The sequence below is a fragment of the Phocoena sinus genome, chromosome 14, assembly GCF_008692025.1.
Source record: "Phocoena sinus isolate mPhoSin1 chromosome 14, mPhoSin1.pri, whole genome shotgun sequence".
In the NCBI taxonomy this organism is placed as follows: Eukaryota; Metazoa; Chordata; class Mammalia; order Artiodactyla; family Phocoenidae; genus Phocoena; species Phocoena sinus.
In genome coordinates this window covers 65373385-65617415 of record NC_045776.1, presented here as the reverse complement: position 1 = coordinate 65617415, position 244031 = coordinate 65373385, and the positions used below count along the sequence as shown (strand labels likewise).

General features: G+C 46.4%; 4 protein-coding genes across 25 annotated transcripts; 2 read left to right on the top strand and 2 right to left on the bottom strand.

Annotated features, from left to right (window-relative positions):
• Window positions 1-8290: 8290 nt before the first annotated feature.
• PRR14L (proline rich 14 like) lies at window positions 8291-64307 on the bottom strand. Of its 13 annotated transcripts, XM_032653995.1 has the most exons (11): window positions 64097-64252; window positions 56065-56588; window positions 44588-44660; window positions 29057-34226; window positions 25420-25491; window positions 24553-24724; window positions 23911-24017; window positions 13802-13873; window positions 12443-12570; window positions 12279-12359; window positions 10684-10858 (listed from the first exon to the last, which is right to left on the bottom strand). In XM_032653995.1, the coding sequence occupies exons 2-11, from the start codon at window positions 56536-56538 to the stop codon at window positions 10827-10829; spliced, it is 6381 nt and encodes a 2126-aa protein (XP_032509886.1). In that variant the 5' UTR covers window positions 56539-56588; window positions 64097-64252; the 3' UTR covers window positions 10684-10826. The 13 variants fall into 13 exon arrangements, 11 of the variants coding, with proteins under 11 accessions (XP_032509881.1, XP_032509880.1, XP_032509887.1 ...); XR_004353096.1 differs by lacking the exons at window positions 12279-12359; window positions 12443-12570 and adding an exon at window positions 8291-9379 and having other exon boundaries at window positions 10485-10858; XM_032653990.1 differs by having other exon boundaries at window positions 8291-12359; window positions 64176-64307.
• Window positions 64308-67565: 3258 nt separating this feature from the next.
• DEPDC5 (DEP domain containing 5, GATOR1 subcomplex subunit) lies at window positions 67566-160472 on the top strand. 7 transcript variants are annotated; one of them, XM_032602790.1, is made up of 43 exons: window positions 67566-67698; window positions 68388-68505; window positions 71892-71979; window positions 72374-72420; window positions 73884-73969; window positions 74632-74715; window positions 76241-76290; window positions 79588-79657; window positions 83567-83645; window positions 84521-84582; window positions 87179-87248; window positions 87581-87653; window positions 91764-91867; window positions 92524-92598; window positions 94094-94228; window positions 95015-95076; window positions 95220-95293; window positions 96065-96134; window positions 96326-96362; window positions 97233-97353; window positions 99850-100070; window positions 103879-104082; window positions 105937-106072; window positions 107061-107158; window positions 114952-115017; window positions 118404-118560; window positions 118753-118913; window positions 122037-122154; window positions 122628-122795; window positions 124710-124929; window positions 126494-126627; window positions 131918-132026; window positions 134940-135083; window positions 140790-140944; window positions 143156-143233; window positions 143705-143837; window positions 144936-145044; window positions 146418-146642; window positions 151150-151319; window positions 154453-154624; window positions 157394-157454; window positions 159421-159503; window positions 159651-160472. In XM_032602790.1, exons 2-43 carry the CDS (start codon window positions 68448-68450, stop codon window positions 159941-159943), a joined length of 4860 nt encoding a protein of 1619 aa, XP_032458681.1. In that variant the 5' UTR covers window positions 67566-67698; window positions 68388-68447; the 3' UTR covers window positions 159944-160472. The 7 variants fall into 7 exon arrangements, with proteins under 7 accessions (XP_032458681.1, XP_032458680.1, XP_032458682.1 ...); XM_032602789.1 differs by having other exon boundaries at window positions 118377-118560; XM_032602791.1 differs by lacking the exon at window positions 134940-135083 and adding an exon at window positions 134874-134939 and having other exon boundaries at window positions 159651-159943.
• Window positions 160473-167014: 6542 nt separating this feature from the next.
• Window positions 167015-187804, bottom strand: LOC116765020. Its single transcript, XM_032654059.1, has 5 exons — window positions 187694-187804; window positions 187177-187426; window positions 171919-172023; window positions 171005-171398; window positions 167015-167742 (listed from the first exon to the last, which is right to left on the bottom strand). The coding sequence occupies exons 1-5, from the start codon at window positions 187802-187804 to the stop codon at window positions 167700-167702; spliced, it is 903 nt and encodes a 300-aa protein (XP_032509950.1). The 3' UTR covers window positions 167015-167699.
• On the top strand, window positions 187703-199261 carry YWHAH (tyrosine 3-monooxygenase/tryptophan 5-monooxygenase activation protein eta). 4 transcript variants are annotated; one of them, XM_032602634.1, is made up of 3 exons: window positions 187835-188111; window positions 188975-189136; window positions 197823-199261. In XM_032602634.1, the coding sequence occupies exons 2-3, from the start codon at window positions 189134-189136 to the stop codon at window positions 198474-198476; spliced, it is 657 nt and encodes a 218-aa protein (XP_032458525.1). In that variant the 5' UTR covers window positions 187835-188111; window positions 188975-189133; the 3' UTR covers window positions 198477-199261. The 4 variants fall into 4 exon arrangements, with proteins under 4 accessions (XP_032458523.1, XP_032458524.1, XP_032458525.1 ...); XM_032602632.1 differs by lacking the exon at window positions 188975-189136 and having other exon boundaries at window positions 187703-188111; XM_032602633.1 differs by lacking the exon at window positions 188975-189136 and having other exon boundaries at window positions 187834-188111; window positions 196771-199261.
• The last annotated feature ends 44770 nt before the right edge of the window (window positions 199262-244031 follow it).

The following is a 244031-nucleotide window of genomic DNA, read 5'->3' as shown; positions in this document are numbered from 1 at the left end:
GTACTGAATGACACTGAATTATACATTAAGTTAAAAATGAATTAAAAGGTTAAAATGGTAAATTTTATTATATTTCAACACACACACACACACAAAGCAGTTAATAACAAGTGTTGATGAGGATGTGGAGAAATCAGAATAATCTTTCTGTCCCTATAGATTTCCCTATTCTGCATTTTCATATGAATGGAATCATATAATATGTGGACTTCTGTAACTGGCTTCTTTCCCTTAGCATAATATTTTCAGGGTTTGTCCATGTTGTAACATGTATCAGTACTTCATTCCTTTTCATGATTGAATAGTATTCCATTATATGGATAGACCACATTCCTTTATCCAGTCATAGCTATGGACATTTGAGTCATTTCCGCCTTTTAGCAATTATGAAAAATGCTGCTATAAACATTCATATACAGTTTATTGTATAGACATATAATTTCATTTCTCTTCTGTGTATACCTAGGAGTGGAATTGCTGGGTTGTATAGTTTAATTGTTTGAGGAACTGACAGATGGTCTTCCAAAGTGGCTGCCCCATTTTACATTCCCACCAGTAGTGTATGAAGGTTCCAATTTCTCCACATCCTCACCAACACTTGTTATTTTCTCTCTTTTCAAAATTACTATTATCATTATATCCAATCTAATGGGTATGAAGTGGTGTTTCATTGTGGTTTTGATTTGTATTTCTCTGATAACTAATGCTGTTGAGAAATTTTTCATGTGCTTATTGGTCATTTGCATATCTTCCTTGTAGAAATATCTATTCAGATTCATTGCCTGTTTTTTTTTTTTTTTTTTTTTTTTTTTGGGGTATGCAGGCCTCTCACTGTTGTGGCCTCTCCCATTGCAGAGCACAGGCTCCGGACGCGCAGGCTCAGCAGCCATGGCTCACGGGCCCAGCTGCTCCGCGGCACGTGGGATCTTCCCGGACCGGGGCATGAACCCGTGTCCCCTGCATCGGCAGGCGGACTCTCAACCACTGCGCCACCAGGGAAGCCCACATTGCCTGTTTTTAAATTGGGTTATTTATCTTTTAATTATTGAGTTGTGTTCTTTATATATTCTAGATACAATTCCCTTATCATATATATGATTTGCAAGTATTTTCTCCCATCCTTTAGGTTGTCTTTTCATTTCTTGATGGTGTCCTTTGAAGCAAAAAAAGTTTTTAATTTTGATGAAATCTCATTTATTTTTTCCTGTTGATTGTGCTTTTGGTGTCATATCTAAGAATCCTTTGCCAAATCCAAGGTCATGAAGATTATACCACGTTTTCGTCTAAGAGTTTTAAAGTTTAAAAAAGTTTTGTATATGGTGTGAGGTAAAGATCCAACTTCATCTTTTGCCTGTGGCTATCCAGTTGTCCACTGATTGATTTTCGTTTGTTAAATCAACCTGACATTGCTGGTTATTGTGTATTATCCTTTTTATCTATCACTGGATTGAATTTGCTAATATTCTGTTTAGGATTTTTGTATCTACATTATGAGAGAGAATTGGACTGTTACTTTCATCTCAAACTGATTCAGGTGTATGAAGTTAGGTTCATTTCACCATACACTTATCCAGTTATTCCACTACTATTGCTGAAAAGACTTTCCTTTCCCCATTGAATTGCATGGTGTCTTTGTCAAAATCAACTGAACATCCATGCATGGGTCTATTTCTGGGTTCCAAAGATTTCCATTTGTTCCACTGATCTATCTTAATTATGGTTGCTTTACTTATAAGTCTTGAAATCAGGTAGCATGGATTCTTCAACTTTGTTCTTCTCTTTCAAGATTATTTTGGCTTTTATAAGTCCTTTGCATTTCCATAAAAAATTTAGAATCAGTTGGTCAATTTTAGCAAAATGCCTGGTGGGATTTTGATTGGGACTGTGTTGAAACGAGAGATCAATTTGAGGAGAACTGACATTTTAACAATATTGAGCCTCCCAATCCATGGACCTGATAAATCTCTCCATCTTTGACTGTTTACAACCAAAAATATGGTATGTAAATTAGTACTGGCATACTCATTTTATTGCACTTTGCTTTATTGTGCTTCACAGATATTGTGGTTTTTCACAAATTGAAGGTTTGTGGCAACCCTCTGTCTAGCAAATCTACTGGCACCATTTTCCCAAAAGCATTTGCTCACTTTGTGCCTCTGTGTCATATTCTGGTAATTCTCACACTGTTTCTAACTTTTTCATTATTATTATATTTGTTATGGTGATCTGTGATCAGTGTCCTGTGACATTACTATTGCAAAAAGATTATGACTCGCTGAGGACTCAGATGATGGTTAGCACTTTTTAGCAATAAAATTTTAATTAAGGTGTGTATATTTTTAGATGTAATGATATTGCACACTTAATAGACTAACGTATAGCATAAACATAACTTTATATGCACTGGGAAACAAAAAAACATGTGCAACTCACTTTATTGCAATATTAGCTTTATTGTGGTGGTCTGGAACCCAATGCCCAATATCTCTGAGGTTTGCCTATACTTGTATTCATTCCTGGTCAAAGCAAGCACCTTAGAACATTTAAATTCCATCTATTCTCTTCCAGCCTTTTGTGATGACATTGTTATACTTCATTCTATTAGATTTTGTTTTCATGAGGATGTCCATAGCAGCTGTATTCGTAAGATGCCCAAACTGGAAACAACACAAATGTCCATCAGCGGGCGAGACTATGGATGAACAAATCATGGTGTGTTCATACAATGGAATGTGACTGTGCAACAAAATGAACAAACTCACAGGACTTGCAACAAGGAGGATGAATCTCAAAAACATTACATTGAGCAAAATAAGTCAGACATCCATAGAGTAACATTGTCTGGTTGCAGTGCTATGAAATTTAAGAGCGGGCAAAACTATAATATTAGAGGGATAGAATTCTGAATAGTTGCCTTCCTCAAGGCAGGGTGATTAACTGGAAGGTGCCTGAGGGAACTTTCTGGGGCAATGGAAATATCTGGGTGGTGGTTACATGGGTATACATTTGTCAGACCTCATCAAATAATAAATGTTAGTTCTGTGCATTCTCCAGTGGGTAAATTATACACAAGAAAAAGAAAATATCTGGGAAAACCAAAACCAAAAACTACTGATTTACTTTTTCTTTCCTTTTTTTTTTTTATTAGTTTGTTCCATGAAAACTTTTCCATTTTCTCTCTGACTTGTACTGCAGCCAAGCAAGTTTTGAAAAAAACAGTTTTCTACTTTTGTTTTCCAGAGACCATTTCTGGAATGATCATTTTAAAGCCCAGGCTCGATGTACAGTGAGGGACATGACCCTTTTCTTTCCAGCCCACCTACTGTCACACCAGGTCCTAGTTGTATTAAAAGGAGGAGGAAACAGTGCAGCTGCTTGAGATAGATTCCAGGGAATTTGCCATGGTCAGATGGAACCCTCTGCTCCAGACTCCCCTGGCTACCTCCCAGCAGCCCTTTGACATGCACTGGACTAGAGGCTTCCAGCTACTTCTGTGTTGACAATGGTCTTCTTTGGTCAGGGTAAGTATATGGATTTCATGTGCTGACAGATTTTGTTTCATCTCATTTTTCCTTTAAGTCATCTCATGTAGAAACGCATTAGATTGGCGAGTCCCCTGGTAAAATCCTAGGGGGAGGAGTTTCCTGAGTACAAGTAGAGATGCTTATCCTCCAGAGTGAAGGTTGGCAAACCAGGTGCCACTGCCTGTTTTGTAAATAAAGTTTTATTGGAACACAGCCACACTCATTTGTTCATATATCACCTACAACTGATTTCCTGCTACAACCACAGAGCTGAGTAGCTGCAAGAAAGATCATATGGCTTGCAAAGCCTGAAATATTTACTATCTGACCCTTCATAGAGAAAGCTGGCTCAACTGTGGTCTAGAGCACCCTCCCTGGGGGGCCTCTGTCCTGGCATCAGAGATAGGGGCCGGCCACAGCCTCACAAAAAAACATAAAGGACAGGGTTTGGATATAGTTTACCAAAAGGGAAAAGTATCTCCATAGGATGATTTATGCTCTTTGACCTTCAGTTACTACCAAGAATTCAGATTTGAATCAGAGGAACCTGGATTAGGTTAACTGTCCTGGTGGAGAAAGACACAGAGGGCTTTGGAGAACTAGAAATCTTTGTGGAAAAGGCCAGGGAAGGCTTGCTGACGAGTTCAGAGGTGGTAAAGGGACAAGCAAGTACCCAGCCAGTCCAGAGGAGTGGAGGTCATGACTTTCAGCACCTCATCTCATATCTGAGGCTCCACATAGGTTGTGGGCACAGAAACTTCCTATAGAAATCCCTAGCACAATTCTGCAGGGGAAGGTCATCAACACTTTTCAACAGTGAACAACAACAAAACAAATTAAAAGACATCAAGATACAACCTCTTACATTTTAAGTATATATATAAGCGTGGACGTGTGTATATATATATGCATATATATGTATACACATGGACGTGTTCCAACCCTCTTAAATTTTAAGAATATATACATATATGTGTCTGTGTGTATGTAAATTATTTATATATCAAAGCTTTAAGGCCTCTTTCCAGCTATAAAGTTCTATGATTTTAAGGCAATATGTGCCTGATTTGGGATTCTGTTCTATAAATTTTTAAAATAATAAATCAGTTCTTGATTGTGTCTAATGAGGAGAAGGGAGAGGTATTGGACAAAGAGAGAGGGAGGGAGAGAAGTTGGGAGAAAAGGAAGAAGCAGCAATGGAAACAAACACACCCATAAGGAGCTGCAGATAGGAAAAGGAGACTGTAAGGAAGGCGGCGGGTTCACGGGGGGGGCGCGGGGCCTCACCTCCAGCACCCGGCCTCTTAGAGAACATTGTGAAAGTTGTTCCAAAGCTGTGTTGTAGACCTAACTGTGGTGCGTGACCTGTACGCAGATAAATGTAGCCGGTGGGGCTTCTCCGGAAGCTCACAGGGTGGTGTGGGGTGCAGAAGTTAGAGCAGGCAGTTCAGAGGGTGGGGGGGTGTGGGCTGAGGGAGCAGCTAAGAAGCCTGCCTGACAGGGAAGGGAGCCGGAGAAGGAACAGGTGGGGGAAACCTCCAGAGATCTGAAGACATGGAGGCAGTCAAGTGAAGGGGTGGGAGAAAGAATATTTGCAGCTGATGGTACAGCTTTTGTGCAAAAGCTTCGAAGCAAGAGACAGCATGGAGGATTTGAGGAACTAGAGGAAATTCAGAGTGTGGAGCGCCTGTGGGAAGCCGAGCTGGAGAGGCAGGTGTCTGGGGGAGGTGTCTGGTTTGCAAGAGCAGATCCTGGGGGCAGGAATAGACCTGGGCTCTAACACTTACCACACAGGCGCGGCCTAATGTCTTTAAGCCTCAGTTTCCTCATCTACAAAGTGGGGATTAAAAACATCTACCTCATCAAGTTGTTGTGAGGATTCAAGAAGGTAATAAACACAGAATGCTTGGCACTTGGTCAGAGCTCAACAAACGCCGTGTTACTATCCTTATGTGGGGGCGAGGGGAACCCGCAGAAGGATTTTAGGTGAGTGGTTCTGACAAGTGCGAAGTTGTATTTTACAAAGATCACTTAGGCTGGCAGCAGTAGGGGAAAAACTCATCGGCTGCTGCAGCACCTGGGTTATTTGCCGCCGCGTTTGTATTCTTCCAGACCATTTTACCCTCTCCCAAAATCTGAAATGAAAATGCAAAAGGTAGAAAGATTCTCAAGCCGATTCTTATCCACATGAGCCTCCACCCTCAGCATCCCAGCATGCCCGTGCCCAGAGGCAGGGATGCAGGCTCCAGGTTGGGCCGCGTGAACCTACCTTCCAGGTAGATCTCACAGGAGGTGGTAACTCCTCGACTGGCCCCGCCCCGCCTGTGAGCTACAGCCAATCAGACGGCGCGAGGTCAGCAGTGGGTGTGGCTGCACCAGAAAAGCTCCCGGTTCACCTGCGACTGGTCCTTTGAAGAGTAATTGAAGGGAGGGGAATTACGAGGTCTTCAAATACTCAGAATCGGCTGGAGGAAGAGGACCTCGGCCGTTCTGTCAAGCAACAGGGTCTGTTAATGAAGGCGGCCATTCATTCACCCATCAAGTGTTTACCGAGCCCCTACGATTTATACCAGGCACTGTTTTAGGTGCCTGAGGGGTCACAGGAGGGACCAGAGGGGAGCCTCAAAAATAAAGCGTCGGGGAGTTCCCTGGTGGTCCATTGGTTAAGACTCCATGCTCCCAATGCAGGGCGCACGGGTTTGACCCCTGGTCGGGGAACTAAGATCCCGGAGGCTGCAGGGGCGGCCTGAAAAAAAAGGAAAAAGAAAAAGAAAGCATCAGGAGGAGGATGTGGGGTGGGGGGAGATACACTTTTAGGAAGAGTGATCTGGGAAGGCAGAGATCTGAACAGTGCCTGCGGGAACCATGTGGCCGTGTGGGAGAAGAGCCCTCCGGGCACAGAGAGCGCTGGGTGAACATATCATAGGGAGGACCATGCCGGCGCTGGCCAAAGAACTGCAAAACGGGTCCGCATGGAAGTCCTATACAAACGGCTTCCACCTCAGGAAAACGCGGAAGCAGAAGCACCAGCTGACAGCAAGGAGGGAGAAGACGCTGTAAGTTTGAGAAGGATGTTAGAAAGACTCACCGGTGACCCTGAAAGTTGCCTGAAGTATTGGGAGTTTTCTAGAACACTTCTAAAGAGAAGTCACAGAAGGAACTGAAGAAATGAGGTCTCCATCATGTGAAGAGGGCAGGACATGGTGGAGGATTCTCCCATCGGTTTGGACCTCTTACTCTCAGGAGGCCCTACCAAGGCTAAGATTCTGTGATGGGGGTGCTAAAGGAATGACAGGGCCATAGGTGATCACTGGCCTCTTCCTTCTAAAGCAAGAAAAATTGCAGAGAGGATTCTTCTCCAGGTAATTGTGAAACCTAAGCAACAGAAACACAGCCGCCAGGCAGGAGGACAGAGAGAGGTCTTGACTGTAGAAATCCAAGAATTGGAAGAAGGCCAGGAAGGCACATTGGGCACTGCTTTCCCCTCTGGACAAAGGAAGAACATCCTCAGGAATCTCGCTTCTTTCTGGAACACGTAGGCATGGTGTTAAACAGCCTTATTTTCAGTCATTCTTTCACCAGTTTCCACTGGTTAAACAAAGAGTTGAGAATCAGAGGACTCACAACCTAACCTCATGTACAGCTGGGAAGGATATGAGCTAAAAGGCAAGACCTTTTTATTTTTTTTAAGACTTTTTAAAAAGTAAATGAATGGGGCTTCCCTGGTGGCGCAGTGGTTGAGAGTCCGCCTGCCGATGCAGGGGACACGTGTTCGTGCCCTGGTCCAGGAAGATCCCACATGCCGCAGAGTGGCTGGGCCCGTGAGCCATGGCCGCTGAGCCTGTGCGTCCGGAGCCTGTGCTCCGCAACGGAAGAGGCCACAACAGTGAGAGGCCCGCGTACCGCAAAAAAAAAAAAAAAAAAAAAGTATGTACTCCACCATATCTATACTCTCCCAAGTAGCCTCCTTAGCAAGCTAAGCTCTTATTCCAGATATGTTGTTAATATTTGACATTTTGACCTGAATTTTTCTTACTTATTTTTGGCTGCGTTGGGTCTGTTGCTGAACACAGGCTTTCTCTAGTTGTGGTGAGCAGGGGCTACTGTTTCAGTGCGCGGGCTTCTCACTGCGGTGGCTTCTCTTGTTGTGGAGCACAGGCTCTAGGAGTGTGGGCTTCAGTAGCTGTGGCTCACGGGCTCTAGAGCGCAGGTTCAGTAGTTGTGGCACACGGGCCCAGTTGCTCCACGGCATGTGGGATCTTCCCGGACCAGGGCTCGAACCCGTGTCCCCTGCATTGGCAGGTGGATTCTTAACCACTGCGCCACCAGGGAAGCCCCATTGACCTGAATTTCTTATTGCTTTTTCATTTCTCAGCCATGTGAGAAAATAAACACTATTCAAAAATCACACCTAGAATACTGGCTCGGCATCCCTACCCAACTTAATTGGGTGTGACTCATTTGAGTGAGTCTTGGCATTTCCAAATACCCAAGTCCCTCACAAGAGATGATCTGCCACCTGAGTAAATTTTAAAAGCTCCACGACAGTCTTGGAAGGCCACACAGAGGTGGAGCTCTACACATGTTCTGAGCACAGCGCCGTCCTCAGAAAATGGTGACCACTTTGGAAGAGAAAATGCTTGTGGGATATATATAACTTTGGAATGTTTTATTAAAAACCAACAACAGCAACCTCATGATATTACAGGTAGAATTTTAACTTATTATGAAGCCGTAAGAATAAAATAACAGCCTTGAGAGTTATCTGAAAGGTTTTCCAAAAAAAATTCCTTTTTATTTTCATAAATTAACACACATAACAGTGGGAATTTTAGAGTCACAAACTACCAAACAGAAAAGGAACTGCAAGGGCATCATGTATGCCAATGTTACCAAAAATGTACAAATTTCACTGAACTATTGACCATGATAATATACAAACACTTCAGGCAGCTATTTACTGGCCTAGACCAGCCCAAGGAGATGACGCTGAGGCCTCTTGCCAAGAATTAAAATCCGATTCAGCACCAGAGAGGGGCTCGTGGAGATACACAATGAACAAGCATCCAATCTGAGAGAGTGCTGTGCTAGATGGCAGGCTATGTGGGGGCCCTCACTTCACAATAAAAATAAATAGCCTTTGTTGATCAATCTGTGGCTAGATAATAGTACTAAACTTTGATTTCAGTAAATTAAGCCTTCTTCCCGGCCAGCTTTTTATACAGGAAGTTCAGTCGTGGCAAGGAGCCCTTCCCTCTCATGAATCCAGGAAAGGATACTCCGCACCTCTGGCCAACTACTTAAAGACTTTGGATACAGCCACCCACGATGTGGTGTTTCAGAAGTCCTTTCCATGATACCGGGGTGGGGGAAGCTTACAGAAACAAAAAACAAGGGAATTAAAGAAAGCACCAACTGCATACTCTGCCCCCAGGGAATGGGAGAAAAGTATCACCGTCTAAAAGTTCGTCTTTCGCGGATCTTGATGTACATTGATTATGAGATGAAATCCCAGCCTGGAGACGGAGCACTGGCTCTGCATTCCATCAGGCCGCACCAAGCCTTGGACCGGCAGCCCCAGTCCTGCACTCTGTGCAGCCCTTAGCCTGGCAGACAGGGAACCAGCCACAGGGGTAGGATCATGCCCAGAGGGTGGGATCTGGAATCTACCTCAGGTTGGCTCTGGCACTCGCGCAAAAGACCCTTTCAGGCAAAATTGTGACAAAGAGTCATGTTTTTCACAGCTCTTGGAGGAGCGCTGTTTCAGGATTCACAGCATGAGTTTCTGAGCTCTTCAGGCTCCGAGTAAGGCAAACGCTGTATGTCTCTCCACTGTACCTCCCTCAGCTGTAGCTCTTAGAATAAGGTCAGTAAAAAAAAGTGGATATAATCTGCTTGAACAGGTGATGAGGTACATTTAAATTAATAGAGAAATGAAACCAAAAGAAAAGAGGAGGGGGAAGGTGGGGGGGCAAATATAGCTATAAACTGACAGATGGAAAACACTATAGTTGAAAGTTTCAGTGAAAAGCTGACGTGCAGAACCCTGATTGGACCTGAGATTTCTCCTCTCTTTCCCATATTAAAAACACTAAGTGTCTTTGGGTGGTAAGTCCCCATACTCAGAAACTGTACCAAGTCCCACCCCAGAACCAGACCTCCTGTAGCTATGGGCAGGTGGCTGGCTCTGAGGACCATAGACAGCACTGCAGCTGGCTAGGCCAATGGTAAAAATGGATGTTAAGACAGATATGGCTGAGCACGGCAAGAACCCGATGTGGCCCAGGTAAGCAATTTCAAGTTTGCAGTGGGGGCCCCTTCTTAACTTTGGAATGAGGAAGGGCCTTGGCCAAATGCACGCCAAGAATTACAAGGAGAGGGTTGGCCTCAGCGGAGCTTTTTCCTATGTTCCCAGGACAAGGCAGGAACCCAGGTCTCCACTTCCTCCAAGCCCCCATTCCAAATGCCAATGTTCCAAATCATTGCTCCTGGCCCTGACAAGTGCCACTCCTGCAACGGGCAAACTTGAAATTGTATCTCCGTAATGTTGGTGATGCCACAGCTGCACCCACGTCAACTTCAGTCTGCCACGCTTGCCACGTTGCAGACCCATCTACACTGGCAATGGAGCTGGCAAACAGGGCTCTGTAGATTTGCTGGGAGTCTGCAAGCTGTGCAGCAGGAGATTCCTAAAAACGTTTGTACAAGAGCACAAACTCATCTCACTCCCTTAAGCAAAAAGACAGAGAGAAGCATTTGTGTCTAAGGACCCTGTCCCAGGAAGGGAGAGGTACCGAGGGGAAACACAGGTCGTGTCTACAGTCTGGGCAAAGCGAATGCACGATGGCAGCATCTGGTTTGCACTGTTCAGAGCTGGTGCGGAAGCCAGGCTCCCCTCTAATGCTACGTGGCTGTGGCCTTAGAAGCCTCCATGGATCACCAGGTGTGTATTTCACTTACTAAATGCTCTGTCTGAGGCACTGGACCTACAAGACAGACGTGGCACTTCGTTTTTCTCGCACTGTCAGTTTTTCTGCTCCAGTGTGGCACAGACTGTCAACCTGCAAAGGAAAGGCACATAGAAACCCCCACCCCCACCCCATCCTCCCATCCCCTGACAGACAGGGAAACCAAAGGGACCCAGGAGACATGATCCAGGACGGCACCACTCACTCCTCTCACAGACTGACTCGAAAATGTCTCTGGAGCTTTGACAGTTCCCATTGGCGCTGCTCCACGGCAGTGGCTCCTGGGAGGATGGGAGAGGTGACCAGTGTCCTGAGGCTGGGCTTAGCATCCCACTCACCAGCCAAGGAATGTTAATTCTCTGCACTCTTGTTTTGAGAGAGAGAGAGAGAGAGAGAGAGAGAAAAGATAAAACACAAGGGAAGGGGAGGAGGGGAAGCAAGGCAAGGGCACACAGGCCTTAAGTGGGAAAGGAATGAAACCTCCGGGCTTGTGGCCTCACACAGCTCGCTTCTGGTCCTCTGCCCACAGACTGCTGCAGGCAGAAACGGAGAAACCCAGAGACCTTTGTCTGGCATTCTACCAAACTTACAGCAGGTCTGACGCAGGAGCCCAGAGTACAGTGAGCTGCCCTCCAAGAGGGCTGGCCATGGGACTTCGTGACCCCAGACTGTCCTCCTCCCCACTATGGAGCAGGCTGCTCTGGCAGCTGCAAACGCTCTGGGTTGGCTTCATCACCACCTGAGCCATCGTGGATGCCTCTGTCATGGACCACCACTTCAGATGAAACCCACTAAGACCACACCCAAGCTTCCAACTTTTTAAATGACTGGGGGAGAGACCTGCTCTTACTTCCGTCATTAAAATAAATACAACTACTTAAGCAAGAATGAGAACCCAGATGAGATATGAGTCGCACTAGGAGCTGGAGGCGGGGAAGGGGCTGCCTGAACACGTCAACGGGAAAACGGCTCTCGGCCGCCCCACACCACGCACCGACAAACCAGGTCAAATGCCTGTCGTGTGTTCTGAAGACGTGTACGGTCTTTCTCCTTGATGTCTTAAAAAACTGCTTTAAAATCACATTTAAAGGCTCCAAACATGCAGCAATAATTAAAACAAAAAAAGGGAAATAAAACAAATGAAAATAATCAACACTACCACATTAAAAAGTGCAACTTACTTCGAATGGGGCCTGGACGGGCTCCTCTGGCACTAGTGACCCACAGTCACAGAGGGGAGAAAATGATGGGGAAAAGCCACACACACACACACACTCACTCACACACACACACACAACCTGGTTCTGGACAGATGGGCTCAAAGGATTACAAAACACAGCAGCTCATCTTTCCTCAACTACTGAAGTGAGCCAGTGAGACCACATGGGACAGGAGGCCAGGTCCCCCTCCCTAGGCCACATGTCTAAATAACCTTGGTCTAGCACCACCGTAAACAACGCGGAACTTTCACATGGACGTGCAAATGCTGTGAGTCCTTGGAAACCTAGTGTTACTGAAGGTATGTGGTGTCCTCCTCCGTGGATGGCAGAGTGTGGGGAGGAGGCCGACATCATTCAGGACCATTTCCAGGAGAAAGGGAGCGTTCCTGAGGTTCTATACTCAGCAGTACAAGTTAGAGGACCCTCTTTCACCAGTTCCTAAAAAGGCTGCACCTTGAAATAGGTAAAAATCCATAGTCTGCATTTTGAGTGGTTTGGGCAGTAGGGCAAAATTAGGCAACCTCTTCCAAGGAGGCCGGGAAAGTCTAAAGTTGAGACCCCCCCACCTGAATCGCTTCTCAACAACCGGACGACCGCTCCTGCTCCTCCTCTTCCTTGGCAAAGAAGGTCTCCAGTTCCATCAGTTTCTGTATCAACAGAGCATCCAGCTCTTGACTCTGCAGCGCCGCCTTCTGGGCCCGGGTAAAGCTGCCTGCCACCTTGACCTTACCGCGAGCCCTCCTCTTTCGTGGGACTGTGAAATCCTGAAACTCCAGAACTCGCTTCCTCTTCTGTTGGCTGATTGAGATGAGCGTACCATTCCGTTCCTTAGGTTCCTCAAAGATGGTCTCTAAACACCTAAGGGTGGAGCACAAAACACCACCATGCTCACCCTGGGGGCCACCAACCCTCCCAGTCAATGCGCGCTAAAGGCTAACTGCTCCTGACAGCTCTTTCCTCTGGTCTGCAGCTATTTTTTCATGACAAAACACATATATCTATGAATATGTAGTACAAGCAACATAGTGAAGAAATTTAAACTGGACAGGAGGGTAAAGAATAAAAGTAAGATGAACCCCCCCACTCCCCACCCCGGCAACAGCAGCAACAGTGTTTTGTGTATCCTCCCAAAGTCACTCAACGTACAGATGTGCATAGGTAAGCATGTATCATCAAAGGTCAGCCCTTTTGTGTAAAGGGCCAGGTAGTAAACATCTTAAAATTAACGAGGCACACAAGTCTCTGCTATATATTCTTTTTTGTTTTTTAAACAACCCTTTAAGAGAATAAAAACCATTCTTAGCTCACAGGGCTGGAAAAAAAGAAAGAAAGAAAGAAAACGGGGTGCTGGTTGGACCTGGCCTGTAGTTTGCTGACCCACAGCATCTATCCAACACTTTTGTTTCTTCTTTACTCAAATGGCAGCAAACTACATGCACTGGCCTATGCATTTGTGCCACTCTGACCTAACAATAACGTTTAAGATTGCCCCAGCTGGGTACACAGGTATCTGATTCATTCTTTTAAATGGCTATGCAGTGTATCCCATTACAAGGATGGACTATAATTTAATGAGAACCTTATTAATGGATATTTTAAGTTGTTTCCAATCCTTTCCTATTATTTAGCAATGCTGTAATGAATAGTCTTCTATCAATGCCTCAGAGTTTTATCTTCTAGGATAAAACTCTCCTGCTACATCCTGGACGCTACAGAAATTTAATAAATGTTTAACGACTTGAACTGAATTTAGACGCAAAGGTAGCCAAGTGAAATGCCTTCTGTACTTGGGTTTGGAGTCATATCTGAAGATCAGTGCTTATTAGTCCTGAAGACAGCCAGCGTATTTGCTAAAAACCAAGTACAAACAAAAAGGAGACTACCTAACCTGACACACATCTCTTTCCCATCCTACCACCGACCCCAATTCAAGGGCTGGAAACTAAAAATACCAATTCTAGTTATTTTCAAGACCCCGGTATTGGAAGAACTGAACATAAAACCCCTTCCAAAGCACAAGGACTGGAGATTTACATCGATCATTTCGGAAGCCCCCCCAATCTATTATTTACTGCTCATATGTACTTACCTGTTTGCAGGAGGAGATTTATAATTCTTGTTGGTATATATTTCTTCTAAACTAAACTCCTTTTTCTTTAACCTGAAAAGAGAAAAAAATAAATTCTTCACAGTCTCGTAAGAGACAAGATTGGTTTCCCAACTCTATGTTTTCCGTTCTTTTACTTTCCAAGAGTAAAAGACGAGTCCTAGATGTGTCTCATGAGAACAATGAGTACAGGATCTTCTTTTCCAGGGCATCAATCTTCAACTTTGTGAGATTTGGTCCAGTTATACTTACTTGGAGGGATATAACTGGATTTGTACCTATTATCTTAGTTTACAGCTTCTTCTTGTCCTACTTTTTCAATGTTTCTTCTGCTTAATTGACTGCTCTTTTTTTTAATTCTCCTCTCCTGGCTTGAAATTTATACATATTCTGTTCTTTTAGTGGTTGGCAAGAATTTTAATGAGCATATTTAACTTATAAACCCTTCTCTCAAACAACACAAAGTCCCTGGAACCTCTAAGTCTGATCAATACTGTCCCAATTTATGTTATAGTGTCCTATTTTGCCTTTTTATTTCGTAAATTTTTGTGTAAGAATCAGGTCATTTAGTCTGTGGCTTCCCCAGTCTAGATTTTCTTGATTACATCCCACTGATATCATTTAACATGCGCCTCTGACCCAAACATATGGAAAATACTACAGGTATTTCCTATGGACTGGTAATTAAATAGAGAGGTATGATCAGATTTAGGTGTTCCGGGTTTTTTGATAGACTTTTAGGTGTCCATCACGAGGGACATGATACCCAGCTGTCACCCTTTTTGTGTATTAGCAGCCAGCCACTGATAAACATTGAATATATTTATTAGTTCTTTAGGATTGTACATGGTGACAGTCTATCATTCTTCTGGAAGAATTCTTCCATCTAAAGAAAACTTCATGCTCATCCATGCTTTGGTAACCCTGACGTACCGTTTGCACAGGAAAAGTGGGTTGTATGCTTGGTTCTTTCCCTTTATTTACCACTTTACAAAACAATGAATTGTTTCCCTATTATCATCCAAATACAGCCAGAGTTGTGAACTCATTCATTATGAACTATTGGACTGAAACATATCTCATGTGCTTCAATCTACTGCAGTTATTATTCCTTTTGATGCTCAGACAGTCTCATCATCTGTGGCAGTTGAGAGTCTCTTCAAACTGGTTCCTGTGTCTCTCCAACATGACCCCAGTCGCCTCTTGAGAGCTCATCACTTTCTGGCACAAGACAGTCTATACTCATGCATTTCCTGCCCTAGACCTGTAGCCAGTCTTCAAGGAGCCCTGGTTCACATATCATAAAATTCACCAATTTATTCATTCATTCATTTATTTATTTTGCAGTGCACGGGCCTCTCACTGTTGTGGCCTCTCCCGTTACGGAGCACAGGCTCCGGCCGCGCAGGCTCAGCGGCCATGGCTCACGGGCCTAGCTGCTACACGACATGTGGGATCTTCCCGGACCGGGGCACGAACCCGTGTCCCCTGCATTGGCAGGCGGACTCTCAACCACTGCGCCACCAGGGAAGCCACCCTATTATTTATTTTTATGAGTGTGCTCAATCTGTTTGTTGACTCTTAGTTTTTGGTACTATGTAGAAGATAATAGCTTCAACCTTCAGGCCACCACTCTTAGTAGAAACTTATTTTCAGACAGCACAGAACCTTTATTACAAAAGAGCAAATTATTATAAAGTTTCTGTGCTTTAAACCTTTTTCAGAGAAGTTAAGGAGTGACTGAACAGTACAGCAATAAACTTTTCAGCATCGTGCTTTAGTTTCTTCCCGGCTTTTTGAAAATCTTAATTGAGGTTCAGTTTGGTTCAATTCCAATTCAGCAAAGAACATGCTTGTGGAAAAAATACATAAATAATAGCATGGATAAGATTTTTCACAGGGATTTCCAACAAACAACTGTTACTTTGCTTCTTAACAACAGCAATAGCTACGTTAGATTAAGGATGTCGGATGGGTAGTTGGAAAGTGAAAGATTAGGCTTCTGACAGTCATTCTGACGAGCAAATCAGGGTAGTGTGCACCCATGTCCAGTTTCTGAGCTGAGGTGACTGCTGAAGCGCCAAGTTCAGATTCTGGGATTCCTAGGCTCTCAACAAGCTTTGCATTCCTCAGAGGGGCTTCACTCACTGGAGGTGGTGGGATGTGTAGATGTCCTCAAAAGTAGACACTTCCTGTGCAGATGCCACTTTGCCCAGAGTGGCTCTGGCAAGAGTCTACGCTTGAGCATCTTGTCTGGTGGTTCCTTGCTCCCTCCACCTCTTGATCTGTTTTTACGACTTGATTTCCCTCTGGTAAAGAAGCATCTTGACACAATTCTGAAGCAAGGCTGTGCTATTCTAGTATTGACAAAACTGAGGCTCTGAGGGGCTCGCTCGGGGGTCAAGCCCTGGTCCCAGGGGTCTCCTGTGAGGACCATGCCACTGTGACCCCCAAAGCACATTGCTGTGCTCATGCCGTGGCAGATCTGGCTCCTGGAAAGATGTGGCGGGGCCTGGTGGTCAGTGGGTGCAGCGCCCCCGATCCTGTGCTGGAGCACCTACAGGTTCTCCTCACAGCCAGGTGATGGTGGCCCTAAAATTCACCCTTTAAGGTGTATGGTTCAGTGGATTTTCGTAGAAGCACAATGTTATTCATCACCACTAATTCCAGAACATTTTCACAACCCACAGAAGAAACCCTGGACCAACGAGCAGTCACACCCACCCTCTCCTACCCCAGCACCTGGCAACCACGTATCTACTTTCTGCCCCTATGGTTCTGCCTATTCTGGACACTTCATACAAATGGAATCACACAGTATGTGCTCTTTGGAGTCGGTCTTCTCTCACTTAGCACACTGTTTCCACGGTTCATTCATGGTGTAGCACGTCTCAGTACTTCATTTTAACATTCTATGGATAGACCACCTTTTCTTAATCTATTCATCAACTGATGGACATTTGGATTGTTTCTACTTTTTGGCTGTTATGAAGAATATTGCTATGAACATTCATGTACAAGATTCTGTGTGAACATGTTTTCAATTCCCCTTGGACATATACCTAGAAGTAGTGATACAGTAACTCTAACATTCTGAGGAACTGCCAAACTATTTCCCACAGTGGCTACACTATTTTAGATTCCCACAAGCAATGTATGAAGGTTCCAACTTCTACCCATCCTCAATGCAAATACTTATTTTGTTGTTTTTATTTGTAAAAAAATTACTGCCATCCTAGTGGGTGAGGGCCATCTTGTGGTTTTGATTTGCAGTTCCCTAATGACTAATGATGCTGAGCAACATTTTTTGGCCATTCGTCTGCATCTTCTTTGGAGAAATGCCTGTTCAGAATCTTTGCCTACTTTAAAAAATTGCATTGCTGTCCCTTTGTTGTTGAGTTGTAAGAATTCTTTATATATTGTGCATACTAGAGCCCTATCAGATATATGACTTGCAAACACTTTTTCTGATTCTGTGGGTTATCTGTTATCTTAAAAAAAACAAAACAAAACAAAAAAGACTTATTTAGAGCAGTTTTTGTTCATAGTAAAATTGAGTGGACAGAGTTCTCATATACACCCTGCCTGGAAGCCCCTGCAACTCGCCTACTAAGCACAGCAACCCCTATTATCAACAGCCTGCACCAGAGTGGAACATTTGTCACAACTGATGAACCTGCAATGACACATCATAATCACCCACAGTCGATGGTTTACATTAGGGTTCACTCTTAGTGTTACACATTCTGTGGGTTTGGAGAAATGTATGATGACATGTATCTACTATTAGAGTATCATTCAGAATCATTTTCACTGCCCTAAAAATTACTGTACTCGCCTATTCCTCCTTCCCTCCTCCTTATTCCATGGCAACTATTGATTCATTGACAGTGTCCATAGTTTTGCCTTTTTCCAGAATGTCACATAGCTGGAATCATACAGTATGTAGCTTATGGATTTCTTTCCATTTATTCAGGTCTTTAATTTCTTTCAACAGTAGTTGGTAGTTTGTAGTGTTTACTGAACAAGCCTTACACTTCGTTTGTTAAATTCATCCCTAGGTGTTTTTTTTTTGATGCTACAGTAAATGGAACTGTTTTCTTAATTTCATTTTCAGATTGCTCATTGCTAATGTACAGAAATACAATTATTTTTCTTTTTCTTGTATCTTGATCTTATATCCTGCAAACTTGCTGAATTCATTCACTAGCTCTAACAGTGGATTCTTTAGGATTTCCTATATACAAGATACTGAAAAGATAGTTTTACTTCCTTTCTGAGTGCTATCTCATTTTCTTGCTTAATTGCCCCGTCTAGAACCTCTAGCAGAATGTTAAATAGAAATGGCTAGACTGAATATCCTTGTCTTGTTTCTGATCTTAGGGGACATCTTTCAGTCTTTTACAATTAAGTAGGATTTCTGCTTCGCGTTTTCCGGTAGATGCCCTTTATTCATTTGAGGAAGTTCTTATTTCTCTCTCTCCCTTTTTCAAAAATATTAATTTGGCTGCACCAGGTCTTAGTTGCGGCATGTGGGATCTTCGCTGCTATGTGTGGGATCCTCGCTGGGGCATGTGAACTCTTAGTTCCAGCATGTGGGATCTAGTTCCCTGACCAGGGATCGAACCCAGCCCCCTGCATTGGGAGCTCAGAGTCTTAGCTACTGGACCACCAGGGAAGTCCCTCTTATTTATTCTGAAGTTCATGGAGTGTTTTTATCATGAAAGTGTGTTGGATTTTGTCCAACGCTTTTTCTGCATCTAATGAGATAATCATGTGCTTTCCCCCCTTTATTCTATTAATGTGGTATACTCCACTGATTAATTTCCTGTGTTCAACTAACCTTGCATTCCTGGCATAAATCCCACTTGGTCATGTGTATAATCATTTTTTAATATGTTGCTGGATTCCATTTGCTATTATTTTGAAGATTTTGATGTATACATTTATAAGGTTCCCTGGCTTCTTTCAAGATTATCTCTTTGTCTTTGGAAGTCTGAAGTTTTCATACTTAACTTCTTTCTGAAGTTAGGTATGAAATTCTTTTTATTGATCCTGCTTGGGATTAGTATCTTTTTTTGCCAGTATACTAAAATACACGGAATTACACAGTATGTGAACTATTTCTCAATAAAGCTGTTTGAAATTTTTCATTTAGATGCTGCTTTACTGAGGTGTAACTGACACATAGAACTGTAAGACATTTCAAATGTACATTGTGATGACCTGATATATGTATACACTGTGAGAGGATTCTTCCTACCTAGTTAATTAAGAGTTTGTGTTTTGACTTTGTTTATAGTTGGTTTCTTTTTTTCCCAGCAGAAGTGATAGATTTTTATGACATATATTTTTCAGATTTTTACTTTATGGCTCTGAATTTTGTGTTATACTTAACCATTTCCTATAGTTTCTTCAATTATTGTTACGGCTTCCTTTGTTTACATTTAAGTCTGATTTTATTTGGAAGATATTCTGATGAAAGGTCTAAGGTAGAGATCCAGCTTTCTTCTTCTTTTTAATATTTATTTATTTATTAATTTTGGTTGCACCAGGTCTTAGTTGGGGCATATGGACTCTTAGTTGCAGCATGCAGGATCTAGTTCCTGGACCAGGGATCAAACCTGTGTCCCCTGCGGTGGAAGCGCACAGTCTTACCCACTGGACCACCAGGGAAGTCCCCCAGCTTTATTACTCCTAGAATGGCCACCCACCTGTCCCAGTAGCATTTTACTGAACAGTCCATCTTTTCACCACTGATTTGAGGGGACACCTTTGTCACATACTAAATTTCTCTATGTATTTGTATCTAATTATGGACTTTGCTTTACCAATTTGTATATTTATGCTCTGGCATCATACTGTTTTAATTATTGAGATGACAATATATTTTAAGATCTCTTAAGGCTAGTACTCTTATTTCACTCCTTTTCTGAATTTTCCAGGCTATTCTTGCTTCTTTATTTCTATAACTGTGTTAAATACATGCCTTTCCATTTATTCATACCTCTTCCTAAAAGAACAGTTCTTGGTCAAGTGAATGTGTTTAAATTTTTATCGTTTACTGGAATATACCAGTTATCTAATTACTGCTTCTCAGCTCAGAATGCACCCTCAGTACCTGCTCTGTGACAATGGCATCTTGGACTCCTAATGCATTTCTTCTTCACAGTGAGTTGCTGCTGAGCTTCGGCAGGAGGCACTGGAGGACACTGGAGGAGCAAAGGAGCTTTTCTTCTTGCTCCTGCCACATGGCCCATCATGGGTGCACGTGTACTGGGATGTCTGGGGCGGGGCTGGATGGGGACAGTTGCCCCAGCTGTACAGCCAGAGCGTGGAGCCCTCCCCAATGCTCCTGCAGCACTAACCCGGTGACCACCACACCACAGATGGGGCATTCGGGGACTGAAGCCCATAGTGGGACCCCAACATCCTGAGGGTTGTTTCCTGTGACTCTCCTGGAGCAAACGCCACATGCCCCAGACCACGCACCTGCAGTAGCACCCTGACACCCTGGGTGCCTGCCCTCCAGCCTCAGCTCAAGCCCTGGAAGGCTGCTGTTGTTGTTTCCTGCTCGCCCAGCTCTGGCGTTAGCAACCTGGCTATCCGATGGGCTGCAACCACACCTTCTCCAACAAAGTCAGACTCCAATCTGGGGGAGAGGGCCCCCTTCTCCCTTGGCCCTAGGATGCCCTTCAGAATTCCCGGTACACCTTAACAGTTACTCTCCTGTTATACTTTAACACTTTAAACTTCCCCTGTTTAAAATACTGTGTGGTTTCTGTCTCCTGACTGGACCTAGACTAATAACATGATACTAAGGTAAAAGCCCTAAGGTTTTGCTAGACCAGGGGTCCTCACACCAGTGTACTAGAAGACTTTCCACAGACACACTGAAACCCAGCTCTAGGGTAATCAATCTCCCGATCTTTAATCTCCTGCACGTGACACACCTGAGAAGTGTCCTTACACTCATGTAAACGTCTCCATTCCCACAAATTCTTTTTTTTTTTTTGCCACGCCACACGGCATGCAGGATCTTAGTTCCCCTATCAGGGATCAAACTCATGCCCTCTGCAGTGGAAGCGCTGAGTCTTAACCACTGGACCGCCAGCGAAGTCCCCTCACAAATTCTTTTAGAACAGCCCCTATCCACCCTGAATTCTACTTTGGTATCGGAATAAAATCACTGATCTCACTAAGCCCTCCTCAGATATTAATGAAATCACCGTAAACGTGTCTTGGACGTGTCTTTCCCCACCTTACACACGGTTCCGCTAAGAGAAGAGCGGCTTTAGCAAGAGGGGACTCAGCCTAATTTCAGATATGGTGTGGAATGGGGCTGTCAGAGGGACTTGGCCTCACTCACCTCCTGACTATCATCAAACAATGCCTACTTAAGAAAGAGAGCTTCAGGCTTCCCTGGTGGCGCAGTGGTTGAGAGTCCGCCTGCCGATGCAGGGGACGCGGGTTCGTGCCCCGGTCCAGGAGGATCCCACATGCCACAGAGTGGCTGGGCCTGTGAGCCATGGCCGCTGAGCCTGCGCGTCCGGAGCCTGTGCTCCGGCAGCGGGAGAGAGGCCACAGCAGTGAGAGGCCCGTGTACCGCAAAAAAAAAAAAAAAAAAAGAGAGCTTCAAACACCAAAAATAGCTTGGTCATGTATTTAACCGTACACAATGTCTTTTCAAACTATTCTCAACTCTCACGCACAGTCTGTTATCACTTAGAAGAACATTAATCAAATCATATAAGGAAATATTTAAGTCAATCATTCAATCTTCATCTTACAAAATATTATAACTTCTACTTCCTGTTAACAACAAAAATTATATGAGTTGCCATGCCAATTGGTTTGCAGTGATACACTTTTCTCCTACATTAAATATTGAAGCAATCATGAGATTTATATAAATTGATGGATTTATTTGATTTTTTACATGATTCTTAATTGTTCCTAAAAGTCTAATAATGAGTTTTATTCGTGCACGTATACACATTTACTGAAGCAATATCGTGCTTTCTAACATACTCCTCATTTCATAATTTATTATTTTAGCTATCAATTACATTGCTTTATTACAAATTCAAAAATGGGAAATTCTTATACGTAACTTTAATTCTGACTTATGGCTTTTAGAAATCTACATTACAAGAAATGTTCCATAATTTATTTTTCAATGGTCTGTATGATTTTCTTGAAGGTAAATATTAACATATTTACTGTTTCATACCCACAGACATGGAGGGGAGGCTGTATTCATTGTACCAGGTCATTTTAGGTAAGAGACTTGAGCATCTGTGGATTTTGGTATCGGGGGGTCTCCTGGAACCAATTCCCCGAGGATACTGAGGGATGACTATATTATAATTGGAAGGCAGAAAGGTTAGGAAGTAAGAATGATTTGGCCAATGGGCTTGAATAATAAAAACTGCCTTCACCAAGTAAGTTGTATTTCAAAATTTTTCCATAAATTTAATGCCCTAAATCGGCACCTTCAAAGTGTCTATACAAAAGTGTATTTGAAGTAATAAAAGCATTTTACCAAGATGTCTTAGGTAAAGATTTATTGAAGACCTTATATTTTTCAACCTTTTCATTATATAGGATTAAATAAAGTGCCCTTAAGTGAGATAGTAACATAGAATTCTTAGGTATCTGAAACTGGTTAGATCCTCTCGGTGCACGTCCCATAAACTGAGCCACTGCTGGCCTCCAAAGGCTGGGTGACAGAACCCAAGTGAGTCAGCACCGTTTGATTCTTTGCTTCCAAAAAAGATTAGGTGATAAATCATTAAATATAATTTGATGATAGATCACTCTGTGATTTTTTGATATTACTTGACAGAAGTTGAAAGGATTGAATGTCATTGTTCTATTAAAACTCTCTGCACTCCCAACTACCTATCTTTATTAATAAGGTTTTCCAGAACTTCTATCTACACAAAAATTCAAGAGAGAATACCATGATTCTGAACCCTATTTCATTCTAGTAAAAAGTACTATTCAACCCAGGATATCTGAAATACTTTAAAAATTTCTCTTGAAAAGACATGGTAGGATGATCAATAAAAGAACTGTAGGATAAAAACACAACACGCTAAGATAAGAACCACGTGGGAAAAGTGGAACGCAAATCATAGTAACAGTTAACTATCGCATTTGTGTTGTGTGAAGCGATAAAATAGATACACTGCACATTTTTTTCTCAACTGGACTGTAGAGCAATCTTAAGTGTTGGGAATTCTTACTCACATTCTACAGGTAAGTCCTTGAAGCTCAGGAAGGTGAAATAACTTACCTTGGGTTAATCAAGGGACACAGGCTTCCATTTGCTGATGAGAAATTAAGGAGTGAAATCCATCACAAGAAAACAACTCTGGAGATCTTTTAAAAATGTTTATATCTTCATAGTGTCTGTGTAATATACATCATCCTCAAACTAGAATCATGTCAAATACACAATCTGGAATCACGCCCAACCAATACATAATTTAGTAATCTTTTTCTTTCCACTTCACTTTATAGGAATTAGCAATCAGCTCTGTCATAAAAATCTTTAGAATCCAAATTTTTAAAGGCTATACTATGGACCATAACATGGATCTAGCATTTTCTTGAAAAAAAAAAAAAACATCTTTCCTTCATGATGTGTAGGTCCCTTCCCAGTTTTGTGCACAGAATGTTGTGAGCCTGGGCTGTGGGGTCGGGTAAGACCTGTGAGAGACAGGAACCACCTGTTCTGTCATGAGGGACGCTCAGGCCTAACACAGATTTCTCAGCTACTGAGCCTTGGCACCGTCACCTAAACCTGGGGACGACGGCTGTGCCTACCTTCCAGCACCCTTGGAGGATGAACTGGGACTGTGTACACAGAGCGACAGCACCCGGCATAGAGAGCTCAGGAAAAGTGATCGAGAACGCGTTCAAATATCCCTGCACACAAATCTCTGGCCACAGTACCGATGAATTCTTTTGGATAAATTCCTAGAAGTATAACAAAAGCTCAGAGTATATGATCATTCAAAAGGTCATTATATTCTGCCAACTTCCAAAAAAGTGCACACATGCATGTTAGAGAAGGCGCTCACCTTTTGGGTCGAGGAAGGCCCATGGGGGTAAGGTTAGGGTCTGGCTTAGGAATGGTTTTCCGGATGCGAATCTGTGAGACCTTCTTTGGCCTCTTCTCCGGCTCAGTCTATTTTTAAGAAGAAAGATGGTCAGGTTGTAAGACATTCTAAATATACGAAGTCCCCTTTCCTGACACCCATCGCATTGCTTCCTCAGTGTACAGATGACTTCAGGAAGTAGTTTATGACAAAGCTCCCACCCCCCGCCGCCCCCACTCCTGCCAACAGCGTTTTCAGCAACCGCCCCCTTTATGTTACTGTACATGCAGTTCAGATACTGAGATTATCAATATGGAAATTTGCAACTGTTGGAGACAGCAGATACTGCAAAACTGAAGCACACCATTGTTCACTCGTCTCTGAATGCATGAAACTTCTCGCTCTGTGGTTCGGTTCTCTAAACACTGTTAAATGTGTCATCAAGAGAAAAGGGTCTGGAAGGCGACGAGGAAGAAGAGATTCAAGGTATCCTTTAGTGTCTTGCTAACCTCCCGTACTCAGCTGAAGGTAAGGTGGTAGCAAAGAGACTCAGGGGCCCATCTGTACCTGTCACATCATCTGTGGTGCTACCGCCACCTGACCCCACAGGCACTTTAAATTTACCTCTTTCTGTTCTGGGGGGCTGCTCTGTGGTCGGGGGCACGGGGCTGTCACACCATCCAGCTCATCAAATCCAGGAACCGGGAACTCGGAGGCTGAAAGCAGGAGCTTGCTGACAGCTGAGTCTGTTACCAAGCGAGACTTTGGTACCAAGGCAGGGAATGGAGGCTCTAGCCTAGCACCACAGAGAGAGAGACAGGGAAGAACGACATGGGACGGGTTCACCTTCTATGTTGGCACATTCACCTTAACATCCAGACAAGAGCTGAATGACGTTCCCAGTAAACCTGTCCTCCTGACACTTTTGGACACACTTGTGTCTATACACGTAAAAAACGACGAGAATGTGGTCAATCCACTTCACTGTGATGGAATGACAAACGAGGAAGATGCAGTGAATAAGGAAAAACGTAAAAAGGAACAGGTTTTTTGTGGGAAGAAGACATTTAGTGAACTGAACAAATGGACTGTGCTCAGACGACATCAATCCCATCCGGGCACTGAAATCGGCTAAATGACCAAGCAGTATCTTAAGAGGACTTGTGGTACAATGAGCTGGCTAGGGATTTTGACGTTTTTTTCATAAATGGGATTGATCACACAACTTTAGTTACACAGGTTGAACCTCAGATTGTTCATCTGAGAGATGTAGATCAGGCTTAGAAGGAGAACAAGAGGTCAGAATTATACCATGCCCGACCCACACCAGCCACCAGTGCACTCGTCCCCCACTTCTCTCTCTCCCTCTCTCCCTCTCTCTCTCTCCCTCTCTCTCTCTCCCTCTCTCTCTCACACACACACACACACACACACACACACACACACTGCAAACCACAAGCCCTCACGTGCCAGGCGCCACTGGAGCCTCACCTCACATGACTGCCGCTGGTGCTGTAAGCAGCTTCCAGGTCCAGAAGAGGCACGGACGGTAACGCAGTGTGGCTGAAGTGGAGCAAAAGTACACGAGAGGCAGGTTAGAGCAGCGGGATGGCAGGAGAGGCTCTGGTGTACCGTGGGTTTGGAAGGATGCTCAATCAGAGCCCAAGGAAGACGAGAAGTGTCAGTCACCCAGGAAGACGAAAACCTCCCTCCCAGGCATGAGAATTACATGTACGTGCCCATCACTGGAATGGAGGCAGGCTGACAGGAGGATTATATTCTAACTTAAATGGAAAGAAGGCAGAGAGAGATATACAGAGAACAGTAAGAGAAAGGAGGAGGACAAGAATACCCTTAACCTTATACCTTTTAACCAAGTTGTTGAACGTGTATGTTAAAGTTTTTAAAAAGTAATTTAAAGATAAAAATACAGGGCTTCCCTGGTGGCGCAGTGGTTGAGAGTCCGCCTGCCGATGCAGGGGACAAGGGTTCGTGCCCCGGTCCGGGAAGATCCCACATGCCGCGGAGCGGCTGGGCCCGTGAGCCATGGCCGCTGAGCCTGTGCGTCCGGAGCCTATGCTCCGCAACAGGAGAGGCCACAACAGTGAAAGGCCCGCGTACCGCAAAAAAAAAAAAAAAAAAAAAGATAAAAATACACTCCTCAGTTCTGTATTAACCGTATTAAAATAAAATCTGCCGATTTCTATAAACTTACAAAAAATTGTGAAGAAACCTTATTATCTTTAAAGCCGAGTTCCACGTAAAACATGGCCATGTAGATGAAAACTGTTCACAGGGCTAGTTCCTTTATAATTAAGCTTTGATTTTTATAGATGAAAAATGGTATTAATCACTTATAGATACATTAATATGCATTGTTGGAGAGCTTTTGGTACCCCTCAAAGTAAAGCTTGTATCCATTTCTACTGAATTTAGACACAGTACAGGTTTAATTAATCAGATGTTTATATAATGACCATATAATCCATCTCCTCTGGGAAGTTAGAGAAATTTGTTCAATGGCTGAAACACAGATAAATCAGATTGTTAGAGAGCTTAGCACCAATCTGGAATACTGCGAAAGGGGCTGACGAAATCAGAGGCCTCATCTGGGTCTAGCTCAGCTGACACAGCAACCAGCTGAGTGACCCAAGTTAGGAAAAATCATGTGCCTCAGTCTCATCATCTATAAAAAAAAAGGCAAAAAAGATGTCTGTTTGACCCATATTATGGAGTGCTGGAGGATGAGGTTCAAATGAGAAAACGCTGTGGAAACATAAATTAATTTAATCTTGGTTAAGTCTTGTTTTCTGCGGCACCCCAATTTATCACGCTTAACATTTCTAAGTGTGTCTACAAACACAGCAAACTTCTAAGCTCTAAGCCAAGGATATATATGATGTTAAGGCACTTTTAGAGCCAATGAGAAAAAAAGTTCCCACAAACACCACCCCTACCACTTCAATTTAAAAAATAGGGACTTCCCTGGTGGCGCAGTGGTTAAGAATCTGCCTGTCAACAATGCAGGGGACACGGGTTTGATCCCTGGTCCAGGAGGGTCCGACATGCCGCATAGCAAGTGGGCCTGTGCACCACAACTACTGAGCCTGCACTCTAAAGCCTGCGAGCCACAACTACTGAGCCCGTGTGCCACAACTACTGAAGCCCGTGCACCTAGAGCCCGTGCTCCACAACAAGAGAGGCCACCACAATGAGAGGGCCGCGCACCGCAACAAGGAGTGGCCCCCACTCGCCGCAAATAGAAAAAGCCTGCGCGCAGCAACAAGGATCCAACGCAGCCAAAAATAAATAAATTTTTTTAAAAAATTAAATCTTTAAAATACAGGGACTTCCCTGGTGGCGCAGTGGTTAAGAATCCGCCTGCCAATGCAGGAGACATGGGTTCAATCCCTGGTCCGGGAAGAATCCACATGCCACGGAGCAACAAAGCCTGTGCACCACAACTACTGAGCCTGTGCTCTAGAGCCCATGAGCCACAACTACTGAGCCCACGTGCCACAACTACTGAAGCCCACACGCCTAGAGCCCGTGCTCTGCAACAAGAGAAGCCACTGCAATGAGAAGCCCGCGCACCGCAACGTAGAATAGCCCCCACTCGCCGCAACTAAAGAAAGCCCGCGTGCAGCAACAAAGACCCAATGCAGCCAAAAACAAGTAAATAAATTTTAAAAAATAATAAAAAATAAATAAAATACATATATACACACACATACACACATATATATAATTAAATTAAAAGTAAACTAAAAAATAAAATAAATGAAATGTCAGATACAGGATCTAAGGGAGAGAGAAAATATTCCCCACCAGAAAACAGAAAAGTCAGGTGGGAAAGAGTTCTGGAAGAGGGAAAAGGGTCATAGGGTCATTCACCTTCACAGGGTGAAATGAATAACTACCCTCCATGCTACCTTAGGACTGGACATAGTTTAAAGAAGATAACATGATTTAAAACTGAGTGTTACAGACACAGAGCAGAGTTTGTTGTAGAGGCAAACAAACTATGCAACAGAAGCAGTGCACTATCATTTAAAACAATTTGATTCATCCTGTTGTATTTTTATGGCTGCCTGATAAGAAGTGAACATTTTCCTGTTTTCCTACAGGACAAGAACTCACAATCAGCCACATTCAGGTTCTGGGGTGCCTTTCTGAAGCTCTTTTATTTAGTTAGTTTTCTGCTAAGATGCTGGGTAACTTCACAGTATGCCCCAGAAGCTTTTCAATGACAGAATGATTCTGCATGAGAGACTCTGCCCAGACACACAAACAACAAGGCCTCTCCCAGGCCGTTTGGAATTTTAAGGCTTTTTTGGTGTTGAAGTTTTAAACTACAGCAATGATAAGGGCAAACCAAATGATGTTTAAAGTTTCTGTTTATCTAGAGGATTACAAATAGGAGGATTTATCTATTATGCCTAAAGCAGATCTTCAGGGATGTAACTCCCAAATTCTTTTTCTTCTCTCATTTCCTATTAGAAGGTAAAATGATATTGGTGAAATTATTTTCAACTATTCTCAGTGGTCAAACCACAAGAACTCTTTTCCAGTTCACTTAAAATTCTATAAATTCTATAGCTATAATATGTAAACGCCAATCTCTGAAGCTTCCCTGCTCCAGAAAGAAACATAGATTCTTAAACTAGATTTGGTGATGCCTATGTAATTAATTAGTTTATTTAAAAAGTATTTCTTCTGTATCCTTTACACACCAACCACTGAGTTAGGTGCAGGCTGTTATAATACCTTGTGAACAAGTAATAGTTACAAGTCACAAGTCACTACTTACAGTAATGGGATATGTTCTTTGCAAGAGAGCAAGAGAGAGAAAAGGAGAGATTCAAGATTTAATGGTTCACAGAATTAAATGGACAGAACAAAGGAAGGTACAAAATAAAGGGTTCTGCAAGAAATCTAGACCCTTCAGGAAAATTAGAGGGGGCTACACTTCAGAATTACTGCTGCATGTTCCTAGCAGAGACTCGGCAATAAACAGGAAATGGCAGACACAGACTCTGTGCCCTGAATTTTCAGGAGCACCCTTTCCTCCCCCCAATGGTAGGATGCAAACATGGGACTTCAGCAAAGAACGGGGGACGGATTTTACCTGCTCATGGTGCCCGGAGGTGGCTGCCGCTTGCTGTGAGAGGAATCAAGAGCAGAGATTTCGAAGGGGCAGGCAGAAGGCCCATGCTGGCTCCAAATGGACAGTACTCGGCCCACCGAGTAGGGCAGAGAACAGAAGACCTTGTCTGCTATGGAGGTGGGAGACCGTAACCCTTTCAGACCCTGGGTAAACTGGGTCAGGAAGAGCCTCTGCATGGTGGGCATGTGGCTGGAGCAGCTCCGTTTTTTTGTCCAGATTCGGTAACATCCCGGGGAACAAAGTGCTAGGAGTGTGTGAAGGCCAAGGACGGAGCAGCCCGCTCTGGTCTGGACTATGGTGGTGGCTCCATGGTCTTGGAGAGGAACTGGAGGCTGCAGTGGAGGCTGGGCGCCTGCTTGACAGTAGAGGCCAGGGTCTTCCCTGAACATGGCCACCCCAGGACAGTCGTGGGCCAAGAAGAAAGAGAAGGTCCACTTGGGAGGTGAAGACGGGCACCGGCGGGCCTCTCCTAAGGCGAGCCTCGCGGGTGCACAGTGCTCGGGAAAAGTCCTTGGGGACTCGGTCCCGCACTCGGAGCCCGACTTCACGTGAAAGGATACTGGGAAGATTTCGGAACCAAACAACAGGGATGGCATCTTGTCGCTCAAATCTATGAAGCTCATTTTGATGGCTTCGAGCGAATAAAGCGTCAAGGGTTTACTGTTAGGCCTCCTGTCCCAATCACTACGTGCCAACCATGGATTCAGCTGTGTTGTGCTGTAGGAAAACCCATCCAGGAGCCTTTTGTATCTGAGCCGCTTGTAGCTTTTAGCCACTGGAAGAAGGTCAGAGGAACACCGCCGATACCGTAGCTTCTGGGTCTTTGTGGCTGGGGCCAGTCTGGAGGCAAGGATGGACAGCTTGCTGAATAAGGCTGATTCTTTGGTAGGCTTCCGAACATTCAGGCTACGTGAGGGCTGGCCTGGAGTGGCCTTCTGCTTTGGTACGTGGCTAACAAGGCTCCTGGCAGGGGCTGTTTCAGGTTCCAGTTGCGTGGGTGCAGACACAGCATGTGAACTGAGAAATCTGTGTGCGTTTGTGGGGATGGTTTCAGAGGAGCTCTTTAAAAATGTAGAATTTCTGATTTTACTTATTTTCCTCCCCATGTTGACTAGCTCCTGGCAGGAAACTTTCTTACACGTTCGGTGGGGCTGCTTCTTTAAGGGAAGCACTCCTTTCTGATGTGAAGTGTTCCCAAAGGCACCGTGTAGTTCATCACGCCCAGCGGAGTTGGGGTCTTGTGCTTTCCGGGGGACATCATGGAGGCAAGGGCCTGCGCAGGACTCAATGTCCTTTTTTGATGGGCAACACAAGCTTTCCTCCTTTGGGTCTTTCAGCTTCTGAAACCCTGCAGCAGTGTCGCCTGTGGCTGGCTTTGCTAGGGTGATTTTTTTCACCACAGTGGGCTCAGCTTCGCGATCCTTAGGTTGGCTCTTACTTTGCGCCTCATCTGACAACATGTTAGATGATGTGCATCGTTCCAAAGCTGCATGTGCTTCTTTTTGATGCATCTGTTCCTCTTCCTTGTAGTCCGAAACCTTCTGGCTCTGTTGGTCTTCGGCATCACGCAGCATCCTCGGGGGTTTAAGATGGGTCTGAGACACCTGGCTCATGTTATCACCATAAACACCTTCTCTGACAGTCATCTCTTCGGACTCCTCCACAGCAGGAAACTGACCCCGTGGTCCCCTCTGGTGTTCTGTAGTTTCTTCTCTTTTCACTTCGGTTTCTGTTTCCATCGTCAAAGGCAAACTTTCCGCAATGAGGGCTGTGCCGCTTTCTTTGCTAGGATTACTCTTATCCCTTGGTGCTCTTCCTTTCATCTCAGGCAGGACCATGCAGTCCTTTACATTCTCACAGGGCATTTCACCATCTTTTGGTTTAAAAAGGTTTTTCAGGTCAGTTTCCTCACTATTCATAATTGTTTCTGATTTTTCTTGAGACAACGGATACAAAGGAATTATCTCAGTGGATTTCAGGCTTCCCGGGGGAACAGAGTTCTCATCTTGGTGTCCAGAAGATGTCAGTTCTTCTGAGGAAATTCCAATGGCATTTCCCTTGTCATGCTCAGAATTTATTTCTAGTCTTGATCCTTTAATCATTCCTTGTGTTTCTCTCAGAGATGCTTCTTTAGCTCGCTGTTCAAGATGAACATAATTTAAAGACACATTTATTCTATCCAATACTCTTACAATTGGTTTATGATCTGCCACAGACCCTGTCTCAGGGGCACAAGAGTCTGGACACACTTCCATTTCACAGTCTTTTAACAATCTGCATACTTTCTCTTCATGTGATTTTTTAATTTCGAGAGAGTCTGCTGTCGAGGAAGTAGCATCTTGGGAAACTGAATCCTGGTCCATCATTCCCATAAATGCAGCAATAGGCTCTCCTCTTTTTGACAGCACACTCCTTGAGGTTTCCTGTAACACTGGCCCATCCTGCCTTGCACCCCCATCAAGAGTACTAGACGCCCTTATGTCCAGAACACCTTCTGTGCCCTTATCACTACAGCCTGTGGAGACCGTGTCTGCCATACCGTCTATGGGTTCCTCACAACCAGAAATCCTTTCAAAGGCCCCTTTCTTCAGGCTTCCACCAGACGATGAGCTGTTATTGCCTGAACCAACTGGCAGATCCTTCAGGCTGTGGCTCACCTCTCCATTAGGTATTGCGACCACCTTTCTCTGGTCGCTGCCTAGTGTCTCCTTAGCTGGGTTATCTTCACTTCTGCATTCATTGGATCTGTTTGGGTTACTCTGGCAGCCGAGGGCTTCATCTGCCTTCTGCTCAGGAGTTTCAACTGGTTGGTTCATGTTTTTAACAACGGGGAACATAACAGTAGGAAACTGGTCCAACAATTTTTCAGGACTTGGAATGTTTGCAGGTTGGTTTAATCCCTGTGCGGCACAATCACAGATGTTATGTTTACAAAACACAGTCTCTTTGGGTGTGTCCTGTTCTTTTTCTTCTAGCCCTTCCTCGCTGGGATGGATATGACAGGTGGAGTGGATGGTCCTGTTTGGAGCCTCACTATTTAACATGCCTGCCGTCATTTCGTTTCTGATCTTACCTCCTGGAAGCCTGCCTTCAGTTTCTCCCCCATCTGGCTCACTTTCCGCCGATGTACAACTCACTTTATGGATGCAACTTTCCACGGAGGCTTCTCTCCCTTGTGGGCGGTGATCGCTGTGCTGAAATGCATTTTCATACTTGGTTATCAGACAGTTCTCAACTCCTAGGATGATTTCGCTGGGCTCCAGGGCAGCATGGGCAGAACACGCACTCTCCTCTGGGACATTTTTTCTTACACAAGGGCAGCTAGAGAGAGCCCGAGATTGAATGCTTTGACATTCCATGGCAGAGACCTCTTGAGGTAAGCCTGCTGCTTCTTTCTGATTTGAGAGAAGTCTGGAATGCAGACCTGCTCCTGAATCAGCTGTTTCAGTTTTTCCTTCTAGGCTTTCTGATTTGCTGTTTAAGGTGGGATTGTTTGAAGAGGCACCACAGGTTCTGTCACCTGGTGGAGAGATGTCTTTCATTTTTGTCTTTACAGGAACAGTCTGGGTACCAGCAGTGACATCTGCTCCATCCTCTGACGGAGGGTGCTGGCTCTGTCGGGAGCCCTCGCTTGCTGCTACAGGCATCTCTTTGTCAGTTGGCAACTTCGCATGGTTTTGAGAATTAAGGGACACTTGATTTAAAACACATTCACTTCCTTTTTTGTTTACAACTAGCTCGTTGGCATAAGGAAGTTCATTCACCTCCCTTGCAGCACTCTGTTTATCTAAATGGGGACCATCGTCCTGGGAGTTCTGTACAGCTATTTCTGACTCAGGTCTGTCATCAAATTCTAGGGCTGGCAGTAACAGAGCAATGTCTTTCTTGGGTTTCAACACCTCATTTATAGAACTTATCTGGTCCTCTGGCATTAAACTCACAGGGGATTTTCTTTCAATCAGAAATCCATCATGTGATGCTTCATTTAACTGGGTGCTGCCTTCCAGATTTCTCTGGGTGCTGACTAAGGAGTCAGAGTCTTTACTGTAAATCTTTTCCCTTAACATACCGGGCTCTATAGTGGTTGTCTGTTCTGGCTCTTCAATCTGCATTGAGAAGGAAAAATGGTTCTCTTCAGAGTGTGTGCCTGGATAGCTTATATTAGCAAAAGTTCCTCTATGGTCCTCATGATTTGCCAAGTTATCTTGAATGTCCAAAGTGATTTTTAAATCATTTTTTTTAAACATTATTTCCGTGGCTTCAGTAAAGGAATTGGGCATTAAAGAACTAGAGCAGTCTGTATGGATACTGCCTTGAGGGCAGTAGTGATCGTGGATATTTTCTTTGGGGAAGTCAACAGCCTCCTTTTTTCCAGAATAGTGACCAGTAGCATCCTCTTCTGCTTGCCTGGCATTAACAAGAAAGAGTTCCTCTCTTTCACTCCTGGGGTTCGAAGGCTGTTCATTTTCTTCTCCAGAAGCCAAGTTCTTGCTTTGATCGTCCCCATCAAAACAGGAACTGTCTGTCTTTTTAGCAGATCCCTTTGGCAAGCTATCACCATCAAAACCACACTTTTCTGAGGATGTTGTTCTGGATTCTGGACCAGACAAACATGATGTGAAATGTGAAACTTCAGAATTTTCTTCTAAGGGTTCTACAATAACCACCTTTCTCATGGCTTTGGGACTACCACGTGCAGAACTGTGTCTCTCACTATGGTGGCCAGGAACCTGTTGGCGATTGTCATCTGCTTCACAGACAAGTTTTAATATACACAACTCTTCCTTTCCATTGTCCACTTTGGAAATGGCACTCTTCCCTGGTAATAATGACAACCAAGGAGGACAGGTTTTTAGTTCTTCACATTCTTTTTCTTTAGTTGCTTCTATTAATCCAGGGTCCACAGAGTTTAAAGGCTCTAGGGAAACTAACGTGCTAGTCTCTGAAACCTCACCACTGGTCGTGATTTTGTCTATTTCTGGGTATCCGCTGCACCCAGCTGAGAGACCTTTACTTACATGGCCATTCTCGTGTCCTTCATTATTATCCGTCTTAGTCCCACTGACCTTCATACCTTGTACTTCCTCAGTAGATTTTAGCAGAGTTTCAGCTGTAATTTGTACATTTCCTTCTGCACAAGAGAAAGAAATCCAAATCAATATGTAATCATTAAAACAAACAAACCATTTGCTATATCATCATAAATTTCATCATGCACCAAACGGCAGCAACAAAAAAGACCCAACTCACAAAGAGAATTGCAAAGTTAGTGTTACAATACCATTGGCCTTGTTCTTCTCTGCAAAATATGACAGAGGGCCAAAAGAGTACCTGGAAGAAACAGGTTATTTTGAACAAATGCCTTTCTTTAAATGTTACTTACTTAAATGCACTTACCTAGCTGGACAAATGAATATAATGGGGAGACATATGCCTAATTCAGATCTTAGGAAGCTTCCATCCTAAAGCATTAATAAAGTAGACTCACAATAAAATAGCTTATATTACTAAATGACCATCTTCTTAATACTTGAATAAACAATAGATAAAATTATCTCTTTGACAAAGAACAGTTATACATAAAACCTATGTAAAAGAGATTACTCTTTAAGTTGAATATTAGTCTTGAACCCAATTACCTGCAATGCTTGCCTCCCTACAGGACTGGTCATTAGTTGGTAATTATTGAAGGTGAGTGATAGGTACACAGCGGTTTAATACATTCTCTTTTCCACTGCTGAATAAATGTGAAATTTTCCGTTACAAAATGTTAAAAAACAAACAAAAAACCTTTCTAAGCAGAATATAAACACAATTCATAAAGGAGTTTACTGCACAGAGTGTCTCTGAAATTCTAGGCACACGATGTAATATAAAGAAGTTCCCCAAACGTGCTAATCTACAAAAGATTTTTCATCCTTCTCTCTTTACAGAAAACAAACCCGAAGCTATTCACATTAACGTAAATGTAAATGTGTATATGCATGTACGTATGCACGCATGTACATAACAGGACACCTGCATTAAGCAGATAAAGCAAAATGCAAATCCATCTACAAATCTAATTCCCACTAGAACGTAAGCTCCACGAGGGGAAGGATCACGTTTGTTTTAGTCTCTCCACCTCCCTACTGTCTAGCATAATACCTGGTATGTAATAGCACTCAATAAATATTTGTGGAGTTAATAAATGACTACAGTTGGGTGACATCAGCAAATGCTATTAATAATGTCTTCCTAGGGCTTCCCTGGCCATTTCTTAACTAGTTCTGAGAGCAGTAATTTTGAGAGAAAGAGCAGTGACTCTGAAGGCAAGCCAGCTGGGCTCTGTGACGTCACCCACCTCTCTGAGTCTCCTTTGTAAAAAGAGGGTAAGTATACTTACCTCAGTGTTACTCTGAGGATTAAATTAAATGATACATATAAAATACCACCTGGGGGCTTCCCTGGTGGCGCAGTGGTTGAGAGTCCGCCTGCCGATGCAGGGGACACGGGTTTGTGCCCCGGTCCGGGAAGATCCCACATGCTGCGGAGCGGCTGGGCCCATGAGCCATGGCCGCTGAGCCTGCGCGTCCGGAGCCTGTGCTCCGCAACGGGAGAGGCCACAACAGTGAGAGGCCCGTGTCCCGCAAAACAAACAAACAAAAAAACCACCTGGTACAGTGCCTGCCATATAAAGGAAAAGTGTTTTTCCTTTGTTCTGCTCTGATTCTTATTTTACTGAATCTGAGAATAGCTTAAATGATAAACTTAATAACTAGGCTAGGACACAGCATTTAGAAATACTCAGAGTCACCAAATACTAGATACATAAATGTGTGCTGCATTCCATAAGCGTGCAAAGCTACCAATCACTGACAAAAGGCAGCCTTGAAATCCTAATGGTCCACAGAGTATTCATCTTTGAAACTGGCCCATTTTCCATATCATAGCAGACAATTCTAACCTATTCATGAATTTCTAAGCAAAATACTCCAAATGGTTTTACTATGTCTCTCTGCTAGACGCAGCAGCATTCATGAAACCGGTCATGTATATTCTGGCCCCTCCCCTCACTATATCTACTCAGGAAAACACTAAAACTCTTCATCCAACCCCAAACCATTTACTGTGTAAGGCACTTAAGGCAAGATTCGCGCTTAGAGCCCCCACCTGCTGGAAGACCACCTGTTTTCCACACGTCCAGTCTTAGTGGGGAGGCCGGGGAGCAGCCACTTCCCAGGTGGTGAGCAGAGGGGCGGGTGGGGAAGAGGGGTTGTGGACAGCGCGAAAGCAAAATGATACTCTGCCCACTCTTTTGGCTTGTTTTTAATCACATTTATTGTGAAATCACAAGGAACTTTAAAGGAGCCTTTAAGAAAGTTTTCTTGGGTACTCATCTGTAATGTGGGAGAAAATGAGTATCCACATCACAGGACTTGTAAAGATTAGATGAGTCGGTGACCTGTCCGTTACTTCTGACAAGTAAAACTGTCAGAAGTGCCAGATGGAGTCCACGCTTAGTGAGTGCGAACCACTCCCCTGGAACTTCACTCCCTTGCACAACATCTGTATCAAAGCCTCTGTAAGGCTGCTTCTCAATTATGTGTCTCATTTATCAGCTCCATGAGACTGGAGGTATGTGAGGGCAGAAACTGGATCTTAATGATCGCTGTGTACTCAGTACCCGACCGTGACCCTGGAGACTGGCAGGTACATACAGATGTTAGCAGAATGAAGAATTAAATGAGGGAAGGTGTTAGAAGTATTAGGTACACTGGAGGGTGAAATGTGTATTCTGTGAGGTATGTGCCCACTTAAGAAGCACAGGTGTTTCATGACCTCAGCTGAAGATCCTGGATTTGTAGTTCTATGATAACTGCTTAATGGTGCTTGTAGCCTCAGAAATTGACAAACATCCTAAAACTGGTATGAAAATGCAACGGACACGTAACAGCCAAAACAATCTTGAAGAAGAACAAAGCTGGTAGACTCATACTTCCTGCTTTCAAAACTTACTACAGGGCTTCCCTGGTGGCACAGTGGTTGAGAGTCTGCCTGCTGATGCAGGGGACACGGGTTCGTGCCCTGGTCTGGGAAGATCCCACATGCCGCGGAGCGGCTGGGCCCGTGAGCCATGGCTGCTGAGTCTGCGTGTCCGGAGCCTGTGCTCCGCAGCGGGAGAGGCCACAACAGTGAGAGGCCCGCGTATCGCCAAAAAAAAAAAAAAAAAAAAAAAAAAAAAAAAACAACTTACTACAAAGCTACAATAATCAAGTCCGTGTGGCCCTGGCGCTGGGGAGACATAAACATCAATGCAGCAGAACCCCAAGTCCAGAAACAAACTCTAACATTTATAGTCAGTCAACTGATTTCTGACAAAGGGACCAAAAAGAATACCTTTCCAACAAACGATCCTGGAAAAAGTGGATATCCACATGCAAAAGAATAAATTTAAACCCTAGCTCACATCACACAAAATAATCAACTCAAAGTTGATCATAAACTTAAATGTAAGAGCTGAAACTATAAAACTCTTACAAGCAAAACACAAGAGTAAATCTTCATGACCTTGTGTTAGATAATGATTTCTTTCTTTCTTTTTTAAAATTTATTTATTTATTTATATTTTTGGCTGCCTTGGGTCTTTGTTGCTGCATGCGGGCTTTTCTCTAGTCGTGGCGATTCGCGGGCTTCTCATTGGGTGGCTTCTCTTGTTGCAGGGCACAGGCTCTAGGCGCGCAGGCTTCAGTAGTTGTGGCACTCGGGCTCAGTAGTTGTGGCTCAAGGGCTCTAGAGCACAGGCTCAGTAGTCGTGGTGCATGGGCTTAGTTGCTCCGCGGCATGTGGGATCTTCCCAGACCAGGGCTTGAACCCGTGTCCCCTGCATTGGTAGGCAGATGCTCAACCATTGCGCCACCAGGGAAGTGCCAGATAATGATTTCTTAGCTAAGAAACCAAAAGCACAAGTGATTAAAAAAAGGAAGACTGATAAGCTGGACTCCATCAAAACTAAAAACTTTTTATACTTGAAACTAAAATAATATTGTAAATCAACTAGACCCCAATTTTTTTTAAAAAGTTAAATTAATCAATTTTTAAAAATTAAAATCTTTTGTGCTTTTTAAACATTTTTTTTTTAATTAAAAAAAAATTTTTGGCTGTGCCATGTGGCATGTGGGATCTTAATTCCCCGACCAAGGATTGAACCCACACCCCCTGCAGTGGAACTGCAATCTTAACCACTGGATCGCCAGGGAAGTCCCAAAACTTTTGTGCTTCTAAGAACAACATCAAGAAGCAAAAAGACAAACCACTGGTGGGGAGAAAATATTTGCAAATCAACCATCTGATAAGGGATCTGTACTTAATATACATAAAGAAGTCTTACAACTAAACAATAAAAAGACAAAGTCTAATTTAAAAATAGGCAGAGGGAGCAGAGCTCCCCATTTCTCAAGTGTTGTCTGTACATAGTGACTTCCTTCCAAAGAGCTGACAGTATGGAAAGGGGGAGGGGGAGTAACCTTACAAACACCACTTCACGTTTATAGTAAGTACCCTTGATATGTGATGAAAGTGGCACTTTACCTGTGGGAGTTTCCTCTCCCAAGCCCATAAATAACCCTAGTCTTAATGAGAATAACATCCGACAAACCCCAGTGGAGAGGCATTCTACAATACACTCGACCAGCATTCTTCAAAACTCTCACCATCACCAAAAATAAGAAAGTGTGAGAAACCATCATAGCCAAGAGGAGCCTAAGGGGTTAAGAGGACTAAATGTGAGGTGGGATCCTAGATGGGACCCTAGAACAGAAAGAGGACATTAGGGAAAAACTAAGGGAATCGGAATAAACTATGAACTGTATAACAACACTGGTTCGTGAGCTGTAACAAATATACAATACTGATACGTTAACAATAGGGGAAACGGGGGGGGGGGGGGGGGGCGTGGGAGGGTGTGGGGTGTGGAGGGGAGTGAAGGTTGGGATGGAAACCCTCTGTGTCATCTGCTTAATTTCTCTGTAAATCCTACACTGCTTTACAAATAAAATTATTCATTTTTTAAAAAAGAAAAACAAAAGGGAAAAGGACTTGAATAAGCATTTTCCCAAAGACATACGAATGGTAATAGGCACATAAGAAGATGCTCAACATCATTAGTCATAAGAGCAATGAAGATCAAAACCACAATGAGATGTCAATTCACACCCATTAAAATGGCTATTATTCAAAAGAAAACAAAAGATAACTGTTGGGGGCTTCCCTGGTGGCACAGTGGTTAAAGAATCCACCTGCCAATGCAGGGGACACAGGTTCAAGCCCTGGTCTGGAAAGATCCCACATGCCACAGAGCAGCTAAGCCCATGCACCACAACTACTGAGCCCGTATGCCACAACTACTGAAGCCCGTGCGCCTGGAGCCTGTGCTCCGCAACAAGAGAAGCCACTGCAATGAGAAGCCCGCACATCACACAGAATAGTAGCCCCCGCTCGCCACAACTAGAGAAAGCCCGCGTGCAGTAACGAAGACCCGATGCAGCCAAAAATAAATAAAATATAACTGATAAAGGATGTGGAGAAATTGGAACATTTTGGGAATTCCCTGGTGGTCCAGTGGTTAGGACTCGGCACTTTCACTGCTGGGGCCCGGGTTCGATCCCTAGTCAAGGAACCAAGATCCTGCAAGTTCCAGAATGCAGCCAAAACAAAACAAAAACAAAAAGACCATATGTTGTAAGGTCTCATTTATAGTGTCCAGAACAGGCAAATCTACAGAGACACAAGTAGATTAGTGACAGGAGGAGGCTGGGGGTATGTGGGGATGGGGAATGACTGCTAACAGGTACAAGGTTTCTTTGGGAAGTGATAAAAATTAAATTATTGAAGTATACACTTTAAATGGGTGAAAATTATTGTCTATAAATTATATCTCCATGAAATTGTTTTTTCAAAAAGTGCTCATACTCCAATTATAATAAAAGTTACATCAGAAAACTCAGACACCTCTTTGGTGTTATCTCCAAATGACCCTAATTCAGGACAGACATGCTGGAGGCTGACAAAGATTCAATAGCATTTCCATGACAACATTTTCCTGGATCAAAATTTAAGTGGCTAGGCATGGAAACTAAATACGACGTAAGTTTTGGTTTATCCTGCATCTTGTCCTTGGAAAGATGTGTAATGGGTTAGCAATGTTGAAATGCCTTATAAAAGGAAGCTCTCTGGTGGAGGTTCACAAAGGCTGTCTACTGGTGGTAGGATTGCGGCAGACAGCCCTACTAGTTCCGTCACCTCCTATGCTTGTACTGACCACTGGACACCTGGCTTTCTGAATTCCAGATAAGTCAACAAATAATGCGTTAGCATTCAACTCCTCACCTGTAACTCTTACATATTGCTGGTGGGAATAAAAAAGGGTACAAGCATCCTGGAAAACAGTTTGGTAATTTCTTGTAAAATTAAACACATACTTCCCAAATGACCCAGCAGTCCCAAGCCTAGGTATTTGCCCAGGTGAAATGACAACTCAAGTTCACACAAAAACTTGTACAAGGGACTTCCCTGGTGGTCCAGTGGGTAAGACTCCATGCTCCCAATGCAGGGGGCCCGGCCAGGGAACTAGATCCCGCATGCATGCTGCAACTAAGAAGTCTGCACGTCACAACTAAGACCCAGCGCAGCCCAAATAAACTATAAATAAATAAATAAATGAAAGTAAATTAAAAAAAAAAAAAACTGTATGAAAGTGTTTACCGCAGCATTATGCATAATTACCAAAACTGGAAACAACTCAAATTTCCCTCGAATGAGAAGCAGATAAATCGTGATACAACTAGACGACAGGATACCTTTCAGAGGTAAGAAGCAATGAGCTACGATACACACAGCACTGTGGATTAACTGTAAATGCACTACACTAAATGAACAAAGTCAGGCTCATAGACTTCCCCCACATGATTACGTGTATACGGCATTCTAGAAAAGTCAAAACGATAGGGAAATAACATGGATAAGTGGTTGCCAAGGGCTGGGGGTGGCAAGGACCGACTATAAAAGGGGCCTGCAAGAGATTGCTGCGTGATGGAAATGTTCTTTTTCTTGATTGTGCTGGTACAGTTGTGATTACACAATTGTATGTATTTGTCAAAACTCATAGAACCATATACACACCCAAAACAAGGGTGAATTTCAATATATGTAAGTTATACTTTAATTTTTTTTAAAATGAAAAACTAGTTCCCCAAATGTCTACTACACCTCCTCGTTGTAGCCTACTAAATGGGTGTGGTACTGGCTGATTTTTCAACTTTCCACTCCCCAAAATGTAAATTATAGGAGGATAATGACGTAAACAGGGAATACAAAACATGAGATAGTAATTCCAAACTATACAAACAGATCAGTAAACTCCAAGAATCTGGATGCATATACCACCTAAGGGCTTTATTGATAGGTTCATTCCATCTCCTTAAAATGCTTAATTTATTCACATAATAGAAATAGAGGCTATGAAAAGACTGTTTCAACTTTAGTTATTCTAAACAATTTAAACTATCTAGTTCCAAAAATTATATAAGGTAGCTTTTCCCTCCTTGATGATTTCACCTCTGCGTCGAAGTTTATTTCCTTAAGCTCTTCCAATTTCTGGTGACCCTACTATTTCAGAGGATTCCCACATAAGCCTTAACGGAGACTGTTACTATGGGAACTAAGTCTCACAGTAATTAGTGGGAACTAATATTTGTATTTTTCCTGGAGCCCATTCCATCTTTCTTACTCAACCTTCCCAATCAAACCCAGTTACAAGGAAAAAAACTGATAACATTAGTTTTGTAAAATATTGAACAGAAAATTATGGTGAAACAGCCAGGTTAACACTCAGAACAGCAGGGAGGGAGAGGCACAGTCAGAGGGCCTGATGGGACGTTCTTCCCTTGTGAAATGGCCTCTTGACTAACACCCAGCACTGGTCCCCATGCCCGCTTCTCTCGGATCTGCCTTACGGCAATCAAGAAATAGGGAATGATATGCAAAATAGCATTCTACAAATTAAAGACTCCTTTTGGTTAACACAAAGGTCCTTTTTATTAAGGAGTCAATCGTGTTCTCATTTTACTTCACTGAACCACAGCAGACAGAACGACTGTAAAGAGCCTCAAAAGCCTGGAATCCCATGTGAACCTGGGAGTGTGCTGTGAACAGGACATTTATAGAGAGAAGGAAAAACACCACAGAGAAGGGAGCTGCACCAGGGTCACTTACTAGATAGCTCAGTACGGGGGACACAAATTCACCCCTCAGCAAATTTATAAATTATTACAGAACACTGACCTCAGAGGTGCCCCCATTTCAGAATAAGCAAAACTTAGTATAAACAAAACTATGTACAGCAATTTGCACAGTGCTCAACGGTACAAACGCTCACAACAAAGGTAGCAAGGATCCATTAGATTTCCATCAGGAAAACTTAAAATATCTAATATGTCTAGAACTAGGAGATACAATCCGGGGCAGAGTGAAAATTTTGGCTGCTGCGGCCCCTGGAGAGACAGTACAACCAGATTTCCAAGAAACATCATTTAATTCTCAATTCTGTAGTAAATGGTAAGTTAGTAAATGTTTGACCTTGACCTTGGCAAAGCAAGCTGAAATGCTGGTCTCACGACAGTAGAGCATGTGCATCTGTTTAACTCAAATCCGTGGTGGCAGCTGCACAGCCTGCTTGCACCCCCAGGGCTCAATTCCTGCGGAGACCTGCCTGCTTAGAACCCTCCTTTCTGCCTGGCCATGCCTTCCTGGGACACTGGACAGCCGAGCTGGTTCCCGCAAGTGTAACACAGGGCCAGCTTGCAAGGTTCTCGGGGGCTGCATGGAAGAACGTCTCACAGTCGGGCACTAGGCCATCGCTGCTAAAAGTCAGGCAGAGCTGCCATTTCCAGGCTCCCCCACATGAACCTGAGAACCTTCCCTATGGCTTGGGAGGAAAACAATTTCATTTTACTCATTTAAGTCACTAATGAAGAATGGCATTAGGACAGGAAGAAAAGTGCCACAGAGCAGTTTATCTGAGAACACTTTTCAGAAGAGCTCAACTTACCCAGGTCCAGTGGGGACCAGCTTTTTAGGTGGAGAGTACCCAGGTAAGTCTGAGAATGCAGATTTCGTCATAGAAAATAACTCTGGTTCTCTTGTTTAAAAGGTCCATTCAGTGGTTAAATGTAGTTCATACCATACACAGTGAATTTTGTGATAAGATGTGGGTGAAAATACACCAACACACCTACGACTCAGTATACCAGTACTGGAGCCTCACTAAAAAGATCCAGGTGGGGGCTTCCCTGATGGCGCAATGGTTGAGAGTCCGCCTGCCGATGCAGGGGACATAGGTTCATGCCCCGGTCCAGGAAGATCCCACATGCCGCGGAGCGGCTGGGCCCGTGAGCCATGGCCGCTGAGCCTGGGTGTCCGGAGCCTGTGCTCCGCAACGGGAGAGGCCACAACAGTGAGAGGCCCGCGTACCGCCAAAAAAAAAGATCAAGGTGGGGACAGGTGATGGCACTAAACTGCATCCCTAATAAAGCCCTGAGACTGGGTGAGACATGTACAAAGCGACATTTCTCATCTTCAGAACTTTACTCTCTACTGGACAGCCAAGGCTTTGAGCCACAGAGAGAATCTCCAGCAGCAGGAAGCAGGGTGATAAACTGGGACAAGCGTCCTTTCTCATAGGGATGGTCTGTGCTTCCTTTTCTGTCCAGGCTACCAAGAAGCAGAGTCAAATCTGACGTTGTATCACAGTAACAAAATGTTCACACAAACATATTTGCTGTATTTTTTTTTTGCAGTTTTGATTATTCTACATTGTTAACCTTAATTATAAAATAGATACACAGAGTCCTCGCTAAAGTTGCCTAAGATTATTTTCAGCCTGGGGCGGTGGGAGAAGAATCTTGGCTCAGCACTCTTCTGGGCCTCAGCTTCTTCCTCAATCAAATCAATCAATCAATCAATCAATCAATCAAATTAAAGGCAGTATCTCAGATGCCCATATTCAACAATGGTTTTGAGGAGTAAACGAGGTAACGGAAGTGAGAAACTGTTCTGCAAACTCTCATGGTGACCGGGAGTGGACACGCCGTCCACGAGAACAGAGCAGGATGCCCTGCACAGCCAGCGGTGGTTCCTCCCCGTCCACGTGAACCCTTCCACACAGCAGTGCAGCTTTATAAAGTCAAATGAAAGATTTCACACCAGCATTAAGGTTCAACTCACAGTCAATGCGGACTCATTATAGAAAAAGTGGGAAGCAAACTTTTGTCACAAATGAGGCATCGCTCGATCATACCAGGGGCCTCCGAGTACGTCCGTGGGCAATGATATCAAGAGCTGCTACAGTGAAGTCCATCTGGCAAGGCAGGGACCTAAAATCCTCACGTTCCCAGTGTGAACTAAAATTGTGTGTTTAATAATGGAAGAAGGAAAAGATGTGAGAGAAATAAATACCTTTGTTCCTCAGACCATCTTCAGGGACGTCCGTGCATAGATATTCTTTGCTTGCCTGCATCAGGAGGTCCTCCTGCGGTAAGAAAATCCAGCCGTCAGGAAGGATCCAGAGACACCCAAGCTCACCAATGCCAATGATTCTCTGAGAGTCTTCTTTCCAACTCCTGGAAATTTGCTAGCAGTCACAAGGACTGGGAACTGAAGCAAACCTCAAATTCAAATTAATATAATCAATAAAACTTCCACTTCTCTCGAATTTGAGCTTGAAAAGCCAAGTTTCCCAAGGTCTGGACAACAACAGAGGTTTAGAATGCTGGGCTGCAGATCCAAACAAAACCCTGTAAGTATCCTCTGAATCAAGAAACACATTGATGCAATGTGATCTTAATTAAGTGAAAATCTGAATGGAAACCATCAGGAAGTTGAATGTAACTCAGTCCCTAACCATTCTCAGCATCACATACTCATTTTTTTCTCAAACTTCCTGGAAGGGCTCTTTTTCCTTTTCATCCCTGTTCACTGGAGGAGGGTATAAGGAGGAACACCATCAATGACAACCTACAGAGGGACTTCAGGAAAATGGGAAGGGGCAGCAGCAGCAGCGCATGTGTGGCATGGGGCCCCGTGAGGAAAGGGTCCGACCAGGCTGACCAGCTGGAGACACTGACAGACCAATGATGGCTTCTCACATCAAAGTTTCCTTCTGGGTCACCTTTTTCTCTGTCCAAAGATTTTTTTTTTCACATGGATTAACTGGTAAGTAAAAGATTCTGACACAGCACTCACTTAAATTGACAGATGGTAAAATCACTGCTACAATGCTTGATAACTTTTACAGTACTTAAAAAAAAAATCACTGCCCACATTCTCCACCAAAAAAAATCCCCCCCCAAAAACCCTAAAACAAAAACAACAACAAGGCTTCCCTGGAGGCGCAGTGGTTGAGAGTCCACCTGCCGATGCAGGGGACACGGGTTCGTGCCCGGTCCAGGAAGATCCCACATGCCACGGAGCAGCTGGGTCTGTGAGCCATGGCTGCTGAGCCTGCGCATCCGGAGCCTGTGCTCCGCAACGGGAGAGGCCACGGCAGTGAGACGCCCGCGTACCAAAAAAAAACAAACAAAAAACAACAACAACAAACAAGCAAAACCATTTCATTTCTAAGCAAAGTTCTGTGGTGGAAACAGAAGATCAAAGTGATGGCAAATACAGGTGGACACAGGAGGAAATAAAGCATCATCACTGGAAGTGAGAGAAGAGGCCCAGCGTGGAGTGTCATGTACAAAGCTGGACTGTTCCTTCACTTTCTATTGCAACTTCAGCGTGGAATGCTTTTGCACAGCATGAACTTAAAACAACCATCTCCCACAGAACTTACGTGTTACCACGTTTGGCCAAAAGAGTATAAATTCTAGCGTGATGCCAGGTCAAATTTATTTGTAAATGGGGAGAAGAAAAGCTCTTACTTACCGTAGAAGGAATGATGGAATTAGAAAATCACCATTTGGCAACCATCACAGTGATAATTATCTCAAGAATCATCAATGGATGTTAAAACTAGTTGCTAAAAGTTTGAATGAGAAACAGAAATATTTACATAGTTTCAAAATATCTCCCCACAAGATACTTAATAATTATGAAGGGGAAAATAGTACCTTCACAGTGGAGAAGCCTGGCAGACCCCACCTGAACCAGGTGATGGCAGTTCCCCTGCCCAGGAATGAGGCACCTCAATGCTAGGCGCTTGCTGAGAGGATGCACAGGAAGAACCACATCACTTCTGTGGGGTTCCTGACCCCCAAATGCACAACCAGGATCTAATCATGAGGAAACATCAGACAAACCCAAACTGAGGAAAATTCTACAAAATAAATGGCCTGTACCCTTTCACGTGCCAAGGTCATGAGCTGAGAAAATGTTACAGATTAAATGAGACTAAACAAACATGACAACTGAATGCCACAAATGATCCTGGACTTTTCCTAGACCAAGAAAGCATTTTCTTTTCTTTTGCTACAGAAGACTTCAGTGGGACGATTGGCCAAATGTACTCTGATCAGTGTTAATTTCTTGATTTTGATTAGGGTACTGTGGTCACCTGACAGAATGCCCGTTGTTTGCTAGGAAATACACAGTCAAGTATTTAGGCATCACGCCTGCAACTATATGCTCAAATTATTCAGAAGGGAAAAAAAGCAAATGTGGTAAAATGTTAACATGTGAGGAATACACATGAAGGGTAATGGGAATTCTTCACACTGCTTTTGCAACTTTTCTGTAAGTCTCAAATTATTTCAAAATAAGAGGTTAAGAAAACATCATTATTTGTAGTTACCCTTGATCCTTTCTCCAAAATGATACTACCCTCCACACTTCCAGTTCTCAGACTGAATGTCTGAAGCATTAGATTAGATGCTATTTAGAGTATTTCTTCAGGTTAATACTTTATGGGAAAGGCCAGGTGCTGGAGCAAAAGCCAAGGGGTGAGGAGTCAGATGCAGCTCCGTTTCAGCCGCAGGACTCCCACTTGCTAGCTTTGCTGCACAGAGTGCATGCTTACAGGTGGTTTTATAAATGGGGACTACAGACACCTTGCAAGATGCCCCGTCAGGACGGGTGCTCCATGAGCAGAAGCTCTCACCATCCAGTAGACCTTAGACCTTAGATCTCACTTTCCTGTGAGAAAAGCCAATAGGACTGTCACCAACAGAGCCCAGTGTCATCTGGAGTGACCGCCCTAAGCTCTTCTGGGCCTAAAAGAGACTGCAGTGAGAGCTGACCTGCCAGCAGCATACAGGTCCCCTTCAGATTCCCATGGACTCTGGTGAGCTCATATGATGAACCCTAAGGGCTCCGGCTCCTGGAGGGACTGCTGGGATTTTAGTCTGGCCCCACCTGCTGCTCTAAGGAGATGTCTTAGCTGGAGCCTGCACACACCCTGGTGCAGTGCCAACCTGACTGCTTCAAGCCATCCCCACCCCCCGCCGGCTCCCTGCTTAGCCACGACTCCTGTGAAAGGGAGCAGCAGACGCCAGGAGTGACAAGACTCCTCTCTCCCCCTGCCTTGCTGACTTCTGAAAGTTTCTGAGTTATGAAAAACAAGTTTCCCCTCACAGAGGGCTTTGGACCCTACAAAGTTTTAAGTCTAGATATGATCAGGAATTGACAGGGTTGAAAAACAGTGTGAGGCTGAGTTCAGATGTGAGGGACCCCCAACCACCAGCACCACGGCAGTGGGTGATCTTCAGATCAGGTGGGAGGGAGCTCAACCAGCCTCGGGTCCCAAACGCAGATGAAGGAACAGAACAGACCGCTTGCGAGCAATGCCGTGTAGCGTAAGCATCCTGTGTGCAACTCCCTCCATCCCCTCGAGCCAACCGATCATGTAATAAACACTTGCAGAAATTTATCAGACACAATGTCCTTTTCCTACAATATTTTATCAGCTAAGTGTTCTAAGTTTCAGGATTCCTAGAGGTAAAGTCCTAAACATTTCTCTCTACCATCTAGATTTTACTAAATCTTGACATCTGATCGTTAATATCCTAACATTCCTTGCAAAATCTGTTTCCAAGATAAAAGTTCATGTGGATCCCTCTTGCAAAATCAAATGAGATAATTGCAGTAGTTTGTAGCATTATATAAACTATATAAAATACGAAATGCCACGTAATAGTGCAATTTGTCAAACTGACAGCAAATTCTCTGCCTCAGCCTGGCACAGCCAACATGTCATCCTCTTGCCCACTGCTTGGAATCAAAACCAACTTAAAATACTTCTCCAAAGTTTAGGCAGATTTTAGGAGTGTCTTGAAAACCATTCTTACTGTTCGTCTGTAATCTTATTTCCCATTAAAAGCTGGCTGTGGGGCTTCCCTGGTGGCGCAGTGGTTGAGAATCTGCCTGCCAATGCAGGGGACACGGGTTTGAGCCCTGGTCTGGGAAGATCCCACATGCTGTGGAGCAACTAGGCCCGTGAGCCACAACTACTGAGCCTGTGCGTCTGGAGCTTGTGCTCCGCAACAAGAGAGGCCGTGACAGTGAGAGGCCCGCACACCGCGATGAAGAGTGGCCCCCGCTCGCCGCAACTAGAGAAAGCCCTCGCACAGAAACGAAGACCCAATACAGCCAAAAATAAATAAATAAAATAAAATAAAATAATAATAACAAAGCTGGCTGTTTATCCTGGAAAAGACGCAAAACTGATTCATTCCTATGAGGCTAGTATTGAGCCAGAAAAAAAAAAACCCACAAATATCTTTAGGAGGGAAATGAACATACACCAGGCCCTTCAGCTTTTATAAGCAGGGTAGTTATAAGCTCCTCAGGGCCTGAGGTACACCTGAGCCATGAGCCCTGGTTGTAAGCAGATCTCGCTGACCCCCTCCAAGACTGAGCTTCCTAAGCTGGAGCAGTGGTGGTCCCAGCTTCAGGTGGGACTGCCGACACACTGAACACACAATAGGGCCCCAACACACAGCAAATGAGATACCTTCCATTTCCTGGCACTTGTGGGAACAGCAGTGATCATGTTCACAGTGACGAACACTGAAAATAAACAAAATGTTGGATCTCTAGATGAACCTTTCAGTTTCCTACGCTGTAGGACAGTAACTTTAAATCTTTACTGAGCCTAAAAAGGAATTTTCCTCCATGTATCTCAATTCAGAGAAACTTTAAATGAGGCACCAATCACGTTAGCTGGGTAAGGCATTTAGTAACAGTCCGCCACAAGGATTTATCTAAGAGAACTGCTAAACTAATGAGGAGAAAGTTCCACCTTAAGTCCCAGCAATATGTGAATGGTGCTCTGGGCACTTCTTTGTCACACACTTTTAACAATATGAGCTGAGAACCATGGCAAACCATCACTGTGGGGACCATGGGACCCTGGCAGACCGGGAGAACACCTTATGGCCACCAACTGTACTACTGAGAGTGTGAAGTTCAGATTTTTTCACCTTTAAATCACTGAAAATGAGTTATTTCCAAGATTTCCTTTTAAGCAAACAGCAAGCTGCTTCACACTATTGCAAATTTCCCTTAGGATCAGAGACGCTCAGGGTGATGAGGAAGGAAGCTTAATGGGCATTTAGCATAACAGCCTTTCCCTTAAGTAAAGTCACATAAATTGCACAAGATTGGGTCTTTTCTGAACATGCCATTAAATAACAAGTTTCTCCAATAGCATAACATGCCTCGGGTGATCAACAGCCATTGTGCTTCCTGACTTGATGTCTCCTGTCCATATGCTTTCAAATATCTGTCGAAAGATGCGTACTGAGTCTTCATATGTTTCCGCTAACAGACAATTCAGAACTTTTTCTGTGTCTGTGTTGAGCATGAATGATGTATCTTGAAGCCAAAGCTTTTACAACACGTTCACCCCGGCAGATCTACCTCTGTGTACAGCTTACATCTAAGCACCAAGAAAAACAAACAAACCATGGTATAGAGTTTTCACAGATACAAGGATGTAATGTTCAGCACAGGGAATGTAACCAATATTTTGTAATAACCTTAAATGAAGTATAACCTATAAAAATGTCAAAAATCACTACATTGGGCAATTCCCTGATGACCTAGTGGTTAGATTCCAGGCTTTTGCTGCCATGGCCTGGGTTCAATCCCTAGTCAGGGAACTGAGATTCCACAAACTGCGCAGCCAAGAAAACAAAAACGAAATCACTATGTTGTACACCAGAAACTAATATAACGTTGTAAACCAACTATACTTCAGTTAAAAAAAAGAAAAGAAAGTTGGTTGTTCAAATCAGGAAAAAAAAAGTTTTCAATGTCAAATCACCTGTGTGGGATGTCGCATACCCGTCTTTCAACTATATTCTTAAATAAGACCAGTCTTTTCCGTATCCTGGTCCGTAACCTCTGTGTGCACCGTAGTTCTTGACCTTCCTCCTGTGAGTGCCGAGGTCACAGCTGAACGGTTCTTTCATCACTCAGCGTGGCTCCTGCAGCTGTCCCTTCCACGCATCTGTTCCCAGACTCTTTCCCCTCCTTGTTTTTGCCTTTCTTCTCCCCTCCTGATAACAGAATATCCCAGATCAAAGGACAAAAGTACCAGTTACAGGTACTTATAACTTTTTGACACAATCATAAGGCAGGAAAGAATGATTTTTTTGCTGGTTTAACTTTTCATGATTGAAATATTTCATGACTGGAATATTTATTTTAACTTTTTAAGTGGATCTTTATTTTTTATTAAATTTTTAAAAAAATATTTTGGCTGCACCACACAGCATGCAGGATCTTAGTTCCCCAACCAGGGATTGAACCCTTGCCCCATGCAGTGGAAGCACAGAGTCTTAACCACTGGATCGTCAGGGAAGCCCCACGTGGATCTTTAAAGAAAATGTCAAGTACAGTCACAAAAGGACAAAGACTGTATGATTGCACTTATATGAGGTCCCTAGAGCAGACAAATTCATAGACAGAAAGGTGGCGAACGGGGGTTACCAGGGGCTGGGGGAGAGCATATGGGGAGTTATTGTTTAATGGGGACAGAGTTCCAATTTGGGAATATAAAAAGAGTTCTGGAGATGGATGGTGGTGATGGTTACACAACAACGTGAATGTACTTAATGTCACTGAAGCGTTACAAATAATAAAAATGGTAAATGTTATATGTATTTTACCACAGTAAAAAAAAGCCAAAAAAAAAGTTAAGACCAACATTTAAAAATAAGTTGCTTCATAAAATAACATGTACTTTGTTTTTCTTTTACAACAACAACCAAAAAAAAAACATAAAAACAAAAACACAACTAATAATGACCTTGAGAGGTTAAATGAGTGAATGAAATGAATATTTAACAAAAACAGTTTAGGCTTCATCAGGGCCCAAGGTACAAAAAAGCATAAACTTCTAATTCTAAATATTGGTGCTGCTCTTCTCCATGAACTGGGAAATTCACCAAGCAGACTTAACTTCATTAAATTCATTTAACTCATGCACTCCACGCCAGAAAGTGTAGGTGGCCGTCCTTCACAACCACAGCAAGTTCTTATTCCTGGAGCCGAGCTCTGTTGAAGTCAGTACCCTTCCGCCTAGACTGATTTTGGTTCAGAGGGAACAGAGAAGAGTGGGTTAAGTGATAGCCTCTGAGTACTTTTCTCCAAACTGGAGCCAGTGCACGATTGTGAGCCTCTTTGTTGGTTTGAGATGAACAACAGCTGAAGGAAAAAACTTTGTGGAATGCTGCTAAAGGCAAATCAACTATTAGAACAAAATCACAGAATGTCAGCATGGAAAAGAACACCTCTGAGGTTGCTTGTCTGAGTTAGAATCCCCTTTGCTATATTCCTGACAGTCACTGAGCCTCTTCATAAATAGGACTTCCCTGAGTAACCTAAGCCATTTCTAGCTGGTCTAGCTGTTAAAAAGCACCTCTCATACTGAGTTAAATTCTGTCTCCCTCTATCAAGAAGAGGTTTTTGTTTTGTTTTTTAATTGTTATAATATTTTTAAAGTTTTTAAACATTTGATTTAGAAATATCTTTTACATACACCAAAAAATTGCAAATATTGATCAAAAAAATTTCTTGTATAGTCTTCATCCAGCTTTCCCTAATGTTAACATCTTACATAACCACAGTATAGTCATTAACACTAATAAAATACTAACTAGTCTTAAGACGTTATTCAAACCTTGTTAATGGCTCCGTAACACCCTTTTTCGGGACCAGGTTCCAATCCAGGCTCCCAGAATGCATTTAGTCATCATGCCTCCTCAGTCTCCTTTCAACTGAGAGGGTTCCGTACATATTCATCTTTCATAACTTTTGGAAAGAAAGTCCCTTGGTTTGGGTTTGTCACATGTTTCCTCATGATTAGATCCTGGTTGTGCATCTGGGGGGCAGGAACCCCACAGAAGTGACACGGTTCTTCTCTGGCTCATCCCTCCTGTGTGTACACGTGTGTGTTTTATACAAATGAGCGTACACTTGCTTATTTCCCCTTCTTTCATGCATGAAAGGGAGGATACTGTAGAAAGTCCTTCACAGTTTGCTCTTTTCACTTAGTATATCCTTTGCAGAAGAGTTAACAGCAGCAGGCCTGACTGTTATTCTAAGAAAGACATGCTTACAAGGGTAGCCTTGGCTAGCATCTGGGAACTTAGATTGCAGGAGAGTCTCCACTATTTCCTAAATGATCAGAGTGGCTCATGACACCTATACAACAATGTGATTCATGGGGAACCCCTGCTTTCCTCCTGTGACGTCTGGGATTTTGGTATGTGCCAGCCAGAGGATGCCCATGTGACCAGCCTGAACTCTAACAAGCTTCCATGGTAGACATTTCACGTGTATGAGCAGGATTTGTTCCCAGAGGAAGTGAAGTGTGTGTGACTACACTCGGAGAGGACTCCTGGGAGCCTGTGCATGATTTCCTCTAGACATTGCCCCCATGCCCCTCTTCCCTTTGCTGATTGTTTTATGTCCTTACACTGTAATTAATCTTAGCTGTGAATATGACTATGTGCAGTGTCCTGTGAATTCCAGAGAATCACCAAACACAGAAGTGGTCTAGGGGACACCTGTACCTGTACATGGAGATCTTCATTCTTTATTACAGTTGCACAGGGCTCCAGGGAAGGATGTTTATATACCATAGTTTATTCAACCTGTCTCCTGTATGTGGGCATTTAGGTTGCTTCCAACATTTTGCAATAATAAACTACGCTTCAAACAATAACCTTGTGTATACATATTTTTATGCTGTGGGAGGTGTATCTTCAGGGTAGATACTCTCTAGAAATGAGAGTTCTGGGTCAACAGGTCAGGGCATAGTTTTGTTAAGTGTAGCCCAATTCCTCTTCTACAAGGTTGTATCAGTATGTGTTCCCACCAGCCATGTGTGAGAACAGCCCTTTTCCTCAAAGCCTTGCCGACCAGGTGTGTTGTCATAATTCTTCATGTTCACCAATCTGATAGGTTTCATAAAAGTAGTATCATGGGTTGTTTAAATTTGCATCTCTAATTATGAGTGAGGTTGGCCATCTTCATATGTTTAAACACAATACACACACACAAACACACATGTACGCAGTGACTTATCTACTCAAGTGCCTCCTCCATTTTTCTATTGGGTTTTTTCATTCCCCAATTTAAGAGGTCTTTATACATTAGAGATATAAGCCCATTATCCATGATATACGTTGCAAATATGTCCTACCAATGTGTCAGTTGTCTTTTGACTATGTTTGTGCTGTTTTTTGCCATCTAGCAAGAGTTAACCTGGGGTCCAAAGATGTCTGGAGTCTGCAGACCTTCCGGGATGGCATGTCTGCTTTTCTGAGGCCTGCAGCATTCATCCAGATTTCCAATAGTGCTGTGAGCTAAGAATGTCAGGAGCTGCCACCGTCCCACCCGTCTTCCCCTGAGCTTAACTGTGCCCAACAGAACTGCTCTGCTCAACCCTCCAAAGTCGCAAAGGCTTCTCTCATTCCTCCTGATTTTTCAGGAAGACCCAGCAACTCGGCTTCCAATGGGGTATTTTCACGTTGTGTCCTTAGTGTGAATTCTTATCCATGAATACATTCTTCCCACATGACCCCAGGCTCAATGTGAAAACGAAGGGACAGGCTCTGCTTTGGCCAGGAACCCCAACACTGACTCATTCCTTGCTTCCCCTCTGCTCCCCACCCCATCCTCCCTGTATCTTGAGCTCATCTGAGTGCTGGGCGGGTAGGGGAGAGAGAACCATGAGGATGATACTCTAGGTACAGGCGAACCAGCACACAAGCACATAACCACCACCTCTGTCCAGGCAACACATTTTGTTAATGTATATTAAGAGCAAACTGGCTTTTCTTGGCAGCTAGAGTCAATTCTAATTAACCAGTTAAAACGTGTAGGGTTTCTGTTTTTCACTTCTGTTTTCCACTTGTGTGTAGTTCCCTTTATGAAAACCAAGTACAAAATCTTGCATTTATATCTATTAAATTTCATTTTGCTTTACACAATTCAAAATAGAATTTACCTCTGGTGGAGTTAAAAGGGAGAAAGGGAATGGTTTAGAAAAGGAATAGGGAGACAGTAATCTTCTAGTTCTCGAGTTGGGTGGTATGTATATATGTATGTATATACACGTACTGATATAAGTATGTTGTGTTCATTTATATACGCATAATTTCATTATATATCAAATTTTACACGAAGAAAACTTTCCATCTTGTTAGACGCAGCCCACCATAGCAAGGAGTAAGGAACTTTGGGTCTGTTACCTTGCTCATTTAACTATATTTTTAAGGATAGGTCACCACAGCATAAAATCTGATATTTTTTTCAACTGTTACTTCACGCTTTATCTATTCTTAATTATGGTTAATATACGCAGCCTACTAATGACAGTCAATTGCCCTGCAACCTGTGTAAAGAAATGATGTATTTTTATCAGGTGGGGAATGGGCTTCCTAGCCCAGGAAGCCCAGAGAATACGAATTTATTAGTACATAGAGCAGGGGTTGACAAACTACAGCCTGTGCTTATAGACAACACTTTACTGGAATACAGCCACACTAATTTTTGTAAGAATCACCTATGCCTGCTTTCAAGCAACAATGGCAGAGTTGAGTAGTTTCAACAGAGGCCATATGGCCTGCAAAGCCTAAAATATTTACTTTACGACCCTTTACACAGAAAGTTTACTAACTCTTGATCTAAGGCACCATCCAGGGCAAAGAGTAAGCTTTCTAGTCCACTTGGCAGGTAAAACTTCCTTTAGGAATTGGCGTCCATCAGGCTACCTTAGCTCACTAACCATTGGTCTCACCTAACTAATCCCTCTTATTCCAATATCAAATTCACAGAGATGAGATTTTCCATGCCATACCAAGCAGTGATTCCACTTTTCACTGTATATTAGTTAAAGAACTGGCTTTCTGATTTAAGCTTCAGCCTCTCATGAAGGGTGGTAGCTTGGATCAGTCCTTTGGAGATCATCACCTCTGACGTACAAAAGATATAAGTCAAGCTTCTAGACCTGCAAAGCTTAGGACTTACTTCTGAAATATGGAGACCCCGCGAGGGTATACATCCTATGAAGCCCTAGCTGGGTCAACAGCCTCCCTCAAAGATACCCCTGTGACACCTCACTCTATCCTAACCATGACACTACCAAACCTCAAGGAACGAGTACACATCATTCCTTAACATCAGGCACAGAAATCCCACACGACCATCACAAAGAGACTCAACATTCCATATACAGTAGCTGTGTCAGAGGACTGACACGTTTTCATGAGATAAGCACTTCCTCTCCTCAAGTGTCTGATGCAACACGAATGTTTTTAAAATCATCAAAAGAAAGTTAACATCAAAATCAACATTTTGGAAATGCTTCAAGAATAAATCATAAGCTACCTGTCAGACTCTGTACTTTATTCTGAGAAGTGTTAGTCCAGTTGGAAAGATGCCATCCCCACTCAACTGATCTGCATCAAGATCTCATTTCTTACCTGGCTGGGGCAGAGCTTCTCTTCCGCAGTTGTGGAATATTGATGTGTGTCTTCCTTTGCTCCCTCACAGGGGTCTCTTACACTCTCCGCCTGGTCCCCTCCATCTCTGAAGACCTTTTGCTCCATGCTGTTGGCTTTCACTTCCCTATCCAAGATCCCAGAAGCCACAGAACCTTCTGCTGTGGGGTCCACCAGCCCACACCGCCCAGGCTCACCCCCATGGTCCAAGGTCTCAGGGGTTTCTTCACGACAACTTTCCACAGGAGTCCTCTGCAGCTCCAAGGGCACTGCCCTACTCTGACTTATACGAGAGCTTGAGGCTCCAGGTTTTACATCTGGAATCGCACTTGGCTCAGGGTCAGCATGAAGCTCTTTGGAGACACTCACTGGGAGTTCAGAGTATAATTCCTGCACCTCGGCAGACATGGAGGAATCGAGTGGAACGGGCTGGGTCTCTACGCCGGATGACAGCATGGGGGCAGATGCAGATATGGAGTCAAGTCTTTTACACCAAACGGCTCACCCTGACACAAATCAAAGGAAGGGATAAAAGTTTAAAACCTTGCACGGTAGTAGAAAGCTGTCTCAGCTTAAACTGGCTAAAACAAAGGCAAAAAATTCTAACTCAAATGCCAACATTATCTGGCACCAAAAAATTCTCTGTAAGAGACTGAGTTTGAGGAAAATAAATACCTTAAACCTTTAATAGACATGTCTAATTTCAATGCAAATACTGCCTTGTGAACAATTCTTAGTATAAATCTGGATTTAAGTGAGATCTCATCAAATGTAGATGAGAATAAGACATGTCTAAGCATCCAAGGATAGACCCAATGTAAATAAGAAAATAAAGATTGTTTTTGAATTGTTTTCAGGTTGTGAACCTTGCGCGTTTTGTTCGCTGCTATATCCCTGTTGCCTGGAATAGTTGTTTCACACATAGCAGGTACTCAGAAAATATTTGCTGAATTAACACATACTGAGGGACTCTGAAGAATTCATTTCACTGACTTTTCTTCATTAAGAATTCTCTTTGGAAGAAGATATAGAGAAAAGTGCTCACTAAACACCTGAGCTGTGTCTACACAGGTTGGCACCAAACATGACTAAATCAGCTCTTGGGCAAATCCCTCCTGACTTCAACTCAGCACCTCGAGATTTTCCAAGTGCCTTCACAAACACCACTCATTTGATTCTCATAACAACCCAGTGAGCTAAGCAGGGCGGCTGTTGTCTTCCTCTTACAGGTTCTAACACCACACCTGAAGAGGGTAAAGGTGACCTGCCTAAAATATTACATGGTTAACTGAGGGAAGGAGGGGGTCACCCAGGGCTTCCACTGTGTTGGTCATGTTTCACTTCTCACATTGGGTAATGGGAACATGGGTTATTTGCTAAAATGTACATATTTAAGTAGTTCATGATACTGTATTATTAAAGTAATCAAAACAAACGCACACACAGATAGGGAATGGTACACCCAAAACCAGGGTCTCCTGGCCAGTAACTTTTCCATTTTAGTCTACCAAACGCGTGTGGTTTCCACCACAAAATCCACTTGACCTGACCAAGGCGGAAATGATAACCAAATGAGATACTGCACACTTTCGTTCTTGATGTTTTCCTTAACCCTAAACAGGAGGAGAGAGAAGATGAGAAATCTTTGGAATCTCCGAGTTCATAACAAGAATTTATCGGAAGTACCGACAGCAGATTCCTTTGGCCGAAATGTACATAGGAAAGGATGTTTCAGATGTACTCTCACCACTTCCTAATGTCCATCTGTCTCCAAAATAAACATGTTACATACAAGTAATACCCAGAGCTTGCTACTGAACTGTTTTGACTGTTAGGCTGTCTCACGACCACGATCAGATTTTTGAGCATGAGGGACTCTGCGAGACACCATGTAACTCCCTCCTTACAACCCAGCGGCCCTGGGCCCTGTCTGTTTATACCCTGATTATAGGGGAAAGTCCACCGATGGCGCTTACACAAAGGCACACGCTCTGCCTCCCCGTCAATGAGCAGCCCGCTCCTTGAGCACTCCTGGGTTGACGACTGTTCCTCCTTGACAGAAGGTCCCCTACACTGGCTTGTGCTGTCTGGACTGGAGCTGGGGCTGAGAAGGGCAGATGACAGGTCCTCTCATTCCAGACCATTCTGCCTTCCTCCTGGTTTTCCAACCTGTGGTGGCTGGTTTACTCACGTCCCTATGCTCTCATCTGCTGAGCGAGCGCCTTAGTGTTTTCAAGGAACCCTACTCAAAGGTGAAAGGACATAACGCGATACCACTAACTTAAATACAAATACTAGAAATTACAGGAAAGCAGACTGCTGGTCCATAAGGTTGAGGTAACACAGGAGGGCTGGTGAAGAAACTTGAATCCAAAGGAGAAGCAAGGAGAGATGCACTGGCGTGCAAAGGAGTGAGGTGAGACTCACAGGGGACTTTCATAAACCGTGCTGACAAAGGCATCCTTTCTGGAGCTAGTCTTCCCCTTTCTCCTCTAGCTCCTGGATTTCTAGGGGTACTTTAGATTTTAAGCCATTTTGTGTGTGTGTGTGTGTATACGTGGGGATTAAGGGATAAAGTGAAATTGCTATTTGATGCCCCCGCTCCCAAAAGGTTGGAAGTGCTCCATTTTAATTTGGTTCAGTTTCCCTTTCCCATCGACAGATAACAATCCAGCTTTTGGTTGTCACACCACATATGTACCAAAAGAGTAACTGCAGGAAAGACTACTGTAGAAGAGAAGGTGGAGACGGGCTCCGTGGGTATCCCTGCCTGTCAGGGTGCGGGTGTTCTCAAGTTCAACCCTCGATATACCTCCCTTCCCAGGATTCACTTCTTTGATGACCTCACCTTTTCGTGCAGCTTCTCTGCTAACAGGATGACTCAAAACTGTCTCTTTAAGCACAGAGTAACCACATGATCCACAGAGCGACTCCACTCTGAGGAACATGTGCAAAAACCACACACCCACACAAAAACTTGTATACGGATGTTCGCCGCAGAACTGTTCACAAGAGCCAAAAAGTGGAAACAAATCAAAATGTCCATCAACTGATGAACGGATCAACAAAATGTGGTCTATCCACACAATGGAGTATTACTTAACTATGAAAAGAAATGATGTGCTGATTCATGACACAACATGGATGAACCCTGAAAACCTTATGTAAGTAAAAGAAGCCAGGCACAAAAGACCACATAAGATCTCACTTACATGAAATGTCCAGAGCAGGAAAATCTGGAGTCAGAAAGTGGATTAGTAACCACTTACTGCTGGAAGAGTTGGAGAAACAGGGAGTGGCTGATGGACAGTTTTCCCTTTGGGCGCAATAAAAGTGTTCTAAAATTGATTGTGGTGATGGCTGCACAACTCAGACTATGCCAAACACCACTGAATTGTACAATTTAAGTTGATGAATTACAAGTTATATGAATTATATCTTAATAAAGCTGATTTTTTTAAAAGAAAGAAATCTGTCCCTAGCCCCAACTCTTTCTCAAGCTGTGACCTACGTTTCACTCACAAGGATGGCATCCCCCCAAAACGTAACATGCCTAAAATAGAACCCATTCAACGCAGTGAATAATCGAGTATTGCTACATGCAAGCAGCTATGAGAAACAGGATGAGTAAGAGGCTCTCAGTAGCGTTATATGCTTATTCTTGATCCCATTGCCTCTCCTAGTAACAGCACCCGTTACCCCAGAGCTCAGACTTGAATCCCCAGACGTAACCATATCTGACCATCCACATGCCGTTCAATTAGCGCTTGTACCAATGGTCCCAACTCCAGCTGTGTCTCTAACAAATCTCACTCCTTTCCAACCCCACGGTCCAAACTCAAGATTTTGTTCTGAACACAAAATCACGCACAAATACATGCTTCCTAAGCAGATGCTTATCACAAAGAGGCAATATTGATAATCACATAAAATGGCTCAAAATATTCCTCAGGAAAAACAGTGCCATTACCTTTCCTACACTTCCATCTATGTTGTAAACTGGTGTGGACCAAAACAGAATTGTAAAGCTTGGTCACCAAAAGATAACTTCCAATATACAAAAGCCAAACGCCACAAAACTACCATCTCTTGATACGTGTGTTTGGTAGAGACACAATTATAAGACTTTTCAACCTGTAAAACAACTAGGCACATCGGCTGTCGAAGCAAAACAGACACTCCCTCCTTTTTGCAGCCTGATTCTGGTCCTCAAGTTTCTCAACAGTATGTGAAGTGGAGTCACCAAGAACAGCTAAGTGCCTCAGCTGGAACCCTCAGAGGTGAAGTCATATTTAGATGCAAGCCTAGAGCAGCAGTTTACAATTATTCTCAACTCACTAGCTCGCATCACTAAACTGTCCTCTCAACTTTCTCCCTCTATCAAGATATTGGTAATGCCACAAGACTGCAAAAACAACAGAATTCTACCATTCAAGTTCTTTAAATTTCTGAATGCAATGGAGCAATTAAAAATGATGGTACAGAAATATACCCCTCCATAGAAAGCTGCCTGAGATGTCTTATCAAGCTAGATAAATATTAGGGTTCTTTTATTTTGGAAAAATATATATCCATATAGGAAAATTGTTTTAAATACTATAAGCCAAATATTAACAGTGTTACCCTGGGTGATGGGATCATGAATGACTTATCTGCATGTTGTACTTTTTTTTTTTAACAATGAGCGTCTATCACACGTGTTAAAATTTTTTTAAAACGTTATATCTCAAGATCCAAATATGAAGCAATAAAGAATAACCGGTAAGTATACTATCCCTTTATCAGTATCTTTCCAAATGTCAGCTCTCTCCCTCAATCATAAAAGTTTTTACACTAAAGTGTTAAATAAACTTGAAGTAAGCGGAAAGAGTAACACATGCTTATAAAATGTAGACAGGGATTTATGGCTTAATCCTTACTAATGATTTATAACCAACCTACTGGGTGAAGACACAGATAATTACCTAGTTTGAGGTATAAGCAGAAAATAACCCATAAATTCACAAACAACTCTCTCCTGCTGCTATTGGCTTGTCATCTTTACCATTAACACAAATAAGAATTACATTGTTTAGGGGATGGATTTATCCCAGGGGTGGGGATGGGGGTGAAGACTAACGTTTATAAGGAGTATGCAGGGCTTCCCTGGTGGCGCAGTGGTTGAGAGTCCGCTTGCCAATGCAAGGGACACAGGTTCATGCCCCGGTCTGGGAAGATTCCACATGCCGTGGAGCGGCTTGGCCCGTGAGCCATGGCCGCTGAGCCTGTGCGTCCGGAGCCTGTGCTCCGCAACGGGAGAGGCCACAACAGTGAGAGGCCCGTGAATCGCAAAAAAAAAAAAAAAAAAAATAAGGAGTATGCAGTACAATTATTCCAATAAAAGAAGAAAGCCCTTTGAATTGAGAATTATCATCTCCCAGTCTTTCTGCTTCAAATGCAGAATCAGTCCTGGGAAGCAGTCTAGTTGTTGGTCTCCAAGCTGGGAGACCAGGGTCCCTATCCTGCCTCTCGCTTACTAGCTGCACGGCCTTGAGTGTGTCACTGAACTTTCCTGGGCTTGTTTTTCACATGTAAAATGGACAAATTAAACAAAATAATCGCAAAGCATTGTGTTACCCGTAAAAATCCCAAGACTCTAAATAACTTTTCTACTCCAGTTTGTTTCAGCACAGCAGACCTACAAACACCAACAAAAGTGGTTCAGAGCTCAGACTAATCCCCACTGCAAGTACTCAAGGGCAAACGAGGTAATTTAAGAACACTTTACATACGAAAAAGATAGAAAGCTGTTCTTCAGTGGGTCTTCAGGCAATTTGGAAGTGTTAATTCCCATCCCACCAAATAACAAAAGCCAAGGGGAGGATGGGGAAACTACGAATGAAGATTAACATTGCAGCTCTCAACCTCATTAGAATACGTTTTATAATACTAAAAATCTGACAAAGTGGCAACTTTCGTCATTCAAACATGCCCCAAAACAAAAGTTCTGGGGGTACAAAGTTTACAGCAGTAAGCAAAAGAAGAAAAAAAATCAAACAAAGAAAACAACAGAACAGAAAGCCATGTGCCCCAATAATCCCATCTGATGGTCTCCCTTCCCTTTAATTCCAAAAGCAAAGGGGCTGCTCTCAACCAAACGAAGCAGTTAATAACACTAGGCACTACCACACTTGTGACAAGGGACAATACTCACAATAACGATCAGGCCCTCAGAAGTTCACCACACTCCTTTCACCTTGAGAAAGGGGCTTTCTTTTCCAAAGATTCGGACACTGTAGCCAATCCCTCCCTGAGGGAATTCGGAGAAGGGGGCCTCTTCTTGAGTAACAGATAAAGAAGAATCTTTGAAGAAGATCTCTAGACAAACTGAAAGTGGGGCAGGGAAGTCCATATACTGAACAGGGCCTGGCTCTTCCCCACGGAGTGCACAAGCACAAGAAATCTCAATAGCATCAAGCACGGCTTCCCCCGTTCCTCCCTTTATCAGCATGCAGAAAAAGGATCCCTCTGTCTCCACATGGGGAGTGAAACAGTGAAAATGCTCCTGATTTCTACTGACAAAGAGTCTGCATAAAAGATTTTCATCCCTTTTTCAAAGGAAGGGGAGAAAAGAAACCATCTGTGCCACTCCAAATATACAGCAGGAAAGCGTCCTCCTCTCATAGGTCTAGAGTCTTATTTTTCTTGGGAGAGCAAGAGAAAGAAGTTGGAATCTCCATCTTGGGTGTAGGGGGGTGTGCACATCAGATAGAAGGAAGCTTTTTCGTCACTAGAGCAAGTAGGGGGAGTGGGAGAGGGCATCTCTAACCAGTCGGGAAGGAGTGATAGCTTCTGTGGACAAAGGAAAGGTTGGCTTCTCCTATCAGGTCTCCCTCTTGGAGTACAGACCTGCTTCCAAAAGCAGTCTTTTTTGCAGATTATTCTAACTGAGGCCCTCTTTGTTAATTTGGGAAGTGTGGTCGGATCTAAGACAGTACAAGTGTCTCTCTGCCCCGGGGAAATGCCTCCTCAGAAAGTGATAGGGGGTGGGGAGGGATGGGTGGAGGAGACATGCATGGAAAAATCTGTGTTTCTCTGTGGAAGATACTAGTTTCCTTTAAAAAAAAAAATTAAGTAACAGTAATAGCAACAGTTTTCCAAAAGGTTACTATGTACTAAGCACTTACACAAAATTTACTTTAGCCCTTAGAACAATTCTTTGAAGAGAGTACCCAAATTAGAGATGGGAGGACTGACAAAAGGTTAAGAAATGAGTCAAGGTCACAAAGGTGGAAAGTGGGACACACGCGGCTTGCATCCATCACACTTCAAACGCCACGCTCTTCACTGTGCGAGGGAAAAGAGCTCCAGGCACACCAAGAAGCTCGGGGGCGGAGAAGCGAGGCTCCCTCTGTGGACACGACTGGGGGAGGGGAGAAAGGCTGACTAACACCATAAAGTAAATTCAGGGTCTTCCTTCCTCTGTATCAGGGTAAAGATAAAAAATAAAGAAGGGAAGATAAGTCTATCTTTTACAGGGAAGGAAGAGCCCCCTGTCACTTTTAGGCAACTTAAGTCTTCCTCTCCACCTGGGGGGCGCTGACCAAATCGAGAGAAATCTTATCCCTCCTGAAAATAAGTTCAGAATCGCCCTCTCGCACCCCGGGAGCGGGTCTCCCTCTGCTGACAAGCGCGCCGCAGCCGGAGAAGCGTGTTCGCCCACGACAAGGGGCGTCGCCCGCCCCGAGGAGAGAAGTTGGGGGTCCCCCGCCGTATCGAGGTCGAAGACGAATCGTTCTCCCCCGCCGGAGCCATGACTCGAAGAAGCTGTTTTCCCCTCGCGACGCGGGGCCTGGTCTCCTCCCTCTCCCCGGGTCGCTCCGCGCCCGCAGCGCAGCCTGCGTTCCCTTCGGCGCCCCGAGAGGGCGGGGGGCCCGGGCTCCCCTTCAGCCTGCACCGCCCGGCGAAGGGTCCACTCAGACTGGAGTGGGGCGGGGCGGCTACGCCCGAAGCCTTCCCGCCCCCAGCCTCTTACCCTCAGGTCGGCTCCGCGGCCCGCGCTCGCCCCGCCAGCCCAGCCTCTGCAGCCACTGCCCCGTAGCCTCCAAGTCTACCTGAGCCTACGGAGCCGAGAGCCCGGGGGCGCTCCGGCCGCCGCCGCCTCTTCGTCTCTATGGTCGCCCCTCACTTCCTCATCCGGGGCCCGAGCTAGCCATGCGGACTCGCCCAGGTCCCGCCCCCGCACTGCGCGCGCGCTCTCCTGGGGCGGCTCTTCCCGCGTGGAGCCTCCCGCCCTCGGCTAGCTCCAGCGGCCTCTGCCCCGCCCCTGCGGCCAGGACTCTTAAAGGGGAACACATCTTTTGACTCCGCTCCTGCTGAGCTTCAGGTCCAGTGTCTGACTCCACTGAGACCACTCTGGTCCAGTCTCTTTTCTGGCCCGAACGGCTGCAACTCTCCGGGCCTCCCGGCTTCTACCCTGGCAGCCCAAGATATCTTTTTATACCTGGAATCAGTATTTTAGATCATGTCACTCCCCTGATCCATCTCCTTTCTGGCATCTTGTTTTAATTTCTTCATAGCTTTAACAGTAGCCAAAATTGCTATTTCATGTTTATCGACTTGTTTATCATCTGTCCCTCGCGCCCTTGTCTGTTTTGTTCATCATTCTTTGCTCAGTACCTAGAGCAGTGTCCTGCACAAGCAGGCACTCAACAGATATTTGAAGGAAGGAAAAGAGCGTTTATTCAAGAGGGAATTGAGACGGTCCAGAGAATGCAATCAATCCCCAAATCACGCAGCCCTGTGTTAAACAGAAATCTGTTGTCTCTTGGAGCTTATCAACTTGGCTGAGTAGAGCGCTAGAGGTTTGGTGGTTTGTGGGAGATTTTAACTTTCTCCTCTCTAATTAACGTGTCCTTGAACCAGTCAACATGTGGACCATTTTATCTAAGACAGTGGTTTTGCCAGCTTTAGTTAGGGCTGGAGATATACACACCTAAATGCCAACCCTATTGTTTACAGCCTGTAAGTCCATCCATCATCTATATACATACACAGTTCACATATAGGCTACCACAGATGCTACTGGGATGAATTAACTAGAAATTCACTTTAGAACATTTCTACACTTATAGTAGCCAAGTCCTCAAGTTCTTTCTCAGGCAACTACGTGCCTGTAGAAGAGGATCTGAGAAACTCAGTATTACTGGTTTGTCTTTTCCCTCAGGATCTAATATTACTGCACAGCACCATTATTGATCTCGTCTTTAAAAATGTGATATTTTGTGCAACGTGGATTTTTTTGTATTCTTTTTTTAAAAACAAAAATCACATTATTTTCATTGTTGAGTTTTTTGGCACCCCCTTAGCATTTTGTGCTCTAAATAAGGCAAGTGTCTCATTAGCCCCACCCACCACACCCTAGTTCCAGTCTTGCTCCTAGCTCTGTGTTAGGCACAAAGAGACCCCAAAGAAGCATCATATATATAATTCAATCCCCTAAAAGTCGAGAAGAGCCAATTTCCCGACAAATTCCATGCTTTTGGTGACATTTACTTGGCACTTTAAGTTCTTCTAATTTCAAAGACTTAACATGTCCCTCACCTCACTTGGCCCTCAAACACCTTGTGAAGGAGGAGGAACACGTACTTTTTATTCCCATCTGTCAGGGGAGAAATTTGAGGAAAGAGAAGTATCCTGTGCAAAGCCACACAGCTAAAAACAGGCAATCCTCCATGTGGTTGTAGCACAGTGATTGTACATTGTAGAACGAAGGCCATTGGCTCTCCAGTCTGGGAGCTACCCCCTCCAGCCTTCCCTAACCCCTAACTTTGACCAGCTTTAGACTTTTTTGGCCACATGGCTTGTGGGATCTTAGTTCCCCCACCAGGGACTGAACCCATGCCCTCGGCAGTGAGATCATGGAGTCCTAACCACTGGACCACCAGGGAATTCCCTAGGCAATTTTTTAAAATCTCAAAACTCGTCAAGGTTTTTTACAAATTTTTGCCAAATTAAAAAGTGAAATATTTGTATTTCCAAGGTACGACACACCAATTATGGACATCTCTCAGGAGACGGAATCAAATTCCCCTGAGGGCCAGGGACAGAGTCCCCTAAACTCTGGGATGGAAGGACTTCAGCTACTGAAAAACAGCCTGGGGGATCTGGGTGTGCCCCCCGAATTGGCAACATAAACATGTATTTTATATTTAACATTTTATCCTTGACAGGTTTTGCAACTGTTGCAGTCTGCTTGATTACATGTTTTTCTTTACTATTAAAAAATTACAATTAGGTCTTCCCTGGTGGCGCAGTGGTTGAGAGTCCGCCTGCCGATGCAGGGGACATGGGTTCGTGCCCGGTCCGGGAAGATCCCACATGCCGCGGAGCGGCTGGGCCCGTGAGCCATGGCCCCTGAGCCTGCGCGTCCGGAGCCTGTGCTCCACAATGGGAGAGGCCGCAACAGTGAGAGGCCCGCGTACCGCAAAAATAAATAAATAAATAAATTACAATTATTTAAGAGTTAACTTCCGAATCGAATCCTTCACTCACTCCCTAGTCCTTCTGTGGTATGTGATGCTTTTTTTATTTCAACATTCAGAAAATTTCTGAAAACGGTTGGTCAATTAGATGGAGCTGGCAACTTGCCAGCAGCCCTTGGCCAGCTTCAGGCACTGCCCACACAGCTCTGATTTTTAACTCGAGAAGAGAAAGATGTCCCAACAGATAAGGGCTTAGGCTGAACCCTTGGGTGAGACACGAGGATGCTGGTTAAACGCTCAGCCTTCGGAGCCAAGTTGGACTCCACTGGGTCAAGATCTGTCCTCGAAGGAGTTTGGTGTCCTCAGCCTGTTCCCCTGTCTGTGAAATGAGATAGTATATGCCACCTAAAAGAGATGTGACGATTACATAAGAATGTCTGTGACAGCTCTGGTAGCTATTGTTAACAACCAGAGAAGCACGGAACACCACTTGGGGTTTGGAAGGATTTGAAAAGCCCCTCAAGTGGATACTTCCCAGCAGGGGCCATCGCACGTGCTTAGCCCTTTGCATTTTACAAAAGTTCTCCCAGAAACTCTATTTTGTGCCTCTCAGTAGCCGTGAGAGGCCTGGTGAGGGTCCATAACATCGTTTACAGATCCGGGGACATTCGCCCGAGTTTGCCCTGTTGAGGAAATCACTAGGTCGGAAGAGAACCGCTTGTGCTCGGATCTATTTCGGAACGTCTGGAGAAAAAGGATTTCCTTTCCCGGGACTACGGCCCTCAGGCTCGGGAGCGGGAAACGCAGGTTGGCAGCCCGACCTACAGGCCTCACGCGAGGCCCCGCCCCCGGCACGAGCCCCGGATGGGGAAGTGGCGCGGACACCGAGACGAGGCGGAGGCCCGGCCAGAGCGGCCCAGGGCGGGTGGGCGGGAAGGGGGCGGTGCCCCGGGGCGGAGCCACCGGAGCCGCGCGGCTTCTCAGGTGAGCGCTTGGTGGCAGGGGCGGGGCGGCTGGCGCCTGCAGCTCTGGCTCGGGATCTGCACAGGCTCTGCGGGCGTAGGCGGGGCGTCCCGAGGAGGCGCGGGGGCCCTGGCCAGGGTCCGGACCCCGGAACCCCGGACTCAAGCGGGAAGGGGCTCCGGAGCTGCGGGTGAGTGGAGCTGCCCGCCCGGGGCCCGGGTTTGGGGAGCAGGAGGAAGGGGGCCGGGGCCCAGGTTCGAAACCTGGCCCCACCCCCAACCCCCTGTGTGACCTTAGGCAAGTCTCTCTCCGTCTCTGAGCTTCCGTGGCTTCAGCTATGAAATGGGGGTGGGGGGTACGGGGAGGAACCACTGAGAGTTTGTGCAGATGGAGGTTTGGGGAATGAGCCTTCCTCTGTTTACACTCTTCTTGCCCAGGACATCGATGGCGAAACGTGAGCAGTGGGAATGCCTCTCTGTCTCAGAGACCTTGGGCAAGTCCCTTGCGCTGGCTCTCACTTTCCTCATCTACAGATTGTGTGCCTAATCTCTTTTAAGATCTCTTTAATATTTGGGTGTTATTGGTTTTTATAGAGGCAAGGTAATGAATGCCTCATTCACTCCAAGTTTTCCCTTTAGGGTGTGATAAAATATCTTCTTGGAGGTTGGACTAGACCCTGGCCCGAATTCCCTTTCGTTTCCAGAGTCACTGGTTCTGTTTGTTCAACGTCCCTCCTGGTAATTGGAGGAGTGATTTCATCCGAGGGTTGGTGCCACCTCTCAGCTGAGCAAGGGCAGTATTTTCACTGCCCTGAAATCAAAGAGCAGTTGCAAAGAAAAGTCTGACATTCCAGCCTTTTTGTTTGTGTTTCACTGGCAGGGAGGCAAGATGATTTCTCTTCCCCAAGCTTGGAACAGCTGAAGGAAACAACAGTACAAGATGAGAACAACAAAGGTCTACAAACTTGTCATCCACAAGAAGGGCTTTGGGGGCAGTGGTCAGTATTGATTGGTCTTACGGGGGGTTGCGTAAGTTGGCCGAGGTTCTGATGTGTCCGGTGCCTTGAAATTTTCAAACTGACTCGTGACAATTGAGGCTAAGCAGGTAGCTTAACTGAGTGAAGCAGCAAGTGATACTGTAGTGGGGAGAGTAGCAGGCCCCTTCTAGAAGCATTTGCATCCTGCATTTTAACAAACTTTGTGAATATTGCCAGCTTACTACTCTTCACTTGTTTTTGTTTTTAAAATTTTTTTTATTAATGTATAGTTAATTTACAGTGTTGTGTTTCAGATGTATAGCAAAGTGATTCAGATATATAGATATATATACCTATATATAGGTTTTTTTTTAGATATTCTTTTCCATTACAGGTTATTACAAGATATTGAATATAGTTCTCTGTGCTAGGTCCTTGTTGATTTGTTTGTATCTTTTTATTACTTATTTACTGTGTATGTTCTGCAAAATTCCAGTATGCACTGGTTTGGCAGATAAGAGAAAGTTATGTTTAATGAAAGAAGTAGTGGATGTGCATAAGACAGGTATGATCAAAGCATGAACCTTTGCCTGGCTGTGAAGCACGGTGAGATGGGGCAGGACACAGCATCTTGTCCTGTGTTAAACATGAATCCAGTATCAGCTCCGCCTCTAACTTTCCCTGTGACCTCAGGCAAGCCCCTAGTTTATCTTAACTACAAATTCCAGCTCTTTAGAATAATTTCTCCATTTCTCTTAGAACCTTGAGTCTATAAGCCTGTAGAATAGGAAAGCACCTACTCATATGATTTTTTTTCTTTCGTAAAGGAATAAATTTCCCTCTGTCCTAACAACCTTATTTACTTCAGAAATTAGAATTAACAACACAGTGAGTGTCTTTAAAATTGTATTTTATTATGTATTTGCTCCTGTGTTATATATGTATAAGACACCCAAAGGCCAGGATTGCCAAAAAGGGAAAATAATAGTTTCTATATCATAAGGTCTTACGGGAATAAAGTAAAATGATGTATGTATAGTATTTAGTAGAGTACCAGGCTCCTTCGACCTGCTTAATAAATGTAGCCATTGTAATTACCAGGACAAGGATATACTAAGCATTGCTATATTTAAAACACTATTTCTGCTAAAACCACAGTCTGTTGTTAACACTGTACTTTGTATGCAGCTGAAGCTGCCTAAACGTTTGTGGAGCAGAATTGAACGCACAACAGAAATAACTTTTGACAGAGGAGGGAAAGATACAAGGCTACAGTATATACAGTGTATATACAATGTATAGGAGTCTTCTTTTTCACGTGTACAAGACAAAGGTAGCTCTGTGCTGTACCCAGTCTGCTGCAGGACTATAAAGAAAAATAAATAAAATACATCCAGCAATATTACTCAGTCATAAAAAAGAATGACATACTGCCATTTGTAGCAACATGGATGGAAGTAGAGAATATTATGCTTAGTGAAATAAGTTAGACAAAGACAAATACTATATTATATCATTTATGTATAGAATCTAAAAAATAATACAAATGAATGTACATGTAAAACAGGAACAGAGGGCTTCCCTGGTGGCGCAGTGGTTAAGAATCCACCTGCCAATGCAGGGAACAGGGCTTTGAACCCTGGTCCGGGAAGATCCCACATGCTGTGGTGCAACTAAGCCCATGTGCTACAACTACTGAGCCTGTGCGCTAGACCCCAAGAGCCACAACTACTGAGCCCGCGTGCCACAACTACTGAAGCCTGCACACCTGGAGCCTGTGCTCTGCAACAAGAGAAGCCAACGCGATGAGAAGCCCATGCCTGCAAGGAAGAGTAGCCCCCGCTCGCCACAACTAGAGAAAGCTTGCACGCAGCAACAAAGACCCAATGCAGCCATAAATAAATAAATAAATGAATGAATAAATAAATTTATTAAAAAAACAGAAACAGACTCACAGACATAGAAAACAAACCTGTGGTTACTGAAGGGGGGAGGGACAATTAGGCGTATGGGATTAACAGATACAAACTACTATATATAGATAAGCAACAAGGATATACTACATAGCACAGGGAATACACTTGTTATCTTGTAATAACCTATAATGGAATATATTCTGCAAAAATACTGAATCACTATGCTGAACAACTGAAAAGTAACACAATATTGTAAATCAACTGTATTTCTATGAGTAAAGTAAAAATCAAATTTAAAAAATACATCCAACAAGTATTTATTAAGTACATACCTGTACCAAACATAAAGATTTTGAATATGACAAGGTCACTTCTCCCTACAGAGCTTTCAGCTTGATGAGACAGACATGCAAAAAGGAAATGATAAAATGGAGCAGGAAGGAGTATGTGTTCAGGGATCTTAATTCAGACTGTGGAAGTTAGGGGAAGACTTCATAGAGGATTTGGTATACATCTATCGATGGAAACAATATACAAAAAAAAAAAAAAAAAAGCAACTGTGGGATTAACCCAGTACTTCGCTTTCCTAGGCTGAATTTTTGTTGGGTCTGATTATATTTGAAATATGGACATACTTATTTGTCATGGTTTTAGCATAACTGAAGGCCATGTCTTTCCCTAAAAGCTAAAACAGAAAAAAAAAAATAATCACCCTATCTTTATGATCCTGAGTTTGTTATATTTGAAAGAATTCTCCCCCACCCCCAGTGGGGGGCAGGGGTAGATAAACATATGAAATCACATTCTCCTTATATTTTAAGGGTCTCATTGGACTCTAATGTGAACTGATATATGAAGTTTTCCCCTGATCAGGTGCTGCCCTCCAAAGTCCAGGGTGTTTTATCTGGCTTGATTTTCATGTGTAAGAGGTGGTTTGTTTAGGAACCCTGGACTAGTAACCAGTCCTGGTGTACTGTTACTAGCTATCTACCCTTTGGCAAGTTGCTTTATCTCCTAGGTCATTTCCCTGCTTCTGTTAGATCCAAAGATTTATTGTGAGGGTCACATTCAGACAGTATTTTTAGAAGTTCTGCGAACACTGTAAATAGAAAGGATTTTGCTGTATGTGGGACCCTGGCTGTTTTGTTCCTGGCATATGCCAGATACATGCTATTTGAGGGAGTCAAGGATTGCCGCAGAGACCTAATTCCCAGAGAAGAGTTACCCTCTCCTTGGGAGCAGTAGGCTAGTAGGAAAAGCTCTGGAGACAAAGGTCCCCGAACACCGTCCCCCTCAACTACTCACTAGCTCTGGATTCCTGTGCAAATCCTTCAGTTGAGCTAAATCTCAATTTTAAATGGAACTTCATCTTGCGAGATGGGGTCATAATACCAAATGATGGGGTTGTAAGGACCCCGCGTGAAAACATACACAGCAACCTGCTGCCCAAGTGAGTTCTTTGCTGCCTGAGATGGCTGAATTGTCTTTCAGATGATGAGCTAGTCGTGAACCCCAAAGTGTTTCCTTACATCAAGCTTGGAGACATTGTGGAGATTGCTCACCCCAACGATGAGTACAGGTGAGCTTCCGACAGGAGCAGGGAACTAACTGGGCAGCCCTCTCTTTCCAGGTGATATTTTGTCTAAGGGGATTGAAGGGGAAGATGGCTCCTTGCCTTTGGATAAAAATGCTCCTGCCCTCCAGGATTTGATAAACCAATCATCTTTTAAAAAGTGGTCCATTCTTTTTGTTTTTAAAGCTGAGATGACAACTCTGAACAATTCTGTAGCATTTATCCATTTCCTTTAATACAAGTGCAGGGTTTGTTTTCTAAGGGAACTTTCTCCCATTGTTGCGCTGCCAGTTAGAATATGTCCAGAGTGATCTGTTTGTGTTTTGTGGGTGGTGAAGAAAGCTGGTTAGTTACTGCTGACAACATCCCTTCTCTCTGTTGCTTTTCTTTTTTTCCCCAGCCCTCTGCTTTTGCAGGTCAAGTCACTTAAGGAGGATTTGCAGAAAGGTAAAAATTCCATCTTGCTTCTCTAAGATTTTTACACTTTACTGTTTGAGAAACTGTAAGAAACCCCTCTTCACAATCTCTGAGAATGAGGGCACAGTACTTCTCTCCTTATCAAATTGTGTTCCTGCTAAAAAAAAAAAAATTGTCAGATATCAAAATTGCCAAGGAATCTCATTTGTTAGCATCTTGAGGGCACTGAAAAAACTATATTTAGAGTCAAGAGGACGGTTAATCTGAATAGGTGAAGCTTTACACTTAAAGATTGTTGGCAAAGCATGCTTTTCTCAATATTATATTTTCTTCACAAAATATTTAAATACCTACTTTGGGTTGGGGCAGGAGAGGAACATATATTGTTGATTACCTGCCACTTGTGCAAGGCACTGTACTGGGAGCTGTTTGTCATTTTTTTAAAAAAAATTATTTTTTTTGCTGTATTGGGTCCTTGTTTCTGTGCGAGGGCTTTCTCTAGTTGTGGCAAGCGGGGGCCACTCCTCATCGCGGTGCGCGGGCCTCTCACTATCGCGGCCTCTCTTGTTGCGGAGCACAGGCTCCAGACGCGCAGGCTCAGTAGTTGTGGCTCACGGGCCTAGTTGCTCCGCGGCATGTGGGATCCTCCCAGACCAGGGCTCGAACCCGTGTCCCCTGCATTAGCAGGCAGATTCTCAACCACTGCGCCACAAGGGAAACCCTGTTTGTCATTTATCTTTCTTGATTTTCCCACCAACTCTTGAGAGAGTGAGGAAGCTTTGTCTTACCGGTATGAGTGGGCTTGCCTGGAGTCAGTAAGTGAAGGAGCCAGAGCAGTGATTCTACTTATTCATTCTGGATCCAAATCCTTTCTTTTTTCCTCTAATGACTATACCGTACTGATCAAGGAACTAAAATGTTTATTGATAGCTATTAAGTATTTCCTTAACTGGGACTTAAAAGAAAAGGAAAAACTTTTAATTTGCTCTAAAGGATTTTGGTGTCAACCACTTCTTTTGTATTTTTTAACTTGTTGGGAAAACAGTCAGTAAAATCTAGATCCTGAGTGTCCTTCTTACTCTTACCTTATCTCCTGCCACCTGTTAAGTTTCTTACTTACCAGACTTAAGGGCTCATCGAAAAGTTTATTTCTTCCTTAACTACCCCTGCTACTTTCATTCCAAAAGAATGATTTCCTCTTCTGAATTTTCACAACCCTTCGAACTTTCTTATGTTGCTTCTTAATTTCTTTCCTTTCTCTCTCTCTGTCTGTCTCTATCTCTGTCTCTCTGTATTATTTGTTTGTCTCTCTCATTTTTTAATTGCTTGGGTTCAGGTCTTATTTCACCTGAAAAGCAGAGAACTCTCTAAGTTTTAAGCCGTTGAAAGCTGACAACATGTCTTGCCCTTGGCAAAGGATGTTGTTTGTTGAATGTCTGAGTAGTTATGGATTCGAATATATTTACCTGATCCAGATTCCTTCTCCATTTCAGAAACTATCAGTGTGGACCAGACGGTGACTCAAGTGTTTCGGCTAAGACCTTATCAAGATGTGTATGTGAATGTCGTAGACCCTAAGGTGTGTCTTTGTTCTGGATTTGAATATCTTTTGAGGAATGATTAACACCCTTCCTCAAGATTAGGTCTCTAAGGAAATAATGAGTTACTTAAGTATAGTGTTAGGCTATTAAATATGTGGTCATACGTAGGTCATTTAGATTATAGGTAGAATGTAGGTTGCATTTAAAATCCTCACCCCTTTTTAAAAATCTTGTCCTAAAACGATTCTGTATGTATATGTGTGTTTGTGAAGCTAAATGTAAAATTTTCTATAAAAATACTAACATTTCTTTATGTGTTCTTTTTTTTCTTTGAGAAATGATGCTATAAAATTAAGGGGTAAAAATCGTTGTCCAATTGTTGACATTATCTAGGGAAATAAAGCCCACAGTTCATGTCATGTTTGTGTGCCAGAATCAAGACTAAAACACAGAATCACTACTCTGGTGCCCTTTGCACTTAACCACACGATACAGCAGCTATAGTATCTGTTGGAGACTTACCTGTCCTCCAAAGCCTTCTTGGGCAGGGTAAAATTCTGTTTGTCAGGGTTCTACTACTGAATGGTCTTCCAGTAGTTGTTCTTTTGTCAAAAGGTTTCTCCATGGTGAGTGAGTGTTATCTTAGACTATAAAGTATGGCAGAGTAAAGCAGAGACATATATTTGATTATCCCTTTTAGGATGTGACCCTTGACCTAGTGGAATTAACCTTTAAGGATCAATATATTGGCCGTGGGGATATGTGGCGACTGAAGAAAAGTTTGGTAAGATATTATTTTTTAAGAAGTCTGTTACTTTTTCCATTATGTTAATAATCCGTGTCACCAGGGAGATGTAGATCTAGTATGGAGAAGAGTATAAAATCCTTTCTGATTCCAGCATCACAGACAATTACTGTAAACATGTTGTATGTCTCCTCCCATTCTCTTTTCATGGTTTTTATAAGCTTTGTTTTGCTTGTTTGTTATCAGAGAGTTTAACTCTGCATTTTTGGTTTGAATGGGGAGAGTGTAATATTATTTTACATTTGAACTTTAGTTTTCAGGTTTTCACTTGATCTCTTTTGCTCCTCACATCTCCTCTTGTGGACAGGCATTTATTATCCTGAATTTATAGATGTGAAAACTGAGATTGAGGAGTTAAGATGAGAAAGCTAGTAAGCAATTGACTCTGGGCTGGAACCCAGATCTTTTTAAATTTTTTTTTAACATTTTTAAAAATTAATTAATTAATTTTGTTTATTTATCTTTGGCTGCGTTGGGTCTTTGTTGCTGTGCGCGGGCTTTCTCTAGTTGCGGCAAGCAGGGGCTACTCTTCATTGCGGTGCACGGGCTTCTCATTGCGGTGGCTTCTTTTGTTGTGGAGCATGGGCTCGAAGCATGTGGGCTTCAGTAGTTGTGGCACACAGGCTCAGTAGTTGTGGCTTGCGGGCTCTAGAGCGCAGGCTCAGTAGTTGTGGTGCACAGGCTTTTCCCGTACCAGGGCTCGAACCTGTGTCCCCTGCGTTGGCAGGCGGACTCTTAACCATTGCGCCACCAGGGAAGTCCCTGGAACCCAGATCTTGTTCCTTCCAGGTTAGACTGCTTTTTTGCTTTACCCTCCTTCCATTTTCCTTGTGGCCTCTCCCGTTGCGGAGCACAGGCTTCGGACGCGCAGGCTCAGCGGCCATGGCTCACGGGCCTAGCCGCTCCGCGCATGTGGGATCTTCCCGGACCGGGGCACGAACCCGTGTCCCCTGCATCGGCAGGCGGACTCTCAACCACTGCGCCACCAGGGAAGCCCCTGTTTATTTATTTTTAATGGACATTTTCCGCTGAACATGATCAGTTCATCAGAATTGTGAGCTGCTGCTGAAAATTCTCCTTTTGGACTTTTTGGCTATTATGAAACAACAAATCATAGGTAGAATGTCCATACAGTGTATATTTTCAGAAAGAGATATCTTTGCTCATGTTTTATTTGGTGGGAGAAGGTTCCATTTTCTAAAATGAGAAATAAATGTTCCATATGTAAATGTACATATGTATGCAAGTGTGTGTGAACATAAGTATATTACTGAAGCTGGCCACTTATTATCCACTTGGTCTTTACTATTGTCTATACTTGCCAAACCCGTAAGAACCTACTGTTATACCTGCCCCAACACATTTTCCTATGGGATAAATCTATTACTCCCATGTTAATTGAACTTTGGGTTAATAGAAGAGATTCGAAAGCCAGGAGATGTTCTTTGTGACCTTTCATGGCCTTGATGTATTGTTGAATCTCTCTCTCTCTCTTTTCCCTTAGGTCAGCACATGTGCCTATATCACTCAGAAGGTGGAATTTGCTGGCATCAGGTAGATACTATGTCACTCTTGATTTATTAGCTTGTAACTGGGAATAGCATGTAGTGCAGTAACTGCTACATACAACCTTTGAGGCATGTGGACATCCTTATAATAAAATACACAATAGCTTAAAACGTTAGATTGTGGTAGCTAAAACAATCCAAAAGACCGCGAAATGCACTATAGTAGTTTTAAGATGGGTGGATGTTGCTGAAGCCGCCTGGTATTCTGAATGAAGGAGGGATAGACTAATAATTTTAGAACTGGAAAAAGCCTTAGATGAACATATTTCATCAAACTTTCTTGTTTTACAGTTTAGGAAACAGGTTTGGAGACATAAAATGACTAGCACAATAGTTCCTGAGTTGCTGCCTTTTTAGAGATATCACACTGCTCTTGATTTATTAAAATGATTTCTGTATTTCAGTTTGTGAAAAAGAGAGAAAAGGGGACTTTTTGAAACCCCCTCTAAATTCAAAAATCAAAATATCCACATAGTGAAGGCTTAACAGCACCAAAAAAGTGTGTTAGAAATATGTCCTTTTCCCTAGAGGAAACTGTGTCTTTCTTGAAACTTACTGTATATACTCAAGCATATTTACATCTGGTTGACTCACTTTTAATGTGAGATTGACCACTGGATTCTGGTGATGCAGCCTGGTCCCCTGTTATGAAATTCCTCATCAGATTTTCACAGAATGGTTTCATCTGTTGATGATTATTGCAAGATGGTGATTTTCTAATTCAGCCATTCCTCCTACCTTTATTGTCCAAAATCCTTTCGTAAAGACCTTTCACCAGCAATGAGGGCTATTTGGTTAGTCTGAACTACTGATCCTGAAAGAAAGAAAGGATAAAAGATTCATTTTTTTCTTTCCAAAAAGGGATGTTTTAGAAGTTGTTATAAGGTCAAAAATTCTTTGAAAAAATTTTAGCAACTAAAGCACAGTTCAAGAAGTGATGAAGTCTCAAGCAGAACAAGAAATGCAACCTATTTATGCCATCAAATACAAGCTGGTCTCTCCCAGGTGGTGGGCCAGGAGTCAGGAAACCTGTATTCCATTCCTGCAGCACCAGTGGTTAGCAGGGTGAAGCTGGGCAGCTCAGGGAGCCTCTGCATCTGTTCCTCTGCAAAATGAAGTGGTAGGTTTAGGATCTTTTTCTGTAAAGGACCAGATAGTAAATATTTTAGACTTTGGGCCACGTGAGTCTCAGGTCTCTGTTGCAATTTTTTTTTTTTTTTTTAACGTTTAAAAATGTAAAATCTACTCTTAGCTGTGGGCCATACGAAAACAGGAGATAGGCTGGATTTGGCCTGCAGGCTACAGTTTGATGAGTCCTGGTTTAGAAACCCTCTCAGAATCCCTTTCATAATTAAATTCCTTGTTTCTCCATGTAAGTGCCTTCATACACCCTGACATAATGTCAGTTTTAGACTTTTCAAGATCTGTCCTAATATTTTGCTCATTCATGGTTAAATGTAAACCACAAAATCTTCTGTCATTTTTCCAAAAAATTTATAGTCTTTCTACATTGAATCAGAAGTCACTTTCTTTTCCAAAAAAAAAAAAAAAAAAAAGTGTTCTGGGTCTCATATGAGAAAATAAAATCAAATCATAATAAATTATTAGAGAATTTCTCTGTAATTTAGCCTTTTAATCTGGTAATTTAGTCAATAGTTAAGGACATAGTTTTATTACCTTGAGACCCTACCTTTGAAATGTTATTTTTCCTTAAAGGTAAACATTTTGTTTTTCTCTCAGTAAATTCACAATGTATTCTTTAAAAAAAAAACAAAAAAACTTCAAAATCAGTATTTTAAAACATTGAAGAAAAATTTTAAAGAAAAATATTGCACTAAAATCTATCTCCTAACAGCACTCTACTTTTTTAAAATATTGAACTTAGATGAAATAAGTCAGACAGAGAAAGACAAATACTGTGTGATATCACTTATATGTGGAATCTAAAAAATACAACAAACTAGTGAATATAACAAAAAGGAAGCAGACTCACAGGTATAGAGAACAAACTAGTGGTTACCAGTGAGGAGAGGGAAGTGGGGAAGGGCATTATAGGCTGGGGGGGAGTGGGAGGTACAAACTATTAGGTATAAAATAAGCTACAAGGATATATCATACCACGGGGGAAATATAGCCAATATTTTATAATAACTATAAATGGAGTATAACCTTTAAAAATTGTGAATCAGTATACTATATACCTGTAACATATAGTATTGTACAGCAACTATACTTCAGTAAAAAAATAAATATCTTTTAAAAATTGAACTTAGAAACCTAGTCTATTTGATCTTATTGTGAAGAGATACCATTTTCCCAGATATAATTTTGGGGATTACTGACTAGCTGCCTACTTTTTTTAACTTAAAAAAATTTTTTTTGTTGTTTTTTTCTAACTCACACTCCAGAGGGAGCAACACTGAATAATTTCTGGCCCTGACTTCCCAGCTGTCCTGGGACAGACAGATCTGTTTGAGAGTCATACTTAAAGCCCATTGGAACATCCAGTTTGGGTGTTTTCCTGCTAGATCTGCCCCACTGCAGAGGATCTTCTGGGATCTTCTCTGACTTGAGCTCTGATTCTATGGTGCTAAGTCTCAACACACCTGTCCTGATTATAGAATTAATACTGTCAAGTACCACTTGTTCAGCACATGCTATGTATCAGGCCTATGCTAAGTATTTTTACATACAGTCCTTGCTCATTGTAGACAATATGAAAAACAGAATAAAGAAGCAGGGGGAAAAGACATAATATTACATTACTGAATATTGACATAAAAATTTTTCAGCAAAATGGCCTTCATTGAATAGGGACCCTGTCCCTTTGTGTCCCCTGACTTCTTTCTTATCTTCTAATTTGATACTGCAGTGGATCTTGTTTTTGTTGAAACTCATTGACTCAAAGCTGGGGTTAGCAAATTTGTTCATCAGTGCCTCTTAACTGTTTTTGTGACGTGTGCCCTTTTGAGGTTTGCTAGAAGGTACAATTCTGTGCTCAGGAAAGTTTGCATCATTTCAGAAGGTTCGTGGGTTCCCCGAAGCCCTTCCTTAGACCCACATGTTGTCTGCAGACCCCCAAATTAAGAGCTCCTGTTGTACAGATTCAGCGTACTCTGAGAATTCTTTATGTTGTGTAATCTGTTCATGGCCCTCTGGAAATCTGTAACTGGCCAGGTCATTTGGGTGTAAATGATAGAGTAGAGAGGGACACCCCAAAGGCACCCCTGTTTCTTCTCGGTTTATGTAGGACTCGTAATAACGCGTGTGCCTCTCCTTTCAGGGCGCAGGCTGGGGAGCTGTGGGTCAAGAATGAGAAGGTCATGTGTGGTTATATAAGCGAAGATACCAGGGTAAGGGTGATAAAGTGCTTTTTTCGGTTTGTTTCCCCATGGTATTATGTCTATAAGTTGTGAAATCAAAAAACAAAACAGAAACCAGCAAAAACTTGATCTCATGATCAAGCTGGTGACCAGCTACTATCTGCTCAGCTGGATAATATTGTAATATACTTGGGGACTCCTGAAATTCTAGTGTTTTACAGTTGGATCTCTCCAGTTTGGGGTTGATCTTCATTTTCTTCTGTTTAATATCAGATGTAGAGATGGAACATCTAGCTCGCAGGTTTCTGTGCTCACTAATACATAGCGAAAGTTAAATTCAGTAAAAGATTGTGTTGGTAAACACGAAGAAAGACCTTTGCCAAGGAATCTCCTCCTGTGACTCTGTTCCAGTTGGAAAAATCCAAACTGAACAGCTGTGAACGTTACCCACGCTGGTGAAAGCACCTGTCTGCTCTTCCGTGTTCCTATCCCCCAGCCTCCCTTGAGAGCAGTGGTTCTCAACCCAGGGGTGATCCTGCCTCCCCAGGGGTCTTTTGACAAAGTCTGGAGACATCTTTGGTCGTCACAACTGGGGTTATGTGGAGGACGCTGCTGAACGCACCACAGTGTAAAGGACAGCCCTCCAGAACAAAGGGTCACCTGGGCCCCAAGGGCAGTAACATTGTGGGGAACCGTCCTGTGCGTTGTGGGGTGTTCAGCATCCCTGGCTTCTACTCACTAAGTGCTAGTAGCACCCATCCCCACCCCCTGCAAGTCATAACCACCAGAAATGTCGCCAGACATTACCAGATGTTCCCTGGGCAAGCAAAATAGTTGAGAACTTGGGGCCATTTTTAGAGGTAACCACTATCTGAATTTTATTTTTGTAATTCCCTTGTTTACATAGTGATAATACATATGTATTTTACCCTACACAGTATATTATTTGTTTTGCTCACGTTTAAGTTTTATTAAAGTGGATTAAAATGTATTCTCTTCCCCCCCCCACCACCCCGCACTTTAGCTATCTCGTTTGTACTCACTATATTTTTCATCATTGATTAGGAGTATATTTGTTGGGTCATAGGTTCTACTCTGTAAGGTAATGCCAAATTATTTTTCAAACTCTTTGGACCACTTTAAACTCCTCGTAGCCATATATAAAATCTTGTTTTTCACTTTTTCCAACACCACGTCTTAGATTTTGAAAGTTTTTGCCACTCTACTGGGCATACATTGGTATTTTACAGTGATCTTTCCCCCAGTTTTCTGGGAAGTGACTCTTAAGTATGGCTTATAAAGACCATGATAATTTGGCACGTGCTTACCCACTGAGCGGCTTGTGGGATCTTAGTCCCCTGACCAGGGATTGAACCCCGGGGCCATGGCAGTGAGAGCGCCAAGTAATAGCCACTGGACCGCCAGGGAATTCCCCATTGAAGGATTTTTAAGTGGGGGAGTGATACCTGAATTACGCCTTTAAGAGATCACTTATTAATTCAGTTGGATTTTGTTGAACAAAACTCCCAAAATGGGCTTCCCTGGTGGCGCAGTGGTTAAAGAATCCTCCTGCCAATGCAGGGGACACGGGTTTGAGCCCTGGTCCGGGAAGATCCCACATGCTGCGAAGCAACTAAGCCCGTGCGCCACAAGTACTGAGCCTGCGCTCTGGAGCCCGCAAGCCACAACTACTAAGCCCGCGCTCTGCAACAAGAAAAGCCACCGCAATGAGAAGCCCGAGCACTGCAACAAAGAGTAGCCCTCACTCGCCACAACTAGAGGAAGCCCGCATGCAGCAACGAAGACCCAATGCAGCCAAAAATAAATAAATTTATTTAAAAAAATAATACTGTATATAAAAAAAATAAACTCCCAGAGTTACAGTGGCAAATTGATACTTAAAGGTCAGCTTTATTCTCTCATATAAAAGAAGTCCATGGGTAGGCAAATTATGGCTAGTATGACAGCGTCACAGTTACTGGTGGTCTAAGGCCCCTTCTGCCTTCCTTTTCTGCCTATCTCAGGATTGGGCTTCCGTGGTCTGGCTGGAGCTGCTGTGACCACATCCATATGCCAGGCAGAGGAGGGAAGAAGGGAAGAAAGACAACAACGGGGCATGCTCCAGCCGAGTCAGCTTCCTTTCAGGACACACTTCCATTTATACCTTACTGACCAGGGTTGAGTCATGTGGAACTGCTCAGCATGCCTGGAGGTCTGGTCTCTTGGCGGGTCCCTTGCCTCCCAGAATAGAATCAGCTTCCTCTGACTTAGAAAGGAAGGATGTTGGGTAGGCGTCCACAGTACCCGCTGCAGCCCCTCTGGCTCTGGAGCAGAGAGTTGATTGTCGGGGCAAGAGTGGAAGCAGAGAGATGAGTTAGGAAGTTAGAAGGTGGTGGCGTGGGCTAGGCTGGGCATTGGAGCAGGGGAGAGATGGGCAGATTGGTGAAACATTCTGGGGTCGAGTCCACAGAACTTGCTAATGTGTTGGGTGTGAAGAGTGAAGAAAGGAATAATTGAGCAGCTGGTGGAGAGATGGCGGTGCCATTTATCATATGGAGAAGGCCAGGGAGGAGTCGTTCAGGGGAACTTCAGTTTGTGAGATGTCTGGACAGCCGAGTGGAAAAATCAGGGGAGGCAGTTGAGTCTGGAGCTAATCTGTCACTTCTCCCATGTAGCCCCCCATCCCATCCAGCCACGGGAACCGCTCACCATCCCTCCAACATGGCAGCGTGCTCTCTTGCCTCCGTGTCTTTTTGCGTGCTGCTCTCTCCTGCCTGCGGTGCTTGCTCCTCGCCTTCCCCCTTTCCCAAGCCTCTCATCCATCCCTCAGCACTAGTCTCAGGCTTCCCTGCTCCTGGAAAGCCTCCCTGGATGCACCAGGCTGGAAGTGCCCCCGTGGCACCTGGGACATATATCTATATCAGCACTTGTCACACTCCGGTGAATGTGTTTCTCACCTGCCTTGCCACCAGACTGCAAGCGCTTTGAGGGCAAGGACTGTGTCTTTTACCTTTGTATCCCAAAGTTGTTTGGCATACCTCCTGGCACTTAATGTCCCAAGGCTCTTTTACTTGAGATAATCTTTATAATCAGTTCAATTACCTGGCACACAAAAGATTCGAAGGAGCAAATGTAAAAGGAAAGGGAGTATTGATGCCTGCAACTTACACATTTTATACATTTTGCTTTCCCACCAAAGCTCTTTAAAGTCTGCTGGAGGAGGGAAGGGCTGGGTAAAGAAAGGGCTTTGTGGTAAAGCACACAGGCCAGGGAAACCACTAGGGCTTTTCCTGGAGGCATTCTGGGTGTGGAGAGGGGTACGATGTGGATTAGTTATTAGATCAACAACTCATCAACTGGTGCATCTTAGCCCAAGTTCTCCTTCTGTAACGAGGTCTCATCGACTTTCCCAGTAGATTCACTGCCCCTTCTCCAACGTTTCTTGTGGGAAGCTTCAAGGAATATTTGTATATAGTTGCAATGTTTTGCATGTCTTTATCCTCTGCCATGAGCTCCTAGAGGGTAGAGACAGAATCTTCCCCTCATGGCCTGTGATGCCAGGGATGGAGCTTGCTTTTAGAAGTTCCATGTCTCACAATTAACAGAAATCTTCCAGCATTGCTTTTTTTTTTTTGTAAAAAACATATACAATTTAGCTTTTTTTTTTTTCCCTGGGCTGCGCTACGCAGCTTACAGCATCTTAGTTCCCTGACCAGGGATTGAACCCGGGCCCCAGCAGTGAAAGCACCTTGTCCTAACCACTGGACTGCCAGGGAAGTCCTAAAATTTAGCATCTTAACCATTTTTAAATATACAGTTCAGCAGTTTTAAGTATATTTACATCATTGTGAAACAGATCTGCAGAACGTTTTCATTTTGCAGAACTGAGATTCTATCCATCATTGCTTTTTAATGCAATTATGTCTTTGTTTCTTTCAGGTGGTATTCCGTTCTACGTCAGCTATGGTTTACATATTTATTCAGATGAGCTGTGAAATGTGGGATTTTGATATTTATGGTACTGTTCCTAAGTGCGGGTCATAACTGCTAATGGGGAGAAGTTTCTGGTTTCCCCCAAGTTGGTATCATTTATAGCAATCTCTTAGCATTCTCTGAAGATATGTCCTGAGATCTTAACAAATCCTCAAATGCTAAAATAGATAAATATTTTATATATCTAGTGAATTGCATGAAATGTAGTAAAACATTAATGAAAAATCTGAATTCTCAGATCTTCAATTATTCTATAAGCATAGATCAAAAGTCATAGAGGGAGTGACTGTATGGCCAGGAACCAGCACCTTCTTTGATATCTTTCATCTTATGTCCTATCACTCACAGAAATCACCAAGTTTGTCTCATTTTATTAGAATTACTACACAATAAGTGGAGTACAATAAAGCTGCTATGAGGTGTGGACACTGTGCCCGACACACCAGCCTCATGGTGCATGCAGTTCTAATTTGTGTTTAGCAAAATTACAAATTAATTTTTGATGTAGGGCATCATGGATGCTCAAGAACAGCAGAAACTGCAAATGGTAATTTAGTGAAGGCCCAGGGGCTACCAGATCACCTTCAAACAAACTGGAAGCATCACTGTGAGAATAATTATATTTAAAAGTTAGACGGTTCTCTCATTTTGAAGATACACTGTCTCTTTCAATCATCAAAGCTTTTCAATCTTGTATTTTACCTTGAAGCTATGACCTCTTACTGAGTGAGGTAAATATTAAATTTGGCTCCATAGAAAGTCTAGGTTGAAAATGCTTTTAGGATGTAGCAGTACCTACCTTCTCTTTGACTAGTCCTATTCCTGTTAATTTACTGAGAGAAGAAAATGTAAGCAAGAAATAAAGATAATTCCCACCTTCTTTCTATTGTTTCTTTTCAGGGGATCTGTATTTTGAGAAAGCTGTGAATGGTTTCCTTGCTGATCTCTTTACCAAATGGAAGGTACGTTTCTTCTCATGCACTAAATCTCATTGCGTAAACATTATTCAATTCAGATTTTAAAAACTTACTCTTTCTATTAAGCTGAATTTAATTGAGGTACCTTAGCTAAAGTCTAAATTGATAAGACTCTAGATTTAAGTTACCTTCATCACCTCAACGTGGTCAAGTATATTTATGAAGAACACACAGCTAACATCATACTCAGTGGTGAAAGACTGAAAATGTTCCACCTTAAGAATATCAGGAACAAGATAAGGATGTTTGCTTTCACCACTGGTATTCATTCTTTTACTGAAAATTCTAGCCAAAGCAAGTAGGAAAGAAAAAAGAAAGAAACAAAGGAAGGAAGGGAGGGAGGGAGGGAGGAAGGAGGGAAAGAGGAAAGAAGGAAAGGAGGAAAGGAAGAAAGAAAAGAGAAAAGAAATAGCATCCATATTGATTGGAAGAGCAAAAGCAAAACTATCTTTCTTCACAGATGACATCCTGTATGTAGAAAACCCCCAAATATCCATAAAAAAATAAAAACAAAAACTATTAGAGCTAATAAATTCAGCAGAGTTGCAGGATACAAAATCAACACATAAGATCATTTGTGTTTCATCAGCAGTGAACAATCTGCTCCGGAAATTAAAACAAGGAATAAAAAATTTTAAAGGGAATTAAATTAAAAAACAATTCCATTTACAAGAACATCAGAGAGAATAAAATACTTTGGAATAATTTACCCAAGGAAGGGCAAGGTTTATGCACTAAAATCTGTAAAACATTGCTGAAAGAAATGAATGAAGACCTAAATAAATGAAAAACAACTCGTGTTCATAGATTAGAAGACTTAATATTGTTAAAATATTCTAAAATTTATGTGGAATTGCAAGGGATCCTGAAGAGCCAAAACAATCTTGAAAAAGAAGAAGAAAGTTGGAGGACTCTCACTTTCTAATTTCAAAGCTTATTACAAAGCCAAAGTAGTCAAAACAGTGTGGTACTGGCATAAAGGTAGCTATGTAAATCAATGGAATAGAATTGAGAGTACAGAAATCAACCCATACATCTATGGTCAGTTGATTTTAGATGAGAATGTGCAGTCCACTCAATGAGGGAAATAATAGCTTCTTCCACAAATGGATTCAAGACAATTGAATATCCATATGCCAAAGAATGAATTTTGAGTCTTACCTCACATGATATACAAAAATTAACTCAAAGTGAATCAGAGACCTAAATATAAGAGCACATATCAGGTATTGTGGGAAGTGTTTTATCCTCCTTATCTCACTTCATCCTCTTGTCACTCTTACACAGGTAGGGAAAGTACAGCTGAAAGAGGTTAGGTAACTTGCCTGTGATCGATAGCCCGAAAAAGCAGAGCGAGGATTCTAATCCAGTTCCATCCATTCATCCAGTGCTCACCTGAGTTCGTAACTCCTGGGCCGTCCTGTTTGTTTCTGTAATCCTGAGTCACGTCACCACTGTTGTATGTTACCTCCTCCATCGCACATGAGTTGAGAGGCTCTCATGCCCACACCAGCCCACTGTCAGGCACTTTTCCTGTGTAAAACTTACACCAAAATCAGATGAGTTTGGAGCTGTGTTTGGAGCACTAGGCGTCCAATAAATTAGTTGGTGGCTAGTGAAGGTCTGCTCTTGGTACTGTGGCGTGTATTTAGGAATTTCTGTCTACTTGAGAGATATCGGTGGAAGAATATAAGGTGACATGTTATGTTCATTATGTTGTCTTATACGGTGAATGCTGAATTGTGTGGTTAGTAAGTTCAGTTTGAGATAGAGTTGGTCAGTATGGGCTGTTGTCTTCAAAGACCCAGGAGGAACTGAAACTGAGCTTTCTGGCTCACTGGTGCAAGCCAAATTTCATGCCGTCTGTAAACACCCTACTTGTAGAATGTTGAACTCCAGACTGCATGGAAATGTGTATTCTCACTCGTCCCCATCGCAGTCCAAAGGTAATTACCTTGGTTTCAACCCGTGCATCTTGAGCAGCACCCAGTCCTCGTCCTATGGCCCTGGCAGTAGGTGGGAGTGTCTGGTGCTTACATCCACCACCATGGGTTCCATTCTTCCCTAAACCACAGTCCTGAAGAAATTAAAAAACACCATGAAGCAGGTACAAATACCATGATCCTCTGACAATGGGCTGATCTATTTTATGCCAAATCAAGAGCTGGGAGACAGCACTCCCCAACTTATTGGTGATTTGCAGGGTTTTTTTTGTTTGTTTGTTTTAATGGCCGTGCTGTGCGACATTCAGGATCTTAGTTCCCTGACCAGGGATGGAACCCACGCCCCCAGCAGTGGAAGCATGGAGTCTTAACCACTGGATCGCCAGGGAAGTCCCGTGATTTGCAGTTTTCAAAACACCTTCCACATTCCTAGGACTTTAGATAACTTGCCCAAGGTCATGTAGTGGTAGTTTCAGAGGCAGGAGTCAGTCCCAGCCTTCTGACTCTGGCAGAGCTGTGTCTACTGCATTACGCAGCCTACAATTACATGATGCTACCCAATGCCTGAGCCCCCAAGCCTCCCAGAATTGAAGTAAATGGAATAAACTTGAGTCTTCTTTTTCTCTACTCATCCCTAGGAGAAGAACTGTAGTCATGAAGTGACAGTGGTCCTATTTTCTAGGACTTTCTATGATGCAAAATCTCTTGGTGCGTAAGTCTCCTACAGTAACTTTTTTGTTAAGCTTTCCACACGCCCATCCCAATTCATTCCTTATCATTTTCTTTCCTTTGGCACTGCTCCGTCTGTCCCATCTTTTCTGTTAGAGGGTAGGGTAGAGTGGAAAATGACACAGTCCATTAGCAGATTCAAGGAGTCTGTGGGCTGTGATTCATCTTAAAACCAACTTAACAGATACATAATTATCTTTGTGTGTGTGTGTGTGTGAGTGTGATGCAACTCTTCAACCCAGAAGGGGGAAGCGGAGAAACTGAATTTCTCTTTTTAATCTGACCTGTATATGTTGTTTTCTCTATTTCAGATGAATTTCCTGAAATAAACCGAGCCTCAATTAGGCAGGATCACAAGGGGCGATTCTATGAAGACTTCTATAAGTATTTTTGGGTTGCTTTTGCCTTTTGTTTTCCCTTGGTTGTTTCTTCCCTAACTTAGAAAAAAAAAATTAACCTTTTTACTTTGGAATAATTTTAGGTTTACAGAGAAGTAGCAAAGATAGTACAGAGAGTTCCCATATACCCTTCACCCAGTTTCCTCTGTGAATATTTCCTAACCAAGGTACATCTATCAAAACTATGAGATGAGGACTGGTACATTGCTATGAACTAAATATCAGACTTTCCTCAGATTCATCAGTTTTTCCACTTATGTACCTTTTTTGTTCCAGTATCCAATGCAGGATACCACATTGCAATTAGACTTTCCAAACTTTTTATTGTGAAAAGTTTCAAACTCACAGAAAAGAATAATGAACCCATATACCCAATTCCTGGATTAAACAGTTATTATCATGCTATATTTGTTTCATTTTTTAAAAAAAATTATTTATTTTTGGCTACATCGGGTCTTCGTTGCTGTGCGCGGGCTCTCTCTAGTTGCAGAGAGCGGAGGCTACTCTTCGTTGCAGTGCACGGGCTTCTCATTGCGGTGGCTTCTCTTGTTGTGGAGCACAGGCTCTAGGAGCGCTGGCTTCAGTAGTTGCAGCATGCAGGCTCAGTAGTTGTGGCTCGCAGGCTCTAGAGCGCAGGCTCAGTAGTCGTGGCACACGGGCTTAGATGCTCTGTGGCATGTGGGATCTTCCTGGACCAGGGCTCGAGCCCGTGTCCCCTGCATTGGCAGGCAGATTCTTAACCACTGTGCCACCAGGGAAGCCCCGCTTCATTTGTTTTTTGGCTACATTTTACTTAAGAGCAAACTATAGATATTAAAACATTTTGTTCCTAAAGAATGAGGGCAACCATGGACTTTCAGTGATTATGGTGTGTCACTGTAGGTTTATTAATTTCAACAAATGTACCACTCTGGTGAGGAATGTTGATAATTGGGTGAGGGGGGCATGAAACATGTGTTAAGGGAGGGAGTATATGGGAAATCTCTGTACCTTCCTCTCAATTTTGCTGTGAAATTAAAACTGCTCTAAAAAAAGTCTGAATAAAAAAAAAAGCAGGAAACACTCAGGGATGCATAACTGTGTATCTGTCTCTCACAGTGACATATAATTTTAAAAATTAGAAAAAAATTAAATATCAAACAATAAAGAATTAAATTATGGTAGAATTTCAGACTGACAAAATATTATACAGCCATCCCATTAAAAATGATGTAATCCTCTTTGATAATTGTTGGATATGAGTGGTAGGTACATGGAGGCTCACAGTGCTATTTTCTCTAACAAAGTATATTTGATTTTATTAAAAACAAAAACAAATTTAAAAAGAGGAACGTCCAATTTTAAAACAGGCTAAACTGAAAAGGGTCTGGAGAAACATATATCATAGTGTTAAAAGTACTTCCCTTTGGATTGCGAAGTCAGACCAGGGATAAGACCCAAAACAAACAAGATGAAAAAATGGGCTTCTTGGTGGTATATATTCACTGCGTTTGGACAAGTGAATAATGACAGGTCTCCATCATTATAGTATCTTACAGAGTATTTCCACTGCCCTAAAAATCCTCTGTTCTCCACTTACTCATTCCTTCCTCCACCCCCAACCCCTGGAACTATTGATCTTTTTAGAGTCTCCATAATTTTGCCTTTTCCAGAGTGTCATATGGTTGGAATCATATAATATGTAATTTTTTCCTATTGGCTTCTTTCACTTAGTAGTATGCATTTAAGGTTCCTTCATGTCTTTTCATGGCTCGATAGCTCATTTCTCTTTAGAGTTCAATAATGGACCTTTGTCTGGCTGTACCATCCACCCCTTGAAGGAGTCTTGGTTGCTTCCAAATTTTGGCAGTTATAAATAAAGCTTCTGTAAACATCCATGTGCACATTTTTGTGTAGACATAAGTTTTCACCTCATTTGCATAAATAACAAGGAGCACAATTGCTGGATTATATGATAAGAATTCTGTAAGAAACCACCAAACTGTCTTCCAAAATGGCTGCACCAGTTTGCATTGCCACCAGCAATGGATGAAAGTTCCTGTTGCTCCACATCCTTGTCAGCATTTGGTGTTGTCAGTGTTCTGGATTTTGGCCTTTCTAATAGGTATATAGTATTGTCTTGTTGTTGTTTTAATTTGTATTTCCCTGATGGCGTATGAGGTGGAGCATCGTTTCATCTGCTTATTTGCCATCTGTCTATCTTCTTTGGAGAGGTGTCTGTTCAGGTCTGTTGCCCACTTTTTTTTTTTTTTTGCGGTGCGCGGGCCTCTCACTGTTGTGGCCTCTCCTGTTGCGGAGCATGGGCTCCAGACGCACAGGCTCAGTGGCCATGGCTCACAGGCCCAGCCGCTCCGGGGCACGAACCCGTGTCCCCTGCATCGGCAGGCGGACTCTCAACCACTGCGCCACCAGGGAAGCCCTGTTGCCCACTTTTTAATTGTATTGTTTTCTTATTGTAAAGTTTTAAGGGTCCATTGTATATTTTGGATGATAGTCATTTATTCAGATGTGTCTTTTGCAAGTCTTTTCTCCCAGTCTGCGGCTTATCTTCTCATTCTCTTGACACTGTCTTTTGCAGAGCAGAAATTTCTTAATTTTAATGAAGTCCAGCTTATCAATTTTTCTTTCATGGATTGTGCCTTTGGTATTGAATCTAAAAAGTCATCACCATACCCAGGGTCATCTAGGTTTTCTCCTGTGTTATCTTCCAGAGTCTTATAGTTTTATGTTTTGTATTTAGGTCTGTGATCCATTTTGAGTTAATTTTTATGCGGGCTGTAAGGTCTGTGTCTAGATTTTTTTTTTTGTAGAGAGTATGTTAAATATCAGCTCAGCAGAGCTATTTATAAAGCACCTTTTTAGTGTTTGTGGTCCACTGTACTAGTGCTTCTAAAACCGCTGTGTACAAATGAATCACTGGGAATTTGTTAAAATGTAGGTTCTGATTCAGTAAGTTCTGGGATGGATCCTGAGAGTTTGATGATCCCAATGCTGTTGATTGGTAGACTGCAAGTAGATTTTTTTCTTTCTTTTTTTCTTTCTTCCTTCCTGCCTTCCTTTCTTTTTTTTTTTTTTTTTTTTTTTTTGCGGTACGCGGGCCTCTCACTGCTGTGGCCTCTCCCGTTGCGGAGCACAGGCTCCGGACGCGCAGGCTCAGCGGCCATGGCTCAGGGGCCCAGCCGCTCCGCGGCATGTGGGATCTTCCTTCGTGCCCCCTGCATCAGCAGGCGGACTCTCAACCACTGCGCCACCAGGGAAGCCCTCTTTTTTTTTTTTTAATGTGGATGGCCAGTTGTTCCAGCACCAGTTGAAAAGACTATGTTTGCTCCATTGTATTGTCTTTCTCATTTGGCAAAGATCAGTTGACTATATTTGTGTGGGTCTATTTCTGGCTCCATTCTGTTCCATTGATCTATTTGTTCATTCACAATATCACATTGTCTTGATTACTGTAACTTCATATAAGTCTTGAAGTTGGATAGTGTCCGTCCTCCAACTTTGTTCTTCTTCAGTACTGTGTTGGCTATTCTGGATCCTGTGTGTTTCTTTAGGATAAATTCCTAACATTAAATGGAAATGTATCTTTCTCTTCTTAAATTTAAATTTTACTTATTTTTTGGAATACATTCACATGGTTCAAAATTTTAAAGGTTCAGAGGTATACAGTAAGCAGATTCCCACCCATCCTTTTCCACTGATCTAGTTCCCTGACCTAGATATGTTTATTGGCTGTCTGTGTAAAAACATATATATGGATGTTTTCATTTAAGGCTTTTCGTATATGCTACCTAATTGTAATTCAGTCTGTAAGAATGTTCATTTCCCTGCACAGCACTGGGCATTTATATAATCTCTAGGCAATTTTGAAATGTTTTTATATTTTTTGTTTTCAATTTTTAATTTTCACTCTCTTGATGTGATTACATTTCTTTGTTAACATTTGTTAAAGGCATTCGACTTTACTACATATTGCTATATGATAAATGACCCCAGCTCCAGGCGTCCCCTCTTCTCCTTTCCTTGAACCCAGTAAGGGACCCTATGTCCTGTGTGTCATCACTGCTCGATACCTATTTTGTGATCGTGCTCCTTTCAGGGTGGTGGTGCAGAATGAGAGGAGAGAAGAGTGGACCTCCCTCCTCGTGACCATTAAAAAGCTCTTCATCCAGTATCCAGTGCTGGTGCGACTGGAACAGGCAGGTACTGCATTTATGTGCTGGAAGGTGCGGCAGGGGAGGAGGTGTCAGATGGGGGCTGGGGGACCAAGAGGTTCCTGCTTGCTTCCCTTCCAGTGTTGAGTATGGCTTCTGCTTCTGGCGGGGTTTCTATGTCAGGTTGGGTCCCGCTGGTCATTGCACGTGCAGTAAGTTCAGTCACATCCCTTCTGCAGGGGGAGGGGCCTGTGGATCAAGGCACCTTCCACTTGTTTCTTTTTTTTATATATATAAATTTATTTATTTTATTTTTGGCTGTGTTGTGTCTTTGTTGCTGTGCTCGGGCTTTCTCTAGTTGAGGTGAGCAGGGGCTACTCTTCGTTTGTGGTGTGCGGGCTTCTCATGGCGGAGGCTTCTCTTGTTGTGGAGCACGGGCTCTAGGTGCGTGAGCTTCAGAAGTTGTGGCACATGGGCTCAATAGTTGTGACTCGTGGGCTCTAGAGTGCAGGCTCAGTAGTGTGGCACATGGGCTTAGTTGATCCGCGGCATGTGGGATCTTCCTGGTCCAGGGATCGAACCTGTGTCCCCTGCACTGGCAGGCAGATTCTTAACCACTGCGCCACCAGAGAAATCCCCCCACTTGCTTCTTACGAGTCCATCTTTCATGAGATCTTGTTCCTTCTCTTGTGTCTTTTGCTTCAGAGGGCTTTCCTCAAGGAGACAATTCTACCTCAGCGCAAGGAAACTACCTAGAGGCCATCAATCTGTCATTCAATGGTGAGTAAGGGCGCCAGCCACAGTGAGCGGATGTCTTGCTGACCACATGGCTGTGACCTTCTTTTTACTAATGTGCAGAGACCCAGACCTAGCTGGTGATGCCCCCACCTAACTACCCCCCAGATTAACCGAAAGCAGTAACTTCTGTTTGGATGGTTTTAATGGCCACCATGTAGCTCTTGGGTTTTCTGTTGGGAATCAACTTCCTCTTCTCATCTGCTTCTCATTGTGATCCAAGAGTAAAGAGCTGGAGAAAGTCCTCCTTGGGCCCTTTGTTTTCCTAAAAACTGCGTTCTTATTATTTTCCACTCCATCCTTCAGTTGCTTCCAGGTAATTTTTTTTAATTTACTTTTTTTTTTTTTAAATTACAGAAGGAGCCCATTGTTCCTAGAATTCAAATAATAGAGAAGTTTATCAAGTACAATGAAAATCTCCCCCTTCCCTCCACTGTCAGACCCTTCCAAGAGGGACCATTGTTAACAGTGTGATGTGATTTCTTCCAAACGTTTCTCCCTGCATTTATGTGTTAGCTGAGATACTTTGTTTGCAGATAACAGAAACCTACTGAATTCAAACAAAAAGGAAGTTTACTCTGAGGATACAGGGGCTCTTGGGGCAGCCAGAAAAGGCTTGAACACCTTGTTGAGGAGGGTGGGAATGAGGGTGGCTCTGGGAACCGCAGCAGCAGGAATTCCTAGACACGAGTTCAGCTCCCAGTGACCCTGTCTCTGCTCTCTGGTTAGAATTCCACATTCCCAGCTCTGGTTAGGTGTCTGTCCATCACTGGCAACTGACAGAAGAGATGGTGTGTGGTCACTTCACTGTGTGTATCGCCTGCCCGTGACTGTACTCAGGTGCTAGGGATTCTAGAGCATGGGGTCTTTTATTAGTAAGTCTTTTTGTCACATTTGAATGGCACTAAATTTCCATAGTAAAAATCGCACAGCACAGGAATAAGAATTAGGGAATTCCCTGGCGGTCCAGTGGTTAGGACTCTCTGCTTTCATTGCTGAGGGCACGAGTTCAATCCCTGGTCAGGGAACTGAGATTCTGCAAAGTGCGTGGCATGGCACGGCCAAAAAAAAAAAAACAAGAAGTAAGAATTAACTTGCCAAATTTAAAAAGTCATCACAAGATTCTGGTCAGCTCTCTCAAATATTGTCTTAAATCAATATTTGATTCTTCTAAGTTTCAATACAGATCCATTTATGGATGGTTTAAATTAGCGACATGAAATTTGGATATTTAAGGCTGCACAAGGCAAGTATTCAGCCTCGAAGAGGGGTATTAACAAAGGTAACAGGGACATAGACCTGTATTCAAGCAGTTCTTACTGTAGAAGGGGAAGGACAGAAGTGAATTCAGGCCGGGAGGTGACAACCGCTCTAACAGAAACATGGACGAAATGGTCCGAGAGCATAGAGACGCTTGCCACTGGCTGGTTTCTGATAAGCTGTAGCATCTTCACAGGAGGACTTTTTACTTTGTTTCAAGTGTTTGACAAGCACTACATCAACCGCAACTTTGACCGAACTGGGCAGATGTCTGTGGTGATCACGCCTGGGGTGGGTGTGTTCGAAGTGGACCGGCTACTCATGATCCTGACCAAGCAGCGGATGATAGATAACGGTAATGCTTCCGGGGCGCTGCTGTGTTTATAGCCTGATTTACCCTTACCCATCGGGATATGGAGACATGAGTAATGTCAGGTGACAAAAAAGAGTTCCATGGTCAGTCGGCTTGGGACATGCTGGGTCATGCACAGTTCGGCACAGTTCCTAATTGCCAGTTTGAATATGTTAGTGTATCTTGTTTATCTCTAGAGGACATAACTGGCACTCTTGAGTTTCCCAAACATACTTGACGCTGGAGAACCCCTTTGGGGGATTGTTTCCAGGATCCAGCGTCCATCAGCCCATCCTGGGAAGCGCCATGGGATCATCCAGTCCTCCCTCTGTGATGTGCCGTGCGTCTCCGACTTGCACCCCCTCCCCCTATTTGATTTGTGTTTTAACAACAAGATGGAGTTGGGAACGTAAATCCCGGTGGCCAGTAAAGAAACTCTGTTGAATGATGTGGATTATTTTGCTTTTTACTGAGATGACAAGGTTCCCTTTCCTTTCGGGCCTTGAAACTGTAGTCATGGAGGCCTGGCGGTCTGTTTGACAAATCACGATCTGCAAGGCCGTCAAAAGCTGTCAAGCACTGATTAGTGGCAGATGCGGTGGGACTTGGTAAAGAGGACACAGACAAAATGCACCTATTTACTTCTTAACCGCGTGGGCAGAGCTGGTGAGGAGAATAAGTCAGCTGTGCCTTGTACCCTGACCCACTTGAATCACACAGCTAATAGATTGGGATACGTATCTCTACACTGCCCCCCCCCACCAACTCTTTCTGTCTTTCCTTTTTTAGGAATCGGTGTGGACTTGGTGTGCATGGGGGAGCAGCCACTGCATGCTGTCCCGTTGTTCAAGGTGATTGATTTTGCAGTGCTCACTAAAGGCCAGGTTCCAGTGCAGGGTGATCTTGAGAATAGTTAGAATCAGAGAAGCTGGAGCAGTTCCGGGCCCTACCTGCTTTCCAGCTGACCTGGGGGCCCTGCCTTGTTCCCTTTCAGCTGCACAATCGGAGCGGCCCTCGCGACTCTCGCCTGGGTGACGACTACAATATCCCTCACTGGATAAACCACAGGTGGGTGAGATCTGGATTCGCCGTAGAGGATCAGGGATTCCATTAGCTTCCTTGCCATTTTTTTCTTCAAACCTGTTAAGTTCTTACTACAAAACCTTTTGTGACGAGAATGTGGAAACCAAAGTTCTAACATTTGTTTAAAGCATCTCTATATGCAAAGCCATGGCTGTGACATAAGAACAGTCTATGGTGAAAAACATAAAAACAAGTTTGAAGGACTTATTTCCACAACTATTCCCAATTCCCCCTGTTCCCAACTCACACAGACCATAGTGGACCAGCACAGGGCCTGGGCCTCTCTCCATTTGTAGAAAAATCCCCATGCCTCCTCTTCGCATGAGACCAGGCCTCAGTGTTCCTGCTAACTTCAGCTCAAGGAGGAGGTTCTAATCCAGTTAGGAATCAGGACTAGCGCACATGAGACAATTTATAGGAAAAAAAGGAATAGAACAATATTTTAAAACATAATTAATGTTTTGTAGTAATTACAAAAGAAAGAATTGGGAAGATCAGTGAGGCCTGAGACAAAGGTGTTCCTGGGAGGGCTGATCCATGGCTGGGATTCCAGCTGTGTCTTGAGGTTTAAAATGAAAGGGGTTTAGGGACTTCCTCAGTGGTTAAGACTGCACGCTTCCACTGCAGGGGACACAGGTTCGATCCCTGGTCGGGGAACTAAGATCCCGCATGCCGTGTGGCATGACCAAAAAAAAAAATTAATTAAAAAAAAAAGAAAGGGGTTTAGATGAATGACCCTGTCTGTTTCTTTTGCAGTTTCTACACATCCAAAAGCCAGCTCTTTTGTAATAGTTTCACCCCACGAATAAAACTGGCAGGAAAGAAGGTAGGTTTCACCCACCAGCAGAGCCTTTAGGGACTGTCACTGATGTTATTTTGGGCCTAAGAAACCTCCTGTCCCCCAGTGGTCATGAATAGCATTTGAGAAATTTGTCTTAGTACTTTATAGTTTTCTGCATTAAATAAATAAACAACAAAGCAAATCCCAGGAGTGATTAACTCTATTTAATTTTGCAGCCTGCCTCTGAGAAAGCAAAAAATGGCCGTGATACGTGTGAGTATTTTTTTCTCCTTTCATCACTTTTAGAAAGAGTCACCTAACCCATGGCAACAAGATTTTGTGAGGTTGTGTAAAAAATTCACAGCCAAGTTTGGGAGACCAGAGTTCCCCTTGTGTGATCTTTGGAAGGTCCCTTAGTGATCCTGTATATTTTTGTCCTGTCAGCTGCAAAATGGGTGATAACAAAACCTTATTTTTCTTTTCCATAGGTCAATTGTAGGGATTGGGTGGAAAGTTTTAAACGACTAAATATACACATTAAGATGATATTTTTATTTTTTTTTAATTAATTAATTTATTTTTGGCTGCATTGGGTCTTTGTTGCTGTTCGCGGGCTTTCTCTAGTTGCAGTGAGCGGGGGCTACTCTGTTGTGGTGCGCGAGCTTCTTAACGCGGTGGTTTCTCTTGTTGCGGAGCACGGGCTCTAGGTGTGCAGGCTTCAGCAGTTGTGGCTCACAGGCTGTAGAGCGCAGGCTCAGTAGTTGTGGCGCACGGGCTTCGTTGCTCCGTGGCATGTGGGATCTTCCTGGACCAGGGCTCAAACCCATGTGCCCTGCATTGGCAGGCGGATTTTTAACCACTGCGCCACCAGGGAAGCCCAAGATGATATTTTTAAAGTGGGATCACAGAAGGAAATGCTGCCATCATCTTGCCTTTACTTAATGCTAGTAAATAGTAATCTCTATATCGCTTTGACATATAAATCATTTAATCTTAGTAACCTGACGAATGGCTTATTATCCCATTTTTTTCAGGGGGAGATGGTGATGATGACCTATATCTTGCAGATTTTCATGAAGACCATCCGAAGGCCTCTTGTTGAAATGTGTTTTGAGGACAGTTTGTATTATTTGTGTGTTTCAGCTCTGGGGACTCCCAAAGAATCTGAGAACACCCTTCCCATCCAAGTGGATTACGATGCTTATGACGCGCAAGTCTTCAGGCTGCCAGGCCCATCCCGGGCTCAGCGCCTCGCCACCTGCAGGTTTTCTGCCAGATGCACTTTGGGGTGGATGTAAAAGCTGATCAGGAAAACCTGAGACCCAGTAGGGACCTGCATGAGAGCAACCTTGAAAACATCTTAAATTAAAATTAGCCAAGTGGAAGCCGTAGTATGTGGATCATTAGGGAGTCTGTTTTCTGGTTCTCTGGCCCAGCCATTTTGTTAGCTATGTTTGCTATGAAGTATTGTCCCCTCATAAGGAGAGCATTCTGCTTTTTCTAGCCAAGAGAAGCAATTCGTGAATTCTGGAATTTTCATTTCACTGGGAGGCCACTAATGATAGATAGATAGATAGATAGATAGGCAGCCACTAATAGATAATAGATAGATAGATAGATAGGTAAATAGATAGATTGATCAACCAATCGATCCCAGGGCCCAGAGTTTCTTTTAGGTTTATTATTCCCAGAGGGCGAGAGACTTTTCTTTCTTTATTCCTGTTTTTAAAATTTGCTCCATGGTATTTTGGTCATGTAGTAGTTTTTCATTGTGATATAGTCAGATTTACCACCATGCTCATTTCTGGATCTTGTGTAAGAAAGCCATCCCTACTCCAAGGTTAGAAACGTGTCTTTTGTATTTTCTTCCAATACTTTTTTGGTCTTGGTTTTTATACTTAGTTCTTTATATAGAGTTTTTTTTTTTTTTAATGAAATGTGAAACAGAGCTCTAGCTTATTTTTTTCCCGAGAAGTACCGCGAGTCCATTTTCCACATTTCTTAGACATGGAAAGTGTGCTTTGATTGGAAGAATCACTGATTGGAGGAATATTCCATCTCTTCACATTGTGACAAATGGGCTTAGAGTGGCCACGTGCTCTTCTTCTGTCCTTTCCCCTCATCCCATCCTGATGTCTGGTCCCGAGAATGCTTAGAGCTCACAGTGAGTGCTGTTAACAGCAGCTCCCCTGCACGTAGATGCTGCCTAGGGCCTCGGCGGTGCTTTTCTTCTGAGTGTCTAAGAACCCTTTCATGGTCCAAGATCCTTGGTTTTCTTTCTTCTGATCAAAGACGGCAAGACCTGATGTCTCAGAGACTCAGGCTGTGTTCCTTGAGGGCACAGACTGTGCCCTAATCTGTGCTGTATCCCCACGCTGGGCTGAGCATATGCTGGCACTCAAATATTTACTGTTGAAATAATGAAAAGTGTAGTCAGCCCTTGGGATCTATTTTCAGGTTCCATTTAAGCTCTCCCTTAAAATCCTTCCAGGTGGAAAGAGAACAGCTCTGATGCCAGAGGGGTGGCCCTATTGGCGGTTGCTGACTCTTCCATTCTGAATTTTTGTACCCCATTGGGCTCCTCTCCTGCTGATCCTTCTTCCTGCTGTTTCCAGAGGTTTTCCCCTCAGGGAGTTTCATGTTTTAATAAGGGCATATGTTTTTAAAAATTTTTATTAAGGAAACATTCAAACAGACCAGTGAAATGAACAGTTATCAGTGTGTTGTCAATCTTGTTTTATCACTTCTCCCACATTTGAAATTTCGCTTGAGTATTCTAAAACAGATATCAGGTATCCTTTTCTTTTTTTTGCGGTACGCGGGCCTCTCACTGTTGTGGCCTCTCCCGTTGCGGAGCACAGGCTCCGGACACGCAGGCTCAGCGGCCATGGCTCACGGGCCCAGCCGCTCCACAGCATGTGGGATCTTCCCGGACTGGGGCACGAATCCGTGTCCTTGCATCGGCAGGCGGACTCTCAACCACTGCGCCACCAGGGAAGCCCCCTTTTCTTTTTTTTTAAACCTGTAAGTATTTCAGCATGTGTGTCTCTAGCAAATAAGAAATAAAACAAACAAAAAAAATGTGATCACAGTACCCTTGTCACTGGTAACAAAATTCACACTAATTCCTTAATATCCCTGATAGCCAGTCCCTCTGTAGATTTCCCAATGGTCTCAAAACTGTGATTTTTACAGTTACTTAGTTTGAGTTGGGATCTGAAGAAGATGCACATGTTGCATTTTCTCTTATGTCATTTTCTGTGACCGCAGAGTGTCTTGCTTTCTTCCTTTGTCTGTTTATTTCCATATGACATTTAACTTTTCCTGTTGTCTCTGAATCTGCTGTAAACTGGCAATTATCTCTAGAGGCTTGGTTAGATTTGGGTTCAATTTTTGATGCCGGAAGACTTCTCAGGCTGTGCTGTGTGTTTCCTCTCGGGTGACATCGGTTCACAACCCCATTCTCAGTGACACGAGCTTGATGGTGGGATGAGGTGGGGTCAGGCTGAGCGATTGCTTCTTTACAACTCTGATCCTGGGACTCCGGCCATTGGATGACTGTCAGTCATCTCCCCTGTTTCTTCCACGACGTCTCCAGCTGCTCAGGGCAGAGTCCCTCCTACATTACCTCCTCGGAGATCCCATTGGGGGTTTTCGTTATTGGCCTCCCATGTAGCCCAGGCTGGGGATCCGTTTGGGAGTTGTAACTCTAGGTGGGACAGCACCCCCCGCTTGGTGTGACTTGGTCTCTACTCACCAGGTCCGTGCGAGAGCGGGAGAGTCACAGTCGGAAGAGCGCCAGCTCCTGTGATGTCTCATCCAGCCCTTCCCTGCCTGGCCAGCCGCTGCCCACAGAGGAGGTGAGGAGCCAGGCTTCTGACGACAGTTCCCTGGGCAGGAGCGCCAACATCCTGATGATCCCTCACCCCCACCTGCACCAGTATGAAGTCAGCAGCTCCTTGGGCTACACCAGCACTCGAGGTCAGAGGGCAGGGCTGGGCAGGGTGGGGATAGCTGCCTTCCTGTAGTGGGGATGGGCGGGACTATGGATAGGTGTGGGCTGTAAGTCCCATGTGTTAATTATTTCCATGCAGGTGCAGTGAGTACGAATGGCCTTAGCTGTTTGTGTGTGTGTGTGTTATACTATTTTCGTCTTTACCCTTTCTTCTTCTCTCTTCCCTATAACTGTCTACCTTTCCATATGTTAAGGTAGAGCTTTTCTTAGGCCTAAGGTTAAAGTGTTTACTTATTTCCTTAGCATTTCCATTCGAGCCACACTTAAAACAGCCTCTTTCCTCTATCCCACTTCAAGTGACCTGTTAACTTGGCATGGCCCAGGGAGCACAGGTGCTGCTTTTCCTATATCTTATCTTACCCATCCAGTGGCATCTGCAACTCAAGTATACAGCCCCCTCCTGCCTGTTTGGAAAACTTTCTGTTGTGAAATAATTAGGGATTTATAGGAAATGCCAAAAATAAAAATCCAGGGAGGTCTTGTGTAGCTTTCACTCATTTTCCCCAGTGATAACATCTCGCATAACTAGTACAGTATTAAAACCAGGAACATGACCTTTGTACAATCCACAGAGCTTATTCGGAGCTCACTGGTCGTACATGCATTTGTGGGTGTGTGTGGGTGTGTGTGTGTCTGTGAAGTTTTAGCACATGTGTAGACATATGTAACCACACCACAATTAAGATATTCCATCCTCACGGCCTCTCTTCTGCTACCCCTCTAGAGCCATACCCTCCCACTAATCATTCTCCTCCATAATTTTGATTTTCAAGAATGTTTTCTAAATGGAGGAGTAGCCCTCCTGACTTTTAATCACTGATTTAGGACTGTTGTATGCACACAGCTGCCTCCTGTTGCCCTGGAAGGATTCCCAAAGGGTGAGGGGTGTTTCCCAGCACTTTGAAGGGGAAGCTGGTGGCTCCTGGGGCCCGAGGACCGAGGAGCAGGGCGCTTTCATCTTTCATTCATTAGGCACCATAGACACTGAGCCAACAGCCAGAAATCTTTTGACTGCTGAAAAAAGTGTTTTTTTTTTTTAAACTGGTTCAAAGTATAAAAAGGAAATTCTGAAAGAGAAAGGAGATATTTAATTACACAACTATAGAATATAACCTATGTCACCTACATTAATTAGGGTTAGTATTCAAAAGAATTTTAATACATTTGAAGATTTCTAGGAATTCCCCAACTCCACACTTTCACTGCTAAGGGCTCGGGTTCAAACCCTGGTTGGTGAACTAAGATCCCGCAAACTCTGCGGCCAAAAAAAAAAAAAAATTCTAGGTTAGCTTTTTCCCACCTTCTGGAAATTTCTGAGTTTGCATGACAGTTATATTCCCATTCTGTTAAACGTATTCTTAGAAGGGTCTGTAGTAAAAGTTAAACTACACATTAATCCTTTAAAAACCTTTGTTATTCTAAAAGACAGTTCTCCTCTGAGGAGATAAATTTGCTCTTAATCCAAGTAGCTTTTTATTTTTTTAAATTATATATATATTTATTTATGGCTGCATTGGGTCTTCGTTGCTGCACGTGTGCTTTCTCTAGTTGCGGTGAGCGGGGGCTACTCTTCGTTGTGGTGTGCGGGCTTCTTATTGCGTTGGCTTCTCTTGTTGTGGAGCACGGTCTCTAGGTGTGCGAGCTTCAGTAGTTGTGGCACGTGGGCTTCAGTAGTTGTGGCTCGTGGGCTCTAGAGCGCAGGCTCAGTAGTTGTGGCGCACAGGCTTAGTTGCTCGGCGGCATGTGGGATCTTCCCGGACCAGGGTTCAAACCCGTGTGCCCTGCATTGGCAGGCGGATTCTTAACCACTGCGCCACCAGGGAAGTCCCAATCCAAGTAGCTTTGAAAACAAGTATTTCTTTTTTTGCGGTACAAGGGCCCCTCACTGCTGTGGCCTCTCCCGCTGCGGAGCACAGGCTCCAGATGCGCAGGCTCAGTGGCCATGGCTTACTGGCCCAGCCGCTCCGCGGTATGTGGGATCTTCCCGGACCGGGGCACGAACCCGTGTCCCCTGCGTCGGCAGGCGGACTCTCAACCACTGCGCCACCAGCGAAGCCCCTGAAAACAAGTTTTCTTAAAAATTATCTGAATGGTAGAATTGATTTCAACATCCTTAATGATATGTGAGAGTTTATTGGAAAAGCCAAAAAGCAATTCACTGGAACGGTGTCAGGCAATGCCATCCACATGGCCTTTGTTTCCAGTTTCTCTGTTATATTTAGGGCTTCTCACCCATCCACCTACCCAGTGTAGCATAGGAAACATTTCCCCTTTCCTCTACCCATATTTTTGACCCATTTTAGCCCTTAGTCCTATTTCTTACCCTTTTCAAAGTGTGTACTCACCTTTTTTTTTTTTTTTTTTTTTTTTTTTTTGTGGTACACAGGCCTCTCACTCTTGTGGCCTCTCCCATTGCAGAGCGGCCATGGCTCACGGGCCCAGCCGCTCCGCGGCATGTGGGAACTTCCCGGACCGGGGCATGAACCCGTGTCCACTGTATCGGCAGGTGGACTCTCAACCACTGCACCACCAGGGAAGCCCCTCACCTTTTTTAAAGTTGAGTTCTCTCCTTTTATTTCCATGATAACTAGCTAGACTGTATTCTTTCTTATTTGATAAATTGGACCATCAATTTCATTAGTTTACAGTGAAAAATGCAGTTTTCATGGAGAACTGAATGTTCTCTTCTTGCATGCACAATGGCTTGAGGAATTAAATATTACTATGTACCATGTTCTTTGGTAGGAATTGGGTAGATAATGGTGGACAAGACATTCCTTGATGCCATGGAATTTGTATCTGCTGGACCCACTTTCTAACCTGGGTGTTTGCTTAGTAAACATGGATGCTCACCAACAGAGTTGGTTGTAGGTTTCAGCTCTTTGATCTACTCAGGTTAGGGACCTGTCTGCCATTGAATGGGACAGGTTGAGCCTAAATATCATGCCGTCTCCTTACCTGGTCAAGGCTGGATGCATCCATTTCTTCATTCTTTTCTCCCAAGAATTTAGTTTTTTTAACACAGTAATGTTTGATTGCTTACTCATGTTCCGGGCCACTGCATTAATGGGAGGGGTTTCTGATCCACCCAGTCACTCAGGGCCCCATGGTCCTTCCATCCCGGGATGCCATGGTCATCAACACTGGTCTCCAAAGTTTCCACAGCAGGGCAGAGGAGAATGGAGATCATGCGTGGAGAGGTTTGTGGTCCAGGCCTTCGGGTAGAGCATGTCACTTCTGCCTGTGTTCTCTTGGCTGGAACTCAATTATTTGGCCCCAGCGCAAAGGGACTGGAAACTACAGTCTCCTTGTGTGTCTCAGAGGAAAATCAAACAGGTCTAGTGAACACATTGGCTATCTCTGCTAGGGTCTGCCCTTCTGGTCACCAAATATCTACATGTATTGTTCCTCCCACATGCCGAATGCACCCGCCCCATCCCCAAAGGGAGACAACTCAAGACCCACTATTGAGTCATTGCATCCAGCTCAACATCTAAGGTCTCCAGGCAGTGTGTGGTCCTCCCCATCAGGTTTGGGTGTGGCTTCACTGGGCCAGTAATTTAGGAACCAGAACCCCCTTCTCCCAGGTATTTAAAAAGTAAACCCAATATTTCATTCCTTTATAGTTTGGCGATTTCACTCATTTCCCTCGTTCCCTAACATGTACGCTCTCCAAGGTCCTTGTCAGCCTCCGCAGATCGTCCTCCTAGTTCTGCTTTCACCGTGACCCTGTGCTTTCTCTCTGTGCCTCCCCCACCCCACGGTAACCGGCAGATGTCCTGGAGAACATGATGGAGCCACCACAGCGGGACTCCAGTGCACCGGGGAGGTTCCACGTGGGCAGCGCAGAGTCCATGCTGCACTTTCGACCTGGGGGATACATGCCCCAGCGGGCACTGATCAACCCCTTTGCACCCTCGCGGATGCCCATGAAGCTTACGTCCAACAGGAGGCGCTGGATGCACACTTTTCCTGTGGGTAAGTTGGGCGCTCGGGAAAGAGCCCTGACTGGGAACTCCTAGTCCTGGCGTCCCCTGAGTGGCCTTGGTCAAGGGTGTCATTTTCTCTGCACCTGTGGTGCCCCACCTGGAAGATGGGATGGCCACGCCCACTTTGTCTGTCCTGGGGCTCTTGTGAGGATCCTTGAGGACTTTGTAGCTAGCCAGCTGTGTAGACCCAAGGGCTCCTTTTTCTGTTTGACAGGGACTGTGCTTTGCCACCTGCTTTCTTTCCTGAGACGAATGTCCCTCTTCTTGTTCACTCCTTCCTTTCCTTACTCTCTGGATGTCAGTGTTACAGTCTTTGTTACACGGAGTTATGTTACTTTGTTTCCTCTCAGGGTCTCTGACAGCAGGAAAAAAACATTTTTTTTTTTGAGAAATGGGTGAACAATTTCTTTTTCTTCTTTTTCTTTTTTTTAGTTTAAATAAATTGGGGGAAAAAAGCTTAAAATAAACGAGTTCTATTTTTTATAATGGGAAGCTGAAATAAAAACAAACTACAGCCATATTCCAAACCATGTTTAAATTTACAAACATAATGAAAGAAGCCTGCCATAAAAGTGTACTTTCTGTATGATACCATTTAAATAAGGTTCAAAACCAATCAAAACTAAAAAATAAATTTTTTTATTTCAAATTCACTGTTTTTCCTAGCTCATCCTTTTTGATCTGTGTTCTGTCCTAAAGAAGATGACAGTAAGGTTTTATAAAGCTGTGGCTAAAATTAAACTTCAGCTTGATGGGCTGTTACTGGGCTGGGGAGGAACAGGTACATTAACCTCCTGGGTGTTTTCATGAAGCCATCCTGCTGAATGCTTGCAAGTGTCTAGTTATTTTCTTTGGTACTTGCTTTCGGAGTTACAAGTTAAATAAGTGAGCAATGAATCTGGTTCTTTTGGCTGTAATTGGGGGTCATTCCCAGCCCCCTTTTTGCCCCTCTTATCTCTATCCTAATCTGTCACCTTACCTGTTTCTTTCTGGTGTCCCTTCCTCCCCATCATCATCCCCACTGGCTCCCTTCAAGTTCTCTTACGAGAACTATTGATGTTTCTTCCATGACCGTCAGCTCTTCCTGCTTCTGTGCTTCCCCCCACCCCCCATCACACACGCTTTTCTAAAGCTAAATGTATTTACTAAATACTCTGCCCACCTGGCCCTCTAAGAGCCGAGGCCCTCCTCTGCCAGGCTGCCCAACCTCCCGCCTCCTCACCCCCATCCTCAGAGGTTTTTCTCTTTCCCAAGCGAGTTTGTGGCCTCCAGCTTGTGTTTTGCCTCTTCCACGTTTGGGGTTTGCCCAATACCCTCTCCTTCAATCCCCGCTAACCTGGTTGGACACTCAGCTCTGAAACCTATCATTCTCCAGGAAGCATGTTTCCGTAGATGCGACTAATTCTCACTTATCTCCTACTCGATGTCCGTTTTGCCCTTGTGCGTCCTCTGCTCTTGAAGTAGGAGCTGTTATCATCTCAGGTACTAACAGAGTCATCGGTGTTTCTCTCGTGTGTCCCTTCTCGTTTCGCCCACGTTGACCGTCCTGGGAGGGACCCTTGTCTCCCATACTGTTATCTTTCTTTACTGTGTCTCAGTTGACATGTGCGAGACAGAGGACCCCAAAATATTTTTAGACTGAGGCCTCACAGGAGGATGAGCCTTGCTTGGAAGAGGCGATGTCCCATCTGGGAGCCAGAGGGTCACAGACAGGACACGCCTCTGTGGTGTGGTCACCTTTCAATCACCCGCGTCCCAGCAGCGGGAAGGAAGGAAGGTTGAGGTGAGGTACACAGCACTGGCTGTCGGGGGAATGATGCTCAGTGGATCTTTGTCTGGGCAGGACCATCTGGAGAGGCCATCCAGATCCATCACCAGACCCGACAGAACATGGCAGAGCTGCAGGGCAGCGGGCAGAGGGACCCGACCCACTCCTCTGCAGAGCTGCTGGAGTTGGCATACCATGAAGCCACTGGAAGGTGAGGCCGGGCACGGGGTACTGGGTGGGAGGTACTGCGAGAACGCGCTCGGGCACCCAGGGCAACAGCAGAATAGACTGCCCGCGAAACATCTCGTCCGTGAGACTCGGAGACACCGTGTGCACGCGTGCGGGCCTTTCCTTTGTCAGCGTCGTCCCTGCCGCCGGGCCAGTGCACAGCAAATAGCCTGAGATGCTTTTGCCAGAGATGTTCCCCAGGCCCTGCTTTAGCTTCTCCTTTAAGTCAAAACACGCTTTGTCAACCTCAAACATGAGTTTCTCCTAATCCTCAGTCATGGGAGAAAACAAGTTCCAAGGCAGGTGGTTCCCGCTGTGTGTTTTGGGCAGTCAGTCTATGACTTTTGTCATTTTGGTCATTGAGGAATTCCACTGTTGGGTTTAGAAGAAGTTGATGCTAAAAGCAATGGAAACCAAGGCCTGTGTTTATAGAAACAAGTCTTTTCAAACCAGGATCCTGAATGTGTTACAAGGCATCCGAGGAGAGTCAGCCTAGGAAGAGTCATTTAAGCCTTGACATGCTCGAGTCCATGCTACACTACCCGCTGTTGCTGTGATCTGTTACCTTTGCAAAGAGCAATCTTTGATCCCTTTTCCGTCATCCCAACATCCCATGGGATGGATGAGGGATACAGGCAGGGCATAACCTCTTTCCCAGGTTAACTTGGTACCTCTATTCAAGCACCTCACATTGTCCTGTGGGTATCAGCAAGGGGAGGCTTAGGACAGAGGGGGCAGGCGTCTGACGTGGCAGTGGGGAAGCAGCTGGGGTGCCAGGGCAGGAGGCCAGAGCTGGCACACACTCCAAGCCCCGCAGCCTGGCGGCCATGGTATGGGTCTTAGTGTTTGCCAGCCTTTGTGGCCAAATGTTCAGGCCTGGTTTTGATGAAAACCCCCTGGAGACAGGGTGAGCAGGATAAAAGAGGTGATGATCCGCATTAAGCCAGGCGGCTGGGCTTTGTTCTCTGCAGGCACAGCACTTCCCACCAGCCTGGCGATGGCACATCCTTCTTGAACTTCACTGGAACAGAAGAGCTTTCTGTCAGCCTGCTCAGTAGCAGTGGTGCAGGTAAGCAACCCAAGAGGTAACAGAGTGGGGATGCTCAGAGCAGGCCTACACCTAGAAGCAAGGTGGGAATCAGAAAAGCAGGACCATGTCTATTTCCGGATCATTTCAGCCACAATTTCGGGTGACCTATTTAGAAGCAGTGCTGTATAATGCACGGAATTATAAATGGGCTGCACTTTACATTTTTAACAGAGAACGTGTTGGTCAAGAACACATTTATCATTGGACTGTCAGTGAGTCATGATTGAGGGCTGCTTATGAGATCACTGTAGTGGGCAACACCAGGCCTGAGAGCTTTAAATTATGTGTGTGTGTGTGGGCAAACCCACCCCCATAAAAACAATCAGGAGAGACCCAGAGGGAGCAGTGTGGTTCCAGCTACGAGTTCAGAGAAGGGAAGGGTGACGTTGTTGCTTACAGAAGTGGGCACGCATCTCAGACGCGAAGGGGTAGGATTTGGTCAGGAGGAGAGTGAGAAGGTGAGGGATTCTAAGTGGAGGGAGAGTAGGAACTTGTATTAATACAGGGTTTATGCTTTTTGGAAGCACTTGTATATCTGTTCTCTTATGCGATCATCCCAGTAGGGAGTAGGTTATTAAGTATATTTTACATATACGGCAACATAACACCCAGAGATGTGGAGATGTTACACTGATCTCTCAGGCCAGTAGCCAGGTGTCCTGCTGTTTCTGATTTCAGCAGCAGTATTCAGAGAGCCTTTACCGGGGTAGGGGAACATGAATTTGGATGGGTGGGGGGCAGATTTTGGAAAGCCTCAAAGGACAGATAATTTTACAAAATGAATATGAAAAACATTAAAACGGAAAGAAAAAATGGTGCTGCTACTTTGTGTCTTAGTTTTCTATCAGTTAACTTGCATTTGTGGAACTTGGCTTAAGGAAGGCGTAATGAAAGTGAAGTTGTATTAAGTTGGTGAATGAAGTTTTCCTCCATTCACGGGTGAATTCAGCCAGCGACGTTTCTAGAGGCCTATAGCTAAGCCTCGGAAACTGGACTGGCAGTGAGAGAATTACTAAAGGATTATACTTATTTCCTTCCTATTTCTAGTGCATCTTTTCTGTCATTATTTTGAATGAGAAAACAAATTGAATAAAAATTGGGGGATGAGTAAGATACTTTTGGGCTTCCCTGGTGGCGCAGTGGTTGAGAGTCCGCCTGCCAATGCAGGGGACACGGGTTCGTGCCCTGGTCCGGGAAGATCCCACATGCCACGGAGCGGCTGGGCCCGTGAGCCATGGCCGCTGAGCCTGCGCGTCCGGAGCCTGTGCTCCGCAACGGGAGAGGCCACAACAGTGAGAGGCCCGCATACTGCAAAAAAAAAAAAAAAAAATTGGGGGATGAGTAAGATACTTTTTATCCCTGTACTCAGGGGGCTAAAAATGTTACTTGTCTACCAGACTCTTTTAAGGTACCTTCAGAATATGCTAAAGGGAACATTTCTATTGTTTTGCTAAAAGAAGGAGCCATTTTATAGGAACCCAGTGTTTGACCTTCCTGGCTGTTTGGGGTCAGGTTGTACCAAGCAGGGCTGCTCTGGGGCTCATGGGACCACACTTTGAGCGAGTTTCCTGGTGACCTGAAGCTGGGGAACCATGGGCTCAGGTGGTAACAGCACCAGGATTTGCCCACAGTGGTCGTGGAGTGCTTCCGGGCCTGGGGTGGGTAGCTCACGTAGATGATTCCTCAGAAGACGAGTCTTGGAACTTTACAATCTAGTCTGGGGAAAAGCAGGAAGTTGCAAAGAATCCTTATTCAGCGATTGGTGTGGAAGATCCTCAAATGACACCATCCTAGAGGCCTCTGAGCTAAGAGTTCCCTGGTGCACATGCATTGGGAAAGCGGTTGCTGCCCCCTGCACCTCGGGTTCACCTTCTCGCTGTTGGGCTCCTGAGTCATAGATCCATCTACCTGACGGACCTCCCCACCTGGATGACCCCCGGCTACCTCATCCTTAATTACCGGCAGCTGAGCTCGCGTCTTGCTGTCCCCCCGCCTGCCCACCTGCCCCTCCTTTTCTGACTCTGGGCCACATTATCCATTCTCACCACCGTTGCTTTGTTTCAGACCCATGTCATTTCTGGCCACGATTGTCACCGTAGCCTTCAAATCATCCTCCTGCTCTGTTCGTGTCCCCTCCGATCCATCTCCTGTACTGTCACCAATGAGCCATTTCCAAATGCAGGTCTGGTCTGATCACCCTCTCTGTCCCACATATGAACCGTTTATTGGTTCTTCACAGCTTGTAATGCCTGTCGTCACCTGGGCCCCACCTGCCTTTACACCTTCACCTGCCTCTACTCCCACGTAGCCCTGCATGTGGGAAGAACACAGGCTCTGGAATCTTAGGACGTGAGTCCTGACTCCACCTCTAAAGAGCAGCGAGGCCCTTGGGCCAGGTACTTAACTGCTCTGTACCTCGGTTTCTTCATCTGTGAGGAGGGTTGAGTATTAAGTGTGATAATAATCCACGCAAAGCGCTAAGGACAGTGCCTGGCACGCATGGTGAGCACTCAGCAAACGAGAGCTGTTGTTGTCATTATTCTTATTAGATGAACACAGTTTATATTCCAGCTGTTGTCGTGCCTTCTCAGAAGATCTTTGTCCTCATGTTTCTGTGCATAGACTAGTCCGTCTAAAGAATATGCTTTTTCCTTTATCTTCAACCCCTGATTCTGCCTTGTAAACATCCACTTGGTCTTTATGGATCAGCTCCAACAACAGCTCCTCCTTGGAGCCCTCCCTGGTGGTTTTGCTTCCCCCCGCGCCTTCCCAGGAGGTGTGAGGCACATTTCCACGTAACTCCAGACGCAGTTGTACACTTGGCATATCCTGGGCCCACTGTTTGTTTCTGCGTTTGTTTATTTTTCTTTGGCTGCGCTGGGTCTTCGTTGCTGCACGCGGGCTTTCTCCAGTTGTGGCGAGTGGGGGCTACTCTTTGTTGTGGTGTGCAGGCTTCTCATTGCGGTGGATTCTCTTGCTGAGGAGCGTGGGCTCTAGAGCACAGGCTCAGTAGTTGTGGCGCACGGGCTTAGTTGCTCCGTGGCATGTGGGATCTTCCCAGACCGGGGCTCGAACCCGTGTCCCCTGCATTGGCAGGTGGATTCTCAACCACTGCGCCACCAGGGAAGCCCGCTCTTGTACTTCTTGATCAATTATGTCAGCTAACCACAGAGAGAAATTAGGGAAAATCATTCTAATTTGTATTACCGTGTGCAATGACCAGTTACTGTCAGATCTACCTTCAGGTATATCCAGAATCTTAGCATGTCTCATCACTTCCACCATTCATAGCCCAACCCAAGAGGCCTTCATCTTTCACCTGGATTGTTGCAGTGGCCTGCTGACTGGTCTCTCAGCCTCCTCCCTTTGCCCTTCCGTAGAGTTTATTTTCAGCACAGTGGTTCAGAGTGACCCTTGGAAAATAGAAGTTAGATCATGAAATGGACATAAAGATCTTCACCTGACTGCCTGCCTGCCTCACAGAGTTGTTGAAGGACCAGAAGTAGATCGGGTTCCTTAAGGGCAAAATTATCACATTGGGTCCTTGTCTGGGGACAAAGTGGGGGCCGAAACAAAACTAGTGAACATTTCCCTCATTAAAAAATGGAAGAGAAATGGGAAAACCTCATCTGTGACCCACCTCTGCCTCCTGGCCTTGGCGGTTTGCACCATGTGCAGGCATGCAGGCATGACTCCGATTTCGCCTGCATTTGGACCTGACTCATAGGTGAGTTGTGATTCACAGGGCTGGCATCTCTGCGGGTGTCTCTCCTGGCCCTGTGCTGCCCAGCAGGAACCAGGTGGTTGGTTGGTCTGGGCAGGCAGCGTTTATCCCTCTGTTTCTTTAACTGGGCACCCGTTTATAAGACTTGTTAGTGTCATCCCCCTGATGGGGGTAACTGTGCTAGAGAATTTTGATAAAGAAAATCAGTGGATGCCAAGTTTTCTTTCTCTTTACTGTCGGGACTCAGAATCTGCAACTTGGTGTTTGTGTTGAGTTTTAGGTACGTGCAGCAGATTTGGACCGAGAGCTACCAGGCAAAGTAAATCAGAGCGCACAGAGTTACTCACCCAGGCCAGGCTGGGTGTTTGTGGGGAAGTACCATCTCTGTAGCCCAGAGAGAAGAAGTGACTCGCCCCAGGCACAGGTGTCCCCTGGAAGCAGCCCCAAAGGCCCCACATGGATTACCTTTTTTGGCCAAACGTTAGCAACCAGCGAACACATTCACACTGCTTGACTCCGAACAGCTGTCAGAAGAGACAGAGCTGAGTTGACTCTTCTGAGCATTGGCTCCCCGAGCGGTGCGTCTGGCTTTCAACTTTGAGAGTGAGGTTCATTCCCAAATGTTGGGTTGTAGCAGAGCCGCCTGCCCAGGAGGTCTCCCCCCGCCTCCCCCGCCCTCCCAGGTCGTTGGGTTCTTCACATGCCAGTGGTGAGTCTGTGGGCCTAAAGCTGAGCCTCAGAGACAGAGCTGCAGGGAGAGGCTGTGTGCTGGGCTTGAGCTGCAAGGAAACTGTGAAAGTAGCTTCGAAGAAGCCTTTAAAATATTTATTTCTTCAAATTCTTTTCATTAAATTCTTTTCATTTCTTTCAAATAAAATGTGTTTGGGGACGGAAGACAGGGGAGGCACAAAAGGCTGAGCGTGCTTTATCCCTTAGAGATGGGCAGGTCTGCTCTGGGCCTAGAAGCCAGAGGTGCTCCGAGAACCCTTTGATGGGTTGCCTCTTTGAACTCAAACAATTGCTCACACAATTCTTAAGTTGAACTGTTTCTTTATGAGGGTAAGAATTTCAATTCTCGTAGACGAAGTCTGGATTGGGTTAAAAAAAAAAAAGGTGCTCTGATGATGAAATTTAGAATCCAAACCCATGAGGCGATGTATTAGTAATTCTCCTATTGCTCACATCGCTTGGAGAATGCCGGTTTTATAATTGCCTTCATACCAGTTCTCAGGCCAGACAAGGAAAACCACCCCATTGCTTCTTCTTTGTTATGCTTTGTGTTTGTGTGAAAATGGATGCTGTCAGTCAGGCTAGCTTTTTCAGAAAATTTAGCTACAAATGGCTTTTGGCTGTTGGCAGAGAACAGATAACATTTTCAGTAGATGAAAACTGGTGCCCCATTTGGATAGTCAGGAAATAAAGCATCTGTAGAGTTGCGCAGAAAGAGTCTAAATGCAGGTGTCACTTCCTTACCGTGTGATCTTCAGTTAATTACTTAACTTCTCTGTGCCTCAGTTTCTTTATCTGTGGAAAAGGGATAACACCTACCTCACATTTGCCTCAGTGTGGGTTTGAATAAAATGAAGCACTGTTATTTTTCTGACTTAATAGATTGTATCTTCTTATTATGATGGCTAGTAATTTTTAAAAATCTACTGAAGGCAGCTCCAAAAAAGAAGTTCTAAAATTGTTTTGGCCAAGTGACATCATCTTTCTGAATTAAAAAAAAAATTATTTACTTTTAAATTTACATACAGTAAAATTCACTCTGTTTAGTGTACAGTTCTATGAGTTTTGACAAATGCATAGAGTCATAAGCACCAACAAAGACATCAAGATACAGAACATTTCCATTACCCCTCAGATTCTTTGTGCTGCTTCTTTGTACTCAATCCCTCCCTCCTCCCCTGGCAACCACCGATCTGTTCTCTGTCCCTTTAGTCTCTCCCAGCAAGTCTTGCACATGGAATCATACAACTTGAAGCCTTCTGAGTCTGGCTTCTTTCACTGAGCATAATTCGAGATTCATCCAAGTTGTTGCCGGCATCCCCAGTCCTGTTCAGTACTTTTTATTGCCGTATCGTATTCCATTGTATAGATGTATTAGTTTATCCCTTCACCAGGTGGAAGACATTTGGGTTGTGAATAAAGCCACACTTACGTAACTTACATAACAGGTTTTTGTGTAAGCATCAACCTTCATTTCTCTTAGGTGAATTCCTAGGAGTGGGATTGCTGGGTCAAATGGTCAATATATGTTTAACCTTTAAAGAAACTGCAATACTGTTTTCCAAAGTGGTGTGCCATTTTGTATTCCTACAATCAGTGGATAAGGGTTTCTGTTGCTGCACATCCTGGTCAGCACTTGGCTTGAGCAGTCCTTCTAGCCATCCCAAGAGACCCGGGTGCAGAGGTATCCCACCGAACTTCTGATTTGCCATTTCTCTAATGACTAATGACATTGAGCATCTTTTCACGTGCCTTCTGTATGTGTGTCCATATCTTTTGTCCATTTCCTCATCAGGTTGTTCTCCTGCTCTGGAGTTTTTAGAGTTCTTTATGTGTTCTGGATACATGTCCTCTGCCAGAGGTGCGATTTGCAAATACTTTCTCACAGGTCGTAGCTTGTCCTTTCAAAAATTTCACAAGGGATTTGTAAGTATTTGTTCTTGTTAGAAAAGATTCAGCTGACACGAAAGTATTTACAGTAAAAAGCCAAAGATCTCCTTTCCCTCCCACCACTTCCTCCAGCTTTCTTCTAGGAGATAGCCACTGTTGACAGTTTTGTGAGGATCTTTCCAGTCCTATCCTAATTTTCTAGTAAATGTAAACGCGCGGCTTTCGGGATCTTAGTTCCCCAACCAGGGATTGAACCCCTGCCCTTGGCAGTGAAAACGCGGTGTCCTCACCCCTGGACTGACAGGGAATTCCCTAGTAAATGTGTTTTGAAAGGGACATTTAATTTTTTAATTTTTATTTATTCTTGGCTGCGTTGGGTCTTTGTTGCTGCAGGCGGGCTTTCTCTAGTTGCAGCGAGAGGGAGCTACTCTTCATTGCGGTGGCTTCTCTTGTTGCGGAGCACAGACTCCAGAGCGCAGGCTCAGTAATTGTGGTGCACAGGCTTAGTTGCTCCGTGGCATGTGGGACTTTCCCGGACCAGGGCTCGAACCTGTGTCCCCTGCACTGGCAGGCGGATTCTTAACCGCTACGCTACCAGGGAAGCCCTGAAAGGGACATTTAAATATTGAAATGTGTGTTTTGAAATTAGTTCTATTACTTTTCAGTCAATAAGTTGCATTTCAAAGACTCTCTGTTTTTCCTTTCAGCCCAGTTACAGGCAAAATCATTGCTTTTCTCTTGCAGTAGTGAGTTTTGATGTCCTGTGTCATATTCCAGGGAGCCATGATTCAGGAAAGAAAATTTCGGAGGATGACTGTTAAGTGGACTAAATTTAAATAGGTCATCTTGTGTTTGCTAAAGCTTGCTCTGATTAGTTGAAATTACTTTGAAATTCGTCCCGTTTCTGTTTTTCTTTCTTTCTTTTTTTTTTTTTTTGCGGTACACGGGCCTCTCACTGTTGTGGCCTCTCCCGTTGAGGAGCACAGGCTCCAGACGCACAGGCTCAGCAGCCATGGCTCACAGGCCCAGCCGCTCCGCGGCATGTGGGATCTTCCCGGACCGGGGCACGAACCCGTGTCCCCTGTGTCGGCAGGCAGATTCTCAACCACTGCGCCACCAGGGAAGCCCCGTCCCATTTCTTATTCTAAGTGGTGGGTTGTTGTTTGCTTTTGTGCATGTACCCTAAAGGTCTCGTTAGGCGAACAGTATTGATAACCTCAGAGTAAAGTTCTGGCTCCTTCCCGAACTTTAGATTGCTCATTTTTCTTTGATGGATTCTTTTGTGCTGTTGGAGATACTCAACACAGAATTTGTACTTGGTTTTTTATTTTTAGCTACAGTTTGGGGCTTTTTTTTAAAACCATAACTGGTCAGAACTTTTATTGCAGAATGAGTCTCACTGACACAGATTCTTTTCATCTTTCCACAGGTATGAATCCTAGGACCCAGAATAAGGATTCTTTAGAGGACAGTGTTTCTACCTCTCCAGACCCAAGTAAGAGAGGCCTGCTGATGGCGGAAGGTGGCAGGGAGGTGGGGGCGTGGGGGTGGATGGTCAAGGCACTGGGGGAGCAAGAGGGAGCCCTTTGGGAAGAGAATGGTCTGGAAGTTCACATGTCTCTGGGTGGTGAGGGGAGAGGGGAAACTCTGCAGCCTCTCCGATGGAACATGAGTGGCAGGGAGGCCAAATGACCTGTTCTGGAATGTGATTCGGGGCCACACAGGAAGGGTAGCAGAATTCCCAGAGCTGGCCTTGGCTCTCAAATGCTTAATGATGGCTCTGGGGAGAAGTCGGGAGGAATAAGACCTGAAACTGTTTACATCCCTGTAGTTGGAAGTGTTTGTCTGGGTTGCATTTGCTTTGATCATCCTTGTCTATTGAAATAGCTGAACATCTAAATATCAACAATAGCAAAAGACCAGAAAAAAAAATTTCTGCTGCTTGGTCGATTTTGCTTTACTTCATTGTGACCAGTGGGTATATGTACATCACCAAGTCTTTTTATCCCCACTTTTGAGGAACTTAACAATCATTTCACTACTTCTCCAGGTCCGGCATACTGGTCATTTTTCATGGCAATATCAAACACATCATTAAATCGTGCTTTGGATAATCATGTCTTAATGGTGGCCATTTGGGTGATTTCAAGTTTTTTAGCATATAATGCATGGTGCAGTGGGTGTGTTTTTTTCTCTTGGTTCAGATCCTCGGAATATATTCCAAAGAATAGTTGGCAGATTGATTGTTTTCTAGAAAGCTGCCAGCCCTGAATAGATGAGCCTGTTTCTTCTCTACAACCCCAGCACTGGATTTTGTCATCTGTGTTTATTACTGTTAACTGAATGATTCTGAGGTGAGACCTCCTCAGAGGCCTCTGCAGGGCCTGAAGATACTGGAGGTAGAAAAGAGGCCACACAGACCTTTTACCCATGAAAAGAACATCATCAAGCTAAGAATTGGGAGCTTTTCTCACCACAGGGTTTGAATTCTCCGTATCTCAGTGTGTGCCCGCAGACACCATTTCTAAAAGGTTTTTATAATCTTGAGGGTCAGAAAGCTGGTGACGGCCAGAACGATGTAAGAAGGCAAAGTAATAGAGTGTCTTCTGTTTCTGGCCTCCCCACGGGGGCTGTATTGTGTGCCCACCTTCTGCTGCTGGTTCTAACCAAGAAATGTGAACAAATTCATCCCTCGTCTGCCCTATGGGGAATTGGAGTGTTAACTAGGTTATCGTGGGCTGTGTCGTTTTTTAAAAATTATTTTTTTTTAATTGAAGTCTAGTTGATTTACAACATTGTGCCAATCTCTGCTGTACAGCAAAGTGACTCGGTTATACACATATAGGCTTTTTTTTTCCATATTCTGTTGCATTATGGTTTATCACAGGAGATTGAGTATAGTTCCCTGTGCTATACATTAGGACCTTGTCGTTTATCCGTCCTAAATGTAATAGTTTGCATCTACCAACCCCAAACTCCCAGTCCATCCCTCTCCCTCCCACCTTCCCCCTTGGCTGTGTTTTGAGTTCTTGAAGTATTAAGGAGTTAACAAGACCTGTATAGAGTCAAACGCATAGACTCAGAGAGTAGAGTGGTGATTGCCTGGGACCTGTGGGGAGGTGGGCAGTGGGGGGGGGGGTGTTGCTGATTGGTGGGCGTAAAGCTTCATTCCTGGGAGATGAGTAAGTTCTGGAGACCTGCTGCTCGGCACCGTCCTCAGTTAACAATACTGAATTGGACACTTACAAATTTTGTTGTTTGTTTTTTTAAATTTTATTTATTTATTTTTATTTATTACACAGCAGGTTCTTATTAGTTATCTGTTTTATACATATTAGTGTATATATGTCAATCCCATTCTCCCAATTAATCCCACCCCGCCTCACCCTACCCTCCACTACACTTAAAAATTTGCTAAGATAGTAGATCTCATGCTAAGTGTTCTTACCACAATAAAATAAAATTCAAACCAACCAACCAAAAGTCAGCCCAGGACCTGGAGTGGAGACCGTGGAGTTAGGCCTGTTGCAGGTCAAGTCATCTTCCCCAAAGCAGGGCTGCCACACAGGGCATGTTTCCTGCTGGGACTCAGGGTGCAATCCCCTTCTTGTCCCTAACTCTGGGCTCAGGGAGGCTCTATTGCCCTGGGTGGTGTGTGTCGGTCACTGTATGGAGGAAAGATCCCTGAGCAGAGTGGCTTCTGGCCCTGTGACCTCTGGTGGGTTCGGCTCGGCCAGGTGTTTAAAGGGGCCGATGATGCCTCCACACCTGCTCGGAGGAGGTGATGTGAGGGGGTACAGCACACGGTAAGTCACAGGGCACCACGAGAAGTGAGGTGCGTGAGGGTCTCACTGGGAATGCAGAGGCAGAGGCGTGGAGTGTTTCTGTTGCTCATTGCTCCCTCGCATGGAGATTTGACAAATAATTTTCACTTAAATGACTTAGATTACCGCCCCATTACTTTAACTCTGATTCTCAACCGGGGAATATTTTGCACTTCAGGGCACTTTTGGTCATGTCTACAGACGTTTTTGGTTTTCACAACCAGAAGATGTCACTGGCATCTAGTGAGTAGGGACCAGGGACGCTGCTCACATCCTACAATGCCCAGGATAGCCCCCACAACAAAGAGTTATCTGGTCTAGAATAGCCTTCATGCCCCGAGGTGGAGAAATCCTGCTTTACCCAAAGAGCAGGAGGTTTTGGACAGACCCATGTGGTCGGGCCCACTCTGCTGATGGCAGCTTTCATTTCTAGATTGTTAAACTCTGTCTCCTAAAGTTCCGGCCTTGTAACTCCCAGACATCCTTCCTTGATTCCTCTTCCTACCCTTTTGGATCTGTGACTTATTTTTGCAATCCTGAAAGTGTTCCTGAATTCTGCTCCCGTGTGCTATTCGCTCCAAAATCCAGCTCCAAAATCCGGCTGCGCTCTCCTCCTCTCCCCACCCAGCCTCTCCATCAGCCCAGGGGAGGCTTCCAGCTCGAGCCTCTCTTCCAGTTTCGGAATGTTGATTTGCTTCGATGTGTAACTGCCTGGCCTGGCCTGCACTGCAGTAACCTCACTGGCATCGCGGCTGTAGCTCATGATCAGCAGAAAATGAAAAGTATCGGCTGTGCATCCCATTTGCATGATGGGATTGGATAAGCACTGCGTTGTCTAACAGCCTCTGTTTCTCTCTCTTTCTCCCCCCCCCACCCCTTTCCTGGCAATTTTATCACCTGTCACCACCTACTTTCTCCTTCCCCCTCCCTTCATCCCTCCCCCCCGTCCCCCCCCCCCCCCCCCCCCCCCCCGCCATCCTACACCTGCCTGGTGACTACACGTACCTTCCTCCCTGTTCACACGAGGCAGTTCTGACGCTGTCTGCTCCCCCTGTAGTGCCAGGCTTCTGTTGCACAGTTGGCGTGGACTGGAAGTCTCTCACTACTCCGGCGTGCCTCCCCCTCACCACGGACTACTTCCCCGACCGCCAGGGCCTGCAGAATGACTACACAGAGGGCTGCTACGATCTCCTCCCAGAGGCCGACATCGACAGGTCGGTGGCAGAGGAAAGGCGCACAGCTTTTGTTTCTCCCAAGACTGGTTTACAAATCGTTAGTTTCACTTACCACCACGGAAGGGTCATCAGGGCTGGCTTGTGGGGATGAAGCCAAGGACCAGGGGACTCTATGAGTGTCACATGGCCCTGGGCCAGGCATGTCCTGTGAACAGCCGTCTGTCTTTTCAGGAGGGACGAGGAAGGTGTGCAGATGACGGCTCAGCAGGTGTTTGAGGAGTTTGTCTGCCAGCGGCTCATGCAGGGCTACCAGATCATCGTGCAGCCCAGGGCACAGCAGCCCAGCCCCGCTGGCCCGCCCCCGCTGAGCAGCAGCCCGCTCTATGGCCGTGGTGAGCTGTCCTCTTTGGACTGTAGTTTCTCTTCTCTACTAAGTTTGTGCAAGCAGGTTCTCAAGATAGTAGGGAATACATACATTTAGGAGTCATTGTTTTTCAACACACATTTTTTTTCCCTCTAAATCTAACTTTACATGAGAATTAAACTCTCCACTGGGTTCAGAGTTATCTTAAAACTCTCCTTTTAAGGTAGAGGGTATGACCAAGTTCAGGAAGTTCCAGCCTGGCTTGAGCAGTACCTCGGGGTCCCAGGCAGCCAAGCAGGGGCTGAACTGTCAAACTACAGGGTGAATATTCCAGACCCAGGAGCCTGGGTTTATGTCTCACACAGTGCCTGACACAGTAGGTCTTCTCATGTTACCTGAATCTCAAGTTTATACTTGTTGTTTTTTGGGTTTTTTTCCCATTCCGGATTCATGTTCTCTTGTTTGTCACTGCAGCTCAGTGACTTGAGGCCGGGATGGTTTGTCCCTGAGTGGCAGAGGCTAGTGGGCGGTGGAGACTCAGTGGCACCGGCTGAGTCAGAGCTGGGCTCTGGAGGGCTCCTCTGAAACAAATCAGGCAGCGAGAATTACATGCAGGGGCCTGGAACCACACAGCGGCGGTCACTTCCTGGAACCCACTGAGCATCTGATAGTCCCCTGCTTCCTCCTTGTAGCTAATGAGCTCCCCTCCTCCCTAACCAGCCAGCACCAAACCTCAGGCCATCTTTGGCTTCATTAAAGCTCCTCTGGGGACTTCCCTGGTGGCGCAGTAGTTAGGAATCTGCCTGCCAATGCAGGGGACACGTGTTCGAGCCTGGTCCGGGAAGATCCCACATGCCACGGAGCAGCTAGGCCCATGTGCCACAGCTACTGAGCCTGCGCTCTAGAGCCCGGACCCGCAACTACTGAGCCTGCGTGATGCAACTACTGAAGCCCACTTGCCTAGAGCCTGTGCTCCGCAACAAGAGAAGCCACTGCAATGAGAAGCTCGCACACCGCAACTAGAGAAAAGCCCGTGCGCAGCAATGAAGACCCAAAGCAACCAAAAATTAAAAAAAAATCTCCTCTGGTTAGAGGATCAAAGAAGTGTGGACCTGTTAATGGGAGCTTAGCAGTCCTCCAGTCCAGGCCCTGTTGTTCACGACAAAGCTTTGGATTCCCTCTGGATTTTCTCTAAAAGCCCCTTGTGATATGTATCACGTGATGCCTTTTTTGCACATTGTAGACTGTACTGAATAGTAACCTTTCTGAGTGCCAGGATGATTTCAGCTGCATCTTGTTGTCCTCCACCACAGAAACCACTGTGCCTGGTGTACGACAGTGTGTCTTGATGAATATATGACTGTGTTCATTCATTCGTTCATTAGTATTTTTTCTTTTGGCTCTGTTGGGTCTTCATTGTTGCGCGCGGGCTTTCTCTAGTTGTGACGAGCAGGGGCTACTCTTCGTTGCGGTGTACAGGCTTCTCATTGCGGTGGCTTCTCTTGTTGTGGAGCACGGGCCCTAGAGTGCGTGGGCTTCAGTAGTTGTGGCACGTGAGCTCTAGAGCGCAGGCTCAGTAGTTGTGGCGCATGGGCTTAGTTGCTCCACCACATGTGGGATCTTCCTGCTCCAGGGATCGAACCCGTGTCCCCTGCACTGGCAGGCAGATTATTAACCACTGCGCCACCAGGAAAGTCCTCATTAGTATTTTTTTTTTTTTTTTTTTTTTGCAGTACACGGGCCTCTCACTGTTGTGGCCTCTCCTGTTGCGGAGCATAGGCTCCGGACGTGCAGGCTCAGCGGCCATGGCTCACGGGCCCAGCCGCTCTGTGGCATGTGGGATCTTCCCGGACCGGGGCACGAACCCGTGTCCCCTGCATCGGCAGGTGGACTCTCAACCACTGCGCCACCAGGGAAGCCCCTCATTAATATTTTTGAAGCTTCTGCTCTGTGGGGGAAAATAACATTAGTCAAACTATGTATACAATTCCACGTTGCAATAACGACCGTGAGGGAAAAATCAGAGGGCTGCGAGAATATTTAATACAGGACCTGATCTGGTCTGGAGAGTCAGGGGCGGCTTCTTTGAGGAGTTGATGTTTGAGCTGCTGCTGTACCTGAAACACATGCAGGAGTTTTTAGTGAGAGAGGAGTGGAGGGCAGGAACAGGTGGGCCAAGCATGCCAGGCAGCAGGGTTAGTATGTGCAAAGGCCCTGTTGGCTGGAAGACCTCGTGAGACTTTCTAGGCACCCGAAAGAAGACTGGCGTGGAGAGCACTGGGAATAAGCCAGCAATGTGGCCGGAGATGTCAGGAGACCCAGGCTGCACAGGCCCACGTGAAGGATTTTGTTCTTATCCCAAGAGCAGTGGGATGAATCTGCTTTTCATGTCAGTGGCTCCATCCAGGTTGCCTACTTCCTTTTCTGTGAAATAGCACTTTATCAGGTGCTACTGAAAATACAAAGACGAACAAGATTTGGGTCCTGGCCTCCTGGAACTTTTGGTTTGTCAGGGTGTGAGACAGAGGCACACAAGGAGCTACATCCAGGGTAGAATTCACCACTGATAGGGTCTGATAGCTTTCTGGAGGAAGTGGCATTTGATGGTGACCTTAAATGATCCCTAGGATTTCGACAGTTGCCCAGGAAGAGAAGGCAGAAGAAGCAACAGGAGCAAATGTTTGGAGAAGGAAATTCGAGCAAATAAGTCTGAAATGTGGTGCAGCAGTGTGGGCGTCATGGGGGCTGAGGGCCGAAAGCTAGGTTGGCCACCGCCGCGGTTGAGGGCCTCAGATGCTGGGTGGCAGCTTGTGCCTGAGGGGAGTGGAGTTCCATTTTAGCCAATTAACATATACTCCGGAACTTTCCTTCACAGAGGATGAGGCATTGGGCTGTTCGGCCAGCTGTTGTAGGCACCCCCCAGGCTCTAACCTCCTGCTGGCTGGTTCAGTAACAGAAAAATCTGCCCACTTCAGGACTTTTTTTTTTTTTTTAAACCAAGAATATTTCTTCTCCATGAAACTGCCCCTGGAAAGAAAGTGTTGCCTCTTTTGTTTCTCCTTTTCTAAATCTACATGGAAGAGAGCAATTGCCTGTTAAAGGAATGACCCTCAACCAGATGGAGGAAATTATTTATTTTTTTCCCTATTAGGCCTTGTGTCCCGAAACCGCCCTGAGGAGGAAGACCAGTACTGGCTGAGCATGGGCAGAACTTTCCACAAAGTCACACTGAAGGATAAGATGATCACAGTGACACGATACCTTCCCAAGTGAGTCCCTTGGGTATTTAAAGTTTTCAGCTCTGTCCTAAATTATGTCAAGCTACTAAGTTATGTTTCTAACACATAGTGTCCACATACTGAAATATGTGTATAACACGTAATTCAAACCAAGGAGGGTGAGTAATTGGTTTTTCTTTCAGTTACTGTTTTACTCTCTAGGGTTGTATTTTATGGTTGTAGCTCACCTACTTCCAAAAGGAATTTGATCCAGCTTATAATGTTTAGCATGAGTCTTAACATGCCAATTAAAAATAAAGAGTATGAGGCTAGAAGAATGAGAAAGTTTAAGAAGAACTGAGAAATCTCCATTACCAGTTCCCTGGGATGAGTTTTGGTTACTGTGGTCGAGGGTCGAGTGCCAAGGATACTGCTAAGTGTCTTGAGACAGAAAAGGTACAGGAGACTTGGGGGGAGGGGGGGGATCCTTGTTTGGACCTCAGGCCACACCCTTTGTTTTTCAGGTACCCTTACGAATCTGCCCAGATCCACTACACCTACAGCCTCTGCCCCTCCCACTCAGACTCGGAGTTTGTCTCCTGTTGGGTGGAATTCTCGCACGAGCGGCTGGAGGAGTACAAGTGGAATTACTTAGACCAGTACATCTGTTCTGCCGGCTCCGAGGACTTCAGGTCAGAGACCCCGATTTCACTTTCCATCCTCGCCGCCTTGCGTGTGTCCGTATTTTAATGTCTCTGTCCTTTCTCCTGATTGCAAAATGATGCCTGTTTTAGAAGAAAAAAAAGAAAAAGAAAATGGAGGGAAATAGCACATCTACATTGGGTTAAAAACTCAGTGATGAGACGGACATGGATGGTTGTGCAACAGTGTGAATGTACTGAATGCTGCTGAATTGTGCACTTAGAGATCATTAAAGTGGTAAATTTGTTATGTATATTTTACCGCATGAAACAGCAAACAACAGCAAAAAACCTGGTGAAGATGTGCTCTTTCTTTAAAAAATATTTATTTATTTATTTGGTTGCACCGGCTCTTAGTTGCAGCAGGTGGGCTCCTTAGTTGTGGCTCATGGGCTCCTTAGTTGCAGCAGACGGGCTTCTTTAGTTGTAGCACATGAGCTCCTTAGTTGTGGCTCTCTGGGTCCATAGTTGCCACACACAGTCTCCTTAGTTGTGGCATGTGAACTCTTAGTTGCGGCATGCATGTGGGATCTAGTTCCCTGACCAGGGATCGAACCTGGGTCCCTGCAATGGGAGTGCGGAGTTTTAACCACTGTGCCACAAGGGAAGTCCCAAAATGTGCTCTTTGGTGGAATGTCAGTGCTCTTCACATTTTCCTGACTGCTTGTGACATCTTTTTTTTTTTTAATTGAAGTCTAGTTGATTTACAATGTTGTGTTAATTTCTGCTGTGGAGCAAAGTGGTTCCATTATACACATATATACATTCTTTTCTTTTTGTATTCTTTTCCATTATGGTTTATCATAGGACTTTTTAAAAATCGTTTTTCAGCTTTATTGAGGTATAACTGACAAAAATTGTACATATTTAAGGTGTACAATGTGATGGTTTCATATAAATATAGATTTTTTCTTTCTTTTTATTGGAGCATAGTTGATTTACAATGTGTGTTAGCTTCTGCTGTACAGCAAAGTGAATCAGTTATACATATACATATACCCACTCTTTTTTAGATTCTATTCCCATGTAGGTCATTACAGAGTACTGAATAGAGTTCCCTGTGCTACATAGTAGGTTCTTATTAGTTATCTGTTTTATATATAGTAGTGTGTATATGTCAATCCCAGTCTCCCAATTTGTCCCTCCCCGCCCCTTTCCCCCTTGGTAACCATAAGTTTGTTTTCTACATCTGTGACTCAATTTCTATTTTATAAATAGGTCTATTTGTACCATTTTTTTTTTTTAGATTCCACATATAAGTGATATCATATGATATTTGTCTTTCTCTGACTTACTTCATTCAGTATGACTATCTCTAGGGCCATCCATATCCCTGCAAATAGCATTATTTCACTGTTTTTTTATTATCATAGGATATTGAATATAGTTCTCTGTGCTATACAGTAGGACCTTGTTGTTTATCCATTCTATATATAAAAGCTTTGTGACGTCTTGTTTTTATTTTATTTTATTTTATTTTTTTGGCCATGCTACGAGGCATGCAGGATCTTAGTTCCCTGACCAGGGATTGAACCTGGGCGCACAGCAGTGGAAGTGCCGAGTCCTAACCAGTGGACCACCAGGGAATTCCCTGTGACATCTTGTTTTCAATTTTTCATTTTTATGCATGATTTATGGTTGTGATGATAAAAGGCCACAGTGGCACTGGGCCTGGGTGCACAGAAGCATTCTGACGTCTCTGGGATAGAAAGTAAAAGCAGCCTTGGAGTTCTTCCCTCTCAGCCTGCGTGAAATGCAGCATCAGATGAGCACGTGCTCCTGGGCAGATGGACGCTTGCACACTCACTCCCGGGGGCGTGGGTGTTGAGATGAGATGCTTACTGGGGTGCTTTTATCATCTACTTTTTCTCACCACCACCCCTTTTCCCCTCTGGCCCTCTGTAGCTTAATTGAGTCTCTGAAGTTCTGGAGGACCCGCTTCCTGCTGCTGCCAGCCTGTGTCACCGCCACCAAGCGCATCACGGAGGGCGAGGCCCACTGTGACATCTACGGGGACAGGCCTCGGGCAGACGAGGAGGAGTGGCAGCTCCTGGATGGCTTCATCCGATTCGTGGAGGGCCTAAACCGGATCCGCCGGCGGCACCGCTCCGATCGCATGATGCGGGTGAGGCACCACAGACCCCTTGGGGGCTGGGCCCGGTCTGGGATGCAGGGACCATCTCCTCCTGTGTCTGAGGCCTCTCGCCGGCCAGTTTCTTTACTCCACAGCTGCCCAGCATTTATCTTCAGTCCAAAGAAGTGGGTTCTCCTCCAGAGCAGGGTGGAGCAGGGTACACAGCCAGCCACCGGGCTGGGGCCACGCATCTGACCCGAGGATACAGTCCTCTGTGAGCTCCCCACTGGGGACCCGGCGTCAGGCACAGTTGCTTATGTGACTGGATTGCTGGTGCTGGATTGCTGGATAGAAACTCGCTCAAGAGGGTGACAGCAGCAATGTCACTTGTAGTGTTTCCTGCACCCTTGGGCCTTCATTCAACCGCTCACTCCCCAGTGAGGACGCTGAGGCTCGTGGGGGTGATGGGATGTGTCTGAGGACACCAAGCTAATAAAGGGCTGATCTGGGGTGATTTCAGAGTGTGTGTGTGTGTGTGTGTGTGTGTGTGTGTGTGTGTGTGTATGTGTGTGTGTACACATAACAGCTCTGTGAATTTTACAAATGTATAGATTCACATAACCACCCCCCCACCACAAGCAGGACATGGAATAGTTCCATCAGTGCAAAAAAACTCTCACACTACCCTTTAGAGTCACACTGTCCCCCCATCTCTAACCCCTGGCAGCCACTGGTCTGTCCTCCATCACTATACTGTTGTCTTTTCCAAATATCCTATAAGTGAAATCATACGATACGTAACCTTTCGAGGCTGCTTTCTTCCACTCAGCATAATGCCTTTGGGGTTCATCCAACTTGTCGCTGAAATCCACGGTTCATTCCTTTCCATTGCTGAGTAGTGTTCCATCATCAGCCATGTTTTTATTTTTTGTTTTTAACCTCAAGTTCAGTGTTCTTTAACCCAGGCCAGCTGCCTCTCGTACGCTGCATCATTTCTGGGAGAGCTTATGAAGTGGAAAGAACCTTAGTTTTTTTTTTTTTTTTTTTTTTTTTTTTTTGCGGTACGCGGGCCTCTCACTGTTGTGGCCTCTCCCGTTGCGGAGCACAGGCTCCGGACGCGCAGACTCAGCGTCCATGGCCCACGGGCCCAGCCGCTCTGTGGCATGTGGGATCTTCCCGGACCGGGGCACGAACCCATGTCCCCTGCATCGGCAGGTGGACTCAACCCCTGCGCCACCAAGGAAGCCCAGAACCTTGGTTTTGAAGTCAGTTAACTGGAGTTTGAATTCCAGCTGCAGTGCGATTTGGGATAAGTTACTTCACTTCTCTGAGACTTAGCTTCTTTTTCCATAAATTAGATGTGATGTTATTTACAAGGAAATCCTTGAGCCGTTGATTGAGAATAAAATGAGATGCTATACGTAAACCGCCTCAAGGAGGCAGTGTGTTTTGAGTCCACAGCTATTTGGGACCTTCAGTTCAAGCAAAAAGCCATTTCCTGGCATTTCCTGATCCTGAGACCCCGTCTTCCCTAACTGCACTGATGGGCCCCCAGAGCCTGAGGCACAGCAGACGCAGCAGCATCTGATGGCCTGCCTCCTCCTCTGTGCTTTAGAAAGGGGCCGCCATGAAAGGCTTGCAGATGGCTGGGCCCATCCCTACCCACTCCCTCGAGTCGACCGGCCCCCCGGTTGGGAAGAAGGGAACCTCAGCTCTGTCTGCCCTGCTGGAAATGGAAGCCACTCAGAAGTAAGTACCTGGTGGACAGAGACTCGTTCCCATCCCCCAGGCCCCAGTGCTGTGAAATGTGACTTCTGTCTACCAAGGAGCCAGTAACTGACAAAAAGACACATATGTGAAAAGAAAGCTAGGTTAATACCTGGTAAGTGTCGAATGTCATGAAGTAGGTCAGAAGTTAAAAACTTGCAGTCTGGGACTTGATTTGAACTACAGATACAGTTGGTTTGGTCCACAAGGTGGTTTTTTATTTGGTTGGTTGGTCTTTTGTTTGTTTTGTATTTTTAATAGACTTTCTTTTTTAGGGCAGTTTTAGGTTCAAGGCAAAATTGAACGGAAGGTACAGAGAGTTCCCATCTACACCCTGTCCCTGCACATTATCCACATCCCTCACTGAACCGTACATTTGTTACAATCGATGGACCTGCATTAACACATCGTAGTCACCCAAAGAGCACAGTTTATTTACATCAGGGTTCACTCTTGGTGTTGCACATTCTATGGGTTTAGACAAACTTATAATGACATGTAGCCACCGTTATAGAGTAGTTAACATTGCCCTAAAAACACAAAATACTTTTTAAATATTTGAGCCAAATTTTTTTCGTTTGAAGATTTCATATAAAAATCTTGATTTCTTAATGAATTCTTACATGAAAAAATATATAACATGGTTATATTGTATAAAAAATATAGATAATGTAATACAAAATTATATTATGGGTAATATGTAAAATCCAACTTTGCTCGAAGTGGTGGAGGCTCAGTTACCACTGGGTCCACGTTCAAGCCCAGCCACGATGGGCTGGCACTTTAGGTGGACTACTGCCCCTGGTTTACTGTAGAACCAGCACGCCGTCTGCTCTTGAACTTGTCTTGGCCCCTCAGACAAGGGCCACCTGACCAGCTTCTCTAGGCATTTGAGTGTGTGGTCCCTTTGTAAACAGTAGGTGCTGCAGCTCTTAGGACCCCCATGGGACCACATCTTGCTTTGGGAGGGCAGGGACAGTGTCACAGGAGGTAGGATTTAAGATGTCCTTGTAGAAAGGGATGCATTTATATGGGGGGTAGGGGGAGGACTTGGGGAAAAGGGGAAAACATTGCCACGAGCAGGTGGGACCTACTCTGGGAGGCCTTCCCTGCCCCCTCCAGCCTTCCAGGCAGATCAGATCCCTGCTGTACTTCCTGGTGTCTGTCTGGTGAGGGGGTCCGTGCCATGCCCACAGGAGCCCAAATATGTTAAGCTTTCAGAAGGTAACATGAGTGAGTCCGAGGCCCAGTGGGAGATGCAGTTGCAAAGACAGCATGGGAAATCGGATTCCAGGCTGTTCTTACACATTCTCATAGCAAGAGCGACTCTTTGAAAGTTTATTTTAATGGAAAATTTCAAACAGATTAAAAAAAAGTAGACTCGTATAATAAATCCCTGTTTACCCATCACCCAGCTTCAATGATTATCAACTCACAGCCAATCTTGTTTCATTTATATCCTGCTTGCTCACATCTTCCTTTTTATTTCTTATGAAATCCCAGACATCACACCCCTTTGTCTATAATATTTCAGTGTGCATCTCTGAAAGATAAGTACTCCTAAAACAAAACTGTAATACCATAATTTACCTAAAAAGTCACAGCAGTTCCTTAATATCATGTAATATTCATTCAGCATTTTTGGCAGAAGTGGTGTTTGCAGAAATGGGTCCTGCGTACAGGAAGGCCTGGTGGGTGGGCCCAGGAGGCAGAGGCCTCACTAGTCCAGGCAAGAGGCAGAAGAGGCTAGAGGGTGAGGATGGGATGGAGAGGAAGGGATGCAGAGAGAGAAGGGAAGAGCGTGGCCATGGTGACAGGGGAGCAGATGAGAGGAGGAGAGCTGGGGTAGGTCGGGCTCATTACTGAGGGCGCTGGGGCCTCCAGAAAATACCTTTATCTGACCAAGGAAAGACCCCAGAACTCCACCTGGCAGGTTGTCCCTGTAGCTAATCACAGACCTTTCCTGCTGGAAAAAAGAACAAGGAACATATGTTGCTGGGAGGGGTGTGAAGTTGGGTGCAGGGGAATCTTATTTTAATGTGTCAGTGAGTCATCGTTCAGTGCACCCCAAGGAGCCTCTTTCTGCTCAGACTTGAAGAGGACAGGTACTTTGGGGTGGTAGTGTCCCTGGGTGTGTGTGGGGAACTCAGCTGACCCCACAGCAGGAGGCAGGACAGATGACCGCTCCTGGGTGATGTGGTGTGACTTCTCAGAGCCGGAGGCCGAGCAGAGGGAGCGAGACCTTTACATGACGTTTGCTCACACAGCATTTTTTACTTTGTGTTTTTCTTTATTGTTTTGCTACACCAAGCAGATCCAATTTTATTATGGAAAACTGTTACAGCCATACGAAGAAGAGTTTCAGAAGTTTCACCCGTAGTCCTGTCATCTTACCACGCGTGTCTGTTTCCTCCATTTCCCCTGGGTCTTTACCTGGAGATGTGCACCTGTTGTCAGGCTCTCGTGGGAGGCAGAGGTCCCAGGAGCGTGGCTGTGGGCAGTCTGGGCTGCAGGTGCCAGTCCGCAGCTCTGCGGCTCCTGTTAGATGGGGATAAACTGATGTCAGGGAGTCAGAGCGGGGAGAGAGCCCACGTAGCAATTGTCGCAGCCTCTGGGAAGAAGGTAGCGTGCCCCATGCGTGTTCTCACGTGTGGGCTTGTACAGTATAGTTAGTCCTTTTGTGACATCCCCTCTCCTGAACTGTGAGACAAGGAACCTCTGAGGGCAAGGACGGGTCCTACTTGTCTCTGAATCCCCGACTCCTAGTCCACGGGTCAGCACATAGATGGCAGCTCAGTACATGGGGGTTGTCATGTGCATCAGACGAGGGGACCCTGGGGGGCAACCAAGGCTTCCTGCCACCACCGTCCCAGCCACGGTCTAGGCCACAGCCCCCAGGAGGCGCAGGAGAGCGTCCCAGTGTGTGTTTGCGGATGAGGCCCAGAGGAACACACCACGATGTGGTACAGAGACAGTGCTCTGTACGTGGACCAGGCAGAGTCAGGCTCTTAGTCTGCTTTTCTTATATGAATTACACCTCAGAGTACCCAAGTGATTGGTGCAGGAGGCGTCTCTCTCTGATATTCCAGCTAATGGGTCCAGAAGGAGCACTGGAACATTACCACATGTGGGCTCTGATGCGCTCACGGACCTAGCAGAGATCACCAGTGACCGCTCACATTGCCAGATGCTGTGGGCCTCCACGTAGAAGCACACAACACACTGAGGAAGAATTACTGCCCCATCAAACCTAAATGTGCTCAAACCTCTAAATATAATTTCTAGTGCTCAGGAAGTATGGGGCGCAGAGGAACACGGTAAACAGTAAAGGGGATCAGCATATCCAGACTGTAAATTTACAGGGCGAGTGAGCTACTTTCTTCCACAAATAAATTGCAGGGAGATGGAGGGATGAGTGGAGCTTTTAGCTTAAAGAATACTTGAGAGACATAACTGACTGCATTGTAGGGATTTTAACTGAATCCTGTTTTGAACAAACACAGTAAAATCATTTTTTAAAAAAATTTATTTATTATATTTGGATCTTCGTTGCTGCATGTGGGCTTTCTCTAGTTGCAGTGCGTGGGCTTCTCATTGCGGTGGCTTCTCTTGTTGCAGAGCACGGGATCTAGGTGCACCGGCTTCAGTAGTTGTGGCTCGCGGGCTCTAGAATGCAGGCTCTGTAGTTGTGGCACACGGGCTTAGTTGCTCTCTGGCATGTGGGATCTTCCTGGACCAGGGATTGAACCCATGTCCCCTGCATTGGCAGGCAGATTCTTAGCCACTGAGCCATCAGGGAAGTCCTAAAATCTTTTAAAGATACAATATATACTGAAGTGTTTATAGATGAAGTAATAGCATGTGTGAGTTTTGCTTCCAAATAATCGGGTGGATAGGGATAGATGAAACAAGATTGGCTCTATCAATAAATAATTCTGGGGTCCAGGTAGATAAGAGTTCGATTACATTATCCTCCTTATTTTCATATGGGTTTGAAAATTTTCCATGACAAAAACCAAAAAGAGAGAGTGTAACAGGTTACTATGGAAACTGATTTTTAATCTCCGATATGAGGTTACTTCACCATCAGTAAGAGATGTGTCAGGATTTAAGATGAGGGAAATGTCACAAATTGGCTTCCCGGGGAAACGGATGGAGACAGAATTTAGTCGTGGGCTCAGCCCCCGTGGGAGGGAGGGGGCGGACGGCGGAGGGGACAGAGGGAGAAGCTGAGATGCAGGAAAGCCCAGTGATGGCCTCGAGCAACTCCCTCAAGCCCTGGAGCTAGAGCCACATTTGGAGATGAGCCGGGTTGGACCAACAGGGCCAGGCCTTTACACCCCTTGGTGATGGTTCACTGTCCACAGGCAGCCCAGGGAGGGGCTCGGGCTCTGCAGCTGGGCCGTCTCTGGAGGGGGACAACATGCCCAGCTCCCGTGTCAGCAGGGCCACGGCAGAGGGTCTGGGTGGCGCCTCGAAGTTCCCACCATGAGAAGTGTGTGTTATGGTAACAATGAAGCACTTTAGACTGTAATGTGAGCCTCCTGGAACTTACCAAATAAAAATTCAGTGGTATATTAAAACAGTCTAATTTGGGGGTAGCATTTAAGTTACCATAGTTCATGGCTTATCTTAGTACGGAAAAAAAAATTAGGAAAATATATGTGAAAGTAGGCATTTATGGATACCAGAACTGAGATGGGAGGAGATGTCATAAGAAAACCATAGTTGTCTTGTGTCTGAGATAAATGCCTGTTAGATTAGTGTGTGGCATTTTTTGGGGGGTGGGGAGGGCTCAAGTGTGTGCATTTGCAAGATTAACGGATCTTCAAAATGTATAAAGAGTCGACACATTTCACCCTGTTTAGTTAATGCGGAATGGTAACGCAGCCCTAACGTTCAGAATGTGCTTCTGCTGATATATTTAATAAAAACTGAGAAAAAGTTTCTCCCAGAGAGTTAAAAAAAAATGGTGTTCATGGACAGAGTCACTCAAACCATGTCACTTGCCTTTTCAAAGTAATACATAAGCCCAGGTGCTGCCAAGAGGCTTTCAAAATTGAGCTGTTTTCTGATTTTCCGTGGCAGCTGGTGATTGTTCAGGACAATGAATGAAATTAAGGGCACCACGTAGGGCCTGAGGATTAACAAAGCGGAAGAGCGTGTTTCGAAGGTGCTGGCAACAGAGCTGCCTTCGCTTCGTTGTGGTTAACGTGGGTCCTTCCCCAGGGGGCTCTGAGCAAGGACCGCCCTGTGTTTTCCCCCCTTGCAGGTGCCTGGGAGAACAGCAGGCGGCGGTGCATGGGGGCAAGAGCTCCGCACCCCCAGCCGAGAGCAGCGGCGTAGCCATGACTCCCACCTATGTGGACAGCCCACGAAAGGTAAAGGAGCCCCTCCGGCGGGCGGCTGGCGTGTGCGCTCAGGGACCCGGTATGGAGGGTAACGCAGCCCATGAGTCCAGGACTAAGTGTGCTGAGGATTTGGAGGAACCCTTTACAGCACTGCTATTTTGATGCAGGGACTTGCCTGCTCACGGTTGTAAGGACGCTAACTGCTAGATGAAAGCGGGTGTAAATCAGTCAAGCTAAACTCTATCTGAGATCTGGCTCAAGCTGTGACACTGGCCTCTGGTTTTCTTTCAGCCCCATCTTCAGCCCTCCTGGTGGCGGGAGGGAGGTAGAAAATGACTGAAGCGGCTTCTGGGAGAGCTCACTGTTTGGTGAATGAAATTCCCATCAGTTTGCTTAGACTTCTAAGTAGTCAGACGGGAGCATCCTGGGAGACGGAAACCAAAACCTGAGGCTTTGGCCTCTATACGGAATAGCAAGTACAGTAGAGGAGCTAAAAGCTCCACAGGTCAGGCTTGTTGTAGCTTTTAAGACCAATAGATGTGTCTCTGCCAACTCCTTCTCCTTGGAAATTCAGAATCTGATATCGTTCTGATGTGGCAGGGTGAGCTGGCCACACATTCTCTTACCTGGTCTCTCTCACTCGGAAATGAAGGAGATTCAATAGATGTATTTTATTTTTCAGCATTGTGGTCAACTTGTATATCCATCTGCATATTTATTTATTTTACTTTCACATCGTGAAAATTTCCCCATGTCATTATTTCTCCAAAGTTTGATTTTAAAAAATAACTATATAATAGTTCATCATATGATTAGACCTTTGTTAATAACTTCATTTTTTGTTAAAAAAGGTGGTTTCAGATTTTTAAAAATAGTTTTTGGCAATCATTCCATAAGTTTGTATAGTTATTCTGCAGTGTATCAAAATTACAAGTAATACTGCAAACATCCTTGCACATAATTATTTGATCACATCTCTGATTGTTTCTACAGGGTAAGTTCCTAGAATTAGACTTCTAGGATGGAGGGATTAAAATCTGAGAAAAAGTAGCAACTGAGGCTGCAGGCAGTGTGTAGCATCCATAGGCCAGAGACAGCAAGCCTCAATAAATATTTTAGACTTTGTGGGCTGAGAGGGAAGATCAAGGCTATTGTGTGGGCTCTTCTGTAACCATTTAAAATCTTAATGGTTCTCAGCTCACAGGCTGGAATAACCAGGTGACTGGATTAGGCTATAGGCTGTCGTTTCCGCAAACCCAGCTCTAAGGCAGTGACTCTAGGTACAGTCTCAAGGATAGTCTGTGCGTCAAGAATGACCTGTTGGTGAAGAAAGTCTTTTCACCTGTCCTCACTCATGGGTACATCATCTCAGCAGCGTTAGCACCTCTGCTTCTGTATGTTCTGGCAGAGAAGGGACGCAAATAGAACGTGAGAACACACAAGTGCCTGTGTGCTGTTCACTAGCTGTTACGTCCACCCACTGCTGTCTTTGAGGATTAGAAACAGTGCGGGGGACAGTACTGAGAAGTACAGAAATTACAGAACCACAAGCATTATGGTTAAAATACACCAACAGCCAAATAGGAGATCGTGGTCTAGAACACTCCCTTCATCTTCCAGCTGGACACTGAAATCCATGTGGATAGCCATCGGTCTGCTGGGTGTAGATTCCCAAGTGGTCCAGGAGAAGCAGAGGTGTTAGGAGATGGCCCAGCACTCTCCAGGCAGCAGCTGTGTCAGGATGCGTAGAGGGTACCCAAGTGTGCATCTCCGCAGACATGCATTTCCTCAGCTTGTTACTTGAGCTCGTAGTGGCTGATGGGCGTGGCAGCAGTCTTGGTAAAATGGACACCGAAATACTTCAGTGATTCTACTTTTAGAATTTAAAAAGTTTTAGGAAAGCAGGGACCTTCAGGTGTATCAAGTGGCATTTCCGAATTTCAGTGATAATAAAGCATAAAAAGTAAAAAGATTTTGAAGGGACAAGAGGACACTTCTTGACCTTAAGAAAGAGGGAGGGAGTGGGTCTTTGGAAAAGTTCTCTCTGTCATTTATGTTTCAAGTACACGGCAGCTTGAACCCCACAAGAATAGGGTGGGGAGGGGAAGGCTGCTTCAGGAGCCCCTCCCGGGGACTGCATATGATTTTGTTACACAACCAGTGGGGGAGAAGGTATTGCTGCTCCTGTGTCCCCAGGTTGCTCAGAAAATTAAACAAGAACTTTTCCTGCATAATGTATCCAAAATACCATCACTTTCAATATATGATCTATATAGAAAATAAAAAACAAAAAACAAAAAACTTCTCCTGCAGTGAATCCTCTTCTCCCATCTGGCTGCCATGTTACAGGCGGAAACGCAAACGTCAGGCCTCCGTGCGTCTCCCAGAGGCCTCCTGGTCACCCAGCCAGGCGGGAGGCCAGGACGCTGCCCCCAATCCTGCCCCATGCGCCCCTCTGCAAGCTGCCCTGCGGCCTTCTCCTCCCTTCGGCATAGGTCTGAGGATGTTCAGAGCTATGTGGGAGGACGCAAGCAGCCAAGCCAGGCTCTGATGAGATCTGAGGCGCTTGGACACACCTTCTCCCCCAGGTGCTGGCTCCCACCCCACTGGGATATTCTGCCCAGGAAGGTGTGAGTTTCTGCTAATGCTTTGCATTTGGATATTTTCCTCCTGGGTGGATCTCTCTCTCTTTCTCTCTCTCTCTCCCTCTCTTTTTTTTTTTCCCTTTCCCCTCATGTGCCCTTCTTTCTCTCCTTCCCTCCTTGTTTTGTTTTTTGCTCTCGTCCCCCGCTCCTTCCCCGATGGTTCGCTGCTGGGCCACGTTCCGTCCCTCCGCCCCCTCGCACCTGCTGCCGCTTCCTGCCGCTCTGACCTCAGGACGGGGCCTTCTTTATGGAGTTTGTCCGCAGCCCACGCACAGCATCATCCACCTTCTACCCGCAGGTCAGTCCAACCCCAGGGCCCCGAGGCCCGTGCATGCCTGTCCGTCGCAGAAGCCGCGACCTGGCCTTCAGCTCGGCTCTGAACGCGTGGAATTGGGCCGAAGCCGAGTTTGAGGGGCAGTTGAAACTGAATTCAGTCTCAGAGGTGCATTTCCTTTCTTGGTGTTTGTGGTGACACAGGGGGATGAGGAGATTAACGTCAGAAAACACGCTGGCACGTGTGGCTTAATGTGTTCCCGTCTTTGTCATGTGTTGCCACTGACTCTTGGCCACGGGGCAGCATCTTCCTATTTAGGTGTTTTTGGCCATATGACATAAGCAACATGATACATGCTGACTTAAGGACAGAACTCTTATTTTTTTCTTCCTAGTACAAGCAGATAAATTTATAGCAGTGCGGCAGGAAGTGGTGAAAAACAGAGCAAGCAATTACTACCAGGCACGTGCTTTGTCATAGACTGAGGGTGTGCGTCCCTGGGCAGCTTGCCTCTGGACTGTCCTGAACTCGCGTGTCACATAAAGGGTTTGGACCCATCTCAAGGGGCTTCCAAGCCTTAAAACTCTTCACTTACTATGTGCCAGGCTCATGGTATTATTTCATCTCATCCTCACAGCGTAGCCTATGAGTTAAGCAGAAGTTTTATCCCAGTTCTACAGATGGAGAAATTGAGGGCCAAAGAACTTGTGCTTCACACAGTACAGGGTTGAGCTGGGATTTAAATCAAGACCAAGATGCTTGATTCATTACCCCCACCCCATAATTAGCATCGGTCATTGCTGTGCTGACAGATCTTGGTGAAGAGAACCTGGGCTCCCTGCCCTTTATTGAGGCCCCTGAGTATATGTGATTGACCTGGTCACAGAGATTTGAAAGGGAGGAGAGGGTTTATGCAGAGCAGGGCAGGCTCAGGAGGACAGATGTGGGAGGTTCGGGGCAAAGGTTTAGGAACCCTTATTTGGTGGAAGTGAGAAAACCAACATGGATTGAGGACCTGCTCCGCCAGCTACTGTGCAAAGGGCTTTGCAAACAGCCTGTGAGTCCGTGAGGTACATGTATTATCACCCCATTTTCCAGATGAAGAAACTGAGGCTTAAATATGTTGCCTGGTCAAAGGGCCCGGAACTAGCAAGTGGCAGAGCCCCTCCACTGTTCTGTAGTTCACACTGGTGTCTTCCCTTTCTTGGGAGGCCAGAGGGCATCTTGGGTCTGTGCTGGGCTCTTCCCAGTGAAAGCGTGACCCTGGGCAGGTCCCCATTGGGGCCTCTGAGTCCTAATCCAGCAATCACCATCCGTAGGAGGCAACCTGTCCTTGTGGATTAAAACAGACTCCGGTTGGAGTTTTTAACCTTTTACTTTTTAACAATAGACCCTCTTGTGAAAAGCTTCAGACTTAGATTAGAACTTAACCTAAGAAAAATCAACAGAGCGGGAGAGAATTGTTTTATACATCCTATAATACTCCACACAGGTTCACGTGGTGGAATTCACTGGAAGAACAGAAGTGGATAAGTTCCTGGAATTGGAAACAGCAAACAGAGATGAGGAGTTTATGTTACCCACCATTAAAAAAAAAACGATCCCATGTAAGATGTAGTAAGGGAGCGCTCTGTACTGACATGAAATTAAATTGAGCTGTGCTGAGTGCCGTGGGAGATACAGGGATGAACACGACACCCTGTGGATGTTGCTTGTTTGATGTCTGTTCCCCCCTCCTCACCCCCAGAGGGTGAGCACCATGAGGGCAGGGGAAGTTTGTTTTTTGGGGTTTTTTTTTTGTTTGTTTCTTTTTCAAATTCTTTTCCCATTTAGGTTGTTACATAATATTGAGCAGAGTTCCCTGTGCTATTCAATAGGTCCTTGTTGGTTATCTATTTTAAATATAACAGTGTGTACATGTCAGTCGCAAACTTCAGGGGAGGGTTTTGATGAGGGGTGATATTCCTTCCTTCTCTGATGATATAAACCTTGGAAAACATCCTGGCTGTGGGACTGAGGTTATTCTCCAGCTCTGCAAGGTATATGGGATTCTGTCATGAGTGCTTTTACAAGGCCTCTCTGTGCCCGGATGGTGCTGGGTGGCTGGAGGCCAGGAGCCCTGCTTAACCCACCTCGTCTCCAGGTGGGACACTGGCCTCAATGCACAGCTGAGGGCTGGGCTGGCGGGTCCTGCTGTGTCCTGGTGGCTGGTTGTCCTCCAGCAGGAGCAAGCAGGGCTCTGACAGGCATGGGGTTGGGGGCCATGCGGGCACGTGTTGTGGTTGATGCTCATCTCAGAGGCGTCCTTGGGAAAGGCCCCTCCCTCAGCTTCTCCCACAGCTTTGGGCCTGTGGGAAGGTGGGAGGAGAAGGGGTTGGTGTTGCTGCTGACGGTTGTTGGTTTGTTTGTTTAATTAACTAAATGCCAAACTTTATTTGGATTTCACTGGTTTTTCTGTGAACGTCCTCTCTGTTCCAGGGTCCAATCCGGGGCACCATGTTGCATTTAGCTGCCATGTCTCCCCAGTCTCCTCTGGTCTGTGACATTTTCTCAGTCTTTTCTTGTTATTTGGGTTGGGTTTTTTTTTTTTTTTTTAATGACCTTGATGGTCTGGAGGAGTCCTGGCCAGATATCCTGTAGAAAGTCTCCAAATCTGGGTTGGTTTGATGTTTTTCTCATGGCGAGACGGGAGTTATAGGTTTTTGAAAAGAATCCTCAGAGGTGAAGTACCCATCTCATCACATCCCATGGAGGTCCACAAGGTCCACACAACATCATTGGTGACGTGAACCGTCATCGCTTGGTGACGTGGTACTTGCCAGCTGTCTCCACTGTGAAGCTGCTGTTTCCCCTTTCTATACTCTGGAAGCAGGTCACTAAATCTAGCCCACTCCAAAGAGGAGACAGGAGATTAAACTCACCTCTGGAAGGTCCCATCTGCACAGGTTTAATAGGGTCCTTCTGTAAGGAAGGTTTTGAATGAGGTTCCTAAGACAAAACCCATCCCAGACCAAGCACCTCCCTCTGATTGGCTCTTTTCAGCTCTCCGTGTGAGACAACGGCGGTTCTGTCCATCTCTTTGTCTGTCTTTTTCCCACTGGTCTTATTCCAAAAAGTTTCTTCGGGTGGATTATGGAAATAAATGCAACCTCCAGAATAAAAACGTGACTAGATGGGGAAATTCAGGAAAAGAAAAAATAAGACAGGACATCCTACGAGGTCTTATAACGTACTTAGAGTTTCCTGCTAAATTCAGCTCTGCACTTCCTGGTAGCCAAAGAAAAGTGGGAAACATCTGTTCCAGGATTCAGAGTGGTCATGAGATAAAGACAAACCAGTTGTTGGGGAGAAGCATAACTTTTCCTGGTATTAAGATCTGAGCAAAATGCCTTTCTCTGTGGCCTCTTTTTTATTTTTTTATTTTTTAAATATTCGTTTATATAGGCTGCACTGGGTCTTAGTTGTGCCACACAGGATCTTCACTGAGGCATGTTTAGTTGCAGCATGCAGGCTCTTAGTTGTGGCATGCGTGTGGGATCTAGTTCTCCGACCAGGGATTGAACCTGGGCCCCCTGCATTGGGAGTGCAGAGTCTTACCCACTGGACCACCAGAGGAGTCCCATCTGAGCAGCCTCTTGAAAGATGGACGTTGTGTGATATGGAGCAGGGGAGGGGCAGATCTGGCCCACCATCTGCTTTTGTCAATAAAGTTTTATCAGGACAAAGCCACACCCCTTCATTTACATCATTGATGGCTGCTTTTGTGCTTTTTCACTTATACAGAAACTGTATAAGTTTCAACAGGCTTTATAGCCCACAAAGCCTAAAATAATTACCATCTGGTCCTTGACAGAAAATATTTGCCAATTTCTGATTTAGAGGATAATTCTTAACCACTTCCTGGCTCAGGCTGGTGGGGCAATTCTCAGGGGCAGTAGACGAGAGATGACCCCACCAGAGAGGCAGCACCTAGAGGCTTCTGTGCCTGAGAACTGAGTCTAGTCCCCTCCGTTAGCTTCTCACTTAATTTTTCGGTGTAGCATCTATTCCTAAGTCTTACTGGTTGGGGGCAGGTGGTGGCTGGTAATTGCAAGCTGCTTCTTGCTGCATTTCTCAGTATTTAGGGTGCTGGCAAAGACTTACTGGTCCTTTTTTTTTTGGCAGTTCATTGAACCTGATGTAGGAGAGCAAATTGGTTCTTTTAGAACCAGGGGTGATTTTGTCTCCTAGGGGACGATTGGTAATACCTGGAAACATTTTTATTTGTCACAGCTGGAGCAGAGGGCGATGATGAGGGGTTCATTACTAGCATCTGGTGAGTAGGAGCCAGGGAGCTGCTCAGCACCCGAGGACGCACAGGACAGTCCCCACAACAAAGGCTTATCTGGCCTCGAACGGCGATAATGCCGTGGTTGAGATGCCCTGTTTTATTTATTTTATTATTATTATTTTTTACTGTTTATTTATTTGGTTGAGCTGTGTCTTAGTTGCAGCAGGTGGGTTCCTTACTTGTGGTTCTCCAGGTCCTTAGTTGTGGCATGTGAACTCTTAGTTGCAGCATGCATGTGGGATCTAGTTCCCTGGCTAGGGATCAAACCCGGGGCCCCTGCATTGGGAGTGTGGAGTCTTAACCACTGCGCCACCAGGGAAGTCCCGAGATACCCTGTTTTAGAAGGAGTGATTTTTCTATCATCCAATAGAGTATCTGATAATATAAGGCTCCATTCTGGAAGTACTCGAGAACCCCATGTAAGAGGGACTAGGAGTCTTAGATTTTTCCAGAAGTGCTCTGGAAGGTTTGCTGTTCTCTCCAGATTTTTGCTGTGGGGTGCAGCCTCTCTAGGTGGGCAGGTCATAGTCCTGCCCTCCAGGCCGTTTAAAGGGAATGAGACAGATAGAAAACCATGACGTGAAGCAAAACCTGGCAGCTCCCAGGCAGGGGTCAGAGACCCAAAGTAGAGAGACAGTTTCTGTTTGGGGATGGGGGCAGAGTGAGTCAGGGAATGTTTCACTAAGGGAGCAGCATTTGAAACACAGCGTTTGTAGCCTGTGGTGGTGGGGAAGGGGCGTCCCAGGTTGGTGGGGCACACAGACAGTTTTAAACACACAGGGTTGACTCGGCTGGAAACAGAGCCGTGGGTGAGCGTGGATGGGGCAGTTTGAGCCAGAGCTCCGGTGCCGCGAGTCGGTTCTCAGTTTGGTAGCTCGTGGGGAGGCTTGAAAGATTTCAGAGTAACGGAGTGATGGGATTGGAGCTATCCTTTAGGAAGATGAAGCTGGAGTGCTCACAGGTAGGGTGTGTGTGAGCTGGGGGGTCAGTGGGAGCCAGGCAGTGGGGCAGGCACGCCTGAGGGGTCGTGGGAGTCGGCAGAGGGGAGGCCACAGGACGAGGCCTCTAGAGGTGAAGCTGGAGAAGGGAGCTTCAGATGCACCTGAGCTGTGAACCTGGGCAAATGGGAAGACTGATTGCACCTGCGACACGTGCGAGTGAGGAAGACTGGGGGCCAGGAGAGCTGCTTGTCTCTAACCGTGCTCTCTCCCTTCTCCCAGCCCTGAGGAATGATGTTGACTCTTTACTCCCTTGGTGGGGGTTTTCTTTAGTGTAAATCTTGTGGTTTGAGTCAGGTCCTGGTCCCAGGGGTTCACTGTGCACCTTGGCCTCCCGTGGCCTCAGTTTGGGGCACAGGAATACCCCCCCAACACTGGCTCCGATAGAAGGGGGCACACGCCAGCAGGGTGGTCCCTGGACTCCTTTAGCTCCTCAACCAGGGACTAGTGGGGACTGGGAATGAGAGGAATGGGTAGGACCGTGCATGTGAATAGCCTGAAAGATTTTTTTTTTCCCTTTGGTGTTAACTTTTAAATCTCCTACAGGTGTCTGTGGACCAGACAGCCACCCCGATGTCGGACAGCACCAGTCTGGGGGTGAGCACAGGCCAGTCCGTGGACAGAGGCAACAGCCAGACCTTTGGGAACTCGCAGAGCTCAGCGGAACAGGGCTTCCCCTCTGCAAACTCCAGTGACAGCAGGTGAGACTCAGAAAGGCCAAACTCATGCTCCTGGGCAGTGAGGCTGGTCTGACCTCAAAGGCTGCAGAGGCCGAGGGTCCAGATCCCAGGCCCAAGGTCTGACTCGGCCATAAGTTATATCTGGGAGCCCAGACAGTCAGTCCTCACCAGCACCTTTCGACAGGGCTAGCGGTCAGTGCCCTGCCTTCCTCACAGGACAGCTAAGAGGTTGCCGCAGAGACACAGAGAAGCATCAGGCACTGTGCAGGAGTGGGCTTTGGGAAGGGGGCCCAGAGCGAACCCGTCCTGCTGCACGGGCGCCCGTGGCCCGATGCCTTGCCTATGTCAGGTGCAGTCAGTCCACGCCACCCGAGGAAATGGATGAACAGTGAATGGGTCGATTATCGTGCCCAATGTGGCTCTTTTCTCTTCTTTCTTTTTTTTTTTATTTTGGCCGCGCTGTGTGGGATGTGGGATTTTAGTTGCCTAACCAGGTATGGAAACCGTGTCCCCTGCAGTGGAAGCGCAGAGTCCTAACCACTCGACTGCCAGGGAAGTCCCTCCGTGGCTCTTTTCTTGTTCCTGAATAACCAGGGGGAAAAGAAGCTGCTTGGAGCTCATTTGCTGGAGGAAGTGCCCAGCTTTTAATGCTGTTGTCAAATCTGAGAAACTTCTTTTTTATCTCCTTCCCAGCTGCGTTTGGTTTATCGTAATTCTGCCCAGTCTGCTCTTGTTCCCTCACTGCACTGACTGAGTGGTCCTCAGCTAAATGGTCTAAGAGACATGACTTTGGACCTTTCACCTGAGCGCAGAAGGTCATCTGAGGCAGCTCACCTGGCTGGTCCCCATCAGCGGCCACGCAGTTTCCTTTGCATGTCACACATCCGGTGCTGGATTTACCTGCATCTCGTCTATACTGGCTGGTAGAGGTGGTCAGTTTGGAGGCGGCCGCAGGCCTGGCCTTGTCTGGCCTCTGTCGTCTCCCCAGGCCCACGTCCCTGCCAAGTCTGGCAGACGCTTCGGCTCCGGCAGCCCAGGGCACAGGAAAGGCGTGCACTTCTCTGCTTCCTCGTTGCTCACGTGGCAGGTTCTCTTCTGCTTTTGGAAGAGGAACTGGGAATGTTTAGGCTGGAGATGAGAAGGCCAAAAACAACACGAATCAGGACCAATGACTGAATTACAGAGAACACACTCCATCTCACGATAAAGAGCTCCCAAGCAGCTGGTTCTGCCACTGAAGATGTTCACACAATGGAGCGGCCTCTGTCCAGACTCTTGTCGCGAGGACTCAGGCATTAGTTCACTTCCAGGGTCTTTAAAGTCTTCTTTAACCCTGAGATTCTGAAATGCTCCAGTGGGTCCTGGAACTGCCTCGTAGGAAGAGGAGGCTGGGACTGAGGAATGGGAGGGGTTTAAGGAGCTTCCGGATAAGCCCCAGGTTTGGTGTGATGGGTGGCCCTGTGTGTCCCATGCCCAGTAATCTGGGCTCGGTCGCTGAGTATTAAGCATGTTTAAGGGACCATAGTACCATCGAGGAAGAACTCGGGCAGCAGGTGACGGAAAGATCTGGGCGCTGGAGCAGACAGACGGGATTCAAATGTTGACCCTGACGCTTCCCAGCTCTGACCTTCACCAGCTCCTTTTACATCTCCAAGTTCCAAAGGGTGGATGTTACTGTTACTGTGTTTAGTATGGTCTACAATTTTGGACTTTGTGGGTGTCAGTCCCATGCACAGTATTTTACATACACTAACCTCACAGCAACCCTGGAAGACAGGAACAGTATCATCCCCAGTTTTCAGATGGGGAAACTTAGGCCAAGAAAAACCAGAGGCCCTCCAGCTGATGGTGATGATCCTGGGATTCTGCCCCCTGTGTTCTGACCATGTTACCTAGCGTTCTTTGGTGAGATTAAATGATGTGATGTGTGAAAGGCCCAGAGCATTCTTCTAGAGAGATTTCTTGGAAGGGGTCAAGCCTGACATATTATTCAGAGGGGAGATGCTTATTAAAGGAAGCAAGTTTGGACACAAAACCACTTTGAATCCTTTTTTTTTAAAAATGTATACACGTTAGAAGCAGGAACCCCCCTGTGATATATCTCCAGGATGTAACCATCCAGAATTTGCTTGAATGCCTTCAGTGTCCATATCAGCCTGGTTTCCAGCTCTGTAAGAAGCAAAGCAAGAGGGTCAAGACTCGGGAATTTCACTCTGCTTCTCTGTGTTACAGCTCTCAGCAGTTGGCGGCCAGCTCCTTGACGTCCTCCTCCACCCTGGTGGAGATCCTGGAGGCCATGAAGCACCCCTCGTAAGTGGCTTCTCTCATGAATGAGTGCAGGGGTGGGAGGATCCCGTGGCCCAAGCTGGGGTGGTGCTCAGGCAGCGTGGTTTGGTGGGTGTATACCTGACTACTGCTCAGCAGCTGTGAGACCTTGGGTGAGTTACTTGACTTCTCTGAGCCTCTGTTACCTTGTTTGTAAAGTGGGATTATAATGGTTGATTCACAGGATCGATGTGAGGATTGAATGAAATAATCATGTAAATTACCCAGTGTAACGCCGGACAAGCATAGGTGTTCTCTGAAGGCCAGGTTCTCTCCTCCCCCTTCTCCTTTTCCCCTGTAACACCTTCTTTTGTCCTGTCGCAGGGACTTCTCTGAGTCTAGGATTAATGTGGAGAAATTGAGCTGTGGGGATCCTCACTTCAGATATCAAATGCTTTAGTGGGGGTCCCTTCTTTTTTACCTTCTCTTTCTGCTTGTTGCCGCCTTGGAACTCAGGACAGGAGTCCAGCTGCTCCCGGAGCAGAAGGGCCTCTCACCGTGCTGCTTCATCAGTGCAGAGGTGGTGCACTGGCTGGTGAGCAACGTGGATGGGGTGCAGACGCAGGCCATGGCCATCGACATCATGCAGGTGAGACCACAGAGCGGGGGCCCTCGCCAGTAACGAGGTCGCCAGGTGGAGTAAGAGTCTGTTTTTAGTCAGTGTGAGGCCTGTCTGGGATCAATGAATCATAGAGCAGGTCTTGGTTCGAAAGGCGCTACTTTACCTTGACTTAAACATCGGGCATAATCTGCCACCGGAACTGAAATGTTTTGGGCAGAATCTGTGCCTTTGAACCTTGGGGGAGTCTCTGTGAAGGATCCCCAGGCAGCGCCCTCCCTCTGCCTCAGCATCTTCCTGGCACCCTGCGCGTCCTCTGTCGAGCACTGGGCACAGCAGAGTGGGGTCCACACCTCATTCGTCCTCTGCCCTGACCAGGCCCCCCGAGCGCAGGCCATCCCTTACTGTGCGTTTCCACGTCACCAGTGCCCGCCGTGTTGCTTGGCACATGGTAGGCACTGAGCAAGCACTCGCTGAATTTAATGACACTGTTCTGAACTGGAATTAAACTCGAGAGAAGGGGAAAGGGAGAGGTCGGTTCACACCGTACTGTCCACACAGAGGCCCCCATGGGGAATCCGTGCTGTTTGATCAATACTTGTCTCTATAATAAAATTATTAAAAACATGCATGAGAATTACATTTCGCTAACCATTTATTTCTGGAGAGAGAGGAAGGGGAGTGAGACATGGGAGACTCCACAGAGATTTTTTAATTTTAATTTTATTTTATTTGGCCGCACTGCACAGCTTGTGGGATCTTAGTTCCCCGACCAGGGATCGAACCCACACCCTCAGCAGTGAAAGTCCTGACCACTGGACTGCCAGGGAATTCCCGAGATTTTTTTTTTTTTAAACAAAAATCTCTGAAGTCTGTATAGCAAAAAGTTAAATTAGTTGAATTTAGCTGATGGCATGACCTGGATTTTCTTTATACTTTTCTGTATGTTTGAAATATCTGATGATACTGTATTATGCATTTGCATTTTATAATATAATTTACGCCAGGCACAGCATTTAACACAGAGCAGTCGTCACCGCTAATGGGGGTGGAGAGTGGGGTTTGAGGGCTGCACCTCTGAGATGTTCCCCTGCAGGAATTTCAGAGCTTCGTTGTCTCTCCTTCTAGAAAATGCTGGAAGAGCAGCTCATAACACACGCCTCTGGTGAAGTCTGGCGGACCTTCATATATGGCTTCTATTTCTACAAGATAGTGATGGACAGAGAGCCTGAGCGAGGTGAGGCGAACTGTTGCCCGTGGGGCAGGTGTTTCCTGGTGACATGCTCCATTAAATGACGGTGCTTCTCGGGCTCCTCACGTGATGCTGTCCCCTAAGCTGATGGATCCGTCAGCCTCCTTGAGCATCTGTACTTACTTTGAGCATCACCAGAGTGACAAAGGGTTTCTTAAAGCCACAGTACATTCTTGGTGAGCACAGTGTGGATGGAAGATAAGCCTAAAAGAGGCTGAGGGAAATGATAAGGAAATGCCCGCGGCTCATTTGCTGGTCTCTGTCTTTACTCACAGCGCCCCCGACCCCCACCCAGTGCAGGTGGGTCTGAGTATAACATGACAGCTCTCATCTAACTGAGAGCACTTTTTACTTGCTGGGACTTCAGACTCCATCTCTTCCCCCAGGATGACTAGCAAGCTTTCCAAGATAAATTTCAAGTATTTTGTTTTTTAATGAATAAAAGGAATTCCCAGAAGGGGAGCAATTTCCAGCCTGGTCAGAGCTGCAGGCACCCAGGGTTCCGACCAGCATCTCCAGTCCCTCCTGAGCACACAGGGACCTTGGAGGGGAGTGACTCCTACCCTGCAGACAGACGGCTTCTCTACCTCTGGGCTTTGGGAATACTCCATCAGATGAAGTGGCTGATGCCACTCACTGGCGCTCTTATCCAAGCATGTATTGGAAGTGGATCCGTCTAGGTTTTTTCCTCGTAGACACCAAGTGTGTCCATCACTCCTCTTCCCTTAAATTCTGAGTTTGACCAGTAGACACCCACTTTACCTTCAAGGTGAAAAACCCCCAGTTACTGTCACATGCTCTGAAATTAGAGGTCTGAAACTGGGGATAAAATATTTTTTTAATTGAAGGAGAGGTTGCATAACATAAAACTAACCATTTTAGTTTTTTATTTATTTGGCTTTTTTTTTTTTTTGGCCGTGGGGCACGGCTTGCGGGATCTTGGTTGAATCTGGCTGGGCCACTGCAGTGAAAGCACTGAGTCCTAACCACTGGACCACCAAGGAGTTCCAAAAACTAACCATTTTAAAAGGCAGTGGCATGGAGTATTCTAAGTGTCATGCAACCACCACCTCTATCTAGTTCCAGACCTCTTCCATCGCCCTGAAAGGAAACCCCGTCCTCATTAGGGCTCCCTCCAAAACTCCTCTTCCCCCAGGCCCTCGCCACCACCAATCAGCTTTCTGTCTCTAAAGACTGGCCTGTTCTGGACATTTCACCCAAGCGGCCTCACACACTCTGTGGTCTTTTGTGTCTGGCTCGTTAGCATTGTGTTTTCAGGTTCACCCGTGTTGGGCGTGAACCGGTGAGAACACGAGAGCTTGTACTGAGGGCTCCCCCCTCCCCTCTGCCCTTCCCAGTGGCCGTGCAGCAGCCCACTGCCTGGCACACGACGGCGGTGGACGACTTTGCCAGCTTCCAGCGCAAGTGGTTTGAGGTGGCCTTCGTGGCCGAGGAGCTCTTGCACTCGGAGATCCCTGCCTTCCTGTTGCCCTGGCTGCCCAGCCGGCCAGCCTCCTACGCCAGCAGGCACAGCTCCTTCAGCCGCAGCTTCGGGGGCCGGAGCCAGGCGGCTGCGCTTTTAGGTAGGTGCCCAAGCAGACGGAGCCCGGGGACACACTGGTGGGTGGCTGAGCAGAGGGGCAGCCAAAGGGGCGGTGCCACGGGAACCAGGGTTAGGGCCCCCGTGGCTGTCACACTGTGACTGTTAGCACCGCGGCTCCTGTGCGGCTTTCACCAGCCTAGTGGGTCAAGCTCATCATTGTCCCAACCAACCAACAGGGCTCAGCAGTTGTCAGATCAGGGCAGGACACCAATCATCCATGGATAGGAGGGGACAGACGGTGTGGCCACTTTTCCCAAGAGGCTCAGGACACAGGGGACGTGAGCTGGTGCTCACTGCTGGTTTAGCTCTTGCCAGAGGCTGTCCCATGACTGCAACATCCTAGGACCTCAGAAGAAGAAGGGACCTCAGAGGTGGTCCACTCCAGGCACTCACCCTGTGCGTGACCCTCCTCTCTGCCCTCCCTCCCCAAATGTGCTTACCCCATCAAGGGATGCACACCGGGATTCTTCTTTCCCCTCCTCGGTTCCTGCAGCCCTAAGATGGAGTGAGCACCTGCTTATTGAACAGTGGTGACCTCTGCTCTCAAGGACCGGACTGATGGGTCGAGATGTGAGCGTCTTTAGAAAATGCGTGCTCTAGGCAGGGCGTCGTGAGATTTCCCTCAAAGGCAGGTTGGAGAGACCCTCAAAGCTCTCTGGATGGAGGGAAGCAAACGTAACATAGGCCGAACTCCAGGGAAATCCCCCATTCTACTTGGTTAGCCCAGAAGTGCCCGGCTAATTGGAATTCTTGCCTAGCTGGTGGAATGGAAACGTTACAAGTCATCACAGTTTCCAGATTCTCAGAGTTGCTCAGGGCCAGTGTGGCCAGTGCTCTGTGTGAGAGGCAGGGGACAGACCCTTCTCACCAAGGTCTCCACGGGAGTGTGTGCAGGGTCCCAGCCCGTGTGCTGCACTTACCCCTTGGTTAGGGTTACTGCTTCTGGAGGCTATCTTGACAGTCTCTATAGGGACATCCTCATTTCCAGAGTCTTCTCCCGCAGCCGCTGGTACGACCCTCTTGTGACTGCCATCATCTGAAGCTCAGGATGAGATTTGTGTCATTTGGTTTAGCTTTGGTTCTTAGTTACTTTAAAAAGTGTGGTCAAAAAGGAAAAGCATATGGGAAAATATGTCCAAAAACGAGGAAGAGTAGGGGCAAAGAGATTTATGTCTACAGCGGGTAGTTTATCAACCTGGGGTATTGTTCACCCTGTGCAGGGGTGTCAGGAGGGTCAGTGGTTCTGAAACTAGGCGGAATCTTTCATATGTGCATGTTTTCTGGGAAAACATCCACTTACTAGGTTTTCAGTGGCTCCCATGATTGTTATAGTGGAATTTTACTCCATCGGCTTCCTTTCCCACCACCCCTCCCACAGGAAGTGGGTTTCTGTTCCTTTTAAACCCAACACGGCATTATTACAGCTACTTCTCTCCAGTAACACCCCTCCCACCTCTGTGTTAGGACATGAGATCCTTCTTCCCAGCATTTTTTCAGGTTAGAATATAGACTTTTACTGTATTGTTTACTTAAGTGAAATTGGTCTATCTGTAGTGTTGAGTCGTCTTCTCAGAAAAAAATCAAAAGGACATAGAAGGGGAAGAAGGCCTTTGTATCATTTATGACCTGCTCCCTTTTTCGTTCATTCATTTTGATGTGTTCCTTTTTAGACATTCCTAATTCTCAGTTGGAAGTTAGCAGCAGAAAACTGTTTTGAAATGCCTGACGGTGGCACATGGTCCTGTCTGGCTTGGTCTGTGGTGGCTCCACTTCCCCACCCCTGTCATCTTGTGTCGCTGAGCCGTGAAGTTCAGGGGATCCGAGACCCCGGAAGAGGCAGCGCTGCATCCCTTGAGCCAGTCCCATGCCTTTTACTTCTCAGCCTTCTCTTGCAGCCCACCGGATCTGAGGCTCAGAAGGGGCTGTAGGGCACCTCGGTCCAAACCCTGATGTTTGAGTCTTCCATAGCAGCCCTGAGGAGTGGGGAGCCAGCCGCTCTTTGAAAACTCCCACCCACGTGGCACTCACTCCTGAGATCGCTCGTTCTGTCGATGGGCAGAGCTGGTTGTTACCTTTACCTTCACTCCCCTCCCTGAGATGCTGTTCTTTCTCCTCTTGTGACACCGATCCTCTCCTCAGGTCTTTGACAACCCATCTCTGTGACACGGGTGAAGGATGCTCAGCCTGGGTTTGTCCTTATTCACTGGCCTCGCTATATCTCCCTATCCCAAGGGGAACAAGCTGGTCCTCGTGGAAGTCGAGAAGAGATACAGAGAACTGGCCAGGGGCTGCACCTCAGCTGGGCTCACACCATTGTCAGCAGCCTCAGCCCGCAGCGTCTGCACTGTCACCTCCCCTATTGAGGAGTGAAGCCAGTGGTATCTTGAGCCCGTAACCACTAGGCTGAACAGTGCGCTTCCTCTGGCTTCCTCAGACCAGCCTGTTCTGAACTTGACGTGCCACATGGGAGAGGAGACATGTGCAAGGTCACTGCTGGTGTTTTCTGAGTGCCCTTTCTTCTGTGACTGGGGCTTTTCACCTACAGAGAACACACTGTCCAAGCCCAGAGAGCAAACTTCCTTCCTTGAGTTTGGGCTGTTCAGTAAAGGGTTCCTCTGGCGGTGTCAGGAGTCAGGAACACGAGGCAGAGACAGAAACTCGTTTTGATGAGACTTTTAGCACCAGAGCCACCTAGTTCTTTAGGCTTAAGCAGCGTCCATGGGAGTCTTAGGCAGACCTCTGATGGAGCAGTGGTGATAAGCCCTTGGCTTAAACTGGGAGGAAGGAATAACAGGAGCAGGAGGAAAGGAGGAGAGTCACAAGGGAGGGTGGCCAGAGGAGAAGGCAGGAGGGGAGTCCGAGAGCCCTTCTCATCCATGTTTCACTTGACCCTCCCCTCTTCTCTGCAGAGCAACTGGACGGGCGCCCTCTCAGTTTGCAGATGAGGAGCCAAACCAGGAGGGGTGGAGCAATGTTCTCAGGGGTGCAGGGCTTGGACGGCAGGGCTTAGGTCTTCCCAGTCCAAGTCGACAGCGTCTCCCACTTTGCACGTTCTGGTTTTGAGAGAATGACAAGCTGTGTACCTCACAGCTGAGTGTTGGTCTGCCCAGGTCCCGTTCAGCGTCCGAGCGGCAGCTCCACTGCCCCCCCAGCACAAGTTCATTCAAATTGCTGACTCAAGAGCCATTACTTGTGTGTGATAAAAGCCACTCGGGGCTTCTACCTGCAGAACCCAGAACTAAGCTGACTGCCGCAAAGAAATGTCACTGGATTCAAGGGGGCAGGGGAGAAAGAGGGTCCGATCGTAGTTTGCGGAAGCCCCACGTGTGGCAGTGCCCAGCCAGGCGGGGCAGAGCCCTGATCTTCTTACTTCTGAGCCAGCTTCGGGCCTTTAGTCTGGTCAGGAACTTGACAGTCTGACCCGTCTCTAAAACACCCCTGTCTTGGTTGAGAAGGATTTCTGAGCAGGAGCCCAGATTGGATGAGCCACTTTGGCACTGACCTGACATCCTTGGGCAGCACACGGTTGTTGGGACAGAGCGTTAGCCTTCATTAAGAGGTTTCATTTCTTGAGAAACGATTATAGAACTATTGCCTTCCTGGGTTGAAACCAGAAAAGCAAGACCTTCTCCTTGCTGTGGTCCGGGCTGTGTGTCCCATCATGTCCCTTCGTGGTCACTGGAATTGGAAGATCTGGGGCTCAGCCTGGCTGAGGTTCTGACTCTGATCTTGGCCAAGACGTTTTTCCTCCATGGGTTGCTGTTTCCTCATCTGTAAATCAGGAATTGGATTAGATTAGGGGAAGCGAACTATGGTTTAACAAGCCACATCTGGCCTGTCACCTGTTTGTTCATTTGTTTGTTTTATAATAAACTTTATTTTTAGAGCACTTTCAGGTTCACAGCGAAACTGAGCAGAAAGTACAGTTTCCATATACTCCCGGCCCACCCCGCAACCTGCACACATGCACAGCCTCCCCTGCTATCAGCGTCACCACTGGAGTGGGACATTTGTTACAATCGACGACCCTACACTGACATATCATTATCACCCAAAGCCCATGGTTTCCCTTAGGGTTCACTCTTGGTGCTGTGCATTTTATGGGTTTTGACAAATGTATAATGACATGTATTCACCATTATTGTGTCACACAGAGTAGCCTGACTGCCCTAAAAATCCATTTGTTTTTGTAAAGTTTTACTGGAACACAGCTGCGCCCACTCGTTTAGGTAATACCTGAGGCTGCTTTTGCACTATAACAGCAGCATTAAATAGTTGAAACAGAGACCTTGTAGCCTGCAAAACCTAAAATATTTACTACGTGGACCTTTATGGAAAGCATTTGCCGAGCCCTGGACTAGCTGATTTCCAGGAAGCATCTGGAGTCTGCAGTTTCACATCTGGATGCTCAGTTGTTTTCTCTTCCTCCTCACCCCCTGCCTTCCTTTCCCTCCCCCCGGCCACCAACCTCCCCCCATGCCATGTAGCTGCCACTGTCCCAGAACAGAGGACCGTGACCCTGGACGTGGATGTGAACAACCGCACAGACCGACTGGAGTGGTGCAGCTGTTACTACCACGGCAACTTCTCACTGAACGCGGCCTTCGAGATCAAGCTGCACTGGATGGCGGTGACCGCCGCTGTGCTCTTTGAGATGGTGAGACTCCCTTACGTGCGGCCAGGCCTGGGCTCACCTGGCAGACGGGCGCGCGGGTGCTCGGTAGAGATTCACGTCACTCAAAAAATTTTCACTTCAGGCTCCTATTACCTTCATGTGGACCGTTGGATTAGCCTCTTTCAAAAAATTAAGCATAGTGAAAAATTCAAACAGTCGAAAAGGGTATGTAGATCAGGGTTTCTGACCCTTGGTGTGCTACTGACACGTAGGGCCAATGGTTCTGTCATGGGGGGGCCCGTCCTGTGCTTTGTAGGATGTTGAACAACATCCCTGGCCTCTGCCCACCAAATCCCAGTAGCGTACCCTCCTGTGACAACCAAAAATGTCTCCAGATATTGCTGATGTCCCCAGGGAGGGGAGGCATTGCCTCCAGCTGAGAATCACTGGTGTAGAGCAGAATGTAACCCTCTCTCTCACCCTCACCCTGTTCCCTGGGACTTCCATCTACTGCCCTGCCACTTTGCTGGTACTTGCAGAGAGATTCTGTGCATATAGAGGCCCTGTTACTTTTACTTTTTTTTTTTTTAACAGACACAGGAGCTCAGAATATTTACTATTCATGTTGTGCTTTTCCTATCACCTATATATCTTCTGTATCAATAGAAATAAGTCGGCTTCGCTGTTGTTGTTTTTTAATTTGTTTTGCCTCATTTGGGGGGGAAAGTTTTTAAAATAACATTTGTTTCTTAAAAGTTAACATGTGTGTAATAGGAAACTAAAAAACACAAGAAGTAAAAATCAAAGTCATCTGTAATCACAAGTATTTTAGAGTCTGACATGTCCTTCTAGGTCCCGTTTGTGTATCTATGCAACTAAGCATCCATTTTTATGTAATTAAGATTCTACAGTTATGTATCATGTGTTTTGTTTTTGTTGGGCTGCACTGTGTGGCATGTGAGATCTTACTTCTCCAACCAGGGATCGAACCAGCGGCCCCTGCAGTGGAAGCACAAACTCTTAACCACTGGACCACCAGGGAAGTCCCTGTATCATGTTTTTTTTATACACCATGAATATTTACCATTTCAAAGTTCCAAAGCTACCTGAGTATTTTGGTAACCAAGAACATACTACATCAGCTCAATTTGGAAGACACTGCCTCATTATTTTTAAGAGTATTTTAAGAATACTCTATTGCTTGTTTGTATCATAGTTTATCTACACAATCCTCTGATCGTGAATATCACTGCTATTAACTGGTTCTCTACAGGGGTGGGGGAGGTGTGTGGTTGTGACCTGTTAGGAGCATTTGGCATATCTGGAGACATTTTTACTTGCCCCAAATGGTGGGGGTGCCCCTGGGGTCTAGCGGGTGGTGGGGAGACCAGGGATGTAGCCCATCATCCTATAGCACAGAGCACAACACAGCCTCTACGGCAAAGAATCCCCCAGCCCCAGTGTCTCGAGTGCCAAAGCTGAGAAGCCCTGTTTCGGTTGGTCTCCTGACTGTTTCTGCTTCTCGTCCACCCTGGTCCAGCTGCCCCATCAGGTCACTCATTGCTCCTGGCCACCCCCCGTCCCAGGCTGTGTGTCTAAAATAAATGCTCCTTAGCCGAGCTGTCAGTGTCTTCCAGGAGCCTTCGTGAGCCATCTTTACGGTCTCCTACTCTTTTTTATATGCTCTGTCCTTCAGCCCCAAAGAGTATTTCTCTGTGGCTTCAACTGAATCCCACGCCCCTCCAACACTGGTCCAAACATCTCATTGCACAGCTGAAAGCAGCTGGAAAGTTCAAAAACAGTTTGTGAAGAGCCTAGGAGATGACCAAAGGGAAAGGAGCACAGCGTCGGCTGGCAACGTACAGGTTTTTTTGTCCGGGGCTCAAAAGCCTAGTTTTATCCCCATAAGACGTGGAAGAGATTGGTCCACGTCTCTGTCTGCCCAACCCCTGTCTGCCTCCAAATGGCATTACTGTCTTTGAGGACCCCTCCCATGGAGACATTCCCATCCAGGGAACATTGTTAAGGTCCAAATCAAAAAAGACACCCAGCTGCCCATTCCGCTCAGCTTGCAGGGGACACCAGCTCTTCCCCAACGGGTCAGCGCTGGGATGACCACTCCCTCCAGCCAGAACTAACCCTCTGGCCCAGTGCGATAGCGTCCTCCTCAGAAGCCCCACCAGGTGACACTGTCTCAGAACCACACAGCCACAGTGTTCTCTGTCACTCACACACGCACACACACACACACACACACACACACACACACACACACACAGATACAGTTATAATTTGGTGGGAAGGAGAGTATTTATTTCCTCAGAGGAGTTTAGCATCTATCTTTTAAAAAGTACACTTTTCACATCAATTCATGTAAAACCCACTGAAAGCTGCTCATTTTTATCATGATTTTATTAAGTTTTTAAGAATCTCAAGTGTAGGTTAATTATTATTTTAAGGCCATGTCCACATTTGTTATAAACCACATTTTATTTAGATAAATATTACATAAGCCTTAGAAATTACTTGGTCAAGCAGAGACCTTGGTGTTTTGGTCATGGTTAGGAGTGTTCCTGGGAGAAAAGCTAAGAGTGGGGAGGTTTGTCGTTAAGCCCCAGTAACTTTTATTCTCGGTCAATCTTCAGACAGATGGCGTTCGGGAGCTTGCAGAGAGCAGCTCTCATTCTGCGAGGTCAGCGCTTGTCACTTTTGGCCAGAGGCCACCATGATCATCTTGCAGCCCGCGTCTTGTCCCTCTCAGCCAGCCTGAGTGCATTGTTTTCCTATTTGATACCTTGGACTTAGTAAATTTTTGATAAAGGACAAAATTAGAAGGACTTAACCTATATGTTGTGACTTTCCTCCAACATCCTATGGAGCAAGAAGAGGCAGGACATAGGTCTCTCTAGCCTGTTCCTCCCGAAAGAGCCCCTGAAGTTGCAGAAGCTCAGGCTGTGAGGAGCCATGCGCTTACCTCCCGGTCTTCCAAGGATTCACAGGAGGTTCAACGGTGTTTCTTCCTCCCAGGGCGGGTCTGGAGCCGGTGGACATTAATCAGTGAACCTGTGGATCAATACGCAGGCCATCACTCGGGTGGCTTCGCTTCTCAGGAAGTTACTTCCCTTGTCAGAATGAACTTGGAGGTGACGCTGTGTGTTTCTGTGCTTCCCACCAGGTCCAAGGTTGGCATCGCAAGGCCACGTCCTGTGGCTTTTTGTTGGTGCCGGTTTTGGAGGGTCCCTTTGCGCTGCCCAGTTACCTGTATGGCGACCCGCTCCGGGCCCAGCTCTTCATCCCGCTCAACATCAGCTGCCTGCTCAAGGAGGGCAGCGAGCACCTGTTTGACAGTAAGAGACACCCCTCTCCGGAGGGCCTGTTACCCGCGTAGACCCTTCCGCCAGGGTCGCCTCTCTAGGCGCCTGGAGGCCAGCTTTTTTTTTTTTTTTTTTCAATTTGGTAAAATGGAGGCCAGCTTTTCACGGGCTAGTGAAAAGAAGGAGCCTTGTAGACAGGGGGCTAGAGGGTTTTGTTTGTTTTTTATAAATTTATTTATTTATTGGCCGCGTTGGGTCTTCGTTGCTGCGCGCGGGCTTTCTCCAGTTGTGGCGAGCGGGGGCTACTCTTCGTTGCAGTGTGCGGGCTTCTCATTGCGGTGGCCCCTCCTTGTTGCGGAGCACAGGCTCTAGGCACGCCGGCTGCAGTAGTTGTGTCACTCAGGCTCAGTAGTTGTTGCTCGTGGGCTCCAGAGTGCGGGCTTAGTATTTGTGGCACACAGGCCTAGTTTCTCCGTGGCATGTGGGATCCTCCTGGACCAGGGCTTGAACCCGTGTCCCATGCACTGGAAGGCGGATTCCCAACCACTGCTCCACCAGGGAAGTGCTGGGGCCAGAGCTTTAATCCTGATTCTTTACTTAGTGGCTGAGCAACCCTGGGCAAGTCACTTAATGTCTCTGAGCCTCAAATGCCTTATTCCTGAAATGGGGGCGACCAGAGCTGCCTCACTAGCTCAAGAAGACCCTCGTAAGGCCTGGAGGGGACGGTGGGTGGGAGAGGGCGCTGTGCTCTGTAAATCTCAAGCAGCACCAGGCTTCTCCCTACATCCTCCTCTCTCCGCTCCAGCCTTACTGGTTTGGGCGGCAGGAATCTGATCCTCACTGGAGGCTTGGATCTGCTGCTCCACGAATAAAGGCCAGAAATGGGAGGCATTGAAAGCAAAAACAGGACACAGTGTGCTGTTGTGCAAAGCTGAGATGCGTCAGCACCTGGAGGACGCGGGACCCCCTCAGAGTGCTTCCCCAGAATGGAGACCATGGGGCCGACCCCACCCGCTGCTCCACCCTCGTCCACCAGACTCTGAGGGCAGGTGTAGACAGATGGAGGGATGAGCTGACTTCACACAGCACGGACTTTTCATCACCAAGCACTCATTTCAATGAGCATGTAATTAGCTCCTACAAAGCACCCCATGAGCTCATGGATGATCTTTTTATAACAAAAAGCTAGAGTCGCTGCTGGTGTGTCAGAGCCCTGTAGACTCTCAGGCGTAGAAATTATCAGTGTGGAGAAAAAAACTTTTGAGGCGAAGGAGATGATTTTTCCTGTGTTCTTATGAGTCTGTGCTGTGTTTGGTGGCAGAGAAACGGCCCCCCCACCCCCGGGGTGCAAAGAGCTTTTGTTCCAAAGGCCCACCTGTACATTCTTTATATCTTGGAAGACATTTGTGTATAGACACAGTGTTTTAAGTGATAGTTGGGGTTCCAGGTGAGCCCCACGGCCCCTGGCGGCTGAAGATCCTGGGATCTTTAGGGTTTACAAAGCACCCCCCAACCCCCCGCACACACACGTTCTCATTTACCCTCACGATGTGGCCGAGGGGGGACTGTTTTTTGCCGTCCTGAAATGGCAGGTGATTATGTCTGCATCTGATGACTTTAAGCCAGGCACCGCCTCCTACTGCTGTTTTTAATATGTTGAGGGGAAGGTTAGATCTCCCCCCATACCACCCAAAGACTCTTCTGGGGTTTTCCACCTTCGCTGTAACAGCACAGGGGTGCTCGCAGGGCTGGCACTGGAGGACATTTCTGTGTGAACCGATGGTTTTCCCTGCCAGTCGTAACCCAGTCTTCGAGAACAGCATCCTCTGTTGGTTGCCATGGTTACAGCTGAACGAAAAGAGTCCTAGTTGAAAGGAATAAGGACTTGAATCTAAAAATCAATTTTCTTGCTTCTGTGCCACCTCTCTTCCTGTTATCTCCCATTCTGATAACAGGGAATTCAAAATCTTAAAAATCTGACAAGAATACGCTGTCTGTTTTTATCTGTTAAAGCCAAAGTCTTTTCTCTTTTCTGCTCTTTGGTTACCCAGAATCCTCAAATCTAACCTAGATATAAAATTCCAAATACGGAAAGAGCAACAAAGCCCCTGCAGGCACCCCTGGCCTCTGGGACGAGGTCTCGTGTGGTTGCTGCCCCAGCCCTCCACACCTTGATCCCAAGAGCAGCCCCGGCCTGTTGCCTCTGCTGTGTGACAGCTGCCTCAGCCCTGCCACCTGCTCACCCTGCTCCTGTCCTCACACCAGCCAGGCTGGAGCACGAAGTGGGCGGTGGGGGCGGGCATTCACCTGCTCTGCCCCCTCCCCTCCCCTCCCCTCCCCAGCTGATCACGTTTCCAAAAATCATTTTATATTGATTTGCTTCAATTTCCCCACCCCTAAAATGGAAGATTGGGATTTTTTTTTTTCTCCTTAGAAGTAAATGACATTCATTTCAAGCTTATCTTTTGGTTGTATTTTAATATCCTGCTCCTTTCCGCTTTTGGCACAGACGGTCATTAGAATGAGTCTTATACCAAGTTCTAGTAGCTCACACTGGTCGCTGAGGACTCATATTCCTCTCCTTTCTAGACCCTGATGAAGCTTGAGGGCTGTCACTATCTTTAGGATAGCCCTCCTTGGGGTGGAGGCTGGTCTTTCTGAAAGCAGGTGGTGTGAAAAAGCAGAGCTCAGGCTCAAGGGGGGGAGCATTGCCAAGAGTAGTGAAGGATACCCAAGGCTGGACCCAGGGAGATTTGCAAATCTTGGAATCACAACTCGGCATTTACTCTTTTTTCCTTTTAGGCTTTGAACCAGAAACATACTGGGACCGAATGCACCTTTTCCAGGAAGCCATTGCACACAGGTTTGTCCCATAGCAAGAGGGAAGCATGGGGAGGCATCAGTGTTTGTCTCAAATAGCAGTTACCACAGCGAAGCCCAGTTCATTCCCTTTCTGGGGAGATGGACCCAGTCCACCAGTGACAGATTCACTGCTTATCTCTGACTAGTCCCTCTGCCTTGGTTTCAGAGATGAGCACCACCTGTCCAGTTCCTGGAGCTGTAGTTTTTCAGACTTGCTTCCCTCTTCTTCCAGTTTGTAGGAGAGCAGAGAGCTCTCTCCTCAGCCTCCTACAAGACCTGGAGCCAAACTCTCCAAGAAATGAAAAACTGTAGAATCTGTCAGGAGCCTCTTGACACATATTGAGAAGACAATGAATGGTTAAAAAGCAATAGATACGTTCAGTAGATATTTACTGGTACCTAATATGTATACCAGGGAAAGCCTTTCCTAGGCTTAGCTGTATCCCCCAGGCCGGTCCAGCTGTGTCTCTAGAACATCACTAACTCAGTGTCCGGTTGCTGCCTTGTGTTATTCATAGAAAATCAGAGCCTCCTGTGCCTGCTTCAGTGTCATATCATCTTGTTCAGGCGCCTTCAGCTGTCCCCGCCCCACCTGGCACACCCCTCTCCGTGCACAGCCCCCCACCAACCGCAGGATAAAGTCCGGACTCTTCAGCCTCCCCCACCCAAGCCGGCCCAGGCCTGCCTTAGACCTTACTCAGCCCTTTTCTTCGATGCTTGGTAAAGGCTGTGAAATGAATGCCAGGGGACCTGACTTCCTCTGTCCAGGAGGAGGGGGTGCGATTCGGGGTGGTCAATGAAGAGGTCGGTGGGAAAGGACTTTGATGTGGGAAGCGGACAGGCCTGGTTCACCTCGGCCTCCACCGGCATCTGGCTGAGGAACCGTGAGGTGCTTTGCCTTCGAGTTCTCCCCCTTCACAGGGTTTGTTGGGAGGGTTCCCTGACGTTCCCAACACCTAGTAGGGCCCCAGGAGATGGTAGTTATTATGAGGAAGACGAGTTTGTCAGCAGGTCCTGCTGATCCACGCTGAGTAAATAGAGAGCCTTGATCGGAAAGTAGAGAGGAAGAAGGGCAGACTCCAGAGCCGTTCCTGCATGTGCTAGAACCAGCTGACAGTGATGAGCTGGCAGTGCCCATCAGCTGATCTGTTTATGCGTCTGACTTCACATGTTCTTCAGTAAATAATTATCAAGTGCCCGTGTAAAGCCAGCAGCTTCTGTAGAGAATGCAACACAGCACCTCCCTGGAGCTCAGTCCAGGAAGGGAGACAGGGTTTTCCCTGCTATAGTTCTGCCTCATCACAGGCTTCATTACATAAACCCCTCAGACTCAGGGCAGGGGCCATATCTGCCAATGCATCCTTTACAGCACTTAGCGGGTAAAGTGTAATAAATGCACTTTGTGGAAATTAAAAAACCAGGAATAGAACAAGCCATGGATGAAAAATGGTCCCTCCTGCCTGTTTCCAGAACACAGCGAGGCAGGGCTCCAGCTTTCCTCGCCTTAAGGAAGGGACTCCAGTTATGATATTTCTCAATGCAAAGCCTTTATTGAGAACTACTGTGTGCTTAGTGTGGGAGAACAGAGGAAGGGGAGAGGGGCCCGGCTCAGCAGAGTTAAGATAAGGGCCTTCCCCGGGGGAGCTGACAGTCTTGGGGGTGGGCGTGGGGGGGAGAGCTGATGCGATGGAGTGGGGGGTGGCTGGGTGGAGATGAAGGCTGGATGAGGGAGAGCTGGGCAGGTGAGAGGCTCTCAGCACCCAGAGAGGAAAAGGGGCCGGGATGGTGGGAAGTGGTGAGGACAGTGAGGAGCAGCCTGAATGTTCCACCTGAAAGAGACTTTCCAGATCCCTTGGCTGTCGGACAGTCGTGTTAGCCTCGCTCCCGCAAGCACGCCCCTCGCCCCCCCGCCGTGTCCCTGTAGCCCAGGGGGCCCTCATCGGCCTGTCTCCCTGTCCTTCCCTTAGGTTTGGGTTTGTTCAAGATAAATATTCTGCCTCTGCTTTCAACTTCCCTGCTGAGACCAAGCCTCAGTACATCCATGTCACAGGTGAGGCGCTCCAGGCGCAGTGTGGACGGGGCGGGGTCTGGGGCGGCCGAGGTAGGACCGGGAGCCCCGGAGTGGGGGGCGGGGGGCTGGCCTGGGCACCCTCCCTCCCTCCTTCCCGGAGCTGTGACCTGGCCCCTGTCCCCACAGGCACGGTGTTCCTGCAGCTGCCCTACTCCAAGCGCAAGTTCTCAGGGCAGCCACGGCGGCGCCGCAACTCCACCAGCTCCGCCAGCCAGAGCCTGTTCTGCGAGGAGAGGGTGGGCTACAGCTGGGCCTACAACACCATGCTGACCAAGACCTGGCGCTCCAGCGCCACCGGCGACGAGAGGTTCGCTGACCGGCTGCTGAAGGACTTCACGGACTTCTGCGTCAACCGTGACAACCGGCTGGTGACCTTCTGGACGAGCTGCCTGGAGAAGATGCACGCCAGCGCCCCGTGATGGGCGGGGGGGCGAGGGGCCGGGGGATACTGTCCTGCTGCTGATGGTACTCGGTGGGGTCAGGCAGGCTGGGGTGGTGGGGGCTGTGGGTGCTGCTTGGCCCCCGCCAGTCTCTATCCGCTCCAGGAGGAAGACTGCAGAAGCCTCTGGCACCCGGGAGCAGGTGGGAGGGCGCCCCTGTGCACGTCCTCAGCAACAGAGTGGCTCCCGTGAGCGTCCTTTCCTCCACCGCCCGCAGGTACTTCCCGCCCAGGAGGAGTGTGCAAAGGATGTAAGATAACTTTGTGAAATAATGTACCATAGGCTCACACCAACTGTATATACCTGTACAGAGCAGTAACAGGAATAAACTGGCCCGTGTGGCATCTCTGTCCCCAGCCTGGTACCGGGCAGCAGCAATCCTGTCTTCGGCTGGGCAGTCGTGCCCTGTCGCTGGGGCCTGGGAGGCCGATGAGGCGGCCACAGATGCTGGGGAGGACTCCAGAATTCACTTGGGGGTCTGGCTGTGAGTTTACTGAAAGGTTTCTCTTCACGGGCCCTCGGGCAGGAGAGGAGAGTTCCGGGCAGGCCTCATGAGCAGACAGGACGAGGTGCTGGGATCCTGCGGGCCTGGTTGTGGGAGGCGAGTCTTGCTAAGTAGGTGAGCCTGGCATGACGCACAAATGTCGTGGCATTCCGAAAAAAATCCAAGGAAGCCTCTGTTGACTCTGGCTGAGGTTAGGACCCACTGCTCCATGGGATAAGACTCAGCATGGTCCTCAACCTCAGCCCCGCCCTCACTGGCCAGGGGGTAGAGGGTGGGGGGACCTGACAGCTCCCACCACTTCCCCGCCCGCGACTTGCCCTCCACCCCGAGTTAATCACAAGCCCTATTGATCTACCACCTCAATGGCCTGCTAGTCCGTACCCCTCTCCCAGGAGCCCTGCAGCCGCTCTCAGCCTGGCCCTCACCTCTTCCTCCTCCTGCATGGCTAGGAGCACCTCCCACCTCGTCTCTGCTTTCCCTCCAGGCCCTTCTCCACTCGGCAGTCACCACTCTGATTGTTCCCCCCACCTATTTAGACCTCTTTGGTGACTTGAACTTCAAAACTCTTAGACATAGCTGCACAATCTGGTCCCAGGCTTCCTCTCCAGCAACCAGGAACATCAGAAACTCTTTATGGGCTCAGACCCTTTGCACACGCTGTTCCATCTGCCTGGAACACTCCTCACTCATCCTGGCCGTCATCCATCCGCCCTCAGCTCAAAGGTCCCTTCTCCAGAGAAGCTCCGTGGGACCCCGTCATGTCTTCCCACGGCACCTTGCCCTCCTCCCACCACACGCGGCATGTGGCAGGGGGCTTGACTATTTTGTTCATCCTTTTTTCCTAAATGTTTGGCCTAATGGAAGATGCTGGAGAAGTGGTTGTTGGCCCAGCGCATGGGGTGAATGAATGAGCTCTGGGCTCGAGGGCCAGGCACTGGGTGTCCCGTCTGAATCTCTCCCTCACTCCCTGGGCTTCCAGCTTATTTAATGGAGCCTGTTTTCTCCTCTGCAAATGCAGGTGTTGATGCTGCCTGTAGAGATTTTGAAAGAATAGGTCTGTTAACGTATGTGAGACCGCACTTGCTGATTCCTGGCATGTAGCAGGTCCTCCATAAAAACCCATTTTCTTTTCCTTTTTCGCCTTCCCTTCCCTCTGCTGAATCTTTGCTCCTTTCTAAGCATCAGTGTCCTTCCCTTATAAAATGGAAGGCTGTCTCCCAGGGTGGTTGGAGGATCTAAAGACAGATGTATATGAAAGAGCTGACTTACCAGCAGGCAGTACACAAATGCAGGCTGCCCACCCTCATGTCCCCAGGCCGGGAGTCTTCATGTGCTTCTGAGCCAGCTTCCTGAGTCATTGTGTGGACACGGCAGCCGCTGGCCCATTCAGATCAGGTCACCCACCGCCGTACCTGTGATCCTTGGTGTCCTGCGTGTAAGGCCAGCAATCGCCCCTGCTTTCTGCCCTCTTCCCTCTTCCAAAGATGACCCGGGAGAAGGCTCAGAGAATGATTTGGTGGGAGAAGGGGCAGCTGACAAGTTAGAATCCCGAGTCACCCATCCTTGGGAGCTGGGCGTGAAACATGTGCCCTCGAACTGCTCCCCCTGCATCCCTCCTCCCGCTGCTCCACACCTCCTTCCACCCACTTGTCCAAGACCGAACCTGGGAGTCAAACTCAGTCCTCCTCCATCAGACTCCCACCTGTCCCTCAGGCCCGCCCACCACCTCCCTCCCTCCCCGCTGCCCAGGTGTGGAGCCCAGCCTTTGGGGAGGGCACGGTTTGATTAGACTCGGAGGACAGGTGCGGATCGCAAGGCCACCACCGGGTGTAAGGATGTGATAGCCATTAGTTGGTGGAAAGAGAAAAGCAGTGGGCTTGGGCCCAAGAGGACCTGGCTTTTAATTCCAGCCCTGCCATCTCTTAGCTGTGAGAACCAGGGGTGGTTCTGTCTCTTGAGCCTGTTTCTTCCCCTTAGGGATGGTGTGGCCTCAGCTTCCTCCCCAGCCCCCACCCGGACACACAAACCTGCGAGCTCGCCTCTGAGTGTTTCTCTTTTTCTGTGCTTGTGACACTGTCATTATTTGCTGACCCGTTTCAGCTCACTTACTGGGACTTTCTTCTGGCACATTCTTCAGCTAATGAGAGAAGAATGAGTTGGTGAGATCAAGGGAGCTGGTGCACGCTGCAGGGCCCCTCACGGGGTCCAGCATGTAGGAGGGACACAAGAACTGTGAGAAACACCTTGAAGGGATCCCCGGTCTGGCTTCCTAAATTGACTCCTGGAAGGCACTCATTCGTGTTGAGAATTGACGCCATTGAGTCCCCAACACATGCGTGACATGCCTTGGGTCACCCCACTGCGGGTGGAGATGAGGCTGGTCCCATAAGGCAAGAGCCCCAGAGCAGGAGGTTCTTGGACATCTGGTCCAACCTCTTCATTTTCTCCCAGATAAGACAGTGACCTGCCCCAGGCTCAGGGTGGGACCAGCAGGAGGACCCAGGACCTCCGGCTCCCGGCCTAGTACCTTTCTAGGCACCGGATCCAGATTTCAGCAGAGCCACTTGCCAGCATGTGACCCTGAGTGAGTTACTGCGCCTCTCAGAGCCCTGGTTTTCTCATCTGAAAAATGAGACAATAATACCCTCGTGGGGTTGTGAAAATTGCCTGAGAGAATTCGCATAAAGAGCTAAGACGGTGCCTGGAAGGTTGTGAGCCCTTCCTAAACATGAGCTGTTATGCCGATGGTGATGACTGCCTGGGACTCTGTGAACCCCAGGGGATTAGAGATGGGAATGACCACAGAGGGCAGGAATGGACGAGGCAGTCTTTAAAGAGGAAGGAGCCTTGGGCCTTGTAGGATGTGTAGGAGTCGGTGTGGTCAAGAGGCTGCACTCCTCTAACAGCTGTGGCTGTTCTGCCTTATCTGGGTCCCAAGAACTTCTGCTGGGAAGTTTCCTCTGTTGGCAGAGGTGCCGCGTTGCTAAGAGCAGGAAGAAGGGCCTCCTGGCTCCTGCCCACTGGGAACAGGGTTGTGGCCCGAGGCTGGCAGCTCTGGAGACATTTCTCAGTTCTGTGGTTGTGCTGGGGGCAGGTGGATGCACACGGGCCCCTGTACACCTGGGGCGGCGCCAGTCAGCCTCCTGGACATAGAAATGAGTCTGGGGTGAGGAATCACACATGTGTGGGATGCAGAAAACATGATGGGGAAAGAAACACATCCCTTTACCGAAGGAACGAGAAATCAGCCAAAGGGGCTTCAAAGCAGAAGGAGCTGCGTTAGTCCCACCCATGATTCCTCAAGGCTCCTGTGCCTAAGAGCTGCCTAAATCACAGATTCCACAGCCTACCCCAGAGATTCTGATTCAAGGGGTCTGGACTCTGCGCTGTAAACAGATGCTCGAGTGACTCCGGTCTTGGTGGTCCATTTGAGAAACCCTGCTGCAGAACCCCTCTCTGGGATTCTTCCCTCTTACTTTACACGCAGGCCTAACCAGCCTGGAAATCTGGTTCTCAGACCAAAGCAGAGCAGAGGTCGCCACACACCGGAAGGCAGAGAACTCAAGAGCAGGGTGAAACGACAAGTGACAGCACGATGGCAGCAGGGGTGGACAGAGAACCTCCCAGGGCACGGGACCCCTACAGGCACGGGACCCCCAAACGATGGGCCAACACTGCCAAATTCTATGTTGGAGAGTCACGGAAGCCCGTCTCCCATTTGTAGGAAGAGACCCATCAAAACAAAATGGAAACTTCAGGTATTACGAGGAACAAGTACACAATACACACCTGAGACACCACGAGGTTTTGCTAAAGTGGAAAGAGTGGGAGAGAAGACTGAATAGTTTCAGATGCATGAAATAAAAATGGTTGCCCCATTTCTCGAGCGTTCCCTGCGTTCTGGGCAGTGTAGCATACTTTACATGCCTTTCCATCTTGTAATCTTTGGCGGAGTCACACCAGATGTGGGGTAGGAGCCCCAGGTGGCGGAGCCTCAGGCCACAGAGCCGACAGCGGCTGGAATCAGGTCTGTGGGGCCCCAGAACCCAGCCCTGCCCACTGTGCTGTCCCCCTCCCCTCCGGCTGCAGCTGGGACAGTGAGGTGTCACCCTCTGCTCCGTCCTGGGGGCCCCTCTCTCCCTTTTGGCTGACTATGCTCCGTGTGTGGTGTGGCCCTGCTGGGGTGCAGGTGTGGGCATGGCCTCAAGGCTCTGGTAGGAAGGGGGCAGGGTCTTTCCTCTCCCCCCAGGCTCCTCCCCTCTGGCCCCTGACTTCAGCCTGCAAGTGCTCCAGGCAGCTCCTGGCCTTCACACTGGCCCCAAGCCTGGCCTGGAATGTGTGGGTACCATGAACTCAGTCACACCAGCCTTTAAATTTGACCTCCACCCGCTTCTCTGGCTGCAGCAAGACCCATCTGTTTCTCAGGGAATCACGACACTGTCCTTCCAAGAAGGTGCCCTCTTCCCCCATGAGGGTGAGGGGAGGCCCCTTGCTCTCTGAGTGCTGTCTCCCTTGGCAGTGAGTCTGGGTGAAACCTGGGAGCCCACAAGATTCCAGACTTCTCCTTCTCAACTGACGGGAAGCTGAGTTCCCAGAGGGCTGGCGTCCCTGTCGATCCCTCGGCAGCTTGTGGCGGCCGTGACTGGAATGGAGTCTCACGTACCAGGTTGCTTATCCAGGCTCCATTCCCGTCCCCCTGCCCCCCATCCCTGTTCATCCTCAAATGTCTCTTACGCAGCAGAAAATTTTATTTTTAAGCCCGTGGCATCCCAGGAGAGAAACGTTTCCCTAGTGCCTTTGATGTTCATCCAACCCTAGTGGTTCACATCCTGGGTCCTCCTCCTACCCATGATGAGAGCTCTGGGAGGCGTGATCAGCTGCTGTCTTGGGGATGGGTCCCCTTTTCAAGGTGTCATGTCCTGCCTTTCCTCAAGCCCTGTGTCCTCAGAACCTGAGCTGACACAAGCTCAAGGGGGTGGGCAGGGCTCTGCCAGAGGCAAGCCCGAGAAACATTTGTCCAGCCCCTGGCTACAGCGCTGGAGGAGAATCAGGAGAGGCCACGGCCTCTCAGCTGGGGGCAATTTTGACCCCCAAGGGACATGTGGGGACAGTTGGTTGTCACACTGCGGGAGGTGCTACCTGCATCCAGTGGCTGCTTCTGGACACCGTATGATGCACGGGACAGCTCCTGCCACAAAGAATTATTCAGTCCCAAATGTCAGTAGTGTTGATGTTGAGAAGCCCTGAACTAGATTCTGATGGGGAAAGCGGTCCAGATGGGGGGCCCCTCCCTCCTGTGACTTTGGAGGAAGAGGGCCTGCCACTTGCCCCTGATGGTGGAGATCTGAATCCTTTCTTGATGGCATCCCCATCCCCAATGTCCTGTAGCAATTTCTCTTGCTGGGTTCCAAGACCAGAGTGGCTAAGAGACCTGCTTAGAGGCACATAGCAGGTTATCGACAGAACCAGGGTCAGAATCCTGGTCGTATTTAGTACCCACGTGCTACGATGCGGCTCTTGTGTTTCCCTTCCCTTGTACACGTGGCTTGCCTCTCCAGCTGTATCTAAGCTCCCCAAGAGCAGAGAGCACATCTTGCTCATCTTGTATCCTCCACTGCGGGTCTCCGGCCCACAAAGGTGCTCATTTAGAATCGGTTGAATTCATTTTTTCAGCCCAACATTTATGCAAAGCCGAACCAAGGTGGCCCTGCTTTCTTGGTGGAGGGCAGCAGACATGTAAAGCACTACAGAAATAGAGGAGGGGGCTTAAATCTGCACAGGGGGGCTGGGGAAGACTAGAGAAAGGGGCATTGAGGCCGTCCAAACGTTCTGATTGTGTCTGGAGGTCCACTGAGAGCCTGGTACACCACCAGCCGGTTGGAAGCTTGAGAAGGGAGGGAAAGAAAACAGAAGAAAAGTAACATTGGACCCCAAGCTAGTGTGCATCCATTGTCCTAGTGCTGGAGCCTGAGGACAGTTCCCCCGCTTCTCAGGGAAGTGGAGGGACTTACCCTGGGTTACTGAGCACGCACATGGCAGAGGAAGGATTGGGCTCAGGGACTCTCCACCTCACAGCTCTTCCCTTAGAGAGAGAAGGGGGGGATGTGGGAGAAAGCAGCCCACCGACAGTGGCTTTCAGGGTGGGGCAGCCACGTCCTGGAAATAGGGAGGACAGGGCTTGTGGCCTAGACTCCCTGCACAGTGATGAGGGCCGTGTCTGGCCTCCCCAGGGCCTGACCACCGCACTAGCCACCGTTGGTTGTTGGCGCTCGGAGGATGGGAGCACTCCAGGGTGGTCTGACACACGGGATGTGTCTCACCTCAAAGCAGAAGTGAAATGGGGCACACTTCCCCTTGCAAGACAGGAGGCAAGTCCGACCACCCCCTCACCACCACCTCCTGCAGGAGCCTGGCTGCCACCGCTGGGATCTGAGACTGGGGGATGACAAAGAGAAGCCGGCCTGGTCTGGGGAACCACACAGGGAGCTGGGGTCTACTTCCCACCGTGCACGCCTCCTTGGGCAGCATCCCTGTGATTGCAACATACTGTTTCCAGTTTTTATGATTTAGGCTCTAAGGGAGACGGTCTCCCGGCAGAGCTACAGCCAGCCCATCGCTGCACGAGGGAGGTTCATTTGTGGTTTGTTCGCTCATTCATTGTTCACACACTCAACCTCCACTCTCCCATCAACCAATATATTAAGAACCATCTGTGTGCCAGGCATTGTGTGGATACAGGAGGGAGAAGGGCATGAACAAAAACCACACAAATAACTATGGTTATGGCTGTGGAATAAGAATAGTTGTGAAAAGTGCTCCAAAGACCACGGAGAGGCCACTGTGGGAGGTCTGACGGGCCCCCGACCACATATGGGGCTCAGGGGAGGCTCTGGGGCATTTCTGTGGAGACCTGTTGGATGCCAGGGCTTGCAAAGGGCAGAGATGACAGAGAGGGGGAAGACCTGGCTGGAAGAGGCTGAGACCCTGTGATGGAAAGAAGCTTGGGGGGCAGGAGGGAGAGGGACAGGGGGACTGGTGTCACTGCAGAGACCGGATCACGCAAGATCTTGCAAGCTATGTAAGGGTTCCGCCTGTTGGATGCATCCTCAAGAGGAGTGTTGAAGGCTGGGGGACCTTGGGCAAGTCTTTCTCCTCCTCCCTCTTGCCTCGGTTTCCTCATCTTTTCAGTAGGAACATGTTTGCAGTCCTTGCAGGGGTGTTGATGAGCCTTTATGGAAAGCACTGGCGCGGCGTCTGGCACGGTGGAGGTGCCCTGTAAGTGCAGCCATTAGTCTAATTGTGACCGAGGCAGGCCAAGAATCCAGGCTCCAGCCCGACTCCCCCTCCAATGGCTGTGCCTGCAGTTCCTGCCTCCCCACCCCTACCCCCCACCCCCCCACCCCCCGCCCAGGGCTGCTTCTAAGAGACACGGAGCCAGGAGCCGTCATCGGGGCTGAACACATTGGCCTGAGTTCCAACTAGCTCTCTGATAAAGCATTTCCCTGCTGTCATTTCACTGCCCTTTGCCAGCCACGCTAATGCAGCCTGGGAAGAGGCTCTGGTCCACAGCCATGGCCAGCCCAGGAGCCGATGTCCTCTCCCACCTCCCAGCCCCTGCGGCGCCCCAGGTTCCGGCAGGTGACTGATCAGCTAGTCTCTGTGATGGCAGCCACGTGCCTGCAGGCGAGGGACAGGGGTGACGCAGAGCTGGCAGCCCCGGGGTTGACCGGCAGCAGGACTGCATTATTCTGCAACAGTAGAGCCACCCTGGAATCCCTCTCTTCTCATTCAGGGAAGGAATCTCCCTAGAGGGGAAAGGACCTGACCCGGGGCACACGTGCCTGGAGCCATGCAGGTGCTCTGCTTGCTACCTGGCTTTGTTCTAGCAACAACCCCTCATGCTGGGTATTACTGGCCACTTTTACAGATAAGGAACTGAGGATTGGGGTCACCCAGCTGACAAGTGGCAGAGTCTGGATTCTACTCCAGGTCGCCGTGACCTTGCCCTGCCCCCTGCCCCTTGGTAGTGGCCCTTTGGGCTGGGTTTTGCTGTATTTTTGTATTTCATCCGGTGTGAGGGTATTGTAGGAGGCCTGGAAACAAGGTGGGCAAGGCTGAGCTTTGGTTTCTTCATTCGGCAAGGGGCTGCGGGAATGTCACACAAGCTAGAGGCACCTCAGTGATGGGTGGAGCCACTCTTCTGGTTTACAGAGAGGAAGCTGAGGTCTAGAGGTGGAGAGCAGCTTGCCTGAGGTTACAGGGTTGGTTGGCGCAGAGCCGGTGGGCTTTCCTTGTGCCTCCTTCGTGACCTCCCTTGCTGGCCTCTGGGCCCCTGTCCAGTCTCCGCACGTTGGAGGATCCCAGCCCGGAGCCCCTGGACTTCCTTTCTGCATCTCATTCCCCAGGCAACCTGGTCCTGTAGTTCTAATTACCATCTACATGCCTGTGGGTCTCCATGTGAGACCTCTAGCCTTGAACTCTGAACTCCAACCCATTTGTCCAGCTGCCTTCTTGGCCGGTCTCTAGAGACCTGAGAGCATAACAAACTGGTTGTGTCTAAAACACAGCTCTTGGGAATTCCCTGGCAGTCTAGTGGTTAGGAGTCCATGCTTTCACTGCCGAGGGCCCGGGGTTCAATTCCTGATCAGGGAACTAAGATCCCACAAGCCGCACCACAGGGCCGAAAAAAAAAAGCAAGAACAGCAACAACAAAAAACATACGCAGCTCTTGATTTAGCTGTGTCCTCCCAGCTCCCAGCCAAACCTGCTCTACCTACAGTCTTCCCAGTTTTAGTCACTGTACCATCATCTACCCAGTTTTTCAGGCTGAAAGCCTTGGAGTTATTCTGTCTTTCCTTCTCTCAACCCCCAGATCTAATCCATCAGCAAAAATATATTGTAATCTGACCCTTCTTCCCATCCCCACCTTTCTCTGGTGCAGCAGCCACCAAACTGGTCCTCCTGCATCCTCCTTTGCCTTGAAGAATTTATTCTCCTCACAGCAACCAACATACTGTCTTTCAAACACATAACAGGTTGCATCCCTCCCCTGCTTGAAGACTCTCCAGTGACTTCCCGACAATTTGGGATGAAACCCCAACTCCTTGCCCTATGGGGCCTGGGCTTCTGGAAGCCTCCACCTCCGTTTTCACCTTCTCTTGTTCATTCTGAACCATGCAGTGTCTCCTCTTTCTGTTCTGTGGACGTCCCAAGGTTGCCCCTGCCTCGGGGGCTTTGCATGACTCTCCCCTCTTCTTGGAATCCTCCTCCCAAAATCATGGCTCCATTGCTTCCTCATTGTTGGTGTTGCTTGTCGCCCTGCCTGACTCCCGTGTCTAGAGAAGCACCACCCCTCTGCCCGCCACTGCCCATCACACTGCCTCGTTATCTCCCCCGCACAGCCCTTGTCATCACCCAAAACCACCTGCATCACTGGCACACTTGTGCACTGTCTTCTCTCGTCACTGGAATGCATGTTCCAGGACTGTTTTTCATCCCCTCCACGTCCTCAGTACTTACTACAGTGTGCCTGTCATGCAGTAGGCGCTCAATGAGTGATTGTTCACAGAACCAACCACAAGGGCCTAAGCTACAAATCAGGTTCATCCCGGGTTGCTGTCCCCGGACTCTCTTGTAGGACAGCAGTTCCCTGTCCTTTGACTTCTTGAAGACAGTAATTTCTTTAAGTGCTCAGGGGTTGCTCATTTACTTGCCCGCTCTACCACCTACAAACTACGTGACCTTGGGCAAATTACTTATTCTCTCTGTGCCTCGGTTTTGTCGGCTGTAAAGTGGGGATAGTAACAGTGCCCGCCTCATAGGGCGAATGTGAGAATTACATTAATGCAGGAAGAGGCTTAATTGCAGTGCATGGGACCCAGCGTTCAGTACCATTAGCTCTACTGCTGTGATCACCACCGTCATCACCAGTTTGACTGGTGTTTCCTCTCTGCCTTCAAGTAATAACACTTACCTGGCCACTTTGCCTGCTCAGCACCCTTTAGTGGCTTCCTAATCCACTTGGGAAGAGACCAAGCCCCTGGAAGTAGCCTGGCAGCCCCACCTCCCTCTCCAGCCTCACCTTGCATGACTTTCCCCCTTGCTCCATTCCCTGCAGTCACATGGGCCTCATGTCAGTTCTTCGCGTGATTTATGCTCGTCCCATGCCAGGCACCCTGCCTGGAATGACCTTTCCCTCCTCCTGCCCCTGGTTGATGCCTCCTCAGTGTGGCCATGGCCTCTCAGCCTCCCTGCACGCCCCCAGGCACTGTGAACCTGCGCTGCAGCCCTTTTCATAGTTGTGAGCGGGCACTCACTCCTTCCCTGGATAGATCCGTGCCTTTCCTACGAGACCCTAAGCTCCACGAGAGCAAAGACCCAGTCATCCTTTGCCCACCTTTGTACTCACGGTGTTTGCACATGGTAAGTGTTCAGTAAATATTAAGTGAAGGAGTGGGGAGAAAGCCTTTGGGCTGGGCACACAACACCCCAAGAGAAAATCTGCTGCCTTTGCAGAACCAACCAGCCTTTCTCACCGGCCTCTGGCCACAGAGCTGGAACAGCCGTCCTGACTTCCAGTAGGGTCCACTTGCTTGCAACGTGGCCTGGGGCAGCCGCTGCTTGCATGCTGCTTTCTTTCACACAGTGCCCACAGAGTTACAGAAGTTGGGAGAGCCTTTGCTCGGTGAAGCCAAGATAGAAACTGGATGTGAAGCAGCGACGCGATGGGGAAGTCTGTCTGGCTTCCTGAGCTCTGCTGGCTCACGGCCAGACATCCAGCTCTTCCTTCCCTCTCAAAACAGGGTAACTCTGGGGTCCTGAAGGCCGAGTGCTCTGCTCTGGTTTTTCTGGCTGACGGTATTTCCTTTGATTGCTTGGAATAGAGGTCCTCGCAGGCTTCAGTCCTGGGCCAGTCCCCCTGCCTCGAGTCTGAGACAGGACATGGCAAAATGAGAAAAATAGGGACACTATAGGGTGTTCTCATAAGGCTAAATTAATTCTCAGATTGTCCTCCTTTTTTGTGTGTCAGGATGCCCTTTCGTTTATGAAATAAGGTTGATGGACGTAGTGATAAGATTCTCTCTCTCTCTCTCTCTTTTTTTTTCCTGCACGGCATGTGGGATCTTAGTTCCTGGACCAGGGATCGAACCTGTGCCCCCTGCAGTGGAAGCATGGAGTCCTAACCACTGGACCGCCAGGGAAGTCCCAGTGATAGGTTTTCCTTCCTCCCTTCCTGCTTTTCTTTTTTCTTTCTTTCCTTCTTTTTCTTTCTTTCTTTCTTTTTCTTTCTTTTTCTTTCTTTCTTTTCTTTTTTCTTTCTCCCTTCCTTCCTTCCTTCCTTCCTTCCTTCCTTCCTTCCTTCCTTCCTCCTCCCTCCCTCCCTCCCTCCCTTCCTTTCTTTCTCTCTCTCTCTCTTTCTTCCTTCTTAATGGCTTGTCAAATCACCTACTTAATTTCTTTTGAAATTTCCTGGTCCGTGGACAGCGGCTGAGCAGGGATGAGAACCTGGGTTGCTGGTTCCAGTTTAACTGCCTCTCCACTCTGCAGCCCCTCCCTGGAGAAGATAAGATGCAGGAGAGACATGAGAGCTGGCTGCAAATTACCAAAGGGCTGCCATGTGGAAGAGGGGACACGCTTGTTCTGCCTGCACCCCTGGGGTCTCTGGGGAGCAGTTTCAGGTGGGCACGTTCATGGCTTAGAATAGTTTCTGACAGGCAAATATTCAACAACAGACAAGGCTGCCCCACCCGGCAGTGTTCAGACACAGGTGGGGCAGCTCCATTGGGTCCTGGTGGAGAAAATATTCGGGCCTGGGGGTTACCAATTAAGGGTCTTGGTCTTAGATTCAACCTGCTTTCAGCACCGGTTTCACCACTTACTATCCGTGTGACCCTGGGCAATTCTGTTTCCTCTTATTAAAAATGGGGGTAAGTATTGCCACCCTCAGGGCCCCGTGAGGATTAAAAAAGGGAGTGAGGCCTTTAGGAGATGTGAATCCTGCCCCCAGGGAGCTTACTTAGAGTCTGGTAGAGAGCAGCAGACTCACAGAGAAAGGATAATGTGAAGCAACTTACGAGCAAGGACCGGCAAGAGTGGCCCAGACGTCTGTGCTGGGGCCTTTCTGAGTATGGGCGATCAGGGAAGTAGGTAACACTTAAACTGAACCTTGAGACGCTGCCTGGGTCTGGATAAGTAGAGAGGAAGGAGTGGGGAGCTTCCAGGGAGGAGAGCATATAGTGGTCTATTAAGTACGGGTCTAGTAAGTAGCTATTTTTTTAAAATATAAATTTGTTTATTTTGGCTGCGTTGGGTCTTCGCTGCTGCGCGTGGGCTTTCTCTAGTTGCGGCGAGTGGGGGCTACTCTTCGTTGTGGTGCACGGGCTTCTCACTGTGGTGGCTTCTCTTGCTGCGGAGCATGGGCTGTAGGCACGTGGCCTTCAATAGTTGTGGCTCACGGGCTTAGTTCCTCCGCGGTATGTGGGATCTTCCCGGACCAGGGCTTGAAGCCGTGTCCCCTGCATTGGCAGGCGGATTCTTAACCACTGCACCTCCAGGGAAGTTCAGTAGCTATTATTATTACCTAAATTTCAAGGGCATGGCAATCTCTTTCCTTGGGCTCCCATGGCTCTGTGGGCACATTCCTGGCTCATGAGAGATGCTTGGTGCATGTTGTATGAGCAGGACTGGCTGCCACAGAATAGAGGGAGATGTGATTAGATTCTAAGTGACCTGGGGAAAATAAGAGCATCCTTCCATATAGCCATACACCTGTCCATCATCCAATAGCATGCACATACATACATACACATCCATCCATCCACCCATCTATCCATCCATCCATATGTTTCAGGCAGAGAACAAGACAAAGCCACTCGAAGCTTACATCAAGGGGGGCAGGGCTTACAGATATGAATCAAATAATGACATGAATAAGTGTAAAACTGCAACTGTGGTAAGTGCTACAGGTCAAAGGGGTTCATGGTGCCAGGAGAGTCCAAAACAGAGCAATTCAACCTATACAGGGAGGTCAGGAAAGTCTCCCCAGGGAAGTGACCACTGAACTGAGAACTCACAGGCAAGTTGGAGTAACTAGAATTGGAAGTGTATTGGGGGTGGGGAATGTTTGAGGCAGAGAGGGCAGAGCACATGCCATGGCAAGATGAAGTTGGGGGGCGTCAGCCCGATGATGCAGGACCTCCTGGGCATGTTCAGGATTTCGATTTTTATCCTTGGAGGTTCTAAGCAAGCATCAGGTGACATGATCAGATTTGTATTTTTTAAAGACCGTCTGGCTATGGTTATAGAAAATGGAAGTGGGGGGATGGGACGGGCAGGTGTAAAACAGGAGACCTGTGAGAAGCCAATGTAGTTGTCCAGGAAATCCATGATGGAACCTCGGACTGGGAAGGGGTTGGGGAGGGGAGGAGTGCGTGAGGCCATTTAAGAGATAAATGGACATGATGGGGAGATGTGTGTGGTGGGAAGAATGAGGGTGAGGGAGTTGCCTAGGATGATACCCAGGTTTCTGGATGGAACTGTTGCCAGGCAACAGAGTGAAAGCCAGGAGAGCGCAGGGAAGGGGTGGGACACACTTTCCCTTGCTGTTGTTAAGTCTGTGTTTGCAAAATAATGGTGTCAGGAGTGTGGGTGTGCACCGCTCCCTGAACGCCTGCTCAGGGGTGAGAAGGCTGGTTTAAGGAGGCTGCACGTTCCAGGCTGAAGAGCTGGGCCGGGGAGCTAGCCTTCCAGTCTTGGCTCTGCATCCAGGTAGCTGTGTGACCTTGAGGGGGCAGCTTCACCCCTGTGGGCTTCAGCTCTACAACCGACAGCCCTGCTGGTCAGGCATTTTAAGGGCATAAAGCAATCTGAGTCTTATTCGTGTCCACTGGCATTATTTACAGGGCTCCCCCTTGGAAAGTTATTCCTTGTAGATCCCCTTTATCCAGAGCCTGAAGGTTAAAATAGCGTTGAGTCTAGAATGTGAGCTCTGAAAGGACTCACAGAGCCCGCTTGCCCCATCCTCTGATTTTACAGAGGTGCAGCACCTGTGTCTGATCCTCCTCTCTCTCTTCCTGCCCGACCCTGCACGTAGCAGAAGAGGAGGAACCGTTTGTGTAGAGCCACAAAGCTACAGGGAATAAGAGCACCCTTTGGGGTGAGCCCCATGGTCCTCTGCTTACTTTGGGGGTGGGGATTTTTCTGCAGCCTACCTCCATGTCTCAGGACAGATGGGGCTAGGCAGAGCTGTGGGGATGGGCTAAGATCATAGACACAGGTGATGCTGAGCATCTGGGAGAAGAGTGATGAAGGGACATCTGAAGCTGTGTCCTGCTGAGCTGGGGTCCTTTCTGACTTATTGAAGATGCCTCTGGTCGTGCACCCCTGCTGTGACTCCTGGGTGTCCTCCAAGGGCTGCAAAATGCTCTTTGCAAAAAAGGAATGTAGAAAACCCAGCCTACCCCCTGCAAATAAGGCATGGAGACAAAAACCCGGTTGGAATCTCGCGGCTGAGGTTTCCACGGTGGCTCCACTCTGCTGCCCTTCCCATTGGCTGGGCGTCCTGCTCCGGCTTTAGCAACAGAGGCTCAGATACACATCTCCTTCCTGATTGGCCAGGCTGTGCTGCAGCGCCATAGCAACAGGGGCAGAGGGACCAGTCTCTGCAGAACAACTTGAGTCACTATCTACCCGGGGTGGAGCTGAGATCCAGAGGGCTGCTTGCAGGGGATGCAAACTGGAACAGGTAGCCCCCACCTCAGCTCAAATTCAGGTGGGGAACCCTCCTCCCTGCTTGTCCAGGGTGTTGGGAGGCTGCTGGGCTTCTCTGCCTCATCTCATCTATCCTGTATCTTGCAGCATCTTCCCAGTCCTTCTCTTGCTCCAGGGCTACTGTCTCTGCAGAAGGAACACCAAACCTCTGGCAGTGCCAGCGGTTAACTCATTTGCCCAAAGTCACGCAAGTTACAAGCTAGAACCTGAACCCGCATTATATTGCCTGACTTAAAGGCTTTAGAGGGTCTTTGGTGGAAAATCTAGGGTTCCTTTTTTTTTTTTTAATGGACTTTGTTTTTTAGAGCACTTTTAGGTTCATAGCAAAGGCACAGAGCTGAAGGTACAGAGATTTCCTGTAGTCCTTTCAGTTTTAGTAACAATCTTCCTTTAATTCATCAAACAGCTAATGCTTTCTAAAACACTCTCCTACCTGATCCTCCCAACAATTCTGTGAGTTTGGTAAGTAAGGGAGGAATGACCCATTTTATAGATGAGGACACCAGAGCCCAGAGAGGGCAAGTGATTTGTTGCATGTCACACAGCATATTTGTGCCAGAGCTGGGACTCCAACCCAGGCCTCCTGAATCCTTGTCAGGGCTCTACCCACAAACCATTGACTTATCCATACCAGGGGGCCTCCAGGAGGGTTGGAGGGATGCTCTGAGGGGTCCTCTCATCTGTTTAGAGAACAGTGGCTGAATAGAATCAAGCATTCCAATGTCTCCAACATGGACCAAGGGTTTCACATCATAACCCCAGTCCCTGCCAGGCAACTCCTAAATTTGGCTCTAGTCCCCAGGAAGGGTCCTTGTTTCATTGCAAACCTCGCTGTCCATCCCCCTACATGGACAGGAGAAGAAACACTAGTAAGTTAACTACAATCAGTTTAACATTGCTCTGTGCTTGAAGCTGTGCGGAGGGCCTGCCTGACTCTTCGTTGCAGCCTTGGGTCTTCACTGTCCACTGTTTACAGATGCAGAGGTTGGTGCTGAGGAAGGTCAGGCTGCGTGCCAAGGTCACACAGTCAACAGTGCGGCCACAATTCAGACAGGAGGCCCCCTGACTCGAAAGCAGGCTGGCTTGAACAGTGTGATGGGCTCTCTGATGCAGAACAGTAGCTCCAAGAGGCATTGCAGAGCAGAGTCTTTTGCTCTTGGGTGTGCATTTTTCCCTCAGTGGAGGCAGTGGCTGGACCTATTTTTTGTTGCTGGAAAAGACAAGCTCAGAGGATCTGCTTTGTGTTAGGGATTCAGAAATCCTTGGCTGCCAAGGAGTGACTCGGTAACCCCAACACTGTCTCCCATTGCCTAGTGTCCCAGGTTTGCGACCCTTCAGGAGGACGTGGCTGGGCAGCTGGTACTTGGCAATCAACACAGAGGAGAGAAAACCCAATGACTTCCTTGCTCTGAATCTGAGCCCCCGCCGAAAATGAATGTTTTGGCAGATTTCTTTCCTTCCTGCTCAGCTTGTGCTCCCAGAAGCTCTTGCCCCTGAAACAGAGGCCAGCCACCTGGCCTGCCCTCCTGCCCTCCCAAGGATACTGATTTTGGAGGACATGGAAGGTGGGAGCTCATGCTTGCCACTCTGCTCCCCTAAGGCCCACATCAGCAAGGAACAGGCCCACGAGTTCACCACGAGCCATGGTCTGCAGCATCTTCCCTGGGCTAGACACCCCACAGATGCTAGGGAGATGGCAAGGAACGAGCCATTATGGCCCCTGCCCTTGTAGAAGCTGCTGCCCAGTGGAGGAGAGGGACGGTGGGTCCATAAGTGAATAAATCGTGATTCCCGAGAGCAGTAAAAGCCGTGGACAGGATGAGACAGGGTAACGGGACAGGGAGTGACTGGTGGGGTCGGGGCAGGGTGGGGCGGGACAGCAGGTGTGTGTGTCCTGTTTCAGCCAGGATGGTCAGGAAAGGCCTCTCTGAGGAGAGGTGACATCTGAGCACATAGGACTTGGATGAAAGAGGGGAAACTTTTGCTAGGGGAAGTGTGAGGGGCTGTGGAATTTAGCAAATGCAACAAATGTCTGCTGAATCCCTACTCTGCATCACGGGACCAGAACAGACAGAGGACCTGCCCAAGGCACGGTGGCAACCCAGAAGAGGTACTACCCAGGCCTGGAGAGCCAGGAAGGCTTCCAGGAGGAAGCAGCAACCCTTCGGAGGCCTGAAGGATGTCAGGTCAAGCACGGTGGGGCAGCAGGAGGCGTGGAGGCACTGAGATGGTTCCAGTGGAAGAAAGCATCTGCAAAGGCCAGAGGAGAGGGAGAGCTCGGGATTCTCAAATAAAGACAAAGAGCCGTTTCTGAAGCAGAGAGTTCATGTGGAAGAGAGGGAAAGGATGAGCTTGGGGCCCAAATGGGCCTCGGAGGCCAGTTAAACACTCCAACATTTTCCTGAATGCAGTTTCCGTAGGATTGCCAGGTTTAGCAAATAAAAATACAGGTTGTCCTGTTAACTCTGAATTTCAGATAAACAAGTATTTTATTTTTAAAGTAGTTATGTATTCAGTATTTTATGTATTTATTTTTGGCTTCGTTTGGGTCTTCGTTTCTGTGCGAGGGCTTTCTCTAGTTGCAGCAAGCAGGGGCCACTCTTCATCGCAGTGCGCGGGCCTCTCACTGTCGCGGCCTCTCTTGTTGCAGAGCACAGGCTCCAGACGCGCAGGCTCAGTAGTTGTGGCTCATGGGCCTAGTTGCTCTACGGCATGTGGGATCTTCCCAGACCAGGGCTCGAACCCACGTCCCCTGCATTGGCAGGCAGATTCTCAACCACTGTGCCACCAGGGAAGCCCACAACAAATAATTTTTAAGTATAATTATGTGCATGCAGTATTTGGAACATTCTTATACTAAAAAACCATTGTTTATCTGAAATTCAGTTTTAATGGGGCCTCCTGTATTTTCTCTGGCAACCCTGAGTTTGGGCCCACAGAAGCGTTTTAAGCAGGGAATGACGTGGTCGGATTTACATTTTGTGAAGCTCCCGGGATTTGTGGGGAAACACGCTGGAGGGAGACCAGGATGCGGGTGGGGAGGATGAGGCTCCTGCCTTGTCCAGGCCAGAGAAGCAGAGGCCAGGGAACAGAGCATCATGTCATGCATCATGTCACCTGCCTCCTCCACTGAGAGGGTGGCCTTGGGTAAATCCCTCAGTGGATGCAGTCTCAGGCCGGTGACTGCAGACCAGGTCAGACCCCGGCTCTGCAGCATGAACCTCTGGGTTGGTCTGCTCCCTCTGGGGCCCTCAGCATCCTCCTCTGTCAAATGGGGGGGTTCAATCAGAAGAGATGGTCCAAAAGGGCCCCTCTGTTCCTGCCGTCTTGGGCTCTCTGTCCATCCTCTGTCTGATGCCTCTCTGGGGTGGTGCCCCACCATGGTGACAAGTCCAAACCTTGCTCCTTCTTCCCTTCCAACATCACTTCAGCTGATGAATGCAAGAAACACCCACACACCTGGTTTGGGAGAAGGCACTCCAGAATCTGCTGAGGTCCCACTGTGTGATGAGCCGGGTCCTTTACATCATTCGTCCACGTTAATTCTCACAAAAGCGTCTCGGGGAGGGTATCATTATGCCCATTGCACAGATCAGAGAACTGAGAGCTCAGTGGTGCGGCTGCTGCCCAGGTCACAGAGCTGCGTAGTGCAAACCTGGGGTGGAGTCCAGGTCTGGCCGGCGCCAGGGCTCTGTCCTCCACTGTCTCCAGGAAACGTCCCCGGGAGTCCCTAATCCCCCACATAGTTATCACCAGGGCTCAGTCAGCAGTCTCCTTGTTCCACGGCAGGCACGTGCTGCCCTGGCTCTTTCTGAGTTAAGCCAGGGGCTAAAGCGCATTGGTGTAATGCGCATCTGCTGGGGGCTTTCCGGTCTAGGAAGCCCTTTCCCATCTGTGCCCTCCTCACGACCCCTTGGGGACTCTGCAGGCCCCTCAGCCCTTCTAGCCTGCCGCTCTGCCGCAGTGGAGTCTGCATTAAATATTAACGGGGCAGCTCCTGGCACCGCTGTGACGTCAATTACCGGGCTGCTTGATGAGGGCTGTGGCTGCCTTTCCGAAGTGAAGCAGTGCCTGGAATTCAGCTGGCTCAAATGGCGTCCCAGGGGGCTGGCTGTCGGACTCAGAGAAGATGCCGCTAATGTAAGGCGTGGCAGGAGTCCAGGAGTTTTCCTTCCGTCTCCCCTGCTCCCTCGGGGCCCGGCTGGCATCCCGATGCTGGCACGATGCCTTTAGTCATTCGGCAAATATTTATTGAGCACCTGCTGTATGCCAAGCACAGTTCTAGGCTCTGGGGATACAGTCATGAGCGTGATAAGGTCCCTGCATCATGGGATTCCCCGTCTGGTGGAGGAGAGGGAGAAACAGTCTCAACGCAGAGGGGCAGACCCAGCACTGTGCGCCAGAGCAGGTGCCCGACCCAGCTTGTGGCCGAGGGATCCTTCCAGAGGAAGCTACAACTATGCTGAACCCAAAGAAGGAGCCTGAGTTAGGTCTGGAAAGAGGAGGGGTGAGCGTTTCAGGAAGAGGGAACAGGATCGGAACTCAGACTCTGGTTCTACCCCTTCCCAGCCATTTATCTACAAGCTGAGTTTCCGCTGTACAGGGGTGTTGTGTTATGAGGACCAAACGAAGTCATGGCGAGTGATGGCACAGGGCTTGATTCAGGACAAGAGCTCAGTGGTAGCTGTTATGAAAATAGCTCTGTGCCTTCACAGAATTCCTCACCGTGCCATGGAGGCTTACTTTGATTTGGCGAGATGAGAAACTGAGGCTCAGAGGGGTGACATCACAAAGCCCTGGGTAATATTGTGGATCAGACCCCAGGATGGACACACGATCCCAGGCTCTGACGCAGGCTTTTTGACATTCTCTGGCCATAGGCAACCCAAGCAGTGGCCGCAGCTCAGCGAGACATAGAATATCACAAGAGATCTCAGTGTGAATTCCTCGGCCTTCAACACTCCCCATCTCGGCCTTCTTTGAGGTAAGGCTGCAGCTGTCCAAGGACAAGCCCAGGCCTTGGCTTTGCGGTGGAGCCTGGGCATAGACCTTGTTCTGCTGCTAATCTACTGTCTGACTGTGAGTGAATTTTCTTCCTTCTCTGAGCCTCAGTTCCCCATAGTTAACACTAAAACCAGCTCTCATTGCCTGGGTCTCTGATCCTCCCAAAGAGCTGTGGCAGAGGAATTATTTTTAATTCCATATTGAAGATGAGGAACCAGGCCACATACAAGTGGGGGCTGGATTTGAAGCCAGGCCCATCTGCTGGCAGAGCTGACTAACGGCCCATCATGCAGTGCTGTCTCTCAGAGAAAGAAAGCCAGCCTGAGCTGTCTCCAAGATCCTTAGTATGAGTCTGTGATTCTGTGAGTTCCATGCTGCCCCCAGGCCTTCAGGGCCCAGTGGTTTCACAGGGAGGGCATTTCAGCTTGGGCTGATTCTCCAACTGTCCCATATAAAGGAGGTAACAGGGGACTTCCCTGGTGGCGCAGTGGTTAAGAATCCGCCTGCCAATGCAGGGCACATGGGTTTGAGCCCTGGTCCCGGAAGATCCCACACGCCACAGAGCAACTAAGCCCGTGCGCCAGAACTACTGAGCCTGCGCTCTCAAGCCACAACTACTGAACCCACATGCCACAACTACTGAAGCCTGCGCGCCTAGAGCTCATGCTCCACAACAAAGACAAGCCACTGCAATAAGAAGCCCGCACACCGCAACGAAGAGTAGCCCCCGCTCGCTGCAGCTAGAGAAAGCCCGTGCGCAGCAACGAAGACCCAACACAGCCAAAAAATGAGTGAATGAATGAATAAATAATTAATTAAATAAAGGCGGTAACAGCACTGTCACAGGCTTCTGGCAGGCAGCACCCACTCTCTCCCTCATCCACAACCTCGTTCCTCCTGGCATCAGCCCCGGGGGTGGGAGGTTCAACGTGAGCGACAGGCCCACTTTACGGATGAGGAAACTGAAGCTCAGAGAGGTGCAGCGACTTGCCCAGGCTATCCCAGCTACTGCAGAAGAGCTGGGATTTGAGGCTGCGTCTGGCAACTCCAGATCTTATACTCCAAGTAACTGCAAGGTGGCCAAATTCATCCGGGAGACTTCCTCCTCCTCCTCCTCTCAGCCCCCTCCTAGCCCCTGCAATCTTGCCTCCCTCCCCCTGGCTCTCTCCCCGGTCTTATCTTCCACGAGGCTGCCAGTCAGTTAGCTATCAGCCAATTTAAAGCGTTTCCCTCCTGGAAGGCCTTGGCCACTCACAAAGAGGGCTCTTGTGGTGGCATTTCTGCAATAGGCACAAGGTGTGATCAGATTCGATTCAGCACTCATGAAGAGGGGCACCCCAGGGCCTCAGATGATGAATGAAACACAGGCCCTGTCCTCCAGTGTTTACATTTTACAAGGGAAATGCCAACTTCCTTATGAAGTGGGAAGCAGGTGGTATGAGTGACAAAGAGTGACTCTGCCCCTATTAGCTCCAAGACCTTGGGTAAGAGAGCTTCCTTTTCGCCATCTGCTTAAATGGGTACAAGAGGAATTCCCCACCTCACAATTGTCATGAGGATTAAATGAGATCATGGATTAGATGAAATTGCATAGCACAGGGCTTGATGCCTAGTAGCTGGCCAGGAAACACCAATCCTACCAAAAGAAGTCCATGCAGGTGGTGGATTCCAGAGTCACAGTGGGAGCGAGCAGAAGGAGAGAGTGCTTCTTGGTGGAGACCTGGGAAAGCTCCTTAGAGGAGGTAAGATTTCAGCTGGGTATTAAAGACTTAGAGGAAGAGGTAGAAGAATGGGAAAGTTGGTAGAAACTTGTGGGTAGGCTCTGTGAGCCCGGTGGTCCTAGGATGTTCAAGAAGTAGGTGTTGAGCTTGGAAAGGTGGGCCAGGGCCAGGTCATGAAGGGCCAGGTGGAGGAGCTTGTATCTTTTAAGGGGAAAAGGGTGTCCTTCCTACCTATGACCCCAGCGGCAGCTCAGGGCTATCTGCAGAGACCAGCCCCCTGGAGTCAGCCTTCTCCTCTGGCTTTGGTGCTGCCAGATCCCTTTGTCTCCTGAGTCAGGGCCAGCCCACCACTGTTGTCTGGAAGAAGACAGAAGGCTGTAGAAATCTGCTTGCCTCCTACTAACATACTGGGGAGAAAAAGCTGTTTTGTAGCATAGTTGCCTGGCAGGGAACCTTGGTGGAAACTCAGCAAACCTCACCCTCACTTCCAAGGTTATGATTTAAGCAGCAGTTGATGTGTGCAGCTCAAAGACTGAAAGAACGTTTTCAGGTGCTCAGAAGGTCAGGGGCAGGCACGGAAAGAATGGTGATGGTGGAGTGGGTCTGGATCCGGGTTCCTGCTCCCTGCTCTCTGCACTGCAGTTGGGCAAGATACTTAACCTCCCTGGGCCTCAGCTTCCACATCTGTAAAGTCGGAACGATAATACCGACATTTCCTTGACCAAGTGGGAGTGTGCTGGCCACCCGCTGCCCGTGGCCTGCTGTGGAGTAGGTCCTGCTACTTTCCTCCACTCCTTGTATGGATGTGGTCCAGACACTGGGCCTGTGAGGCATCCCTGCTTCACCCTCTTGAGCTGCCATGTCATTTGCTGAACTTCCAGTGGTGATATACCCTAGACCTTCAGAGCTGGAAAAAAGACAGAACTCTGCCATCCAAGCCAGTGTAGCCTCCCATTTCACAGACAGGAAATCCAAGGCTCAGAGACTGGAAGTCACCACACTCCAGGCTCTGACCTCCAGCTTTCCCTGGACCACCACAGCCCCTCCCACCTGGGCCGACCTAGTGAGAACCACACAGAAGCTTGAGACAATTATCCAGATGGTTCCAGCCAAAGGATCTAGAAAATTCTGGCTAAGAAACACAAGTTCCTTGACCATCTGCCGAACTGAAGCAAAAGCCTTTTTCACCCTCATTTTAACTGTGATTCCATAGGCAACAGCTTCACTTTCTCCCCCAGAGCTGAGCTCCTTTGAACAAACTTGTGTGTGTGTGTGGTGGGGGGGTGGTGCTGAGAACGGGGCTCTGAGCTCTGCCAGCTCACAGATTGCAGCTACCAGGACATTTTCACACTTCTTAATGCCAAAAGCTGCCATGGAAGCCAATCTGCTCCCAAAGCGGGCTTTCAAAGAGTGGCGGGAGGCTCTGGCTGATCCTAAAATCTGTGCACTCAGGCTGATCTTAGACACAGGGGGTGGAAGTTGGTATCAGTGAAAGGACACTGGGGCCCAGGCAGTTGGCAGAGAGTGGCCATGAATGGGAGGCTGCGGGTGACCGCCTTGACCACTGAGTAAGCACCTGACTGTTCTAGGTCTCCCTTTCCATACGATGGGGTTAACAGCCTCTTTCCCAGAGTTGTGAGGATTTGGGGAGCTGGTACAGGCGGGTCAAGTGTTTACCCCCAAGCCAGTCAGCCAGCCAGCAATTAACAGCAAGAGCTGCTGCTCCTGGTGGTGGTGCTATCATCACTGGCTTGGGATCAGCCGGCTCACCTGGGCAGCAGGAGGCCTACATTGGGTGGCGGGGGGGAAGAAAATTCTATCTGGGTGACACGAACCTGTGGGTGGGTGGCCCCTCCATCTCAAGCCGGTAACCAGGCTGACAGTGTGAACGCCATCTCTCCAGAACAATACCAGGGCTTCTTTGTAACACGTCCCTTGGCGTCCAGACTTCGCAGGGAGCTCAGAGTGTCCCAGGACACCCGAGGAAAAAAGGAGGACGTGCCTTTTCTGGGTCACCTATTCACGGGGCTCTGGCAGAGGGCTCTGGCAACGCTTTGGAAATCCAGTCCTGCGTGAGAAGCAGTCATTACCACTGGCTCAGGGTGGGGTGCAGCAAGGAATTTTCTACAGTTGTGATGGCTGGTGCAGGCAGGGTGTGAATGTGCTCTTGCCGAACCCCAACCCTAAGAAACAGGATGGTCAGTCCCATTTAAAAGGGGCTTCCTGGGGGTGGGGTGTGATGAATTGGGCGATTGGGACTGACATGTATACACTGATGTGTATAAAATTGATGACTAATAAGAACCTGCTAAGGACTTCCCTGATGGCACAGTGGTTAAGAATCCACCTGCCAATGCAGGGGACACGGGTTCGAGACCTGGTCAGGGAAGATCCCACATGCTGCGGAGCAACTAGGCCTGTGCGCCACAGCTACTGAGCCCGCGTGCCTAGAGCCTCTGCTCCACAAGAGAAGCCACCACAATGAGCAGCCTGCGCACCGCAAAAAAGACCCAACACAGCCAAAAAATAAATAAATAAAATTAAAAGAAAAAAAAGAACCTGCTGTATAAAAAAATAAATTAAATTCAAAAATAAAAGGGGCTTTTCCCCAAGGGTACTCAGCTGGTAACTGGCAGAGCAGGATTTAGACCGGAGTTCAGATCCTCTTCCCCATCACATCACACACATGTCCTTGGATAGCTGGGGGGAGAGTGTTGCTCTGTTCCCTGAGTGAGACCCTGCCAGGTAAAGATGCAGCGGACTTGGCCCCTGCTCTGGGTACCTGCTCGGAGCTCTGGGGGCCACACAGTGTGTCTGACCTTGATCATCAGCCCCCTTCCCCTGGTTCAGAGGCCCTCTTGGAAATTGTTCAAAAGCTACATTGCTTGATAGGACTTAGAGCCCTGGGAGTAGGTGATAGAGCCCTGGGAGTAGGTGACCTAACCAAGGTGGTCATCCTGGCTTTATTTACAAGACTTTGGGGAGTGGGCAGCTCTCTCCCAAGGGTGAAGGAGATGGATGCTGATAAGTGTATAAGCTACAAGAGGGAGACTTGTGTGTGCTTTTTACAATCTGAATGATCCCCAAAGGGGAGTCACACCTTGACCCCTTGTCAGCTCACACCTCACGACATCGTGGGGCCATCAGGCCTAGGAGTCTGACAGAACTGAGCTTGAATCCTGGCTCTGCTGATTACCAGCTGTGTGATTTTACTCAAGACATGGAACATCTTCAAGCCAGTTTCCTCATCTGTAAGATGGGAATGGAAATCCTACCTACCTTACAGGGGTATCTTGAGGGAAAAAATATGCCCATCTCTGCAAAGCACCTGGCCCAGTGCTGGCAACGTGGTAGATGTCCCCTTCCGTTCAAGAGTGGGCGTGGATAAGGTCGCCCAGGATAAGGCAGAGGGCCTGGGCAGAGCTCTGAGGAACCCCCGAATTTCCGGGTAGGCTGAGAAGACAAGCTCACACAGGAGACAGAAGAGGAGTGGCTGGAGCAGCAGAGGGGAGCCAGGCGAGTGCAAGGTCATGAAAGCTAAGAGGAGAGCCTGTCAAGGAGGGGCGAGCAGTTGTGCCAAGTGCAGCCAAGAGGGCCAGGAAAGTGAGGACTGTGCAGTGACCTTGGATTGGTGGCCACAGCAAGGGCCACCTAGATGGAGGAGTGGGGTAGAGCCAGAGTACACTGGGCTGAGGTGGGGGTGGTGGGTGGGTGGTGAGGAGGTGGAGACAGTGAAGTTTGGTGAGAAAGAAAGCAAAGCTTTATGGGCGAACCAAAGTTGTCCCCCATTTGACATTTATGAATGTCAAAATCAGTTATTTAGAATGCTCCAGTCTATCTGATTTTTACTGTTTTGAAATCAATCTCAGTCCAACATGATCAGAAGTTAGAAGGGTTCTAATCCCTCTAAGGGCTGGAAGGAACTGTGGAGGTCCCCCCAGTGCTGGCCCTCCTCCACCTCTCACGGGAATCTGTCCTCCTCAGGCCCACGGTGGATGATAAGTTATTATCTACCACACTCTTTAACGATATTCAGTAGGGGAAAGATCAGCCTGGTTTGTTAACCTCGATTCCATTTGTAGTTAGCAAAGGTGAATCCTCAAAGCATGGAGAAGCCTGGGGTGGGGGTTTCCTCCCAAACGCTGTGTCATGGGTACTGAGGTCCTCACTGTAGCATCACAGCAGGTAGAAGGCGGCCCAGGAGGCAGGTGACCTAGTATGGAGGTCCCAGCTCTGCTGGCTGTGCAAACTGGGGTCAGCCTCTCCTCCCCCTGATACCTCACTCTCCCCTTATGTAGGATACAGGGTTGGACAGTGGTGAGTCTAAGGGTCCTGCCAGCTCTGACATTCCAGGATTTCTCCTATTCTACAGTGATTTAAACAGTCCTTCAAGTCCAGTTCTCCAGATGGTAAAACTGAGGTCCAGAAAAGGCCCACTCTCCAGTCCCTCCCTCTCCCTTCTAATGCATCTAACTCTGTGGAGCAAGATTCTGGGCCTGAAATATGGCTTCCATGCCTCTGGTGCCTCCTGATTACTTAAGGATAAAGCCTTAAATCTTCAGCCTGGCACTGAAAACATTCCATGATCTTGTTCTACCCCACCTCATGTCCCACTGCCAGGCCTCTCTCCTCCCCATTTCGTTTCTATCCTCACTACCAAGCCCTCGCCCTTGCTGGACCCCCCTCCCTAATACCTTTTCGCTGACTCTCACCTCCTTCAAGGTCCAGCTTACCTGCTCTTCGGTTTTTAGACCTCCACTTCTCAGAGGCAGGGGCTGTATCTTACTTATTCTGTGGCTACTCCTTCCCCCAGTGCTGAGCATGCAGTAGGTGCTCAATAAAATGCTCAGAGAACATGAGGCCCCTTCACCTGCACTCTCCTTGGCATGTTGTACTAAGTCTGGCCATGCTTTAGTGATTGGGATTTTCCTCCCTTGTCCGGGACCCAGACCAGCGCCTGGCACCAGGGGTCCTCAGCATGGAACGCCAGGACTGGGCTCAGTGACCAGCTGGTCCACTCTCCTCTTTGCCACAGGAGGAACCTGCCACCACTTACAGGCTGTGTAACCTTGAGCAAGTCACTAGTCTGGTTTTGACAGATGGGGAAGCCAGCAGGGCCCACCAGGGGTGGAGGGTTCTGAGCATTAAATAGGATCATACCTGGAAAGGCCTAGCACCGGCCCATCTCCTAGCAAGTGTGTGGTGACTCTTACCTGTCCCAGCGGGGCCACTCAGTCTCTCCTCCCGTGGAGGGCACAGTCTGCACAAGGCCACTTCCCAGGACGGGGACGCAGTGAGTGAATGTACATGGGGCTGTCCCCAAAGGCCGGACCTGATCCTGCCCGGCCAGTGTTGACCGAAGCTCAGGGTGTGGCCCCCAGAAACCCATCGGCCAGGCTGGGCGGGGGTGGGTCCGGGGCACGTCCGTCCCTCCGGCACGCGACCTCCTGGCTTCCCCAAACACTAGGTTTATTTGCTTTGGGGGCCCTTCTCAAGCCAGACCTCTAACCTGGACTGAGAGACGCCTTTCTGGGTGGGGTCGTGACAGTGCGCAGACTGCACGGCTGCCATCACCGAGGCCCCCACCCCCACCTCCGCTCCGCCGTCCCAACCCCAGCCCTCCCCTCTCCCACCTCCACCTCTGCGGCGGTAAAATGCAGCACTCGCTAGGCGCCTGCGCGGCTCTGGGGCGGGGCGGTGGCCTCAGCTATTTATAGAAGGTGACGTCACCTTGAAATAGACCGTTAGGGCTGGCCCGCCCTTCCCCCCCCCCCACTCGCGCAGCAACGCGCCGCCCGGCCCGGCCGCTCCCACTGCGCAGGCGTCCTCTCGTCCTCCCATCCCCCCGCGCGGCCGCCTGTCCTCCCTAGGCGGCGTCCGCGGCGCGAGCCACAGCGCGCGGGGCGAGCCAGCGAGAGGGTGAGCGGCGCTACCTGCTGCCTGCAGCCTCGGCCGGCCGGCGAGCCAGTGCGCGTGCGCGGCGGCGGCCTCCCCTGCGACCGGAGAAGACGAGCGGGCGAGCTAGCGGAGCGGGGCGCGAGGCGAGGCAGGGCTCAGCGACATGGGGGACCGCGAGCAGCTCCTTCAGCGGGCGCGGCTGGCCGAGCAGGCGGAGCGCTACGACGACATGGCCTCCGCCATGAAGGCGGTGAGCGCGTCGGGAGCCCGGGCGGCCGGCCGGGGGCCCGGCGCAGGGGAGGGGTGGGCAGCCGGGCGGCGGCCCCCTCTGGGCCAGGGGCAACCCCGCCGCCCCACTGGGCGCGGCCGCCCGCTCTCAGCCTGCTCTTCCCGCGCCCGCCGCGCGCCCCGCCATTTCCTGTGGCCGGGCCTGGGGGGTGTCCAGGGAGGGGGCGCGGCGGGGACCCCGCTGGTGGGCGGGGGTCGCGGCATCCCAGCTCGGAGCTGCGGGTGGGGGAGGGTGCTCGAGGGAGGGTGAGGGAGCCGCATTTCTTCTCCTGGACCGTTCTGCCAGGCTGGGTCACCCCTTCTCGCCTTCCTCCACACACCCCAACTTGTAATAAAGAATCATCTAGTGAGTGGCGCCCTGTCTCTCCTGGTTTCCTCTGCCACGACCTGAACTCGGTGTAATGTCGATCCGCTTTTGCTCTGATCGCCGGCATCGTTCTGGTTCCATTATTCCGCGCCCGGGGTCCGCTTTGTGTGCGGAGACCCCCCATCCTGAAGTCCGACGAGGACGCGGGCGGGAGCGCGGCGGGCCTGGGTCCCCCTCCCAGGTTGGATGTTGCGCCCATCTGCCCGGAGACTAAAACGGGTCCTGACTTCTGGGGGAGGCGAGCCCTTGTGCCTTTGCCTTCCCGAGACCCCTGGAGACTCGTCTGCAGCTCCATTTCCGGGGAAGGAGTCGTGGCCGGCCACACCCTGGCCAATGCGGTGGATTAGATACCACCTGCGTGTCTGAGACCTAGAGTTCCGGTGACCCTCCTACTGTCCCTGTCTCCTCACAGTAGTTCACGTTTTCTCTTAATAAACATTACTTATCTCTGCGTCAAGGTCACAGAGGGGTAGAGCCACAGCTGCGGCCGCCAACGTGCCATGTTCACCCAGTGCACAACCTCCTGAGACGTGGGAGGATCTGCCGGGGCCCCACCCTAGACCTACAGACTCAAACTCGCAGGGGTGGGACTCAGATCTGCACTTGAACCAGCCCTCATGGCAAGTGCTATTGGGTTTAAGTTGAAGAATTACTGCCCTGGGTTATATAGCTCATTTGCCCTTCTTAGGGTCTTGGGAGGGGATTTCCTAAAGAAAAAACTACAAATATCGAGGCTCCGTTAAATTTCAGAGTCATGTGAAAAATTCCTTTTAAAGCTTTTGATATTAATATATGAAACATGTTGTTGAGGTCCGTGTTTAGGATTATCCAGGTAAGAAGTGTTATCTTTTCCATGTTGTTCACGTCACACGTTGAACCAGGTGTTTGGAAACCACCACCACCCATTTGTTGATTCATTGGTGATGTGGAGTTGATCATGGTGTTGTGGGCCAGGTAGGAGCTTTTCATCCAGACCAGGGACGATTTAGGTTTGGGACCTGAAGTCTTGTGTAATTCTGGGGGTCTTATAAGGAAAAAAAAGTAGGGTATATGAGTTTAGCAAATTTCACAGAAACAGGACTGACTGCATTTCCTTGGAAGGGGTCCTGAGCTTAATCTTCTTTGGGATAAAGCCACTTCTGTCCACACAGCAAGTGACACTTAAGTGCGCCTCTTCTCCCCAGTCACCGAGTGGAACTGGGATTGTGCGGTTGAGGCCGCTTTCTGGACATTTTAGCGAGGCCCTCGCCTATCCTGCAAGTGGCACTTTGAAGGCTGCAGTTTTAGGAGCCTTTTGGGGAATAAAGAAGGGATGGGGCTGGAAGCAAAGTGAATTGAGGCTAAGGGAAAATGACCAGAATGTAGTTCTGGAGCTATAGGAAACACGAGGCAACTTGAAATTGGAATTAAGGAAAGAATGCAGAGATGTAGCCGAATGGAATACAGTTTGTGGAGAGAAAATAATTGGTTTTCTGGTCTTCGAAAGCAGGCTTGAAAGATGCTTTCCTGCAGCTACCTACTTGTGTACACAGATTTTCTCTGAGACGTTAAGGTAGGATTTTGCAAACTAATGGACCCTTTCATGTATTGGGAATATGTAATATCTGTATCTGAGATGATTGATGGGTTGGATAGGCCATTGAAAATTCAGTGCATACTCTAATTATGTCATTTCAGAATTGTGATAAACATTCCCTCAAGGTAACTCCTATTAAAAAATAAGAACTTTTTTGGTCAGTATGCCTGTTTCTTCTATTAAATAATTTTTTTTTTGGTCACCTAAATTAATGGAATATATTTATTGGAAAGGACTTGGCAAGGGTCAGTGGAAAACTGTTTCTCATGTTTTACCTGTTAAGTTGATGTTTGTATGTTAAATTCTTAATATTATTGATAAGACTCAGTCCCATTTCATTAATATATAGACCTAAAATATAGCTTTTGGAAAGAGTTGGAATTCTGATAACCCTCTGGGCTTGTGTGGGTTTTATTCAGGGCAGGTAAGTAGGCTTCTCTACCGCACCTGAGTGAGGGGATGTTCTGATGCCACCACTCTGTGACCTTGAAGCTCACATCTCTTGTCTTCTGGTCCTCTGAAATGTGTAAGTTGTAATGTTGGTGTTACTATCAAGTGGGCTTTCAGCTTTCATTCTTCTAACTTGTTTTCTGTTTCCTTTATAATTTAAATGGTAGCTAATAATATTGCCTGCCTGTAATGATTGATGTCCCGTATGCTACCAGCGTCACCTGGAGGATGCTGTCAGTAAGGCTTTAAGAAATCACGCATGTTGGAAACAAAGGTGTTGGCTCACATCAGTTGAGAACTGCAGTTCCCTGCCTTTCGTCCTAATTTGAAGAGGCAAGAAATGTTTTTGAAGTGAAGTAAAGACATTTCTTCCAGCTCTCCCCCATCTCATACCTTGTCCCTTAACTAGAAAGAAACGCTGTGAAAGATTCTCGAACCCAAGTCCTTCCTAGGCCAGGCTTGGAATGCCCTTATACAATTCATAACCTCTATAAAGTGAGTGCAGTACCATCTTAGGAGAACTACGAGGTAAACCCATAAAGTGGCATAAAAATACTTGTGCATAACACTAAGTGATTCTAAGGAAAGAGGGTAACTAACCAGATAGATTTCTAGTGAATATTCATGGACAGACATAATTCAGTCATGTCACTTATTGCCCTTGGTCATCTTTTATATTAAAACGTAGGGGCAATCATGAAGTTTTAAAATGTCAAAATTGTTTGGGATGGCATGGTGTGTTTTAACATTGATTACAAAGTTGACAAAGGACGGGGAGAAATATGTCTGAAGGACTTGAAGAATATCTGTAGCAATCTTAAGTGCAGGCAACAAAGCTGCAGCTTAAGGAAATGAGTCGGAGGGGAAGAGGTCCAACCAGTGGCCCGAGGCTGTTATTCCAACAGCTGTGAGATCCTGGGAAGTGGGGAAGTGAGCAGGTGGTATGTAAAAGGAGAGCACAGCTGAGTGGCCCAGGGTGAGACCTAACCCGTGTTGCAGTTACTGAAACTAGGGATGATTTGGAGGTGTACCAGAATTGTGGTTAGTGTGACACCTTAAAGCCACATTGGTAGGACCGTTTGAAATCTATGTAAAATAGCAAGTCGTGTTTCTCATGTAAGTATCGCTTTGTCACGTATTGACTGAGGAAGGAAGAAGTCTCTGCATTATTCTTGCAATATCCTCAGTTGAAAGACACTTCAGTTGGTGAACAGTTCACATAGCTTTGCTGCATTGACGTGGGAGTTGTCCCCATCTGGGTTTGGGGTTGCTGCATTATCCCCCGAAGAGCTCCCACAGTCAAGGATCTCACTACTCCCTTAAGGAAACCAAAAATGTATTTTCTCATCACTGTCTGGAATTTAATATTAGTGGTAGACTGCAGTGTCACACTTTTCCAGAAAAACGGTTTGGGAGGGGATACCCCAGATGTGTTTTCCATGTTACAATTCATCAAGTTTATGAAATTTATCATCTTACCTATTAGGCAGTTAGTAAATGGTAGCTTTTATTCCATGTGTACATTTTCATTTAATCTTGCGAACAACTCTGGATGGATCCTGTTATTAACTCCATTTTACAAATGAGATTTGAAGAGATTAATTTTCTCAAGGTTGAGCTGTAAAGGGAAGATTTGAACTCTCAAATTTAGAGCTATCACTTTAACCACTGTGACAATGCCCCGTGAGGCTAAGGAATCATATTTCTTTCTAGTATACTTTCTGGTCTATTAGCCATTGTCATCATTGGTGACTAAGTTCCAAGCCGTTAACATAAATGGGCTTACTGAACAAATAATTCCCTCTATTAGATGTAAGTCATTTTTGCCAAGTTTGATTAAAAACAGAATCTACCACTTACGGTTCTTAGCTGCAGCAGGGGAGCATGAAAGGCAGACTCATCTGGATTGTGCTGTTCTCTTGAAGACCAGTTTTTTTGCTTAAGAAGCAAAGTATTAATTGAATTTGAGTTCCTGCTATGAATTGAGAAGTGCAAGACCATGTTACATTATAGTTGTGGTGTTTTAGGAAATCGTTTTTCCATATTGCTTTTAGTATATTTTGTAAGCCTAGAGGCCCCCACATTTCAGTGTCTAGGTTGTTGGTGAGATGCTCCCAAGTGTCCAGGTTGAGGCTGCCCCTCCCACTCCTCGCCGCAGTGGCATCCCCTCCTTGGTGGTGGGTGTTGGCACTTCCCTGTGATCGACACTGGCACAGCTTCTGAAGCCTTCGGTCCTGGTGCCTCAGGGGCAGTAGGGTAGAGTGACGCTGTTCAGATGGGGTTCTGTATAATGCCTGCCAAGACCTGTGAAAATGTTTACTTATGTTCAGAGCAAGACCAAGGTGGTCTCTTAACGGTACAAAGCGAGCTATTTTGACTAATGTTAAGCTTAGAGTGAATATTCATAACCTGAACTCACCTGCTCTGAGCTTGAAGCTGGCCCCTCTCCCAGCCTTGCAGAACTGCAGCCTCGCCCTGGTTTAGACAGAGGGCAGTCTTTCCAGGCTTGGGCAAGTGGTGACCAATGGCAGGTGCTTTGCCAGCTGGGGTACAGACAGAATCCTCACTTTCGGGGCATTAACTTGGGAAACAATCAGCCAAAAAAGCTTTCATCCCTCAAGCTCACTTTTCTTTTTTCTTTTTTTTTTTTTTAATATATACAGGGTTCTGCCAAAGAAGCTTAAAGATTTTATGATGTGGTTATGTTTACATAATCATGAGGATTGTTTTTTTCTGTTACAAGCTCTTATATCAAAAGCAAGCTTGCTGGTAGCATGTGGGTGTGGGTAGCTATAAAGTTCGGGGTGGTGGCTGTGCTGTGTGTGTGTAGCTGTGAAGGATGAGAGCACTGTTCAGGAGTTGCATCAACCCCAACTTGAGCAGTGTGGCTTGGCAGCTCAAGGGTGATGTTTTTTTGTTTGCTCAGTGTTCCTTCTGAGGTTGGATGTTTCCCAGATTGAGAACTTTAAGTTTTCCCAAATAGTCCGTGGGCTTTTTTTGGCAGTGGGTCTATTTTTACTCACAAACACATAGTTTATTGCCTTGTGAGTTAGTGGGAGGAGGCCCTTAGGGATTTTTGAGTAAGCCAGTGGTGTCATAGGAAGATAAATGAATTCGTAGCCGACCAGGTTGTTCGTGACTTTCAGAAATGCTGTGTAGTCCAGAGCGGAGAAAATGGGTGAAAGGAGTTGGTGCAGCCAAAGGCTGCGTGGTGAGGACGTACATGAGCAGAATGGCTGGCAGGGAGTCCAGTCCTCAAAGGAGATGAGAGGAGAGCCTTCCTGAATGGGAAGGGTCCATCAATTTAAGGTTTTCAGGAAGCCTGTAAGTAGGATTACCTGGGGTGGGGAGGTGGACAGGAGAACAAGACAGCAGGGTGGCTGCAAGCAGAGGTGGTGGAACCCCTTGCAGCTGGTATAGCCACATGAAGATATAATGTCTGGGGCGGCCGCACTGGGCGCACCTGGTGTGCGACGGAAACGAGAGTGTTGAAACTGGAGTTGGAGCAGGAAGAAGGTTGAGAACCTTTGTCTGGGTCTCTTCTATCTCGAGAAATCCGTGTCTAGTCTTTGTTCCTTATTAGAAACCATTTAGAAACTTGTGATTGTTGAGATGCAGTAAATCATCTCCGTAGACCCCGCAGATGGCCATCCCGCTGGTTTAGTCTTAGGGTGGTTGGGACCCGTTCCTGCTTTCCTTTCCCTACACCGTTTGCTTCCCAGTGTCTGCGCCTCTCAGTGGGTGACGAGACTTCTCTTGAAGTCTCCTGGCTCCCGTATTTTGGAATTTGAAGTGTTGGGAATTCGTGCTAACTAACATTAGCGAAGGTTATTTGCAGTAAGTATCACCAGCCAAGACTGGCTGTAAATCTTGTTTTAATAGGCCATCTGATTTTACTTCAGTCCGTAATTTTCCAATCTGGGGAAAACTCCCGATTTTCTTTAGTTATCCGTTCAAGTAATAAAACTGTCTTCCTCCCATAAGTTTCCTTTTGTTAACCGAGCTGTAATCCAGGAGTATTAAAACACACTATATTTAAATGTATCCAGTTATTTCCTAGTTAGGCCCTGGCTGGGGTTCTGAGAACAATGCTTGTGTAGCCGTTAGTCACACTCAGCTGATGCCGATAGTGATTCATTCAGACTGGCAGGCCACCAGGTGATCGTTGCATAAACACTGACACTCCTAGTCAATGATTTGTCTTGTGAAGGTGTCATACATATTGTCCAGTAGCCTTTTTTGGCATTTTATTCCTGATGGAGCAGGGATCCTCGGATTCCTGGAACCCACAGATACACCCACGTTTATGTTGATATTCAATAGTATTGACCTCAGGCCTTACCACACCTGTTATAGTTGCTCAGGAAAAATGGAATCCTAGGATTTCAGAGCTGAAGAAGTCCTTGGAGACTGTTTGGGCTAGTCCCCCTTATTTGACTTTTGATGCCCAGAAAAGCTGTGTTCTGTTGAATGTCACACAGCTAGCTCAGGCTAAACTCTAGATGTCTTAAGTTTTTTTTTTTTTTTTTTTTTGCGGTATGCGGGCCTCACTGTCGTGGCTTCTCCCGTTGCGGAGCACAGGCTCCGGACGGACGCGCAGGCTCAGCGGCCATGGCTCACGGGCCCAGCGGCTCCGCGGCATGTGGGATCTTCCCGGACCGGGGCACGAACCCGTGTCCCCTGCATCGGCAGGCGGACTCTCAACCACTGCGCCACCAGGGAAGCCCTTAAGATTTTTTTTGAGTAATGATACCACCCCTTGTGCAAACACTGTGTGATATATAAATATTTCAGATATGCACTCAATTTTAATGATGTGCTCTGGGGACATACTTTGAGGTGTCTTTGCAGTAGTCCAACAAAAGCAGCTTTACTGGTCGCAGGATGAAGTATATAGTGGCTCCTTATGGATGTCATTTGCATTTTAACATCAAGTGGCCTTAGTTGGATTTACTTATTGGAAGATCTGAGGAGCTTTTCAAATTCTTTTCTTGCCTCATGTTTTGTTTTACTGAATATTGGCCTAGAAAAGTGTCATGCTAAAGGATTCAAGCATTCTGAGATTTGTCTTAGTATTTGAGATGGAATTTTGATTTATAAGGGTTGCTTCCTTAAAAGGCCAAATTATCAGAAAAATATCTACAATGTCTCTTTATACTTTTAGTAAGCAAGTGTGTTTAAAGGCACTCCCTGAAGGAGAAAACTAGTGGGGTTACAGGTCTTGAGGGGAGCATGGATTGTGGATTAGTAGAGAGGAGGGGATTGCCCCAGACCAGCGTGGAGACCATTCCTGTCTTTGTGGGGAGGAATGAGGAGCCGGGCTTGCAGGCAGCCCTCCTGGGGAATGTCAGGGGCGGCTTGTAGCTGAAGACCACACTGAAGGAGGAAGTGGGTTGGGTTGATTGACTAGGCAAAGAGGGAGAGGCCATCCCTGGCTAACGATTTGCAGCAGAAGAGTACGGGTTCTGGGGTCAGGGAAATGGGGAAGTTAGAAGAGGGAGCTGGTATTTTTATTTTGTCTGGGATTTGTTGAGGAGGGAGGTGGTGGTAGACAGTTGCGTGTTTCACTTTTAAGAACTTGGCACAAGTTTTCTAATTTTACACGTTTAATGATTACATTTGTTGCTTATGTTCTTGAACTACTAATTTTTCAAATAGACCTATCATCCTTTTTAATTCATTTTTTTTAAACTTCTGATTCTCTACTGCTCAGTCTTCTTAATCCATGGTAAGCATGTCTGTTTTATTATGTTGTTAATAAGTTTCTCCATCAGACTTGGCTTTTCCCTTCCATTGGAGCAAGTTCTGTCCTTATAGTTTGATTTAAGTAATGCCTTTTTGTTGAGCTTTGTGGTTTTCTAAGTGCTCTTCTTTTTTCTTTTTCTGTTTTTAAAATTAAAGACCTTTCCCAGTAGGTAACATAGTTGAGGAATCCCCCCACTTTATAGAAGATACAGGCCAATTTAGTGTGTTAGTGGCTTTGCTGGGGCCCAGAGTTTTCTGATTCTAAGTCTGTATTAATTTCCTAGGACCACCAAACAAAGCCACCACAAACTGGATGGCTTACAACAAGAGAAATGTATTTTAACACAGTTTGGAAGGCTAGAGTCTGAGATTGAGGTGTTGGCAGGGCTATGCTCCCTCTGAAGGCTCTAGGGGAAAATCCTCCCTTGCCCCTCCTCGTTTCTGGTAGCTCCTGGTAATTCTTGTAATCCTTGGCCTTTGTAGACACATCACTCCAGTCTCTGCCTCCATCATCACATGGCAATGGCTTTCGTCTTCAGATCTCCCTTTTTCTTATAAGGACACCAGTCATTGGATTTAGGATCCACCTTATGCAGTATGACCTCATCTTGACTTGATGACACCTGCAATGATCCTGTTTCCAGATAAGGTCACGTTGATGGGTACCAGGGGTTATGACTTCAACATGACTTTTTGGTGGCACAGCTCAGCACAGCAAAGTCCACTGTTCCTTCTACTGATGACACAGCTGGCTCGCTTGCCATTGGCATCATGAAGAATTTGAAATTTAACGTTTCCACTTAAAATAATTGGTGCTTCCATCCTTGATGGGCAGTCAGGGTTTCCTGTCAGGTAGGTCAGAGTAAAGCTTGCTGCTGAGTAGTTATGCCTCCTTTCAGCAGAGGCTGGGGACACCTTATTGTCACTAATGCATCTGTTTTGGGTTGGGGGAGGGCTGGGTTTACCAGTGGGTTCCACGTGTAACCAGGGTGAAACTCTGGCCACTAGATCTGTGTGGTGTTTGAGCTCATCTGGGAAACTCTTCTTTGTTAATAAGTGTTTGAGGGAGGTGTGATTGGTTCTTTCTAGAATAGAAAGCTGGAAGTAGACTTCCAGTCTGTGATAACCTTTGGACATTTGACAAAGGAATTGTATGATTTTACTGTGAGAATATCTTACGCAGAATAGCTGAGCCCCAGGGCTCTTCCCCACCACCTCCTTGTGCACCAGCACCTCACAACCTTCCATCAACATCTTTATCCCCACACCTCCGCCAAGGTGAAGGCGGCATCTTAGAAGGCCTAAATTATTATGACTTTTTCAGAGTCCTTATCACTAATATTTTGAGTTAATATCTATCTCTTCTGTTAGACTGCAGTCTCCCTTCAGATAGGATCCTTGTCCAGTTGGTTTTTCTTGAGTGGCTTGTCCATAATCCTGTTTTTGAGGAGGGTTGTTGACTGGGTTGAAGGGAAGATCTCTCTCCAGGGTTTTCAGACTCGGGTCTCAGTGTTTATCTTTTGGGGATGTTGCAGGTGACCGAGCTCAACGAACCTCTCTCCAATGAAGACCGAAACCTCCTCTCCGTGGCCTACAAGAATGTGGTCGGTGCCCGGCGGTCTTCCTGGAGGGTCATCAGCAGCATCGAGCAGAAAACCACGGCTGACGGGAATGAGAAGAAGCTGGAGAAGGTTAAGGCTTACCGGGAGAAGATCGAGAAGGAGCTGGAAACAGTGTGCAATGACGTGCTGGCCCTGCTGGACAAGTTCCTCATCAAGAACTGCAATGACTTCCAGTATGAGAGCAAGGTCTTCTACCTGAAGATGAAGGGCGACTACTACCGCTACCTGGCAGAGGTGGCTTCTGGCGAGAAGAAAAACAGTGTGGTCGAAGCTTCAGAGGCAGCCTACAAGGAAGCCTTCGAAATCAGCAAGGAGCACATGCAGCCAACACACCCCATCCGGCTGGGCCTGGCCCTCAACTTCTCCGTGTTCTACTACGAGATCCAGAATGCGCCCGAGCAGGCCTGCCTCTTAGCCAAACAAGCCTTCGATGACGCCATAGCCGAGCTGGACACACTAAACGAGGATTCCTATAAGGACTCCACGCTCATCATGCAGCTGCTGCGAGACAACCTCACCCTCTGGACGAGCGACCAGCAGGACGAGGAAGCCGGAGAAGGCAACTGAGCGCCTCGGCCCACCCCCGCCCCGACCCCATCACCACCGGTCCTTCCTCACCACAGTCACTAAGTATCTAGTGCTAAAGCTATCTGTATGGCAGCACAGCTACTCAGATCTGCTCTCTGCCCCCGGGAAGCAGTTCCAGATAAATTTATGGGCATTGCTGGACTGATGGTTGCTTTGAGCCCACAGGAGCTCCCTTTCTGAATTGTGCAGACAGGTGCATTCTGAAGGAGGCATTTTCCTATGCCTGCTGATCTAGGTGAAGTGCAGGCGAAAGCCTCGGGGAAGTTAGGAGAATTAACCACACAGGCTACAGTTGGTATTTAAATGGTCCACTTAAAACCAGCTGCTAGTGTTTTGTTAAAGCAGTACATCTGTGCATGCAAAAGTGAATTCACCCCTCCCACCTCTTTCTTAGCTAATGGAAAACTGTTAAGGGAAGCTGATATGAGAGACCACTTGCTCCTTTCCATCAGCTTAATAATAAACTTTAACATGAGGTTTCAGTAGCGCCTTGTTTGCCTCTTTAAATTATGATGTGCACAAACCTTCTTTTCAATGCAATGCATCTAAAGTTTTGATACCTGTACCTTTTTTTTTTTGGTTGCGACTGTTTAAGAATCATGGATTTATTTTTTTGTAACTATTTGGCTATTGTCCTTGTGTATCCTGACAGCGCCATGTGTGTCAGCCCATGTCGATCAAGATGGGTAATTATGAAATGCCAGACTTCTAAATTAAATGTTTTGGAATTCAGTGGGTAAATAAATGCTGCTTTGGGGATATTATCTCTGTGTGTATGGTCTTTGTTTTTCCTGCTCTCAAGGAGCCCTATCACGGCTCACCGCTTTGAATCCTGATTTGATCTCTCAAACCCTGAAGCATTTCTGGAATAGCGAGTCTTGGTGCCCCCTGATTCCATCACACGTTTTGCAGTGTACACAAAAGACTCATGAATTTTAAATAGTTTTGCGTGAACCCAGCTAACAGCCTCTCTGATCCCCTCTTCCTGTTGCTGGTGCCTGTACGGGAGGAGCCGAGTAGACCCCAATGCCGTGTTCCATGGCACAGCCCCTCTGGAAGGTGTGTGTGTGTCTGACTTTGAGGGTGTAGCTCCACTCAGCCTACTGAGTAGGTACATGTTCTCAGTTTTTCTTAATATTCTTTTGCAGTAGATGGAATAAAATGTTAATTAGGGATCCCTGAAATAAACTTCAGTGATCATTATTAAGAAAGCTTTGAGTATTCTTTAAAAAATAAGACAGCAGACCTGCCTCTGAGTTTAAGAAAGAGAATGGCCTGGCCTCTAGTGCACTTTCCCCATCTGCCTGCACCTCAGGCCGCTCCTGAGGCCCTGCATCACCAAGTGGACTCTTCCTTCCCCGGGTGATGTGGACTCCAGCCACTCACGATTTCTGTCACCTCCAGCGTGGTGCCCGGGACCGGACATGCTTGTCGAGTGGATTGGTTCAGGTACACAGAGGCCCTAAACACCTTATTCTTGACTGAAGCTTGACACTAGACTGGTGGAGGTGGCCACGCCCAGTCTCTGTCCTTGAACCTACACTGTGGTGGAGCATGGACATTTAACCTATTTTCTCATCCTGAAGTAGAGGGATGACCCACATGCTAATAAGTAGTCCTTAGGAAGCCTATTTCAAGTTGACCTAATTGCCAGCAAAAATCGTTGTGGGTTTTGCTTCAATTAGCAGGTCAGGTATTTTAAAGGCATGAGCTTTATGTGTCTAAGGTACTTGGCTTTGATAAAAATTCGTAGACGTTGAAACTTCGTACATTTGGAGTGCACTTCACAGAAAGGGCTTTAGAAAAAGCACTTAACGTTTTCATTTCACAACCATCTTGTGAAAAGTTTTGTCCCCACCTTACAGAGGAGGAAACTGAGGTGCAGAGGTGGTGGACCTCTGGAATCAGCTGGTGCCACAGGACGGCCTCTGCCCACGACCTTTAAATTCAGAGTCCTAACTGCCCTCTGGTAGGCTCCAGGCAGCCGACAACCTTTGAGGCTCAGGCCCCTCGTTTTTTAAGAGTAGGATTTGGAATATAAGATTTAATTCAACCCAAAGTACCATGTGCAAGGCATCCTCTTGGGTCTTGGAATGGGGTGTGGGGAAGTATGGGCACACAATTCCAATCAGCCCTACAAGTGGTAAATGGGGTTCTTTGAGAGGACTTGAAATTACACGTGGCGTAAAGCTGAAGCCTTCCCTATTGTGTGATCTCAAAGGCTTCCTTCCAGTTCTGCACACTGATGTTTTAAAACTTGTCAGTATCAAAGTAAAAAGACAAAAAAAGCTTGTCAAGATAAATTTATGAAATGAGATGGGGTCATCTCAGTGTTACTGCAAGGGAAACAAGACCAGAGAAATGAATGGCTTTCCCAGAGTCTCACTGCAAAGTTAGTGACAGAACCTAAACTAGCACTCAGGTCCCCTAAATCCTTGTTTATGGTTCTTTACACCAGGCCACAGTCTTGGGGTTGAGAAGAAAAAATGGATGTGACACATCCTATTATGGGGACACTTTCAGTGCTTTTAATATTTTCACTTAGAGTTGAATGAATTATACTTGGAAAGGAACATTTAAATATATTGATGCTAACTAATGCTCAGATTTTCAATTACTCCTCAAACCCTGCTCAAAGGTCCATTTGTTTGAGTTGGAGGAAAGGGTAGGATTCTTGATAATGGAGCTATTGTCGGGTAAATACTTGGCCATCTTAAGTCACTTGGGATTGGGAAGCTCAGGATGCCTCTTGGTTCTGTAAAATAGGCTATGTTCAGCAGTTGGGACCTGCCGTTCAGAGGCTGAGGGGGTCCTCAGTTCTCAGGAGACCTCCAAACTATGGGGCAGGCACAGGCACTGAGTCACAGCTGAGTGGGACTGAACAGATCATCTTCTGTTACAAAGAACAGCCGTTGGGCTGATGGAAACAACCATTTCAAACACCTTGTGTGTTCTGGGCACCTTAAGTGCATGGTCTCTGAGTCTTTACAGCAACCCTGGACGGTAGGAGTGATACAAGGGCCTTGCAGCTTTCAGGATCTTAGTTCCCCGATCAGGGATCAAACCCATGCCCCCTGCAATGGAAGCACAGAGTTGTAACTACTGGACTGCCAGGGAAGTCCCAGAATGATACTATTTTTAACAGATGAGGAGATGAGGTATCAGGTGGTATACGTAGCTGGTAAGAGGTAACACTGAGATAAAACCGGGTCAGTCCTACCTCAAGGCTTTTCCCACCACACCATGGGTTTTTTGATCTCCACCTGGAGAAAAGGAGTTCTAGAAAAGTCATAACAATAGCTAACCCCTCTGCCTCTCTAGCCTCTGTCTTTTCTTCTCCAGCCTCTGTGACATCCTACCCAAATCAAATCCTTCCTTCAGGGCCTAATGAAATGGCGTCTCTTATGAAACCTCTGATTTGGTTGAGGCCTCCCTGCCGGGCGGTTGTCAGTCAGACTTGACTGATCATTCCTAGTCACCGGGCACCTCTCCCCTCCACCTCCTCTGGACCGTGGGCCCTTGTGTTGCCAAACAAAGGAAGGGCTCCAAAAGGCTGGGGAGCTAAAGACGAAGGAATCCACTGTCAAGTTCATCTTCCCAAAGTACAGCTCCCATGTCGGTCTGAAGGGCAGAGGCTGTACCAGGAGGGAGAGGGAAAGGACATTTGCTGACTACCTTCTGCGGGTGACTCAGTGATCACCTGCAAAGTGGGGCCTTACATGCATTTCAATTCAGAGCTAACATTCTTGTGAACTGGGCTGTAGCTCCAGTCAGGAGGTTCCGAGAGGAAAAGTGACTTTCATGCAGTCACGCAGTTGGGAAGGGGCAGAGCATCTGTGTGGGGCTCCAAGGCCCTTCCTTGCTCTTGTCTTGAATGTGTCACCTTCAGGCAGCGGCTGGAAGCCTGACAGTCCAGGTCTCCATTGATGGGACCTCTTCCTCCCTCCAGCCCACTTCTCTGTTACCTTCTTTACATTTGCCTCTTCAGCTGGATCAGCCTTTTTTTTTTTTTTTGCTGCCCTACCCCCACCCCCAGGCATATCCAGGGACATGGACCTTGATGCTTGTCTTCCTCCGATCCTCGGGGCTCCTTCTACCAGAAGAGAGGTACCTATAGGGGCTACAGCTACAGGATGACTGAAGAGGTGGACCACAGCATGCCCAGCTGGAACCACCTGTTCAGCCTGCTCTCACTTTGGCTCAGGTCTTTACTCTGCCTTCCTGAATGGCTTTCTGATCTTGGCCTCTTCAAACTCTATCTAGGAAATCCCACCTCCCTGCCAGCTACTGTGAGCCCTTCTCTGGGCTCCTGTACTGTGGGTCTGCACCACATGATGGCATTCATCACCTGTCTTCTTAACAAACATGTTGAGCTCCTGTGTGGTAGGCATTGGGCAGGGTGCTGGGGGTGGATACCTTGGTGAATTACCTGTCCTTGTGGGGCTAACACTAGTGGGGGATACAATAAAAATATAAAATAATACAGTAACTATGAAAATGCCACTCAGGTTCTTCTCAGCATCTAGCACACAGCTCACAGTAAGAATTTGTTGACTTCATGAGTATATGACTGATCTGAGGCCGGAATTTTGACAAAAGGAATCCTTCATTTTTGCGCCCATATCTGCCAATGAGCCATGTAAGAAACCGAGGGCCATGAGCCCTTGAGCTTGGTTCTAACATCACCTATAAACTGGTGGTGTGACCTTGAGTGTGTCCTCACCTCTCAGCGGCCTCTAAAAACGAGGCAGGTGCTTGGGGTGGTCTCTGGGCACTTTTGCATTTTGGAGATTCTGTGATTCTCTGTTATTTTCAACTGCTCTGGGATGGTCCCCATCCTCTTCTTGGCCTTTTTCCTGCTCTCCCCCCTCCCTTTTCCTTCCTCCTTTCACATCTGTCCCTTTTGCATCCGCCCTCCACCCCTCCTTCACTTTCCTGGCCACCCCCTAGTTCCAAGAGGGTTTCCATGGCAGTCATCTCCTGGAAGTGACATCACTCATCTCCTAGGCAACTGTTTCCAGGGCAGTGACATCATTCGGTCACCATGGCAACCCTCCAGGAGGACAGTTCTGCAGTAAAATGGACAAATAGAATTCTTATTTATTTCTGGGGGCTTGGGGACAATGTAGGGAGATTATTAACAGAAGAAAAAGATCTCAAGAACAAGAAGTAAAAGCTTTGGGCTTGTAGGGAAAAAATGGGAAGCCAGGGCGGGGGCTGGGAAGGAGCAGAAGCTCTGGGGTGAAACCCTTCTCCTTTCTAATAACTAGGCCGACCATTTAATATGTCACCAGATTGGGACACTTGAGAGTGAATAAGGGCACCATTATTATTATACTGGATGACAGATGAAAACTGGGCCTCCCCCAGCAAACCAGGGCATGTGTCCCCTGCCCAGGTCAGGCAGGTGCCTTGCCTCACTCCCTCACCTATGGCTCATCCTATAAGCGTGGATTCTGCTCTTCTGTGTGCGGGTACCGGGGATACCACAGTGATCAAACCGGCCTAAGTGAGCTCACAGTCTTGTGTGTGTGTGTGTGTGTGTGTGTGTGTGTGTGGTGGGGCTGAGATAACGGCGCAGTCGCCCGGTGAGTGTTGCTGTGCAGCCCGAGTTTATCGCTCAGAAGGGAAGGCAGAGAGCACCAGGGGCGTGTTCAACACAAGTGCCCAAAGCAGCCAGGGCGGGAGGGGAGTTAGTAAGGGGGTTGGAATGGCGTGTGGAGAAGTCTGTTTGGCAGAGGGAACAGCATCTGCAGAGGGAGTGTGCAGAGCAGCAGAAACCAAAAGGAGGCTGGTGGCCGATTGCAGGGCAGGAGGGAGCAGGCAGGTGTAAAACGAGGGTGGAGAGGTGGTAGGGACCAGGCCTCACAGGGCGTCGGAGGCCAGAGCCCTGGGCAGCCCCATGGACGTGTTTTGAGCAGGAGGAGACACAATCCTGTTTGCATCTTCAAAATCTGTGTGGGGCAGAGTGGAGAGCAGTTTGCCCAGGAGGGAAATTGGGGGGTGGGGAGCTGAGTGGCGACAGTGAGATGGAGGGATGAAGTGCATATATTTGGGAGGTTGAGCTGACAGGATTTGCTGGGGCACTGGATAGGGAGTGAGGGTCAGGTAGGGGTGACACCTGGATGGCATGAGGGCCTTGGGGTGGAGAGTGACTCTGCTAAGGTGGGCAAGAGAAGAGTCCAGGGTGTGACATTTAAGGAGGCATGAGGGGCAAGGGTAGGGGCGGCCTCTAAAAGGAGTGCCTCCTTAATGCCGTGACCTCGGAGGAGCAGGCTTTGGTTTGGTTTTAGGGGGTGCGGGACCAAGTCTCTGGAGCAGTAATAATGACCACCTCTTGTGTTTATGACAAGGCCCTTCACTTCCACCAGCCCCCTAATAAAAGTGGGGAGAACAGCCTGGAGGCCTGAAGCCTGAGTGCCGACAAGTGCCAGCTGCTTCACAGTCCCCACAGGAACCCAGGGCAGGAGCTCCTCACTGGCCCATCTCACAGATAGGGAAACTGAGGCTCAGACAGGTTTCAGAACTTACTGAAGGACTCATGTTTGCAGGTGGCTGCACCAGGCCTCAGACTCAGGCCTGCTGACCCCAGAGTCCACCCCCTGGCCCCCAGACCATGTTCCACAGCCTCCCCAGTTTCCTGGTGGAAGAAGGAAGGAAGGGAAGCCAAGCACCTTCAGGCCTGCCACCTTCTTCATCTTCATCTGTGCTGAGGCACAAACAGAGGGTCTGAGAAGGGACAAGACCCCTCAGCTCTGCAGAGCTTCATGATCGGAGCCCCTTTCTCTCTACCACAGGTGTTCTCAGTGGATCTTCAGGGCCCTTCCTGGGGGCTGGTCTCCCCAGGAGGAGCCACCTCTGTGCATCAGCTTCCCCTTCTTAAAATGGGGATAATGACAGTAGGAGTTCCCACCCCATCAGTTTGTGCTGAGGCTGAATGAGGTGAGCAAAGCACTCAGTATGGTGCTCCAGTGTAGACTGGATGGATGGATGTCAGCAGCTTTTGGGATTAGGGCAGGAGGGTGGGAATGTGGGTGTGCGTGTGACACACGGCCTGTGCTACAGAGGTGGGAGAGACAGGGTCGGGGACACGAGGACTGGCTGGTGACAGAGGGAGAAGCCTCCTCACCAGCTGGCTCCCGGGGAGACAGCACGGTTTATACCTTTCCTTCCAATCCTACGCCGGCTGCAGGGGGAGGAGGATGAGCCTGGCCTCCCTTGGGAAAAGAGGATCTTAGAAAAAGCCTGGAAACAAGCAGGTCGCACCCTTGAGGCCAAAGCCTGGGGGCAGGGGTGATGCAAGGGAGTTAGAGGCCTGTACCTGGGCCCTCTGCTCCATCCACCTCCTGGCCCGCCCCCCAGCCCTGCCTTTAAACAACCATGGTTTTGCTTTAAGCCTCCAACTACAGACCCCTAAAGGCACAGGCTACCTTGACCTTAAAAAGGAATGAATAAACATGAGGATTGGGCCCTGTGATTCCAGCACACACACACACACACACACACACACACACACACACACACACACACACACCCTTGCTTCCTCTGTGTATTAGTCAGGGTTCAACCAGAGAAATGGTACCAATAGGAGGTGCAAATTAAGAGATTTATTGCAAAGAGTTGACTTATGTTAGTATGGGGCTGGTGAGGCAAGTTTGAAATTGTGAGGCTCAGGCTGGAACTCTTTCTCTTTTTTGCCAATCCCACAATCCATTATTTATTTATTTATTTAAACATCTTTATTGGAGTATAATTGCTTTACAATGGTGTGTTAGTTTCTGCTTTATAACAAAGTGAATCAGCTATACATATATCCGCATACCTCCTCCCTCTTATGTCTCCCTCCCACCCTCCCTATCGTACCCCTCTAGGTGGTCGTAAAGCCAGGCTGGAACTCTTGCCAAGGGTGGAAGCTGCTGTCCACAGGCAGAATTTCTTCTTCCTCAGGGAAGCCTCAGCTCTAAATATTTATTTATTTATTTGGCTGCACCGGATCTTTGTCGCAGCACGTGGGATCCAGTTCCTTGACCAGGGATCGAACCTGCACCCCCTGCACTGGGAGTGTGGAGTCTTAACCGCTGGACCACAGGGAAGTCCCCTCAGATCTGTTCTTAAGGCCTTCCAGATGGGACTGTATCAGGCCCATCCAGGTTATCCAGGATAATCTCCCTTAAAGTCAATTGATTAAATTGACTACCTTCATCACAACACCAAGATTAGTGTTCGATTGCATAATTGGGGACTGTAACCTGGCCAAGCTGACACATTAAGCAAAACCATCACACTCAGGTAGCAGCTAGGTATGGTCTTGGAGGCCTATGGGAAGCTGCTTTACGTTTATTAATGTGACTATTTGCTGAGCACTTACCATGTGTCAGGCACTGTGCCAAGTGATTTCTCTGCAGCATATCACTTAATCTTCAAAACATCCTGTGAAGCAGGTGCCCTTCTTGCCCCTAATTCTACAGGTAAGGAAACTGAGCCTCAGACAGGTGAGGACACCCCTTGGGTCACATGGTTGGGATGGCAGGTCTCTGGCCCCTCCTTGTTGTCCTCTTCTCCTGTGTCTTTCCTCCTGGGACACAAGTCACAGTTCAAATCGCTGCGTGCTGTGAGCTCTGGACTTCAGTTCTCCTCTGCGAGGTGGCTGCATTCCACCCTGCCTTTCTGGGTTTAGGGCGGAAGGGAGGGTCCGTTCTGGGAGCACTTTCTCGGGCCTTTGCTGCCACCTAGGGGGCTTGCCGGTGTTCGCCACGCTCCAGACAGGCCCTTGAAAGGCAGGTGAGGGCAGGTGAGCTGCTGAGAGGCAGCGGGATGGTGGTAGGGAGCAGCTCGGGGTGAGGACTGGGCCCAGTAACAGAAACAAGGCAAATTCAACCGGTTCTTGTCCCCACCTGCTCACTCAGGTACCCCAGGCCCCTCCCCAGGCCCCTCAAGAGTCTTCTGGGGCCCCGCGTGTGTAGAGGTTTCACCCCTGCGGAGCTCTGCGTCGGCCCGGCCCCCGAAGGGTCCCGCCGTCCCCTGCCGCAGCCGGGAGGCCCAGGCTGCTGGCGGGAGCGGGTCTAGGGAAGCCGGGAACTTCGCTTCCCCATCAGGTCGCCTGACAGACCTGCCGCGCGGCTCAGGCTCCAGAGGGAACCCGCGCGCTCTGTCGGGGAGGGCAAGAAGACCCAGGGGCAGAGCGAAGGTCCCGCCCCTCCACTCTCCAGCCGTAGCCCCGCCTCTATCCCCGCCCACCTACACTGCTCACCATAATCACGCCCTGCCGTTATCCCCGCCCACCACAGCCCTTACCCCGCCCCCATCGCCCCGCCCATCACAACCCTTTACCGCCACCCCCCGACCCCTCCCCTCCATTCCGGGCGCGGCCACCAGGTGATTCTGCGGGCTGCCTAAGGGCTCCGGCTCGGCCTTTGAAAGACGTCGGGGCCGCCCACCTCGGCGCCTTTTGGTTCAGGAACCCGCTGGTGGTGGGTGAGTTGGCGTGAAGTGAGCGGGAGGCGGAGGCCGAGGCTGAGAGGCCACGGCAACACCCGCAGCTGCCAACCTGCCAGTCAATCTAGTCAGCCGTCCAGTCACTCGGCCTGTCAATCCTGTCGGCCAGCCTGTCAGTCAACCTGTCAGTCCCGTCCATCAGCCTGTCAGTCAGCCTGTCAGCTAACCTGTCAGTCTCGTCAGTCAGCCTGTCAGTCAATCCAGTCAGCCTGTCAATCCTCCCATCAGAAATCCTGTCAGTCAGTTTGTCAATCTGTCGGTCCAGTCAGCCAGTCAGTCAGCCCGTCAGTAGGTCAGTTGGTCAAGTCACACGGCTAGTGGGCCCCGAAGTTTCTCGTCAGCCACTGGGCCTCTCGGGCCACCTCGGGGCTCTGTCGCCGTGTCGAGGCCGGGGGGTGGGGGCGGGAGGAGCCGGGCGGCGGCACCCTGACGGGGCGGCGGGGCCTCTGGGGGCCGGTGGCGGGAGCTCCGCGCCGTGGGTGGGAGCGGGCGCGGAGGCCCGGGGGCGAGCGGGTCACCACCTGGCTTCGGTGGCCTCCCTGGGGCGACGGAGGGACGCGGAGGAGGAGGAGGGGGCGGAGGCGGCCCGACTTGGGCTGCAGGGGATACCGTCGCCTTTGAAGGTCGCCCGGGGCCGACGGCGTGACCGGGGCCGCGTCACTGCCCCTGCCCGGGCTTCGGTGACGGGGCAGCCGGACCGCGAAGCCCGCGGCCCGAGACTGAGGGGAAGGAGAATCGCCCCGGGACGCGGGGGCGCTCCGAGCAGCCACGGCGCGGGGCCGGGGACGGGCCTGCAGCTTTGACCCAGTGGCGGAGGTTCGGCCAGGCGGGGCAGGGACTCCGGGGCGGAAAGCGGCCGCAGCGCGGCCCACGGGCCTTCCGAGACCTTCTCAGGGAGGAGGCTCTGCCGGCGCGGGGAGGAAGGGGGGCGAGGGGGTCTCAGCCTCGGCCCCGCTCTGGAGACTGGTGTCTGCTCCATCTGCCCCGGCCCGTCCCCTTTCTTCCAAGCTGGGGGCCCTGCTCCCGTCAGGCGCGGGGCCTGTGGTCCACGAGGTGGGAGCCGCAGCTCCTGGAGCTGGAGGAGGGCGGGGCCGGCAGTACACCCCTGGGTGGGGGCTGGGAGGTGCCAGGAGGCTGTCTGTCCAACAAGCATTTGTGGGCCGTCCACAAGTGCAGCTTTGAGCTAGGCAGTGAGAGACGGGAGCAGACGGTACAGATGCTGCCCTGTTTCTGGGGTGCAGAGTATAGAGTGGTCGTAAGAGCGGTCAGAGAAGACAAAAAAGGAAGTAAACAAGTTGACTGTGGTCAAAATCGTGCTATGAGAGTAGCAAAGGGGTTGCTGAGATAGAAAATAAAGCAGGGCAGTTTGGGAAGGCTCCCTGGGCAGGTGACACTTAACCTAAGACCTGAAGGAGAAGGAACCAACCATGCAGTGGAGAGAGTGTTCCAGATGGAGGGAATAACATTCACTCACTCACACTCTCATTCCTAGGTTACTATGTGCCAGCTACTGTTCTAGTTGCTAGAACAGAAGTGGACAACAGAAGGGAAACTCTTTCTCTCGTGGAGCTTATGTGCTAGTGGAAGGAGACAGAAGGCAACTTCAGGGAGTGATGAATGCTATAAAGAAAATAAAAACAAGGTTATGGGATAGAAAATGACTAAGGATGAGGACACTTTGGCAGATAGGATGGTGAGGGAAGGCCGCTCAGAGACCCGAATGATGAGCAGGAGCCAGCCATGCAAAGGTCTGGAGGAAGAACATTCCAGACAGAGGGAAGTGGGAATGAGTTTGGCATGTTTGCAGTGTAAGTCTGGTGGGAGAGTGATGGGCAGCGAGGTGCAGGGACCAGTTAATGAAGGGTGTGGCAAAGCAAAGAGAGTTTAGATTTTATTAGAAGGCACTGGGAAGCTGATGGAGAGATGTGAGCAGTCTGAGGGATGTGAGAAGTCTGATCCCTTTATGCTCCTTGTGGGTGTGGAGTGAGGGGATGGAAGGGTAGGAATGGATACAGTTTAGAGGTGAGTGCAATAGTCCAGGCAAGATGATGTTGGCCTGGATGAGGGTGGTCGTAGTGGAGATGGAGGCAAGTAATCGGATGCATTTATGGGCTGAACCGATAAGACTTGATGACTGCTTGGATGTGGGGTGGGGGTGAAGAAAAAGAATAACTCTTTGGATTTTAATTCCAGCAACAAATGGATGGTGATGTCATTGAGTTGAGTGGGCTGTGGAGATAGGTTTGGGGATGGAAAATGAGAATGCAGTTTTGGAGAACTTACAGAGATTTGTTAGGCAAGTGGAGGGGCTGAGAGGGCAGCTAGCTCTCTGAGCCTGGAGCTTAGGGGAGAGGATTGGTCTAGAGTTACCAGTGGCTTGGGACACGAGACAGTGTTGGTTAGGCCAGCAGGGACAGTGCTGGTCAAGGCACTAGAGCTGAGCTGTCCAGCGCAGTAGCCCTAGCTATGTGTGGCTGTTGGGCACTTAACATAAATGGTTTGTCTGGGAACTTCCCTGACGGTACGGTGGTTAAGACTTCGCCTTCCAATGCAGGGTGTGAGGGTTCGATCCCTGGTCGGGGAGCTAAGATCCCACATGCCTCGGGGCCAAAAAACCAAAAAACATAAGACAGAAGCAATATTGTAACAAATTCAATAAAGACTTTAAAATGGTCCACATCAAAAAAAGAAAAGGAAAAGAAAAAGGCTTGTCTGGGGCTTCCCTGGTGGTGCAGTGGTTGAGAGTCCACCTGCCGATGCTAGGGGACACGGGTTCGTGCCCCGGTCTGGGAAGATCCCACATGCCGCGGAGTGGCTGGGCCTGTGAGCCATGGCCGCTGAGCCTGTGCGTCCAGAGCCTGTGCTCCGCAATGGGAGAGGCCACAACAGTGAGAGGCCTGCGTACAACAAAAAAAAAAAAAAAAAAGAAGAAAAAAAGAAAAAGACTTGTCTGAATTGAGGTGTCCTGCAAGTGTAAAATACACATCAGATTGTTTTTTTAAATAAATATATTTATTTTATTTATTTATTTTTGGCTGCTTTGGGTCTTCATTGCTGTGCGCGGGCTTTCTCTACTTGCAGTGAGCAGGGGCTACTCTTCGTTGCAGTGCGTGGGCTTCTCATTGTGGTGGCTTCTCTTGTTGCAGAGCACAGGCTCTAGGTGCACGGGCTTCAGTAGTTGTGGCTCGTGGGCTCTAGAGCGCAGGCTCAGTAGTTGTGACTCACGGGCTTTGTTGCTCCGTGGCATGTGGGATCTTCCCAGACCAGGGCTCAAACCCGTGTCCTCTGCATTGGCAGGCGGATTCCCAACCACTGTTCCACCAGGGAAGCCCACAGCAGATTCTGAAGATTTAAAGTGGAAAAAAGAATGTAGACTATCTCATTACTAATTTTTTATATTGATTACATGTTGAAGTGCTAATATTCTCGATATACTGGGTTATATAAAATATATTATTAAACTTAATTTCACTTGTTTCTTCTTACCTTTTAAAATGTGGCTATTAGAAAATTAAACATTACATTGTGGCTTGCATTGTATTTCTGTTGGGCAGTGCTGCATTAGAGGTTTGGGCGGGTGGGACATTGTTGGATGTGGCCAGTCAGGGCACAGGGGGGCAGTGGTGGTTAGGAAATTGCAGGGCACCTCCGCTGAGGGCAGCCCTACATTACACCCAAAGTGGGGGTTGTTGGCTTGGCTCTCCCTTCCTGGGACCTTGTCAGAGCAGAATTGCAGCACACCCTTTGGGTTTCCCAACTCCTTGGCTGTCTCAGTTGGAGCTGAGGAAGAGGCAGGAGGGATCCCAGCGAGCTCAGGAAGATACTGATACCTCAGATGTTGATTTCTCATCCCCTTTGTATCACCCCTGGCTGACATCACCAGGCAGGGGAATACTTCCACTCCTTGAGTTGAGCAGGGTATGCCACCAACAGTTGTGTAGTCAAGGCAACCAAGGCCATAAAACTCACAGCGATTAATTTATATGAAATAGACGTGGCTGAAGGCCATTTTCATCCATTAGTATTCTAAATACCTTCTTCAAATTGCCTGTAGCATTTCTAATTGGCAGGAAAACTGCCATTAGGGGAAAAAGGGAAGTGAGGTGATTGGGAGTGAGACTGAATTCACTTCAGTTAGTTGAGCATGACTTTTGTGAGTACCACTGTGTGCCAGACACTGGGCTGGGTGCTCTGGGTTGTTTATTGTGCTGTTTTCAAGGAACATATGTCCAAATACCTTAACACAGGGACAAATGCATAGAAGTGTAAATAGAGACCCGTGAGAACTAGAGGAAGAATTAATGCCAGTATGTGTGTGTGTGTGTGTGTGTGTGTGTGTATGTGTAAAATTTTGAACTCAAAGAAGCTACCAGGTGGTGTCAGAGCAGAGGGACAGGATTTGGCTGTACTGTAGAGGGGTGGAGAGAGGGTTTTCTAGGCACATGGGACATCAGGAAAGGACATGATTCAGGGAAGGGCAGAAAGAATTGTTTGGCTAGAATGTTGGGGGTGTGGAGCAGAGTACTAGAAAAAGAAAGCTGGTGCTAGATCTTGAGAGGCCTTGATTTCCAGGGTGAGGAGATTTGGCTTTAGATTGTAGGCAATTGGGAACAATTGAGGAGGGACTGCTTAGAAAGAAGAAACCACTTAGAAAGAAGAAACCGCTTGCCTGGAGCTTTTGGTGTTCAGAGGGCAGGACGAGGTAGGGAGTGAAAAAGGAGCTTGTATGGGGAAAGGAGAGAGATAAAGAGCTCTTCAGGGACTAGTCAGCCTGCAAATAAAGCTGGGTCATGTCATGTTTAAAAGTATTTATTTGGGAATGGGAAGACCTGGACTTGAACTGTAGTCTTGTAATTTTTTTTTTTTTGGCTGTGTCGCATGGCTTGAGGGGATCTTAGTTCCCTGACCAGGGATTGAAACCGGGCCCCTGGTAGTGGAAACATGGAGTCCTAACCACTGGACTGCCAGGGACAGTAATTTTTTTGGTAATAGCTTTATTGAGATATAATTCACATACCACACAATTCACTCATTTAAAGTGTACATTTTGATAGTGTTTAGCATATTCACAGTTATACAACCATAACCACAATCACTTTTTTCTTTTAAAAAAATTGAGATTAATTCATATACCTGCCATAAATTTGGCCATTTTGAAATACACATTTCATTGTTTTTTAGTATATTCACAAAGTTGGGCAAACATAACCACTATCTAATTCCAGAACACTTCCATCACTCCAAAAAGAAACTGTTAGCAGTCACTCCCCATTCTCCTCTCTCCTCAGTCCCAGACAACCACTAATCTGCTTTCTGTCTCTATGGATTTGCCTATTCTGGACATCTCATATAACATGGAATCATACAATATGTGGCCTTTTGTATCTGGCTTCTCTCATTCTGCATAATGTTTCCAAGTTGCATTCATGTTGTAGTATGTATCAATAATTCATTCCTTTTTATGGTTGAATAACATTCCATTGAGTAGATAGAATATATTTTGTTTATCCATTCATCACTTGATGGACATTTGGGTTGTTTCCACTCTTTGGCTATTATGAATAATGCTGCTCTGAGCATTTGTGTTCAAGTGTGTGAATATATATTTTAATTGCTTTTGGGATATATTTAAGAGTAGAATTTCTGGATCATACTCTATGTTTAACTTTTTGAGGAACTGCCAAACTATTTTTCCAAAGAGGTTGCACCATTTTACATTCCCACCAGTAACATATGAGGGCTCTGACTTCTCCATATCCTCACCAACACTTGTTACTTCCTTTAAAAAAAAAGCCATCCTAGTGAGTGTGAAATTGTATCTCATGGTTTTAATCTGCATTTCCCTAGTGGCTAATGACACTGAACATCACTTCACATGTTTGTTGGCCATTCCCATATCTCTGGAGAAATTTCTATTTCCTTCGTCTATTTTTAAATTGGGGTTTTTAATTGTTGTGAAAGTTTTTAAAATGTTCTTATCAGGGACTTCCCTGGTGGTCCAGTGGTTAAGAATTGCCTTCCAATGCAGGGGACACAGGGTCGATCCCTGTTTGGGGAACTAGGATCCCACATGCTGTGGGGCAACTAAGCCCACGTGAGGCAACTACAGAGCCCATGCACTCTGGAGCCCGCGCACCACAACTAGAGAGAAGCCCGTGTGCCACAATGAAGAGCCCGCGCACTGCAACTAAGACCCAAAGCAGCCAAAAAAAAAAAAAAGAAAGAGTTCTTAATAGATAAGTGATTTGCAAATATTTCCTCCCATTCTGTGGATTATCTTTTTACTTTATTGATAGTGTCCTTTGAAGCACAAATGTTTTAAAAATTTTTGATGAAGTCCAATTTGTCTATTTTTTCTTTGGTTGCTTGTGTTTTAGGTGTCATATCTAAGAAACCATAATATTATGAAGATTTATATCTATGTTTTCTTCTAAGAGTTTTAAGTTTTAGCTTTTACAGTTAGGTTTTTGATCCATTTTGAGTTAATGTTAGTATATTGTGTGAGGTAGAGGTCCGACTTCATTCCTTCGTATGTGGACATCCAGTTGTCCCAAGCACCATTTGTCGAAGATGCTATTCTTTCCCCATTGAACTGTTTTGGCACCTTTGTCAAAAATTAACCGACCATACACCTATTCCTACCACTTTTTAGCTCTGTAATTTAAGCCTCAGTTTTCTCATCTGTGAAATGGTGGCAGTAATATCCAGGACTGAATTTATCCATCAGGCACAGAAAGTACAACATCTAGGACCCATGATATTTTTAGGGGCTCATGGAAATGTTTTAGTTTCTTTTCAAATTAGAAAAAGATAAACTTTTAGGTAAAAGAAAATGTCTTAATATACAACATTAAGACAATGTTAATATATTTATACCAATGCAGTCATTAAATACAATTTTTAACATTTTTTTGTTCAGGAAGGGATCCCTGAGGGCAACAGTGCCTAGGATCCATGAAAGTCCTACTGTGGCCCTGATAATATCTACTTTATAGGCTTATTGTGAGGTTTATTATGATAATCAAGTCAAATAACATGTGCTGTGCTGGCCCATAGTAGGCCATCAGTAAATGGTCATTATCTGTTGGGAAGCAGAGAAAGTCTCCCTCACCAGCCTGGGCCCCTTTAACAGGACCAGTGCTTTGGGCAGCTGGTGAATTATTGGCTGTGGGAACTGTGAAGGAGCCACACAGTGAGCTCAGAGGAAGGTCAGTGCTCAGGAGCTCCCTTCTGCCCTGATTTTCTGCTTTGACACCTCTGAGGGCTCTGGGGGCACCCGTGGCCTCATTAGGCAGAGAGAGAGAATTGCTGAGGTGGAGACAGAGTGAGGAAGGGGAGCCCTGCCTCACTGCCTGGCTGGGTAGAGAAGGTTCCTAGCTGTGACTCCCTGACTTTGTTAAGCAGAGGCACGGTGTCCACTTTGGTGAGAAGGCAGTGCCTACGCAGTGATTTAAATGACCTTGGTAGCCCAGGCCTTTTTTTTTTAATTGAGGTGAAATTCACACAACATAAAATTAACTATTTTAAGGTGTATAATTCAGTGGCATTTAGTACATTTACGATGTTGTGCAGTTATCACCTCTATCTAGTTCCAAAGCATTTTTTATCACCCCAAAGGGAAACATATACAGTCACACCCTATTTCTGCTTTCCCTCAGTCCCTGGCAACCATTAATCTACTTTCTTCTCTATGGATTTACCTATTTTGGATATTTCATATACATGGAAATATGTGACCTTTTGTGCCTGGCTTCTTTCATTCAAGATAATGTTTCCAAGGTACAACCATGTTGTAGCATGCATCAATATTCCTTTTTATGCTGAATAACATATGCCACATTTAGTTTATCCTTTCATCAATTGATGGACATTTGGCTTGTTTTCACATTTTGGCTATTATGAATAGTGCTGCTATACACATTCATGTACAAATTTTTGTGTGGACATACGTTTTCAACTCTTTGGGGTATATACCTAGCAGTGGAATTGCTGGATCACATACTAACTCTACATTTAACTTTTTGAGGAACCACCACCCTGGTTTTCGCACCAACCGCACCTTTACATTCCCACAAGCAATGTATGTGGGTTCTGATACTCTCCAATGCTTGTTATCTTTTGTTATTTATTTGGATTATAGCCTAGTGGGTGTGCAGTGGTGTCTCATTGTGGTTTTGATTTGCATTTCCCTGATGATGAGTCATGCTGAGCTTCTTTTCATGTGCTTGTTGTCATCTTTTTTTGAGCTGAATCAAGCCCTGTTTGGATAGAATCAAGCCCTGATGGATAGAACTGTATCATCCAGAGGAGTTTCTTAGACATGCCTGTGGCACAGTCTGAGATTCTTTTGATCTAAGCCTGGTGAATTCGCCCCCAGGTTCCATAAGAAAAACTTTGGAAGTTCCCTAAAGGGCTCTGGGAAAAACTGTGGGAGTTCCCTAAAGGGCTCTGGGAAACAGCTAGACTTAGATGTTAAACATGCAGTATAAGAGCTTTTTTTGCCTCACACATCCTGGTGACCCCTTCTCTACCTGGCCGCATCCCAGTCCTTGCCTCAGGCTTTTGGCTTTTTCTGTTGGCTGTGCCATTCCCAAGGGGTAACAATTGTGTCTCTGGGAGCTCTTATCCTCTGCCCTGACAAGTTCCTTATTGTTTATTTATCTGGAGCTTACCCGCTGTAGCCTCTGTCCGTTTTGGCCTCTCCGAATTCTTCTGTCCACAGTCTACTCATTCCCAGTTATCTAGATTTCTTGGCCTCCAAGGTTTCCTAGACTCTCCCTCTTAGTCCTGGGTATATTGGGTTGGTAAACTTTCCAACTGGGGGGCCCCTCCTGTTTGCACAGCTAGAGGAAGGGCGGGAGACTGGCTGGCCGATCTCCCCAACGTGAAGGGTATTAGAGTGGCAGGTGATTCATACTTCAGCTTTCACCAGAAATGGTAGGGAGGTTTCTGGAGGACCCTGGCTGTGGAGAATAAGGAGGTTGCCATCCCAGTCCTCATAGTAGGAGCCCATGACAGTGATGAAAACCTACACGTCATTTGTGGGGTACCAACTCCTGGTCCGGTTTGGGCTCAGGGGTTCCCTTATTTCCACAAGATGGCCCTCACTTTCTCTGATCTCTCACTCACTGACTCACTTCCAACATATGTTCATTGAGTGCCATCTCTGCAAGGCGTTGTGCTAGGCCCTGAGACTATAAAGCCCAGCATTTGAGGACTGCAGTCTAGAGAGACAGACAAACAAATACAACATGATGTGATGTGTGTTATAATCGAGGTGTGTGTGAAGTTCAGTGGGAACACAGCTGAAGGAGGAATAATTCTGCCTCGAGAGAAAATGGGTAGATGAACTTCAGGGAAAAGGTGACGTTCGAGTTGGATCTTGAAGGAGGAGAGGCTGACATGGGAGAGAAGGGCATTCTACGTATTCAGGGATTGGGCAAAGGTCAGAAGCTCACCGCATTTCCTTTCTTGTCTCTCCCTCCCCAGCTATGCTGGGGAAACCTAGAAGTCAAGAGTTCCTGTCTTCCGGTGAAGTGGCCCAGACCCCAGACTGTCTCCTTGTTCTCTCTCTTCATTTGTCCTACATCTCACCCATTCCAGATGCAGCCAATTAATGTGATAAACTCACCTATTCTAAGTGTTACTGGGAATGGATGGGTTAGTTAATTAATTAAATGAATAATTCACTTATTTAGCATTTATTTTGGTTTACTGTATACAAGGCATATGAAAGATTATAGTCTGCTTAATAGGACATGCCTAAAATCAAAATGACCTGGGTTTGAATTCTACTCATAGCTGAGAGACCTCACTTGAGGTATTGAGGTAATCTGTTTTCTCTTTGATATGATAGGAATAATAGTGCTCTATAGTGCTGTGGAGATGAAATAAGATAGTATGAACTCTGAGCATGGTCTTTGGTATGGTAAACATTAATTAAATGGTGGTAGATACATTATATATGTAAACATACACAAACACATATATATAGTATATACATAGAAACTATATTATATATACATCCACAGTAAATGTAAAATATGTACACGGTGTGTACATGTATATACATAAAAATACATCCATATACATACATACTCTTAAGGAGTTTAAAGACTTCAAATGGGAAAGCAAAATACTCAAATAAACTATAAAATAATACTGTATTTTTCCCAGGTTATGTATTAGCATTTGAAACCTTCTGGAGACATTAATCAAAGGACAGTTACTCCTAGGAAGACTAATTTTTTTGAAAGGGAAAGTAAGACCAATGAATGAAAGTTGCTAGGAGGTAGATTTTTGTCCCAGTATAAAAGAGAAATTTTCAAGAGAGCATCTTGGAGGTCGTGAGCTTCTGTGTCTTGAGAGGTGACCACGCAGAGGCCGGCTGACATGTTGATAGAGGGACTTCCTGCATCCATTTGAAGGCTGCAGAGGGGACACTGGGCTCCTGAGGTGCACTTTGTAAGGGCTCTCTTTTCCACCCCTGTCCCCAGAAGCCCTTGCTCTCTCCTGTTTGGGTGGCTCCCTCCTTTGGTAGGGCCTGGAACACTGCAGGTATTGTGGTGCCAGAGGTGACTGCTGGGGTGGGTGCCTCTTGCAGGTGACCTGGCACCTTATCTCCCCTGCCTCCATCTCTCCCCTGCCTTTTCCAGCTTACCTCCTAGAGTGGAAATAACCCAGGGCCAAACATAACTATAAAACCATAAAACCACGTGAAGCTTAGGTGGTTTCCAGCAGCCTGGACTCTCGGTGCCCTGTTATCAAGAAATGTTGCCTCACATTCCTATGGGTGGGGAGGGTGGCATGGCTGGAATGTTGAGGGGGACCCAACACTTCAGACTTCTTCCCTGGTAGAGCAGTGGGCAGAGGATGCCTCTCTTGCCCAAGGCTCAGGTGAGGGCTGTTTAGATCTGATCCCTGGGGCTCGGGGAGAGAGCATAGCAGCATCTTGCAGCATTGACAGAAGAAGCACCCTCACTTATGCAATCCTAGCTTGCTGTAGGCCCTGATGTACACATACATATGTGCAGTGATTTCATAGACATCTACATAGTACTGAAAAACACACCTACCACTCATGTACTCTGGTGTGTACCTATCCATCTACTGTGTCTTATTCATCCCAGAGCCTCACACAGTGCCAGAAACACCAATACATCTGTGTTGAACTGATGGGTGAATGGTGATTTCTGCCCACCCACATACTCATCTACATGTGTATGCATTTTCAGGAGGGTACCTGCAGATGTCATCCATGGATGTCCACATTATACCTACACAACGCACCCCCCTCACCCCCGCCCCGACACACACTAGCATAAATGCACCTGTCTATAAACACTGGCACCTAAGAGTCCTATGCATATGAATATGTGCATCTATTTACAGATTCCTAAATGACCCTGCTAAACTGCAAAGGTGGTGGCTGTGAGGAGAAAGTATTTTTCCATGGACACTGGACAGGGCAAAGATATTTTGACTGGGAAGCCCAGCTCCCAGTTGTGTGCTTGGATGCTTGCCCACACTCTAAAGCTTTTATGCCTCTCTTCTCCCTGCTAAGCAATTGGTGCACAGGGAGGGGCTGAGGAGAGCATGCCAGAGCAAGTGGGACCAAGTTCAGTGTCTCCTGGCCCTTTGTAATCTCTTTGAAAAGTATATTGATCTGGCTGGGAACTGTGCTGGACTGTTAAATAGTGATGATGAAAGTGGGGAGAGAAACAGCCCGAGATTCTAAAGAGGTGAAGCCCTGAGCAGCCTGGAGCCAGTGTGAAGATATTTATAAAGTGTGTGTGTGTCCACATGTTGGTATGGAGGCTGCAACTGGCTGCAGTTTCTTAAAAAGAGGGTGAGGCTATGGTTTTGCTGCGTGCCACACACCCCAAAGCTCAGAACTCGTAGGCAAGAACTCTGGCATATGCTTGTGCTCTACCACCAACTTGCCACATGGCCTTAAGGAGATTGCTTCACCTCCATGTTAAGTGCTTCACACTCCAGTTAAGTGGTTGGCTGGTTTCACAGGGTTCCCATGAGGATCCAAGGGGCTAAGAGAGCTTACAAGTACTCTGAAGAGTTAAGAACATTTCCTCGTTGTCAGACCTTGTTTCTCAGCTCAGTGAAAGGCATTTCAAGTGTTCCAGCATCCTCAACAATGAACCCGTGCATAGGATAAAAGATTGAACACAGCACAGTTTCTACCCCCAAGGGGAGTAGCCAAGTAGGAAGAAGTGGCTATAGAAGAGGTCACTACAACCCCAGGTAGTCTGTGCTAAGCACCTTCCCCTGGGATATAGCACAGTATATAGAGTTGAACAGAGGGCTGTGGTCACAGGGTCTTGGGAAGTCAGAAAAGATTTGGGGGGAGAGAGGATTGGCATAATTTAGTTAGGGGGAGGGGGAATTGAGGGGGCAGGGACTGGCGCACCCTGGGTAGGTGGTTGCAGGATGGCACCCGGACCATGCAGGTAGGAAAGGAACGATGCCTCACCAGAGTGTGGATGGTAAAGATTAAAGGGGAAAACAGGAGTAACCAGGTTAATTTTTGAGTCCTTTCTGGAAGTGACCCAGCCCAATGGTTAATCGTTTGACCCTTGAGGAATTCTTTGGACCCTGTCCCAGGCCTACACACACAACTGGAGGATCCAGAGTAGCCCAGAGTGGAGCTGAGGGAAAACTTGGAAGTCACCCCGTCCAAGCCTGGCCCTTTACCAGAGGCAAAACTGAGGCCAGGAGAGGAAAAATAGAAGGACTGCTGTTTCCCAGGGAGTTAGTGGCAGAGCAGGAACTTGAACTCAGGTCTCCTGAGTCTAGGTCATCATCAACTGGGTCTTAAAAGTGGGCTGGATTTCAGAGGCTTTCTGTCTAGTGTTGCAAAAGCCTCAAGCTTGGATCCTGCCTTGTAAGTGTAGCTGTATGTATTTGCTGATTGTTCTGGAAGCAGAGGCTAAGTTTGCACCCTGGCTAGGCTCCTGCATATAACCAAGGTGGGCAGTTCCCTGTGTCCAGGGATTTCAGGGGTGACCAGAAGGCCCTCCGTGTTCCTACCTGGCTACTGATAGTTACCATTCCACTGGTAGAGCTTCATGCCCGCAGCTCTAGGCAACACTGTTCTGCCCTGAGAGGAAGAATATACGTAGTCACCTGTGAGTCAGTTGACAATAGCTCAGTGTAAATGGGGAAAGCAGAGCCTTTCCTGAGAGTCAGTACTGATGGGGAAAGAAAGCATGAAGGTATTCAGAGCTACAAAAAGATAAGGGCAGACCAGGAGGCCCAGCCTTTACAATCTGGTATAGAGGTTAGGAGCTTGGCTTTAGAATCAGGCACGTTTTTTTTTTTATGGAAAAAGCAGTATCTCCTTATTACAGAAGAATCAGAAAATACTGAGGGCAATAATATCAGAAGAAATAAACTCCACCGTCCCATTCTTCCCTCCCCCATTAGAGGGTTATCATTAATACCTAGGTGGGCCAAAAAGTTTGTTTGTTTTTTTTCCATAAGATGGCTCTAGTAGCACTTAGTTGTCTTTAACTTCATTCGAAACAATTTTGTTAGATTGTATGTGACAGCTGTCATGTCAGTGTGCATTTAAAAAAAGACATCAAAATTGGTGAATTTTTGTATTGCCATTTTACTATTGAAAATGGAAGAAAAAAGCAACATTTTTGGCATATTATGCTTTATTATTTCAAGAAAGGTAAAAACGCAACTGAAATGCACAAAAGGATTTGTGCAGTGTATGGAGAAGGTGCACGTGACTGATTGAACCTGTCAAAAGTCATCGGTGAAGTTTCGTGCAGGAGATTTCTCGCTGGACGATGCTCCACGGTTGGGTAGACCAGTTGAAGTTGATAGCGATCAAATCGAAACAATAATTGAGAACAATCAACGTTATACCACACGGGAGATAGTCGACATACTCAAAATATCCAGATAAGTGCTGAAAATCATTTGCACCACCTTGGTCATGTGAATGGCTTTGATGTTTGGATTCCACGTAAGTTAAACGAAAGAAACCTACTTGACCATATTTCCTCGTGCAATTCTCTACTGAAACGTAACGAAAACGTTCCGTTTTTAAAACAAATTGTGACGGGCAATGAAAAGTGGATACTGTACAACAATGTGAAACAGAAAATATCGTGGGGCAAGGGAAATGAACCACCATCAACCACACTAAAGGCTGGTCTTCATCCAAAAAAGGTGATATTGTTGTGTTTATGGTAGGATTGGAAGGGAGTCCTCTATTATGAGCTCCTTCTGGAAAATCAAACGATTAATTCCAACAAGTACTGCTCCCAGTTAGACCAACTGAAAGTGGCACTCGATGAAAAGCGTCCAGAATTAGTCAACAGAAAGTGCCTAATCTTCGATCAGGATAACGCAAGACCGCATGTTTCTTTGATGACCAGGCAAAAACTGTTACAGCTTGGCTGGGAAGTTCTGATTCATCTGCCATATTCACCAGACATTGCACCTTCGGATTTCCATTTATTTTGGTCTTTACAAAATTCTCTTAATGGAAAAAATTTCAATTCCCTGGAAGACTGTAAAAGGCACCTGGAACAGTTCTTTGCTCAAAAAGATAAAAAGTTTTGGGAAGATGGAATTATGAAGTTGCCTGAAAAATGGCAGAAGGTAGTGGAACAAAAGGGTAAATATGTTGTTCAATAAAGTTCTTGGTGAAAATGAAAAATGTGTCTTTTATTTTTACTTACAAAACTGAAGGCACTTTTTTGGCCCACACAATATATGTTCCTCCATTCCCTTCTCTAAGCATATTCTGTGTGTATGTGACTGTGTATAATGTACATGTGTGAGTGTATATATGTGGCTATTATTTATATGTATACTATATGCATATAAATAAAAGATAATATGTAATCTCCTTGATTTTACTCTGGTCTGGGAAGTATATACCGATGGACATCTCAAAGCGAGTCTCTCAGTGCTCAACATCATGCCAATTTGTTCCAATATCCTCTCCTGACACTCTTCATTATCCTCTAGAGCAGCATAAACTTGCTCTAGAAAAAAGTAGGGCAAATGTTTTCTGAAAAAGACCAGATAGTAGATATTTTGTTTTATGGGCCATATGATCTCTGTCACGACTACTCAACTCAGCTGTTGTAGCGCAAAAAGTCATAGTATGTAAATGAATGGGTGTGGCTGTATTCCAATAACATTTTACATATAGACACTGAAATTTGAACTTCATATAATTTTTACATGTCACCAAATATTATTATTCTTTTAATTTTCCAACCATTTAAAAATGTAAAAACCATTCTAAGCTTGTGGGCCATAGCAAAACAAGTGGTGGGCTGGATTTAGCCCATGGGCCACTAAGGCAGTGGCATCCAATAGAACTTTCAGTTCTGATGGAAATGTTCTATATTTGTGCTGTCACATACAGTAGCCACAAGTCACATGTGGCTATTGAGCACTTGAAATGTGGCCAGTGCAGCTGAGGAACTGAGTTTTTTATTTTATTTCATTTTAACTAACTTAAATTTAAATAGCTGCATGTGGCTTGTTACTCTTGTATTGAATATGAAATTATTTTCTGAGGGCTGTTACAACAAATTACCACAAACTGGATAGCTTAAGACAACAGAAACTTATTCTCTTACAGTTCTGGAGAGTTGAAGTCTGAGATCAAGGTGTTAGCAGGGATGGAAGGCTCTAGGGAGGAATCCTTCCTTGCTTCTCTCCTAGCTTCTGGTGACTCCTGGTAATTCTTGGCATTCCTTGGCTTGTAGACACATCATTCCAATCTCTGCCTCAGTTGTCACATGGTGTTCTCCCTCTGTGTCTGTGTCTCTGTTTTCTCTGTTAGTCATTGGGTTTAGGGCCCACACTAATCCAGTATGACCACATCTTAACTAATTGCATCTGCAAAGACCCTAGTTCTAAATAAGGTGACATTCTGAGGGTCTTGGTGGACATGAATTTTGGGGGAACATTAGTCATCCCAGCATAGATAGAGTAGCTCTTAAGCATGGTTCTCAAGTTTGGTGTGCATCAGAAGTCACCTGGAGGGCTTATTGAAACATAGTTTGCTAGGTCCTCATCTCAGAGCTTCTGGTTGGTAGTTCTTGCCTGTCTAACAAATGCCAGGTGATGCTGATTCTACTTTTCCCTTGTTTCCCACTGGGAGACTGCACTTTGAGAACCACTGCTCTAGAGGGCTTCTGTCAATTTGTTACTGCTGTCATAACAAAGTATAGTTGTCCCTTCATATCCATGGGGGACTGGTTACAGGGCCGCCCCTGCCCCCACCACGGATACCAAAATCCCGGGGTGCTCAAGTCTTGTATATAAAATGGCTGTCTTCATGTTTTCACAGCGTTCTCCCTGTATATGTGTCTGTGTCCAAACATCCCCTTTTTATAAGGGCACCAGTCATATTGGATTAGGACCCACCCTAATGACCTCATTTTTTCATTTTAACTTGATTACCTCTGTAAAGACCCTATCTCCAAATCAGGTCACATTCTGAGCTACTGGAGGTTAGGACTTCCACATATGAATTTTGGTGGGACACAGTTCACACAACAGCAGAGCTTGACTGTACATTTGGCACCTTGAGCTAGGGGTACCTTCTTGGAGACCCTGTGCACACGATGACATTGCTTCCCTTGTCTTTGTGTTGTTTTTTTTTTTTTTTTTTGTGTTGTTTTTAAAAAAATGTTTATTTATTTATTTATTTTTGGCTGCGTTGGCTTAGTTGTGGCATGCGGAATCTTCCTTGAGGTATGCGGGATCTTTCGTTGTGGCGTGTGGGCTCCAGATTGCATGTGCTCAGTAGTTGAGGTGCACAGGCTTAGTTGCCCCGTGCATGTGGGATCCTAGTTCCCCAATCAGGGATCAAACTCTTGTCCCCTGCACTGGAAGGCGAATTCTTAACCACTGGACCACCAGGGAAGTCCCTGCCCTTGTCTTTGAATTGTGGATGGAGGTTGGCTTGGATGGGCCCTTCCAACACTAGGAGGCAGGAGTCTTGGCTTCTAGTTCTGCTGTCTTGACACCTGACTGGGGGAACTTGGATAAATCATTAGTCTTGAGGCCTTAGTATCTCCCTGGTCTTTTTGGTTAGTCCTGACAATCTGTGATTCCCAGGTGGCAAGACAAATTTAGCTTTGGCTACTTCTCAGGCTTTAGGCTTTCTTGTAGACTTTTGATTTGAGCTAATGAGACCAAGTTTGGAAATTTGGTTCTTAAGGGACTCATTGATTTTTTTTTCCTGTGCTCTATCATTTTTTAATTCACTCTTTCACCAAATACTCACTGAGCATCTGTTGTGTACTAGGCATTGCGCTCAACAGGGCAGTATCCCAGCCCTTCTGAGTTCAGTCTGGTGGGGAGATAGATATATAACAAAATAATCAGGAACATGTTTGATGAATGCTATAGCTGTCTTATAAATATCATGTGCTATGGGTCCTGGGAGAGTGAGGTGGATAGTTCTGCCTGGAGGCAATCAGGGAAGGTTGTAACGAGGAGATGAGCTGTATCTGAAAGGTTGAATAGTAGTTCTTCAGGAAGAGAGGAACAGAAGAGGAATTCTAAGCAGAGGGAACAGAGTGTGCTGTTCCTGGTGGTATGAAAAAGTAATTAGATATGGCTGGTGCTCTGAGACATATGGCTGACTAGTGGGAGATAAGGATGGAAATGTGGCTTCAGACCTCATTATGAAGGGTGTTATCTGCCAGGCCAAGGAGTTTAGACTTCATCCTGAGACTACAAAGGAACCATGAGGGTTTTTACACTGGGGGAGTTATATGTTCATGTTTGTTTTTGGAAGATCTCTGGCAGCAGCCTGAGGGAGCTGTTGGAAGTGAAGAGGCAGTTAAGGGCCAGTCTCACAGCTTAGGTGAGTGATGATGAGGGCTGGATCAAGGCAGGATCATGGCGATTGAGAAAGGACAGATTCAAGAGATGTTTAACAGGTCTTTAGTTTGGGCCACTGGATGTTTAGTTGTGCAGTGGCTGCTCAGGGAAGAGGAGGGGGATTTGGCTGGAAAAAGTAATGACTTCTGTTTTGGACATATTGTATTCAGGGGTTCTGGGAACCACCAGGGAGGTGTGTGCCGTCAGCTTGTGAACTGGAGTCCAGGGAGGGGCAGGAGCCATCTCCTCCCGCTCACTTCTCCAGCCCCTCTGCCCTTCTGATTCTTCTTAGCTCATCCCAGTCATGCTCATTCCCACTTTAGGGCCTCTGGTTTTCTGCATGACTGGCTCCTCTCATTCTTCAGTTCCCAGCTCCCTAAGGGCAGGGACCTTGACTGTTTTGTTCAGTGCTGTATCCTCAGGGCCAAGCACAGTGCCTGGCCCATAGTAGCTGCTCAGTGAATGTCTGCTGAGTGAATAAATGAGTGGTAGCTAAAATCTGGAAATGAAGCAGGGAGAAAGGATGAACATTAACATTAACATAAAAGGGATCTGTGGGGAATCTGAGGGAAGAGCAATTCCCTCCACATTTGGCACTGGAATCCTTTCGGTGTTATTATTTTTGCTGATAATGATAATATTGAAAATGACAGTGTAAGAGTTAGAGTACTTGGGCTCAGGTTTCTCTCTTATTACTTGTGTGACCTTGGGCCAGTGCCTCAGTTTCCTCATCTGTAAAATGGGGATAATAATAATGTTATCTACCACTCTGGGTTGTTGTGAAGGTTAAATGAGGTGATGCCTGTGTAGACAGGCCCAGAGCAAATGTTCAATAAATATTAGCTATAATTATTAAATGAACATCACCTTATGTCAGGCACTTTGCTAAGGATTTTCCCTTCATGTTCTTAAATAATTTCCCCAATAACCTGGTGGGTTTTATTTTTTTTTAAATCTATGTTTCATCATTTAGGAAATGGAGGCTCAGAAAGAGGAAATCACTGAGTTACCACCTGGGAGATGGAGGCATTGAGAGTTAAACCCAAGTTTGTCTGGCTTTAACGCTGGTGCACCAAACGATCACATCATACTGTGACCCCCTCTGCAGGAGTGACCTTGGAGTCCCGGCATGGTCAAGGGAGTTGGTTACAGAGGCTGATCAGAACTCAGGGGTCCTGCCTTCTAGACTTTAGCCTTCCTGAGCTTGAGTGGGCCCCTGTGGAAGGGCATCAGAAAGGGTATCCCAAGACAAGGGATACCTGAAGATCAGTCTTCTTACCTCTGACTGGGAAGGCTGGGCAGGGGACCTGGGAGACCTTGTGACATTTATAGTCTGGTGACCCACACCTACCTATAGACCAGAATGTTTATAACCAGTCATCACATTTATCTCCAATGTCTAGGAGATATTTGGGTAGAATAAGAGGTTTCAATCAGAACAAGAGCTGCCCCTTTCAGCAATCAATCTTTAATTATCTTGCCACTCACTAACATTGGCTGATATCATGATAAGTAAGAGGAAATGAATTTTTAAAAATTTTTTTGAATTTTATTTATTTATTTTTATACAGCAGTTTCTTATTAGTTATCTATTTTATACATATTAGTGTATATATGTCAATCCCGATCTCCCAATTCATCCCACCTCCACCCCGTTTTCCCCCCTTGGTGTCCATACATTTGTTTTCTACATCTCTGTCTCTATTTCTTCCTTGCAAACTGGTTCATCTGTACCATTTTTCTAGATTCCACTTATATGTGTTAATATACGATATTTGTTTTTCCCTTTCTGACTTACTTCACTCTGTATGACAGTCTCTAGATCCATCCACGTCTCTACAAATGACCCAATTTCATTCCTTTTTATGGCTGAGTAATATTCCATTGTATATATGTATCACATCTTCTTTATCCATTCGTCTGTTGATGGGCATTTAGGTTGCTTCCATGACCTGGCTATTGTAAATAGTGCTGCATGAACATTGGGGTGCATGTGTCTTTTTGAATTATGGTTTTCTCTGGGTATATGCCCAGTAGTGGGATTGCTGGGTCATATGGTAATTATATTTTTAGTTTTTTAAGGAAGCTCCATACTGTTCTCCATAGTGGCTGTATCAATTTACATTCCCACCAACAGTGCAAGAGGGTTCCCTTTTCTCCACACCCTCTCCAGCATTTGTTGTTTGTAGATTTTCTGATGATGCCCATTCTAATCGGTGTGAGGTGGTACCTCATTGTACTTTTGACTTGCATTTCTCTAATAATTAGTGATTCTTAGAGATTTTCATGTGCCTTTTGGCCACCTATATGTCTTCTTTGGAGAAATGTGTATTTAGGTCTTCTGCCCATTTTTGGATTGGGTTGTTTGTTTTTTTAATATTGAGCTGCATGAGCTGTTTATATATTTTGGAGATTAATCCTTTGTCCATTGATTCATTAGCAAATATTTTCTCCCATTCTGAGAGTTTTCTTTTTGTCTTGTTTGTAGTTTCCTTTGCTGTGCAGAAGCTTTTAAGTTTCATTAGGTCCCATTTGTTTATTTTTGTTTTTATTTCCATTACTCTAGGAGGTGGGTCAAAAAAGATCTTGCTGTGATTTATGTCAAAGAGCGTTCTTCCTATGTTTTCCTCTAAGAGTTTTATAGTGTCCAGTCTTACATTTAGGTCTTTAATCCATTTTGAGTTTATTTTTGTGTATGGTGTTAGGGAGTGTTCTAATTTCATTGTTTTACATGTAGCTGTCCACTTTTCCCAGCACCACTTATTGAAGAGACTGTCTTTTCTCCATTGTATATCCTTGCCTCCTTTGTCATAGATTAGTTGACCATAGGTGTGTGGGCTTATCTCTGGGCTTTCTATCCTGTTCCATTGATCTATATTTCTGTTTTTGTGCCAGTACCATATTGTCTTGATTACTGTAGCTTTGTAGTATAGTCTGAAGTCAGGGAGTCTGATTAAGAGGAAATGACTTTTGAATTAGTTCATTGACAACAAAGTCTTCCAAGGAAATCGTGTTTTATACATACACAGATACACATGCACACACTGCTCAGCTGCAAACATGTGAACACGTGCCTCCCAAGGTGTGTGTCTACACTGGTCCACATACTCCTGGAAATAGAAACCATCTTGTGAGGAACTTGCCCTATGTGCAAGGGCTCTTTTCTATCCAATTATGCACACGTAGCAAAAATCAAAACAAAGCAACCACATACACACACACATAAGCCTTCAGATGACTCAAGTTTCGTAGGACAGAGACTAAATAAAGGAATAATAGGAATATTATTTTCCATTCATTGAGTGCTCACTGAGTGCTGGAGATCGTTATAAGCATCTTACATTATATTGTTTCACCTAATCTTCATGGCAGCCCTCTCACCATTCCCTTGTTTCCCACTGGGAGACTGAGGCTGTGGTGAAGTCTGGATGCCCCAAAGGTTTGTATGCATATCAAAGTCTAGACACCTTGTGGTATAGCTTGCTGGAGGTTACACAACTAGTAAATCACAGAAGCAAACACTGAACTCAGTTGTGTCCTGAATACAAATCTTTGTTCTTAACTACTAAGATCTTACCTGTCTATATGTCCCTGATGGCGACAGAGAGAAGAAACATAGATTTAATTTTTTTTTTTTTTTTTTTTTGCGGTACGCAGGCCTCTCACTGTTGTGGCCTCTCCCGTTGTGGAGCACAGGCTCCGGACGCGCAGGCTCAGCGGCCATGGCTCACGGGCCCAGCCGCTCCACGGCATGTGGGATCCTCCCGGACTGGGGCACGAAGCCATGTCCCCTGCATCGGCAGGCGGACTCTCAACCACTGCACCACCAGGGAAGCCCCATAGATTTAATTTTTACTGAATAGCAGCATAGGACAATCATCTATAGCCATCATCCTCAGCTTAGAAGGAGCAGCTATTTTCACAACACTTATCATTTTAATGGTAATTTATTTATTACAGCCTTTCCCACTAGGTTGTACCTCCAGCTGGACAGGTACCTAACTGTTTTATCCTCGGCTCTATACCTAGGCTTAACACAGAACTGGCACATAGTAGGTACTCAATAAATATATGTAAAATCAGCAAATGAGTGGATTCTTAATAAGTAATTGTTGTGTGAATTAATCTAAGGGTCTTTCAATGATTCTGTTTGATATCATTTTTTTAAAATTTAAATTTATTTATTTATTCTTTTTTTGGCTGTGTTGGGTCTTCGTTTCTGTGTGAGAGCTTTCTCTAGTTGCGGCAAGTGGGGACCACTCTTCATCGTGGTGCACGGGCCTTTCACTGTAGCGGCCTCTCTTGTTGCGGGGCACAGGCTCCAGACGCGCAGGCTCAGTAGTTGTGGCTCACGGGCCTAGTTACTCCGTGGCATGTGGGATCTTCCTAGACCAGGGCTCAAACCCATGTCCTCTGCATTGGCAGGCAGATTCTCAACCACTGCGCCACCAGGGAAGCCCTGTTTGATATCATTTTATTCCATTCTCTGGCCCTGAAAAAATTGCAGCACCAGTTTCACAGCTAATGATTTAAACTCTTTAGACCCCACCTTAACCAATTTGTTTGGCTTAGTGTTATGATCTAGTTGAGCCCCTAACATTTTTCAGACAATGTGCTTCAGCTCCTTCAGTCGTGTTCAGGTTGAGAAAGGCAACTAGCAACTCTGGTGTCATCAATTCTCTTGCTCATCCAGGAAAGTCAACTGAAATACTTGTATCATCTCATACATATATTCTTAGATCTTTCAAGACCTTTCAAACCCATGGTCTTCTTTTTGTGAAGTAAGCCTAGGAGGCATAATTATCCTCATTTTATAATGAGAAAAACAGACTCAGAAGTTAGAGCTACATAGAGATCTACAGTAACAGAACCTTCCCTAGGAGAGGTGTATTGTTACTCCTCCCTCTTGTATCTGAGACAGATGTTAATTATTAATGACGTTCTTTCCACTGAACTCAAACTCTACTTCAGAATCCTACTTAACACAATATTCTAACTAGCTACTACCAGTTAACTGAAGTTGACACTTGAGATGAAGACAATTGGCCATCTGTGGCTGGTGATCCTTGCTTCTGCAATCAGGCAGTTTTATAGAGAAAAAGGTTAATTTATTTTTCTTCCTTTTTTTTTTTTTTGTTGCACTGCACAGCATGCGGGCAACAAACCAGGGATTGCATCCACACCCCGCACAGTGGAAGTGAGGAGTTTTAACACTGCACCACCAGGGAAGTCCCTAAAGGTTAACTTATTTTTCAAGAAGGCCTGAGGCTCATAGATAATCAATAACAGCTCACATCACCACCTGGGAACATCAGTGGTATTATACTATTCCTCCTGTCTTCCCCCATTTCATTCACCTTCAGGCTTTCTGATCTAGGTGGTCCTGATCTTGCCTGAAGTATGTTAGGAAGAAGGGAGGCCTGCAGGACTTCAACCCCAGAACAGGGTCTCCTGATTCCTGGTCATGTCTGTTGTTTACTCTAGTTCTTAGCTTCCGAGGACCCCCATCCCTCTCCAGTGATTCCACACCCAGACAAGGTACAGCCACTGAATAGTCTTGAGAGGAGCCATCTCAGCACAATGCTGGGTCTCACTACAAGGTGGAGCTGTAGCCCTCTTTGCTTTTAGCTTTTATGTTGGTGGAAAATGTCTAAATTTGCACACTGTCATTCAACAAATAGAACTGTGACCAAGGTGTGGCTTCACAATTTAAATAGATAATTTAATTGATTATCCTATTTCAAGTTCTATTACGTTTCAGATAGTTACAAATAATATTGTTTCTTTGCTGTGCTTTTAATATGATGGCAGTTTTGTGTTTTCCAGAATGTATATATTAGAAAGTATAGGGGCTCTGAACCGTAACCCTCACCTTATACATATGGACTTTCCAGAAATTTCTGCTAGGTTCCTTCTTATAAGGTCTCTGAAAAAGAGGCAACTTGGAGGAAATAATTTGGTAAGTAAAAGGGAATTTCAGGTAGAGGAGAGATTTGGGGCAGGTAGGACCTTATAGTATCTCTCAAATTTTACTCAGCTAAAGAGTTTAGGGGAATTCAGCTTCCACTGTGCAGTGCTTGGGAATTCATGAATTTTAGAATTGATCTAGAACTAAGAGGCCATTGATTCTAATCTTTTACCCAGTGCTGGAATCCCCTGTATGAAATCTTAGATAAGTGGTCAATACACTTCTGTTGTTTAGTCCTTGAGGCTGAGAAGTTCACTCCTTCCACGAAGCATCCCATTCTATTTGCAGATTAACTGGTTGTTGGAAATCTCTTCCTTATATTGGGCTCTGTGCCCTTTCCACACATTGTTTCCTGTCTTCCCACTAGAAACACAAAAACTTATGTTTTTTCCACCTGATCACCCTTCAAATATCTGAAGACAATAACCTTGTGTTTTGAGTCTCCTTTTCTCCAGATGAAATATTCCTAGTTCAGTCAACCTCCACTTTCATTCTGACGCATTCGTGGGTCACTTTTTATGACTCTGTGAGTCTTTGTTAATGACCCACTGGGGTGGAAGGGGAGCCTGGACTTCTCTTGAGAAGCCTGGGAAGAAAAGGTAGCCCTAGGGGATCTATGTACACACATGTGTGGGAAAATCACTGCCTTGGGCTATGGTTCTTAACCTTGATTGCATATTGGAACCACCTGGGGAATTTTTCCTGTATTACACTGTAAAGAAATGGTAGTTTATTAATTCACACTTTATTGGAAATCATAGATCTTTCACTGGTGTTTAGTTCTATGAATTTTGACAAATGCAGAGTCATGTAACTACCGCACAATCAAGATACAGAAAATTTCCATCATCCCCACAAATTCCCTCATGTTGTCATTTTGTGGTAACCCCTGCCACCCTTAACCCCTGGCAATCAGTTCTCCAGTGCTAAAGTTTTGTGTTTTCCAGAATGTATATAAATGAAATAATACAGTATGCAGCCTTTTGACTCTGACTTCTTCCATTTAGCAGAATACATTTGAGATTCATCAGTGTTGTTGCATGAATCAGCAAATTGTTACTTTTTACTGATGAATAATAATCCATTTTATGGTTATAGTATTATTTGTTTATCCGTTCCCCAGTTGAGGGACATCGTTTCCAATTTTTGGCATGTACCGCTTTTTGTGTGAACGTAGGTTTGCATTTTATTTGAGTAAATAGCTATGAATGGGTTTGCTGGGGCACATGTTAATTATATGTTTAACTTTATAAGAAAATGACAAATTGTTTTCCAGCGTGGCTGTACCATTTTACATTCCCATAAGCAATATATGAGAGTTCCAATTGTTCTATATCCTCTCCAACACTTGGTATTGTGCTTTAAGTGTCAAATATAAGAACTCTTTGCCTAGCTCTAGATCTTGAAGACTTTCTCCTATGTTTTAAAGTTTTGTAGTTTTACATTTTACAATTACATCTATGATAGTTAATTTTTATATAAGATGTGAGGTTCAGATTGAACTTCATTTTTGTGTGTGTGTAAGGATGTCTAATTTTCCCAGCACCATTTGTTTTATTACTTTAAATTTTAATTAAATTTAATTATTTTAGTCAAGTAGAAGTAACTTTTATTAGTCTAATGAGCAGGGAGCAGTGCCAGTGTCCCAACTGTGCCTTCCTCTAACTCAGTGCTTCCCAGACCTTCAGGTGACCATGTCACCAGGGATTTGTTAATGCAGCTTCTTATTTATTATTATTATTTTTGGCTGGGTCCAGTCTTAGTTGCGGCATGTAGGATCTTTGTTGAGGCATGCAGGATATTTCTTTGTGGTGCGTGGGCTTCTGATCCAACGGGTCTGGGGTGGGGCTGACACCCTGCATTCTTTTTTTTTCAGCACCATTTAAAAAAATGTGCAATTCCCTTATGACATATAATGTTAGACATCTTTTCATATGCTATTTTCCATCTGTACATTTTCCTTGGTGAGGTGCCTGTTTATGTCTTTGGCTTATTTTAAATTGAGTTTTTCATTTTCTTACTGTTGAGTTTTATGAGTTCTTTGCATATTTCAGATAACAGCCCTTCATCAGATGTGTCTTTTGCAGATATTTTCTCCTAGTCTGTGGCTTGTCTCCTCATTCTCTTGACAGTGTCTTTCTCAGAGAAAAAGTTTTTAATTTTAATGAAGTCCAGCTTATCAATTATTTCTTCCATGGATTGTACCTGTATTGTTGTATCTAAAAAGTCATCACAATACTGAAGGTTACCTAGGTTCTTTCCTGTGTTGCCTTCTAGGAGTTTTATTGTTCTGCATTTTACATTTATTTAGTTCTATTATCCATTTTGAGTTAATTTTTGTGAAGGGTGTAAGTTTTGTGTCTAGATTAATTTTTTTTGTATATGTGTCCAGTTTTCCAGTACCATTTGTTGAAAAGACTGTCTTTCTCTATAGTATTGCCTTTGCTCCTTTGTCAAAGATCAGTTGACTATGTTTTTTTAAAAAAAATATTTATTTATTTATTTTGGCTGCTCCAGGTCTTAGTTGTGGCATGCAGGATTTTAGTTGCATTGCAACATGCAGGATCTAGTTCCCCAATCAGGGATTGAACTCAGGGCCCCCTGCATTGGGAATGCAGAGTCTTACCCACTGGACCACAAGGGAAGTCCCCAGTTGACTATGTTTATGTGGGTCTATTTCTGGGCGCTCTATTCCATTCCATTGATCTATTTGTCTATTCTTTTGCCAATATCATGCTGTTTTGATTACTTTATAATCAAATTACTTTATAATTACTTTATAATTAGCTTTATAATAAATCTTGAAGTTGGATAGTGTCAGTCCTCTAACTTTGTTTTTCACTTTTAACACTGTGTTGGCTATTCTGTGTCTTTTGCCTGCATACCAACTTTAGATTCAGCCAGCCCAACAGGTGTAAGTTGATATCTCATTGTGGTTTTGATTTTCTTTTCCCTGATGATTAGTGATGCTGAGCATCATTATATACCTGGTTGTAATCTGTATGTCTTCTTTAGAATAAATGTCTATTTAGGTCCTTTGCCAAAATTTAAAATCAGGTTTGTTTATTATTATTATTATCTGGCTTTGGGACTCCAGAATAAGGGTAGAATCCTTGCTGGGTGAGGTAAGTTAGGTAAAACTTGAATCATGGTTATGCCAAAGGCACAGACTCAGATTTAAATGCAGATTCCAGCTTTGCCTCTTACGACTTCTGATTTTGGGCCATTTACCTCACTTCTGTGAATCTCAGTTTCTTCATCTGTGAAACCTGGTAATAGATCTCACCTTATATAGAATTCTTGTGAAAATTAAACTAGCCAATATATTAAAAAATGCCTAGCCCAGTGCCTAGCACATGGTGAGTAGCTGTCATGATATTAGCATGGCAGTGTCAGTATTATCATTCATATTATTATTAAAGGGCAGGGCATTACAGGCAGAAGTAAAATTGTTGAGGAAGGAAGAGTGAGTTATGTGAGTGACATCTCTCCAGTGAGATGAGGACCGTATCTGATTATCTTTGGACTCCCCAGTGTTGAGCTATGTGTAGAATGTTGTTCAGGGCAGGCTGGTGAGAGTCACCTATGAAGTGGGAAGGGAAAGAGAGCTCTGTCAGATGAGTAGGGTCTGAAAGCAAGGGCGGTGGGCTTCATGGGTGGTTTTCAGTTGGTGTTGTGAGGACCCCTAGGAGGAGGAGGGGGCCCTTTGCAGGAGTGAGGGGGCAGCAAAGTTTACCAGGCTCTGAGACTCCCCTCCACGAGTTTCTGCTTTAAATGTATGGTGGGGGTCCATGGGAGAGTTTATTTAAACCACAAACCCATGATATTGGATGGTGGCCAAGAGTTTCAACTCATGTCTTTCCAGAAGAGTGTGGGATGTGACTCTAGTCCAGCAACTGGCTTGGTTGCCTCCTCCTCACTGGGCCGGAGTGTGAGACGTGTCTCCTCCTGTCAGCTGCCGGTGGCTTCCCTGTGGTGGGAGGCTGAATAATGGTCCCCCAAAACATTTATGTCTGAATCCCTAGAACCTGTGGATGTTTCCTTATATGGGACTTTGCCGATGTGTTAAAAGAATTTTGAGATGGGGAGATTATCCTGGATTGTCTGTGTGGGCCCAATGTCATCACAGGTGTTCTCATAAGAGAGAGACTGAGGAAGACTTGACAAAGAAGGCTTTGAAGGTGGAAAAAGGGGCCATGGGCATGTAGTTCTAGAAGCTGGAAAAAGCAAGCAAACAGATTCTCTCCTAGAGCCTATGGAGGCAGGGCAGCCCTACTTAATTTCAGCCCAGTGAAACTGATTTCAGACTTCTGACCTTGGAGTTAAAATTGTAAGAACAGGGCCTCCCTGGTGGCGCAGTGGTTGAGAGTCCGCCTGCCGATACAGGGGACACGGGTTCGTGTCCCGGTCCGGGAAGATCCCACATGCTGCGGAGCGGCTGGGCCTGTGAGCCATGGCCGCTGAGCCTGCGCATCCAGAGCCTGTGCTCCGCAACGGGAGAGGCAACAGCAGTGAGAGGCCCGTGTACCGCAAAAAAAAAAAAAAAAAAAAAAAAAAAAAAAGTAAGAATAGATGTGTGTTTTTCTCCACTTTCAAATAAAATTTAATAACAAGGAAAATCTTCATAAAAATGTGCTAAGTAACAAAAGTAGCCTACAAAGCCGTATGTACACAATAAATGCTCCCTAAATAATTACGTATGCTTGTGTATGTGTGCGTGAGCGTGCACACTCATTAGGACGTGTCATATGTGTGTACAATAACATACATAAAACCTGGAAGGAAAACTGTTAGCAGTGCTTATTTTTGGATCCTGGATGACTTAAAAATACTTTTCAATAGTGATCAATAGCTAGATGTAGCTCAGCTACAGTTTGACAGTCAACATAGAAGAAGCAGAGACGAGGCACAAAGTTAGAATGAGGAAGTCTTGACATCATTTGGGTTTCTGGATGCAGTCATGCATAAACCCAGCTCCCCATTGTCCTCACAATTTTGTTGAATATACAAATACGTTACTCACACTTTGATTTTTGCTTGTTGTGTTTTCCTTTACTTAAGCTTAGACTAGATTTCTATCACTTGAATCAAATTTGTGTGTTGTTGTAAGCCACTAAGTTTATGATAATTTGTTAGAGAAGCCATAGGCAACTCGTACACCTGCCCTCTCTCCATCTTCCCTCCCCTCCCTTCTTGGAGCAGCTAGATGTTCACGTTGCTGCTCTTGAGTTTGTCAGTCGTTAATGTGTGCTGTGGTGGAGATCTGGTCTACCACCTCTTCTCTAGGACCATACACAATACTGAGCCAATTAAAAATGCAAAGAATGACCAGATCTTTGGGGTTACATGAGGCAAATAATTCAGATGGATTTTTTTTCATCAAACGACTTTTTTGATGAAGTAACTAATTTAATATTGAATTGAACTATAGTTAAAAATACTCTATGTTTGAAAGTTACTAAGAGAGTAGATCTTAAATGTTCTCACCAAAAAAAGGTCACTGTGTGAGGTGATGGAATTGTTAACTAACCTTATGTGGTTATCATTTTGCAATATATACATGTATCATATCATCACATTGTACACCTTAAATTTACACAATGTTATACCAATTGTATCTCAATAAAATTGGAAGAAAATACTGCATTGAAAAAATTGACCAGTTTTACATAAATCAGTACTTTTCTATTCAAAAGAATTGTTTTAAAATGTAGTTTGTTTCTTACCAGATTAACAAAAATTATACTCACTGAAGCTGCCTATTTTTGCCTTGAATTCTGTGATTGCCCCCACTCCACTCCAGGTGTCCTGTGGATAGAATCTGAGGCCAGGTAGTTCGCTGGAATTTTAGGCTCCCCACCCCAGCTGTGAAAAGGAAAATTTCCCAGGAAGAGGGTGTGACAATGCTCCTAAAGTGATTAGTGTTTCTTGCTTCAGAGACAGATGTGACCTAAAGAGGGTGGTGCCAGCCTCTTAGGCAAACTCCTCCTGAATTGAGCAGGTGAAAACATGCCCCTACATGACGCAGCTGGAGGAACGAGGGAGCACCAACCAAAGCTCAGTGTTCCTTCCCAAACCTTGATATCAGGGAATGGATCACCTGAGGATAGTGAGCTTGGGGCAGGGATGAGACTTACCCAAGGTCACATGCCATGACTGTTGGCAGAGAATCCCATGGCTGTGCCATTCACCCCAGGCTGTCTCTTATTTGGCAAATACTTATCAAACACCAGCTGTGTGCAGGGTGCTGTGGGGTTCCGACTTGCTCTGTGCTCCTATCTCGTGCTCTGCCTTCTGCCCCACTTGCCAATTTTGCCCCTTTCCCCTGGATCATTATCATTGGTCTTTCCAAACACTGCTCACACCACTCTCCTGGGGAGATTTCCCTGAGCCTCTGCCTCCCAGGGCACAGCCCCAATTCAATGCCCTTTCTGGAAGCTCTAGAGCACCCTATGGGTGTCTTTGTCATAGCACTTCTCACCCTGTATGATATGGAGGTCAGATGTTTCCTTGTTGTCTGCTTCCCCACTAGTCTCTGAGTTTTCAAAGGCATGGGCCTAGTTTTCTTTATGTCTGTATCCCCAGCGTTCTCCACAATTCCAGGCACATAGCAGGAGCTATGTTTATTTTTGTTAGTAGTAGTATTGCCTTATTAATTGAATACTTACTATGTGCCAGGCATTGTGCTATGTCATTGTGCTATGACCATATGTCATCTCATTAGTCATTACAATAACATTGTGAACTAGGTCTTATTATCCTCATTTTGCAGAGGAGAAAACCTGAGGCTCAGAATGGTTAAGTACCTTGCTCAAGATCATACTACTAGCAAGTGATAGAGCTTGGACTCATGCTCAGGTCTCTTGGACTCCAAAACTCTGTTCAGTAAATTATTAATAAAAACATTAATCAATGAATAAAAAGCACCATACTGGGCCTGTGGGAAACATACAGACAAATCAATATGTATTGTTTTTGAGAAGGTTTGTATCCTGTTAGGAGAGAAAACAGGTACATAAATACCTAAGGTTTAAGGTCCATCCATCGCAGGGTCTTGAGGTGGGAGCAATTATTTCCATTGGGAATGGAGTATGGGGAGGCTTCTTGGGGTGAGAGGGCATTTGAGCCAAGCCTTGTAGGAATGTAGTTTGGATAGGTGGAGGTGACAGGTGGGCAGTGGGCAGGACGGTCCTGCAAACTCAGTGGAGGAAATAGCATGACCAAATGCAGACGCAGAAGGGAGATACTGGGAACAGCAACCAGTTGATTTGGGCTAGATTTAGGGTCTGTGGGGAGGGGAGATCGAGGGGGATGGGAAGCTCTTAGCAAGTTGGCATCAGATGGTGATGGGCCTTGAACACCAGGTCAAGGCTTTTGGGTTTTCTTTGGCAGGAAAGGGGAGCCCCTGACAATTTTCGTGTTAGAGTGACCTGGCACAACACCCAGGATGGACTGAAGGAAGGGGAGAATTGGAGGAGGGAGACCACAAGAGTCTGTAGCAGCAATCTAGGGAGAGATGATGGTCTGGGAGGTTGTGGGGGAAGGGGTGAGGAAAACACTATAAGAGGCATTTCAAAGGCTGACTCCATGGGTCCAGAAACTAGCTGAGGGGTGAAATGCGGGAAGCATCAAGGAGGCAGCATGAGGGCAGAAGACCCAAGTTTTGGTTCTAGCTGAGCCACATGGCCTCACTGGGCCTCAGTGTCCCATTTGTGAAAGGTGGAGGATGAGTCATGCCATCTCTAGTGGACTTTCCAGAGCTCACAGTCAAGCCAGATTTTGGAATTTCCAGATCTTTGAAAAAAGCTGAGAGAGTTGCAACCTAGGTGAGCAGATTTGGAAATGCAGACCAGTTATCTTCCTGGAGGTGGTAAGCCAGCTTTGGCAAGACTTCAGCTCTGGGCTCCTAGGTGAGGTAGCTGTGATGGCTTTGTGACACGTGTGTAATCAGGAAGCTGTGATAACAGAATTAGAAACTCTGCTCCCTTAAACATTTTTGTAGTGGGGGTATGTTGGCATGACTGAGGTTATCACCTAAATTGTGTACCTTCTGAGAGAGGAGTATGTGATTTATTGGCCTACGAAAGCACCAAACTCATTATGTGATAAGGTTCAATGTATGGGCCCTACTAAAAGTTGTAGAGAAAGAGCCAAGTGTCCTGAGCTGAGCAGAACTCCCGGGAATCTCCCGTCTGTCCCTCCACCCACAGGCCATCTAGACTTTGGGTCCCAGTTAGAAGCTAAGTCTGGCTCATTTGGAAATATGGGAAGAGGGGGTCAGTAGCAAGATGCCAGAGAGGATGAAGAGAGCCAGTGGACTGAAGGAAAATGTCTATTCAGATCTTCTGCCCATTTTAAAATCAGGTTGTTTGTTTTTATTGATGTTGAGTTGTATGAGCTGTTTATATATTTTGGATATTAACCCCTTATTGGTCATATTGTTTGAAAATATTTTCTCCCATTCAGTAGGTTTCCTTTGCAGTGCAAAAACTTTTAAGTTTAATTAGATCCCATTTGTTTATTTTTGCTTTTATTTTCTTTGCTTAGGAGACAGATCCAAAAAAAAATATTGCTACGATTTATGTCAGAGTGTTTGTCTAAGAGTTCTGTGGTTTCCAGTCTTACATTTAGGTCTTTAATCCATTTTGAGTTTATTTTTGTATATGGTGTTAGAGAATGTTCTAATTTCATTCTTTTACGTGTAGCTGTCCAGTTTTCCTAGCACCACTTATTGAAGAGACTGTCTTTTCTCCATTGTGTGTTCTTGCCTCCTTTGTCGTAGATTAATTGACCATAAGTGCATGGATTTATTTCTGGGCTCTCTATTCTGTTCCACTGATATATGTGTCTGTTTTTGTGCCAGTACCATACTGTTTTGATTGCTGTAGCTTTGTAATATAGTCTGAAGTCAGGGAAGGTGATTCCTCCAGCTCTGTTCTTCTTTCTCAAGATTGTTTTGGCTATTTGTGTTTCCATACAAATTTTAAAATTATTTACTCTAGTTCTGTGAAAAATGGCATTGATAGGACTGCATTGAATTTGTAGATTGCCTTGGGTAGTATAATCATTTTTAACAATATTATTTCTTTCAATCCAAGAACATGGTATATCTTTCCATTTGTTTGTGTCGTCTTCAATTTCTTTCATCAGTGTCTTATGGTTTTCCAAGTACAGGTGTTTTACTTTCTTAGGTAGGTTTATTCCTAGGTATTTTATTCTTTTTGATGTGATGGTAAATGGGACTGTTTCCTTAATTTCTCTTTCTGATAGTTTGTTGTTAGTGCATAGAAATGTAACAGATTTATGTATATTAATTTTGTATCCTGCAACTTTACAAATTCATTGATGAGTTCTAGTAGTTTTCTGGTGGCATCTTTAGGATCTTCTATGTATTGTAGCATGTCATCTGCAAAGAGTGACAGTTTTACTTCTTCCTTTCCAGTTTGGATTCCTTTTATTTCTTTTTCTTGTGTGATTGCTGTGGCTAAGACTTCCAATAATATGTTGAATAAAGGTGGTGAGAGTGGGCTTCCTTGTCTTGTTCCTGATCTTAGAGGAAATGCTTTCAGCTTTTCACTGTTGAGTATGATGTTCCTGCTTTAATTTCTTTTGGGTATCCCAGAAGTGGAATTCCTGGATCATATTGTAATTCTATTTTTAATTTTTTGAGGAACCACCATACTATTTTCCATATTGGCTGCACTATTTTACAATACTACCAGAAGTGCACAAGGGTTCTAATTTCTCTACATCCTCACCAATTTTTTTTATAATAGTCATTCTAATGGGTGTGAAGAGGTATGTTATTATGGTTATAATTCACATTTCCCTAATGATTAGTGATATTAGCATCTTTTTGTATAATTATTAGAATTATTTTAAAAATTTGCCAATCTGGCACTGTCCATATTTCAGTTTGGGTCAGTTCAATTTACTACAATTAAATTTTTTTTTAAAGGTCAAGTCTTTAATTAATTAATTAATTAATTTTTGGCTGCGTTGGATCTTCGTTGCTGTGTGCGGGCTTTCCCCAGTTGTGGCAAATGGGGGCTATTCTTCTTTGCAATGCACGGGCTTCTCATCCTGGTGGCTTCTCTTGTTGCGGAGCACGGACTCTAGGCATGCGGGCTTCAGTAGTTGTGGCACGCAGACCCTAGACCATGCAGGCTTCAGTAGTTGTGGCGCATGGACTTAGTTGCTCCATGGCATGTGGGATCTTCCTGGACCAGGGATCAAACCCGTGTCTCCTGCATTGGCAGGTGGTTTGTTAAACCACAGCACCACAAGGGAAGTCCTGAAATTCCTTAAATAAAAATTTATCGACTTAACATTGTGATTACACCCACATCGCCCTGATATGGGAGGACTGCTTGTGCCTTCTTGGGCACAGGGAGCTGCTGATGTGAGTGGCCTTGAGGGCTAGTTCTTTTAATGTCTGAATCAGGCGTATGATGGGTTTTCAGTTTCCACAACCTGTAAGATAATAGACTCTTCAGGCTGAAAGGGGTTAAGAGCTTCACTGGTGGCGCAGTGACTTTGGCTTGACTTTGGAGAATACCTAAGGAAGCTCTCACAAGGAGTGGAAGTGGGAAACAAGTGGGGAGTGACTCAGGATGAGTCAAAACAAGAGATTAAACTGGGAACTGTGATGATTCCTGGCTGGAGAGCAGAGCAAATGGACTTTGTGGTGGCCCACCATTAAAAATGAGGCCTTATGGTTGGATCCATGGCCTAAGCCCATATAAATAAAATCTCAGTTTCCTTCTCCACTTTTTTCAAACACAGCCCTGAACCATTTCCTCTCACCTATCAGCAATTTCAGTCTCACCAAGGATCAATTCCTTGCTCTACCTACCTGTCAGAACCAAATTAAAGCTGGAGGGTCGACCAGCAGGTCCTCCTCCAATCACAGAATCACTTGGAAGACAAACAGAGATTTCAGGATTTTGCATTTTGAAACATCACATTGGTTCTTTCTTTAAGTGTAGCCAATTTAGAATAGAAGGTTCTTCATCTCAGGCTTTTATTTTGTGCTTTGGGGTTGATATTTGTGTGTACATCTATGTGAGTATATGTTTGTGGTGATGTTTATATGTGTTTGTGTATATATGGTTTCATTTTTATACCTGTTCTACAATACTTTAATCAAAGTCAGTCTAAAACATTAGGCTAAGCCACAGGCCATTGACTGTTGCACCTTTGTCATTCAATGTAATGAGAATGACACTCTTCTTTTCTTGCTTCCTGGTAGGATTTCCCAAACTTGGAAAAACCCTATTGAAGGGTTTGCCTAAAATCCTTAGAAAATCCCAGGGATCAGGGATACTTGACTAGGATTAGGTTTTTCCTCTTGCTCAGACAGAAGATCATTCTTTAGGGTAGTCTGTGCCTTAATTACTTTGTCTTAGCATTTTTGGTGTCTCAGCCAAAAGGACAAATGAATCATCTTTTGGAAAAGTGTATGTGTGTGTGTATTAACAGTATTTATTTATAATGACTCAAATAATTGTTTGTGTGAATGAAGGATGAAGATAGTATTGGGAGATCTTTCATGGGTTGGGGGTGACTATGACCATTAGAAATCATGTGTAGAAGAAGAAAGCTCTTTCTGGGAAGCCAGTTTTGTTGTTCACTTATCTTTACACTTGTAAGCATTGCCTGGGTAATAAAGTCCATTTCCCTCACTGTACTTTAATCCCAGGGTAGATAATAAAACCAAGCAGGAGCCTGCACACCTGGGTTTCAGCCCTAGCTCTTCCACCAACAATCTGGGTGATCCTGACAAGGTCTGTTCATTCTCTGGGACGCGGTTTCTCATTTTATAAAAATGAGGTCTTTCCCCATTAGATTGTGTACTCCTACATCTTTGCATCTTGCTGTCTACAGCACCTGAAACAGTGGCAGGCCTATATAGGACACTCAGTATATATTTGTTGATCCAGTGAATATATTATGGAGTCAAGTTTGACGATCCCTGAGGTCCCCAAATACTTGAATATTCAGTGATCCTAGTGTAGTGTTCTTCCTTCTTCTCTCTCTCTTTCCCTCCCACCCTCCCTCCTTCTTACTATCCATTGATCTAATAAATAATACATTCACATGGTTCATATGTAAGCATATATGGAGAAAGTTTCCCAGTCATCCAGATATTTTCCCTGAAGGCAATAAATTTTGCCAGCTTC

Coding starts and splice junctions, on each gene's coding strand:
- LOC116765020 (XM_032654059.1), bottom strand. CDS start 187,804: ATGGGAGGACGAGAGGACGCCTGCGCAGTGGGAGCGGCCGGGCCGGGC. Junction 172,024..187,176: donor GAGTGGCCCCGCTGGGACAG/GTAAGAGTCACC, acceptor TATCTTCTCCAG/GGAGGGGCTGCAGAGTGGAG. Junction 171,399..171,918: donor GAAATTTCAAAAGAAATTAA/GTAGGTGATTTG, acceptor GTCCTGTCTCAG/ACTCGAGGCAGGGGGACTGG.
- PRR14L (XM_032653990.1), bottom strand. CDS start 56,538: ATGCTGTCATCCGGCGTAGAGACCCAGCCCGTTCCACTCGATTCCTCC. Junction 24,725..25,419: donor ACCAGCGGCAGTCATGTGAG/GTGAGGCTCCAG, acceptor CTGTGGTGCTAG/GCTAGAGCCTCCATTCCCTG. Junction 12,571..13,801: donor AAATCTCCTCCTGCAAACAG/GTAAGTACATAT, acceptor CTCCACCCTTAG/GTGTTTAGAGACCATCTTTG.
- DEPDC5 (XM_032602789.1), top strand. CDS start 68,448: ATGAGAACAACAAAGGTCTACAAACTTGTCATCCACAAGAAGGGCTTT. Junction 151,320..154,452: donor CCGCTGTGCTCTTTGAGATG/GTGAGACTCCCT, acceptor GCTTCCCACCAG/GTCCAAGGTTGGCATCGCAA. Junction 159,504..159,650: donor TCAGTACATCCATGTCACAG/GTGAGGCGCTCC, acceptor CTGTCCCCACAG/GCACGGTGTTCCTGCAGCTG.
- YWHAH (XM_032602632.1), top strand. CDS start 188,025: ATGGGGGACCGCGAGCAGCTCCTTCAGCGGGCGCGGCTGGCCGAGCAG. Junction 188,112..197,822: donor TGGCCTCCGCCATGAAGGCG/GTGAGCGCGTCG, acceptor GGGATGTTGCAG/GTGACCGAGCTCAACGAACC.